A 285,709-nucleotide genomic window follows, 5' to 3' on the forward strand; every position below is an offset into this window, starting at 1 on the left:
CCCCTTCCCCACCCGCCACACTGTCTGTTGCCAAACGCTGCCAAATCCATCACTTTCCATTGCGGGCAAAATACAGTCCCTGCTTCCCGGCGTGGAATTCAAGGCCCTCCAGCCAGCCACAGATGACCTTTGCACCCTCCTGCACCTTCTCCTGTGGGTGCCACCCAGGGTCAGCCTGGCAGGACAACTGCCCACTTCCTGACTCTGCCTTAGACTCTCCAGTTGTTCCCTCTCCTGCCCACCCCTGGAGGCCCAGTGCAAGGGCTGCCTACTGCCAGGAGCTGACCTTGATTTCACACCTGGCATGAAATCTGAGTCTCCTTGAGTCCCCCTCCCTCCCACAAAGTGTGTAGTCAGTACCTCTCTGGAGGCACCCCCACTTTCTGAGTGTAATGAATAGTAATTGTTGCTAATACTGCATTTGTTAAGTTCTTTCTATGCACCAGACACTGTTCCCAGTTTTGGGGCTTTATATTCACTCCCTTAGTCCCAGATCTAAGACCCTATGAGGCGGATGTGGTTACTGTGTCCATGTTAGACCCAGAAGCAGCAGCCAGAGAGATAACGTCACTTACCAGAGGTCACACAGGGGCTAGCTGGATGGCAGCGTCCGGCGTCGTGGTCAAGAGCTTACATTTGCGAGTCAGACAAGCTTGGGTTCAAATCCAGACGCTGGTACCTTCTCCTCGAGTGACCTCTACAGGCTCCTTACCTCCCTGAGTCTCAGCTTTCCTTTTCAGCAATGAGGGTCCCAAAACTTACCTCCTAGGACGTGGCGAGGATGAAGTGGCATGTTCTCTGCCTGGCACGTAGTAGATGCTCAATAAAATGGCCCGGTTGCTAGTAGCTTACTTTATGTGATAGGTTTTTACTTGCTTTCAACTCAAGAACAATTTCCTGGGCCCCTATCCAATCCAACTCATTACTCCCTTTTTTTCTGAGGACTCAGGTGGTGCCACTTGACACAGAGTGTGGCCTTCCGAAGGTTCCAGAGTCGCAGGAAGTCTCAGTCCTGGCTCCAGGATTTCCCAGCTGTGCGTGACCTTGACAAGGTCTTGCAGCCACAGACAGGGCTGGAGGTTAACACCTGCACACCAACCCCAGTCATGGGGGCAACTGCAGCTGAAGGGAGGCAGGGCACTGACTCAGAGTCCATTACCTGGGCCCCTGGCCCCTGCCCTCCCCAGGCCTGGCTCCAGCAGGTGCCTGCTTGTAGCACCCTAAGGATTAAATGGGGGCCCAGAGATGGCCCAGCTGAGCAGGAGATATGGGACCATGGTGACTTTAATGCTGTTGGGATCCGTATCTATGGTTCTGGGTGAAAACGCTGCATTTGCATTTAAATGGAGGTTTGGAAGTCTGTAAATCTCCATTTCCCAACTGCAGAGGCCTAATGGTTAGATGAACCCCTGGAGCCCTGGGGGTTGGTGTGCAGCAGAGACGACCCAATGAGGGGCATTCAGGCAGAGGGCTCTTCCCTCACCTCCTGGGCCAGTGCCGCTTGGAGGCGGGGCTGACTGTTGCTTGTTCTCCAGGGACCTGGGTAGGAGATACCCACCACCCTTCCAGGATGGCATCCGGGATTGCTCAAAAGTAGCTGTCACCTGACACTCCTGCAGCCTTCCCTTCACTCTGCACTGCCAAGAGGACAAGCATGATCGAGAGGTGGATTGGAAACCTCCCCTGTGGCGTGGGCAGGTAGGTCACTCAGCTGTTCTGGGCGGCACCATTCCTGTCTAGAACATATGCTTCCAGATCATGTATGTGAAGTCCCTGGCACACAATAGGGGCTTTCCCAACAGTACTCAATACAGCTCCAAACTGCCCCAACTTGAGAAGGACTGGCTTTATGGCTTTCAGGTGAGTTACTGGGAAGCTTGTCTAAAATGCCACCTCAACCCCATTCTGATTCCAATCCCAGGAGCATTAATCCTTTGCGGTCCAATGTTATTTTTGGAATTCAAACAATCTGGTCCAAATTAATTGATGGAATTGAATGTTGAACTTTTTAATGTTCTTATTGCTCGACGTTGGACCTGCTCCTAGCGCCTGGTCTGTCGAGTCAGCCTTGAGGTTGGACCGAAAAGGGTTAAGAAAGGGAGCCTTCTGCAGAGCATGTGCCACCTCAGCCTCCTCTGTGTACCTGTCTTTTCCATGGGTGCCAGCTGCACCGACTTCTCCTACTATGCGTACATGAATTCAAGTGGTGCCGTGTAGCCCAGCGTGAGGAACTGTGCTCTGTGTGCTCAAAATAATGTCTGACAGCCCTGGCCGGTTCGCCCAGTGGTTAGAGTGTCGGCCCAAGGACTGAAGGGTCTCGGGTTCCATTCTGGTCAAGTGCCAGGAGCCGATCCATGCTTGCTGTTTCAAGGGACCTGGCATATATGGCATACTCTTCTTAATATGTTTGCTCACCTTCTTGGGACTATGTGTTTTAACCAAGGTCTCTGAGAAAGGTTGTTTCCCCAGGTAGGGATTTTCCCCTGAAGTTAGGGAGGGAATAAAATCTCTTAACTAAGTGCCAGGCGGGTAATTAATCACTTTAACTATGAACAATCATGCTTAAGCTACATAATCTTTACTCCCTGGAATGGAGATAAGAAACGCCCTAACCTTTGTAATAGAGATTGATAGGATTGAATCAACTGGTATAAATACAGATGTGACAAGACAGCAAGAGAAAGAGAGAGAGACAGAACCTAGGCACAGAACCTACACAGAACGTTCTCTAGGGACAGAAGAACTTCGCTGGAGAGAACATGGCAAAAGATCCTGGACAGAAACTGGCCTCAGAACCTAGAGACAGAACCTAGCGAGAGAACATGGCAAAGGATCCTGGACTGAACCTGACTACAGAAATTGGCAAGAGAACCTGACTAGAACCTGGTGACTGAACCTGGCTGGAGAACCTGGACAGAACCTGACTGGAGAACCTAGCGAGATAACATGGCTACAGAACCTGGCTGGAGATCCTAACCAGAACTTCGCTGGAGATCCAGACCAGAACTTGGCTGGAGATCCTGGCTAGAGATCCTGGCTAGGCTGCTGATCAACTGAACGCTGTCTCCGTGTCCTTCCTTCTTCGCTGACTCCGTCCACGCCTTTGGGGACCCCTGGACCCGCTGGGGTTGGACCCCGGCATCTGGCGCCCAAACAGGGACCCCTAGGTAAGCCCCACTCTCGGGATGGATAGGACTCCACCATAGGAAGAGGGTGGATAGTCATCGCCGACTCCGTCCACACCTTTGGGAACTCCTGAAACAGGATTCCCCTAGGTAAGCCCCCCTCCCCATTGAGAACCCCCACACTCGGGACGGATAGGACTCCACCAGGGTGCTACAGACCCCCCTATAGAGGATAAGTAGGGTAAGAAGGTGGATAGAACAGAACTTAGATTGAGAAGATGTGCCATACTGAGTCCAAAGAAAGAAGACTCTGTATTGATCTTTACATTAAGAAGATGTGCCATACTGAGTCTAAAGAAATAAGACTTCGTATTGATCTTTTAACACATATGCTTGCTAGCAGAGGAGTTAAGGTTACTCCCAGTCAGATGGAACATTTTATACAAGAAGCATGTCCATGCTTTTCTGAGGAAGGAAAGGTGCCGGAAAGGTAAATGTAAAGGCATGGGAGAAGGTAGGCCCAAGGAGCCTTATCCTTAACCCCACTGCAGCCTTTCCACCCCGGGAAAGTGCAGGATTGGCAAGCTCTCCCTGGGGTGATAGATCAGGACTCAGGTAATAGCGGAAAGCGCCAATCCTATTCTTAAAATGGATACAAGAGAGCATTTCAGGTTTTTCTTTTTAATGCCTGCTTTTAAAAAATAAAAAAGGGGGAATTTGCCAGGAGCTGGTCCATGCTTGCTGTTTCAAGGGACCTGGCATATATGGCATACTCTTCTTAATATGTTTGCTCACCTTCTTGGCACTATGTGTTTTAACCAAGGTCTCTGAGAAAGGTTGTTTCCCCAGGTAGGGATTTTCCCCTGAAGTTAGGGAGGGAATAAAACCTCTTAACTAAGTGCCAGGCGGGTAATTAATCACTTTAACTATGAACAATCATGCTTAAGCTACATAATCTTTACTCCCTGGAATGGAGATAAGAAACGCCCTAACCTTTGTAATAGAGATTGATAGGATTGAATCAACTGGTATAAATACAGATGTAACAAGACAGCAAGAGAAAGAGAGAGAGACAGAACCTAGGCACAGAACCTACACAGAACGTTCTCTAGGGACAGAAGAACTTCGCTGGAGAGAACATGGCAAAAGATCCTGGACAGAAACTGGCCTCAGAACCTAGAGACAGAACCTAGCGAGAGAACATGGCAAAGGATCCTGGACTGAACCTGACTACAGAAATTGGCAAGAGAACCTGACTAGAACCTGGTGACTGAACCTGGCTGGAGAACCTAGCGAGGGAACATGGCTACAGAACCTGGCTGGAGAACCTGGACAGAACCTGACTGGAGAACCTAGCAAGAGACCATGGACACAGAACCTGGCTGGAGATCCTAAGCAGAACCTCTCTGGAGATCCAGACCAGAACTTGGCTGGAGATCCTGGCTAGGCTGCTGATCAACTGAACACTGTCTCCGTGTCCTTCCTTCTTTGCCGACTTCGTCTACGCCTTTGGGAACCCCTGGACCTGCTGGGGCAGGACCCCGGCAGTCAAGGGCATGTACCTCGGCTGCAGGCTCATTCCCCGGCCCCGGGTCAGGGCACGTGTGGGAGGCAACCAATCGAGGCATCTCTCACATTGAAGTTTCTTTCTGTCTCTGCCCCTCTTCCACTCTGTCTAAAAATCAATGGAAAAATAATCCTCGGGTGAGGATTAACAAAACAAAAGATAATGCCTGATGGTTTTTTGTTTGTTTGTTTTCAGTTGTTTACTTAGATTCCACATAGGAGTGTGATCATGTGATACTTGTCTTTCTCTCACTGACTTATTTCACTTTCCATAACACTCTCCAGGTCCTTCCATGCTGATTCAAAGGGTAAGAGGTTCTTCTTTTTTACTGCTGCATAGCATTCCATGGTGTAAATGTACCACAGTTCTTTTATCCACCCATCTACTGATGGGCACTTGGGCTGTTTCCAGATCTTAGTTACTGTAAATTGTGCTGCTATGAACAGAGGGCTGCATGCATTCTTTCTGATTGGTGCTTTGGGTTTCGTAGGATATATTCCTCGAAGTGGGATCACTGGGACAAATGGCAGTTCCATATTTAATGTTTTGAGGAAACTCCATACTGTTTTCCATAGTGGTTGCACAGTCTGCATTCTCACCAGTCGTGCACGAGCATTCCCTTTTTCTCCACATCCTTGCCAGCACTTGTCATTTGTTGATTTGTTGATGGTAGCCATTCTGACGGGTGTGAGGTGATACCTCATTGTAGTTTTAATCTGCATCTCTCTGATGATCAGTGACTTTGAGCATTTTTTCATATGTCTCTTGGCCATCTGTGTATCCCCTTTGGAGAAGTGTCTATTTAGGTCCTCTGCCCATTTTTTAATTGGATTGTTTGTCTTTCTTTTGTTAAGTTGTATGAGTCCCTTATATATTTTGTATATTAACCCTTTATCAGAAGTATCATTGCCAAATATGTTCTCCCATACAGTGGGCTCTCTTTTCGTTTTGTTGGTGGTTTCTTGTGCTGTGCTTGATGTTTTCGTGGCCCTTGACAATGTACCGTTAGTATGACACAGCCACACCCACTATCTGGTGAGATCCTTAGAAGAAGCTCATGATACATGTATCACTATCCCCTCATTGTGGATGGAGATAAAGGCTCAGAGAGGGAGAGCCGCTTTCTTGAGGTCACACAGCTGGGAGTGGAACTCAGGCCATTGTGGATTTACCCCCACCCCTGCCCCCCAGGGCAGCTCCCCATGCCCTGTGCCACCTCACACAGGCTCCAGTGAACACTTCCTGGTCTGTGTTGATGGCTGTGACAGGGAGGGGCAAGGCGCCTTCCCAACCTGGCTGGATCCCAGGTTTTGGGCCGGGGCAGGGGACCTTTACAAGGTGGCATTTTCAACTTTCCTTTGTCCCTCGAATTCCAGGCTGGGCCCACCAGCCACAACCAGGTCATCCTTGAGCCAGCTAGGAAAGTCTCCAATTTCAGAGAAGTTACTCAAATGCTGGCCAGAAACGGCAGCAAGGCCTGGGGCCAGGGCCCTCACAACACACCTGAGTTACCTGGTGCTTGCACGCAGGCTTGGGACTGGGCTCCTTCACCCCGAAACTGAGAGGCCATAGGCAAGCTTCTGCTTCTCCGTGCCTCAGTTTCCCCGCCCGTAAAATGGGAATGATAGTATGGAGACTCAGTGCGATGATATATATATATATATATATAGCACTTATGGCCCAGCTCATGTTGAGGAAGGTAAACACCCAGTGAATGCCGCTGCTGATGTTACTATTATTGTCGCCATCCTCGGGTTGAAGGCCTCTCGGGGACTAAAGACATGAGAAGGAGCGAAGGGCGCAGAAGAACTATCCAACAAGTAGGAGTTATGACTTGGACGTGGGCAACAGTATTCAGGGACATTGTCTAGTTAATAGTTAAAGGCACTGTCACTGGCATCAGAAAGACCTGGATTTGAATCCTAGCCGCACCCTTTATTAATTACATGAACTTGTAACAGTTATGAGTTTCTCTAAACCCAGTTTCTTCATCTTTGAAATGAGGAGGAGAACTCTGCCCATGTACGTAATAGGGTAGCTAGGATCGGAAGCAGCCGACACAGAGCAAGGGCTTGATAAACTGGGGGCTTATTGAATAAATCGGCTCTCAGGCTCCGGGTGGACGAATGAACCATTTTCCCTGTGTCTTCGGCAAATGGAATATGCATTTCCATTCTCTCACTTGTAAACAGAGGCGACACTCCTGTCCTAGGGTTGTTGTGAAGATGAAGTGGTCAGTTCAGGTAGTCCAGTGCCTGGTACGTAGCCAGCACTCCATAAACGTCAGGCAGCATTTCCCCAGTGTTGTGAGGGCTCCAGGGGAGAGTCCTGACAAGCAGCTTCCCCCACCACAGTCATACAGTGTCCTGGCCTTGACCAGACTGGCCTGAAGGTCAGAGTGCCCCCCGCCTTTCCAGGGCACGCCTCAGGTCTCCAGCACCCCCTCTCCACCACCCGCCTCCTCCCTCCCCCGATCAGAGTCCACTGTTACCCGCCATCAGATCGGCGGCCCTGACACAGCTGATTGGGAATTTGCTTTATTTCGGTGCCTGTCCCCCGCCTCCTCTCCCCCCTGAAAAAGCAATTAAACTTGTGTTTACCAGAGTGGGTGGCTGTAATCTGTCGTTTGCCCATCTTATCCTGTCGAGCTGCCTTAGTCCCTGCCTGCTTTGCTTGGGATGGGAGATTTGCATAATCAGTACAACTCAGGAAAGGGCGGGGGCAGGAATGGTTTCAGGCCTGCAAATTGTCAGCACGACTCTGGGGACCCGATGAACCTGAGGGTCTCCCCTACCTGGCAGGCCCTTGCCGGGTCTTGTCTTCCTGTCCCTCACCCAGCCTGGTCCATCCTGGAGGCCGGGCCAAGGCGTAGAGGGGCTGGAGCGTCTGCTGGCCATGCCCCTCTCTGCATACAGCTCGCAGTGCCTCCCCAGTGCCCTGGCTGCCATGTTTCCATCTCATCCTGTCCTCCGCCCCCACCCCAGTCCCTCCAAGGGGCCATGTGGGCAGAATTGGACACATGCTTCGGATTCCAACTCCTGGCTCTGCCGTGGACCCTGTGTGCGTTTCCTCAAAGTTGACCCTGGACCAGGATGTGGGTGCAGGTACATTATTCAGGCGGGGATTTCAGGAAGTGCAGGGGGGCGGGGGGAGGAAAGTGAGTCAGGAAAGAGAGAAAAGTCCATGATCATGGGCATGGTCGTGAGTGGGTTACAGCTGTGGGCAGCTGGACCCACATCCTCCGGAGACTCTCGGAGAGCCAACACACAGCTAAGAACTGTCCCACTGGGGCTGGGGAGTGGGCACACGAGGCACCAGGGAGGTTGCTAATGAATAGCTCCCCCATGGGCCTCCCCTCCCTGTCTGCGCCCTGGCAGGGGCCCTTCCCACACGGATGCTGGGCTGGGCCACATGACTTGCTTTGGCCCATGGACATCAGCACATGTGACCCAAGCAGAGACTTGACCCAAGTGGGGCTGAGCCCCGGGCACTCCGCAGCCACCCTGTGAGAAGCCTGCTGTAGAGGTGACCCCGTCCTAGGGAGAGAGGTGGGCTGGACCGGACAGGGAGGGCGGGACCCGGCCCCCTTTCCCTCTGCAGCCGGCCGGGTGGCCGGGTTTGGAAGGCGGCGGCTCGGCCCCTTATTAAACGCGGAGCTAGAGCGATTAGGCAGCTCTCCGCGGCCTGGCTGGCGTCCCATTTCCAACTCTTTCATTTGTGAAGCCCGTTAGGAGGAGGCAGCCTTTTTCTTTCACTTTATTTAAATTAAATTGGAAAAGTTCTAGGGAGATCTTTGAAATGTTCAGAGCGGCGGCCTTTTTAAATAAAAGGGAAGATAAAGGGGGCTGTTCCAGTCTCTGGGTCACACAGGAATTGTGTGGCCCAAACGTTGTTTGAAATGACAACCCTCACCGTTATCCAGGGACCCACTTTGTGGTAGAGAAGATCCTGGGGTTCGTTATCAGGGGTTCGCCCGCCCCCATCCCCCAGTCCTCTCTGGGGAGCACTTCCAAGGAGCTGCGTTTCCTACCCATTAGCTTCAGGCGTCAGGTGGGAGGCAATAAAACCAGCTTCACAGAGCGTGTTCGTGAGGCCCATTTGACAGCGCTAAGAGTGGTCTACAAATGTAACGTACTTCGTGGGGCTGTGATGCCCCAGAGAGGAAGTGACCTTCCCAAGGTCACGGAGTGAGGTAGGGGAGGAGCCAGAAACAGGAGCAGAGCCTCTTGGTCCTGAGGGTCGGACCTTGACTCCTTTCACTCACATTGCCATCCGAACGCTAAGAACAAGGCGGGCACACAGCAAGGGCAGTCACCTGTTCACCGTGAATAACTTCAATGTTGTTCAGCGAATGAATGAATGGATGAATGAATGATGCTTAATGGCCCCGGAGCAGGAAGGACCACTGTGGCCCATCCCTGCGGGACCTTCCAGTCCCCTCATGGGCATCCTGGACTGGCTCCTCTGTCCTCCCACCCACAGAGCACCCCCCTCCCCTGTGCCCACCAGCGGGAGATGGTGACTTAATCCCACTCCTCCAGGCCTCCCCAAACCCATGCCCTTGGCAATTTCTCCCGCTAAAAGGTGGAGGGTAGCTCCCACCCTCTGGCTTTGAGGTGTGGGAGCTGTGAGCTGGGTTGGCTGGTAGGATCAGGTGGCTCATGGTAAAACAAGGTGGTGGTGCGGGTGCCCCTCTCCGAAGGCTCACGGACAAGACCCCCTTGCTCATTAGGTTAGGGGACTGGGAAGAGTCGGCACGCACAGAGGTCAGCTGCCATCCAAGCAAAAGGTGACAGTGACACGGCCGTCCCAGGAGGTCGTGTCTTCCCATCAGCTGCCATCGGCACCTCCACAATGATGGTCATCTTGCTGGAGACGACCTTCCGTGGCCCCCGCCCCTCCGGCCTGGCCTGCAGGCACGGGGCCTCCTCCTGCGATCTGAGGGGCTTGAGGGGGAATCACCAACTCAGACCCCCCACTTCCCTCTCATCAGACCTGTTTCCTGGGCAGCCAGCTGGACCCCTCCTCCCTCCCATCCCCATTCTCCTCTGAGCATCTTCGGCTGACAGCGTCCAGGGTGTGACGAGGGAGGCAATCCACCCTCGTCACCATGAAACGCTGCAGGGACACGAGGCAGCCAGTGAAACAGCTCCAGGCCGAGGCTCTGGACTCCCCTTGGAAGAGGAGCAAAGTGGGAAACTGGTGATGTGATGTCTCAGAAACACCTCCAGCGTTTCCTGGCCCATCCCCCTGCCACCCACCCCCGTCCTCCACAGGCGGCCTCGGGGCGGTTTCCAGAGAAGCCAGCTCCCCTGGCCACATTTGCCTCAGTGGTGCCCACCATCCAACCAGTCAGCGGTGTCTCAAGGATGGGAACCCCAAATCGCCCTGCAGTGCCTCCCCTGGGGGACCCTTCACCAGAGCCCAAGCCTCCCTCCACTGTGGGCACTGGACTGAGCAAGGCTATGTCCTGCCCTTGCGGTCGGGCAGGGGCTGGAGTCCTGCGTAGAAAGCTGCCGGGACTCAGGATCTTGGGACACCAGGGGCGACGTCCCTGCTCTGCCATCGATGGGACCTGAGACCTTGGCCAAATCGCATCGCCTCGTCCAGGCCTGGTTGCCTCCTCTTCAAAATGGGGCTTGAGTGCCGAAGAAGTAGAGAAAGTTTGTAGAAATGATAAAGGGCAATGACAATTGAAAAAAAAAGAAAGAATAAGGAATAGTTTTGAAAGCGCTTTGTAAATGTCACAGGTGCAGATGAAATTATGTGTCTGCTGGTTCCTCCTTCCAGGCCTGGTAGAGAGTGCGGGTGCCAGTCTTGCCCACCACTGACCCCAGGAAGTGGAGTGGTTTCCACCCACCTGACCTTTGCTGATTTAGGGCTGGCTCTCTCACTATTTTGCCTGCTGACCTGGCAAGTGTCTTCCCCTCTCCAAGCCTCCCTTTTCCCATCTGCAAAATGGGAACAGGCCGCCTCCTGCCTATCACCTCACCAGCCCTGCAGGTTCTTTCCTCCTTCCAGAACTGCCCTCGAGACACGTGTGCTGAAGGCCTCTGACCAGCCTTTCTCTGAGGGACATTCCAAAGGAGAGTGGGAAACGCTCTTAGATGGGCCCTCTTGGAGACTCAGGGGCACATTAGTGTAGGAAGGGCTCTGAGAAGTCCTGCAGTGAGGACACTGTCTGAAGTTCATGTGCTCACGGACCTCTGTTAGACAGAACACCTGTCAGTCTCCTACAGAACACTCCCTGGCTACCTGTCAGCCAGGAGGACCCAGAGAAGCTAAGGCCCAAGCACAGATCCACGGGCTCTCCCAGGCCTCCGTCCACCTCCGGGGACAATCTCTCCCCCTCAGGTCTCAGTCCACCTTCGGAGATGATCTTTGAGGCTGAATCACAGCCATCAACGCCAGTTCCTCCAGCTGCTCTTGTTCCCAGATGCCGGGAAGTCCTTGAAATTGCTGCGTGAGCTAGAATTCAGAGGCTCTGATAAGCCAGGTTAATTTTAGTGCCCGTGGCCATGAACGGCAGTCCTCCCTAGTGGGTTGGCTGGATAAATGAGTTAATTTTGTCCAAGCGCCAAGTGTCTCGGGGACTTTGGTGCTGAGGGTGCACACACACGTGTTGGGGGAGTGGGACTGGCTTGGCATGTGCTCCAGGGCCCCTGGGGACGCCGGGAAGGGGAGCTGCGTGCTCAGCAGAGCAATTAAAGCTGCTGATAATGGCCTGGAGTCAACCCAGCGGGGGCTTGGCAGGTGGGTGGGTGTTCCTTGGGAAACCTCATGTCAGCAGCCTCACCTGTGGGACCGACCGGGGCGGGAGGCAGGGGGGCGATTGGGGAACCTCAGTGCCCCACCCTGAGGCTGGGCAAGGCAGGCTGAGGCAGCAGAGGTGGAGGGGTGTCCTTCCAACCTGGGAAGCGTGGTCAGGGACCAGTGCGGGGCCTCTGAGCAGACGGCACGGGGGCTGATGAGCTGGGTGGCCCTGGGCCGGTCCCCTGCCTCTCCCTCAGTTTTCTCACCTGCAAATGGCAACAGTGCTCCCCTCCCCGTTCCCTCCGAATAATAGGGGACCTAGAACTCGAGGCGTGTGATCTGTATTCTGCCGCTTCCCTCCTCTCTTTGCAGAAGCTCAGAGAGACTGGCAGAGCCTTTTTTCCCCCACGTTTAATTGAAGTATAACATACATGCGGAAAAGGGCATAAATCTTTTTTATTCATTTTTTAATTTAAAATTCATTGCAACTCTTCCGGGGCTGAAAATGGTACGAAAACCTTAAGATAAAATGTCTCGCTTTCATTGTTTTTTTTTATTTTATTTTTTATAGCATTAACAAAGTTATTTTGAAATGATTTAAGACACAATGAGTTGCAAAAATAGTGCAGAGTTCCCAGTACCTTTTGCCCAGCTTTTCTCCATGACATCTGACACAGCCACGGAACCCCGCCACAGCCAGACGGCGACATTGGTGTGATGCTACGAACTAAGCTAAAAAGGGCATGTAGCTCAATGGATCTGCGCAAAATGATCCCGATTCTGCACCCAGGCCCAGATGAAGAGCGAGAATGACAGCACCCCCTCTAGTCAAGGCTCCCCTCCGCCCAGGGTGACTAGCCATGATGAGGTCTGGCTTCCGACGGCAGAGATTCACGCGGCCCATTGTTGAACTTGGTGCGCAGGTGGTCACATGACACATTCCTTCCAGTTTGCATCTCCTGCTCAGCCTCTTGTCCGCCTCCTCCATGCTGTGGTGTGCGGTGGTCGCTGGCGCATGCTCACGGCTGTGTAGGCAGAGTTTGTAAAGGGCACAACCCTTTGGGATCATGGGACAGTGCGTGGAGCTCTGTGACGGCAGCCCCAGCACATGACACGGCGCCTTCTCCTCCGTCCTCTATGTTTGGAAACCTGCTGGCTGGTGCCCTCAGGGGACCAGGGCACGGGTCTGTCTCCTCCCAGATCTCGGCCTCCCTGCCTGTCCCAGGCCTGCTGCAAACTGAGCCCAGGGGAGGTTTAAGCTGTTCCTTTATTGGCAATTTCAGCTCAGCCCTGAGGCTCCAACATTTCCTGCACCCACTGGTGGGGGGGGGGGGGGGCTTGGGGAGCAGAGCTGCCCTGTTAAGCCTTTGGAGGGTCCCTCAATGGCATTTCAGAGCATTTATTTCTTAATTACGGTCCAGCTGGTCTAGGCTGGCCTTGACCCAGGCATCTCTCATCTTTGCACCTGGCACTCAGGCACGTCCCCATGGTCGGCAGAAGCGCCAGTGGGGAGCAAGCTCACAGTAATCACATTTAAAGGGCCCACTCGTGGTGGGTTCACTAACATCCCATCGGCCAAAGCAAGTGCCCTGGCCCTGTCCAACATCAACAGGACGCGGAAGGGGAGGTCCCATCACCTGGGAGGTTGTGGGGGGTGGGGGTGGGGGAGAAAATGTGCTGCACAACCATCTAATCTACTGCATTCAATATGCTTTGTACCCGAAAGAAGGATTCTTTTCCCCTAAAAAAATCCCCAGGACCACTGATTGGGATGCTTGCATCCAGCTTGTATCTCTGCAGCAGCATCTTGGGGCCGCAGTCCCCACCTGGAGTGTTCCCTAGGGACCTTGTAGGTCACACCCATTGGCACACCCTGGCTGGCCCTGAGCTCCCTCCTTGCTCACCTCCTCCCCCTGCTGGCAGAGGAGGGCAGTGGCAAGGCCTGGCCGGGACCTGGACGAAGGACCTCATTCATCCCCAAACAGGTTGTAGGAGAGACAACTTTTCAGAAAAGCCGTCAGGGTTCAAACACTGATTCTGCCATGTTAGTGGTCATGTGGCCTCGAGAAAGTTCCTTAACCTCTGTCAGCCTCAGGTTCATCGCGTATAAGATGGGCATAAATCCAGAACTTTAGTCTTGGAGTTTTCGTAAGGATTAAGGATAAGAACATGTCCAGCCGGCATGGCTCAATGGTTGAGTGTTGACCTATGAACCAGGAGGTCATGGTTCGATTCCTGGTCAGAGCACATGCCTGGATTCTGGGCTTGATCCCCAGTGTGGGGCCTGCAAGAGGCAGCCGATCAATGATTCTCTCTCATTGATGTTTCTCTCCCTCTCCCTTTCTCTCTGAATTCAATAAAATATATTAAAAAGAAAAATCATAAGAAAGTAGAGCCTGTAGCCCCCCTATAAGAGCTCAATAAACATTTGCTATTGTGCCAGGTGCTTGCTAGGTATGACGCCATAGCAGCCGCCTCTCACATCCGGACCTGCCATGCCCTCAAGCCCAGGGAGGGATACATTCTGTGGTGCTGGCATCAGTCACCGAGGTAACTGGCTCCTAGGGGCTGCCAAAATCAGTCCCTGTCCCCTTAGCCCGGAGCAACCGGACTGTGTGAACCACAACAATGCCTTTCCGTGGATCCTGGCCGCCCATCCAGGAACCCAGCCTTGAACGTCATGTCCACTGTTGGAGCTGCCCCTCTGTAGGCATGGCCATCTGGTCCCAGTCTAGTGGGAGGAAAGCTGCCCGGAGGCAGCCTGGCACACACCTGGGCCCTGTGAACAGCGTGGCCCGCGTGCTGAAGTGGGCGGCAAACCCATGTGCCCGGCGTGGCTCAAACCCGCTGGCGCACTGCAGTAAAACCGCCTTCGACTTAATATATGCTAATTAGATTTTAATGGGATTCAGATTTCCAACAGTAGTGCAGTGTTAGCCAGGGTAAGTTATAATCATATCTAATTGGTAATTCTAACATAACAAATTTCTTGGATAAATTATTCTTAGTTAATAGTCCCCCAGGAACAACCTCAACACACACACACACACTCACTCATACATACACTGTCTCACACACATATATATATATATTTTAGGAAAAACTGAGAAAAAAGAACACGGTGGAAGCAGGCAGGCTCACAGAAAGGCTAGCTGCTATTTAAAACCTGGGCTCTTCGGGACCTTGGCCAGAGCCCCCAGCGAAAGCCTTTGCGTTGCTAGAACCCAGAACAGAGTTCAGAGCGCCTGAAGGCAGGAGTGGTGATGCGGGTGGAATTTGTGACTGTCTTTGAGGGTGGGTACCTCCTCTGGTAGACTGTTCCCATCCCCAGGAGGTGGCACCAGGCTCAGGCCTCAGCCCCTACACTGGGCGTGGACCGGACCCTATCCTTGGGGAGGCCCTCCCCACCGAAGATGCTCCACGCCCCCCATCTGTATTGGCATCCTTCCCCAGTGCAGATTGCATGACTCCAAAGCGGGTTCCGCCAGCTAAGTTAATGTTTTCTTGACCAGGCAGACAACTGAGTGCATTTCTAGAAAAAGGCTGGGGTCAGCCATCCTGCCTTCTGGGCAGCTGCCCGGCCTCTGCCCTCCCAGAGGCGGTACTGACCGAGACGCGGCAACCCTTCCTGATTCAGCCGGAAGGAAAATGCCCGCCCTCTGGCACTGGGGGGAGCGCGGGCCTCCTGCAGCCCACAGAGGCTCTGCAGAGCAGGCTTCCCTTTCCCTTCTGCCTTTTCTGTTGGGCCGCTCCCTGTCCCCCTCAAGGTCTGCTTTTGGGGGAACCCACTTCAAGCCCCGGATTACCTGTGGTTTGGTACAAGGGAGAGATGGCGAGCTCTTTACCCAGGCGGCTGTGGGCTCAGACCTCAGAGCTGTGGCTGTAAGCTGTGTGATCATAAACAAACAGCTTACCTCTCTGAGCCTCTACTTGCGCATCCATAATGTAAGGAACATCCGCTCCTAGAGCCAGTGAGATGGATGGAGTGCCGGGCAAGCGGTCGGTGCTTCATGAATGCTGGCCGTTCTCAAGGCAGAGGGTCCCAAATCAGCATCTCTCTTGCGCCCAGACCTGCTGGGCACCACCACTGGCACACCCCTCCTCCTCCAAGCTCAGCGGGTCCAGCATCAGCTTCCCGGCCTCTGGGTCCTCTTTCCTGAGTCTGCCTGTGCAGGCCAAGGTCCCCTGGCTTGTGTCACGGTGCCCCCTCCCTCATGTCTCACAGCCTCCATTCCCGGGGGGCCCGGCCTCCTCCAAACCTGCTCCCCTCCAGCCCCTGTGCTGGCCCTGCTCCCTGTGGTCAGACCTGCTCCCGCCCTGCAATGCCTCACAGGAGGGCTCGCCCCTGGGCAAGGAACGCAGCCCCTCTGAGCTTTATCTCCTCATTTGGAAAGTGGGGTGCAGGGTTGTTTTAAGGGCTGACGTATCCTGCAGACTGTGTGGTAAGTGAAGGGCTCGGCACACCTAGGGCCTCCCTCGCCAGCCAGGGCCGCTGCCCTTCACGGAAGCTCCCACCAGAGCCAGTTCAGTGCGCCACTAACCGGCCTCCTCATGCCAAGAGCAGGCTCCTCAGACTTGGCCTGGCACCCGGTGACCTGGGACCCTGCTACAACGCAGATTCTGACCTGGCAGCTTGGGGTGGGGCCTAAGGTTTGCAGGTCTAGCAAGTTCCCGGGGGATGCTGGGAGCACACGGGGGAAGGAGGCTCTGGAACCGCCCTCTCGGCTTCCAAGCCTCTTCCGTGGTTCTCAGCCTCCCGCCGAAGCTGCCTCCCTGTCGCACAGTGAGCACACGGCAGCTGACACTGAGCACGTACAATGTCCCGGGGCCTGTTCTCCGAGCTTCCCATCTATTCATTCACTTAATTCTCCAATGAGCGCCGTGGCACCGGCCTGCCCATGTTACAGGCCAGGGAGCAGAGGCACAGAGAGGCTGAGTAAAGTGCCGGAGTCACCAAGACACAGTGAATGGCGGAGCTGGATTCCGAGCCGGCCAGCCTGTGTGCTTGACCTTGGCCGCGCTGCTGGCTCCTCTTACAGCCTGGGATTTAAGGGACGTGGGGAGGGCCTGTTCCTGGGTCAGAGGGGGAAGGCCCCAGGGGGAGGTCGGGTTTGAGAAGGTGGGGTGGGGACCCCAGTTTAGAAAAGGACTCCTCCCGAGTGTCTTTTGTCTGTGCTCTTCCAGGATCAATGGAATGAGAGGCTGGAGGGAATGGCGGCCTGGGGCTGGGTGGGCGGGGGCCTGGGGCAGGGGAGGGAGGTGAGGGGAGAAGAGCAGGGGGAGGCAGGCCAGGCAGCTGCCAGGCAGCTCTGTCACAGGTCTGATGCAGCTGGCAGCCCGGGCTCTGCCGTGTGTGCTGACATTTCGGCCTGCCACTGGTGATGAGGCCCATTCTGGAAAAGTGCATGTATTTTGCACATCCGTTTCCTTCCACCCATCACTCAGGGCCGTCGTGCCCACAGGGGGCCAAGGGCTCAATCACTGACATAACAGCCTAAGTGCCGCTCTGGCCTGGTTTGGCCCCACCTCCCCGTGGCCGCAGGCCCGTCTCTCCCGCTCCATCTGGGTCTCTCTCTCCTTTCCTCCTTGCTGTCTCTCTGCATCTCACCCTCTTTGCTTCTGTGTCTAGACTGGCTCCCCCTTCCCCCACCTCTCTGAATGGCCTGGAAAGTTCTCTTCCAGAATCTCTCTCCCAAGGGACCCCTTCTCTGTCCTCTCCATCCCCCATCTTCAAATCCCTCCAAGGACCCTCCTGTCTCCAAATGTCTGATCCCAGGGTGAGCCTGACCCTAGTGTGCAAACAGTTCTCCATGGCTGGGGGCCCCTTCCCCCTCTCCCTCCCCAGCACCCCTCCCTCCCCACTTCCCCTCTCTAGGCCAGCTCCTCCCTAGTCCCCTCTCTGCTCCTTCCTGTCTCTTCCCCTCTCTGCTCCCTTGACTCACCTCTGCCCTCAGGACCACCGCCCTCTCCCTGCATCTCCCTTTCATTTTCCTGACCCTGGCCCACCTGCCACTGTCCTGGAAATGGACAAGGACAAGTGCGCATCCAGGTTGGGGCCCGCCTGTGGCTGTCAGCTCCCTTGCGGGGCAGAGCCCAGGGCCTTGCTTTGGTTTTGTTTTCTCAGCTCCGTGTACACGCGTGCACTTCATAAAGGCGAGGGCCTTTCTGGTCAGCAGGGCTGGGCCCTTGACCCTGAGGCACCAGACGCTCTTGTAGAAGCCAGGACTCACTGCTCATGTCTCCCCACAGACAAGGTCATCGTGACCCTGGGCAGAGCTGGCTGCTGGCATCTGGTGTAACTGTGGTGTAACTGGGCCCCCAGATCCTCTCCTGCTTGGCTAATAGCTCGGCCAGGGTAGAAGTAGGAGGGGCGAATATCTCCATTCATGGAGGTGAGTGGGGCAGAAGAGCCCCATGACTCCCCTTGGGGATGCTGTGTCACCCCAAGATTGAGGAGAAGATGGTGACTCCAGGCTTTGCTTCTCTTGCAGGTGCACAGGCCATGGGACCCCCAGCAGAGCCACCTCCAGCCCTCCTCCCCAGAAGGGACAGCCCTGGAATGAATGCCATCTGCCCCCCACCCCCCACTTCCCATGACCTGTTCACAGCTCGAAAGCCCAGGCCGGACAAGGGTGTCCAACTCGGAGCTGCCACGCATGAGACTGCTAAGAGCTCCACGGACCAGAGGTGGGCTGACACCTGGCCCATGTGCTGTGGGTAGTGGTTCTCTGCATCTGCCCAGTCACCTGAGCACAAGAGTCAGGGGCACCTGGCATAGTGGCCCAAGGGGCCATTGGCCAGCTCAAGGGGCCTCTGCAAAGCCAGAGCACCATGGAGGTGAGGTGTCAACCCACGGTGGACAGGGACAGGACTGGCTTGTGCTGAGAAGAGCAGTGGGCAGAGTTGGAGCTCCCATGGGACCAGGACTGGGTGTCAGGCCCAGACCAACCACCAGGCATCTGGCTGGACTACCCTTGAGCCAGGATGTGCCTCAGGGGACAATGCAAACTCGACCAGAACTCGAGACCCTCTTTCTCCCGTGACTGCAGTGTTTGGGCGGGTGCCCGAGAGACAGCTGAGGCATCTGAACTGACCTGGAGCCAAACTGTGAAGGTGGCAGCATCGACTCCGATGCCCCCTTTTAGCCTTCGAGTCCTGGCTGCGTGTCCCCACCTCCTGGGAGCCTGCCTTGGCCTCCCCAGGTAGAACAACCTTTCACCCATTCTGTGACCGCACTGAGCTCTCTCTCACTTTTCCTTCAATGCTTATTGCATAAGGTTTCAATCCTTTCCCCTCTGTATGTCATTCCAGACGGATCTGGGGCTCTTCCGTGGCAGGTTCTGCCCAGCTTGTCTCTAGGCCTCCCTGCCTGGCCTAGAGCCAGGCCAGGGGTGCTAAGAGTTCATCAGATGAGTGAATGAGCCAGTGGATGAATGAAGGAAGCATCCATCTCCCTTCTCAGGCTGGGCTCTGTTTTTGTCATTCCTCCCCTCCCTTCCATCCCAGGCTGAATGAAGCATGCTCTCCAGCCTGCTCAGGACACAGAATCCCCGCGTTCAGTGCCCCATCCACCGTGGCCCTCAGCTGGCTTTCCCCGGGCGTGCCCCCTGCCGCTTTACGTGGCTCATCCACTCGCTGCTGAGATATTAACGCACCTTTGGGGTCAGTGGAGCCCAGTGACTATGATGTTAATAGGGCAAAGCAATTTCAATTTCATGCCTACACGGGCTTCCCTCTATTAAGGCAAAGAGAGGGAACAAATCCTTTTTTATTCCTTCCAGAAAACAGTCAAAATCCTTGTGTGAAAGAGGCTTAGGTAGGATTGCTGGCGGGCAGCAGAGGGGGCAGGAGGCTCACGTGAGACAGAGCAGGGGAAGCAGGAAGTAGGTTGAGGTGGCCAGCGGTGCTGTGTGGTTGCCGCGCACTGATCTGGCCTGGGTGTTTATGCTGATGCATATCTGAGAGCCTTCACGGCTCGGAAATCGTCTGCGTCTGTGTTGCTATCACCTTGCGAAATGTGGACAGGCACATATCCATCGAATGAATGGATCATGGATTTGTTAAATTTTTAGAAGAGAAATTGCTGTGAGGAGTCATTGGGCTTCTCCGTTTAAACGAGAGGATGTGAACATGGAGGGTGGGAAACCAAGATCCTAGAACATCAAGTTCAGAATGTGGGGCTGCTGTACCAGGTAGATTGCAAAAAAATGGCCCTAATTCTGCCTCCTGCTGTATCCACACATTATACCATGTGAGTTTGCAAGCTATTCTCATCAAAAAGTGCCATCTATTTCTTCACCCCTTGAATCTGGGCTGAACTTAAGACTTGCGCTGGGCTGGCCGAAACAATGCAGCGGAGGTGACGGAGTGCAGGTTCCCCGAGGCCTCGAGGGAGTGTGTGCTCCAGCTCTCCCTGGCCCTGTCTTCACCAGGCTCGCTGCTGGAGGAGGAGAGACCAGATGGGGCTGGGCTGACCCATCTCAGCAAAGGCTGCTGTGGACCAGCCAGACCCCAGCTGGCTCAGCAGCTGACTTAGATGCAATGGGGGTTGGGGGGAGGTGGAGGGGGGGAGGGGGAGGTAGGGGGGGAGCCCAGCCTCCATAGGCCGAACCTGGCCCGGATCGGCCACTGACCATAGCCTAACGAGAAATAATAAATAGCTGTTGTTTTAAATGACTCCATGTTGGGGATGTTCATTATACAGCGCCATTGTGGCAATAGATAACTGATACAAGAGCCATATGACAGTGTTCCTACTTAATGTGCAGCATCCATCACGCTGCAAGCGTGGCCCATGGTGAGTAGTTAATAAATATTTGTTGAGTAAATTTATGTGCTGTCAGAAGCACTGATGTAACAACTTGTCGTTCCCCTAAATGTATACTAAATTGTCCGGCCTCTAGGCTTTTGCTGGCGTTCTCTCTGTCTAGAATATTCTCCTCCCTCCTCTGCCTGGTCAGACTCCGTTTTCTTTCAAAGTTCTGCTCACATGTCACGTGTTCTCCGTGGTCTCCTCTGACCCCCTCGTTGCACCCTTACCCAGAGGAATGGATCCCTAGAGCACCGGGGAGGCTCTGTGCAGAGCGCCCGTGGCGGTTTGCAGTTCCTCGGTCGGTTGGGTAAATGTCCTCCCCTCAATGGGCTGTGAGCTCCTTCAGGGTGGAGCGACCTCCTACTCACCCCTGCAGCCTGGATGCCTGGCACAGAGCCTGGCCCTTAGCATGTCGTTGGGAGGTGCCTACTCGCTCACTCATTTAATAAATGGTTGTTGAGCACCTGCCACGTGCCAGGTTCTGGCCTAAGCGCCGAGGATGCAAAAGTGGAGGATGCAGATGGGGTCCCCACACTCACAGGCTGACATGTTGGCCAAGGGGAAGGGAGAGACTGGCAATAAATAAGTAAGTAGGAAAAGCAACTGCTAGTGACGTGTTCTCTGCAGAGAATGGCCTTAGGATGGCGTGATGGGGAGGGGGGCGTGGTGGTCAGGCAGGTCCCTCTGAGGAGGTGATAGTTAAGCTGATACGTTAATAGAAAGGAGGAGTCAGCCCTGCAAAGGTCCTGAGGCAGGAATGGGCTTGAAGAGTCTGAGGAATGGGAAGATGTGTGTGAATGAAGGGGGTAGGGAGAGAGAGAGATAGAGATAGAGAGAGAGAGAGAGAGAGAGAGAGAGAGAGAGAGAGAGAGAGAAAACCAGGACAGTGTGAACAAGACAAAGCCAGCAGGCTTTGTAGGACTTATAAGGGGTTTGGATTTATTTCCGTGTCTTAGTTGGTTGGGCTGCTATACCAAAATACCACAGACTTGGTGGCTTCAAAACAACAGGAATTTATTTCTCATAGTTTTGGAGGCAGGAAGTCCCAGATTTGGGTGCCAACATGGTCCGGTTCTCCCAGGTTGCCAACTTCTTGCTGTGTCCTCACGTGGTGGAAGGGGCAAGGAAGCTCTCTGGGGCCTCTTTTATAAGGGCACTAATCCCATTCATGAGGGCTCTACCCTCGTGACCTCCGCATCTTCTAATATCATGACATTGGGGGTTAGGTTTCAGTGTGTGGATTTGGGGAGAACACAGACACTGAATCTATGGCAGGTGGGAAACCATTGGAGGGTTCGCTTCTGAGTTGGAGGGCACCGTGGGATGACTTATGTTGAGAAGGATCTCTTTGGCCGCCGTGGGGGACCAGATCATTGGGGGCGGGGGCAAGAAGGCAATCTGAAGACCAAACAGGAGGCGGAGGCAGTTTCTAGGGGACAGGTAGCTTTGTGTAGGGTGGTGGCAGTGGACAAGGAGAGAAGCCAGTGAATTCAGGATGAGCTTTGAGGGCAAAGTCAGCAAGCTATTTGATTGGCTGTGGAGGGGTGAAGGAAAGAGATGAATAGAAGAGAACAGCTAAATGTTGGACCTGGGCAGCTGGGTTGATGGTGGCACCATTTCCTGAAAAGGGGAAGCACCATGTTTTGCAAGGGAAAAATCAGAAGTTGGGTTTCAGCCACATGAAGTTGGAAATGCAATGGGAGAGGGGAAAGCAGTAGGAAGTTGGACATCGAGTCTGGAATTCCGGGGGAAAGTTATGGAGTCAGAGATGTGGGCGTTAATTGAATGGGTCATCCAGGTCCTGCCTTGGGCAGAGGCCAAGGGGCAGTGATGGCAACAAGAGGACAGAGCCACTGCTCAACTCCCAGCCTGGTGTGTTGGAGGCTTGGAGGTTCTGTAGGCAGGGGTCTCAATTCCCCGGGACATCTGCATGGACTGGGAGAGGCACAAAGGGCTCAGTGAGGTCATGTGTCTCCTGGCTGGGAAGGGAGAGGCCCGGGGCACTCCGAGGCAGCACCCCCTCCTCTGGCTCCTCTGGCTCCTCGGGCCTGTGCCTCTCCTTGGCAGACCCGATGCACTGTGCTCACCTGGTACACAGGAAGACTGCATTTTCCAGCCTCCTTTGCAGCTAGGTTGGGGCCATGTGACTACTCTGGTCATGGGATGCAGGCAGAGGTGATCTATGTCACCACTAGCTTGGCACCTAAAAACATTCTGTGAGTTTCCTATTGCTGCTGTAAGGAATTGCCACAAGCTCAGTGGCTGAAAACAATGCAAATGTATTTCCTTGGAGTCCTGCAGGTGACTATGGAGCAAGGCGTTGGCAGGGCCAGTTCCTTCTGGCGGCTCCAGGGGAGACTCATTTCCCTGCCTCTGTCAGCTTCTAGAGGCGGCCTGCCTGCCCTGGCTCCCAGCCCCCTTCTTGCACCACCCGTGTCAATCTGTTGCTTCTGCTGTCACAGTTCCTTCTCGTGACTTCTCTCTGCCCTCTTATAAGGCCCCGGGTGACAACACTGGGCTCAATCAGATGACTCAGAGCAATCTCCCCATCTCAAAACCCTGAAATGAATCACATCAGCCAAATCCATTTTGCCACATAAGGTAACATGCTCACAGATTCTGGGGATTAAGACATGGACATCATTTTGGGGGAACCGTTATTCTGCACACTGCACTGTAGCCCCCTTCTCCTCTGCCCTGGAGAAGATTCTAGAAGCCACATGTTCCAGCTGGTGTAGCCATAGGTAAAAGAGGACTCTCCAATCTGCCTTGGGCTTTCCATAGCCACAGATAACTTTTCCTTGTGCGGATGCAGTAAGACTCTGGGGTTGATGTGTTCCTGTAGGCTAGCCTCTCCCTTTCAGACATTAGTACAGTGTTCCATGGGTTCTCCTTGGTGACTCACAAGTCTGGGCCACAGCTCCGAGAGGCCAACCCAGCCCTGCCAATGATGCATTCTTCCCCCCAGAGCTAATCACTGAGTGGCATGGGGACTCTTCTGGTGATCGATTAGAAAGTTCCAGAACCTCTGCCCCTGACTTACATGTGTCCTTGATTGATTGACGTTTGCCTTGGCCATGTGACTTGCTTTGGCTAACGGAGTGGTCATGGACATGACAGGCAGATGCTTTCATGGTGGCTGCATGGTTTGTTTTTCTCCTCCAGCGTTGGTGATCTACCATGGAATGGCCAAATGTCAGATAGCCACTGCACCTTTAGCCTGAGCCCCAGAGCAAACACCCTTGCAGGAGACCTGAGCCCAACCCACAGCCTGAAGGCTAGCCAGGAATTTAGGAACAACAGGAAGTGAGAATATTCTACTCATCACCTGAAGCAGAGGGGCCCACCGAGCCCAGACTGGATCAGCTTTACCACTTCATCCTGAATAGGAACATAATCATAAATGCTTGTTGTCGCAGGCCACTGAGATGTGGGTTGGTTTGTTATGCAGCATTATTTTGGCAACAGCTGACCATTACACCTGGCCCCGAGGAACCTTTAATTTCCTGAACGTCTCTGGCTACTCCCCACTCCTGGCTGTTAGGATATGCACGAGACAGAGCTGCATCTCCACCCCTCATCCAGGGAGGAGCATGCTCCGTCCCCTTCATCACCTCCCTCCACCCCGTGCCTGTCCCGATGCTGGGGGCCAGGAGGCACCCATTGCCGTGATAGAACGAATGAAGGACACAGAGCCACAGACCCAGGTGGGGAAAATCGTTCTGTTTTAATCAAACCGACTGAAGAAGCCAAGACACAGACAGAAAGAGACTAATAACAAGACTGGAAATAGTTTAGAAAAGAAATGAAAAGCGATCGCAGAGGCGTCCGTGCCGGGTGGAGTGGCGGGAGCCGGGCCGAGCTTCACGTCAGCTCCAGGACCACTGTCAGGGCGAGCACCAGGGTGAGCCGGACACCAGCAGGGCCAGAGGCGGAACCTGTGCCGGCGCAGGGAGCAGGTCAGAGCCCGCGGACCCACCGCGGTGCTCCCTGATGGGGCCTGGGGACGCGGAGCCTCACAGGGGAGCAGCGTCAGGACTTCAGCCTCAGGAGGCACTGCATCCGAGCCCAGCTCGGCCACCTGTCCCACCTGACGTGACCCCTTCATTGCCCTGGGCCTGCTGGGCTGAGGGCAGGCTCCATGGTGGCCATCAGGACCCTCCAGTGAGGACCAGGACTGGGGGCCTCCATTCTGAATTGTGAGATGGGCCCAGTGTGGGGACAGGAGGGCTGGTGGACTGGGAGCAGTGCCTGGGTCTCTTGGGGTGGTGCCCAGATTGGGGGAATCCTGGGAGGGCAGTCTGAAGCGCCCCAGCAGAGCCAGCTGTCCGTGATCCCAACTACCCTCCAGAGTGGTCCCGGGTCCCAGGCACAGCCCCATTGTCCAGGCTGGACATGTGTCCCTGGGATCAGGAAGTTGAGCTAAAAACACTGGAGGCGCTGACCTGGCCAGTTTGCTCAGTGGTTAGAGTGTCAGCCAGTGGACCAAAGGGTCACTGGTTCGATTCCCGGCTCAGGGCATGTACCTCAGTTGCAGGTTCGGTCCCTGGCTCTGGTTCGGGTGTGAGCAGGAGGCAAACAATCGATGTCTCTCTCTCATGGCAATGTTTCTCTCTCTCTCTCCCCCTCTTCTCCCTCCCTCCCACTCTCTCTAGAGCAGCGGTTCTCAACCTGTGGGTCGCGACCCTTTTGGGGGTCGAACAAACCTTTCACAGGGGTCGCCTAAGACCATCGGAAAACACATATATAATTACATATTGTTTTTGTGATTAATCACTATGCTTTAATTATGTTCAATTTGTAACAATGAAAATACATCCTGCATATCAGATATTTACATGACGATTCATAACAGTAGCAACATTACAGTTATGAAGTAGCAACAAAAATAATTTTATGGTTGGGGGTCACCACAACATGAGGAACTGTATTAAAGGGTCGCGGCATTAGGAAGGTTGAGAACCACTGCTCTAGAGAATCAATGGGAAAAATGCCCTCAGGTGAGGATTTAAGAAAAACTGGCGTCTCTCGCTGTGGATGGTGTTGGGGACACACTTAGTCGCTGGAAATCCCTGCCACTACATTGGGGTGCCGAGTCCCCTTTATTGCCTCAGGGCCCACTCCTGACCGCCTCTGACCAGACTCTGAACTAGAGGCCAGTCTCCTGCCAAGGCTTGAGGCGGGCGGGGTAGGGGTAGGCAATGGGAGGTTTGGGGACCTGAGCTTCCAGCCTTGAAAATCACACTTTCCAGCAAGGAGCTGAGTGGAGACTTACCATTGGAGTCCTCCGTTCCTCTTGGAATATTTGGGTTTTCTGTGGGAATGAACAGAAAGAGAACCAGAGAGTGGATGGCTTCGGAGCGCAGTAAAGGAGCGCCCCTCTGTCCCACACCTGCCGTGTGGTTTCACGTGCTGTCTTGGTGCGGACACGCCCCTGTGGGCTGGAGGTGGCAGCCCCATTGTACAGATGGAGAAACTGAGGGAGGTTATGCCATTTGCCCAAGTTTGCCCAGCTGCTAAGTGGTGGACCTGGGGTTTGAACCCACAGACCTCTGGTTGTAACCCCAGTGCCTCCCTGTGGGGCACCCTCTCAGGCCCTTTCTGTCCCCCCCTCCTCAGGACAGTGTCAGCCAGAGCCCTGGGTGGTCCTCCCGCTCCCCAGCTGGGCGCAGCCTACCGAACACGATGAGCCGGATGTGCGTGTCGGTGGAGCCCAGCGGGTTCTGGGCTGTGCAGCGGTACATGGAGCCATTGAGCTCGGCGGGAACCCGCTCCAGCACCAGCTCCCTCCCGTCGAACTCGGTGCTGCCGTCCAGGAGGCGGCTCCCGACCCGCGTCCATGTGAACAGGGGCTCTGGGAAGACCTCGTTCTGTTGGCCAGAGCAGGGCAAAGTCTGGTCACAGGAGGAGCCATTCTGCCAGAGCAGCGAGGGCTCAGAGCCACGGCCCGGCCAGGCCTGGGGACACATGCTTATCGGGCCGGTTAGGAGGGGCTTCCTGCCACACCAGGCAGAAAAGGACTTAGGGCTGGAAAGAAGGTCAAGTGCATGAGGCATGTCTACCCCGGGTTCTAGATGGGTAAGCAAAAACGCAGGAACCTCATGTCCTTTCTCATCGAATTAGCAGACAGATTAGCAGATGGAGGCCCACCGGCTGGGCTGGAGGTGGCGGGGAGGGTCTCAGAGCCCAGTGCCTGGCTGGGGCCCCTCCCACCTCCCACACCCTCCCAGGAGCTCAGAGAGAGGCTGACCTGGAATCCATGGACCAGAATCCTCACTGTGTCCCCGACCCGGGCTCTGCTGGGCGTCATCACGATTTTGGGTCCTTTAGGGGCAACTGTAGGGAGAGGAAGGCCAGGTCAGAGGTGTATGTGTGTGTGTGTGTGTGTGTGTGTGTGTGTGTGGAGTGGGGGAGACTGGGCAAGGAAAGCAGGGGCAGGAAAATGGAGGAGAAAGAGCCAGTCCACTTCTAGTCCAGTTCCAGGATGCTCATCATTCATTCATTCATTCATTCATCTGTTCGAGTCTGCCTGCGTTCATTTGTACACATTCCCCGAGCCCCTGCGAGGAGTCAGACCCTGGCTGGGAGCTGGGGATTCAACGGTGCACAGAACACGGTCTCTGCCCCAGTGGACAAGGTGTGGAGGATCCTGGCTCTCTGTCCTCCCTGTCCTTACGCCCTTGTGTCACTTCTCCAAAGCCCCCGTGCACCTCTGAGCATGGGAGACAGATGCCCCAGGTCACTGCTGTCCTGTGGACAGACAACATCAGGATGGACGAGCCACTGGGATCTGTCCCCTCAGGTTTCAGATGGGGAAACCGCGGCCCATGGGTAACAAAGGGGTCACACAGCCAGCTTTCCACATTTCCTCACTTTTAGGACAGGACTCTGCCCCAGAGTCATTCACTCACTCACTCAATCATTCTTTCAACAAGTGATTATCGAGTCAACCCTGTGCCAGGCTGTGGGGCAGGGCTAGGCACAGCGGTGAACATACCAAGTGCCTGCTGACTTGAGCTTATGACTTAGTTGCAAACAAGTACCCAGACAAGAAATGACCAGGGCGTGTGACGTTATGCACAGAATCCCGCTAAGGGAGGGTAGTGGTCAGTGTCTCTTCCAAGGAGGTGACATTTCCGCTGGGACAGGAAGGTTCCAGGAGGAGGGAACAGCCACGGGGTGGTACTGAGGCAGAGGGTCAGGGGGTGAGGAGGGCGGGAGCTGGGGACAGATCCGGTAGCTTCCTGGGCCATAGTGTTCTGACCAGAGTGGCAGGCCGGGGCCACTCTCTGTGAACACCTCACTGAGTTATTGGAGGAGAAAGCTCTGTCCCGGGTCCCGGGCTGGCCTGGGACCTCCCCCCCCCACCCCCCCCCACCCCCGCCCCTGCCTGCTCGCCTAGCCTACCCTCTCCTTCCCACTCAGATGCTCCGAGCGAAATCAGAGCGAGGGCCATGTGGGTGGTCTCCCAGGCCCTGCCAACTTCCTTCTCCCAGAAGGAGACCAAAGGACTGTTAATTAAATCACAAGCAAGACATCTGAGGTGCCCCAGGGGGCGGACGGAGCCTCATTGGGAAGAGCTGGGCCTGCTTTGAGGCGGGAAGGGCGGATAAGGCCTGCGGTTGGTTTCTGAGGCGGCACCCACAGGAGCGAGGCGGGTCCTGGCCCGGGAGGCGGAGAGCAAGTTCTGCTCTATTCTGTGTGCCTTGGCCCAGTCACACCACCTGGCATTCCCCCAGTGCAACTGGGAACAATGATAACGACCAGTGTCCACCCCCCACCCTGGATGTTGGGAAATCAGGAGGTAGAGGTCTGAGGGCCGAGATCTGTCAGGGGCGCAGAAGCACCGGGCCCTGTGTTCACGCCTTGTGCAAGATCTCATTGAAATTCACGACCTTTCGAGATCGTCCCAGGGAAACGCAAGCTTAGGGGGCTCAAGTCACTTTCCGCCTTCTTTGTTAACACTCTGTAGGTCGGGTCCGCAGGTGGGAAGCGCTGCATGGGGTGGGCACTGGCCCTGGGCTACTCTGTCCGCTCTCTTTGTCCTGCGGGGGCCGCACTGTTGGGCTGCGGCCAGCAGAGGGCGGGGAAGGGCGCCCATGTCCAGGAGAGACCTGAACCCCCCAAGGTCAAGGCAGACACCTTCCCCCTTCCAGGTCAGATTCCTCAGGGCCCTGTTTCCTGAAGGCCCATCTCCTCCCCTCAAACTTGGGCCTGGGCACATGGGCCCCCAAAGAAAGGGACCCCGATCCCCCCGGCCTCTGGCCTGCCATGTCCATGACCCTTACCTGGTAACTGCCCCTGAGGTAATGGGCCTTCCATTCCAGCAGAAACCTCTGTCCCCTGAGCCAATGGGTCTTTCATTTCACACAGAAAACCTCAGTCGCCTCCTGTGTCCCCAGCTGTGATGGGAAAACCTCCCCTGACCTTCCTGTGACCCGACTCAGCCGCTGTCCCTGGGAAGTCCCGGCCCTGTGTTCACTCACCCAGCAAACCTCCCTCTGCTTCCCACAGTCCATTTTCAACCTTGAAAACCTCCCATGGTTTTAAAAAGTTTTTATTGATTTTAGAGAGAGAGGAAGAGAGAGGGAGAGGGAGAGAGAGAGACATCCATGTGGATCGGGTGCCTCTTGCATGAACCCCGACCGGGGACTGAAGTGGCAGCCTGGGCACGAGCCCGGACTGGGAATCAAACCGGCGACCTCGGTGCAAGGGATGATGCTCAACCAACTAAGCCACACCGTCCGTCCAGGGCAAAAGCCTTCCTTGTTTTCTAACACTGATGCATATTCTTGGTCCTGATGGGCTGAACTCCCGTGGCCTCTCGTGTCCTGACCTTACCCAGCGATCTCCGCAGGCGTCCCTGGGATCTCCCATGCTCTCCGATCCAGCTCAGCAAAGCTCCTTACGAACCCAGACTCTGCCCCCCCCCCCCCCCCCCCCGTGCCTGACCCTGACAGCGGTTTGCTCCACCGCCTCCCTGTCTCCATGACAACCAGCAGCCCAGGGCCCTACTCCAAGGCTTCCCAACCCCCGCCCTGCAGGGGGCCTGCAGAGGGCCTGCAGAGGGGCGCCCCACGCCTTACCCAGCGTGACCTCTGCCTGCATGGGCATCGACAGCGCTGGGTGCTTGACCTCACAGCTGAAGAGGGCTTCGTTGTCGATCTGCGGGTTGAGTGTCCAGGTGAGCAGGGCTCGCACCTCCACGGTGCCGTCGCTGCCCGGGGTGTGGCTGTGGCGCAGGAAGTAGACGGGCTCGGAGCTGTGGACCCAGCGGGGGAACTCGCGGCTCACCACCGTCTCGGGGATGTTCTCGGTGGTCGGCTGGAGGAGGATGCTGGGGTCTGGGGTCAGGCCGAGGGAGGGGCGCTCCGTGTAGGGACGCCCACCCCGGTTCTCAGTGTCCATCAGGGACAGTGACCTCTGCACCTTGGTGTCATCCAGGTCTCGGTGCAGGAGGCTGCGGAAGGGCCTGCTGTCCTGGAGGGGGCCAGAGCCCGCCGGCGGCTCTGCCAGCGGCACTGCGTCGATCACTTCCCCATCTCTTTTGAAATAAACCTGAAATGACAAGGAAGGTACAGGAAAAGGTTTTGTGCAGATGACCTCGACCTCCCACTGGGAGGGTGTGGCTGCAGGAGGCAGGTCCTTCCGGAGCCTCCTCCTCCTGGCAGCCTTCCCGGTGACCTCCTGGTTCATGTCCCTCCAGCATCCGAGGCGGAGTCGGCTGGTTCAAGAGGATGGGCAGGTCCAGGGGGCAGGGGCTGTGCCCATCTTTACCACCTCCCAGCCACAGTTTCCCTACTTCATGGGGTGTGGGATGCCTAGAAGCAGGGAACGGACAGAAGGGCCCTGGACAGTTGGGCAGCCACCAAGGGGTGGTCTGTGCCCAGCTGGCGAGAGCAAGTGGATGGGAGAGCAGGTGGAGGGTGCGGAGAGGAAACGAGACGTGGGCAGGATGAGGAAAGGAGCTCTGTGCGCGTGGTCCCTTTGCAGGTTTTGGAGGAGGAGAGAGCAGGTGTGTGTGGGGGAGGGAGCTAGGTGAGGGGGAGGAGGCGAAAGGGACCATCTCCTTGCTTTCTCTGCTAGCGAGGAATTTAAGTTTTGAGAGGCGGCATTTAATTTAATTTGCTGTCTTTTTATTTCGGTACAGGTGCCCAGGGGCCTGCGGGATTGGGTGTATTTTTAATAAATCAGATAAGTAAATAGAGGGAGACAGGCAGTGCAGAGGGACAGAAGCAGCTTTCAGGATGCCGGTGCAGGTGAGGGGGAAGAGGAGGAGGGTGGAGGGAGGGAGGAGGGGAGGGGAGGAGGATGCCTGAGGAGAGGCAGGGGGAGGGGGAGGAGGGGGAGGAAGTGGAATGTGCAGCGCAGAGAATCTGTCAGAGTTTATAGCTCCAACGAAGAATCTCCTATGCACATAATAGGCTGATTTGGGTTTTTTCTTTCTTTCTTTCTTTCTTTTTTTTTTTTGAAAAGTGCTTCAGAAGCACATTTGTTATTTATATCAAAGAATTCTTTCAAATTCTGACCTTCCAGGCAAACGTAAGATGAGGAATATGTGTATATGTGCTTTTTACTATATATATTGGAATGTTTTAGTGCTGTGTCTTAAATGGCAGGAGCAGGCAGGCTGGGGGAGGGGTGTTCCCACAGCCGCAGTGCCGTGAGGAAACTTCCTTTCGGCCCTTTGGAAACATGAGTTTTTCTTTGGAGAAAAAGACCAACTTGCTTGATTTCAGGGAGGCCAGACCTCTTTATGGGATCCACAGGGGACACGCGGGGCCATGTCCTGCTCCCACCAGTGCTGGCTTTGAAGGTGCCTATTTAGCTGTCCCCTCGGGATACAGGTGTGAGTGGAGAGCAATGGGCCTCACCAAAGGCTCATCTCTGCCCACCTATTTACTGCCTCACCTGTGCCTCTCTGCACCTGCCCACTGCCCCACCTGGGCCTGCGTGCACCTGCCCACTGCCCAGCCCAGGCCTGCGTGCACCTGCCCGCTGTCGTGGATCTTTCTGCACCTGTTTACTGCCCTGTCCTGGGCAGCTGGGTGAGGCTGGCCTGAGCCCCCCGGTCACCCCACTGGACGATGCCTGTGAGACAGGCAGGGTCTGGAATGCCGAGCCTGCACCTTGAACTCTCACCCTTCCTACCCACCCCTCACTGATCCTAGTGACGCAAGAAACTCTCAGGGCTGAGCCCTAAGTCCTCCGCCAGTGCGCACTGGAGGGGCCTTGGGGCTGCGCAGCCCGCAGGTTCTCAGTGTGGCTGTGTGGAACCCCAAGGGCCAGGGCGCTTCAGGGAGCGGTCCAGGGGCGTGGCCCCCTTCACTGTTAAATGTTCTATACACAGAGCTTTTGTGTATTTCATTCAGACCAAACGGTCCTACTGCTCCTTAAAAAGCTGAAAAATGTGCACATGGTCCAGCCTCTAAACCTCCTGGCAGGAATGAGCAGCGGAGGGGAGACCCTCCTGCTCAGGGCCATTCCGCACATGCGCCAGGCTGGGCTGGAGCCAGCTCTCAGCGGTGGCTCCCCTCCGCCCCTGCCCCTGCATCGGCATGGCAACAGCTCAGGTGCTGGACCGAGCCCTCAGCGCAGTTAGAGTGGCTGCAGGAGGAAGCTGGCCCACAGGGACTCCCGCTCTTACCTTCCCTCCTTCCTCCCTCCCTCCTTTGTCTTTCCTCCCGTCTCTGTCCTCCCTCCCTCCTCCCTCCCTCCATTCTCCTCCTTCCTCCCTCCATACTGGACCTGCGGCTGGAGGACATGAGCTGGAACCCCAGCTCTGACATGACCACCTGCCTACTGCCCCACGCTGAGGGGTGACTCTGAGATGTCCCTTCCCCTCTCTGGGCCTCATGTGCCTGCATCCTGCCCAATAACCGGGGTGAGCACGAGGCTGGGGTCCCCTAAAAACTGCTCCCATTGTATAGTTCGAGGATCCCAGGGTCCAGCAGAAGTGGGGTTCCCAGTGCGGAGAGGCCGGGAGCAGGAGAGGCGGTCGGCGGAGTGGACAGGGCCAGACCACGGCAGATGCGGCCGAGTTAACTTTGCGGGCCTCGCCCTCTCCCCGTCCCTAGGCAGCTGACCGAGCCAGGGAGGGTGGTCCCAGGGGCACTCACCATGGGCGCTGGTTTCCCTCCGGACACGATGCAGACCAGCGTGAAGTTCTGGGCCTGGTAGCGGTGGAAGGGGGCTGGCGGGTCCGCAGCCACCACTTCGATGGAGGTAGGAGGAGCTGCCAGAAGGGAAGCACAAAAGCAAAAAGGCTTAGTGGAAGGTTCAGGAAGAATCCACCGCCTACCTAAGAGGGGCCAGGCCCCATGCTGAGTGCTGGGCAGGGGTGGGGGCACATGCTGCCCCACCAGAGGCTGCCACTGTCATCAACCACAGTGAGAATGTTGTCCCTGCTGCGTCTCACAGCCTGGCGGATAAGAGCCTGAGCCAAGGGGTCATATTGTTCATGTAAGTGCACCAGGTGCCGGGAGGCGAACAGAGCGTAAAGGGGCACTGCCCAAGCCCGGGGAAGTGACGCTGCGCTGTGACCTGAGGAAGCAACGTGTGCGGGACAAGCATGACAGGTGGCGGGAACAGCGTGTGCAAAAGCCTGCGGCAGGTTGGGGGGGGGGCAGTAGGAGGGATGGGAGGCAGGCCGTGGTGATGGCAGGTCAAGGAACCAGGGGAATGTGCCGGAACTGGGGGCATGTGCTGGGCACTGACCAGGGCGGCTGACGGTGGGCCACGCTCCTTGGCTCAGGTTCCCACAGCCGCAGGAGAGCCCGCTGTGGCATTCTCAGGGATTCTGTGCGCCGGTTGTTACACGGCGGCTCGAAACGGGCCACCGAGGGCGTCTCTACGCCATGCAGATCAGCCACAGCTACAGATCAGGGCTTCTTTGCTGGTGTGCTCCTCCCCCTGCCCTAGCCGCTGGAGGGCGGGTTGACGAGTGCACCCCTGGTCCGAGCTGTTCTTCTTGGTTCTGAGAGCAGTGGGGAGCCACTGAAGGTTTTTGACAAGAGCAGTGACGTGGTCTGAGCTGCATTGTGAAGAGACTGAACTTAGGCCAGAGAGATAGCTGCGCCCATGGCGGGCAGTAGGAAGAAGTGGCTGACTCTGACAGGCCCTGGGCGCCAGGAGGCTTTGTTCTGGGCGCGTTGGCTGGTTGTGCTTCGTCCTGCCTGCCACCAGCTCTCCTCACCAGCTGCCACTCGCTGCTTTGCCAAAGCCAGGGCTCCAGGCCCCGTGGGGATGGGGACGAGGGCTTATGGAGCCATGAGGTACACCTGGGCCCAAGTCCCAGCCAAGTTAGCATCGCCTGCATGTCCTTGGGCAAATGAGCCTCAGGCCCTCCCGGTGTGGCTCAATGGTTGAGCTTGGACATACATATGAACCTGGAGGTCACAATTCAATTCCTGGGCAGGGCATATGCCCTCATTGTGGGCTGGATCCCCAGTGTGGGGCATGCAGGAGGCAGCCGATCAATGATTCTCCCTCATCATTGATGTTTCTATCTCCCTCTCCCTTCCTCTCTGAAATCAATAAAAAATGTATTAAAAACAAAACAACAAACAACTGTGTGCCTCAGTTCCCCAGTTTATGAAATGGGACTCATCCTTGGCAGCCATATCTGAAGAACCAGCTAATCGATAAACTAGGGCTTACGTAGCACGTGGCGGGAATCCCCTATCCTGGGATTCCTCCTGTTACCTCCCCAGCCCCTTATAATCAGCCCCTAGGCCATCCTCTTAGAACTCGCTTGGGAAAGCCTGTTGGTTCCAGCTTATCCAGCCTCGGTCCTGAGCTGCGGGGGGGGGGGGGGGGGGGGGGGGGGAGGGAGTCGAGGAAACGAAGAGGCCTTTCCTCCTTCCGGCTGGGGGTTTCCACCCCAGTGAAGTTTAATTAAATTCGACAAACATTTCCCGACACCTACTAGGTGCGGGGCGTGGTGCCAGGTGCTCGCGGTGGGCGCCCAGCGATGAAGCAGACACCACGAGGAGGAGCTCACCGGCAGGCGGGGGCGACAGCCGCCTGGCAACTCTATTTTAAGGTCTAGGGAAAGGGAGCCAGGTAGGAGCCATTCATTCATTGGGGCAGCCGCCGCGTGCTGTCAGCGGGGGAAGCAGAGGAACGGGAGACAATGGGAGAACAATAGGCGGAGAATTGTAATTAAGTGTAAGATGGGATGAAACAGATGGTAAGTGGGGTAGGAACTCCGAGGGGGAAGAACGCATCCGAACACTCCAATTACCCAGGAGTCGCAGATTCCACAATCTAATGTTTCTCGAACTACCCTGAAAACCTGGATCCGACAGCAAGCGCCCGCAGCGAGCGGCTCAGGCTTATGAGCCAGGAAGCCCTTCCGAGCCCTTGCCTGTGTTCATTCATTTAATCCTCACCATTAGTCTAGGTCACAGCGGTTCTCAACCTGCGGGTCGCGACCCCTTTGGCCGTCGAACGATCCTTTCACAGGGGTCGCCTAAGACCATCCTGCATATCAGATATTTACATGACGATTCATAACAGTAGCAACATGACAGTTATGAAGTAGCAACGAAAATAATGTTATGGTTGGGTCACAACATGTGGAACGGTATTTAAAGGGCCAGAAGGTTGAGAACCACTGGTCTAGGAGGTGAGGTTATGTATTCCCATTTACAGATGAGAAAACGAAAGAGCTAAGCAACCTCCTGGGCTCAGGGAGTCAGGATTCGAACCCGAGGGCCCCAGCTCCAGAGCCTAAACTCGGACGCGAAGCTGTGCTGCCAGACCTTCGGGAAGAAGGGAGGAGCTCAGACCCACTGGCACCTGAGCCCCAAGTACGCCTGTTCGCCGCCGGGAACACGCATTCCCCGGGGCACATCTCCGCTCCGTGGACTCCTTAAAACCGGCTCCCTTGAGAACTGCTCCTGAGGGTGGCTCTGCTTAACTCGTTTGCCCCAGAGATGAAGGGACCATGCCAGGTAGCGTCTGGCATAAGCTCTGGCACCGCTCCTGATGGCATATGTGAGGTGTAAGTACACCCCCCAAGATTCCCAGAGGCCCAGAGCTAGGCGGCGGGCACCTTCAAAATCACCCATTCGTCCTTCCTCGCTTTATGGAGCAAACAGGAAGCAGGCGCCTAGAACCTTCCTTGTAGGATGGCTTTGAGGAGTACCTGAGATGATGCCGACAAGACGCCTGGCACACAGGAAGCCCGCCAGGCAGGTCAGCAATGCTAACTCATATTATCTGTAATACCGGGAGGTCGTCTGGGGCAACGGATAAGAGTGTGAGCTCTAAACTCACTACCCAGGGTTCAGAGACCAGGGTACCACTCCCCGGCTGCGTGACCCTGGGCATGTTACCTAACCTCTCTGAGCCTCGACTTCCTTACCCGCAGAATGAACTCATAGGGCACCTGCGAGGATTCAGCGAAGTTGTGCCTGCAAGCGTTTTCACGGTGCACTCAACCCATGGCAGCTGCGTTTATTCGAAATATTATTTATGAACATGCTTTCTCGGGGGCTCCTTGCTAGCGGCTGGGAGAACAAACCTGGTCTCCCACGTTGGGGCACCCACAGTTCGCGATGAGGAGACTGGAGAATGCCCGGCCTGGCCCTGTTCAATACAGTCATCACCCACCCCGTGTGGCTCCTGAGCACTCAGATGCGGCCTTTTCAAGTTCATATGGGCCGTAAGGGCAAAATACGCACAGAATTTTGAAGACAGTTTTAAAAAGGATGTTAAATACGTTATGAATATTTTATATTGGGTACCTGTTGAAATAACATCTGGGCTATGTTGAACTTGGTAAACAGATTACTGAAAATAATTTCACCTTTACAGCTTTTCTCAGTGTGGTTATTGGAAAGCTTACAACCACAGATGTGGCTGGCGCTGTATTTCTAGTGCACGGCGCTGGGTCAGACCTTCCATTTACAGGTCAGCAAACTGAGGTCAGAGAGAGGGAGAGATCCGCCTGTGGTCACACTGTAAGTCCATGGCCAAGCCTGGACTGGCCCCTGGTGTGGCAAATGCAGGCCAGGGTTCTTTGCACAGCACTGGTGTGCCCCCCCTCCCCCAAGACACACATGCACACACACACACACACACACACACATCTGCGTGCACACACATCCCCATTCTGGAGATCTGCACCCAAGTCACGCACGCCACCCACACAGACCCTGATTGGGAGCCGTGTTCCCGTCCCTCGTTATATTTCTGAGCAGGTGTTAGCAATATGTACAGTTAATCAAGCTCATAAGACAATAACAGATTTCAGTTGTATGGACGATGACACAGCAGGGCTGCTAATATCAGCATGGACAGCCTGGGCTCCCCACACTCTGCCCGTCAATGTAGTCCTCAGGCACTGTGTCCTAGAAACATGTCGCTCAGCATCTCGCCTGGCAGGGCTCTGAGGGCCGGCAGTCAGGGGCTGCTGACACTTGGGGCTCCCTGACTGCTGATGGACGCTCCCCCATCACTATCAGCCTCTCCCCTCCCTCCTTTCTTCCCCTTCCTTTGATTACGAACAGCACTCTTTCCCCCACAACCCACTGCTTTGTAGGATTGTCGTCTGCAGCCTTCCTTCACTCTTAGTCTTCCCAACTATATCCCATCCCCACCTTCATCCTCACCTCCATCCTCACCTCCATCCCCTCCCCCTTTCCAGCCCTATCTCCACTGCCATTCCCTTCCCCATCCCTATCTCTACCTCCAGCTCTATCCTCACCCCTAACTCAATCCTTATTTCCGTCTCCATCCCTTCCCCAACCCCATCTCCATTTTCATCTCCATCCCATCCCTGTTACAACCTCTGATCAAGGTCAAAATGAGCAGCCCCCTCACATGCCTGTCCTGGGATAGGTTCCTTGGCCCCAGAGGTGCGTCCAGTCAAAGGCAGATGGCCAGCTGCAGGCACCAGCCACTTCTTGGACAAGAATAATCCTGAGTTCCAAGCCGGGCTCTGGGATGAGCGTATAAAGCAGAGCTGCCTGGTGCTCTGGGCAAAGAGTCACCAACCAAGGCCCCCGGCTCACTAATGTCCCCCCAGCTCTTCTGCGACAGTGTCCAACACCCCACTGTGAGTGCCTCGTTCCTGGGGGCTCGAGCCTGCTCCCCGGACATGTCTGTGCTAGAACAAGGCTCTCTTGGGGGTGTGTCCCGTGCACCTGAGATGACCCTCCTCATGTGAAGAGACACTGAGCTGGCATATATGACTTGGGGTGGGGGAGGGTAAAGAACCTGGACATGGGCAGAGCTTCAGGTTTACCTACCACACCTGGGGGCATTCTCGCACTGTCAACCCCAGTCCTGGGCAGTAGGGTGACACCCCCAGCCCCCCAATTCTACAAGTCCACCATCATGGTCAAACAGAGGCCACTGCCACAAACTCCCCTGACTCCACTGACTCCGAGTCAAGCCAGCGGCCTTCCCAGTTTATTTTTGTCTTCACCTTAAGCAAAGAGGACTGACAGCTGCCAGATGTGTCTCTGATTTAATCTTGTATCGGGAAAGGTAACAGGCTTTGCATCCGACCGACCCAGCCACGTGTCACAGCTCGCCCCCGCGTGTCTGATCCTTGGCCACCGGGGGAGGCAGGCGCTGATGTCTTAGAGTCCATGGTTGAGACAGACGCCGTGAGGTAATGGCCGGGTGATCAGGTTTATGAAATTAACGCTGAGCTATCACCTGCCTTTCTCCTGAAAGCGGACATTTGTATGGGCCGTCATAATTCACTTTGGGGATAAAGCGATGGCTCTCGGCTCTGTGAATCCGAGCCTTTGCAAATTGGGAATGCCAAACCTGGTCTCCCCTAGACCCTGGCATTCCTGGGAGGAGCAGCCTGCCCCATGCCCGTGTGTAACTGCATCCACTAGAGTTAAATTCTCTTCCCACCATGAGGTCCACCCCCACCCACTCCCGCTGGGGCCTGGCTCTAAGGTTCCAGCCCAGGCTTTGCTACCAACCTCCCACTGAGAATTTGGGCAAATCAACTGAGCCCTTCCCCAGGTGTCAGTCTTCTCAGCTATCAAATGGGTTCAATAAAACATACCCTGCCGACCTTTCATCTCCGGGAACTGTTGAGAGGAGAAGCAAACGAGGAAATGAACAGAAGCCCCTGTAAGGACAGCAAAGTGCTGCGCAAACACAAAGAGACTATTTATGTTACCGCTTCGCGTGCCCCTACCCACCCCTGGGCTGAGAGGCACGTCTGGGGGAGTTTCGTCCCCTCCCTGGAACGGCCATTGTCTGGAGGAAGGGCTAATCTGTCCTATTCCTTGGGTACCACTTTATGGTGGTGCTGAGCACACTTCTGCTCTGAGTGCCATTTATCATGGGGTGGTAATCAATTAGGTTTGGAGGAGGGGCGGGGAAGGGAAAAGACAAGTTCAAAATTATATTATTTGCAAAAATCCATTCTTTCCTCTCAGCATGCCTGCTCTATTGACTGCCTTCCTTTTCAATCAGCTCCTAGTCATTACACCATATTTCAAAGAAGAAAAAAGAACACCACCCTCTTAATATAAGTGTCCATGAATATAAATGTGCCTCCATGTTCCCTGGGTTCATTTCTTCCTGTTTTTTATTTCGGGTCCCGCATCTCAGTTTTGCTTTTCCACCCTCTCTTCCCGTCTCTCTCTGCGTCTTTAAGATGCTGCTCAAAAGAGCACCTCGTCCAGGAAGCCTTCCCTGCTACAGCCACACGGAGCTGCCAAGGTTCCTTCCTTACCTGTTCGCCTCCCCCTGCACCTACCAGTCCTTCTGCTAGTAACTCTGCCACATCCTTTAGAGCCAGCATTTAGGTGTTGCCTCCTCCAGGCAGTCTTCCAGGACTTTGCCAGACTTATGTAGGGCTTATCTCCCAGGTTCTAGGAGCATCCTACTCTTGTCATACTCACAGGTGCTATCTGTCCTGGGTCCTGAAGGTTGGAACTTTGTCCTTCCTCAATAGCCTCAGAGCTAGTGCAGGCCCGCCACACAGGAATTCAATTTCAGTTCCTGTTTGTTTCCCTTCTTCTTTCATTTTTCCAGCACGGGCACGTATGCAGCCTGTGTGTGGAAGGAATCCCACAAGACCCTGCGTGCTGTGGGCCCCTTCCCCATATCTAGCCTTGTCTTGATCTTCCTCACATCACATGCTCCAAACACAATGAGATTCTTTGACGGGTCCCTGAACATCCTAAGATTGTTCCAACCCCAGGGCCTTTGCATCTGTTGCTTCCTCTGCCTGAAGTCCTTCATTCCGCTTTTTGCATGGCTGGGTCCTGTTTATCTTTCAAGTGTCACCCCACAACCTAAGTAAGCTAGGGTCCCTGTTATCGTCTGCCACAGCACTTTGTTATTTTTCACAGAGGCCGTCATAAAGGGTGTATAATTGCTTCATGCATTGGTCTGCACACTTGTCTTTTTCTCCGATGTCCCCGCACTAGGATGTAAGACCATGAGGGCAGAAGCTCTTTTTGTCTACGGTCGAATCCCAAGGCCTGAAACGCTGGAATTTACTCAGTAAATATTTGTCAGGTGAATAAGTGGAGGCATTGAGGGGAGGGACCCAGGGTCCTGCCCTCCAGTTTCCGCCCAGTTTGGAAGGACTGAAACCTCCGGCCCTCCAGGCCCCCGTCTCCGGCAGGAGCTGGAGGAGGCAGATCCCACAGTGGGGGTGCGACTCCAGCAAGAAAGAGAGAGAAAAATCACAACTCCTTGGTTTATGGGAAAATTAAATATTGAACTGAGTAATAACAGCAGCCAAGGGGAAAAAAACCTGACAAAAAGCCCCCAAATGGAGCCGCCATCAGTGACAAGAGAGATAAACGCAGCGTCTGTGCTTATATGGCTGCAACGGGCCCTTTACTGTGGCAGCTGCTGAGCGGGCCCGCCGCCCCTCCGGCTTGACAGCAGTGGGTAACCTTGTGCTGATGCAATGGCGGGGTGGGGACCTGGGGTCTAGGTCATTGCCAGTGCGGGTGGCGGCTGCCCAGGACCCTCTGTGCTAGATGGGGGCCTTTCTGAGTGGAGGGAGGGGGGTCACGAGGGAGCCCTGTGTCTGCGGGCATGATCCATCCATTGCCTCCCACTCCACGGGGAGCTGGCTGCAAGCACCCACTCACCTGCCTCACCCCTCCCCTGCCAGCTGTTGTGCGTTGGCAGCGGTGAAAGATAAAATTAACAGCCCAACCGAGGCTCTGGCTGACTGCTCCGGGGGAGCAGGGCGGGTGCTGGAGGGGGCGCAGCATGCTGTGCTAGGCAGGGAGTCAGTAAGGCTGGGCAGAGCAGGACTCCACTCAGGTTACTGCTGAAGAAATAAAACCCTGCGAGCATACACACACACACACACACACACACACACACACACACACACTCACCCTTAGGGGAGACCAGGCCGCAGGTTCTGTGAGGATCTGGATCCGTGTTCTAGACCTATTTTAGACTTTGATCTGGTGGCTCTCAAAGTGTGGCCCTGGGCCAGCAGCACCAGCCTTCCTTGGGAGCTGGTTAGGAATGCAAATTCTGGAGCCCCATTCCAGACCTGCTGAACCAGAAACCTCAACCTGGGGGTGAGGTGGGGTGGGGTCCAGCCACCCGGGTTTTAACAGGCCTTCCAGGAGATTCTAGTGCAAGTTCAGCATGTGAACCACTACCTTGACTTTGGAAAGATGCCATCGGCTCACCTCTGTATTGGAGATAGCAAGCCTCACTGGTGTTATGTGAACTAAGGGCTTGGTCCAGGGTAGGTGCTCAGTGAACAGTAGGGACATTATTACTGACTGGGAGGAGAAGGCTCAGGGAAGACAGACCTCTCTGATTCTCCAGGCCCCACTAAAGGGGCATAGGCAGAGCTCTCCAGAGACTCTCTGCATGATTGGGTCAAAGGACTTCAAATCCCCAAAGCCCCGCCCTCCCAGCCCGGCAACTTTCTGCTCACGCCTTCATTGGCTGTTTGTCAATGGTCCCAGTTTTCTGATTGGTCTCCTAGGCTGCCAGTCCCATATGCATCTACCCTGCACCTGGGGTTTGCTGGCTAGAGACTGACTACCTGTCTGTGGCCACCGCGTGAGGCCGGCCATTGTCGTTTATGTGGCAATAGAGCAAGTGTGTTCAGGCCCAGATGGGTGCCATTTCTGCAGAAATGAAATCTATGGGGTGTGACATGAATCCGTTTTAAATAGCAGCAAGGTTGGCTATTTGGGGGATGTTTCCAATGGATCCCAGAGGGATATGTTACACACATGGGTGATTTTACCAGGTGCTGTGCTTGTAGTTTTATGAAAGAAGCCTCCGGAAGCCTGCAGAAGCCTGGGAGGCCGGAGCAAGTGGAGAAGCATGTTCGAGACTTGGCAAGTGGCAGTGGCACCCAGGTCAAGTGCTCCCTGCTCAAGTTCAACTTCAGGGCTGCTAGATGTACCCTGCCCAACCCTCCAGAAAGCTTGAAGGCGCTGGCTGGACCCCACCCTCTGCCCCCAACCCCCCAACCTGGTAAACTTCTGTCCCGTCCAGCAGAACGGTGACCCCCTAAACACCGGGCCTTGATGTTCTGGGCTCAGAGCAGGACTTACCCCGGACCTTCCCCACCCCGGGCACAGGACACCTGGCCCCAAGGTCACTGCCCGTCTGCTCACAGGTGGTGTGAACCTTGGGCAGTTGCTAGCTTTCTGGGCCTCGCCCCTCGAGTGCCTGTCTCATGTGGGGCACTCATGAGGACTGAGTCCATGGCAGGGGCCACCTCTGCCAACCTCACAGCAGAGCCCCAACCCCTGCCCCCCGCCCCCAGCTCAGAGCCTCCCTTCCAGCAGGAGATTTCCCAGAGGGCTCTGCGGCCGGAGTGTTTCCTGTCCTGTCAGCATTTCAAGATTGATTTCCGAGTCAGAGGGCAAGTAAATCTTTCTTGCCGCTTATGTCTCATAAAGCAATTTCCAGGGGCGAGGAGAGGGTGGAGGGGAGGAGCCGCGGAGAAAGGGCTTTTGGGGGAGGAGTTCCTCACGCCAGGGATACTGGTTACTCTGATGGGCCCCAGCGCAGGGCAGCGGGAGGCACGCCCTCCCAGCCGACTGCCCAGGCCCATCAGAATAGTGACCCCAACTCCTGAGACTCCCCGTCAGGGAGATCTGGGACCTTCTCTGCTGACCAGCCTTGCGGTTTCACAGCTGGTCAGGAGGTCTTCCTCCTCTCTAACCTTGAACCCTCCGGCCCTCCCCGCACAGAGCAGTAGACTTGAGAACTGGAGAAGACCAGGAATCCCCCAGTCCAGCACCACAGAACCCTCCCCAGAGTGACCACCAGTAAGTGGAGAGGGTGATGAAGTCATCTCTCCACCCCTCACCCCCACCCTGACCCCTGCGTCCCTGGGGACCCAGTGGGTCCCACACTCAGGGTGCAGAGGAGGACACTCGCTGAGCAAATCCACCCCCCAATGACCCCTGCAAACATCAACTCAGCACCTTGCTTTCCTTCCCTGGAACCCGGAAACTTGTGCCTCTCTCTGTCTCCCCACCTTCCAGGGACGCCTCCAGGCAGACACTGGTCTTACATCCCGCGCATCCCCGGGCTCTGCATTCAGAGAGGGCAGCGGAGGCTCTCCATTCAGTCACTCACTAACCATGTGATCCTGGCCGAGTGGCTTCATCTCTCTGAGCCTCAGTGCCCTCCTCTGTGAAATGGGCATAACCACAGTCACTCTCCCACCGGCTGCCGTGAGCATTAGACACAAGAAGGCTCCCCTAGAACTAAGTACTGTGCCTGACACATGATGAGTGCCTGATCGGAACTAGCTTTTTGTTATTAAGAGTGTCACTGTTATTAAAATTGTTATTAAGATTGTCATTCCTAGGGAGTGACACAGGGCTGCCTCCTCATGCACGGATGGGGAAACTGAGTCCAGGGGTGCACGACTGCTGGCAGCAGAGACAGGACTGCTGACTCCCAGGCCAAGCCAACTTGGAGTGTGCTCTTGGTCTCAATTTCCCCTTTTGCACGTGAGGCAGTGGGATCCCTTGCGTCCCTCCCTAGAGTGTCTACAGGCAGCAGGCACGGTTGCCCTGTCCCTGCTCCCGGCTCCTGACACAGCTCTGTTCACACCTGTAGCCTCCGCCTCATGCCTGCTCCTGAAATGGCTGGGCCTGAGGCACTGACGTTTCAACAGCCACATATCACTTGTAATTAAGGGCCCCGTCCTGGGGAGGGGAGGCTCGCCTTCTGCCGGAGACACTAAATCCAGCTCCCAGCGGTGGAGAGGATAAAGCATAGCACTGACCTAACACTTGTCAAGGTTTAACGAGGCACCTGCAGGCCTGCTCTGGTGGGGCCGGGAGACTGGAGTGGGAAGGAGGTGAGGGGGGGGGGCAGCCCTGAACAGAAGGTGAGTCCTGGTCTCTGAGACACAGAAGGTCCAGGAGCTGGTGAGGGCCTTGGGGGCTGCCGACACCTGCCTAGACAATTCCAGGGAGCAGATGAACCTCCACGGCTCGGCTCAGCAGGGCACGACGGGCCATTCCACAAGGGGCAGTCTGGGTTTAAAAACCAGCCCTGCCACTCACTTGCTGTGTGACCTTGGGCGAGTGACTCAACCTTTCTGGGCCGCAGTTTTCTCACTTGTAAAAATAGAAATACGGACCTCCTAGAGGAGTGAGGACTAAATGAACATATTTAAAGTGCTTGGAGCAATGTGTGGTACCCAGTAACTACAAAACTCGCCACTATCATCCTGTGTCCTGGCTGTCCCATATTAAAGGAATCTCCCTCAGTCCTTCCCCCAGAGCAGGCACACAGTAGGTGCTGCTAAATATTGGTTGAATCAAGAACTTGTAAGCGTGATCAGATGGTCTTCCTCAGGAGGGGCTGGTCCACTCTGTGGCCCTGGGAACAATGCCTGTTGCTTATATGAACTGCCCGCTCCCTCCGGCCACAGCCTTGAGTCAGAGAGGTTCCAAATCACGCCCAAGTGCGCATGTGCTATGGAAGTCTGGTCTGCACCCCAACTGAGGGCCTCAGGTTCCCACGGAGGGAGAGTGGCAACCAGAGAACAGTCAGGTCATACTCTAGGCTTCTCTTTATTAGCAGACTCAGTTTTCTTTTCTGTAAAATGGGGCTACTGATCATGCTGATGGTCCTGGGAGGAGCAGTTGCTGGTGCAGCCCAAATATTCCCAGCTGTTGAGGGGATCCCTGTCTCTGGTTACGGTCCATCTGGCTGCCACATTGCCCCACGCCTGGAGAGGAACAGGGTCCCTCCCTCTTCCTGGCAGCCCCGTGCAGTGGGAGAATCGAGGGCTCTGGCTCCCAGCAGACCTGAGCTCAAATTGCAGCCCGCCCACTGCTGTGGGATGCCGGGCCTGCTCCCTGGCCTCTCTAAGCAGTCTGGAGTTTGCCCACTGTTGGTGCGGCAGCACAGGGAGGAGTGGTGGGCCTGTTGCTGAGGACACAGTGGGCATCGGTCAAGGGCATTCCTACTTTGCAGGGCTGTGTTCAGAGAGGGAGGGAAGGAAGATTCTAGAAGCTGTCCAGGAGGCAGTTAGCAACCTCGGGCCTTTGGGGCTGAAGCTGGGAAGTGGCCGTCCTTGGTAGATGACCCAGGTAGTTCCAAAGTGTTCCTCTGAGCGCCCAACCCATCTGTCTGGCCCCTCTCTGAACTGGCTCTCAGCCGGTGACCTCTGCTAGCTGGGGACCTGTGGGCAGGCAGGCGGGTAGAGTGGGCAGCCTGTCCCCAGGTCCCTGGCCAGGCCAGGCCCAGGCACTCAGCATGGCCATGCCCAGTCTGTAAAGATGCTCTTATGTCCAATTGGGAAGACCCTGGCCACTCCAGCCTCAGTCACGAGGCTGCAGCCCCCCTCTGGCAGCCCAACCCAGCCATCTGTCTCATGCCCCTTCTGCCCAGCCAGCTGCCCCCTCAGGAGCCCTGGTTGGTGAGGGGAGGCCTGCAGAGGTCCTCGGGACTGTACCCAATGGCCCCTCGTCAGTAGTCACCTCTGCCGAGTGAGATCACACCGTTTCATTGGCACCTTCTCAGGGGACTGTCTCCTGCCAGCTCCTGCCATGTCCTCCACATCTGCTCCCATCTTTTCAATTGGTCCCCATGTCCTCCGGCTTCTGTCTGGGAACACCTGGCATGTTCCGCCTCTATTGCCTGAGCCCCGGGCTGGCTCCTGTCTCTCTCTAACTGCCCGCCCCACCCCGGCCTTTCTCTCCGCACCATCTCTCTTACAACAGCTCTGCGAAGCACGAACCTTCATTCCCCCCCAGTTTCCAGATGAGGAAACGGAAGCTTGGGGAGGAAGAGGCACAGCAAGACTGTAGAGGAGGTGTGGGGGGACTCAGGGCTGCTGCTCCATGGCCAGGGTGGGAGTACAGAGGGGTCCGCCTGGTGTAGAGGTCTCCCACTGGGCCCTTCCTGCAGCTTGGCACCCATTCTGAGGCCGGCTGTCCCTGACAGGGTGAAGGTTAGGGCAGAACGGGTGGGAAGGAAGAACAGATACCCTTTTTGTGAGCTCACTGAGAGCTGGGGACACAGGCCTTCACCTCTCGTGCCCCAACAGGGAGGGTTGACTGTAAACCCTCCTCCTCCCCACTTAGTAAATAGAGAAACTGAGGCTCAGGGGGCTTATCAACCTGCCAGTGTGCTCAATGGTCAGGTCCAGAGGCTCTGGAGCCCCCCTGCCTGGGTTGGAACCCTGACCCTATCCTCACTGGACCTGTGCCCTTGGGCACGTTTGTTAACATCCCTGTTTTCACACTGCAAACAGGGAAGGTGGCAGCAGGCCCTACCTTAGAGGGCTGCTATGACAATTAAATGTGTTGACAGGTGCAAAATAGAACTGTGCCTGGTGGACAGTCAATGTGCAATAAACATTTGCCTCTTTTTATTACTGGTCGTAGCAAACGGGGTTTAAAATTCATGGCTGAATGCAAGGTTCAGACCCTGAACCACTCCTCAACTCTCCAAGGAAGTGCTGTGTCCAGCCAACTGCCCTGGGTGGAGGGACAAGTCTTCACGTGGCCACTACCGCCTGCCTTCCAGCGTGGGAGAGCCGGGGCATCTGCTGCCAGCACCCAGGGTGGGTGGGAAGGAGGGCAGGAGGGAAGAGGGCTCAAAGGTGGGCCTGCCCAGCCTGTTGCTGGGGGGTGGGGAGGGGTGGGGCAAGGGGGCCTGGTCCTCAGGACCCAGGGGCTCCTGGGGTGGGAGGTGGCGCTTGCACCCTCTGCCCCTCAGTGCCCTGGGCTCCTCTGCAGCTGAGGCCTGGGTCCTAACCTGCCCAGTCCTCCTCCTCCTGACAGGCTCTCTGGAGCCAATGGCCACTACAGTCGCCTGGGCAAGTTCACGTAATTAGTTGGAGCCCAGCAGGGGGCTCAAGTGCTTAGGCTCCCAGACAGGGGAGTGAGCTGATCATTTCCCACCCAGCAGGCGTCCTGGGCTCTGAGGACGGCTGGTGGTGGCTCTCAATCTTGCCTCCCAGCAACCCTGCCTTCGGACCCCTAGGGATTCTCATTCAAGCCACCTCCCTCCAGGGACCCCACCTGCCCCCTGGATGGCCACGTGCACCTGCAACCGCTGGTTCTGCCTAGGAGACTCACATCCCCCAAGCTGCCCTGCGTTCAGGCAGGCTCCTTGGAAGGGCGGCCTGCAATGGAAGCCCCTTTCCCACCGGCACCCTTCAGAGACTCAGTTGTGTCCCTTCCGCTTCGCTCAGGCCTGTGGGAGCACCACCAGCCCTTGGAAGGGGCGCAGGGTCTACCCTGAGCCCTCAGCTCTCCCCACCCCACAGGAGCCATAGACATCTCTGCTTCCCCAGTCAAGAGGGGTCCTCAACCCTCCATTCACTGGTTCTGGGAATGGGCTCCTTTTTCTAGAGAGGAGCACTGGGCTGGGAGTCCAGAGACTCGAAGTCAAGAATCCGGTCTTCGAAAGCAGGTCTCTGGAAATCCTAGGTTTTGGCTTGGCCTCATGAAAGTGGGCTCAGCCTGCCAGCCCCCTCCCCTCTCCGCAGCCTGGGTCTCCCTCTGGGAGCGCTCACCAGCCCCAGGGCGAGATTCTTGCAATGGGGGAGCTGGAGGGACTGCTGCAGGGGGACCTCTTGTGGACTCCTTGGCCACAGGCGCACCGCAGGGGAGCGACCGGCCAGACTGGAGGAGGCCAGATGGCTTTAGAAAGCAGCAGAAGTGCATAAAGATGGGCATGCAGATCAAGGGAATAGAACAGAGAGTCCAGAAATAAGCCCTCACATTCACAGTCCATTGCCTCTCAGCAAGGATGCCAAGACATTCCAACAGGGACCAAGATCCTGTTCCCATACTGGTGCTGGGACCATCGGATATCCACCTGCAGCTCAGAGAGGTCGCTCCTCTCTCAGCCACGCACAGAAACGAGCTCGAGATAGGTCACCAACCTCAATGCGGGAGTGCAGACTGCAAAGACCGCTGGCAGGACATCAGGAGTAAATCGTGACCTTGGGTCCTAAAACGCCTCCTTAGATAGACCATCAAACGCACAAACAAAGGAATACATAAACTGGACTTCATCAAAGTGAAAACCATTTTCCCTTAAAGGACACCATCAAGAAAGTGAGATGATAACTCGAGATGGGGTGAAATGTATGCAAATTATAATCTGATGAAGAGGCGCTTATATCTGGAATAAAAAACTCTTGCAGCTTAATGATAAAAAGACAAATAACTGAACCGAAAATGAGCAAAGGATCTGGAAACATTTCTCCAAAGCAGATATCCAAATGGCCAAGAAGCACATGAAAAGTCGCTCAACGTCATTAGCCATCGGGGAAATGCAAATCAAAATGCCACTTTGCAAGGAAATTAAAAATATATGTTGACGCAAAATCTTGAACATGAATGCTCAGAGCACAACTATTCACAATAGCCCCAGAGTGGAAACAGCCCCCGGCCATCGGTTGGTGAATGGATAAATAGAAGGTCGTCTGACATACGGAGACTATTCCTCAGCCTCGGACAGGAATGAAGTGATACACGCTCCAGTATGGGCGCACCTCGAGGACATTATACGAAGTGATAGAAGTCACAAAAGATCACACATTGTGTAACCCCATGAACATGAAATGTCCAGGCAAATCCACAGAGGCCGAGAGCAGGTTAGTGTTTGCCTAGGACTGGGGGGAGTGGGAGGGGAGATGGGGTGGAGGGCAACGGCTAATGGGTACAGGGCTTCTTTGGGGCAATGAAAACCTTCTAAAAGTGGTTGCTGGATATGCTGAATATGCTGAAAACCACTGGGTTGTATACTCCAAATGACTGGAGTATGTGAATTCTATCTCAATAAAACAAGTTATTTTTAAAAAGAAAACATGGTGGGGGTGGGGGGGGGGGGGAAGCACCAGATAAAATTCCAGTTTTTTAAAAAATGCCCTAGCTCAGTGGTTCTCAACCTTCTGGCCCTTTAAATACAGTTCCTCATGTTGTGACCCAACCATAAAATTATTTTTGTTGCTACTTCATCACTGTCATGTTGCTACTGTTATGAATCATCATGTAAATATCTGGTATGCAGGATGGTCTTAGGCGACCCCCGTGAAAGGGTCGTTCGACCGCCAAAGGGGTCGCGACCCACAGGTTGAGAACCGCTGTGGGCCTAGCTGGTTTGGCTCAATGGATAAAACGGTGGCCTACGGACTGAAGGGTCCTGGGTTCGATTCCAGTCAAGGGCACATGCCCGGGTTGCAGGCTCGATCCCCAATAGGGGTGTGCAGGAGGCAGCTGATCAATGATTCTCTCTTATCATTGGTGTTTCTATCTCTCTCTCCCTCCCTTCCTCTCTGAAATCAATTTTTTAAAAAATCAGTAAAATACCCTGGGAAAATCCCAGCTGTGCAGAGTTCATAACAACTGTTTCCAGGGTGGGCGCTGTGTCCCCTGGCCCCAGGGCTGGGAAGCATATGGTGTGCTTCGGTGCCACTGCAGCCTCAGGTTCCAAAATTTTACCTTCATGTGCCAACCTCACTTGGAAGCCTGCAGAAGAGAGGCAGGAATCCTGAGATGGGAGATTTTACTAATGCCGATCGATACTTTGCGACTTCCGGTAGAGCAGAGAGGTGACGTGTGGTTGAGGCACTACCCCTGCCCTGCCACCGGCGCCGGGGTGGCCTAGGCAGGCGGTAGCACCTCTGGGCTTCCTTATCTGGCGAAGGGGGAATGGTGTGCCCACCTAATGGAGCTGTTGTGCCGGCTCATTAAGCTAACTTATGAGGAGCTTAGCACAGTGCCTGGCGTATTAGTAAATGCTCAATGGAGGGAGACCCCTGTGGCTGGGAGCAGCGAGTGTGGGATTCAGAGTCAGACAGCGGCGACTCCTGCTTGGCTCCCTCCTGGCCCAGTTCCTGGTGTTGGCTGAATTGTTTCCCCCAGAAAAGATTTGTCGAAGCCCTAACCCCCAGTGCCTGTCGCGTGACCTGACTTGGAAGTAGGGTCTTTGGAGATGTAACCACGCTCAGAGGGGCCTATTCTAATGTTTTCACAGAAAAGACATTCTGATCTCGTCTTTCCTAGAAAGGACATTCAATACCAGACTGTCCTTGCCACAAGTGGAAACCTACCTGGATTTGGACTCAGGGCTGCTGGACTCCTGGTCCAGTGCTCCTTTCAGAGGGATTGAGAGGGGCCCTGGGTCGCAGAGGATGCGAGAAGGGGCACACCCATGGGGACTGGGGCACGGCTCTGTGTCCTCCCAGACTCCTACAGGCCCGACGGAAAAGGAGCCTCACCCGACTGTCTGAGTTTTGGAAAGCCAAGTGCTCCTAGGGAGGCCTCAGTCTTACCCAGGTGAGGTCCCCTCTCTCTCCATTCTGCACCCCACCTCCCACCGCCCATCGCTTTCTGGCAGTTGAGTGACTAAAGGTAGGGATGGTTCCCTTGGGAGTTCAGAGTTGCTCGGCTCTCGGCAGACCTGGTGGGACTGTCACTCACGTGGGTGAGCCCCGGGAACTTCCAGAGCCTCTGCTCCCTCATGGGTAAAACGGAGGTGACCATGCCTGCCTCCAAGGGCTCTCGTGAAGGTCACACGGTTAACTGTGGGCTGACATTCAGCACCCAGTGCTGGGCACGCAGACCGTGTTTGGCGGGACGTGGCCTTGAGTGTCAGCTGTGGGTTGGAAGAGCCCCTCGGTGGTGACAGCTCGGCCCCGTGACGGTGGCCGAGAAGCCCTGTGCTTCGGTCTTCTGGTGGCACAGGGTGGGGCTGTCTGGGCCTCGCCAGGTTTAATTGATTGTAACATCGCACCCTGAACATGCTCTCCCGCATGCCCTGCACCCCAAGAAGAGCCTTGGCCATGCTCCTGTGACTGTGTGTAATGCGTTCACGGAGCCCAGCATGCAGCTTTGAAATTGGCTTACGATTTATCTGCAGCTCGGATAAAAACATTTTAATGACAGCGTGCGGCACGAACCCTCGGTGTCCCCCACGGGCTCCCAAATGTCTTTCCCCAAAACATAGCAGGGCTGTTATAGCCGTGAAATTACAGCCACTCTCGAATTTTGATCTCTACCCAGAGGCCTCTGGAAACAGCGTGTTAGGATGTGCCGGATGCACGCTAGGCGAGGGCAGGCTGGGAAGCCCGGCTCTGCAGCAGAACTGCTCGGAGCTGACAATGCAGGTGGGGCCCTGGGCTGTGCCTGGCTCCCCATCTCCCCACTGTCCTGGGGAGCTTCCCTTTGACCCCAAATTAGCCAGGGGCGGGGCCATCTTGCCCCACTGTTGGCTGCCATGGTCCTTAGGATCCCCCGGGGCACAAAGGAGACCCCACTCGCTAGGAGGTAGGGTGTGTGTGTGTGTGTGTGTGTGTGTGTGTGTGTGTGAGAGAGAGAGAGACACGTGATGTCACCGACAGGCCAAAACAATGAGGAGAGTTTAATGTTTGAAACCTGCCTTGACATATATTTAGGAGCCATGGAGGTAGAGGAGAGGGTGGCACAACTTTTCTCCTAATTGTGCCTGATTTTTGCTAACATGATTATGATTGGCTGATTCTGTAAAGAGACACTATTTATTGAATGCTGGAAATTGGCCTGAGCTCAGAGCATTCTGTGCTGTGGATTATCTCATTTAATCCTCCCACCCTTGGCCAAGCCACTCCATTCTCTGAGCCCCGGCCTGTGCAATGGGCACAGTACAGTGCCTGCCTCGCAGCTGGCGTGGCCGCTGGATTATAGGAGGTCTGTACAGAAACCCCCTCATGCTGCACCCCCCTCCCCTCCCCCTCCCAGCCCTCCCCTCCCCCTCCCAGCTGGTGCTGAGCCAGGAGGCCATGCCTCCTCCTGCCCTGCTGGAGGCCAGAGCACTCCACCTGCTGCCATCATGGGAATCAATGTCCTCCTGGAGGTCTGGCCTTTGGAGGTTTTCAATTTCCCCTGAAGCCGCGGCTTTCCACGGTGCCTTTATGCTTCCATTGACTGCCCGACCTGCAAGCTTTGTTTCCCTGATAAATACCATTTGATAAGAAAATGGGGGGCACTGGAGCCCGGAGCTGAGACCTAGACCCTAGCGTTCTGGAGGCAGGACATCCGTGCTGAAGGGGCTTTGGCCACCACTGGGCGCGAGGCCCTTGTTTTTACAGATGGGGATACTGAGTGTGGGGGGGCACAGGCAGCCAGAGACAGGCCTGAGCATTAGCACCCCCACTTCGCGAATTAGAAATGGAGGCACAGAGCCAGGCCCAGGACCAGGAGCCCCTACACGCAGTCCAGTGCGCTTTCTACTTCGTCCCTTGATGCGCAAAGGCTTGGGAGGTCCAGGGAGGGGCACGCAGCCGGGTCAGAATCATTCCTTCTGCAGCAGGTGTGCGTCCCGCTGAGACGATGTCTCAGACCCCCTGGAGGCTCCTGGGTTGTCCTCCCCGAGGAGCGCCATCCACTGAACTTCCCCACACCATCCACTGCACTTCTCACACCATCCGCTGCATTCCCCACACCATCCGCTGCATTCCCCACACCATCCACTGCACTCCCCACACCATCCGCTGCACTTCCCCACACCATCCACTGCACTTCCCCACACCATCCACTGCACTCCCCACACCATCCGCTGCACTCCCCACACCATCCGCTGCACTCCCCACACCATCCACTGCACTCCCCACACCATCCGCTGCACTTCCCCACACCATCCGCTGCACTCCCCACACCATCCGCTGCACTCCCCACACCATCCGCTGCACTTCCCCACACCATCCACTGCACTCCCCACACCATCCACTGCATTCCCCACACCATCCGCTGCACTCCCCACACCATCCACTGCACTCCCCACACCATCCGCTGCACTCCCCACACCATCCACTGCATTCCCCACACCATCCGCTGCACTCCCCACACCATCCACTGCACTCCCCACACCATCCGCTGCACTCCCCACACCATCCACTGCATTCCCCACACCATCCACTGCACTCCCCACACCATCCACTGCATTCCCCACACCATCCGCTGCACTCCCCACACCATCCGCTGCACTCCCCACACCATCCGCTGCATTCCCCACACCATCCACTGCACTCCCCACACCATCCACTGCACTTCCCACACCATCCGCTGCACTCCCCACACCATCCGCTGCACTCCCCACACCATCCGCTGCACTCCCCACACCATCCACTGCATTCCCCACACCATCCGCTGCACTCCCCACACCATCCACTGCATTCCCCACACCATCCGCTGCACTCCCCACACCATCCACTGCATTCCCCACACCATCCACTGCACTTCCCCGGGGGTGTTTCTATGAACGTGGCTCTTGGCTTCGGCTTGGGAAAGGTGCCCTCGCAGCTGCTCCCACAGTGCCCTGTACCTCCTTCCCTGAGTCCTCACTGGCTTACAGAGCCCGCATCTGCGTGTCCATGAGGATCCATTCTTCCTGCATCCGGCCTCATCTAACAGAAGGGACAACTGAGACCCGGAGACCGCGACAGCCGCTGACCTGTGGGAGGCTCTGACTTCTCCCCCAGCTCCATTTGTGCCCATCCACGTGTCAGAGCCCCTCCAAGGTGCCCATCCCGTGAGGGCCCAGTGGTGAGGGCAGCTCTGTCTTCATGAGGTCAGGGTCTCAGTGCTGGTAGAGGAAGGGGGCCCAGAGAGGAAACCCTCAGGGGCAAGGACACACCAGTCACACCTCAAGGTCAAGGGTGGGAAAGGAGAGGGCCTGCTGCCAGCACAACAGGCATTTTAGCAGGTGGTGCCCGGGACAGCCCCTCGGTGCATGTGCATGTGAGCACGCACACCCAGGCACACACACGCACACACATGTGTGCACACACACACACGCAGCTCCTCACTGGGATGCCAGGGCTGAGGCCCTGCACTTACCCATGACGTTGAGGAAGATGTTGCCCGATGCCAGGACCACCTTCTCCCTCGTGGCGCGGTCGTAGATGCCCACGTGGCACTCGTAGGGACCGTTGTCCGAGATGCGGACCTCGGGCAGCCTGGGGGAGGCAGAGCAGCAGGGTGAGGGCCCGTGATCCGGGGCTGAAAGGCGCAACCCCAAGCCCCATTGTTCAGCCTTTGCTGAGCCCATGCCTGCTGGGCTGAGAGGAGGAGCCACATTTATGGAACGCTGACTGTATGCGGCCTGTGCTCAGTGCTTCGGAGGGCGGGGGTGAGGCTGTGTTCAGCCGAATTAAATCTGTGCTCCTTTCGGCTTCATGAACTGGATGGCAGTGGTGCCCACCCGAGGGGGCCTGAGGATGACATGATCCGGAGGCACCTGGCTTGTGGTACAGGCTCAGAACTGCGACCTAGCGCATCCCCTCCGTGGCCGCCCTGCGTGTACGGATTGTCATTCCCGTTTCATAAACATGGAAACTGAGGCTCTAAGGGGGACAAAGTGGCTAACACGAGCTAAGGTGGAAATTTGAACGCTGCCCTACTGTCACTTTATGCCCAGATCTGGGGATTTGAGAAGAAACACAGTAAAATTCTTGTCTTCAAGGAGCCCCTGCCTCCATGGACGAGGAGGCAGGGCAGCCGGTCATCGCTCCCAATCGCGTGGGAAAGGGTGGGCCAATTGAGCACAGATGGAGCAGCGGCTTCTGCCCCAGTCGTCAGGAGGGCCTCTCGGAGGAGGTGACCCGCGGGGACAGGAGAGACCCATTCAAACCTTACTCCTCTAACAGTCCAGAGAGTAAATATTTTAGGCTTTGTAGCTTTTACAGTCTCTGTCCGTGTAGAGTAAAAGCAGCTACAGGCAGGGCCTGGGCAAATCAGTGTGGCTGTGTTCCAATAAAACTTTATTTATTGCCATTGCCATTTGAATTTCAAATACTTTCTTGTGCCCTGAAATCTTCTGTTTTTGCTATTTCCCATCATTGGGGGGAAAAAAAGTAAAACACATTCTAGTTCACAGGCTGTTAAAAAACAACAACAGCTGGATTTGGCCCACAGGCTGTAGTTTGATGATCCTTGTTCTAGATCCTTCTTCAGGGTGTGCTAAGAATGGGTTGCTATGCGGTTCTCTCTCCCTATGGAAAATGCCGACAGGGCGGCTCTCTCCTCACTCCTGCGTGGGAGACGCCTGTCTCTCTCTGAGCCTCCGTTCTCTCGTCTAAAATATGGGGCTGATACTCCCCAGGACCTCAGTGAGGATTAAATTGGACGCAGTCCCGGCCAGACCCCTGTAGGCACGAAAGTGGCCTTGAGTGGAGAGGACTGTCCCCTGCCGTCCCTTCATCCTGCGATGCCCCGAGAGCCTGACCTGGAGTTAGAGGCCGCGTCGCGGCTGCATCAGGAAATCTGTGTGTCCTCCTGCCAATTCCAACCTTATCTGGGTGCAGTCACGCAGCCAAAAGGGGGTCTATTCCGGCCCCAGCTTAGAAGTGGGGTCACGTGATTGGCTCTTAGCGGTTCTCACGCTGCAGCAGGAAAGTGGGGGGAGAAGCTCAAACTTACAAACGCCTAGTAAATGCTGAGCGCATTAAACTGGCCCAACGGTCCCGTGGAGAGCCCACCTGGGGGGCAGTGGCTAAGAGCACAGGCTCGGGGTGTCCGTCCCAGCCCTGCCACCCGGAGAAGGGAGGCTCCTCAGTCCAGTTCTTCGCTCCCACCCGTCGCGGACACATTTTCCACGGTTCCGGCTAAGCCTCTCCCCCGCCCCCCCACCCCACCCCATCTGCTTCTGCTGAGCAATCTAACCTCAGATTTTCACCTTCCTCCTCTTGTTTCTGCTGTACCCCCTGTTTTTGTCTTCCAGCTCCATTTCCTATGATTCACTACCCCCCCCCCCCACATCCCCCTCGCCACCCCACACCTGGGCCCCAGCCTGGATTTCCATGGCTGCTGCCTCATTGAGCGGATCCAGCTCCCCTTCCTCCCACCACCCAGCCCGCATTAGCATAAGCAAATACCTTCATTTACATAGAATATACAGAGGTTGACATCTGGTCCACCGACTGTCATGAAAGGCTTAAAGAACAGGGAGCTTTTCATCAGGGAAACGGGGTGGGGGATGAGGCCTCCCTCTCCTCCCTCCCTGGGATCTCAGGGAGCACAGTGCCCTGGAAACAGCAGGGAGCTCTCTCTCCCCTCCGGGAAGTGTTTTCTTTGTGAGTAACTCTAGACTGAAAAAAAAAAATAGCCTCCCCAGGGGGCACTGCTGACAGTGACAGTCACCACAAGCGACATGTTTAGGTGACACTCGTAGGTGTCAGGGGTCCAGGCTACCTGCCTAAGGCGGAGTGGGCGACAGGTGTGCAGGCGACACGCTCCGGTGCCTGCTCGGCAAAGAAACCGGCTCGGGGGAGCCGTGAGGCTGGAAGCCACCCGGCTGACGTAATCAGAGGATAATGACATGGTTGACACGCAGGTGGGCATGTTCAGGTAGCCGCCGCATTGGTGATCTGCGCAGATGTGCTGATGTGCTAGCGACACAGGTGACACGTTTAGGCGATCGCTACGCTGATGACATGCTCAGGCGACAGTAACATAAGCAATATGTCTGGGTGACACGTATGGGTGACGTGACGCAGATGGTGCAGAAGACAGCTCAGGGGACACCTGGGTGGGTGCTGAACGAGGAAGGCAGCATCTCACGCAGCTGCTCTCCCGCCTCAGATGTTCCCTCTCCTGGTTTCCCTGGCCCCACAAACGGTCCAAGTCTCACGGCCGGGCTCCATCCTTCACCTCCCCCCATTTCTCCCTCCCCAGGCACAGTCAGGGACCGCACCCTGGGGTTTGGCCTCCTAAACGGATCCTGCGCTATCCACTTGCCCCACCTGCACTGCAGGCCGCTGCTCACCGGGACAGGGAGGAGGACAGGTAACCGGCTTTCTGCCCCTGCCCACCTCCCTCCTGATCGGCTCTCCAGGCAGCACCCAGAGGGTCTCAAATGCAAATGGCGTTCATGGCACTGCCCCACCCAACGCCCTTCAAAGGCTTCTCTCTGCTCCAGGATAAAGACCAGGGTCCAGATCTTGGCCAAGAAGGGCCGCACACGGTCTCCAGCCACACCTCAGCCGCCCCTTCGCCAGCTACAGGGGTGTTCTTTCCATCCCTCTTGGGGACCAAGTTCCTTTTCTACAGCACACACTTTTTATTTCGGAGTTATTTTACAGAAAAACCGCACAGAAACTAGAGAGCGCCCCACACCCTCGCCAATTTCGCCCGCTGTTGGCACCTCACACGCCCACAGTGCCATCGTCCGCGTAAGAGACCCACATCGACATGTCACTGTTAACTCCAGATTTTACCTGGATGCCACTGGCTTTTCCTTTTTCTGCCCCAGAATCCCATCGGGGTCCCTCAGAGGTGACACTCACAGGTGACTTCAGCCACGTTCCCTTTATGACTCAGCACGTTTGCTGACAACATTCTCCTTTCCTGAGAAGATGGCATTTTCTTCCCCTGGCACAGCCTTCAAGTTACAGAGCAGCGGTCAGTTCTCAGGGACCTCCTGGACTGGAAGGGCGGGCAGACTGCTGGCATCGATGGCCAGGATGGGCGGCCTCCCTTATCCCTGCCTCTTGCCATGTGCATTGCAGTTCCCCCCTGTCTAGAGGTGGAGTCTCTTTCCCCTGCTTGGCCCTGTGACTTGTCTCAAAAGAACCCCCAACCCCCACTCTCTCCCTTTCTCTGCCCTGAGAACAAGCCTCTGAAGCAGTGGTTCTCAACCTTCCTCATGCCGCGACCCTTTAATACAGTTCCTCACGTTGTGGTGACCCCCAACCATAAACTTATTTTCGTAGCTACTTCATAACTGTAGTTTTGCTACTGTTACGAATTGCAATGTAAATATCTGATATGCAGGATGTATTTAGGTGACCCCTGTGAAAGGGTCATTTGACCCTCAAAGGGGTTGCGACCCACAGGTTGAGAACAGCTGCTCGGAAGGAAGACGAGGGCACATGGAGAGAGGCCCCATTGGCCCAGCCCTTCCAGTCAAGGCTACATTCAGGAATGCGCCTAGCCAACAACCCCTAGCCTCATGAACAATAATACATGGTTGTTGCTTTAAACCAGTGGTCGGCAAACCGCGGCTGGCGAGCCACATGCGGCTCTTTGGCCCCTTGAGTGTGGCTCTTCCATAAAATACCACGTGCGGGCGCGCATGTACAGTGTGAAGTTGACTTAAAACTTTAAGTAAAGTTTATTAAGTTAATTTTAGGGAACGTTGTGGAGTGAAAGAAGATGCAGTGTCGAGGATTGAGAAAGGTATGTTGAGATGGTTTGGACATATAGAGAGGATGAACGAAAGGAGATAGATGAAACAAGTATACAAGACGAGTGTGGATGGGAGAGTTGGAAGGGGTCGACCTCAGTGAACGTACCTCAATCAGATTGAGGACATTTTTAGCAAAGACCAGCTTGGGAGTACCCTAATTAAGTTAATAACAATGTACCTACCTATATAGTTTAAGTTTAAAAAATTTGGCTCTCGGGAGAAACCAAGATGGTGGCATAGGTTAACGCCGGAGATTGCTGCCTCGAACAACCACTTCAGAGATATAACTAAAGGACAGAACGGACATCATCCAGAACCACAGGAAGGCTGGCTGAGTGGAAATTCTACAACTAGGAGGAAAGAGAATATCATACCCAGACTCAGAGGAGGCGCAGTGCTGAAGTGAAATACTCAGGTGCGGAGTGCGTGTGCGGAGCGGGCTGGCGGCGGAGGGCGAGGTTGTTGTTTTCAATCGGGAGGGAGTTTCAGACTCTGAGCTCCAGATCCGGGCGAGTCTTTAGGGACCCAGACTCAAACGGGAGAAGCGGGACTGTCTGGCTTCGGTCGGAACTCGAAGGCAGCTTTCTCTCCGAGGTTTGCAGCGGTTGCTGGGACTCTGAGAGGCAGAGCCTCTGCGGACTGGACTGAGAGCAGCCATAACTGCTTGTTCCGCCCGCCTTGTAGATCCCCAGGGACCCGCCCCACCCAAGCCCTGCGCAGAGCCATTTGCCAGATAGCCTCAGGCAAAGGTTAGATTAGCACCGCCCTAGAGATCCAGCACAGAAGCTCTCCCACTGAAGACACAGCTGACTCTCATAGCCAGTTAGCCTGGAGGTCAAATCACCCCTGGTATTGCCGACAATCAAGGCTTAACTACAACAACACTGCCCACAAAGACCACTAGGGGGTGCACCAAGAAAAGATAAAAAAATGCGGAGACAAAGAAACAGGACGCAAATGTCAGAAATGGAAGATATAGAGCTCAAAACCACACTTTTAAGGTCTCTCAAGAACTGTCTAGAAGCTGCCGATAAACTTAGTAAGGCCCTCGAAAAGACTGGTGAGACCGCCGATAAATGTAGTGAGATCCGCAAGAAATCTAATGAGACCCTCGATGTTGTGATAAAGAACCAACTAGAAATTAAGCATACACTGACTGAAATAAAGAATATTATACAGACACCCAACAGCAGACCAGAGGAGCGCAAGAATCAAGTCAAAGATTTGAAATGTGAAGAAGCAAAAAACACCCAACCGGAAAACCAAAATGAAAAAAGAATCCGAAAATACGAAGATAGTGTAAGGAGCCTCTGGGACAACTTCAAGCGTACCAACATCAGAATTATAGGGGTGCCAGAAGAAGAGAGAGAGCAAGATATTGAAAACCTATTTGAAGAAATAATGACAGAAAACTTCCCCTACCTGGTGAAAGAAATAGACTTACAGGTCCAGGAAGCACAGAGAACCCCAAACAAAAGGAATCCAAAGAGGACCACACCAAGACACATCATAATTAAAATGCCAAGAGCAAAAGACAAAGAGAGAATCTTAAAAGCAGCAAGAGAAAGAAACCCAGTTACCTACAAGGGAATACCCATACAACTGTCAGCTGATTTCTCAACAGAAACTTTGCAGGCCAGGAGGGAGTGGCAAGAAATATTCAAAGTGATGAATAGCAAGAACCTACAACCAAGATTACTTTATCCAGCAAAGCTATCATTCAGAACTGAAGGTCAGATAAAGAGCTTCACAGATAAGAAAAAGCTAAAGGAGTTCATCACCACCAAACCAGTATTATATGAAATGCTGAAAGGTATCCTTTAAGAAGAGGAAGAAGAAGAAAAAGGTAAAGATACATATTATGAACAACAAATATGCATCTATCAACAAGTGAATCTAAGAATCAAGTGAATAAATAATCTGGTGATCATAATAGAATCAGGGACATAGAAAGGGAATGGACTGACTATTCTTGGGGGGGAAAGGGGTGTGGGAGATGCAGGAAGAGACTGGACAAAAATCGTGCACCTATGGATGAGGACAGTGGGTGGGGAGTGAGGGCGGAGGGTGGGGCGGGAACTGGGAGGAGGGGAGTTATGGGGGGAAAAAAGAGGAACAAATGTAATAATCTGAACAATAAAGATTTAATTAAAAAAAAAAATTGGCTCTCAAAAATTTCAATCATTGCACTGTTGATATTTGGCTCTGTTGACTAATGAGTTTGCCGACCACTGCTTTAAACCATCCCGGTTTGGGACCGCTTGTTATCCAGCAATAGCTAACTGATACAGCAGGTCTCCTCATAGCTCTCCTGAGTAGTATTTGTCTAAATTGTAACTTAACCGGATACGTTGCGACTCTCAAATGCCCTCCTCTCCTGGCCACGCTCAGTAAGCTCCATGAAGGCAGGGTCTGCATATCCGTCTGGTTTACCAGTATATCGGGCCTTGCACAGAGCTCACCATCATGGTAGGTCCTCGATCAATATTTGTTACATGAATGGGTGGTGGCTGTAGTGTGAGCATGGAGAACCCTGCCTCCCCCTGTGCAGAAGCCAGGGCCAGCCCCTCCCCACCCCAGGCAGATTCTAATTCTTATCTTCAGATCCAGCCACTGCCAAGCCACAGCTTTGAGCTGGTGCCTTCAGCGTTATCCTTCCAAAGTGTATTAAGCGGCCCAGAGACCCCTTTTCCGCAGACTTGAGTGGCATTGATCTGCATGTGGAATAGGCCTTCGCAGATAGCAGGGCCCCGCGGGTGCTGGGGAGGAGGCCTACTCTCACCAGCTATGGGCTGCGATCAATAAACTATTAATAACGGCAAAGGTTTCTGGCAGGATCAGTGTAATGCAGGTTAGTGGCTGGAGTTTACCAACACTGACAGCGGCTCTGAAGGGCGAGTGACTGTGGTTTTGAAAAGCTGGGCTCAGAGATGGCGGGGGCCCATTGGCTCTCTTCGTGGCCCCTGTGGCTCAGCTGAGGCCATGCAAGGGCTGGTCACGGGGGCTTCTGCCAGGCCTGGGGCCAGGGCTGCGGGCTGCCCACCCTCGGCACAGCATGTATGCCTCCTGGGTGCTGTGCCCCATGCTGAGCCTTGGTGGAGGTGGATGCATAGCTACCGAGGATGTGACTCCTGCCTCCATGCCTTTGGCTGTTACCTCTGCTTGGACCACTTTTCCTTTCTGTCTACATGGCATGCCTCTAGCCATCTTTTCAAAGCCTATCTCTGATCCCACCCCATCAGACAGTTGAGAAGATTCTATGGAATGATTCAAGGACTTAGCTCAGAGCTGGTGTGGCATGAGAGTCCAATGGGCTAGAATCACTTAAGCAGTCTGTAAGCTCTACATTCAGATGCCACCTCTGCCAGGCAGGCTGCCCTGACTGCCCACCCCTGTGCAAACAGAGTTCCTCTCCACCTCCCCAGGGCTGCATCTCATTGCACGTTAACCCATCTGTCCCTCCTCCTAGGGATGCATACGAGCCCCTTGTCTGTGAGCCTGGTCACCTGGTAGGAGCTCAGCCACCCACTGTGTGAATGACAGCAGTGGGAGCAGCCTAGGCCTGGTTAGGCTGTCAGGCACCCTGGGCCCTGGGCCCGACTAGCTGTGTGCGGTTGGATGGAGTCCTTTGGTTTCTCCATCTGATAAATGGGTATGACAATACTCGCCTTGTGGGGTGAGAGCTTTTGGGGGACTATTTATAATGGGAGGCAGTGTATAGTAAGCATGTTACCCTATCTCACTGGATCCTTGAAACCACCCTATTATATGACATGGTATATAAGGCATGCCCTAATAGGCATTCTGTAGTGATAATAATATTATTATGTTTATTGTATAGATGAGGAAACTGAGGCACCCAAAACAGGTAACATGACTGAGGTCACAGAGTGAGTAGGTGGTGCCATGATTCAAAACCAAGCCCGGTGGAGGCCAGACCCACACACTGTCTTCGGAGGCCCTCTCCCACACTGTTCCTGCCACCCTCCTGCACCCGCCACCCTCCTGTACCAGCCACCCTCCTGCACCTGCCACCCTCCTGCACCAGCCACCCTCCTGCACCTGCCACCCTCCTGCACCAGCCACCCTCCTGCACCTGCCACCCTCCTGTACCTGCCACCCTCCTGTACCAGCCACCCTCCTGTACCTGCCACCCTCCTGTACCAGCCACCCTCCTGTACCTGCCACCCTCCTGCACCTGCCACCCTCCTGCACCTGCCACCCTCCTGTACCAGCCACCCTCCTGTACCTGCCACCCTCCTGCACCTGCCACCCTCCTGCACCAGCCACCCTCCTGCACCTGCCACCCTCCTGTACCTGCCACCCTCCTGTACCTGCCACCCTCCTGTACCTGCCACCCTCCCACACCAGCCACCCTCCCACACCAGCCATTCATTTGAGCACTCTGGTTCCCGAGTTGGCCTCCACTGCTCTTGAGCACATTTCTATTCTGAGCCACACCACTCTCCAGGTAAGGAGAGCATCCGCTTCCTCCCGCTGGGAGAAACAGGGCGGGCTTTTCTGTTCCTAAATTCCCTTTCTCTGCTTCCGTCCAGTGGGCCCCTTCGCTCTGATAACTGGGGTTGGCTGAGCAAGTTGTGCTCACATTCTCCAGACCCACTCGACCTAACAGCCACGGGTGTGTTCCTCTCCCAGCTCTGTCTTCCCCGGGGAAGAGTCCTCACCTCTCGTGGGTCCCGGTGGAGGGCTTGGGCATAGAGGGTGGGCTGGGAGGACACAGGGGGGATCTGTGAGTTACTCATCTTGTGCTGATGGGGAATCAAGGACCAGTCGGCGACTTTGCTGGGCACTGAAGCCTGACGCGAGGAACATATGTAAATGCACCTCGAACAGCGCCTGGCGAGCTGCAGGCATTGTCAGTTTCCTCTCCCGACACTGTTAATGGATTAAAAATTTAAAACAAAGGATTCAGTCCCTCCTCGTATCAGGCGCTGTTTGGGGTGTTGAGTATACAGCAGGGGAGAAGACAGGACAATACTTTTAAACAGCGAGAGGAAGCAGGCCGGACACTCTTCAGTGGCCTCAGATTCAAGGTCAGAGCAAACACCACTCTCATCCTGCCTGTCCTAGGGGCCGTGCAATGTGTCAGGTTGGTTTGCCCCTCACTGTCCATCTCCTGGCATCCTTGCCTTCGAAAAAATGTGCTTATTGCTTTCTTGAGGTATAACTGACAAACAATAAACTGCATAAAGTTTACATATCCGTGGAGTGTCTGCGTATGTATACACCACTGAAGCCACTGCCACAGGCAAGATAAGGAACATATCACCTCCCCAAAGTTTCCCTGTGTCCTTTTATAATCCCTCCCACCCAACCCCTGTAGATCACGTGTCCTCGGATTTCTATCAGTGAGTCACAGAACGGGTACTCTGTGGTTTGGTTTCGTTCACTTACCGTCATCACTGGGAGATTCGTTCATGCGTTGCCATGATCCATAGCTGGGCCCTCTCATGGCTGAGTAGCATCGCGTGTGTGCACCCACCCACTTCTGTCTACCTGGCCAGTGTCGACGGAGGCTTGGGCTGCCCTCTGTGTGGGGGGATGACAAACGGCAGTGCTCTGCGCCTGTGGGCACGGTCTGTGTGGGGGGCACATGCTTTCACTGTTCTTGGTAAATACCGAAGAGTGGGAGGCTGGGCGTAGGTTTAACTTCATAAGACGCCGTCCAACTGTTGCTGAAGGGATTGTCCGAGGCAGCCGTTTATGAGTTTTTGTCTCTCGCACACAGGGCTCGGCCTCCCACCCACCCACTTCCTTCTCAGTCAAGTGCTGCCCCCCCTTTTGCAGTGAGCTTTAACCCCAAATAACAAGTCCTCTTGGAACTGTGTGCAGTAGGGATAAGGAGGCTCGGCAGGAGGGTGGGGGCTACGGGATTTCTCTAAGACAGCGATTTTCAACCTGCTTTATCTCATGGCACACATAAACCAATTACTAAAATTCTGCGGCACACCAAAAAACATATGTTTTTTTTTTTTTTTTTTTTTTTTTTTGCCAACCTGACAAAAGAAATAGGTATAATTTTGACTCATTCACACCGATGGCTATTGCTGTGGCTGCTGTTGTCATTTTTTAATTTGACAGCCTAAGAGAAACGAGGTCAGTGCCCCTGATAAACAGTCAGATGCGGCAGGTTTTAAACATTCTCGTGGCACGCCCGCTGGAAATCGCTGCCCTGGGAGAAGAGTGCGCGTGGCAGTTGAGGGCAGGGATTTAGACCCTCTCTCCTTCCCATCCTCTCTGGGGGATGGGGGGATTGTGGGACAAGTGACGTGTGGACATAGCCTTCCGCCCCCTCCCCTGCCTCTGCTCTGTCTGAAGTTGCCACTGTGGTTTGCATTTGCCACCTCTCCTTGCCTGGGTCTCTCCAGCCTGTCCCCTCCCCACCCTGCTGCCAGCGTGACCTTATCACAGTGAGCCTGGCCTGTCCTTTTCCAGCGTGAAACTTTCCCTTCCCCTGATGTCCATGCGCTGGAGAGTTAAGCCTAAACTCAGTCTGATTTCAAGACTTCCCAGATCTGGTCCTGACCCAAAAAGGCTCAAGGGAGAGAGGGAGGGAGAAGAGGGGCAGGGAAGGGGGAGGGAGGGAAGGAGGGAGGGAGGGAGGGAGAGAGGCAAAAGGGGGTGGAGGAAGGGAAGGAGGGAGGGAGGGAGGGAGGGACAAAGCGAGGAAGGGAAGGGTGTGTGGCCTCAGATCTCTTGTGAAAGAAATAAAGCAGTGGAATCAGAAGGCTTGTCAGGACCAAACTTTTATAATCCACCCTCTTTAAAAGGCATTTTGTAATTCAAACATCTTCATTTATATACATAGTATCTCATTCTGGGCTAATGGAGGAGATTCAGGTAGCGATTGGTCCTTTGAGGCACTGCTTTAATGAAGAGACTGGAGAGGCTTTTCATTTGTATAACCATTGTTTGCATGGAAACGGAGCTTCTAAGGGGCCAGGAAATGGTTCATTCTTGCAAGTAGGTTAAACACACCCCCTGCAATCTTATTAGCCCAGTGCCTGCTCAGCTCTGCTCCCCCTCATCCCCGCTGGAAAGAAAGCTCTCGAGTGGGAAATAATGAAGTTTTACTGTTTGCCCTGCTTCCCTGATTGCCTGCACCACCGCCCCCCCCTCACCCCCCAGGCCTGGCCCTTGTTTCTCCCTCCCTCAGACACCTGCTCACACTCCAAGTTCAGGGTCACGCCCCTGGATGCTGGGGCCACACGTTCAGAGTGCCACAGGGCAAAGCTCATAAAAATGGCTGTAAAGTCAGGTGGTGACCGGCAAGAAAGGGCCTTGTCTAGACCTAGACTTGTCTTGGGATGGGATCCTCTATAGGAGACCCTGGGAGGGGACAGAGGAGCAAAGCCTGTCTTAAACCAAAGAGTGCCCATTCTTTGATCCATTGATATGAAATCCTTGGGGATCTGGTTCAAATGCAGACGCTATAGGGCTGGGTGGGGCCCCAGAGTTCCTAACAAGCTCCCAGGTGGCCCAGTCTCAGGCCTCCAGCCCTTCTCCCTTCCCCCTGGGCCCAACCACCTGTTTAACCTCCCTCGTCCCCACCAGACACACTGGGTGGTCCCCTCCCACTGGCTTCCCCTAGAACTTGGGAGGCCTGGACGCATGGTATGTCCCTGGTGAGAGCGGTGCAATGGAAATGATCTGAGAATAGAGTTTACAGCTTTGAAGGAGCCCTCTGGCCACCAGGGGCTGCCACCAAGCCGGCCGCACGCAAACCGTGCTTCCCCCATTCTCACTCTGCACCGACTTCATGTCCATCCTGCCCCCGGGCCCCGCCCTGCACCTGTCCTCCAGCTTCTGAAATCGACGATGCATTCTCCATCTTTCCTGGCCTCTGGAGGTGGGTCTATGCTCCCCCCACCACCCTCCGAGACAGGGGATCCTAGACTTAGATCAAGGGCAAATGGTCTCATTCTGCTTGGTGTGACCTGTTCTAAAGTCACCTGAAACGGGAAGACCTGAGCTACCCCTTGTCACTATATTCTCACGGAAGCCACCTGTTCAGCCCACTGGGACAGCAAAAGAACAATCCGAAACCCAGAACTCAGTCCCTTGCCTCCTTCTGGCCACTCCCTGGATTTTCTCCTCTGGCCAGGACTGTCCTTTCGAGGAGCAGACTGGGCCCCGCCCCGCCCAGACTCTTCCAGGAGCTTCTCTCTGCGCCCCTACGCCCTCCCCTCCCGCCCCCCTGCCCCTCCTCCCCCCGCCAGGATTGGAGCCAGCAGACTGTACCAGGCGGAGATGTTGGTGGAGAAAGGAGACTGCCCTGAGCTAAGGACAGTCCTATGGCACAGGGTGTATGGAGAGCAGGCCAGATCTCCTTAATACCAATCTCCCAGCCTAACCTGGTTTACCCAGGACTTGCCTGGTTTGGGGGCGCTGAACGTTCCATGTCTCAGGGACTCTCCAGGCAGATCAGAATGGTTGGTCACTTACATTTAACAAATGAGAAAACTAAAGAGAGAGGAGTGACTGGCCACAGGCCAGACAGCAGTCAGGAGCCCATCAAGGATAAAGAGTGCCAGGTGACCCAGCGAGGGCTCCGGGAAACGGGCCAAGGATGCCCCCCGCCCCCCGGTCCCCGGCCTGGCAGGTGGTTTGAGGGCTGGTGATGGTGTTACAGAGCCCCTCACATGGGGAGGGGGCGCATAGTAGGTGCTCATTGAACTGCAATTGTGGTTGCCATGAGCCGGAAGACTTAATGAAGTGGAATCTCAACAAGCCAGGAATACCGGGTGCTCTTCCCACCGCACTACGCTGGAGAGTTTGGGCCCAGCTTTTTCTAAGGGTCAAGCAGAAGGGCAGGCCAGACCCGCTCCATGGGCCTGGGAGCCCACAACTGGGGCCCCACCATCTTCCAGCCACGCCCCCAGGCTGGGGAGCCAGCCAAGGCCCAGCTAGTCTAAATGTGGTAGGCTTGCCTGGCTGGTATGGCTCAGTGGTTGAGTTTTGACCCATGAATCAGGTCATGGTTTGATTCCTGGTCAGAGCACATGCCCGGGTTTCGGGCTTGATCCCCAGTGTGGGGCGTGTAGGAGGCAGCCAATCAATGATACTCTCTCATCACTGATGTTTCTCTCTCTTTCTCTCCCTCTCCCTACCTCTCTGAAATATAAAAAAACCCATCTATAATAATAAAAGCGTAATATGCTAATTAGACCGAGCATCCTTCCAGATGACCTTCCAGACGAAGCCGGGGCTGCGAGGGAAGCCCAGGTCCCGAGTGCGAGAGGGAAGCCAGTGCCAGCAGCCAGGGGAAGGAAGGCCTACTCTTGCACGAATTTCGTGCATCGGGCCTCTAGTATTAAATAAATAAATTAGTGAATAAAAAACTGTGAGAACTCTGAGCAGCACAATGGGAGGCGGACAGGCCGTCTCCATCCGGGGGCAGGGGGCGCAGGGAGGGAGGGAGGGGAGCTCCCAGCAGGGGGCCTGGGCAGCTAGAAAACCCGCTTATTTAAGAAGCCCTCCCTCAGCACCAAGAGTTTTAGTGCCTTCTTCCCTCTGTGGTTTCACGGTTCTTTTCCAGAAACTGCCCCGAGTCCTTTTCTCAGGGGCCTTTAAGAAGCCATTAGCGTGGTTTTTATCCCCCTTTCAACCTGAAAACGGTTTCCATCATGAAACTGCTCAGTGGATGTAAAACACCAGTGGCTTCCAATCAGATTCAGGGCTGGGAGGGAGGGATAACGAAGACGGGTGGCAGAGGGGGGAGAAATTGCAGAACACGCCACCCCTGAGCGTAGACATAATAATTAGGGTCCAACAGCTGCAGTCTCTGGCCGGCCCCTCCTTACAGGGACAGGGGAGGGTGAGGACCCCGGTGAGCCCCATTCTGTCCCTCTTACTTTTCCAAAGGACGGGGCTTGCCTCTTCCTCCCTCCCCCAAGCTTCGCTCTCCTGCATTCTAGCATTTCATGCCCAGGGGACCTTCCTGCTGACCTGGAAGGTGTGGGGGCTCATCCAGCCCAGCCCGGCCTCTGAGGACTGGACTCAGGCAGGTCACCCGTGGCTCTGGACCTGGGCTTCTGCGCCAGCGCTGTCAGGAGCCTTTTCTGAGGCTCAAAGGAGGTCACTGTGGAGGCCCTCTCACCCCCACCCAGAGGGCTGCTGCAGAGTGGCAGTCACGCTTGCCTGGGGGCGCAAGTGGGGTAACCTGTTTCCAGTGGGAAGACACCTCTCAGAAGTCAGATTTCTGTCTCCCAGCGATGACGTCCCAAAGAAAACACGGCCTCAACTGGAGGTCCTAGATCACCCAGCCCAGGCAGGTAGCACCCAGACCCTGGGTGAGGACAGATTTGGGATCTCTGGCCCCCACCGCTCTGGCCTCCTCGATGCCCAGTCACTGTGACATCCATCCTGGCCCTTCCCACCCTGAGCCTCAGGCCCTGAATCCCACTCCCAGCCCATCCTCCGTCTCTCTCTGTTGACCCTGTTCCCCTGACTCTCCTTCTCCCTGCCCCCCACTCCCCTGCCCCTCCCATTCTGACCCCTTCCTCTCCTCTCTTCCTCCTGTTCCTCCCCAGGCATCTCTTCTCCAGTCTTTTACCGCTGCCATGGAAACCACTTTCTCTTCCACATCCTGATTGATCCATTAGCCCCTCATGGTCAGTCTGCTCAACTCAGGGTCTGGGTTGGGAGGCGGGCATGGGTGGGAGGGGCCAGGGGTTCAGGATGTTGCATCTACCTCATGCCATCCCAGGCCCAGCAAGCACAGGGAGGGATTAGGGCACATGGCCCGTGACAGAGACTAGGGGGTGGGGGACTAGAAACCAGGCAGTGGCTAAAGGAAACTCAGACCAGGAAGTGTGGCAGTGTGCCAACCAGAAGCGAGGCAGCAACGCTGAGGGCACGCGGCTTTGCCAGCTGCCTCCTTTCTATCCCTCGTGGTTGCTTCGCTCTTTAACCGGAATCTCTCTGTCTTTGCCTCTCTATGTGGCAATGGGTGAGAGTTGGCATCATGAAGACTCCCAGCCCCTGGGAGCCAAGCCTGCCGTCAGCAGGAGAGGGGAGGCATGGCAGGTGGCTGACCCGGGGTTCCTGCACCTCCTGGGACTGCTGAGCATTCTGATCTTGTGCAAGGCCCCTGGACCAAGGGATTCTAGGGGACAGTGCGTGCTTCCTTCAACTCTGCATGTCAGTGGTTTACTGAGCACCTACTATGTGCAAGGCCCTGTGTGAGTCATTATGGACACTGATCTCTTTCAAACCCCACAAAGCCATCTGAAATAATAATAATAATGATACTCTATATATATAAAAGGCTGAGTGGCCAGCCATTCATCCGTTCAGCCATCCGACCAACCGACCTGTACATATGACACACACTGGCAATTCAAAAAGAAATGTTGCCTTGCACATGCGCAATACATATAAAGCTCTCACGGGTGCCAATTGCATGTGTGTGTTTTGAGCTGTCATTGTCGATCGTGAATTTGGTTGACACTTCTATTATAGAGAAAGGGCGAATAGCAATATTAAAATATTTCTTCTAATTAATTTCCTTTCAATGTGCACAAATCTGTGCACTGGGCCACTAGTTAATAATCCTATCTAATAATAGACAAACATGGTAATTGACCGTACCTTCGCTATGCTTCCCACTGGCTAATCAGGGAAATATGCAAATTAACTGCCAACAAAGATGGTGGTTAACCACCAACAAAGACGGCGGTTAATTTGCATACATAGACACAATGCTGGGAGGCGAAAGGGGAAGGACGGAAGAAGCTGCCTGCCGCTGATGGTGATCGGAAACCCACGCGGCAGGCAAGAGCTGGGTGGCAGGGCAAAGGCGGCCCTGGGGATCGGAGCAGCCTTTGCCCACCCCCCGGCCCGTGATCGGAGAACCAGGGCTGCCTTTGCCCGTCCCCCGGCTGGTGATCGGAGAAGCTGGGCGGGGCAGGGAAGAGGCAGTCGCCGGCAGCCGCCTCTTCCCTGCCCTGCCAGGCCAGTAATCGGTGATCAGAGAAGCCAGGCAGGGCAGGGAAGAGGCGGCCGTCAGCAGCTGCCTCTTCCCTACCGTCCCCCCCTCCCGGCCAGTGTTCGGAGAAGTACCTGCATTTTTTTTTCAAAGTACCTGTATTTTTAATAATTTCTTGACATGGTAAAAGAATTTTACATTACGATCCAAGGGTGGTGGGGTGAGGGGAAGGAGCAGCAAAACAATCCAACATACAAAAAGGGAAACAGAAATGCATGGTGGAAGGGATTTGAAGGGTGGGTAGGGGCATTGCCCAACTAAAATGCAATTGGTTTGTTACTGAGTACTATTCATGGGAAGACAGCATCCTGACTCCTTCTCTATACAGCATATTGGGAGTAAAATGATGCATCCAGGTGGAAATATGATGAGGGGTTGGAAGACAGACAGGGAAAGAAGAAGTCAGAAATAGACACTGAGAGAGTCACTGGCTGGCTGGCTGCAAATACTGCCTCTCCAGTAGTGATAGAATAAAAAAGCGGGGCATATCTCTGGAAGATTCAAGAGATAGGGGGCAACTCTTCTATGGTTTTGACTTGCCCAGCAGATTTCCACATACACACGTGTACACGCCTATGTTTGTATGCACACACATATACACATAACTGACTGCCCTCCCTGGAAGCACAGAAGAAGAAGAAGCCGCCAGAAGAAGAAGCCGCCCACCTTTGGTCCAGGCGCCAGCGCCTGCAGCTGGCTGCAGCCCAGGAGAAGGACAAACCACCCGCCTGAGGTCCCAGGCTGCAGCCACCCGGAGAAGCTGCCAGCCCTGTGGTCCAGGGCGCCAGCGCCTGTGGCCAGGGAAATAGGTTCCCTCTCCTCCTACTGCAGTCATTACTTCAATATTCCCCTTCTGAATTTCTCTCCTGTGCTGCAACCCAACTCCACTTTTCATCGGAAGGATACGGAACAGAGAGAGCAGTGTTAAAAGCTTACATTTTTAAGCCGGTAAGGTTGGTACTTACACATATAAATGGAAAACTAGTGTCCTCCTTAAGGTAACAAAGGTTACAAAGGACAGGGACAGCACATGACCTATTATATCCAGCAGTCCATATGGGGACTGGAAACTTTGCAATGATGACAACTAGTGAAGATATGAATCAACTAAAATAGTTGACAGGGACAATGCTTCCATCTTTGAAAATATCTACATCAAATCTGTTTAAATAGATTTTCATCTGCATAATATAACACATTCTGACAAGACCACCACCACCACCGATGTGGTCAGTGTTGTGCCGATAAATGTTTAATAACTGAGGGGACCCCTTCCCCCCGAGTGCACAAATTTTTGTGCACCAGGCTACTAGGAATAATAATAAACAGCTTCCTGTGTATCAGACACTCTCAGCTAAAGCTATGGTTGAGTGACCTGGGACAAGTTATGTAGGACCCGAGCCTCAGTGTCCCCATCTTTAAACTCAATCTTTACAATAATCCCATGAGGTAGGTATTAGCATCATCACCCCAATTTCACAGATGAGGAAACTGAGGCACGGGATATGGTTTAGAACTTGACAGTCCCTCAGCCAGAGGATGTCAGAGCTGGGGTTTGCACTCTGGCAGCTGGCCCCAGAGGTGGTGCCCTGAACCCCATGCTCATTGCCTTTTGAGGTGGGAGTGGCCCCGGGCTTCTGCAAGGTCGCCGGTCAGGGGCAGGATGGAAACCAAGGCCCGCGGAGTAAGAAGAGTGGTAAAGGGGAAGCAGGAGGAGCGGGTGCTCTGAGGTCGGCCGGCCACGATCTCCGCTCTGGGCCTCCTGCCAGCTGACGGGACACGAGGCCCTGGGTGCCCAGCCTGGCTGTGCCTCTGGTGACCAAGAACAGATCTCTTCTATTGCAGCGACCACATGTTCCCTAGAAGCAAATACCAGCGTGAATCCATCACCTGAATGCCTCCTGTGGGAGACCGGACCCGCCTGGGGCCACGCCCTTCCATCACGGTTTGACAAAGGGACCAGAAAAGATAAAGAGAAGGCTCTTGGCCCTTAGAAGAGCAGGCGGCGGGCCCGAGTGTTCCAATCCGGAGACGCCTCCTCTGCCGGAGCCCCCTGGCCTCAGGTGTGCTGTCCATCAGCCCAGCTTGGTGCAGGGGGGGAATCGGGGGACACATCCTCAAAGTCTGAGCTGGCGTTCTATCGTCTAGTACCACTGACACTGCAACCGCCCAGTGAGATCAAAACGCCGAACCTCGTTGACCAGATTAGGAAACTGAGGCCCAGAGAGGCCCCGAGAACTGCATGAGGCCCTGCAGCTAAAGTGTGCAGAGCTGGGGCGGGAGCCCAGGGCTGTCTGGCTCCAGCAGCCCATCCAGAGGAGGAAACATTGAGAGTGGCCCAGAGCTCACTCCCTCCTTTGGGATGGCCCAGGGGCCGAGTCAGGGAAGGACCAATTACCCGGCTGGAGTAAAGCCCCAACACTCCCCACCGCCTGCAGCTGGGCCCGGGCCCACAGGGGGCCTTTCCCAAGCAGGCCAGCTGATGGGTGACCCACGGCCGAAGCTGATTCCCGCTGTTTCATCAAAGCCGAGCTAAAAATGGCCCTGCTTTGGCAGTGGAAAATTGAAACTCCCAGCTCCCTCTTAAGGCTCTTAAACAGGTCAGTCCACCAAAAACCCAATCCTTCAATCTGGGTTCTCTTAAAAAGTAGGGCAGGCCAATTACGCGTTCCTGTCCTGAGCTCCGTGGGCTGAGAGCAGGGAAGGTCAGGCCAGGGCGCCGGGGACCGCGAGCAGATGCGAGGCAGAGGAGCCAGCCAGCCTCTCCCATCAGCCTCTTTGTCAAAACAAAATTAAAACGCCTGGACTCCTGCTGGCACCGAGATCCCATCCAAGGTAATAGGTATTTATCTTCGTGCGTTCGGCTTTGGGCTCGATGCCACGGGGATGTGAAAACGGGAAGATATCTAATTCTCTGCTCTGTCTCTCACACCTAGCACAGTGCCTAGCATGTGGATGACATTCAAGGAATATCTATCTGTTCATTCATTCATTCATTCATTCATTCATTCATTCTATTTTTACTGAGTACCTACTCTGTGTCAGGGCCTGTCCTGGGTGCTGGGGACACAGCTGTGAGCAGTACAGACAAAAATCACTGTCCTTGTGGAGCTGATGTTCTTGTTTATGGTCTGAGGAAGATAGACCATAAACAAAACAAATTAAAAAAATAAATGAAGACAGACCAGGGATAGAGAGCGATGGGGAGGGTTCGGGGGGTCGGGGGGGGGGAGGAAGGAGGGGTTAAATTTTAAATTGCAGGGTGGTCAGTGGAGGGGATGTTTAGAAAAGACGGAAGGAGGGGAGTGAGCCATGTGGACATCTGGGGGAAGAATGGATGAAGCCAACAATCACTGAACTGACATTAAGTGCCACACAGTTGGCTATGCCTGCTGACATCCATCATCTTTTTGTGAATTCCTAAGAACTTTATGAGATGAACAACAGTATGTAAATTGCCAATAAAGTAACAGAAGCTCAGAGACAAAGTCAAAGACAAGTTCTCCTCTTCATGGGCTTATGGCCTGTGTAAGGAAGTTAAATAATTCAGTAGCTTTTCTCTCTGCAAAGTAATAGAACCCCTGACAGCTGGACGTATGCCTGCCTGAAATAAAGACTACATTTCCCAGTCATCCTTGCAGCAGGGATGGCCATGTGACTATGTTCTGGCCAATGGAATGTAAGTAGAGATATTATGTACAACTTCCTAGAGGATCTTCAAGGGAGGAGGTGAGTCTCTCTTCTTCCCCTCCCCCTTTCCTTCTGGCTGGAATGTAGTCCTGATGGCTGGAGCTGGAGCAGCCTTCTTAGACGTTGAGGTAAACTTGAGAATGGAGGCTGTGTCCACTGGACATCAAGAGGGAAGGAGCCTGAGTCCCTGACACCAAGGAATACCCCACATGCTACATGGATTTTCAGGAGAAAGAAGAATACACTTTTATCTAGTTTAAGACATACTTATTTGTGTGTGTGTTTTTTGTTGTTGTTTTTTTCCCCCACATAGCCCAAACTAATTCTGACTGATATAACTTAGACAGTAGTGAGTGGTGTGGGCTGTGGGGAATGGAGCGGTCATTCCCCGGTTTGAGTCCAGTCACTACTTATAGCAGCTGATTGCTATAATTTGGGAATAACTAGCAGAAAAGTCACATATTCCGTTTTTTAAAGAAAAGCAAAAAAGAATTTTGTATGTAAAAATCTCCTGATTTTCAAAACTTGTCATTAATTTAATTGAAAACATCTTTTAATTAAAAACAATTCTATGTCAGTTATATAGAACTCGTTACTGGCCAGCTTTGACCTGTGAGTCCCTGATCTGTGAGTGAGGCCCCACGAGAGGAAGGACTTACAGGAGGCCTGAGCGAGGGTGGGGCAGAGATGGGACCACCAGGCACTCAAAGTCGATCCTTCCATGGAAGAGTCCCCACTCTGAGCCCCATTGGGTTCAAGCTCCTGGACTGAGCATCTTGGATTCTCACCAAGTCCAAAACAAAAATAGTCCTGTTTAACCAAACAGACACCACACACACACACACACACACCCCTTATCAGTGCAGACATGGCAGAAGTGAGCCATGGCTTGGCAGACTGGAGCATTTTAGTGAACGCTCACTTACAGAGGAAACCTCCCACCAGCTGTTCCTTCTACTAATTGCCAATGTACGGAGATGTGGTGTCGGGAAGGTGAGAAAGAGGAAGGAGCGACTGTCCACCCACCTGTGAGTTTGGGAGGGAGGGCCAGGGGGTCTCCCTCATGCGCACAGCCAAGTCATTTCACAGTTACGCTGAGCAGGAGTAGGACCCTCTGAGCAAGAGGCAGGAAAGGTTGGGCAACTGTGCTTCCTGAAATGCACGGGGAGATCATCCCCAGTGGCAGCAGGGACCCCACTCTGCAATGTTCAGCTTTGGAACTCACTCTCTGCGGCCCTGCAGGGGCCATGACCATGCTGGGAGGGAGGGGACAGATGGCAGCTCTGTGATGACAGAGCCCAAGGTCTCCAGGGCCTCCTTCCCCCAGTGCCCTGCATCACTGCCTGGCAGAGCCCAGGCCCAGGGACTGGCACAGGCTGAGGACCGCCATGGGCCTCTGCCATGCCTCTGGCTTGGCTGGCTCCGTGTTTTGGTTTCCCATCCAGAGCTCTGCCTTTCAGAACGTGAGCCTGAGGCGCAGTCAAAGTCCCTGCACTGGAGCATGGCAGACCTTGGTGTTTCCACCCTAACAGACAGGGGCTGACTTCTATGCCAGACCCCATGCTGGGAGCTTCCACAGAGGATCCCATAAAACTACCCAGTGCTTCCCTCCACCATCTATTCATCCACTCATCCATCCGTCCAACATCATTCACTTGTCCATCTGTCCATCCATCCATCCATCCATCCACCCATCCATCCATCCACTCATTTATCCATCCATCCACTCATCTATCCGTCCAACATCATTCACTTATCCATCTGTCCGTCCATCCATCCACCCATCCATCTAGCTATCCATCCACTCATTTATCCATCCATCTACTCATTCATCAACCCATCTATTCATCCACTCATCCATCTGTCCAACATCATTCACTTATCCATCTGTCTGTCCATCCATCCATCCATCTAGCTATCCATCCACTCATTTATCCATCCATCCATCTACTCATCCATTCACCCATCTATTCATCCACTCATCCATCCGTCCAACATCATTCACTTATCCATCTGTCCATCCATCCATCCATCCATCATCCATCCATCCATCCAACATCATTCACTTATCCATCCATCCATCCATCCATCCATCCATCCATCCATCTATCCATCCACTCATTTATCCATCCATCCATCTACTCATTTATCCATCCATCCATCTACTCATCCATCCACCCATCTATTCATCCACTCATCCATCCATCCAACATCATTCACTTATCCATCCATCCATCCATCCATCCATCCATCCATCCATCTATCCACTCATTTATCCATCCATCCATCTAATCCATCCACCCATCTATTCATCCACTCATCCATCCAACCAACATCCATTCACTTATCCATCCATCCATCCACTCATTTATCCATCCATCCAACTACTCAATCATACATCCATCATCCTTCCATCCATCCAACTATCCATTTATTTATCCATTCATTTATCTATCCAACTATCCATCCACTCATTTATCCATCCATTCAACTATCCATCTATCCATTCATCTATCATCCATTCATCTAACAACTCTACATTGTGTGTCTGCTCTGTTGCACTCAATAGCACATGGGGTAAGTACTAGAGACAACAGTGAACAAGGCAGGCATCCCTGCTCTCATGGAGCTTACTTTCTGGTGCTCCAGTCAGGGATGGAACTAACCACAGAAATACATGTTTAATTAATAGTGTGATGAGTTCCGTGAGACACCCAGGGTCCTACTAGGGTTGACAGCGGAGGATCTGAGCAAACCACCCTGGAAAGTCAGGAAAGCTTTCCTGGGAAGGGACATGGAAACAGAGGTCAGAAGGAGGAGCAGGACTGGGCTGGTGAGGCAGTGGGGGAGGGCAGGTGGCGAGGGTCCAGGCAGGGGAACCAGATGTGTGAAACACCTGGCAGGGTGGTGAAGTGGTCATTGAAGAAGTGAAGGAAGGTTCGTGGAGTGAGGGGCAGTGGCACAGGATGCAGAGGTGAGGCAGGCAGGGGTCGGGCCTCCTGGGGCATGTTAGTGAGTTTGGTTTCTCTCCTAAGAAGAGTAGCTAGCAGTCACTGAAGAAATCTGAGGGGGAATGAGGGCATTGGCATGCATGGCTAGTCTGCATCTTAGCCCTGCTGGGTAGAGGGTGGGGTGAGGAAGGACAGAGTGGGCGTGGCTAAGCAGCCAGGAGGCTTCTGCAATGATGTGAATGAGAAATGCTGGCGGCTTGGTCTGGCAGGGGCAATCGAAACAAGCCACCCTGGAATGATTTCAGGAGGTATCAGGGGTGGGGCACAGTGACTGACTTGGGGGGGGGGGATGAGGTAGAGAGGCGCCTGAACACATTCCTGAGTTCCTAGTGTGGGTAGCTGGCGGCTGGCCAGGCCCTTCCCTAAGATGAGCAGCAAGAGTGGCTGAGAGGGGCCCCTACGAGTTCAGTTTGAGTTAAGTTGCCTGAGACAGACAAAGGGAAATGTTGAACAAGGGGCTGGGCTTGTGGGTCCAGAGAGAACCGAGGCTGAGGATCAACGCCCCTTGATGGAGGTGCCCCACCCATTTGGCACAAGAGAAGCGGCTTTGGGTTTCGTAGGTGCCCAGGCGCTGGGTTAATCTCTGGGGGGAACAGCCCTGCCAAACCCGATTCCCGTGCGGCCAGGCTTCCCTCTTTTCTTGGTTCCCGTGGTTCCGGTGGTTCCATGTGGGCCAGCTTATGGCAGCACAGAGACCGCTGTCAGCTGACAGCGGCATCATCTCCGCAGCACGATTGGGAAAAGCCCTGAGACTGTGCTGGACCAGGGCAAAGGCTCCACATGCCCCTCCCTTCACGCCAGCCACCGATCTCGATCTCTGGGTGCCCTGCCTGGCTTTTGCCCCTGCTGTGCCCTCCCCCTGGAATGCCTCCCCCCCCCCCCCCCGCCCCTGTTTCTTTGTCTGGCCTTCCCCACCCCCAACCCCTCCCACCAACCATGGCCTCTGATACACTACCCAAGCCCCTCAACCTCCTGCACCCCTGTCAGCCAGGCTGGGTAGGTGCCTCTGGACCTCGGGCGCCCCCAGTAACCACTGTCTAGGTGCCCAGGTCTCCACCCCCCGACCCCCCACATACACACACCAGGTTGTAAGTGCCTCCCACAACTCAAGCAATGTGTGTCATCGGTGCCAGAATTCCTAGCTGCCCCCCAGCCTGAGGCATCATGGGGGCCAGTCCGCTGAGAGGTAGGAGTATCATGGTGAGGACCCAGGCTTTGGCCTCAGACCACCTGCCTGGGTCCCCGCCCAGCTCGGAGTCACTCTCTGTGTGGTCTCAGGCAAGTTTCCTCCTCTGCAAAGTGGGGTCGAGAAGGAGGGCCCTGGCCGGCTTACCAGGAGGATTAAGCTAATCCATAACATACGCAGGAGAGCCCAGCCCACAGCACCAGTCACACACACTCACAGACGTTAGCGCCATTATTATCATTAATTAGGCACGAATCATCTTTATACAGAGAGGGTGACCTGCGCCAGCCTCCAGAGAGCCAGTCAGATCTCCAGCGCTGGAACCGTGTGTGGGAGCAGCAGCCAGGCCAGGCCGGGGGAGGGGGGGTGAACCAGACTAGATAGCATCTGGGTTTAAAAAACCATCCCGGGGCTCAGCTCACCGGGAAGCAGAGGTGGGAGAACAGGTTTATCAAGGTGGTTTTCCGTTCTGCTGCCATTTAAAATAAATAAGTCAATTTAATGTTTATAGAGTGAGTTATGCCTTATTAGGGACACGGTGAGCTGAGGAAACTTGGCCAAGGCGAAATTTGAGGAATTGGCCCCAGCCGAGAGAGTAATTACGGCAATGCGTTAGTGTGCAGTCTGGCCCAATGATATTTTCATTCTGTCTAATTTATTAGTTTATTAGCTTTATGGTGAATAGAGAAAGTTATGCCACAACAGGGGCCTGATCTGATCAGAGCCAGTGTTCACGTGCTCCCGAGATGGTCGTAATCAGGGAAGAGTCCCTGGCTTCCGAACTGTTTCCAAGTTTTTTAAACAGACTCGGTCCTGGGGCCGCGAGTCAGAAAGGCGACAGGCAGAGGACAAGACGCTGCCTGGTTTTAAACGGCAGCTCCCCCGCTTCCTAGTTATGGGCCCTCCAGCACGTAGCAGGTCTAGGACTCGATTTTCTCACCCATAAAATGGGAGCAATAATAATTTGCTCCCACTGGTCATCGAGAACCTAAGAAAAGGGCCTGCGCCCAACTGCTCCCCAGCGTCTCCCCAGCCCAGCACCCTGCCTGGCTGCTCACAGGGACTCCGTATGCGGTGCTGGTGATTGTGGCCGAGGCCACCATTCCTGGGAGGTGCTGAGCACACAATCACCATTATCCGATGGCACGGACATTGTGCCAGTTCTAGGAGCTCTGCCAACTCATTGAAGCCTCACAAGCACTCTACCAAGGAGACGCTATTATTAGCATCCCGTTTCAGAGATGGGGAAACCGAGGCACAGAGGGGCAGTGGCTAGCCTGGGGTCCCAATCCCAGTTAGTGGCAGAGGTGGGATTTACCAGTAGATGCCAGGAGCCAAGTTCCAGGGCGACTCCTATCTGCTACCTCCTGCCTTCAGCGTTCCTTATATTTCAGCTTTACTATTCCTAACCAAGGTCCAATTCCATGACAGTGTGATGGTGTCAAATGAAACGCCTTTCATCAGGAGCCCACGCCCTCCCTGAGCTGGCCCCTCCTTCCTTTCTTTCACCGGCCTGGCCTCCCCAGGCCCTCCCTCCTCTGCCAGGTAGCCTCCTCCCGGCCCCACACAGCACCTAGTGCAGTGACAGCGAACCTTTTGAGCTCGGCGTGTCAGCATTTTGAAAAACCCTAACTTAACTCTGGTGCCGTGTCACATAGAGAAATTTTTTGATATTTGCAACCGTAGTAAGAAAAAGATTTATATTTTTGATATTTATTTTATATATATATATATTTTTTATATATTTTATTGATTTTTTACAGAGAGGAAGGGAGAAAGATAGAGAGTTAGAAACATCGATGAGAGAGAAACATCGATTAGCTGCCTCCAGCACATCTCCTACTGGGGATGTGCCCGCAACCCAGGTACATGCCCTTGACCGGAATCGAACCTGGGAACTTTCAGTCTGCAGGCCAACGCTCTATCCACTGAGCCAAACCGGTTTTGGCTATTTTATATATTTAAATGCCATTTAACAAAGAAAAATCAACCAAAAAAAAAAAAAAAGAGTTTGTGTGTCACCTCTGACACGCGTGTCATAGGTTCACCATCACTGGCCTAGTGAGTCTGCTTAGTTCAACATGCCTTTGCATCCCCAGCCTGCAGGCCCAGCCCCAGAGAGCTGGGGCACAGGATCGATTTGCCTTCAAGGTGCTCACACCGAATTCCTGAGCACCTACTGTGCGCCAGACCCTGAAGAGGGATCTGGAGATACAGAGGGAAGAAGGGAGTGGTAGCTTGCATATGACGAAAGGAACTTTGCGGGTGTGAGTAAGGATCCTGGGGCGTGGAGATGACCCTGGACCATCCAGGTGGCCCAGTGAAATCACAGGGTCCTCATGAGAGGGAGGCAGGAGGGGCAGTCAGAGAAGGAGATGCGGTGGCAGAAGCAGAGGTTGGGCGATGCCATTGCTATAAAGAGCCCCAAGCCAAGGCGTGCGAGCACCTCTAGATGCTTCCAAAGGCCGAGAAGCAGATTCCCCCAGAGCCTCCGGAAGGAAGTCAGCCCTGCCCACACCCGGTTTTAGCCCAGGGAGCCCCATGTAGGACTGCTGGCCTCCAGCATTCTGAGCCATTAAATTTGTATTGTTTTAAGCCCTAGGTTTATGGTGCTTTGTGGCAGAAGCAATAAGAAATTAATACAACAGCTAACGCTGATAGAGTTAGCGCCCGCTGCGCTGAAACCTAACTAAGCGTGATCTCATTTAATCTCCCAAGAACCACCCTGGCCCTGCGCAGGCCGCTCCTATCCCCAGTCCGCTGGGTCAGTCCGTTCATTCACCCCTTCAACAAATAGCCATCGACTGCCTCAGGCGGCCTTCCCGGTGCAGGTGCCGGGGATGGGGCCCTGGGCGGGAGACAAGAGGAGACTAATTTCTAGCGGGAGCGACAGGGGCGAGCTGGACGGAGGGTGGCCCCGGGGTGTATGTGTGTGTACTGATTCCCTGAGCTGGACTTTTAGTCTAAGCACCTTCCTGTGTGCCTGCTATACCCTGATGTAGCAGGAAAGTAGTTGGCAGGGCAGCGGGAGTCGGTTCTGTGGCCTCCTGGGCTGGGGTGGGGCATGTTGAGCAGGGATGAGATGCGTGCAGCCATGGGCAGCACGGGGGCCTTTAGTGGCATCTAAAGAGATTGATAATGAGTCCAGGGGCCCCCTTGTTCCATCAGCAGCTAGAGCAGCTGGCAGGGCCTCCACATGGCCCTCCCCACCCCGATCTCACAGGCTGGCATCACCGCCTGGGCAAGCAGGGAGGAACAGAGCAGGGAAAGCTAATGGTGTAGAGACGCTGCCTCTCCTCATCAGCTCGCATGCTGGGCCCTCTGTTCTCATCAGCGCCGTCCCTCCCAGGGCACCCGGATATACACGCCATCAGACCTCAGCACCTCCGCCCGCCTGCTCTCGGGCCCAGACCTCATCACTCGCCTCCTCTGTGGGCACATTGCAGAGGCAAAAAGGAGGCAGACCTTCGGCCACAAGCTGGCCGCAGCGGATGCAATGGCCACCGGAGTAGGTCTGAGCCCCCTGGTCCAGGAAGTGAGGCACGGGGCTCAGAGAGGCCAAGGGACCTGCCCAAAGTCCCACAGCTCTGAAGGGCAGATCTGGGCTCCCCACTCCTGTCTGCTTCACCCCAAAGCCCGGTCCCCTCCTCCATACTCCCTACCCTTCCCTCGGGCACCACCTGAACAGGTGAATGGACTTATAGGCCAGTGGTGACCAGGGGTGCTGTGGCCTAGTGGAGAAGCACAGGAACCTGGCTGCAGGCTGCTTGGGTTCAAATCTTGGCTCTGCCCTTTGCCACGTGCTTAACCTGGGGCAAGACACCGAACCTCCCAGGCCCTCATTTGTCCATCTGCAGCAAGGGACTCATAGTGGTTGTCTCCTCCCTGGCTATGAGGGCGGGTGCACACCTGCTCCCTCCCTCCCGCAGGGGTGGTCACACCAGGGAAAGGTGATGAGAGAGGTGCCTGGGACCATGGGAGGACAGCCTCCTGTGAGTCAACGACCTTTACACTCCATTATTGTCACTATTACTGTTATCATTAGACATCATGGCATAAAATGTGTCTCATACAGAAGAATATATGGAAGAGGTCTACACATTAGAAGTATATTATAAACAAGCACCTGTGAGTCCGCTATTTTTTAAAAAATTCTCAATGTGTTTTACTGATTTTAGAGAGATGGGAGGGAGAGAGAGTGGGAGTGAGAGAAACATCAATGTATGAGGGAAGCATTGACCAGTTGCCTCCTGTATGCACCCCCACTGGGGATCGAACCAGAAACCTAGGTGTGTGCCCTGACCACAAATCGAACCCACAACCTTTCAGTGCAGGGAACGCCGCCCAACCAGCCGGCCAGGGGGTTCAGCTATTGTTTTTACTTAACACCGCTGTGTGCTAGACATGAGGGCTTTTGAAGCTAAGCATTCCTGCAACCCTCACCCAGCTTGGGGAGCTAAAATCATCATTCGTTTCTTACCAATGAAGTAGCCCGGGCTCCAAGTCCTGCCCAGTGTCACCACAAATAGCATCCGGCAGAGAAAAACCTTCGTGGGCCACCTGCTGCACCAGCGCCAAGGTGCTGGGGATCCTGTACCCCGTACCCCAAGCCGCCCGAACACGCACAGAGCAGCGGCTGAGAGCCGGCACCCCGCCTCTGACCTCGGGCCAGTCACTTAATCTCTCTGAACTTCCCTTCCCCCTACCAATGAGGACAGTAACAGCACCTGCATCTGGAGGATTTACGAGTCAATGCGTGTAAAGTGCTTACAGCGGGCAGGGCACACAGTAGGAGCTTGTTAACACTGGCGTTGGCATGGTTACCAGGCCTCGGATCCCAGGGCCCTGGCTCTCTCATCACCCTCGTGGGGAGGCAAAGGTCCGGGGAAGTTCAATTAAAGTGCTCAGAAGCCCCCCCGGCAGGGTTGGTGAGCTGGGGGCAGAGTTCTGACGGGCTTTAGTCCCATGGTCCCCACAAAACACTCGACACGTCCAGGAACACTAACTTCGCAGGGGACAAATAAAAGACACGACTGAACAAATGCCCTGTCGGGGAAGGAAATATGTAATCCATTAACCGAGCCTCCCAAACCTTTCCAAACAATAATTAGAAGTGTCAGCCCAGCTCACGAGTAAACTGACGAAGCAAGAGCGAGCCGCTCCCCCGAGAGCCACACACAGGACGGTTCCCAGCTTGTCTCGGACTCCAGGCCTCTGCCTCCAGGCCCCAGCCGGGTCCCCTGGGGGCCGGGTCCACGGCCTGTCCCCCTTGATAGTGTGCTGAGGAAGGGGCGGAGAGGGGTAGAGCTGGGAGGGCTGTCCATCACCCGGGCCCCTCCTATCCGTGCACTGGGAAAAAGCGAAGCTGAGGCTCAGGGAAGTGGGTGTCTGGCCGCGTCTCACTGCAGCGTCACGGCAGACGTGGGGCTAGACCAGCGATGGCGAACCTTTTGAGCTCGGCATGTCAGCATTTTGAAAAACTCTAACTTAACTCTGGTGCCGTGTCACATATAGAAATTTTTTGATATTTGCAACCATAATAAAACAAAGACTTATATTTTTGATATTTATTTTATATTTTAAATGCCATTTGACAAAGAAAAATCAACCAAAAAATGAGTTTGCGTGTCACCTCTGACACACATGTCATAGGTTCGCCATCACTGGACTAGACTCTATCGGATCCTGAGACCCAGGGCTCTTGGCTCAGTCTCCGGCAGTGGTGTGATAACCCGGCCCTCTGACGGTGAGTTCACTTATCCACGTAAGAAATATTGACTGGCCACTGGCTCTGGACACGGGGGGCGGGGGGGGAACAGGAGAGGGCCAGAGGGACCAAGTCCTCATCCTCAGGGTGGCCTTTGAGAAGAAAAAGGGAAACCTATTCAGACGCACAAAGGAGAGAGTCCTACTGGATATTAACAAGCCAACAGGAGCAAAGGGTGAAGGGTGCCCGGGGGGGCGTGGGGACTCCTCCAGACCAGGGTTGGAGAGGCCTCTGTGCAGGTCACATTTGCTTGGGGACCTGGGACGGAAGAGGGGTGTACCTAGCAGAGGAAGAGCATGTGCAAAGGTCCTGAGGTAGGAACAAGCTGCCAACAGAGTCAGGGGGACCTGAGGACAGTAAGGGAGAGGGCAGAATGGAGATTGAGACAGACGAGGCCTGCAGGCCTGATAGGAAATGGGATTCTCTCCCCCGGGAGCCAGGGCACCCTTGGAGGGCTTCAGACAGCAGGGGTCACAGTATAATGTCACCGGAGAACGCTCACCTGGCTGCTGGGTGTGGGAGGAACCTGGAGGTGTCCAGACAGGACGCAAGCTGTGGGGACCTGGGAGGAAAGGTAGCCCCTGACTGGATACCAGGAAGCCTGGGGCCCGGCTCCCTCCATGGCCACTGAGCTGTGTGACCTCGGGCAAGTCGCTCACCTTCTCCAGTTGCCCCTCTGCCTTTTGTAAAACGAGAAAGGCCTCGCCCTGCAGCCTGTGTGGTGTTGCTTCACCGGCTCAGCCGCCATCTGTGTGATGTGCACACAGTGGTGGCAGGTGCCCTTTGGTACAAAAAGCCAGTGGCCCACCGACCCTCTCTCCTTTATCTCCATCAATGGCAAGTTTTAGGTGACTCCCTTTCCTTGACTAAGCTGAGCGACCACCTGGTGGTTCGGCTGGGAGCGCCTCCTCCATTCATCCATTCATCCCTCCCTCCATCCCTCCGTCCCTCCGTCCATCCTCCCATCTGTCTGTCCATCATCCACTGTGAGCTCAGCAGGGCACTCACGCTCCCGCCCTCTCCCCACTGTGTTTTCCAGGACTCTTGGGCTCCCCCGCCTCCCCCACCCCCCTTCTCCATCAATCCCACCCAACCCTCACCTCCTGAAACACAATTACCTTCCAGGGCGAAGAAGATTCTCCCAGAACCTGGGAACTTTATTAAACTGCAATAATATAGTAAAGAGGAGGTTTGAATCACCCGGAGCGAATTCTAATGTGAAGAAATACCATAGTGACAAATACTTTGTTCTGAACTGTTTACTAAATTAAGTCTTTCCCGGACATTTTTAGCCTTCAGTTTTTTTAAATACCAGCAATAAAGTAGTTGTGTAATTAGTAATAAAGCTGACAGCCGGCTACTGATTTTTTACTTAGAAGGGAAAGGATAATGTGCGTGCGCGTGCGCGTGTGCAGATAATTTCTAACAGCTCGTGTTTTCTGGCTGCGGAGACATAAATTATTTGCCGTCTCAGCAACTCTGTCCCTGGAACTGTGCTTGGGGGCAGGGGGTGGGGTGGGGGCGGGGGCGGCTGCTCTGAGCTCTGCGGAGTGGAAGCCGCCCCATCTGGGAGTCAGAAGTTGAGTTTTAGTTCCGTAGCCGACTTGCTGTGTGACCTTGGGGAAGTCACCCCCAGTCTCTGGGCTTTGGTGTTCTGCGGAAGGAGGGGAATGCTGGCTGCGCTTCCCAGGTCTGGGAGGGGACAGTGACTTTACCCGGCTCCCACCCTTGTATCTGTGACCACAACCCCTCCCTCACCCCGCGTTTCCATCTCCCTACTCACCGTCTCTGTTCTGGTGTCTAAGAGACGTGCCTGGACTTAGTCCAAACAGAACCTGAGAATTCTACACGCTGTCCCCAGCCCTAGCTGGTCCTCATGGGTCTCCCCATTTCAGAAAGGAACACCCCTCCACCTACATGCCATGACCCTCGCCCTAGAGGTCACTGTCAATTTGTCTTTTTCTGATTCCCCCGCCCCCACATACACACACGCCCTGCCACTTCCAGTCCATTCATGAGTCTGGCCAGGACAGCTCTGTTTTCAAAGTCTCCCACCCCCACCCGCTATCCATCACCTCCTCCCCTCCCCTCCCCTCCCCTCCCCAGCCTCCCCAATAGCTCAGGTGTGTTCTATTAACAGGCAAACAGAAACGAACGCAACTGTGACGGCTCCTCACCTCTCCTAGACCACAATTCAGTGGGCTCTGACGGCCCAGAATGCTCTGCAACGGGGGCTCTCGCCTGCCCTGCAGAGTGGGGTCACCTGGGAGGTCAACCAGCAACGTTCTCACTACCGGGCTGGGCTTTGCGGGCGTGTGCGGAGTGTGTAACGCTCCCTGGGGGTTTCTGAGACCCGAACAGCAGCACTGGCCCCACCTGGGAGAGGATCAGGCCCCGTGGCAGACCCATGGCATGAGGATCCGATTTTGACAAGGTGAGTCCTATGCCCAGCCAAGTTCATTGCATGAGACCCTGCCTGTGCCGACTGCTCCCCTTCCCCGAACTCCTCGCAGGGCTCATCTGCTCCCAGCCCCTCTGCTCCGGGCTTTTCTCTGCTCCTGGTGGACACTCCAGCTCCCCTCCTCTCAGGCTCCGCTTTCTCCTCCTCCAGAATGCAGAGAGCCCCTCCACTGCAGCGCCCCGGGAAGGTCACCTTCGCGGGGCGGGGGGGGGGGGGGGGGCGGGCAGGCAGGGACCTCACCGCCCTTGTGTACCCCTGTGCCTTTAAAAAATCTTTGTTGTTGAAATTATTACATCCCCCCTCCCAGCCCCCCACTATCCCCTTCTAGCCCCTCCTGCCCCTTGCCCCAGGTACCCCTGTTGCTTGAGGTCTATAGCTAACAGAGAAACACGCTTTCAACAGCAAGTGAGGGATCAGGGCAAGCCCTTGCCTGAGGTGGCAGCACATGAGACATGCACCAGAACCACCTGCCCGGCCCTGCCACACTGCAGCCGGACACGGCGCCTGCAATTCCTGGGGTAATTCTGGGGGAAGACACTGTCTCCAGAAGGCCCCTGGTAAAAGGCAAACCACCACCCAGAGGAGAAAAGGGGTCACCCCGAGACGCCGCATTCCGTCAGCACGGGCTCAGCGCCTTCCCTGGGAAGGCCCCGGGGGGGAAAAGTCCTGCCCGATGGGGACCCTCCCAGCTCATGGGCTCTCACTTCTCTCCGGACTGAGCTTGAGTAAGGCCTGAGATCTGCACTCCATAAAATTGTCATTAGGGTTTAAGCAAATGATGGATGGGAAAGAGTTTTGCTGAACGTTTGAAATAATAATTCCACATTTGGATAACCTGTCAGCTCATTAATTTAACAAATCTCCACTGAGACCCTTGCTGGGCCCCGAGGCCCTAGAGATGAAGAAAGGAGGTCCTCACTTTTGAGGGACAAGACCCATCATTCTTGGTAATGGGTGGGGAGCGGCCAAGGCAGGGGACCACCCCTCTGGTTGCAATAGCCCAATACATCACCAGAGGGCAGCAGACAGCTTTGCAAGCACGTCCCTCCCCAGGAGAGAAAGGCTAGTGAAGCAGGAGTCTAGAGGCCGCCTGTATGTCTGGGGGCAAAGAGAGAATGGGTGGGGTGGGTGGAGGATGCTTGGTGACCACTGTGGACTCAACAGCGTGCACCTTAGTCCCCTGCTTCAAAGGTCTCCACTAACCCAAGACCCAACCCCAGAGAAGTACCCCGTCCCCCCTCCACACCCCCCACCCCCCCATGTGGAACAGGGACCGCCTAGAACAGTGATGGCGAACCTTTTGAGCTTGGCCGGCGGGTCAGCATTTTGAAAAACCCTAACTTAACTCTGGTGCCGTGTCACATATAGAAATTTTTTGTTATTTGCAACCATAGTAAAACAAAGACTGTTTTTGATATTTATTTTATATATTTAAATGCCATTTAACAAAGAAAAATCAACCAAAAAAATGAGTTTGTGTGTCACCTCTGACACATGTGTCGTAGGTTCGCCATCACTGGCCTAGATGCTACTGGGGCCTTGAGATCCAGGGTCTGTGCTGCCGGGAGGTTCTGGGCCACAGAGGGGCTCCAAGCCAAGAGATGCCAGGCTGTGCCAGGGGGAGAGAGAGCCCCACGTGGGCAGGGTGAGGCCCGGAGCGGGAGAAATGAAGGAAAAAAGAGCATCACCTAAGGAAGGACCACACAGAAGCAGCGGAAAAGGCTGAAAGTCAAGGAACAAAAGGAGAAGAATCAACCTTGCCTGGTGGGGAGTAGGGGCTTGGGAGGAGGGGGGCAGTGCCCATCCCTCCGGAAAGTGCCGAAGGCCAGCGGGTGAGTGAGCCTGGGCCGTGCCCACTGGGCGCTCATGGCCTCCGTGGGGACAGCACTTGTGCGAGTGGGTACTGGCAACCAGCGTGAGAAGAGCGGAGGCACCACGCAGGGTGCTCTGGAGCAGGACTGACCTTCGGGGAGGGGGGCATTTGAGGGGGGGCTGTGCTGAGCAGGGCATTTGAGCTGGGCCTGGAAGCATGACTGGGCTCCAAAAAGGCAGGGAGGACAGGAGCCACCGGAGGAGAAAAGTGGGAAGCTGAGACGTGGATGAGGAGAAGGGGCAGCGGCGAGTCGGGGAGCCGGAGGGTGCCCTCCATGGGGAACCTGGGCAGAGCAGCAGAGGCTGGTCAGGTAACCGGACCTCTCGGCATCTCAAAGGAACGGGGGCTGCCAGCTGGGGTGGCAGAGGCTCCGAGAGCCCCACTCTGGAGCCAGGATTGGCATCATTGGTGGCCAGGCCAGAGCACCCAGGGGCCTGGGCTGCCAGGCGGTGGCGATTGTTAAGGTGGTGACTGACTGGCAGCTTCCTACCTGGAGGCACCAAGCATCTCAGGCCAGGTATCCAGTGTACGTGTGCGTGTGTGCATGTGTGTGTGTGTGTACGCACACACGTGCACACCGTGTGTACATATGTGCATACAGGGTGGAAACACAAAGTCACATGCCCTCACTAAGTCACGAGTGCTCAGTGCCTGGTACTGGTCCTGGCACAGGGTGGGCATTCAGTGACTGTTGAATGACTCTGCCCCAGTGACCCAGGGACCCAATGTGGCTCTAACGGCCCGAGGGGATGAACCCAGGCTTTACTGTGTGCAAACCGCAAGACCCTGGCAAGTGACTGCAGCTCTCTGCTCTTCGTGTCATCAGCTGTACAGCACGGCAGGACTCGATGAGCCTGAGACCCGCCTCCCCTGGATGCTGTGAGGGTTAAAGCGGATGATGGATGGGAGAGCGTTCTGCTGACTGTTTGAAATGGTAATTCCACATTTGGATAACCTGTCAGCCTATTGATTCAACAAACCTGCACTGAGGCCCCGGACTTCCATCCCAGGCCCCGTGCCAGGCATTGAGGACCTAGAGATGAAGGAGGGAGGGTCCCCGCCCTGGGAGACAGGCCCAGGGAGGAAGGCTGGGAGCAGATCTGGTGGCCTCTGCAGAGCGCCACCTGCGGCCTGACACAGAGCGGGTCTGGTGACTGCATTCCCTACCCGGTACTCGGGGTGGGAGGCCCAGGATTGGGTTCAGCAAGACTTTGGTTCAGGGAGCGTGGGCACACCCAGGGAGCGTGGGCACACTCAGGGGGCATGGGCACACTCAGGGGTCATGGGCACACCCAGGGGGCGTGGGCACACCAAGGGGGCGTGGGCACACTCAGGGGGCGTGGGCACACTCAGGGAGTGTGGGTACACTCAGAGAGCATGGGCACACCCAGGGAGTGTGGGCACACACTGGGGGCATGGGCACACTCAGGAAGTGTGGGCACACCCAGGGAGCGTGGGCACACTCAGGGGGCACGGGCACACTCAGGGGGTGTGGGCACACTCAGGGGGCGTGGGCACACTCAGGGGGCGTGGGCACACTTTGGTGGCAATGCCTTGGCAGGGGGCTGCAGAAAGAGCACCCTGCTCCAGAGCCCCGGCCTCCAGCCATGGCCGCACTTCCTGAGAAGCTCAGCTCAGGTCTGGCACTCAGTTGTGTCGTTCTTCTGATTAATGGTGGCGGCCGGGCATGGGGGTGGCCCAGGCTGGGGGACTGGTCAGTACCTGGGAGGTCACTCTAGACTGGAGGTCGCTGGCTGGTCCCCTATTCTGTTATCTTCAACCCAAGCGCGTCTGGCCCTGGGGGGCAGGCGGGGCTCAGGACAGTGGTCCATCGCCAGTTGCCAGCAGAACCAGAATTCTCTGTGCCTGCAGCTTCCTGCTGAGTTCTTTGGCCCAGATCTGCACACCGGAACAGATGGAAGTGTTGTGTGAGCAGAGCTTTCCAGATCTCGCTGCCAACGTCTTCACCTGGAAGACGTTTTAAAAGACTATTTCCAGGCCCTGCTCCAGACCACTGGAATCGAATTCCACCCGGAATTGGTCTTTTAAAGCAACTTCCAAGGTGATCCTAATGCAGGTGGTCCGGGGACTGGCCTGCGGTGCAGAGGTGCAGACTCCGAGGGGGTTGGTTGCTCAGGTAACTACCTTGCAGCCTGTCCTGATGCTACTGAGAGGCATTACCTGTTAGGAATAACGCGCTGAAAGGGGCTCACGGTTACCTCTACAGTCTCCCTCCGGCTCATTCCAGTTCCTGGGAGATTTCTGGGTGGGGGAGGGAAGAATGGGTTTATAGTGGATTAGGAATGTGGTGCAGTCTCCACAGCCATTTCCATGTGGATAGGGTATGGGTTTGCCCTGTTTTCCCAGTGCCTAGCGCAAGCCCGGCGCACAGTAGGTATTCAATGTATGTGTGTGCCGAGTGTCCCCAGGACCAGAGAAATGAATGGCGATTTCATGTGCGAGCGACACGTGCTATGTGTATCTCGGAGAAAAGAGACGTATGGTTCAGGACAATAGGAAGAGGGAGTAGGGAGCTGTGGGATTCAGGCTTTGAAACCAACAAGGGTCAGGCTGCATATTTCTTTGTGCCCATTGTGAAGAAAGAGTTTGCCTGGCGCACTAATGGATGGGACTCAGAAGGGACATTTAACTTTTCAAAGGGAAACAAACCTCTCAGCTCTTTGGACCAGACAGTTAATGCGTCTGTTTAAAAAGCCAACTACATTTGTTTCCGTTTGAACGGATTCCAGAGGGCATCTGCTGTGGAACCTCTGTCCGCCCTCAGGACGTCAGCCTCCCGCCCCCAGCCCTTCAGGCGCACAGCGCGCTCCTCTCTGGCTAGACTCCCTGCCCCCCCCTTTGTCCAAGACCTACTTCTGCTTCTAGGGCCACTTCAAATGCCACCGTCTCCATGATTTCCCCAGTCCCTCCATCTCTGACGCCTCACTGCTTATATCTGAATCTCTCCTGCGACAGCTATCACTTTATTACTTGAATTGTTAGCTATTTATCTCCCTGTTTTATCTCCCCTTTCTCTCCTTTCATCCCACAAATATTTATTGTTCCTCCCGAAATGTCAAGTCAGTTCTGGGGTTACTAAGATGAAGGAGCTTACGGGTGGGTGGGAGAGGGGGTGGGCTGTGTGCTCCATGGAGGCTGGGGCTGCATTCTCACCCCTCGGGGTACCGTGCCCGCTCCCCTCACCGCCCCTCCCCCCCGGCTCTGAGCCCCCAGCGCTGTGCCTCCCATGCCCCAAATGCTCAATATGCCCTGTTGAGTGAATACGTGAACGGCTGCATCTCAAAGTAATAAAGGAAGTAGCGTTTCTTTCCACATCTTCGATCCTCCAGGCTCCCTTTTTCATTTACTTGATTTTTCCCACACCTCCCTCCCCTGATCAGTAAGAATTAGGAAGGCATCACGGTGCTCCCACATTCTCCACAAACCCCCTCGGCTCCCCCCTACCCAGCTGTTCCCAAGCTCAGTCAGCTTTGGGGGGACAGGCATGGAAATCAGACCCTGGTGAGCTGGTTCTCTGGCCTCCTCTTGGGTTTGCCTCCTGGCCCTGCCAGTCCAGGTGGGCTTCCAGCTCCCCTCGCCAGCTTCACTCAGAGTTGGAAACGGAGCCCTGAGGCCTGTGAAGAAACCTATCTCCCCCTCCCCGGGCTCCTCCGAGGAGGGCTTTGTCCTGCCCTCATACCTCCAACCCCACCCTCCACTCAGCAACCTGGGTGAACTTTACAAAACACGCATCACAGTGGCTTCCAGGACGCTGAGAATAAACGTCAGTTTACTTCCTGAACTCCGGCCAAGTAGCTCCTAGATCCGGCCAGTTCTTTCTTACCTCAGGACCTTTGCACTTGCTGTGCCTTCTACCTGGAATGCCCTTCCTACCCCCAGCGCTGTCTGGGTGGCTTCTTTTAAGCCCATAGATTTTTGTTTAAGTGTCTCTTCTAGGAGAAGCCCTGTAGTCCTCCTCCCCATTATTCCTCATTCTCTATTACACGCCCTCATGTCCTTCAACACACTCGTCACCAACTGTAAATATTTTCCTTGTTGTTCTAAACATATTTCTATAGTCTGTCCCTACTCACCTGCTACATCGTAAACCTCACGAGAGCAGGTCTGATTACATCTTGTTCGCTAGTTTATTTCCAGCACCATCTCTGACATATAGCAATTGCTCAATTCTGTGATGAATGAATGATGCAAATGTTGGGGGGAGGCTCAGAGGCCTGGCTTGCTCCTTCCTAATTCATCCAACGCCACAGCTTCCACCACTAACTCTTCCACCCCTCAAATATCTTCAAATCATTCACAACATGCATGTTGTGTGTGTGTGTGTGTGTGTGGGGGGGTGGTGGGGGAGAGAGGTGTGCTAGGCTGAGGACTGGGGAGATAGTGGTGAAGACATCAGACCCAATCCTTGTCCTCATGGGACTTCTGGTCTTGTTGGGGAGGCAGTCTCTGAATCCCTAGTGTCTGGGCAGTAAGTGCGTGAAGGGGAAATACACTGAGGATCTGACCCAGTGTGGGCAATCAGGACTGGCTTCCTGGAGGAGGTGCCATTTAAGCTGAATCTAAAAGGATGAGTAGAGCCTTGGCAAAATGAAGGTAGGCGAGGAGTGCAAGGGGCAGGATAACACTTAACTCCCAGAGTCTAGATTTTCCTACTGACAAATTAGAGCCAGAGAGACCTGCCCAGTGCTCCTCATGACACCCTGGGCAGATGGAATGGAACAAGGGCCTGCAAAGGGTTTTGGGAAATGGAAAGCACATCGTCTGTGTGTGGGGGGTCGGGGGAGGGGGGAGGAGGGCGGAGGGGGGCACAAGGGTGGTTGAAGGCTCATGGGGATTCACCCTGACCTCTAGGGAGGTCTTGACTGCCATCTGGTGTAGCTGCATTCTGCAGGAACCAATGAATTTGCCCACATAACCATCTCCATGGTCAGGTCCACCAGTCTGCTCATACCTGTGCCGGCCTGGTGTAACAGGTGAACGGAGGCGAAGACAGGGCGTGAGAGGGTGGGTGTGCAGGCGGCCAGCTGGTGGGACTGTCACCCACACCGTACCCCCCTCCCCACTTAGGAGGCCCCTGAGCAGCAGACCCCGAGACGAGGATTCTGAGTGAGCGGCTTGTTTGTGAGGGTGTCCCGGGCAGCTGGGAGGGGGTGAAGAACGAGCAGGAAGGGAAGGTGCCCACAGGGGTGCATCCTGCAGGTCATCCTTGGTGGGATGTGTAGTGACGTATTATTCATGTCTCGCTTTCCTAGGTTACTGCCCGCCTCCTCGCCTTTCTTGCACCTCTGGGTCACGGCACCTCGCATCACGCCAGGCTCCTAGAGGTGCTCAAGTACAAACCCTCCGGAGGAATAAATTATTGCCAATTTCAAGCAGGGAGTTCTGGGTTCCGAGGCTCAGAACTAGAAAAGCCTTTGACAGGGACCTGCCCAAGGTATGCCACACCTGCACACCCCCCCACCCCTCCCTCCCCACAGGGACAGAAGCCCTGCCGCCCTGGGATGCCCATCCCCTCGGAACCCCACCAGCGGAGGAAAGCTCTGGGAGTCCCCGGCAGCCTCTCCTCTCCGCTGCCCAGGAAACAAGGGCTCTCTGCCAATTCCTGCTCATCTTCTCAGCCTCCTCTCCCCTCTCCCCAGCTGAAGAGGAAGTGGCTGAGACAGCTGTGGAGCTGGGACTCTCTCTAGTTGATATGCATTAATTTGTAAATATCTTCATTTATATGTAAATGTGGAGTCCCGGGCGCACCCCACCACCAGCCCTAATGGGGCCCTGCAGCCTCAAGAAGCTGCTCTTCCAGCGAGGCCGCCCCTGGGGCTGGTGGAATTGGATTAGACTCTGGAGGGTTGGAGGGTCTGCTCCTTTCTTCCTTTCTGCCCTGGCCTTACCTCCCCACCCCCACCCCCACCCCCATGCTGTCCACTGGAGCCCAGGCGCAGGGACTGAGCACAGGAGGGCGGGGCTCTGCTGTGCTGGTGTTCTGGCCACCCTGGAGACCATACCTGCGGCAGGGGTGGGGCACTAGGAATGATGGGTAGGCTGGGGTCCTGGGTGGGGGTTGGGGGTCTCAGAGGCCAGGGTCACCACGCAGGGGTGGGGCGGCAGGGGCGGGCTCTGGGAAGCTTGGGGGTGATTCAAATGTTCACTTGACGTAAACTCATCTGTGGGTCCCAGAATAGTTATTTTCTTCTCCAAAACGAGTGTCTGCCTCCGTTTTCATCTTGATGGCCACGGGCTGGTCTTGGGGGTGCTTTAATGTTTTAAGGCGCCCCAAATCCTCGTTGGAAGCGGGTGCAGGAGAAATTGTAAATATACGAGCGAGGGCATCTGTGTGGCCACGTGCCCCCAGGCCCTTCAGAGCCCCTTTGCACCCACATTCTCACCGGATTCCCCAGCAGGCGGCGGGGTCTGCCTCCCGGCACAAAGCCAGAGAGGAGGGGACCCAGCAAGGAGCACACCCACCTCCCAGTCGTACAGACGTGGCCCGGGAGGGGCCGCCTGCTGGAGTCCCTGTGCCGGCTGGAGGTACCCTTTCAAAACCTCTCATCCCATTTTCTCATTTTACGCATGGAGAAACTGAGGCCCAAGGGGCCAAGGAGCAAACCCAGGATCATCCAGTGGATTTGCAAATTTCCTTGTGCACCTACTGTGCGTCAGGCCTCGTGTGGGAGCTGAGGGTACAAGGTTAAGGGGCGAAGGGCACCTGCTCCGTCTCCTGGTGCTCATGGTCACAGAAAGGAGAAGCAACCCAGGTGTGGGGAGTGGAGGGTCAGGCATCAGGCACAGAGTGGGAGTGTAAGAGGCCCCCCAGGAAGCACAGTGCACCCCCTGTGTGTGCGGCAGCATCTCCCCGTGCGCCCAGTGTGGCCCAGTCAGACTGAGATTGCGCTTTCTCCACCAGGCAAAGCAGCTGGCTGTGTGAAAGGGCATGCGTGTGTGTGTGCGTGTGTGCGTGTGTGCGTGTGTGTGTGTGTGTGTGTGTGTGTGTGTGAAGTTGTGCGCATTCAGTGCCCGTGTGAAGCTACTGTTCATCAATGTGGTGAGGTCCCCTTCTTGTGGGGGGCAGGTCCTGGAGGGGTGGCAGCCATAGGCTTTGGGGGAGATCAGTTCTGCTGGGGTGAAGGGGGGTCTAGAGAAGGCGTCCACAGAGGAACCTGGGTTGGGTTCTGAAGGCGGATGAGGAGTTGCCCAGGTGACCACAGGGACAGGCACTCTGGGAAGAGGGCCCAGTGCGTGTGAAAGTCAGAGGGATAAAGGGGTTGGGGCCTTTCAGGGAGTGGGTGGGGGGACGTGGCAGGGCCTGGCATGGAATCAGCGCCCTTAACGACTTCTGGAAAAGGGGGAGAAGAATTAAGTCTCTCCGTCCCCGAGGCCTCTCTCTGGCCGTCCTGCCTCCGCTTCTGACCAGGGCCCCTGTAGGATCTGTTTTCCTTGCCACTTTTGGGGCCCATGGGCTTCTGAGCCAGGCAGAGCTGGTTCCCACCGCAGCTCTGGCATTCCTGGCTGTGTGACCTTAGGCACACTGCTCATCCTCTCTGGACCTCAGTGAACTCGCTTGGAAACAGGGCTTGGAAAGCCCGCCTTGCAGGACCTGGGAGGGGCTGGCTGTCAGGGGTCTGCTCCGTGTGGCAGGGGTCGGCCTTGACCCCTTCTTGCTTCTTCCCTCCAGAAATGGGTCCCGTTCTGAGCAGAGTCTTACTCCGCCTTCTGAGCCCATGGAGGGTGGTCCTGAGACCCCCTAAGAACCTTGTGCGAAGGATGTAAAAGGGGTGGAGAGGTGGCCCTCTGGTCCCCGACCCCTGCCCCTCACCTCACGGTGGACTGGTACACCAGGTCCTCCCTCTTGCGGTAGTTTTCCATGTGCGAGTAATTGGTGGAGAACATGGCGTCGAAGGTAAAGATCTTCTGCTTGATGGTGCCGCCATCCATCACCTGCAACGGAGCACAGAGGCAGCCACAGGTGAGCGTGCAGCCAGCACTGGCCACCCTTTCCTCCAGCAGCGGTGGGCTCCGGGCACTGGGGAGATGCAGAGGCCAGGGAGCCCACCGCCCTGGGTTCCCGTCGCAGCTGTCACTGGAACCGCCCAGATCATGCCCATTTTATTGATGTGCAGACTGAGGCTCTGCAGTGCAGCAGCTTCCGGAAGTCCTACAGCTGAGAAGCAGCAGAGCTGGCCCTTCTCTCGCCCTCTTTCCACCGCGCCAGGGGCTCCACTTCTGCGGCCCCCTGGTCAGCCTGGCACACAGAGCTGCACACACAGCCAGCGCGTGCGGATGCGTTCTGCAGTCAGCCGCAGAGTCACGGCTTGATCCCAACGCCATCCCCGCCTGAGAAGAGACAGAACCGGGGGTGGAAAGTGGGGGGTGGGGCAGGACAGAAGGAGAAGGGGGAACTGGGCGCCAAGGGCAGCCACTGGAGCAAAGATCTCATGGGGAACACAAACCAGCTACATTGCAATAGCTCCTGATGAATCCTGCCAGGGGTGGGCCCAGAATGGCAGGGGAGCCCAGAGGACGGCAGCCCCCATCCTGGGAATAGGGTCGTCAGAGAGGGCTTCTTGGAGCAAGAGATTTAAGTTATCTTCTGAAGGAAGAGTGGGAGACAGCCTGGCAAATGGTGCGAGTGCTTCCAGGCAGAGTGGACAGCAGGAGCAAAGGTCCTGGGGCAGGAAATAACAGTGAAAGTAGACTATTCAGGGTAGCAAGTCGTGGCATGAGGAGGCCCTGGGGAGAGACCTGTGTGCCCGATCATGGAGGCAAAGGAGCCCAGCTTCCTGGGGAGGGGGCAGGGGCAACGGGGCTGCAGGGTTTCAGATTTGCCCTCTGGCCTGAGTGGCGGGTGGGGACAGGTGGGGACCTTGGAGCCCGGGGACCTGGGAGAAGGCTGAGAACCCAGTCTACTGGCCTGGGGGATGGAGAGAAGGGGCAGCGTGATGGACCCGCTCTCCCCTGGCTGCCTTTGGGACAGGCCAGGAGGTCCCCCCATTTCACCTGGGAACACGAAGCCCGGAGAAGCCAGGGGACCCAGGAGGCGACAGTAAAGCCTGAGCCGGAGGCCGGAGCTGCTCAGGTGCCCAGCTGCTCACAGCTGATTAAAAGCAAGACCCTAGAGTCCCTGGCTCCCAGCTGCCGTCGCCGCATCCCCGCCGCCCGCATCCCCGGCCTGCCTCCCGCTAATGAAAGTGTTACTCCACAAAGCAGCAAGGTATGTGTTGTCACTGTTTCAATTATTTATCTGTTTACTCGGCTGCAGTTTTCCGCTTGTCTCAGCAACTCTATTATAGGCTGAAAGCTTGCAGCCTCTCGCCACTCAGCTGGGCTCCGGGCTCACAGCCTGCGACGGAGGCCTCATGCCTGGGCCTGGAGAAGTGGAATTAGCTCCATGCGGCTCTGCGTGTGGAGGCAGGGGAGAGGGGCTGGGAGGGCGGTGGCCGGGGCCGGGGCTCTCCAAGAGGCTGGGGTGGGGGACGCTGAAAGCCTCTCCCCCACCTGCTTTGGCTGGGCATTGAGCTTGGACCTGTCACCCTCCTGGGAGGGCTGGCCTGGGTGCAGCTGGGCCCCTCTGGGCACATCTGGGCCCAAGGTGACTTGAGCCACAGCTGCCAGGCCCAGGAGGTGCTGCTACTGGTTTAGGCAGATGCAGTGCAGTCCAGCCGGCACTGACTGAGCACCAGCTGTGTTCCAGGCACGGCCACCTTCGTATGGATCCTCCTAAAGAATAAGGAGGCCCCAGCCGTAGCCAATGTGGCTCAATGGATAGAGCATCGGCCTGCGGACTGAAGAGTCCTGGGTTCGATTCCGGTCAAGGGTATGTACCGCGGTTGCAGGCTCGATTCCCAGCCCTGGTCAGGTCACATGCGGGAGGCAACCAATCAATGTGTCTCTCTCCCATGGGTGTTTCTCTCAGTGTCTCTTCCCCTCCCTTCCACTCTCTCTAAAAATCTATGGGAAAGATATCCCCGGGTGAGGATTCACCAACCAACACACAAACAGAGTAAGGAGGCCTCTCCACTCCTGTAGTTGGGAAGCTGGCGCCACGGCCTCTCAGCCTCTCCCTTGCCTCTTCTGCAACACGAGGCCAGCTTCCCAAGTTGGGGACAAGGAGAAGAGGGAGGAAGAGGAGCAAAGGACCCTTAAACCCTGGTCCTTAGCTGGGAGCCATTGGCAATGTCTGGATCCGGTGCTGGTCGTCACAGCTGGGGAGGGGAGTAATTGGCATCTAGAGTAGAGGCCAGGGATGCTATAACCATCATACGGATGTACAGAACCAGCCCCCCAAGAATGATCTGGCCTGAAACGTAAGCAGTGCCAAGGGCAAGAAACCTGCTCTAGGCCCACCCCTTCGTGTGGACCCACAACGCCCCTGAAAAGTGAGATTAGACAATAATGTTCCCATTTTGCAGATGAAGAAACTGAGGCTCAGAGAGGCAAAGGGATTCAGCTGAGGTCCACACTGGGCTCTGCAAAGTTCTGGCTCCTAGAGCAGAGTTCACACCCCACCCACTAGGCTGAGAGCGGCTGTGGGTGGGTTCACTGCCTCCAGCCCCTCCTCGCTCCAGCGGCGGCTCCGTAAGCGGGGGACTCAGATGCGCAGAAGGGGAGGTTGGAGGATTTTCTCCTCCATGATAGTGGGGGCGTCCTGCCCGGTTGACTCACAGCCTCGCCTCCCTTCTATCTGGTCCTAAAATTGGGCAACCCTTATCGTCTCAATCTCAAATTTCACTCCTATTTTTAAATTATTATTATTATACAAAGGAGAAAAAAGACTGTCGGTAAAACTGTCTGCTCGAATTTATTCTCCAGACTGAGGGTTTTATTACTAGGAAAATACACTGGCACGCCACACGCACACACACAGGCCCACGCACGCCAGGTAAAGCACCGGGAATTATCCGAGTCATAAATCCCTGTTTCGGGCCAAGGGACAGGGGAGTTTCAAGGACTCACCTCGTTTTCCTGTGGTTTTATTTACATCCTTTTCCCTGGGGCTGTGTCTGGGCTTCATTGTCGGCCTGAGGAGTCAATCCCTGCTTGTGTTAAACGGGTCTTGGGCAGTGGAGGCGAGCATTTGTGGCCTGCCTGCTATGGGCTGCACATTGTTTGCAAACACAAACTTGTGTAACTATAAGGGGAATGGCCGATGAGAATGAGCTAGTGTAGTAGTCCCCCCCCCCCCCTTATCTGCAGTTCTGTTTTCCATGGTGTCAGTTACTTACGGTCAACCATGGTCTGAAAATAATAAATGGAAAATTCCAGAAACAAGCAATTCCTAAGTTTCAAATTGCACGGGTGTTCTGAGCAGCGCGATGGAATCTCTCACCGCCCCGCTCCGTCCCAGCTGGGCCGTGAATCACCCCTTTGTCCGGCACATCCGCATTATGCATCGAGTAGAATGAGGTATTTTGAGAGAGAGAAAGAACATTCACATAACTTATTATAGCATATTGGTATAATTGTTCCATTTTATTATTTGCTTTTCGCATTAGTCTCTTACTGTGCCTAATTTATAAATTGGACTTTATCGTGGGTGTGTGCACATAGAGAAAAACAGCCTGCATAGGGTTCAGGACTCGCCACGGTTTCAGGCCTCCACTGGGGGTCTCGGTACATGTCCCTCGTGGATAAGGGGGGACTACTGTATTATTTAGGTCCAAAGTAGGAAGGTTGGTTAGGGTGGGCAGACTCTGATGAAGGCAGCAGGCCCATAGTAGGTGCTCAAGAATGGGTGGCTTTTCTCCCCCACCCATGAGCGTGGAAGAATGGGTGGCTTTTCTCCCCCCACCCATGAGCGCGGAAGAATGGGTGGCTTTTCTCCCCCCACCCATGAGCGCGGAAGAATGGGTGGCTTTTCTCCCCCCACCATGAGCGCGGAAGAATGGGTGGCTTTTCTCCCCCCACCCATTAGTCATGTGGTGCGGAAGGATCCACTACACTGTGTGGAAGGGCGTGAGGAAGCGGAGACCTGGCTTCTAAGTCCCACGGCTGTCTCTGCACTGCCCCCCTCTCTGGGCCTCAGTTTCCCTAAATGCTCAATGAGGGATATTTGGGGCAGAGCGACCTCAGAGAGCCCTTTCTACCTACAAGTCCACAATGTTTTCATCCTAGAACAGCTGGCCCTAGAAACCACAGCTACTCCCGCTCTGGGCTGGCCCATTAGGGCTCAATCAGCTGCCCCCAGGCCCCTGAGGGATCCCATCCCAGGGCCCCGGCTGCCCCCACCAGCAGATTTGCCTTTAGCCAGGCGAGGTTGATTTTCAAGTGGTGCCACCAAAGCATGCGGACAGACTTGGTTGAGCCAGCAGCGCGAGAGCCCCCCGGCCAGCCGGGGGTATTTCATTTGAAAAACAAATGTCTCCAACTCCAGCCTCCTCACCCACAATATCCCTGGGTGCCATCGTCAGAAGAGGGAAAAAAAAAAACAAGGAAAGAAAGGGGGGGGGATCACCTCTCCCACCTCCCAACCTCCTTTCTTTTGTGTTCCACAAAACCAATTACAGGTTGGAAATAGCTGTAATAAACTTGATATCCCACTTAGGGGCCAATTCCGCAGCGGCTGGAGAGTGTAATAGTGGCAGAGTGGAAAGTGCTGGTGTATTTTGCCGGAGCTGTTTAAATTGCCTGCCTACATTATCCCAGCACCTCTCCCGCCGGGAAGGAATCGGCCGTCCTGGAGATGGAGCAGCTGAGGTCTCCGGGGCTGGGCAGTGAGAGGGAGGGTCTGCCAAGAGGGTTTCAATGAACGGATTAGACGTAGGAGAGTGGCTGGCGCCTGGGCTCTGGGGTCAGGCAGACCCAGGTTCAAGGCCCAGCACTGGCAGGTCCTATAGGGTTGCCGCTGGGGGTACAGGGACAGCTAATTAGATAACAGCGAGCATTCGGAGACTCCGTTCTGCTGGGGGTGCTGTCACATCCCGGCCCTGGGTTCTCAGGCAAGTCATCGATTGTCTCGGTGCCTCAGTTTCCCCTTCTCTTAAATGAGGGATGTTAATGGAACCGATATCCCAGTTGTTCAAAACACTAAAGGGAACAAATATATGTGAACGCATCTTGGAAAACGTGAATTTACTGCTGTGTTCCTAGTATGGTGTTAGTGATGAAAAGCTTATCTAGAACCTTCTGCCACGCCAGCCGAAGTCCCTTCCCCACCTCACTCAACCCCGTGTGCCTAGAATGCTGACTGGCACATCGTATGTCCTTAATGTATGCTTGTGGGATGCACAAATGAGTCGGAGGATGAAGAAATGGGCCAAGGCAGGCCTGTCTCTGTCCAGCCATTTGGCCATGATGTGGAGGACGCTCCCTCCATGGCCCGGTGTGCAGATGGCACCAGATTAAGTAGCGCTCATGGAGGGCGTACTCAGATCAGGTCAACCCCAGGGCCAGGGCTCCAGCCATTCATGCCTTTGGGCTTCTGTTGGCGGATCGAGCTCCTTTCACAAGCGCTGCTTCTTCCGTGGGCCCACAACCGTGGGCCCCGGGGATGAGACAGCGAGGGAACACCATCACCTCCCCTGATTTCTGCAGCCCCAACCCCTCTGCTAGAACCTGACGCCCATGCTGTACCTCTGACGCCCAGAGCGGAGTTCCGCTAGGCCCACATTTTTACAGAAATGAGCCTCTTTTTTAATGGATGCACATATTGGCGGCTTGGCGGGTAAGTGGAGGAGCAGAGATTTGAACCAGGGTCCGATTCTGAGGTCTGGATTGGAAGTGGCTCAGGCAGTAGAGTTGGATGGAAGTGTTGGGTAGGGGGCAAGGAAGGGAGCGGGGATTCTATGCCAAGGGAAGCCTGGGCAGGGGTGCGGTGCATGAAACCACCTGCTCAGGGAGGAGGGAGAGAAATGAGGGTAGAGAGGAAGTGGGGGACAGTGATGCGGCCTCTCCATGGCCTGCTGAGTAGGGGGAGGGGCAGGCCCAGGGTTCCTGTCTTCCTTGTTGCCATGGTGACCCTGGACCACTCTTCCCCCAGACCTCCTGCCCACCTGTTCTCCACCCTGGGTCTGGGAGCTGGGCCAGAGGAGCAGCCAGAGAGGGTAGGGCAGGCTCCCCTGGGGCCTGGGGCTGGGAGAAGCCAGATTTCCAAGGACAGAGAGAAGGGGAAACCCTTAAGCCAGGAGCCACCCACCTCTGCCGGCGGCCGGAGGCCACCTCTGCTGTATCTCCCTGGTGAGTCCCACCTTCTGGCAGGTCTGGGATCGGGGTAATTGGCTTCCCCCGTGAGTGCGAGATCCGGTTTTGACAGAGACAGCTGGTGTCATAAATTGCCTTGTCTCATCTGGTTACCGCGTGCTGGCAGACAGCAGCTCAGGGATGGGGTGTGGGGAGGGCCGGGGCCCCGGGGGCTGGAGAGAATGAAAGGCAGAGAGCGGCTGCCGTCTTTGTGGGTTCCACACACGTGTGCAGGTGCTTATGCAAGTGTGAGGAGGTGTGTGTGCGCCTGGTGTGAGCATAGGTCCCAGGAGCGGCCGGCATTAAGGGGTGTGAGTGCCTATGTGTGTTAGCAGGGGGGAGTATACAAGCCTGCTCTCTTCTGGGCTGCATATGAGGGTGTGAGTGTGTGTGTGTGTGTGTGTGTGTGTGTGTGTGTGTGTAAAGCAAAGGAAGGGTGAGAATGCTTGGTGCTGTTCTAAATGTCTAGATGAGGGTTGGGGGGGTGTAAGATACTATGTGTGTGCATGTTGAGGGTTGTGTGTCAGTGTGTGGATTCCTGGTGTGTGTGCACATGTGTGTAAGTATGGTGCTTGCACCCACAGTGTAGGCCCAGCCCATACTCCCTGTCCCCTGCTCCAGGCCAGGGGGGAGGGGATGTCAGCTCGGGTGCCTGTGTGGTGTGGGGGTGATTTTCTGAGAAATGCCAGGTTGGGAGACAACATCACGTCAACCCTGCCCCCTTGGCATCTCCCGCCCCAGGCAGGTACCCATTGGTCAAATGCAAAGCCACAGTCAGCTCCCAGCCTCCTCACCCCGCTAACTGCCAGGTTCAGGCCTGGATGCTCTGGGACCTCCCTGTCCATCTCTGTGCTTCCCCCCAAAATCCGTGCTGCAGGGGCTACAGGCAGGGCCTGGGGAAATGCCGGACACTCCCACTTCCGTGCATACCTTGGCAGGTGGGCGCAGGTATGACAATGCTGACTTCCCTGGAAGCCCACCCAGCAGTTCCATTTCGTGAGTCCCGGCTGGAGTCCCAATCCTGCGTGTGTAACAAGCCCCACTGAGTCAGCTGGGGTTGGGGACCACAGTGGGAGAGGCTCTCCTGAACTCCCCACATCTCCCCCAGCCAGAGCCTCTGTGCAGCTTTCCCCTGGTGCCCTTGGCGGCCTGCCTCTCAGAGCGGGAGACCCCTCACTGCCCATCTAGACCTCTCCCTTGACAGACGGCCAAACCCAGAACCAAAGAGGAGAGGGACACGCCCGGGGCCACACAGGAAGGAGGCGGCAGGGCCAGGAGCCCAGCCCTCAGCTCCGAGGCCCCTCCTCTTTGCACCACACCCTCTGGATGCTTGGAACCCAGACCCTGGGAACCTGGGCTCACCACGGGTGCTGTGCAGCGGAGGAGGCACCGGGGGCGCTGTTCCCCACTTTCAGGCCAGGCTGGGGGTATCCAGCTCCCCGTGCCTCTTCCCCACCACCTGACCATGGTCCCAGCACCAGAGGGGGCCCCACCCCAACCGGGGGGCTCTTTCCCATGTGGCTACAGCTGCCCCGTCATGTTCTGGATGTGGTGGGGCTGATAGAGGAGGAAGGAACGGCTTCGTCACCCATCTTCTATCTCCCCAAAGGCCAGCCCTCATTACCTGCCCTCAATCTTCATTCCTCTAATCCAAGTGACCTCAGCTTCCCATTCATTCATTCATTCATTCATTCATTCATTCCCTCCTGGGGCCAGGCTCATGGACAAAGGGTGGCATCAGACATGATCCCGGCCCTTACAGAAAGAGCAGGGCAGGGAGATCACAGAGAGAAACAGCAGCAGCACGTGCTCGCCCTGCCACAGCGGCCAGAGTGGCAAGGAAGTGGCACAGGGTAGGGAGGGGGCAAGGAGTCCTGCCAGGGTCCACTGCACTGTGCCTGGGCGGACGGAGAAGGATCTGCAGGGCAGACAGGGAGGCAGGAGGGCCCTCCAGGCCTGGAGAACAGCAAGGCAGAGCTGAGGTTTGGGGACCGTGACCGGGAATTCAGGATGGGTTCTGTGGGAGGCAGGGACTCGGAGCCGGGCCGTGGGAGCAGGGCCGGGTGTGAAGGGTCATGCTTCACACTTGATGGTGTCCAACTCCTAGGGTGTCAGATCTAATTCAAGACCTCGGGCAAGTCACCTCACAGCTCCTGCCTTAGTTTACCCATCTGTAAACGGGGGCAACCAGAGGACCACCTCATACGTGGCGGAAGGATGGAGGTAGTTTTCCATGTAAAGTGCTCAGAAAAGTGCCAGTAAACGCTCTATAATTGTGTGCTATTTGTAGTACCTGTAAGATGCTTAGCACAGTAGCTATTACATCGTGGACATTATTATTGCTCTTATTCTATGGGAGAGAGGTGGCAGCCACTGCAGGCTTCAAGAGCAGAGGAGTGATAGCTCCTGCTCAGGTCAGGAAGAGCTCCGTGGCTGCCGTGTAGATAATGGTCTAAGGACAAGCGGGTCTGGACTCGGGAAGAGGCCGTGGGAATGAGGGAAGAGCCCCTTCCCCAGCCCCTCCATCCGAGCTTCAGCTTGACTTTTGGATCCTGCGAGCCTGCTGAGCAGGTGTGTGTGGGGATGGGGCCTGGCTGAGCCCCATCTGAGCCTGGTGTCTGAGTCTCCGTGTGCAAGGCCCTGGCCCCAACCCCCTGCCACCTCCCATGACGCCCTGCGTGGCCACACTCAGCGCTCGGTCCCACTGCACCTCCTAGGCTGCCTGTCAGCGAGCACACCTGTGTGGACAGGTTGTGTCCAGCAAGGGCTCATCATGGGAACAGATGCCCAGCTTGTGCCAGTCTGGCTGACCGATGCAGCCAGGAGGGGCTGCCAGTCCGCGGGGAGGGACCTCACTGTGCCAATCTGCCGAGTCCTCCACACTCCACAGGCTGTGCAGACAATTGGGCCCGTGTCAGCAGGATCGGTCGCCAGCAGACCCATGGACATGGCCCATGGGCAGCCTGTGCCAGCCTGCCCACCTGCGGACATTGCTAGGCTGGCACATCCTGCCCCCTGAAATTAGCTCACAGCCTCGCGGGCAGCCCAGCCTGGTGGAGCCTGTGTGTCTGTCCATCTGCGGCCACCCCTGGGGATGAGCACTTTACCAAGCACCTAGCATCCTGCTGCAGAAACACAGCACTGAGTGGGAGCCAGGAGGCCTGGGCCCCATCTCCCCTCAGCCACTAACCGGCAGTGGATGCCGGGAAATTTGCATTTTCTCTCTGAGCCTCAGTTTCCTCATCTGTTAAATGGGATGAGGATGACTGATTCCTAAATTCACTCCCTACTCTTCTGTGCAGGTGGTGCTAGCCACAGGCACACTCCAGGCGGCAGAATTCTGCACTTGAGGGGTTGCCCTGGAGCTTCCCCAACCCTGTTCATTTATTCATCTCTTCAACCAAGAGTCTCCGTGTCCCTCCACAGGCCAGAGGCTGTTACAACAGGTGCAGGGGATAAAGCCGCGAAGAAGGCAAAATCCCTCTTCTCTTGGGGTCTACATTCTAGTGGGAGGAGACAGATGATACATCATCTGAAGGAAGATCGAAGAATTGCACCAGCCTGGGAACACCGTCATGCAGACAATTAAAATAGTGTGATGGATGGAGCAGGTGGGGCCACGGCAGACTAGGTGGCCAGAGGAGGCCGGCCCGGAGCCCACGTTCAAGCTGACATCCCAGTGCGGAGGGGGTCAGGCTTGGAAAGGACCAAGCTGCTTTCTGCTCAGTGCTCCTGGCTTCCCATTGAGTCGGGCGGTGCTCTCTGCGAGTTGCAGATGGGGCCAGAGTCTCAGAGAGGTGAGGGGGTTTACCGACCGCCCACAGTCCAGATCCAGCCGGGCGAACACAGTCCCACATTCGCTTTCCCGGAAACGAGCCCCCGTGTTTGTGGCAGACTGTGCGACCTCACACAAGTCACCCCACCGCCCTGGTGTGGCCCTACAGCATCGCGTCTTCTTCCTCAACGCTTGATGATCAGCATTTTCAAACATACGGAAAAGTATAAAGAATTTTAAGAGCAAACACCTGCAGCCTTACTACTTGGCATCTATCATGGACATTTGACCACGTCCGTTTTACCCCATGCCCCTCCCACTAGCCACCCCTCTGCCCACCCACCCCCCTGTATTTTCTGGGTGAATTGCAAAGTGAGCCGCAGACATCGCACACTGCGCTCCTAGATGCTTCAACATGCGTATCATCGATTGGACGTCGATGTTTACGCACAAGTCTCTTTTTTGGGTGAAATTTCCGTACAATGGAAGGCACAACTCTCAAATGGATTGCCCGTGAGTTCTGACAAATGCGTTTACCTGTGTAACCCGAATCCCTCTCATGACGCAAACATCACCATCACTCCAGGAAGTTCCTTCTCCCCTTTCCCAGTCAAGTTTCTGCCCCCACGCACGCATTATGCCAATTTTTCTCACACCATTTTTTTTTCAGCTCTAGAATTTCACATACGTGGAATCGCACAGCAGGTTATTTTTAGTGGAGGCTCTTTTCTCCCGGCGAAATATCTTTGGGATCCACCCATGGAGCTGTGTGTGCCCATTGCTCCTTCCTTATAGCTGAGTAGTATTCCATTGGAGGAGATACCACCGTTGGTTAGCCGTTCTCTTGTAATAGATGCCTGGCCAGTTTCCTGTGTGGCTCGCCGCTGTATATGCTGCTATGAGCATTCTTGCACACAGTATTTTAATGGACATACGTTTTTATTTCTGTTGCTACTGCTTGGTTTGATAAAGAGTCAGTTGAACTCAAGTGTTTCCTGAGTGCCTACTAAGTGTCAGGACCTGTGCTAGACATTGAGGTGAGTGGCTCGGCCTGGGTGGGGGGGCCTGGGCTCCAGAGGCTCTGAGCTGGCCCCGGAAGTCAGAATGCACAGGGACCAACGCTGTGTGCACGTCACCAACGTTTCATCCTCACGAGAGCCTGAGCGATGCTCACTGTGACCCCAGTTTTCAGAGGAGGCAACTGAGGCCAGAGTGAGGAAGTGACCTGTCTGAGACACGTGGCAGAGCTGGACTTCAAACCACGCTCTTTCCTTTGTTGTGCGCGATGCCAGGGAGGCCAGCGACCTGCTCAAGCTCACGCGGGCAGTGCCGTGACGAGGACACAGGCCCCCGGGCCTCCTGCCAGGGATTTTTCCTGATACCAGGATGGCTTCATCCTGAGTGCCTTCAGAAAAGGTCTCAGCATTTGTCGGACCAACATGTCCCACCGGAAGTAGAACTGGGAGAGCTGAGTTATAGAAAAGCCTTGACTATTTGGGGGTTTCTGTGTCCAGTGCACGAGACCATCAGACTACACTTGTTGCCGTGCCTCCTAATCCAGGCCTGTAAACTCAGGGGCCCCAGGAGCCAGGCAGGAGCTGAAGGTGGGCCCCTGGCAGACGGGGGAAGTGGTGGGACCACTGTTGAGATGGAGATGCTATGCAGGCCCAAAGTCATTTAATTACAAAACAAAACCCCAGTGCTTATCGGGGTAACACAATCTGTGAACTTGGTCTCAGACAGCAGTTTGTGAGCGCAACTCTAAGCAAATGAAGAGGGGGATGCTAACTGGAGGAAGGAGCATGTGATGGATCAAAGGTGGTACCACATTCTCTGACAAACCTCCACTCAGAGCATGGACCCCCCCGCCCACGTCCATGCTCCCCCTCCCATTTGAAACCAGGGATATCCTGTGATCGCTCTGACCAATGGAATACACGTTAGTGGCAAAGTGTACCAGTTGCCAGTCCAGGGCCTTAGCAGGTGGCCGTGTCCACTTCCTGTTGCTGACCATGGTGCTGGAGCAGCCACGGGGAGAGGGAGGGGCTCCTAGCGGGGCCCAGCCTTGCAGCCCTGCCTGCACACACATGAAGCTGCCTTGACCCCCTGCAGATCAGACCAGCTGCCGACCGAATCAGACCCAGTGACCCCAGTTGACACCGTTTGAAGCATGAGAATCAGCCGGCTGAGCCCTGCTTGAATTCCTGGCCACAAAATCGTGTGATGTAATCAAGTAGCTGTTGTTTTAAGCCACTGCATTTGGAGGGAGGGTGGCACACAGGGATAACTAGAGCTGTGTGCGCAACCTCTTCGGAGGAAGAGTGCAGTGTCAGCACCTCCACACACCGGAAGCACTTGAAGTTCCTATCCGATCGCGAGAGCCTCTATTTGATGAAAGCCACACCTGGGTGGGGGGGAGCTGGCTGTGTCAGGCAGGGTCCAGCCAGAAACATGACCCACACATAGAAGGTAAAGGGAGAGACCTCAGCGTGAGGATTACTTACACAAGGGTGAGCACGGCATGGGTGGTCCCTGGAGCAGGGACCGGTGGGAGCTGATCAGAAGACGTGCCTGGAGGGTGTGAGAGCTGGGCCCATCTCTGCTTCTTCATCAGAGCCAGGCTCTGCGAAATGGGGGTGCAGGGGAGCTGGGAAAGGAAGGCCGGTCCGTCCCTGGCCTGGGGAGGGGGTCCTGAGATTGGTCCTCCCGGGAAGTTTGGTGTGGGCCTTGGAGATGCGGAGCCCTGACACAGAGCCCAGGTGGAGCTTTCTCCCCACCATTTAGTTCCCAGGGCAGTTTTCTGGGGGAAAGCTTGACTCCCACCAGGCTGCTCCACCATCAGTGTCCTGTGCTTAGAGGGCCACACACTTGGCTAACTGCTTTGCCATTGCCATCTTGAAATCTGAAATCTGTAATCAGTTCTGAAGGAAGGAGCCCACAGTTCCACCCACACGATTTTGGTATTGCCAAGCAGGTGAGAGGCCCCCGAGGCCTTCCCTTGGTCTGATTCCTTTGTCTCCATCAGGATTCAGCGCACTTTCTGATAATAAATATTTCAGGATCTGCAGGCTCTACAGACTCACTCACAACCAATCAGCTCTGCTGTTACAGCGTGAGAGCAACCACAGACAATCTACAAACAAATGAATGAACATGGCTGTGTTCTAATAAAACTTTATTTGCAAAAACAGATGAAGGGCCAGATTGGGCCCCTGCTCTGGATTGTCAGCCCCTACTCTCCTGAGTCTAATTCTTTATGACTCAGCTCAAGAGCTTTTCCTGACATCTCCAGAGAGAGCTCAGCTGCACCCTCTGCCCTTGCCTACACAAGCATCTGTGCATATTTATTTGTGGAGCCCGAGCTAAGAGGCAAGCCTTGTGCCCAGCACGGGGCCACAGTGGTGAGCAAGAAGGCGTGGTGGCAGCCTCCATGGAGCTTTGTGGTAAATGCTGGGGGAGCACCAGGTACACACTGTACAGGGGCAGGGCTGTGACCGTTCTGTTCAATGCTGTACACCCCCAATCCCAGCACGGTAACGTGGCGACGGAATGAGCGGACCGACACCCAAATGCGTGGCCGTATACTTACAAGTCTTTCCTCCCAGTGGGCCTCTTGAGCCCCTGAATCATTTCTGAGGTGGACCTGGTAAATGCCTTTACCAGAGAGGTTGAGCAACTTGCCCTAGGACACACTGCTAGCGACAGAGCTGAGATTCTAATGCCCAGGTCAGGCTCATTTCAGCCATATCCAGGCGTTAGACTGACACACTGGTTTCCCGGTACAGCCACAGAGGTGGCACAGGCCGCCCAAAAGAGTGTGTAGATGTGCCCCCAGCCCACGGGGTCAGCAGGATGGTTTCATTCCTCCGGGAGAGAGAAGACGGAAGAGGCTGGTGTTGGTCCTATTATAAGAAAACTGTCCAATAAAAATCACCCAGCCTATTAAAAAAAATCTTTACCTGGCTTTGAACAACACTTGGTGTTATTACAACAACAACAAAAAATATCCCATTTGCTTTTCATTATAGATCTGCCTGTATTTTGTTTCCTTGTCCCCAGGGAGCCATGACTTCCCCGGCAGGGTGATTACTGAAAGAGAGAGAGAAGGAAGTGGGCTTTGGAGTCAGACAATCTTGGACCCAAATCCCAGCTCAGCCACAGGCTCCCTGAGAGACTGAGATCCCTCATGAACCCTGTGGGCCTCAATCTTCTCGCCTGTCAATGGGCACGCTGCTGCCTCCTGCCCAAGGTTTCGGCAAAGATGAAATGAGGATGTAGTCAGTAGTTACGACTTTGTGCCAAGCACCCACTGCACCGAGAGACCAGTCACTCACACATAACTTAGAAAATCCATCAGCAAGGTGACCTCGAGGGGCGACCATTGCTATGCAGCAAACACACCAGGGTGTGGGGGCTGGAAATCGGCCTGGGGATTCCCAGAAGCACCAGCGGTGGCCTCTGGAAACCGAATGGCTCTGGGGAGGCCGGAGGGAGAGAATGCCACACGGAGGTCAGAGCAACGGAAAGACGCTGAGAAGGAATGGAGCTGGTTACGTGAGGGAAGAAAAACATGGTCTGAGTGGCAGCCGTGGACTGAGCGAGGTGGAGAGCGGTGGGCCCTCGGCTCAGAGGTGGCACAGGTGGGTATGAGCTGGGACTGAGCCTGGTCCTTTCACCAGGCCGCTCCCGCTGGAGACCCAACCAGCCACTGTGACTGGCTGGCCACTGCCCGCTGGGGTGCTGGGGGCACTCGGACTGCCTTCGAGCCTCAGAAAGGTGGTCAGGCAGAGAAGGAAAAGCAGACCCAGGCTTTTCTCTGTGAGCAACTGTCCAGATTTGCTGGGGACCGAGGGGGCTAGCAGGGTGCAGGGCTTTTGGGTTTAATACCTGGCCAGTTGCAGGCAAACCAGAAGTTGGTCTTCCTCACTAGCTCAGTCCTGGGCATACTCAGATGAGTCAGTCACCCTAATTCTCTGTCACCCGGGAAACAGATAGTTAATAGGTTGAAGGTATGGGGTGGCAGATTCCATCAGTATCAACGGGGCGCTTTTTGACTGTCAGAGGTACTCAGCGATGGAACGGTGTGTCTGCGGGGGGTGGTGAGCTCCCCATCATCAGGGGCATGTAAGCAACAGTTAGATGCTTCTCGGTAGGGAGTCCCCAGAAGCCCACCCTCTGCGGTGAACTCTGTGAGCTGGAAAGAGGAGTGGTCTCTCTGAGCTCTTGGGCCTGCTGTCCCCAGTCGACTCCATCCCTGCTTCTCTCCACGCCTCACTGGTCCGCTCAGTGAGGCCTGAAAATGACTTGCACAGTCAGGTGACTATGACAGCAGTCAAAGGTGCGGCTTTGGTGGGGAGAATGATGTGTAATTTGCAGAAATGCTACCAGTGCATCAAATTACATACATGACCCGTGAGTGGGGAAGAGTGATGGACAGTTTCAATGGCTCTGGTTTGGGCAGGGTGTGTTGTTTTTTTCCTTTTGAAATCTTTGATAGACACTGATATGAAGGGGCCTGAAGATCTCCTCCTCCGGGGCTGAGGTCTGCCTGGAGGGCAGGAAGCCCGTTGCCTCTGAGCCTGGCCTGTTTCCAGGGCAGCGGACATTGTTACCTCCCTGATCGCGGTCAGAAACCTGGTCCCCCTCCAGTCAGCGGTGGGCTCCGGGGAGCCTGACGAAGGGGGGTTTAGGGTTCTGCCTCTGTGGACCCCGAGGATGCGCCAGCTTGAGTTACCAAAGGCCCCCTCCAGCACCGCTCCCCTGGAGTTACTCAGGGTGTCCCCCCTGCCCCATCAGTCCTCTGCCCATTCTTGTTAGACTGTCTGGCGCTGGGGAAGAAAACACTTCTGAGGGATAGAGCCCAGAGAGTGGGATGGATAGCTCGAATTGTTTTCTCTTGTTTCAATTGAGGTCTTCAAAGGAGCCACTTCCCTGAGCTCCGGGGGGTGAGGGGACAGACAGGGCTTGGAGTCTCTTAATTTGGGTTCCCTGCAGGGCTGGTAATTTAGCCACCTGTGCGCACAAAGAGGTGGGAAGGGAAGCTGCCAGGAGCCAGCGGGACACAAAGATGCTGCCAGGCTCAGCCTCAGCCCAAGTCCTTGAGGAGGAGGAGGTGTGTGGTGGAGGGAGGGGCCGGTGCTGGAGACAGGTGCCTCCGAGGGTGCAGGGCGGGAGTTCAGAGCTGCAAGTCTGTTTCCCAAATGCTGGTGAGCCTCTTGGGTTCTGAGTGCGAGGAACTAAGCTCCGCAGGTGGGAGGGGCTGGCCTGAGGCCGCTTGGCCAGTTCCAGGTGCTCACTCCGTGGCTGGAAGCCTCTGCTCTTCTCAATGGGCCCTGTGGCCCCCACGGAGGTGCAGGCCTTGAGTCACGAGTGGAGAGCAAGGCAGGCGTCCCTTTGTCGCTGGAGCAATGGGGGAGACGTGTGCTCAGACCAGAGAGAGGCAGCTCCGCCCTCTGGGGGCTGCTGGGCTGCTAACACATACCTATTCCCTCATCTTGGGGCCTCGTCAGTCTGAGGGAGGAGATGCAGGCAGACGCTAATGGAGCGCCCAGTCTGACTGGGAGACTGAGCCCCACAAAAGAGGGGTGGCCGTGGGGCTCTGGGAAGCTTCCAGGCTGGGGACCTTCTGTCAGGCCCCTCCCTGGCGGAGGGAAGCCCACAGGGAACTCTTCCAGTGAACTCAGCATTCATTCAGGGATGTTGACACTCCTCCTCCTCCAGGAAGTCCTCCCCAAGATGGCATCCCACCCCACAACACAGGAGAAAGGCGGTCTGGATCCTCCTTCACCCCCTAGGAAGGGACTGAGAGTCACCCAAAGTCTCAGGCAAAGGTGCAAGCAGCCCCCCAGGGTGTCACACTTGCCCCAGGAACGCCCCAGGTCTGTCACCCCGAGTCCCATCAGAATCATGCACCTTCCCTTATCCACAAATGATATGGGAGCCCATCAGAGCTGCAGGCACCCCAGTTCGGCCCGACCCTGCTCCCCTGCCTCTCCTGTGCCTTAGGGAGCAGCTCCCCTCTCGTCCTGACACGTGCATCTACAGCCATGGCTTCTGGGCTAAGAGGTCCGGTGCAGGAGCTGGGGCCCTGAGAACAGGCCTCCAGCGCAGGAAAGAGATGGCCCTGAACTGACACAGGCGGAGGGCTCGCTGCACAGAAGACCCTGGAGCCACCGTGAAGACGGAGGGAACCTGTGAGCGTGTCCACCTGCCCAGTCCGCCGTCCACAGGGCCGAGGGGGATCCCTGCCTTGGGTGGCACGTGTGTGACAAGTGACTGTCCCCCTGGATGAACCTCTGGGATAGCTGTCCAGCTGCTTCCCTTGCTGCCTCCCACGGAGCCCCCAGGATGGAGGCCAGCCACAGGTTTGGTGCCCTTGCACTTCCACCTGCTTAGAGTCCCGGGAGGAACGAATTGGTTTTTGTTGGGCAGGTTGGCAGCAGTAACTTCCTCCACTCCCAAGGCACGTGGGTGGACGCCCTCAGCAGGGCTGGAGGACGGGGAGGCAAAGCACAGCCACACCTGGGGCTCCCTCCTGGGTGAGGCTGGGTGCGCCTCTGGGCACATCTCAGGGAAGCTCGGGCACCTGCCTTTGGGCCGTCTCTCCTTCAGCTTCCCTCCCCAGGGGCACAGGAGTCCCTAAGGCCCTGCCCACAGCCCCAAAGTCCTTCCACCACATGGGAACCCCCTACAAAGCACCGAAGCTTGAACCTCAGAGCAGACGGCTTAGGTGACTATGGGATGGGGCCGGAGGGGGGACTGTGGGGCATATGGAGTCAGGGGACCTGGGTCCTAGTGCCGGCTCTGCTGACAATGAGCAGGAGGAGTAAGGCTGCTCACGCTGGCCTCTCCAAGTTCTGTTTTCTCACTGAAGTGATCCGCCAGGGAGAACAATGGAGGAGCAGAGTGAGAGAGACACCCCTACAACCCCCCCCACCCCCCTACCCCCGGCAGCAGCAGCGGAGAAGGAGCAGAGGCAGGGCCCTGGGCACACAGGCACCGAGAAGGCACCTGCCTGTGAGGCTCTGGGTGCTGGGTGACAGCCTGACTACAACAGAGACCCCGCCCCTCCGTGGCTCACCCTCTAGAGCAGGGTCCGCAAAGGTTTCCAGTGAAGAGCTGAGCGAAGAGCTGAGCGTAACTATTTAAAGCTTCCCGGGTCACGTGGTTCCTGTTGCAAGTACTCAGCCCTACTGTTGATCGGCGCAGACAATGAGCAAATGAGTAAGCTCGGCTGTGTTTGAATAAACTCATTTGCAGAAACAGGTGGTGGCCGGGCTGGGCGTGTGGGCTGCAGTTGCTTCTGCTCAGGGGACCCAGGCTGGAGAATGAGCTGCTCTGTCTCTATGGTGGAGCCAGTCCCGGCCCAAAGAACGGAGCCTCACCCTCTGGGAGCTCAGGGTCTTGGAAAAGCAGCAGGTTCCAGCCCAGGGCTTGCTCTCTACCCTTCCTTCTCCTTTGCTCAACGCTTTCCTCCTTTCTAAGATCTTCACAAAGGGGCCTGGGGCCTCCTCCAAATCCCTTTGAGCCCAAGGCTTTCCTTCTCCACAGAGGCTGCTCAGCCCCCACAAAGGGCTAAGGAGCTGGAAAATCAGCTCCCCACATCCTCTTCCCCTGTGTTCTGTGGCCCCACCTTCTAATCCTTGCTTGGCAGGGAGCTTCCTCTGCCTTCCTAACTATGGCCAAGATTCACCTCCTCCAGGATGCCCACCCAGGTTGGGTCTCCTGGATTGGGTCCTTCCTGTATCTTTCTGAATCAGCTTACAATGGCACTTGTTTTCTAATTATATGGATGCCCCATCTCACCTATTAGACAACTTGTTCTCATTAGGGTGAGGGCAATATCTAGGCAGGCCAACAGTCAGCCACCCGCAGACAGGCGAGCACAGCCAAGAAAACAGAATCACCTAGTTCGTCACTTCAGATATATGAGCAAAAAGTGCTTATTGTTGTAACCACGGAGACTTTGTTATCATTTGTTACACAGCATTACTGTGGCAATAGGTAACTGATACATGTTTGGTTAAGAATTTGGACAGTAGAGTTCAGTGGCCTGGGATCAGCTTCTGGCTCCACCATGTACCGGATGTGTGACCTGGAGCAAGTTACCTAGCCTCCCTGACCCTCAGTCTCTTCCTCTATTAAGTGGGGTAATAACAGAAGTCATCCTATAGGATGTTGTGAAGATTAAATGAGATAGTTCATATAAAAGTGCTTAGAACACATAGCAAGGGGTTGTTAAAAATATGATTGCTGTTCGAGGGCTGACCAGAGCCTGCGAGGATAAATTCCTCGGTCATTCCCACCTCTGCACAGTCTGATTTTACAAAAACACAAACTCCCAGCCCTGCCACTCCTGGCTCCATCACTGTTTCATTAAATCACTGACAACTCTTTCCTCGGGGACCACCTCCCAGCTCTTAATCTCTGTGGCTCCGAAGAAAAACCTGCAGAAGAAAATGCAGGGGAAGATCCAGGACCTTGGACAGAGCCCTCCACGGGCGCTCGGGAAAGGAGCCGGCTTGCCTGGGAAAGGCGCACTTCTCTTTGGACCTGGTGCCAGAAATCCCTGTGAGGAGCTGAGAATTCAGCTGGCGGCGCTGCGTGGGAGAAAGGCAGCCTGTGGCCGTCAGGCAGGGCGGAGGCCTTCCTTCCAGCTGCCTGGTGGGCACAGACATCCGCCTGGAAAGGGGCGATGAGGCGGCGGCGTATTAAAAGGAAGAGTCAGCAGCACCCGAAGAAGGGGCTGACCAAGGGTGAGGGGATGCTGAGCGCGTGCACGTGAGTGTGCATGTGCATGCGCGTGTGTGCGCGCGTGTGAGTGTGCATGTGTATGCACGTGTGCGTGTGTGGACGTGCGTGCATGTGGCAAGGCAAGGATATGCACCTGGGTAAGTGGGTTTGGGCTGGATTTACGTGCACATGTGAGTGAGAGGGCAGCTGGGGACTCAGCGGTTTTCCAGGAGCGGAGTCTTGCAGGAGGCACACAGCAGACAGAGGGGAGAACCTAACGGGAACAGTCCCACCACGTCCACACCCGGGATCTGCAGCCCGATGGCCTCCTCCTCCTCGGAAGGTGATGTGGAGCTCGCTTAGTGTACTCCAGACCCACCCGGGGGCCGAGGACTCACTCCGCAATCACCCACGTCGATATTTCTGCAGCGAAACGTCTGGATAGTAACACTAAGTGAGATCAATACAGACCATAAATAACCTCCCATTGGCTCAGGCTGGGTTTTGCCTCCAAGTCAGTTCAAGTCAGGTCCAGTGTGGCCAGCAAATAAATTATAAAAAAAAAATTCCTTTCAATTTTCAGATCCCTTTGGGTTTCCGGGCTGCAGGTAGGGGCTGCGGGCCGGAGAAAATAGAGTAAGAATGATGAGCGTCGGCAATGACCTCTGCGACCGCTGCCATGTGTGGGTGTCCGCCATGCGCTCGGCCCTGCTCATAGGTCGGCCGGAATATCCACCAGGACCTGAAGAAGCGGGCACGGCCCTTTCCATTCTGTAGAGAAGGAGAAAGGGCGGGTTGCCAAGGTTACAGGAATACCTAAGTCCCCACAACAGGTAAAAAGAAGCAGGAGCATAAAGGAGGCAAATTGCATTCAGAGAATCATCTGGAATAAAGTGCTAAAGTGCTAGGAAGAGAGAGGCTTAGCTTAAACTCAATGGTCCGGAGCTGCATCTGCACCTGCCGGTCAGTATGTTTCCATTTATATGTGGAATAAGGGAATGAGGGGGCCTTGACGACCACTGACCCTTTGCCCAGGGGTTTCCTCGGACCCCTGCTCTGGTCTCACTGTGTCCACACCCCCCACCCCCATTCACAGCTGGAGAAACGGAGGCTCATGCACAGTGACTTGCCGGAGGGCACACGTTGTCTTGGCATGACAAGAATCACCGTGTTCAAATGCGCCCCACGTTCGATATTCTTAACAATAACTATCAGCAATATTGTTAACATAAGCTGGGCACTTACTCTTCCCCAGGCCTACTTCCGTGTCCTTACGTGTAGGATCCCATTTCATGGAAATGGTGGGTGCTGGGTTGGAAACAGGCTTGCTAAAAGGGTTCATGCAAGCTTGGCTTCCTGCTGCTGGGTTTGCACGGGAGGCTGGTGATGTGGGAGACACATCAGAGATAAGAGGCCCCCTGGGAGACAATAGGAGAGGGCAGAGCAGGACCCTCCCCTGCCCCCCGGGGAGGCAGGTGATGCAGCTTCCCGGGAATCTAAGATAATAAGCAAGGAAAACAATCACTTGATTGAAACGAATGGAAGAAGACTTGGCCTCCCTCTGTCAGAGGAAGCCGTTAAGGGGTTTTATTTTATTTTTGGCCCTAATAATATTACCATCTCCAGGCTGGTTATTATCTGTCACTTTCCAGGGAAGATTGAAAAGAAAATAGTTTTATCCCAGGCAATTGCAAACCGCTCCATTTGATGAGTTGCTGTTCCCACTTAGAAATTACATGCACCAGTGTCAGCTGACCAGGCCCGGCTGGGTAGCTTTTGCTGGTTACAGCAGAGAGGGGAGTGGAGTTCTCAAAACGCAGTGTGTGTGAGAGTTACCGGGGGAGGGAGGTGGGCATGCAGCGAGGACACACATCCCAGCCTGCACAGCAGAGCCCCCGCCCTGGCAGACCCCGGAGTCTGCCCTTAGTAAGCTCCCTCCTGCGGCTGCGGCCGGGGGGCTGCAGGGTTGGGAAGGCTGCCCTGGCGTCTGCCAAGCCCGCTCAGCTGGGGAAGTGGATGGTTCTGAGGGACTCTGACAACACCAAGAAGCAGACGTGTCGGAGCAGGAGAGGATCTCAGAAAGAATCCAGTAAATCCACATCGCAGACGGACATCGGAGCCCCAAGGCCCCACGGCAGCTTAGAGCTGGGCCCACACTGGTTCCCTGCCCCGTGATGTCTAATGGAGATGGGGGGTGGGGCGGATAGGCAGACCCCCAGACCCTTCCCTCTCCTTCCTCAGGCTGGCTTCATGGGAACCTTCACAAACGATGCCAGAAGGAAGATGGGGAAAGCGCAGCCTATATTCTAAGTCAATGATGGCGAACCTTTTGAGCTCGGCGTGTCAGCATTTCGAAAAACCCTAACTTAACTCTGGTGCTGTGTCACATATAGAAATTTTTGATATTTGCAACCATAGTAAAACAAAGAATTATATTTTTGATATTTACTTTATATATTTAAATGCCATTTAACAAAGAAAAATCAACCAAAAAAATGAGTTCACGTGTCACCTCTGACATACGTGTCACCTCTGACATGCGTGTCATAGGTTCGCCATCACTGTTCTAAGTCAAGGGTGGGGAGCCATTTTTCCTGGCCAGGGCCATTTGGATATTTATAACATCATTCGTGGGCCATACAAAATCATCAACTGAAGCATGAGCCTGCTATATTTGGTCACACATTTAATTAACTCACCCTAGTGCCCTGGCAGTGCCAGACCCAATGATCCCTGGGCCTTATACGGCCCGTGGGCTGGATGTCCCTACCCCTGTTAAATGCTCCCGTGTATCGTGCCGCCTAATTGTGACATGGTCCCCTGGAGTAGACGCCGTGCCAGCTGCTTCCTATGGGGAAGGAGCCAGGTGGGCTGAGGTCAGCTTGCCCCGCTCCCTCAGCCTGGCGCTCCGGCAGGCTCACCCCCGGGTGGACCAGCATGTGAGAACTACAGTCCACGTTAGGATGCCTCTGGCCTGAAGGCAAAGAGTTGCCCCAATCTTTTCACCTTGGCTCCACCTGCTGACCCCTCATCCCCACACCTTCCCTCATGCAGGCGACCCCGGTCATTGCATGTGGCCAGGCCACGCTAGCCAAGACCAGGATGTGTTCCTGTGGCAATTGTATGACAGTTATCAGGATGAGGCAGGGTGCCTGCCAGCACCTCTCAGCCTCTTGGTTCTTGACTGTCACTGGGCAGCGGGGCCAGCCACCTGGCCCTTCTCTGACATGGACAGAGAGTCATTTAAGAAAGGACCTTGGGCTTTAACTCTCCTGGGCCACCCTCAACGCCCCTCCTTCCTACCCGTTCTGCACCTTCCCTCCTCCTCTCCTCACTCCCCCAGCCCGGAGGAGAGGCAGCTGACATTGGTGAAGAACGTCCCAAATGCCATGAGCCATATTAGAGACTCATCTTAACCGCCCCCCCCCCCCCCGCCACATCGATAAGGTGGAAGGCTCCTATCCATTTGCGAAGGGAGGAAACAGGCTGAGATGAAGGGACCAAGGCTGCCCATCTCGCCAGTGATGGAGCTGCCATCTGAACCCAGGGCTGTCTGTCGGCAGAGTCTCTACATTGTCCAGAGCGCCATCCTGCCCTACCGTGGGAGACTCGCACGCCTTCCCACGTGAGCCCCTCCACTTGAGTGCTGAGCCCACCCTTGCCCACACCTGCCGGGACCTTGGCCTTCAATTCCTTCCCACATGTCACCCCAAGCTCTTCCCATGCACTGGCTCCTTCTCTTCAGCCAATAAACATGTGTACAGCTCCCCACTCTAAAGACACACACACACACACACACACACACACACGCACGCACACACGCACACCTTGGACCTGCTCCCTCACACTCCTGCCCTTTCTCTTCTTTATATGAACTGTCAAAAGAGAAGTCCCTACCCAGTGGCATAGCTGAAGGCGAGAGGTTCCAGGGAAGTGAAGGTGGGATGAAGGCAGCTCAGGGATGGACTTCATGGCCCCAAACCCATTGGCCTTTTCCAGACCTCTTCTCTGCATTCTCAAGTCAACATGGATGATCATCTGATTTGTAAAACTCTCCTGGGCAGAGAGAAGAGGCCTGCGGGAAAGACATGCCTTCCTCTGGATTATTTTCCCTCCCCTTTTCTGTGGCAAATCCCCCCAGGCTGCCATGTGTGGGCCCGCCGCACAGTAGGCACTCAGTAAAAGGCTCCCTGGCTTGGCGTGGCGCCTCTGCCACACAGTAGGTAGCTGGTGTTTATTGATGGGAATTGAGGTCAGTGAGTTGGGCGCTGGAGAAATTGGAACCAGGAGCTCTAGTTCCAGTCCCGCCAACGACACCACATGTAACCTCTCTGAGTCTCATTCGCCTCCACTGTCCTGGGAAAGATGCCTGTCCTGGCTGCCTGGGGTGTTTCATGGGGAAAAGTTAGATGACATATGGAAATGTGCTTCACATACAAAGTGTAATGCATTGTGATTGCAAGGAGCTTTCATGCACGTTCTCTCCACTAACACAATCAGGAAGTTCTCCCTCAGGTCTGATTCCCATCCTGACTGCTGTGGCTTCCTGGCAGAGATCAGGAAACACAGGCGAATGCACCCCAAACTGGGATGGCACTATTGGTCAAAGAGAATGTGGAGATGAAAATAAAATGTGTGTCTTCTTGAGAAAATAGCTTCTTCTACTGTTAAGTGTAAAGAGTATAATTTGTTTGACTTGCCCCCATCCATCAGCTTATCACCGAGGGCCCAGTAACTCTAAGAGCAGAGGATTATGCAAATAAAAACCAGCTTTCAAGAAAGTGGGCTAATCCAATATTACCAAGAGGGATGAGTTTGAGAGGAAAAGGGGAAGCCACAGAGATGGGTGAGCTGTAGAGAGAGCGAGCCAGTTCCGGGCATGATATGAACAAAGAAGCTGGCTGGAGAGGGTGTCCTGGCTGGCACCTGGCCAGATAGTAGGAAGGGGGATCTGGTCTCCATGTCCTTGATCGTCAGAGATGAAGGGAGAAGGAACAAAGCTGGTGGAGAGAGAAAATCTTTATTGAATTATTTGTTGCTGGAATGGCCCCTCCTCTTTCCTGGAAATCTGGCCCAGTGCTGAGAGGCAGGTGTTGTATCAGAGGCTTGAAGCTTTCCCACATAAAGGCAAACCCAAGTCCACCAGGTGGAGCTGATCACAGATTCAGAAAGTCAGACCAAGAAGGTTCCCCGCCCTTGGGAAATATGCAAGGAGCACAGGATGGAGTCTGAGTGAGGCGCCATGGACAATGCTCAGAGATGGCTCCTGGTTGCCATGCGCCCAAGGCAGGCTCAGTTTCTTACCCTGTACACTTCTCCATCCACTTCCCTACAGTAGAACAAGCTGGAGACTGAACAGCCACGGGTCTGGGCAGGGCCAGGCCTGTCATTTGCCCTGGAGTCACTGAATTTCACTTTGTGTATTCAGAGTACCTATTACTTGACAAAGCATGAAGGTAGCATGGAGGAACTAACCTCTCCATTTCCCAGAAAGTCCAAGCCTCTAGTGGTTTTGAAAGCCCAGTGTAAGGAGAACAAGGCTACTGTCTTGGATTTGTGCATGAATGGATGGATGGATGGATGGAGGGATGGAGGGATGGAGGGATGGAGGGATGGAGGGGTGGATGGATGGATGGATGGATGGATGGATGGATGGATGGATGGATGAGTAGCTGGATGGATGGATGGGTGGATGGATGGATGAATAGATGAATAGATGTATGGATGGATAGATGAATAGATGGGTGGATAAATGAATGGATGAATAGATGAGTAGATGGATGGATGGATGGATAATTGATTAGTATATAGATGGATGGATGAATAGATGCATAGATGGATAGTTGAAAGAATGAACAAACACCTGAGTGATCATCATGCTCTAATGGATTCTAGGCATGGACAAAGCCTCTTTGGAAGATTCCAGAAGTTGGTCAGAGCCACCAGCCTGAGTAGTCTATGTCCAGGAGTGGTGCAGGCATTAGCCTATTTGGTGGTTGATAAGGAATTCCAAGACTACCAGCCACAACCTGAGAAAGCCAACTGACAGACACTCCCTTGGGAGTAACAGCTTCCAAAGGCACCTGCTAGAATAGAAGGAAAGAAGACAGCTGATAAGAGGGAATGGGACGTAGACCAGGTCAGTCTTGGTGGTTGGTGGGGAGCTGGTGAGTGGGTAGACAGAGCTACATGTCCTTGGGAGGCTCAGAAAGAGGGAGATGGGGACCTGTGGGCCTCCAGTAAATATAAACCCCACCAACTTCACAACCCTGTACTCCTGACCCCCCCTCCCCCTGACACACACACACACACACACACACACACACACACACACACACACCTCTTCTCACATGTTTCAGCCCAGGACTTCAAAGTGGACACACTGGAGTCACTGGCCTGGCTTCTAGTCCACACTCTAGTACTTCTAGAATCATGAACTGGACTAAAGTGCCTAAAACTCACTTTCTATATCTACAAAATGGTGACAATAATAGAACCTGTATCACAGGGTTATTTGAAAGATTAGAGATCATTTATACAGTGCTTAGCACAGTTCCTGGGACACAGAAATACCCCCCAAACATTACTGGTTACTCCCCATTAATCCTGCCTTTGCTCCTGCAGAGCTTCTCACCCAAGACGGGCCCTCCTTTCTCTCCACTTTCCCTGAACTTGACGTACCTTTCAAAGCCCAGTTTAAAGTCTGCCCCTTTCAAGAAACCTTCTTTGACCAACCTCGCTCCACTGTCTCCTTTCTCTCCACTGCTTTGTGAGCTCCTAAGGGCAGGGGCAACGTCAAGGAGTCCTTCGTCAAGGAGTCCTTCGGCCTCTCCTTGGAGCCTTCAAGGCAGGAGGTGCCTCATTACTGTAGACCATTGTCCGTGTCAGAGGAAGCTGAGATGGCTGTCTCAGGGCCTTCCCTGCCCGCACGTCCCCCGTGTCTCCTCTTCCAGATAAGATGCTAGTAATAAAGTCAAGCTGAACTGGCCTGTCCCTTTAATTGGTGCTTTGGCAAAGAAAAGATTCCCTGCTAAGTATTAAAAGGCTTTAAAATTCTCTTTACTGAACTACCTCGGAGAGCCCATGCTGGATCCCAGGGATGGCAGGGTCCAGCCTGGAGGCTCCCTGGGCAGGACCACGAGAGATGAAGGGGCCCTGGCACCTCCTGAGAGGCCAATGGGCAGGAGCTAGAGACCTGGGTCTGACCCACCCCCACTACGCAAGGGAGTTGCTGATCTCTCCTCTACCCTCTCTGAATATGATCTGAGGCAAACAACAGAAGCCCATTTAAGGACTCGTGGGTGCCAGGAAAGAGTGCAGCTCCTCCGGTGACTCAGGAGAGTTTGGGTTTGCTGTGGACCCTTTGACCATGGTGATAAGGATGCTGAGTTCTGTCCTGTGACAGAGGAATGTCAAGTCGCGTGGGCCCTACACGGTGAATGACAATGCCAAGAAAGGCCGCCTGCTTCTTGGGGAGAAGGGAAGCCTTCATTAGAGTGAGTTCTCAGACTTGTCCTGGTCCTGCAGGAGCTTTGACCACATGGTACAGAGTCAGCACCCAGGGGCATGGGAGGGGTGGGGTGGAAGGTGGCCTGGCAGTTCTTCCCAGTCATTACCCCCATGGGCTGAGACCCCATAGGTGCCGGGCTCTGAGCTTGGGGCTTTTACCTACACCATTCAGTCCTCATAACAATTGCATGAGGCCAGCATCATTAGACCCCTTGTCTGAAAAAGAAGTCTAACGTTCAGAGAGGTTAAGTAGCTGACTCAAGATGTAACAGTGGAGAAATAGCGGAGGTGGGATTGGAACCCTGACCTTTCTCAGGCTGCATACATTCTTTCTCAAGAGCATGGAGGCATGAAAGAGAGCAGCAGGTTGGGTGAGCAAGCCCAGTCACCCTCCTCTCCCTCCCTCCCCGTCCACTCAGATCTCACCAGAGGTGACCAGGAGAGGAACTTTGCCTGAGGAACTTCCCCAGTGGGTTGTCATCTTGGACTTGCTGGGGAAGGAGAAAACCAGAAGGCATTTGAGGGCATAGAGACCTGGGATATGCAGACCTGGGCCCAGGCTCTGGTGGCCTAGTGACCACCTCAATGACTGGGGCAAGTCCATAGCCTACTCTAGGCCACGCTTTCCACCTGGACTGGGATGTCTCGAAAAGCCATTCCAAGGCTAAAGCTCCAAGAACCTATGACCATGTCAGAGAACATAGTATGACCTTGGTCAGAGAACATCTCAGCCTGTTGACCTTATGGAATCAGAGCAAAGGCCTTTGGGGAATTTGACTTCATCCTGCAAAGGGAAATTTAAATGTTTAAATTGTAAGGGATTACAAGAGGGGTGACCACTTAATGGGGCCTCCTGGGCAGGCATAATACCAGGTGTTGTATGACTGTTACGACTCTGTCCACTTCTCTGTATCCCCATCGCCACCACCCATGGCTAGACCACCACATCCTGCATCTAGAAGACTGCAGGAGCCTCCTGTCTCTTTCCCTACCCTGCTCCTGTCCTTAGCAGGGTGGGTGCTGGGTGATCACTAAATCTCATTTTGTTATCTTTTTCCTGGGCATTCAGTAAAACTACATTTCCCAGCCTCCCTTGAAATTGCAGCCAGGTGGTGGCATTCTGGGTAACAGAATATGAGAATAACCTAAGTCACTCCCATAAAAGCTATCCCATGACTTTCTTGCTTTTGTACCCCTTTAGGTGGTAACCATGCATGTTGATGGGATAGAACCGTAAGATGAAATGAGCCTGGATCCCGGAGTCACCTCATGGAGGAGAGCTGTCCTGGATGACCCACATCCAACTTTTTGTGAGCAAGAAGCAAACCTTTCTTGCCTCAAGCCACTGGGCTTTGGGGGTTATTTTGTTAATGCAGCACAACCTAGGCTATCCTGACTCAAACACTCACCCAAGTCCAGGTAGAAGAGGGTAAAGGGGGGATAAATGGTGATGGGGATAAAGGGAGGAGGCTTGACTTGGGGTGTGAACACCACACTATATACAGACGATGTATTATAGAATTGTACTCCTGAAACCTATATAATTTTATTAACCAATTGAACTGAGAAAGGAGGAAGAGAGTGCAGGAGAGGGAGATAGGGAGAGAGCGAGAGCAAGAGCTGGAGAGCAAGAGAGGGAGAGAAAGAAAGAGAGAGAGACATGTTCAGAGCCAGCACCAGAGCGATGGTGCTGTGAGCAGGGGGCATCCACAGGTCCCTCTGCAATGCGAGGAGGACAGCAGACTGTCTCATGAACCAGCAGGCAGAGATGTGCCCAGGCTTCCCCGGTGACAGGAAAGGAGTCTGAGGACACACATGTGTGTCGGTGAGTGTGGTCTGGAGCCAGGACCTGGGTGGATTCTGATGGTCCAGCTCCCGCACCAGTGGGTTTCCATCGCCGTGCCACCTGCCCAACCCCTCCTCTGGACCAGGGACCAGGGAGATTGAGGGGTACAGAATGCGGAGAGATGCCACTAGCATAAAACTGGGCTTGGGTTTTGGAGTGGCAACCTAACTGTACTGGCCAAGTTCTCCAAGCTCAGAGAAGCTGCCCGGATACCCACGCTGCTTGGCACCAAGGCCACCCCTGCCTGGCCCACTTTTCCATCTCCCTCTCTTCTCCATCTGGTAAAGGCGCCCACACCTCCAGGCCACCTCCTTTCTAAGACTTCTTCATATTCCCTCCCCCTGCCCTCAGTATTTTGATCCCTCTGCCGGGCATCTGGCAGGCCCCTGGCCACTAACCCATCCCCTGCACTCCATCCCCCACTGCCAGGTCCCGATCTCGGGCCACCTGGGTTGCTGCAGCAGCCTCCATTCTACATGCCCGTGGCCTCCCTAACCTCCACCCAATCTTGGTTCATTGACCTCAGAGCAGCCAAGGGCAAAACAGACTGTACCTGCTGCTCCTCTGCGTAAAAATGGGGTTCCCCTTTGCTCTCAGGGTTAAGTTCAAGCATTTTATCAAGATGGATACCGGATTGAGGCCCCACTCAACATCCACTGCTCTCTGCTTCTCCTCCCCTCCCTGTCTCTGCCCCAACAGACGGCCACTTTAGTTTCCGGGGCGCCACTTTCTCTCATTTTAGAAGGTCTGCCCAGGCTAGGCAGGCTCTTTTCATCCTCCGAACCTTCGCTCATACTTTCCCTCCTTGGGAAGCCGACCCTGACCACCCAGGTCTGGGTTGGGGTCCATGCCATGGACCCTCCCCATCGTTTGTCGGGTTCTGGTCCATGCCCTCGGCATGCCCAGTAGCATGTCAGCTCCCTAGGAGCAGAGAGGACCTGTCTGTCTAGCTCTTGCTGTATCCCCAGCATCTGGTGCAGAGCCTGGCACCCCGTAGCTGCCCAGGAAATACTGGTTAAGGAAATGAACGACTTGGGGATGGTGGGTAAATGAACAGTTTCACTCGGAGCACCTGACACGGGAGAGCACGCCACGGAGCCTCTCCCAACCATGTCTGACCAATATCTGTGTCCCGAGGACCGTGGCAGGCGAGAGCAAGCAGACTGAATGCATCTCTCAAGGCCCCACGAGGAGCTGCCCGCCTGCGTTGGAGGCATTTTGCAGCCCCTGCCCCTGCCCCTGACCCAGAAAGTCTCACAGCACGCTGCCCGGCCCTAATGGAAAATCCCAGCACTGCTCTCCCTCAGAGGCCGCTAGAAGTCACGCCGCAGAGCTGGGCAGCGCCACGGAAATCGGCCTCCGACCGGCTGACGAAAGCCCCCACGTGGCGTGAAGCTCGGAGATGTACCGAGGGGTTAATCCCAGCAGCTTGAAGTGAGTTGCAGTGTCTCCCTTCAAAGCCAGTCCGCCTGCACTGCTGGGCCCCCACGGTGGCGTGCGCAGACCGGAGGGAAGGGACAAAGGAGGGAGGAGAGGCAGCTTCGCTCCCGGGGAACCTATAATCCCACCTGGCTGGCGCCTCTGCCCTGGGAACAGTCCTCCACTGCAGCCCCTTCTGTTCCTGGGCCTTTTTCATCGGACTGTTCACTCCTTTTAGCTCACAGCTCTATTTGCCTAAGGAGATGGGGAGGGGGGGAGGGGGAGGGGAGGGCAGGGGAGGCATGGGAAGGAGCTAACCTTTTGAAGTATTTACCAAAACAGGAGTGGAGACCCTGAAGCCCAGCTGCCGGGGTTGGAATCCCACTTCTTCAACTTACCAACTGTATGCTCTTGGCCACGTGACTGCCTGTCTGTGCCTCAGTCTCCTCATCTATAAAATGGGAACAGTGACAGTACCCACCCACAAGGCTGCCATGAGGAGTCAAAGAGCTGGTCTATGTGGAGCGCTTACACGGTGTCTGGCCTATCGTCGGTGCTCAGGATGAGCTTGTATTATTACTGTTACTGCTATTTTGTGGCTGACACCATGGGAAGCACTTGCCGGAATGAGCTCATTCTACCCCCACAAGGCCCCTGGGGAGGATGCTGTTCCCCTCATTTGCCGGATGAGAGAACAGAGGCTTTGAGCCTGGGACCTGCCAGGACCCACGGGCGCTTGGGCTAGAGGGCACTTGTTCTTGCTCTCACCTCCCATGCCTCTCCCTGCCAAGTGCTCTGGCAGCTCCCACTCAAAGGACAGTGCCCCTTCCCTGCCACCACCGGATGACAGGCAGGAGGTGAGGCTATGGTGGCAGGCCCCAAGGTGGGTGTGGGTGGCCCCGAGGAGGAAGGGGACACACAGCCCTGGGTCTGGAAGCCTGACCAGGGCCAGCTCCATCCTGGGGACCCCACAGCTGCAGCCCCTGGGAACTGGAAGATTCACGGACCGTCTCAAGGGAGCAAGGAAACAGCCTGAGCGGGGCTCATGTCAGAAGGTCCCAGCTTGGGACTCCAGCCCTGCACTTTGGGGAAGTCCTGTCACATACCTGAGCCTCAGTTTCCTTGTATGTACGATGGAGCTGCTCACAGTGCCCAGTGTGGCTCAATGGTCAGGGTGGATTCCCTCTCTCCTCCTTGAGTTCCCAGCAGCTTCCCAACTCAGCCACAGCTGCTGCTGAGTTCCCCACAATCTCTGAGAGCCGGGGTGGGGGCAGAGCCGGGGCTGCCAGGGACCCCAGGAGGCTCTCAGGCCTGGGTTTCTGTGGGCAGGGCAGCCTGGGGCCACCAGGACACGCTAGACAGGCTGCCGCAAACCCACACAGCCGTTCGGTGTGAATCAGTAAAAGGCGTCCGAAGCCTGGGACCTGGAGATTAGAGCACCGCGAGTCAGCCCCCCTTCCCTCTGTGTCGAGCACCCAGGCGCTGCATCGCGGCAGGGACTCCGCAGCAAGACCGGCTGCCATCTTTGCAGGAGGCCCGAGGAAGCCCGAGGGGACCAGACCGCAGAGGGCGGTGGTGGGAATGAGCCTGCAGCTCAGAGCCCTAAGCGCCACAGGATAATTAAGTTGACTGGTGTTAGGTGAAGGGAGATAACAAGGTACATGCTCCTCGGGGTGCAAGATGCTGGGAAGCGGGAAGGGGCTGCCTGCGCAATGAGGAGCTGGAGTAATTAGCGTGAGAAGCCAGAGCCAGATGCCAGGCAGGACGGTGTGGGGCCTGAGGCAGCCAGAGGCAAGCCAGGCAGCAGGGGAGGCCATGGGCCCCGAGATGCCAACAGTCAGGGAGCAGGAGAGCATCGTCCACAGGCTCCGGGGAAAGCCGGGGACCATGGCACCTGGCGAGACTACCTCAAGCCCTTCAGAGCTGAGATGCTGCTTGAAAAAACCCCCACAAAACTAGAACTGAAGCATTAGCTCCTTTTTTAGTCCAAGCAAGTACCAGATTCAAGGGCAAAAAGGCGACAGAGAGCTGGACAGTTCAAGGTCAGCTGTTCCTGTCAGGGCGTTTAGTTAGCTTCACTTTCACTTCAACAAGTGACCTGGTGCCTCTCAGGATGCATCTTTGATCCTCGCTTCCCCTTGGGGTCAAGGTTAATTGCTCCTGTCCCCCCCCCCCCCCCCCGCCCCCAAAGGGAAGACCCATCAGCTGGGAGGTGGCCTGGCCCCAGGGTTAATGGTGTTTGAATCCCAATCAGAATCTAAGTGGCTTTGGGGCCTGGAGGGATTTCTTCCCCTTCTCAGGCCTCTGTTCCCAGTGTATCAGCCGAGGAGGGTACCCCGACTACCTTATCCTCCAAACAGCCACGGGAGTTCTCAGGAAGCAGAACCTGGCTCAGTGCCTGGCATTTAGTAGGTACCCAGCCCAGGCTTGTTCATTACTCCTGCCCCTGCAATGCCGATCCAAAAGATGGATGAAAGAAAGAAGATGTTCTCCGAGGAAGACTGAACGCCCAGACAATACAAGGAAAGCCACCACGCGCTTATTAAATGAATCCATCTAATTTGTAGGATGCAAGATAAAGCCACCAAAAAAATCAATCGCATTGCATTCTTACGTATCCGAGACCCACAGAAAATCCAATGAAAAAGATTCCATTTATAAGAATAAAAAATAAGTACTCGAGCGTTCCTTTTATTTGGGACATGATATGTTTGCTGAAAGAAATTATAAAATCCCATTGGAGGATCAATATTAGGGAAATCATGAACATAATTCATTACTCTAGTAAATTAAAGGAGAAAAACCATATGATTACTTCAATAGATTCTTAAAAAGCACTTAATTAATTTTTATTTATAAAAACTCTCAGTGAAATTGGAATAGAAGTAAACTCCCTTTACATGAAAAATAGGTATCTATCAGAAACTGGCAATAAATAGCACAGGCCACGTTGAAATAAAAGCAATCCTAGACAAAAAGAAATAAGACAAGGAAACATTTTATAAGCATTCCGGAAGTTTCAGGCAATGGAATAAGGCAAGAATTTATAGTAAGTTCAATAAGTAATAACGGCACCAACAGTGCCAGGCACTGTTCTAAGTTCTTATGTAAGATCAGAAAACTGGGGTACAGAGAGGTTAAGTAACTTGCCCAAAGTCACACAGCTCCCAAGTGGCAAAGCTAGAACTTAAATCCAAGTCATCTGATCCGTTGCAACATGAACTTTTATACATTCTGAGATGCTCAGGTGTTAGATGAGAACAGTTATTATTTGCAGATACTATCACTGCATCACACGAAAAACCAAAAGACTGAAATTTTAAAAGCCTACTAGAACTGATGAGTGTCAGTAAGACGTCTGCATAGAAGACAACATGAGACTATCACCAGTTTTTTCCTCCACTAGGGAAGAACCTCGACCGCAGCCCCTAGCACCCTGCCTGGGATATGGTGGACTCCCGATAACTATTTGAATCAATAGAGAAGGCAGCATCCTTTGGCAAGACCCAAATAGTCCAGCAACACAGCTGGGTTTCTTTGAGGATCTCCTGAGGGACTTCCCTCCAGCTCCAGCTGGTCCCCCTCCAGCCCGTGTCCCTGCTGCAGAGGAAGGAAGGCCCTGGGCATCCCTGCAACAACCCATTCAAACCAGTGACCCTTCCCTGTCCCGACAGGAGCTAGCTCCGTTCATGAAGGAGTGAGGGCATGACCTGGAGCCCTCGCCAAGCCCGAGCCCACTAACTCAGGCGGCTGCTCTTCTCTCTGTCTCCAAGAAGGCCTGTGTGATTTCATATTCATCAAGTAAACAGGGTGAAAGGGGGATGTTTAAACCACTTAAAGAAATAAACAGCTTTCCAACACCTTCAATTATTTTGGAAGCACCTGCTCACGTATAATTAATGTGCCAATTAAAATGATTATTATAACCGTTAAAGCAGGTCCCCTAAGGACCACTACTTGACAACACATGTTTAGACTCATTTGAGTTACTCCACCACCATGCAAAATAATAATAATAATTTTTAAAAACTGCGTTTCTTAAAGAATAGTCTCCCATTCAGACTTCCCACGAATCCAGGCCACCTGTCTCCCTCATTAACAGATTCCTGGGGGTCAGGAGCCATGGTTTGAAAAAGGTTTCACTGAACATTGTGTAAAGCTCACCAAAGGGATTTGGGGCTTGGGCAGCTGCCGTGTGTGTGTATGTGAGTGTGTGTGTGTGTTTGTGTGGTGTGTGTGTGGTGTGTGTGGTGTGTGTGTGTGTGGTATGTGTTGTGTGTGGTGTGTGTGATGTGTGTTGTGTGTGTTGTGTGTGTGTTGTGTGTGTGTGGTGTGTGTGTGTGTGTTTGTGTGGTGTGTGTTGTGTGTGTGTTGTGTGTGTGTGTGTAGTGTGTGTGGTGTGTGTGTGTGTGAGTGTATGTATGTGTGTGTGGTGTGTGGTGTGTGTGTTGTGTGCGTTGTGTGCATTGTGTGTATGTGTGTGTGTGTTGTGTGTGCATGGTGTGTGTGTGTGCATGTGTGTGTGTGTATGTGTGTGTGTAGCATGGGAGGGGAGGCCCTGTCCCCCCACCGTCTGCTCTGCGTGTTCCTGGGCTCGGTGAGCCCTGCCGCCCATGTCTTCTCTGCGGTGGAGCTGTTTTCCCTCTGGCCTCCCTTTGACGTGACAGCCTCTGGATCTGGAACGCTGTCCCTGCCGACAGGTGGCCCCGGCGGCCGTATGATAATGAGGACAGCCCACCCTGGCGGCCCTCTCTCCCTCTCTCCCTCTCTCTTGTGGCAGAGGCTGCAGAGCCACCCAAAGGGGGACCCAGAGGGCCCCTGTCGGTTCTGGGGACCAGGCTGGAGGCTGAGGTCGGGCTGTGAGGGGGAGTCAGACGGGCTGATGTGCAAATCCGGCTCCACGTTACTGTCTGTGAGGCTTGGGCCAGTTCCTTCACCCTCTGAGCCCAGCTCTAAAATGGACAAGAGTACCCGTATCAGATGGCCTCTGTGGGCATTCCGGGAGGTGATTTGTCACATCCTGACCCAGCCCCTGACCCCCACTACAGGGGTGGCATTAGCAATGATTACGAGGAAGAGACAGGCTCCCCAAGCCAGCCCTTCTGAGGGGTCGGCCCTGGGCTGCCTGTCACTCAGGGGAAATCCCTCCCACCCCTCAGTGACACTGACGGCCTTCAAAGGAGCCTCCCATCTAGATCATTGGCATCGGACAGCAGGGCGCAAGGTATGGCCTGACCATACCCTAGACCAGCCGTGGGCAAACTACGGCCCACGGGCCAGATCCGGCCCGTTTGAAATGAATAAAACTAAAAAAAAAAAAGACCGTACCCTTTTATGTAATGATGTTTACTTTGAATTTATATTAGTTCACACAAACACTCCATCCATGCTTTTGTTCCGGCCCTCCGGTCCAGTTTAAGAACCCATTGTGGCCCTCGAGTCAAAAAGTTTGCCCACCCCTGCCCTAGAAGCAGAACTTACAGCAAGTAGCTTACTGCCGCAGCCCCCCACCCCCACCCCCCCCAGCCCCAACTAGGCTTCCCTGGCTCTAAAATGAGAAGAACGGTGTTCAGTTTGCAGGGCACTTTTGGGATCCTGGTGCCCATGCTTGATATGGGGCTAGCCTAGTTGGCTGGATGCTCCGTCCCCACCTTGCCACGATGTCATCGCTGGGCAGCTGGGCGAGCTGCAGCATAGAATTCCAGACCTGACATGGACAGTCACCCTGCCATGGGCTCCCTTGGGCTAGGACGCCACACGTCCTTTCTGTTGCATTTGTGACCTTGGCTTAGACACCCTCAGCAGTCCCCAGGACACCCCATCCATTGTTGAAAAGCTTTAGTTGTGAGAAAATTCTTTACCTCGTCAACTAAGAGTTTACTTCTAAGTCCCTCACAACCACGTAAGATATTCATTCATTCATTCATTCATTCATTCATTCATTCATTCATTCTCTAAGCGATGTGTTCAGACACAAAGACTAACAGGACCCCTGGTCCTTACCCACAAGAGGCTTGCATTCTGGGAGAGACATTCCACTGACACAACCTTGCCCTGGCGTGAGCTCTTGGCTAGCAGACACCCGTCCAAAATTTTAAGGAAGCAATTACTTAACAACCTTTCATGCCATACTTGTTCCCCTGCCTAACTACACGCTCCATAAAGGCAAGGCCAGGTTGTTCTTATTCATTGCTCTCTTCCCAGCGGTTAGCACGTAGTAGGTGCTCAAGAAATAGCTGCTGCATGCGTGGACCCACGAGCCCAGTGTGTGAAGGCATAGGGCAGAGTCCTGAGTGTTTTGAGAATGTTCTGAGGAGCTAAGTCAGCCTGGGTCATGGCAGTTGCCTGAGGGAGAAGGTGGAGGGGGGAAAGGATGGGAAAGGTCTCTGGGGGTGACACCACAGCTGACCTTGGAGGGCAAGTCAGAGTTCAACAGGTGGAGGGGGCAGGGGTGGGGCAGGCAGGGGCAGCAGCACCTGCATCTGCACGGAGGTGGGAAAGAGGGTTGGCAGTTCTGAGAACTGCAAATCGGCCATTCGAGTGGTGAGCCATTTGGGAATGTGGTCAAAAAACAAGATTGAAGCAATCCAGAGGGATCTCGTATGCTGGGCCAGTGACCTTGAACTCGGTCCTAAGGTGATGGGAGCTCTTGTAAAGGGTGGTGTGGTCTTGGTGCGATAAGATGTGTGCTCTTTAGAAAAGCATCAGGCTGTGCCCGTCTGCAGCGGGGAGACGGTGCCTGCCCCGTGGACATCGTCGAGTGTCCTGGAGAGCGGACATGGTCATGCTTCCTATGGGGATGACACACGCAAAGTAGAGATAGAAGGAGGAGGAAGGGCTTGGGAGGGAGGAGGATTCTGAGCCGGTCTTCAGGGAAACATCCCTCATTTCAGGCTTGTTATTTTATTTCGTCGGCGTGCTGGAGTGGAAGTTCACCTTAAATCCCCCTCTGACAAGTTAAGTCAGCCCCTTGTCATTTAAACCCAGCAGGGCTAAGGCAGGCAGTCGTCTGGAAATCACACCCTCGGCTTAATATAGCTCCGAGTCCACTGGCTCAGAGGCCCCCGCAGCAATTCAAGCACCTCCATCCTGATGAGCTGTCCAAGCTCCCCCTCGGGAATGCCCTGTTGGGGAAGCACCAGCCTCTTCCCCCAGCCCGGGGTCCTGGGGGGGAGGGGAGAGAGGAGGGAGGGGAGTGGGCTGCAAGGAGGGAAAGAGCACGTTCTATAGAGACCATCTCACGTCACTCTTTTACTGAACTGATGAAGATCCTGAGGCTCAGAGAGGGGCAGTGATGTGCTCAAGGTCACACAGCACGACCTTTGGCCCCCCCGGCCCCTGCTCTTCCTCCTCTGTGCACTTGGCAAGTGAGGACAAACTCCCCGGACGAGATAAGTCATTTACCTTCTCCAGTAGCAAGTCTACTATCCAATAGGGCCGCTTACTCCTGGCAAAGTCCACCTGTGGCCCAACAGAACCTCTGGTCACCTGGGTGTCCACGACAATGGCTGGCACCTCGACTCAACAATTTGGGAGCCGAGGGTTGGTATCAGGCCCATACGAAGGCCTCCGGGCAGAGAAACGGTGTCATTGCCGGTAGCAGAAACCTGATGCTAGTTCCCCCAAAAGGATGGGTTTCTCTGGTCAGAATGCCCCCCATGTGCAGGGAGAGCGATGGCGGGCTGCTAGAGAAAGCCTTTCCTTTCTGCCCCCCTCATCTCCTTTTCCCGGCCCGGGCACATCCCTGTGGACTGTCCTATGGCATCTGGACTGAGTCTAATCATTCCCCCACACCCACTGCTCTCCCCACCTAAGGCTGACGGCGGCACCAGCTCCCTGGACAGCTCAGGTCCCACACGTTTTCTGATGGTGCCGCAGCCCTTGGTCTCCTAGGCCAGTGGTCGGCAAACTCATTCGTCAACAGAGCCAAATATCAACAGTACAACGACTGACATTTCTTTTGAGAGCCAAATTTTTTTAACTTAAACTATATAGGTAGGTACATTGTTATTAACTTAATTAGGGTACTCCTAAGGCTTAGGAAGAGCCACACTCAAGGGGCCAAAAAGCCGAATGTGGCTCGCGAGCCGCAGTTTGCCGACCAAGGTCCTAGGTGCATCCTGAGTATGGACTGTGATGACCCAAAGGTGGAGATCATGATGCCCGCACACTCACGGACACCTGGGCACCTGCTGCTCTTGAACTTCTCAGGGACTCACAGACCCTTTGGAGAACCTTCAGCTCCTCCCCACCCCCACCAAATGCAACCAACATAGTGGACTCATTTCCTGGGTTTCAAGCACCCCCAGAGCCTATCCACCTACGTCTTAGGCATCCATAGGCCACATAAGGACCGTGGTTGGGGCTTGCCAGCACCACAGCACTCACTGCAGAAGCAGATAAATAAGTCAGCCACAGACATAAAGACAAGATGGATAAGTGAATCCAGGTGATGGCTCTCTAATCGAAGGACGTACAACACGCTGGAGGAAGACAGCAGGAGGATCTCTTAATTCTGCCTCGGTGCCAGGTCAGGGGCCTCCGCAGAGGAGAGAATGAGTAAGACCGGGCCAGGCGGGAGAGAGGGTGAAGTAATGCAGCCGAAGGCTACCTCCCCTGCGCCCGTGGTGAGGAAACAACTTGTCTGCCAAGCGCATCCTTTGTTTGACACAAACCCCTGTGAGATGCTTAGGGGAAGTCGATCAAGCTCATCGGCCTGATGAGGAAACGGATCTTTACCGCTGAATGGCACCTGGCTGGACCGGAACCTCCGCCCTCGGGGGAGGTGAGTCCAATGATCTTCACCGCCCTGGGTACCGCGCTCAGCACCGAGCAGGGCCTCAGGAAGGCTGTGTGAACGGCTAGGGTCCAGAGGCCACTGAGTGCATTGGACAGTAGAGCTGAGATCTCTATCTGCAAAGATTTGTCCAGAAGTTCAATGTCAAATCCCCCTTAACAGTCAAAACCTCGAGGCCAGGCTTCCTTCAGTTCACTCCAGCTCCTGTCCCTCCTGACTCCAAAAAGGCTCCTCTTGTCCAGGTCCCCAGAGGGCACCGTGTTGCCAAAGTCACGGTCATTTCTCCTTTCTTGTCTTGACTCGCTGCAGCACTGGGCAGGGCTGGCTCTTCTCCCCTGGGGTCTGGGACACCCCACTCCTAGGTTTCTTCACGCTGGCTGCTGCTTCTCAGTCTCCTGGCGGGGCTGCTTTTCTGTCTGTAAATCTTGGGTGCCCAGGGTCCCGCACTGGGTGCTCTTCTCTCACCCCCTCCCTCGGTCATCTCACCCAGGCTCGTGGCTTTAAATCCATCCATACTCTGATGACACCCCCCCCCCCAGCAGAAATCTCCAATCTTGTGACATCCCCCCCAGAATTCCAGATTCGTAGTCCCCATAGCTCCCTCTCCATGGGTTAGAGCCACATGGACCCCAACACAGAGCACCCTTTCCAAGGTCTCCTCCCTCCTTTCCTTCGAGTCTCAGGGAATAGCATTGTCCCCCACACCTGGCTGCTCAGGCCTAAAAGCCAGGAGTCACCCTGAATCCTCCCTCCTCACCCCTCCCACACGTGAGCAAGCCCTTTCAACTCTCCCTGCAGGTCACAGCATAATTTCTTCCCCCCATCGTCTCCGCCACCCGCGTCCTCACCCAAGCCACGGTTGCCTCTCGCCTGAACTGTGGTCTCTGCTCTAGTTGTGCCTCCCCTACAATCCGGTCTCCGCCAAGAAGTGGCCTATTAATTAAGTAAACTAGGCCCTGTTACTTTCCTGCTTAAATCCCTCCAAAGCTGCCCTTAGAAAAACCCCAGACCCAGGTCCCTGAGCGCAGGGCCTGGCACGAGCAGTCCTGCCTACCCGTCTTGCCTCACCTCTCCCTCTCCCTCTCCCCACTGGCTTCATTCCCAAGGCCACGGGGTGGGATTCCTTCTGCTCTTTGCTCCTAACATAGGTCCTTTGCATTCGCTCCTCCCTCTGCGTGCAATGCTCCATCTCCTGCCCTTGGCATTGTGGGTTCCTTGTGGCCTTTAAGATGCTTGTGGCGCACAAAGGGTTAAGATCGTGGCTTAAATGAGTCTTTTCCTGCCCACCCAATCCCTTCCCATCCCATCAGCCTATTTTCACTGTATGCACTGCCCTGGTTACTATCTGGCAGTTTTCTTGTTTGTTTATCTTTTTAACTCCTCCCCCCAGGTAGACTGCATGGCTTCGGGATCTTGTCGTCTTGTTTCCGGACGTGCCCCCAGAGTCTGGAACCATCTGGCTCAGGAACCATGTGCCGAATTAATGCGGAATGAAGGGATGGAGCAGCTCCCTCTCTGAGTTTCCCAAACACCAGAACGTGGTCCCTGGCTGAGCCGAGGGCATTACCATCACCAGAGGGAGCTGGTTAAAAGCATAAGAGGCCCGAGGCTCCAATCCTGGAGATTCTGATTCCATAACTGTAGGAGGAGGCTCGGCCAATAGTGTATCTTTACAGGTTCCCTCTGAACATTCTAAAGAGCACCAGAGTGGGCAACCCCTTAACAACCAAGCTTCCACTCGAGACTACGGATGGGGGCAGCAATAACTGCACTTCACACTCTGACCTCTAGGGGGAGCTGAAGGTTTCTCCCACCACTCCATCCCCGAAGAAGGAGCTGTAAGGGTCTGGAATGGATTCAGAGGACCGCTGAAGATGGAATAAAAGAATTGCAATGGAATTAGACTTACAAACATATTCTCACTTCTCCTTTATGTGTTATTATATTTATTTTACAGTCAACTGTCCTTTAGTGGGCTCTCTTCCTGGTACTCCCTCCTCTTACCTGACCAGTGTGACAAGATTGGGCGTGGAATGCTGCTCATCAGAGGAGTCTGCCCCTTTGGAAGGCTAGGGGCAGGGGTTGGACAAGGCAGCTTGGGCCTGCTTGGCTCTGACTCTGTGAGGAAGATCTCTTGTCTTCCTCATTCCCTTCCTTCTCCAGATCTTGGAGCTGTAAGATCTGAGAGCCAGGATCAGGCTGTGGGCCCAGGGGAGCAGCCAGGTTGAGTAGCTGCCGTGCTGGGCTCCAAGCCGAGAAGCCAGAGGGTTGGTCCAGCTCTGTGCTCCAGAACGTGGGTCCTGGTCTACAGCATCACCAAGAGTGTACCTGCCTTCTTGCTCTGATGAGGCCAGCGGACTGTAATGCCCTTTATGGTAATCATTTTCTACTTTGTTTCAGACAACAAAAGGACCGAGTCAAGGACTGAGATTCACAGAGAGGCAACACCAGTAAAGCCATTTTGAAATAACTCCTTACTTCAGGGAGAGCTAAGACCCATGGAAAAGGCTGAGCTGTGTAATGATATTTCCAAGAACTGAAATCCAATGAATTCACCAGCAGAACTACATAGGGACAAAGAGTTCCAGGATCAAGTGTGGTCTCTGCCCACCTGCCTTGGGAATGTGGGTGGTAGGATGGAATTCAAGGACTCTGATCTTGGTGATCCTCCCAAAACACCTTCCACTCTTGTTTCATAATTTTCCTCTCTGGATCCCTTAAGCTACCGGGAGACAGGATAGGACCACGGCCACCATTGATTGAATTGGTGCCATAATGAGCCAAGCACTGGGCTTGTTTGCTTGCAGACATTACCTCATTGAAGTCTACGATGCGGGTGTGATCGTGTGCAATTTCAGATGAGGTTTCTGAAATGCAGAAAGGTCAGGCCACTGCCCAAAGTCACACACCCTGAATTCATCTGCAGGCATCCTGATGCTTACGTCCTCTCTCTGTCTACCTTACCCTTCCCAGGCTTCCGCCTTACCCTTTCTCTAATGCAGCGGTTCTCAACCTGTGGTCGAGACCCCTTTGGCGGTCGAACGACCCTTTCACAGGGGTCGCCTAAGACCATCCTGCATATCAGATATTTACATGATGATTCATAATGGTAGCAACATTACAGTTATGAAGTAGCAACGAAAATAATTGTATGGTTGGGTCACAACATGAGGAACTGTATTTAAAAGGCCAGAAGGTTGAGAACCACTGCTCTAATGGTTCAAAACAACCATGAGCTCTCACTACCAAGGCACCCAGCAGAGAACCCCAGAGTGGGCACTTGTGTGGCCAGGTAGCATCACGGAGGAGGCATTTCCACCACGAAACAAATCCCCACAAGATGAAAGAGGCCAGACAAGGGGCTCCTGAAAGTGGGGGTGCCACTGTGTGTAGATCTTCTCGCTATCTCGCTCCATGGCTCTCTTCACTGTGCCTTGTCATATGGGACCCGCGCAGCTCTTAGGAACAAATTGTGAAGGAAAGAGATAAAACAAAGGAGAGATAATAAAAAACTGCTGTGAACAGTTAAATTCCCATGATCCTCTATGGCTGATTAATGGATTTCTATGATCTAAACAGACCTTTGCAATGCCTGCTGGACCTCCAACTAAATGAGCTTAGCCAGTGTTCCCCGATAAGGAACGTTCCTCTTATCCACATTGCACAAAGCCCCGAGTACTCCAAGACTCACACTCAGCCCCAAGCAGAATGATGCTATCAGTTGTATACATATGGCCACCGGAAACACAAGTGGGGACCTGGTGTGGTCGGCCAAACGTGCACATGCATTTATAGGTACAGCTCTACCATTTGTTCACCTAACGAAGTCTTCCTGAGGCAACTACTAGGCATGCCTAGTAGGATGCAGCTGGCCCTTGTGCTCGAGATGCTCAGTGGGCACACCGGTGTTTTGATGATGGAGTGTAGACCCACAAAGAATTATGCAGTAGGGAGTATCTAGAACTTTCTGTAGAAGTCAGGGGCAGCAACATGAGCTGAGATAGTCTCTTTGAAAGGTCCCAGTTTCTTCATCTGAAAAATAGGCTTAACAATAATCCCTACCTCGCAATGCCAACAGTAAAATGAAATGTAGGTATGTATGCATGGCACATAGGAGAGGCTCAAATGCCAACCACGCAGATTAGTATTAGCAGCATTCCCAAATAAACTCCAATTACAGGTGTAAGTGAGTAGGGATGATTAAGTAAAGGATGTTATTTATCATTCATTTTCTAGAACCAAGTCCTGACTTTAACGCTAAGGTAGTTTGGTTGTTAACCGAGAGCCTCCTACTGGCCATAAATGGAATTGCACCTCTACTCTATTAGCCACTGTGTTGTTCTAGGGCAGTGGTTCTCAACCTTCCTTATGCCGCGACCCTTTAATACAGTTCCTCATGTTGTGACCCAACCATAAAATTATTTTCGTTGCTACTTCATAACTGTAATGTTGCTACTGTTACGAATTGTAATGTAAATATCTGATATGCAGGATGTATTTTCATTGTTACAAATTGAACATAATTAAAGCACAGTGATTAATCACAAAAACAATATGTAATTATGTATGTGTTTTCCGATGGTCTTAGGCGACCCCTGTGAAAGGGTCGTTCGACCCCCAAAGGGGTCGCGACCCACAGGTTGAGAACTGCTGCTCTAGGGAAAAAGGAGAGTTATATGGCTAAGCTGTGAAGACAGAGCCCGGGAGAATCAAAACTCAGGAGGAACCCATGAACAGGGGAGAAAGCATCAGGAGATGGTGAGAAGGGCTGGGAAGCATCCTTCTGTTGAACGGGGCTTTGCTAGACAACGAAGATACCCAGAACTTTAAGGGCCCGACAACTCTCTCAAGATCTCTCTGATTTCAAAGAAGTCTTCTGAGAAGATGATCCGTCTACCCACCCAGCCCCATGCCCCGCAATCTAATGATTACAAAACACACGCAGTTCATTTCTCTGAGGTTCACTTTAGAGTGAGTTTTCCTGGGACGCTGGTTCAATGAACATCCACGGTTATTTCTTTAATAGGAAAGCACAGTATATACCAGAGACCACAGAAAAATATTTCAAATATCTACAGCAAGCTGCCCAGTAGAACTTTCTGTGTGGATGCAAATGTTCTACATACAGCTGCTCTGTCCTATATGAGGGCCATTGATGACGCATGGCTAGCGAGCTCTGGAAGTGTGGCTGGTCTGACCGAGGAAAAACACTTTAAACTTAATCTGACTTAATTCAATTTAAACTTAAATACCCACGTGTGACTAGTGGCTACCTCACTGAACAGCACAGACCCAGGGGCTCTGATCATGTGCACGTCCTTGAGTCTAGTCCACAGCGTTGGCATCTTCTACAAATTGGCCAGGTTGTGGGGCAAAGTGTCCGAGGTGCGGACCCTGGCTACCTCCTCCTATTCTCCTTGCCCCCCACCCCACCCCACTCCCAAGGGGCCCACAAGGCAAGACCTTCCCAAATGTTCAGCCAGAGGTCTCGTTAACCCCAAGGAGGTGATCCCTTTTGCTCCAGACAATGTCATCAGCTCCCTCACTTTGCCCAAAGATTCTGCTCCACTCGCTGCGTTTCTGAAAGCTCAGGAGGACCCCATTCCTAAATCAATGTCCTCAGGGCCAGAGGAGAGGCTGCTGGGCTTTACGCATGTTTTGGGCCATTCCATGCCCACAGGGCTGAGCGGGCAGGGGTGGCCTCACCACAATGCCCTGCTTTTGCCTTCTAAAGGGATTGGAGACTCAGCCCTGACTGGGCCTGTGTAATCTATTCATTTCTTTCCAAGCCGGGCTCTGTAAGCTCATTCACGGAGGAGGAGGAGAGGAAGCTGGGGAGGCAAACACATGTACAGAAAACAAACAACACTGGCTCGGCAGCTCCTGGTTGGGTGGGGGCGCTGGGGGGTGAGGCGTGCTGGTGGGGGGGTCTGGCTGGGGAAGGAGGCTGGGGCTCCTGCTGATGCTTCTCCTACTCCCTCCAGAAGCCCTGCCCAGCCGTGGCTCCTGGTGCCCCCATCTTGGTAGCCTCTTATCTCTCTCCATCCAGTCGGCTCCTCGGGAAAAGAGGCCATCTGCGAGGGAAGGCCAGAGTGGCAGCAGGCAGAGGGAGCTGGCAGCCTGGAGCCATTTCCCTGTGGCTTCCTCCCATCCTCCACCTCCATCCTTGCCATCACAGACAGGGCATGCGGCGCTCGCCCGGTCCCAAGGAGAGTCCCAAGTCAGCTGAGCTGCTACCTCAGTCCAGCTACAGAATCAAAAGGACCCAAGCATTTTGATCCAGTGGGCAATTTGCATGCGATTTGCATACATCTGCACCCCCCCCCCACCCCACCTCCAAAGGCCCTCCGTCAAAGGATGTGAAATGAAATAAATTAATTAGTGCAGCCTACCATAGCCTGATATGCAGGGCTTGACACCGTAAGAGATTCTTAAAGCAGTCTACGTGATCACGGGCTAGGGTGGAGGGAGATGAGGCTGTGGCGGGGATGGGGTGCGCCGGGGTGCCCCGTGTTGGGGGTGGAGAAGGGAAGGGAAAGTGTCAGCACTGGAAACTGGGCATTTTCCTCCTGCCCAGCCCCATCCCCCAGCCTCAGAGAACACAGAGCTGAGCCACGGGGAGGCCGGCTCCCGGTTTCCTATCCCTGGGCCTGGGCCTGGGCCTGGCACCTGCATCCTCCCTCCCTGGCAGCAGCCTCCCTAGAGAGATGGTCACCACTGTGATGTGACAGTGATGTCAAACAAGAGTGAGGACACTTGCTCCGAGGGCTGGGCAGGCAGCGAGGTGCCCGCTGGTATTTCCCTGTCTCCACGCTCCCTCCCACCTCCACCTCCCATTGGGTGTCCATCGTTCTCTCTGCCCCTCACTCAGATCCCACCTCCGGGTGGCGGAGGGAGAGACGGCCCCATCGTCAGCAGCGAGGAGCTGGCGTTAATTCATCCCAGTGCTTCTGCCAGGTGCTAATGAGATGCTCACAGCGTGTCAGCCAAGCAGTTCCTGTATCATGTAAACACGCCTCTGAGCCGTGCAGTTCGTGGCACTATCTAACACACGCCTTGACTCTCTCTAGGCCCGCCGACCTATCTAGGGTGGCGCCCTCAGCTAACGCCGGGGCCCCCGGAAGTCAGCGTCACCCCCGGGGGGCCCAGCTGCCAGGGTGGAGGGCCCTGGAGGTGAATCTACTGGTCAGGGGGACGGGCTACAATGTGAAGACGGAGAACCACAATTTTGGTTCAAAGGAACCCGGGTCACAGCCGACAAAATAACCGTCACCAGCCAGTGATGAATCAAAGACCGAAACATGCAAGAAGGAAGCGCAAGGGCAGGGTGCTTCAAAGCAAGACAGGACCAGGAGCTGGAAGGAAATGGAGGGGAGCGGCTCTGAGTCACGGCCACGAATGGTGAGTGTGGACAGAACTCGGAGGAACAAAGGAACCAGTTTCAGATGCCTGATCACCAAGATGTGCCCACCCCCATGCCCCACCCCCACCCCCACCCCGCCCCCACTCTCCCCCGAGCTCCATCCACGCCATGGACAGCAGCTCCATGTGACTGTCATCCTTGGTCACATTGGAGGAGAGGGCGGCGCAGCTTCCGGAGGTTGGAGAAGTGTTATGTCACACCAGGGGCTGGCAAACGATGGCAAAACGGGACCAGTCCCGCCTGCCACCTGTGGCCTTCCACCCAGAATGTCTTCGGAAATCGTTTTCAATGGTTGAAAAGGATAAAAAAAGGGGAATGCTTTGCGACACATAAAAATGATGTGAAATTCAAGCTGCGGCCCCCACAAGTAACGTTTTTATGGGAACCGACCACGCCCTTCCCTCGACACGCTGTCTGTCGCCGTCCTCACACCCGGCAGCAGGGCTCATTCACGGCGACAGGGACCATATGGTCGCCGGAGAGGAAAATATTTGCTCTCTGGGCCCCACTGGAAAAAAAACTGGCCAGACTCTGTTTTAGATCATGGAAGGGGAGTCCTCCTCCGACCCTGTTCCCGAGACGGCAGGGCCTCGCTCTGGGCAAACCCGACGTTCGTTGTGAGAGGATGTCAACGCCTCCCATCCGGGATGCCCTGTGCAGACACAGGAAGGTTCCATCCGTGCCCGAAAAGACCAACACTTGTGCCCAAGACCACAAGCTGGCCCTCCTGCTGCCATCACCAGGGCCCTGGCTGGTGGGCCTTTGCACATCTCTAGTGACACCCCTTCTCTGACCGAGACTTAGGGTGCCAGCCACCAGGACTAGTCCTCTACAGGGCGGATTGGAAGGCAGCCCAGCTCTGTAGTTTGGTTTTTAGGAAGGCAGAAAGCTGTCCTGTTCCTCTCTCTCCCCCGCCAAAAACAGCACCCAAAGCCTCCTGCCCGAACTTCCACCCGTCAGCACCCCATGGAGGGCCCCCTGTACCAGGGCCCACGCACAGTGTCCTGGGTGCTTGTGTGGTTTCCTGAGCAAAGCGGCATCAGAGGCACAAAGGGACCAGACAAGACAGATCTGAGAGCAGAAGAAAGATGGAGCAAAGCAGTCTTGGAGCAGAGTGTTGGCGGAGGGTCCCCACCTGGCCGAGGGCACAGGACAGCTCGGGGCTGCCTGAGGGCTGAGGGCTGAGGGCATAGCCCAGCCTGGGAGGATCTCCAGATGGGCTCTGGGGACCCCACCCTTAGCTCTGGCCAGAGGAGTAAAGGGGACAGTGGCGGCAACTTACCCGGTACCACACGATTTCACGCATGCGACCATCTGTCTTGAAGTTACACTTCAAGGTCACGGCGTCACCAGCCACCACGGGTGGGAGAGGCTCAATGTTGACAGTCAGGTAGCCTATGGGGGGAAAAAAGGAGAATGAGGAGTTAAGGGCACAAGCTGATCAGGAGGGCGGGCTTATCGGGGCGGGTGGTGGAGAAGGCCGGCACCTCTGTAGGGGGCGCTGTTCTCTGTGGTCTCTGTGATGGGTAACTGAGCCAGAATGAGCCATCACCCTCTTCTTCCTTCTCACTGGCGTCCCCTTTCTGGGAATTTCCTTGGCTCTGGTGGCTCCCTCCAATCCTAACACTTCTTGGGATGAGTTCTCTGTGAAAGCAGTGCCTGCTAGCACCCTGGGAAACCCTACTGCGGTCAAACACTCACCCCCACCCCCTTTGAGAGAGCCACGGATGTGTGTCAGCCTGCTGGGCCGCGCAGGAAGTGAGCGTGCTCAAACGCATTTCATCTCGCGTTGCCAAACCTATCTGACTACGGGTCCCGTAGCCATTCCCTGAACGCCATCAGCATCCCATGCAGCCAGGGTCCCGCGAAACCCACATCAGGATATGGTGTCCTGGTGCCAGATCCCCCCATTCCCAGCCTTGCAACCCAATTACCCCTGGTGAAAGGACAGACAGCCCCGGGGGACTGCTGTTTGCTTCCTGCACCCCGAATCTCGCATTGCACGCACCCTGCCCACCAAGGGGAGAGGCGGTCCCAACCCTGGCCCTGGGGATGGTGATGTCGTGGGAGGTGACTATGGGCTGGGTGCCTGGGAAGAGCTTTCAAACTTCTGTGAGCTCCAGATGTTACTTCTCGCCCACAGCTGTCCTGGGCGTCCCGGGGACTCTCACCTGGTGCCGTGCCCAGGGGAACAGAGCTGCCTCCACACCAAGTCCAGCCTTGAGGCCTCTGATGCCCCCTGCCTCCCTGAGCCCCATCCATGAGGGCTGGGTGCCCCTCCAGCTCAGCGGGGAGCCTCCTTCTTGGGTTTATCATCCAGGCTCATCCGATTGGCTTCCCACCGGCTGATGTCCAGCCATCGACCTAATGGATCGATCCAGTCCAATCGTCTTAATGAGAAAACCAGCCGGGATGGGCTCGGCGGTTTCAATTGTGCAGGCGACCTGAGCAGATCGAGCCCAGGGCCTGACCGCTGCCTGGAGCGTAATGGCTACAACACTCCAGGGTGAAACACAGACATCGACCTGGGAGGATCAATGTGGACGCTGAAGTCAGACTCGACCTCCAGGCCCAAGGCTTCAGGTGCCGAGGCCCAGGGGGAGGGGGGAGGATGCGGGGCTCATCACTGGGCAGCTTCTAACTTACGTCTAAGTCGGCGCACAGGGAGCCCCAGGGCCATGGGTCTGAAAGAATGGAGGTCAGAGGGGCCGGCCTTCCGCCTCCTCCTCTCCTCCTTCGTTCAGCCACAGTGTTTGCTCCCACCTGCTCTGCACAGGCGCTGGACCGGACCTGGGAAGCAGGAGGCTCAGGCATCTGCCGCCCTCCAGGAATGCAGTGGGGACACAGGTTCACACTCAGAGGGTGTGATGGTGGGGTGGAGGTGGGGGACTATGAGAGGGGAGGGGGGACCTGCCCAGCGTGAGCAATCAGGGAAGTCCCCAGGCCCTGCCAGGATCCCAAACCCTGACCAAGAGCCTGCCCTCAGGGGGATGGGCCCAGCGAGAGGGGGGGTTCTGGGGCAAGCCAAGTCCCAGGAAAGGCTCGCAATCCCACGGCACCCGCTCTGAGCCAGACCCTAGGCTACGCACTTCATGCACACTCACTCATGCAATTGCCATGACCCCCCCTAGGAGAGAGGTTCAGGTATTAGTCTCACTTTCCACCGGGAAAGCAGAGAGGCCAAGGCACCTGCCCAGATCACACAGCCCTAGAGGCGGAGCTGGAACTCGAACCCAGACCTTCTCCTCCTTCATGACCACCATGCTATGCACAGGCTTGCTAACGATGGGGGAGGTGAGGAAAGGGGTGGCAAACATGTCACACCCAACCCGGGGGAGGAGGGGTGTGCCACTGGGAGACCAGGACCTGATCCCATCCGGATTCCCGTCCTGGGGCTGACCCCCTGGCTCACCTGTCCAGTGGGGCTGCCCTCCCCTAGGGTCTCACCTGTGACGCTACAGCTAAGAGTTAGTTGAGCATCGTCAGTCCGGATGGCTGACTAGCTCAAGACCAGAGAAGGGCCCCTCCGACCGGAAGGAGGTGGGAACTCTTGGGGGCGTGCCAGGCCAGGAGCAGAGAGCAGCCCCCTGCACAGTGGGGACAGGGGTCCCTGAGCACCAGAGGGAGGATTCGAAGTGGGTGTGTGAGTGTGGTGGCTCTGACGCCATAAGACAGCATTTCCCAGAGTGTGTACAAAGGAAGGACACCTGGTGGGTGTTTCAGCAACGAGACTCTCTGATCCACAACCAAGTGTGGGAGATGTGGGGTGATACAAAATTAGACATGCCCTTTCCCTTCAAGACTCTTTCCTCCTTCCCGTCTGGCCTTCATTCGTGAAAGAAACGTTATTGAGACTCTGTTCGTTATCAGGCATTGTGCTAGCCCCTGGGGACACAGCAGCGCGAACAGGCCCTCATGGAGCTGATGTTCCAGCAGAGGAGACAATGTGCAAACAAACAAACACTCGCAAACATGCCAGAAGGGTACGTGCACATCAGGGTAGAGCCGCAGAGGCCCGGGGGGAGGGGCTGCTCTGGACCAGGTGGTCTGAAGAGGCCAGAATAAAGGAAGGCGTGAGCACTTGGGGATCCAGGGGGAGAGCATTCCAGACAGAGCCCAGCACACGTGCAAAGGCCCTGAGGCTGCAGCATGCTCAGCGTGCTCTGTGACTCCACACGTGGGTAGTCCCTGGTAGGAAAGGTCTTCGTGCCCTGGTATACCCTGGAGCCCATCTTTGACCGAGCATCTTTGTGGGACGACAACCAGGGCCGGGATGAGGGTGAGGCAAGTGAGATGCCCATGATGCCGAATTAAAGGAGGACCCTGAGTCCCGCTGGCCAGCCTCTCGACCCACCCGGTTCTGCTAGAGCCCTTTGGAACAAACATCAGGAAACACCTCTCCAAGCTGAGGCTGAAGTCACTGTGCCTCTGGCTCCTGAGGTCCCCCACTAGAGCCACAGAGGGCGAAGGATGGGGTGAGGCATTCTTGGCCGAGGCTCCTCCTCCTCTCGGCCCCTGGGACTGAGGAGCCACTCCAGGCTGCAGAGCAAGGAGGCCTGGCCACTAAGGATGAGAGCCGCCTTCCTGGTGCACGGACGGAACCTACCAGCTTTCCCAGCACTTTCACTCGAGCTTCTCATCGGCTCTCGCAACAGCCGTGCCCGCCTTGCACGATGCTAGGATTGCTGTGCATGCCACACGGCAGTGTAACTGCCTGTTTGCACATCTGCCTCGCCTTCTGCAATGCGAGTTCCATTCCCAATAGTGTTGAAAGCGGAATTAGACAAGTGCTGAGTTTCGCGCCTTCTCCCGTGTGCATCCTCCATCCTCACGCCACCCTGGGGATATTCCTCGGTCGCAGGAGGAAGTGCGGTTCAGAGCCTCAGAGCGCCTTGCTCTACGGCTGCGATATAAGCGGCAAGCTCAGGATTTGAACCCAGATCTGCCCGACCCGGAAGCCAGTCTCATCCCACCACCGCCTGCCATCACCGGGAGGAGAGTCACGCAACAGGCTGAGGCCACGGAGGACATGAGTTCTGGTCTCAGCGGGCGACCAGCTCTGGGACCTCGGGCAGGTCGTCATCAGTTTCCTCATCTGTGAAATGAGGGATGAGCTGGATTGTTGGGGCCTTCCCGCTCCAATCAGTCCCATGTCCGCTGTTAACTGCGCCCAGATCTCGCCACCTTCGTGTCCGGTACGACTCCCCGCCATTTCTCCGAGAAGTGTCTGCCAACTACTCAGCCACCAGCTAGAGACGGGCTCTGTCTTTTCCAGCACTGGCTGTGCCACCAGCCAGCCTCGATGCGTAAGCCCCCCGCCCCCCACCCGTGGTATCGCGGCGCGGCATCAGGAGTGGCACGGATTCATCCTAACTAAGGGGTTCATTATCCCGAAGGCGGCCATCACTCTCCCCTCTATCTCCGACAGCGTTTATATGGCTCCCGTTAAGACACATTTAGCAAAATCACAGGCAATATTTAGGAACCCGCGCCCTCCCCATGAGGTGATGACAAATAGCTCCTCTGTCCGGAAACAGACTTGCAACATCCCAGCGCTGCCCTTCCCCTCTCCCGGCTCAGAGGGGATGCTTCCAGAGGTTGGACTCATGCCTGGCCCGTGGGTAGACGGGAGTCCGTGAGGGTTTCCGTGGGGGGAGTACGCTGAAAAGAGACGTAAATTATATTAAGGTGACCAGGTGTCTCAGTGTGCCCAGGACCAAGGGATTTTCTGAGACCAGGGTGGCAAACTGAAGCAGCTTGGCCACCCTAGTTCTAACCCCACCCCGGCCATGGGTGGCCCTGGTAACTCACTCACACCTCTCTGCCTACGTCAATCATAAGGGTAGCCACGCCTCCCTGGACCAGCCTTAGGGGCTGTGGGAGTGAGTGCTGACCTCCTCCTGGCGCCTGTGTGTTCAGGGGTAGTCAGCAGACGATGGCAGAGGTTAAGGAAGGACGATGCGAGATCAGGATTTGTCTTGGATTTTCTGCTTCCATCCGTGCCCGCCCCTCCTCCTCCTCCAGCAGCCACAGTGGCTTCTCTCTCTAAGATGCTCACTCCTGGCCTTCTCCGGCCCTCAGAGCCTCCAGGGGCTCCACAGAAAAAGTCGAGAATCCTCTCGGGGTGACCCGGCCACGTCCAGGGCTCTGGTGTCACTGGCCCCTCTCAGCTCCTAGGCCCCATCCAAGTCCTGCCGTGTCCTCCCCTTCCTCCCCCACACCCTCTCGCTGTCCCCTCTGCCCCAAGCCCTCACGCTGCTCGGGCAACTCTTGCTCATCCTTCAAGGACTCATGGAAGCCTCACTTCCTCAAGAAGCTCTCCCTCACTCCCTAGGGCAGTGGTTCTCAACCTTCTGGCCCTTTAAATTCAGTTCCTCATGCTGTGACCCAACCATAACATTATTTTCGTTGCTACTTCATAACTGTAATGTTGCTACTGTTATGAATCGTAATGTAAATATCTGACATGCAGCATGGTCTTAGGCGACCCCTGTGAAAGGGTCGTTCGACCGCCAAAGGGGTCGTGACCCACAGGTTGAGAACTGCTGTCCTAGGCTATCAGTTCCCCAAACCCTCCCTTCCTGCCCCGTAGGACACTGAGATCGATCGCCTGCAGTGGTGTACTGGGTGCACACTCATTGCCGCACGAGGCCGAGAACTGCTTCCATTTGCCATGTGACCCACGTGCCTAGGACAGCGCCTGGATCGGGGTAGGTGTTGAAACAGGAACAAAGTAATCCCGCCCCGTCCCTAGACCTCCCCGTCGTCAGAGTGGGTGGTGTTCCCCAGAGGCCCTCTCAGAAGCACCCCCTCCCTGTGGGCCTCGGCCCAGGTAGCTCCAGGGCCTCCCCTGACCCCAGGCGCCTTCTGATCCTCCTCTCTGACAACATCTGCTTGGACCAGTGTTGGTGCCACCGTGGAGTATCCAGGGGCCCCTCATGGGGGCCAGGCAGGAGACCCTGTCCAACAGAGGAAATCGGCCCTGCCCCACACCGATCCTGCTTGGGCTTGGGCCCTGACAATCCTCCCCCAGGGCCCTGCACGGCCACCTCGCTGGTGTCCAGCCTCCAGCCTTGCCCCTCCAATGCGCCCACCACCCCGGTGTCTCCACGATATTTCTCAAGCGTCAATACAATGACGCCCCCTCTCTGGTTCATGCCATTCATTTTCCCAGCCCGTTGCCTTCCAATTCAGGATTGAGTTCAGACTCGGTCATGGCCAACTGGGCCCCAGTGATCTCACCAAAAGGCCTCTCCACCTCAGCCCGTCTCATGGTGCGTTTGTGCCACCTTGGAATCCACCCACCAGCCCTGTCAGGCTCTGTGCCATTTCCTCTTCCCAGGCTGTCTTCCTCCTCTGAGTTCACCTATGGAAATTTCCACACGTCCTTTCAGGTTCAAAGCCACAGTCACCCGGTCCTTGATTTATATGAGTCTGATGCTCCCTCTTCTGAGCTCACAGCCCCGTGTAAACGTCTCAATCACAGCCTGTCCGCATCACATTGTAATATCACATATGCGTCTTTCTGTGTGTCTCCGGCCTTGGACTGGGGGCTTCTTAAAGTCAGGGACCTGGTGTGCATCTGTATGAATAAACGAGTGAATGAACCCACACCAGAACACTGCACAAGGCAGAGGCAGGGCTTCGTGAGCGGGAGCCCTGGGCGAATGGGATCGCGCTGCAGTCCAGGGCACTGATGCCCGTCCAGGGCCAAATCCTTCTCCGTCTTCCCACTGCCTTTGGGACGAAGTCCAGACCCCTTCCTCTCACACTCATGCCTGCTGCTCCTCAGCTCCTCTCTTGTCTCTCTGCCCTTTGCATGGCGAGCCTCAGCCCCCCTGAGCTCTCCAAATATGCCTGGCTCGTCTGGCTGCTGGGTCTGTGTACATGCCTTCCTTCTGTCTGGAACACCTACCATCACTTGACTCGCCTGATGCCCACCCCCAGCTTTGATAAACCCTTAAACTCTTAGCTTAGCCATCGTTTATCTAAGGGCCTCTTCTAATGCCTGCTCCATACCCAGCACCCAATCCTGGGCTGTGCCCCTCTCCTGGCATCTGCCATAGCCCCACCCCATTGCCTGGTGACGCCCCTTTTTGCTATCACTGTGGACTGCGAGCTACTAGAGGGCAAAAGCCTGTCTCAGTAACTGCTGTCAGCGCTTAGCCTGCTCTGGCCACACCGCTGGCATCGAAGTCATGTTGAATGAATGCATGAATCCATGGGTGACTAACTTCTTCAGCTATCTGGCCTAACATTGGCCATAACATCCATTCAGATGTTATTGGGCTATGAATTTGCCACCCAACATCTGCGCCAGGAGAAATTATCTAGAGGGGGAGGCCCCACCCTCACTTTGGTCCTCACCTCCCCCAGCAGCAGGCCAGCTCAGCTCTGGGCCACCAGGGACCTCAAACACTTTGCAGCATTTGCCTGGAGATGTGCCTGCCACTTTTGGGGGTCCCTCCCCTGCCCTGGTCTCCCAGCCCCTTCCAGAATATACCCCCTGTGTGATCTCCAGACAGCCAATCAGATCCTCCTCTGTCAGGGGCCATCGATGCTCAAAGGCCTTGTTGTATTAATGTATTATTCCTGACATATGTATTATTTATCATTAGTTTGCTTATTTATTATTAATTTGTGTTTCATTATTGATAATGATGTGGTTATACTATTAATAACAAGCTTTGAGAAGCTGTTCTATGGTCCTTTGTAGATACCCGATGCTCCCCCAATTCCCTGGAGAGCCAGGGTGGGGCATTTTCACCCCATTTTATGGGTGGGAGACACTGAGGCCAGAGAAGGGGGGACTTGTTCAGACAGTGCGTTCCCCTGAGGAGTCTGTAAGGGAAGAACTTCCTTAAGCAGCAGCATGTCCTGGGTTGACAACAGGGTAGAGGACATAGATCCCTGCAGGAGACTGATATGGGCTGCCAATCACTTCTCCATCTAGACCCTCGTGTCCTCCTGCTTGTCCCAGTCCCTGCTCTGTGCTCCCTAGGTTCTTGGTGAAAGAAAAAAAGCGAATGAACAGACAAATAAAAAATAGTCAACAAAATACATCAATGGGTCAGGCTGAGAAGTCAGTCCCCGAGGCTTGGTTTCCTCTGGGGGCTTTTAAATCGGGGTGCACAGAGGGCCTGGCAGCCCCGAGTCCTTAGACATGACCCAGAATCATGAGGACAGACTCCTGAGCAACGGGAAGGCTTCTCTGACTTGGGATAACATTTAAAATATGGATGGTAGGTTATTAAGAAATATTTTAAAAGAAAAATAGTTATGACTCAAGGAACACAGTCTAAGTGAGGTTATAAACTGGCCTTCATCAGTAAAACGAGGCGGCTTAATGAAAAAAATGGCCATTTAAAATGGGCCTCCATGAAATAATAATGCCTCGTAAACACAGGGTCCGTTAGCATGGAGGAATTAATTGCTGAGCTCCGAGGCTCGAGGCACAATAAAGGAATCCTTAATTTTTGGGTCTTTTATTTTTCTCTCCCCAAAAGGCAGTGCACAGGAGACTGGATTTTCTCACGTTGGCACCAAAGGGCCTGGATATTTGCAAAGGGAATTTGCTCAGTGACAGTTATGTCTCCCTCCGGCTACTCATTTAAGAGATGGTCTGAAGGAAGCGTGGCTTCGCGCTCTGGATCTGCGTCAGTTTTAAATAAACTCACGTGGCAGCGTGTGTCCCCCCCCCCCCCCCCCCCCGCCCTGGCCCGAACGGATCAGGGAACGGGCTCATCTTGCAGAAGGAAATCTCTGAATCCAGACTCGTCAAGCCCACAGTTCAGTTACCAGCACAGCAGCCTCACTGGTCCAGCGTGCTCTGCATGCATCTGCATTCAAGCAGCCGTTCCAAATAGCCCAATCAAGGCAGAGTGGGCCCAGCCAGGGGCGATCCCACCCCCCACCCCCACCATGGGGGCCTTTGGCAACATCTGGAGACATTTTTGGTGGTCACAACTGGGGGTGGGGGATGCTACTGGCATCTGTTGGGTTCAGACCAGGGTTGCTGCTAAACATCCTACTATGCAGAGGATGCCCCTGATAGCCAAGAAGCGTCCAGCCCCGATAGCCAGCAGTGCCAAGGTTAAGAAACCCTGCAGCAGAGACAGCAGAGGCGCAGGAGACAGAGAGAGTCCCCACGCATCAGGACCTCCGTCCGAAGCTGGGAGTGCAGGTGGCTGAAAGCTCTCCCTCTGTTACCCCAGGGGTGCCTCGCACCTGACTTCCCCCCAAACCTCCCCATCGTCACAGGGGATCAGCTCTCTCCGCGGGAGCATCCTTCCTGCCCTCCGGGACCCGCTCTGCTCTAGGGATAGGCGAATCCTAGGAGGCAGTCCTTTTCCGGTCACCCCTGGCAGATGCATTTGTTCTGCAAAGCAAAGGAGTCCCAGCTCACAAAGAGAGTCTTCCGGCTCCCTCCTCCCCGGGGAGGGCACGCGCCTCCCTCCTGGCTAATCTCGCTCTGCCTGCTTGGCAGGAAAAGCAATCTGGTCTTCATATTAATGCTTTATTAAACGCACCCATCCTGGAAGATAAACATCAGCCTATTACAGTTGTTCGGTTATAGAGTGCCTGCTTGTCACCCGGAGGCGATCGGGGCCTGATTCGCTCCCCATCTGACTTCTTCCTGCCGGAGGCCAAGGTAGAGATTGTAGACATCTCACTGAGTGGAGGGGTCAGGGGTTGGGGAGCAAGTGGGCGGGGGCGGGGTGAGCAGGGGCACTGTGTTCCCATCCTCCAGGGCCCAAGGCAGAGAGGCAGCCTCGAGGCAAAGGTGGTACCAACCCTGTCTGGGGCCAGCTTGTCACCAGGGCCTAGAGAGTAGACAACCCAACAACTGGATACGCCTAGCTCAACTTAGAAAACAATGGTGTACCTACTATGTGCAAGCCCCACCCCAGACTAGCTGCCTCTCTGATAGGAAAGGGCTTGTGTCAGGCCATGAACCCAAGTTGGAATCTTGCCCTGCCTCTTCCTAATTCTGTGCTCTTAGAATATACTATATATATATATATATATATATATATATATATATATATATATATACTGTAATAATTTATATATATATTTGATTTCAGAGAGGAAAGGAGAGGGAGAGAGATAGAAACATCAATGATGAGAGAGAATCATTGATCGGCTGCCTCCTGGACACCCCCTACTGGGGACTGAGCCTGCAAGCCAGGCATGTGCCCTTGACCAGAATCGAACCTTGGACCCTTCAGTCCGCAGACCAACGCTCTATCCACTGAGCAAAACCAGCAAGGGCAAGCTTCTGTCTTTTTATCCATGAGGTAGAATCCAGATGCCTCCCTCCCAGGGCTGGAGAGAATGGATGCACAGGGCTAACGTGTCACTCAATACAGGGGGGATGCTATCATTGTCAGGACGATTTTGCTACTTTTGATAGGTCTGATTAACAGCAAGACGCACAAATCTCAAGTGAACACCTCAGTGGAATTTGACATGCTGCGCACCCACATAACCACCACCCACATCAAAATGCAGCACATGCCCAGGCCCCCAGGGAGTTCCCTGGCGCCCTTCGCCAGTCGCCGCCCCCACCCCCAGGATCACCTCTGTGCTGGCTTCTCTCATAGCTTGGCTTTGCTTCTTCTTGACCCTCCTATAAATAGAACCATGCAAGATGTGCCCTTTGGTGTCGGGCTACTTTTTGTCAACATGATGTTTTTGACATTCACCCATGTGCTGCATTTATCAGTAGTTTATACTTAAAAAAACATGTTCCCAGGGAAGTATTCCATGATAAGAAATACCACAATGGGTTTATCCATCCTACCATGGAGGGACATTCAGGGGGCTCCTAGTTCGGAGATATTATGGATAAAGCCCATTGTTGTCGTGAAAATAACTTTCCTAGGCCCAAGGGGCAATGGACTTTCTTCAAGGGCAGAACAGAATGGATCCTGTCCTGAGCCAGCTCCAGGCAGGTAGGTCCTCTGTTGGATTTTGGGGGGGGGGGGGAGCAAGTTGCCTTCATTATGTCCACCCAGCCCTGTGGACCTTGCCCATCCTCCCAGGGGTACTGGGGGCTTCTCATAGGAATGCTGGCCATGTATTTGCCTTTGATGGGAATCCTCTTCCCCCATCTCTCTCCTAGGGGCATGTCAAAGCCAATCCCTGACACTCTCCAAAAAGATGACACAGATGCTTGAACCTGCTTTGCCTTTGGGCCAAGTATACACGTCCTCCTGTTTCTGATCTGCCCACAAACCTGCGGGGAGGCCAACACCCTATTTTCCAGGTAAAAAAAACTGAAGCACATGGATTCATTCACTTGTTAACCTATTAGACAAATATTTACCAAGCACCTGCCAGTTGCTGGGCCATGAAAAGAGCTTTGCATCGGTCTAGTGGGAGATGCGCGGACATAGAATCACACACCTGCCAGATCCTTCCTGCTTTGCAGCCTTAGCGCTGAGCTCTCTTGTATTTTACCACATCCACTGCCTGCTCTCTGCATCATTAGTCCCAGCTCCCCAGTGAGACAAAATTGTCTGTTGTGGTTTCTTTTTAATACTTCCATAATACACAACACTCTCCGGATTACAGCAGTGCTTAATAGACGCTTCAGAAGAGTGCAATAGAGGCTGGTGTGGTCAACTCTATAACTCCGTATTTTCAAGGTCCACGTTAGAGACCTGCACAGACCCAAATAGAGTTGCCACAGGCAGAGTTAAACCATATATCCCATTGTGTAGGTCAGTGGTTCTCAACCTGTGGGTTGCGACCCCTTCGGCGGTCGAACGACCCTTTCACAGGGGTCGCCTAAGACCATCCTGCATATCAGATATTTACATGACGATTCATAACAGTAGCAGCATTACAGTTATGAAGTAGCAACGAAAATAATTTTATGGTTGGGTCACAACACGAGGAACTGTATTTAAAGGGCCAGGAGGTTGAGAACCACTGGTGTAGGTGGAAGAGATTCAAGGTCCAAGAAGGCCTCCATGTACCCTTGCTGGCTTTGAAGAAAAAATATGAGCAGCTTATAGGAGCAGAAAGCTACCTGGTCGACAGCCAGCGAGCAAACATGGATCCTCAGTCCTACACCCACAAGGAAATGAATTCTGCAACAACCAGAATGAGTTTAGAAATGGATTCTTCCCCAGAGTTTCCAGATGAGAGTCCAGTCAGTCAGCACCTTGGTTTTGATCTTGTGAGACACAGAACAGAGACCTGAGCCTAGCTTATGCGGACTTTGGACCTTAAGAATTATGGGATTAAATAAACATGGGTTTTTTGTAAGCTTCTAAGTTTGGGATAATTTGTTATACAGCAATAACAGACTAATACAAGGTGTTTTCTGAGATCCCAGCATCTAGGGGGTTCCTTTGAAGCTTCAATCAAACCACGCCATTCCTCTGCTCCGAACACTCAAATAGCTCCCATCGCAATGGACAGTGAGAGGCCAAGCCTTCCCATGGTCCTGAAAGCCGGGATGATCTAGCCCCTGGCCTTGCTCCAACCTCGCTTCTTACTCCTCCCTCTGGCTCACTCCATTCCAGCCACCCTGGCCTCTTTGCTCTTCCCTGAACACCCAAGGCCATCCCTACCCCAGGGCCTTTGCACTGACCGTTTCTCCTTCCTGGAACGCTTTCATCCAGCTATGCACATGGCTTGCCTACTCATTTCATTTTAATCTCTGCTCACTGTCATGTCACCACAGAAGCCTTTCTCGGCCACCTAGTCTAAAATTCTCTAAAACTCCCACCCAACATCTCTCCCTCTCCCCTTTAAATACCTTTATTACTTATGACACTGCTTCTCTGCCTGATGCTGTATTTTACATTTATCCAGTTGCTTATTATCAGTGCTACATACCTTTTTACTCACCCTGCCATCCCCGACTAGAATGTCAGCCCCATGAGGGAATGGACTTTGTTTTGTTCATTGCAGTGTCTCCAGCACCGGGAATGGTACCTGGGAATCACTGGCATTTGTAGCGCCCTCGATGCACTAGCCACGGCATCAGTGCCATCTAGTAGCTTTAACAAAAAGGACAGGTCAACACGACCATTCACCATCAAAGCAGATCACCTGACCGAGCAAGACCCACCGTCGGCAGGATTCCGTAGCTCTCTCACTAACCCTTGCCAGCCAGCACACACGGTGCCCCCTGACTCTGATTCTGCATTTTGATTAGGATCCTGCATAGCAGTCACCTTGAGAGAGCTGTCCCCCAGCTCCAACAGGACTCGAGGGTTCCCGCGGAGCTCGGCCGGCCGGCATCCCCTGGCGAGCAGACCTGGCGTTGTATGTCATCCCCCACGCTGATCCCCGAGATTGCCTCCCTCCACAGCGGCTGCTTGAGTCATGGCCCGTAGGCTGCACTCACTCAGGGTCCCTTCGCCATCCTTCTCGTTGTCAGCAAGATAAGGGGGAGTCGGGGAAAGGCCCGGCTGACAAACATCCCCTGTGCAAGCAAAGTGGTTTTTCCACCGAGAAGGTAACTTTCCCGTTGGTTCTGGAAGAAAGAGACACAGCCCTCCTCTTATCGACATTTTCGTCTTTAATGGCTGCTCCCTTGGGGGATTTCAAGATGAATATTTGTTTGTTTTAGAAAATAAAAAATGATACACGTAAGTGTACAGGAAGCCAAATTCCTTCCTGGAAACCATCTGACAGAGAGAGGCACTGTTGGTATTTTTGGAATTCTCATTCATTCTCTGTCTCTCTCTTGCTTTTCATCGACTTTGTAGCGCATCTCTGTGGCACTAGTTTCAGCTGACATGTCAAGGCACACCCTCTCCTGTCTGGTGGTGGGGGTTAATTTTATGTGTCACCTTGAATGGGTCGCAGGGGGCCCAGGTAGAACATTATTTTGGGGTGTGTCTGTGCGGAGGTTCCTGGATGGGACGAGCATTTGAATTGACGGACTCAGTCCACCAGGTTACCCTCGAAGGTGGGTGGGCATCAGCCAAACCATGGAGGGCCTGAACAGAGCGAAAGGCTCCACTGCTGAGCTGGGAGCACCCCCTCGCATCCTCTTCCTCCCTCGGGCTGGGACTTTCACCATCAGCTCCTTGGGCCTTTGACGTGGATTAAATCACACCCCTAGCTCTCCTGGGCCTCCAGCTTGCAGACAGCAGATCCTGGGGCCCCCCCGCCTCCCAGCAACAGGACATATGGACACTGTTTCTCTGGAGAACCCCGACTCATGCAGACTGTGGTGCCTCCTCCAAAAGAGGAGAATTCTCAGGATGGGTTTTCTGAATGGATGCTGCACTTTCTGGAACTGGCTCTCTAACTAGATTTAAAGATGCTAATGGCTCCATTTATGTCTGTCTTCGTTTGAACTGTGGAACACCATAGACTGAGTGGCTGATAAACAACAGAAACTGGCTCCTCACGGTTCTGCAGGCTGGGAAGTTCAAGATCCAGGTGCGACAGAGTGGGCCCGCTTCCTGCTGCATAGATGGATGTCCCCTCCCTGTGTCCCCACAGCGTGAAGGAGCTCTCTACGGTGCCTTCCAGGGCACCGATCCTGTTCAGGAGGCTTCCGGCCTCATGACCGAACCCCCGCCCCAAGGCCCTGCCTCCTGGTGCCATCACATGGGGGTTAAGACTTCAGCACATGGATTGTGGGGGGACGCAGACATTCAGTCCACAACGCCAACACCAGAACACCCCAAACCTCTTCCAGGCACGTGCAGACAGAGGGAGCGTTTGCAAACCCTCTCATACCCTGTTTCTCCAGCCTCAGTCCATGTTAAACAGAATTGAAAAGGGGGGTGAGGGATGCCCGGCCAGTGTGGCTCAGTGGTTGAGTGTCGACCTATGAACCAGGAGGTCATGGCTCAATTTCCGATCAGGGCACATGCACGGGTTTCAGGCTGGATCCCCAGTGCAGGAGGCAGCCGATGAATGAGTCTCTCTCCTCACTTCCTCTCCCTTCTACTGAAATCCATAAAAATATTTTTTAAAAAAGGAGAGACAAGGGGGTTGGAGCAGCGGCACGGGAAGGAAGACACTGGCCCCCACGAAGTAGTTTCTCTGCGGGACACACACTCCCCGGCTCCAAGGGGCAGGGGGCAGCCCTGAGAGGTCAGCTTGCCCCTCCCGCTGCCTCCGACCATGATTGGCTGTGAGTTCACTCTTTTCGATTTCCCTCTAGTTCCTATCCTCCCCTGCCTGGTCTTTCTTTTCCGCATGAAGATAATCCAGCGCTCCTGCTCCAAGGCCTGCAGGTGAGCTTGTGAACTGGATGGCTCTCCAACCAGCTCAGCCACCCCGGACCTCCTCCCCCTCCCCTCCCCTCTGTCCCCAGGCCTGTGCTCGGAGATGGCAAACCAACAGACCCAGCATTTGTAACTCAGGAGGTAAATCGGGGGCCAAAGAAAACTGACAAAGGCACGGCACACCCGCAGAGGAGCGTGTTGTCACTGTGGTTTGGAGACCAGCTGTGACGCCTTTGGGTCATTGAAAATGAGAATGAGCAGCAGCAACAGGACGACGAGGAGAGAGAGGAGAGAGCTGAGCCTGGCGGGGAAGTGCACGGACTCTGGAGCCCGGCTGCCTGGGTTCACATCCCAGCTCTGCCTCAGGCAAGTGGCTGCATCACTCTGCGCCTGCTTCCTCTGCTTCCTCCTCAGTGGAACGGATCACATCAGTCCCTGCTTCAGGGGCTCCGGAGCTGACGAATCCCTTCTCAGAGCAGTGCCTGGGCCCTGCGTGCCCTCCGTGCCCTCTGCTTTAGGACTGTGCTCTCACCACGTGCTAAACGCTGCTAAACCTCATCTGCGGCAGGGACTCCACAACCACCGACAAGACGAGGGTTGGTCACAACTCACAGGTCAAGGAACCAAGGCTTAGAGCAGCGTGCGCCAAACTGCGGGCCCAGGGTCGAGCCCTGCCCGTCCCGTCGCCTGTTTCTGTAGGGCCCACCAGCTAAGGATGATTGTTAATATTTTTAAATGATTACATTTTAAATGATACCCACATAACAGCTTCCATTTTACCTCTGGGCCCGCAAAGCCACTTGGCCCTTTATAGAAAAAGTGTGCCCACCCCAGGCTTAGAAAGAGTTAAAGGCTGGAGGCAGGATTCTGTCTCCAAATTGGTCCAATTCCATATAGACTCTGCTGCTTTCCTTCTAATGAATGTTTCTCCTTTAGACCAAACGGAAGGGTATTCAAACACCATTCATTCATTCATTCATTCAACAACTATTTACCAAGGGCTGGAGGCAGAGCCAGCCATGTCCCTACACGGATGAGGCCTACAGTTGAGGAGACACAGGCCAGCTCATTGCTGGACCTAGAGCCCCCGCTTCCCCATCCCTCCCGTGAGGCTTGCACCCGCTGGGCTCTGCAGGGAGGAGCCGAGGTCTCTGGTAAAATGAAATTGATCAGGAAACCCCTTTGGGTGACTGACAGCTGATGGCCTCCAGGGGAAGCTCACCCACCCACCACCCAGAAGCCCAGGGACTTCAATCCCACTGTCACACCGCATCCTGTCCCTTCCCACGGTCCCCAGAGCCCTACAGAGCATCAGGGTGGTGTCCCTCTCCCAGAGCCCAGCCCAGCGTGGGGTCAGGGGGTCAGGGGGCCAGGCCAAGGCATCGCCCTGAGGTGACGAGGGTTTGGGGATGCGTGCTCTCTGCTTGCCATTTTGGGGGTTTGTCCATTCCCTTGACTTGGTAGCCTAACGGGTTTTAATGGCGCCCATCATAAACGGAGATGGTACTGATTTAGGCGTGGAAGAGAGGCCACCCAGTTGTGGGCTGGTCGCCCAGCGAACCATAAAGGTTACATCTATGAGTTTCAGCTCCTAGTGTTTGCCTTGGGCTGGGTTCCCGGGCCCGTGCGCTCCGGGCCCCACCAGCTCCGCCCAGCCCCGGGAGTTGGAGATGGCATCGCTCACCTACTCTGAATGTATGGAGAACCATAATAGGCTTATGAGAATATGGGTGTTTACAGCCTATTCTCATCATGGGGAAATTGACATTAGGAAAGTACATGATAGAAATCTTGTGTACTTTCCAGAATGTAAATAGAGTTAAAAGTGAAACTGTCAGGAGAGGCGGCGGGGCTCAGCGGTGGGAGTTCGCTGAGCGAGCCTGGAATAGAATGTTCCAGTCGCTGGGTGCTCTCCTAGACAAAATTGACCACGCTGGGGGTGACAAGAGGGAGCGAGGGTCGGGGAGGGAGGGAAGATTAAGGTCGTGGATTTAATATCGGGCTCATTTGCAGGTGGGTTTAATCAAGATTAGAGGACAGAAATAAATGATTGCACTTACAGGGCACAGAAATGGATGCCTGGGCCTCGTGGAGCCTCTCACTGCTGATTTCTGGGAGCTTCTACCTGGAGGGTTTCGTCTTGGATGTAAAAGTTGAAATCTTGGGAGTGGGGTGGGCGAGGGGTGCCAGGGAAGAAGGGCAGATCCTCGGGCCCTGATCAGGGGCACAGAGGGCCAGGTCCCAGCCCCTGGATATCCTGGGCCAAAGCTGGTGTCCAGCATCAACACGAAGAGGAAATCAGGGCCGGAAGTCTGGGTCACCGTGGCTGCTGTCTGCCCAGCTGGGCTGAGGGGCCCACTGGGAAGTTTCTAGTGGACAGACTTCGCCAGCTCTTTAAAAGTCCAGCGATAATGTGTCTCTAGGTAGAAAAGTCGTCCCTTCACAAAGCCTTGCTGCTGGGTCAGCCCTCTGCGCCACAGATCTGAGCCCACCCTGTTCTCTGCTCTACAACCTTCATTGGCTCCCCAGTGCCCAGGACCAATGTACTCCTTAGCCTGGCCCTTCCAGGTGTCAGTCCAGCTGCCCCTTAGAGCCTCATCTCCAGGGAGCACCCTCCTCCCCCAGCACACACACTCAGTCCCCAACCCAGCCTCCAGGGCTGCCCACCCACCTTCTTCTGGCCCCTTGCTTGGTCTGTTCCCTCCGCCCAGAATGCCCTTCTCATCTCGGCATCCTTCTGGGCTCAGCTCCACTGATCCCTCAAGAGCTTGCTGATTTAACTCTCCCTCCATGCAGAAGGGACACCGTATCTTCCATCAGTGCTCATCTCTCTGGCATGGCCCTGTCTCATGCAAACACCATAATCTGCTCACACACCTATCCCTGCCTTAGGACAGGATGAGGCGGCAGAGGAGAGAAGGGGGACCCATCACAGCAGCTTTTCGTGGGGCTGTGGCGGGGCAGACGGCATAAGGCAGGTGACCCCCTGGGTAGGGCGAGCTTAGCGACAGAGGCTGCATCCAAGGGCAACAAGGATCCCCGCTATCCGAATTGGAGGGCTTGGCCAAAGGGTGGAATTGTGGGGTGAACTGTGCCCCCCACCCCCCAAAAGATAGGTGGAAGTCCTCACCCCCAGTCCCTGTGACCTTATTTGGAAATGGGGAATTCGCAGAGGAAACCAAGTTAAGACGAGAGGGGGCCCTAGTGCAATACGACTGGTGTCCTTATACGCAGAGGGACATCGGGACAGGGACACAGGTGTGCAGAGGGAGCACCCCATGTGACGACAGAGGCGGGGTTCCAGCGATGCAGCCACAAGCCAAGGGCCGTCCGGACTGCCGCAGCCACGGGAAGCGGGGCGAGCAAGGCGGGGTTCCCCTGGGTCTGCAGAGGGAGGGTGCCTTCGAACATCTAGCCTCCAGAACTGTGAGAGCATAGATACCGCTGCTTTCGGCCACTTTGCTATGGCAGCTCCAGAAAACTAACGTAGGGAGGAAGGACAAAGGAACAGCTAGCTATGCACCAAGCCTGAGGCAACTGCACGTCCATAATCTCATGGGACCTCACTTTGTAGATGAGGCAGATGGCTTTTTCCTTATTTTCTTCCGAGCTGACGCAGACCCAGAGAAGGGAAGTGACTGTGCAGAGCCCACGGCTAGGAGGAGGCAGAGGTGGGACTTGAACTGAGCCTTCCCCTTCCCCTGCCTCACCGCTAACAGAGTCTCCGAGGGCCCCTAGCCGCCCAGGGAGCAGCAGAACCCAGGTGTGGGCCTTCTTGCGGCTCCAGGAGCCCCGGAACTGCCCCCCTCACCTTGCCTGGTGTCCTGCTGCAGACAGTGCGCTGCCCGGGATCGATTCCCACGGGAGCAGCTGCCCAAGCGTGAGCCCAGAAAGCGGGAGCATCTTATCTGACAGAGCAGGGCGGGCGCCCGGCTCCCGATAAAACTTTGCCCATTTGTTAACACGTGTTCCGAGCCGAGATTACCCTGCACGGAGCAGACAATGGAGGCGATTAAATAGAGCGTGAGGCTGGGACTGCCGCAGGTGAGATAGTGAAGGAGGGAGGCCTGGGGCGTGCAGGGGACGGCAAGGGGCTGCTGAATGCCCCCCCACCCCACCCCATCCCCTGGGCTCTGTTACCACAGCCACAGGGAAGGTGGCACCAGGCCCAACCCCCATCACTGGAAGGCAGCAGTGCCACATCGGAGACCCAGGGAGCCACGGGGCTGGGATGCTGAGAACTTTGAGGCAGATGGTGCTGGAAGCGACAGGCCATCTTGGAGATGTCTCCGAGGGCTGTGCCCAGCAGAGCTGGGGGATCTGAGGGTGGACGGGGTGTGAGGGAGTCCAATACAACCATGAATGGGGATGTTTGCGGCGGTTTCACCCTGGATCAGGCACATGCCTTGTTTCATTTTCACCGAGTGAGGTAAGTTCTAGCATTATTCCCATTTTACAGATGATGAAACAGAGGCTTAGGAAGGTCAACTAATTTAAACACATCATCCAGTCGGTAAATGGCAGGGGCAGCATTTGAACTTGGGGCACCTCATAGGTGGGGCACAGGGCCGTCAACCCACCCTTTCACCAGGGCAGCTCCCCATTTATGTGTTTGACATTTTGGGGTGCTTCCCAAAGCTGTGTATTAGAACGGTCTAGTTCATTCGCCTCTTTTACAAGCACGGAGGCATGGCGCATCCACACTGGGTCTGGGCCTCCTTCTCCCCGAGCTCAGGCCACAGGGGTCCCAGGAAACTGCTGCCGGTCTGTCCAGTCTGTGTCTGTGCCCCGCATGCCGCTGCCTCGCGCCCCACACTGTCTCCCTCTCCGCTCAGCCCCACAGGACGCGCCCTGGGATCTTGCTACTGCCCTCTCCAGGGCCCTCCTGGCTGAGCCCTCCTTGGCTCCCCCTGCACAGGCCTCAGGCCCCGCACCTGGCCCTGCACCTGAGGTTCAGCATCCCAGCCTCGGTCCCGGACCCACCGGGGAGGGAGGCCAGGAAGAGAGAAGGGGAAAGGGACTGACCAAGAGCCTCATCCAACCACCCTCTCTGTCCCATGAAGCCTGTCCCTGCCACATGCTCCTGCTCTGGGTGGGCGTCTGTGCTGAGGGGGAACGGCCTTCCCATCATCAGTTTATGCTAATCCTTTTAAACAGCAAAGCTTTTACCTCCATGATCTCATTAGATCCTCACCCACCCCAGGAGTTAAGTGGGGCCAGGAGGGAGGTGATGGGACCTGGGGTCACCCACCATCCAGTGACGCCCAGGCCTTGGCGCCAAGCCTGGGGCCCTTTCTTCCCTCCTCTGTTCTCTCTCTCTCTCTCTCTCTCTCTCTCTCTCTCTCTCTCTCTCTCCTCCATGCATTTTATGCACCGGCCTGCTCCCTAAATTTAGAACTTCCCCTGGCCGGGGAGCACCATGCGTTTGCTCTAGCAGGAGGCAAGCTCCTGGCAGGCCCTGTCTAACATCACAAGCTCATCTGGAGACCGTCTGTACTTTTAAAGGCCTGGCGAAGTGGCTTCTCTCGCTTTACAGCCAGGAAGATAAAAATGGGGCGACAAGTGACAAATGTCCCTCCAGCAGCCCAGGAGCCTGGCTCGTAATCTCCCGCAGTTCTCTCTCTGGCGGCTGCTTTGCACAGGTGGGGGCTGGCTTCCCGGCCCACGGACTTCCAGGAAGAAGTGCAGGTGGCACAGGAACTGCTACACCGGAGACGGGGGCACGTGTGACCTGCTGAAGCCCAGACCTCCACCAGGCTCCTGCTCTGGTCAACAGACGCCCCCCCTGTCACCCCCTCCCCCCCATCAGGGGACCCCCATGGCCACTCAGAAATGGGGCATTCCAGTCAATCGAGTGTTGATACTGAGATACATCCCATTAGACACGTCTTTGTTATACATTTCCAAAGGGTATGCAAGACATCGGCTACAGTTAAAACCCAGAGTTGTCTTAAAAAAATCCTTCTGTAAAGAGCCACCCTGTCAATGAGTGATGAAGAGCCTACGATGTGCTGAGCACTTAAGAACTTTGATCTTTCTAATCCTCCTCTTTTTACAGATGAAGTAACCAAGGCTTGGGGAGGTGAGGGGACCTGCCCAGCCCGCACAGCTGAGGAGCAGTCACCAGACAGGACTGCTATTCACTGAGGACAGACACACGTGCCAGGCCCTCCGCTTTCACCAGAGGCCCCATGAGATGGGCTTGCTGGTTCCCCAGGTGACAGAGGAGGATACTGAGGTTCAGAGTGGCTAGGCCACAAACCCAAGGTCACACAGCTGGAGTAGCAGAACCAGGCTTGGACCCGAGCAGGCTGCTCAATCCAGAGCCCGGATCCAGGTGCACCCTCTTCCCCTACACGCAGTGGCATCTCAGTCAACCCCACTGCCTGGGAACCCCTGAGCGCCAGTCGGTATGCGGCACACTCCGTTATTAGGACACTCAGCTGCATGAATGGCAGAGCTGACGTCCGAGTTTGCGGGCCTATATCCATGGAAGGGTTTCCCAAGGGCCAGAAACGTTAAGGAACTTGTCGAAGGTCACACAGCACATAGCGGGCTGATGGAGACCTGGGATCCCAGGCCAGACCTCCTCTCGGGTCTCACACCTCCTGCATCCTGGAGCCCCCTCCTGGGCCCAGAGCCCACTGGGCTTGCTGTCCGGGGTCACATCACCTCTCCCCTCTGGGCCTCACTGCCCTCCAGGCCCTGAGGACGCTGGGTTGCCTGCCTGTGACCTTGGGAAGGGACGGGGGTGGTTTTAACAATCTAAACACACTCCTTCCTTGCGTCGAGATGCCCGGCGCTGAGTGATTTGTATGCTCCGAGCACGTCACCTCCTTTCAGGAGACGGAGAGGCTGCCTGAAAAGTCATTTTTCAGCATTTGACACAAAGTCTCTTTCGCTCTCTCGCGAAGCCAGATAACCATCAGCAGCCGGGCCGATTAGAAAAAATATATACTTGGTACCGGGAAGCCAGGAAAAGAAAGGAAGCCAGCCCATCAGTCTTCCTTCACGCGTGGGGACGGGGGTAGGGGTGGGGGCGGCTTTCCCACCCCGCTCTGCGGCCCGGGGTGAAGGTGATCTTCTGGAGCCAGCAGCCTCCTGGAAAAATGGCATCTTCCCTGAGTGGGGGCACAGGCCAGGCTCGGGAGTCATGAGGACAAGCGTTCAAGTCCCAGCTCTGCCGCTTCCAAGGGGTGTGATGTTGGGCAAATCACTTCCCCTCTGGGAGCCTCAGTTTCTTCATCTGTCAAATGGGTATAATGAGTCCCTACCTGGTGGGGCTGCTTGGTGGCTCAGATGAGATAACGCATAGAGCGCTTGCGGCGGGGTCTGGTGAATAGTGAGCCATCGATAGGTGTCATCCCTGACATGGACTGTTTCGGGGTGGCACCTTCAAGGCCCCTCAGAGGCCCATGCCAAGCTGTGGCTGTGAACACAGACCTGGGCTCTCTTGCTGGCATCTAAGTGTACTGGTTGTTAAGCTCTGGGCCATGCAGCGAGCACCTGGATTCTGCAGACACGCAGGCCCCGTGGGGGCTTGTGGACAAGGGAGAGGGCCTGATCCCAGGAAACGGGCAGGCCTGCTCCATCATGAAGGTATGGCACAGAGACCACTTTCCTGCCTTCCCTGTGCTCACCCCACACTCCCCTCCCCACCCAGCAGGGGCTCAGGAGGTGGGCATAAGACCCTTCCTCTCTGCACTGAGGTCAAATCAGGCCCTGCAGCTCAATACTGAGTCCAGTGCACTGAGCATTTAGTGATACCCAAGTCTCTCCCTCTTCAGCACCCTCCCCACCCCGAATCCATTCAGCCCACTGGCCTCTCTCTCCTGGATCACAGGATGGACTCCTTGCTGCCTCCCTTCCTCCAGCCTCCCTCACCTGCTACCAGGAAAAACCTTCTGCCACGTCCAGTCCCTGCTTAAAAGTCCTCAGTGCCGCCTGCCTCCTGTCTGTCTCAAGGGAAGTGCTATCCCAGGAGAATGCCCCACCTCTTCATCTGGACTCCTCCAGCAACCCTTCCCTGCCACCTTCTCTCTGGACCCCCCATCCCCCGCCCCTGCCGCCTGGCCTCAGCAAGCCACCTGCAGTTCTAGAAGCTCCGAGCCCCTCTCCTGCCTGAAGGGCTCTGCACCTGCTGCTCCTCCAGCTGCACTGACCTTCCCTCTCCTTTCTTGTTGCCACCGTGTCACTGCACCGCCTCCCCCGTCACGCTCCACGCTGCCTCCTCTGGGAAGCCTTCTCTGCCTCCCTCCCACTCCCCATTCTGGACCGGAATCCTCGCTGGGCTCCCATGATCCCCTGCCCTTCCCCCATGGCCAGTCTGTTTGCGTGTCTGTCTCCCCACCATGCCGGTCCATGTTTCAAGTTTACAGCACGTAATCGTGCTAATGACTCCCTGTGGAATGAACGAGTGAACTGCAGGGCGCCCCGATGTGCCGCTCTCTGGGTTAGCGCCAGGACCACAGAAGAATAAAGCACAGTCCTTGCCCGGAGCACGTCGAGGTGACTCCGAGTCAGGGAATATAAGGTGCAAAGAGCACTGATTCCTTCCAGAGAGACACCAGCCACGGGGCTGGGCAGCTGGAGCAAGGCTGACACCCCGGCAGGGCGAGGGAACCTGGGAGGGGGCAGGTGGTCTCTGGCAGGTTCAGAAGCCTCCAGAAGGTAAAGGAGCAGAGAAAGGAGGGGTCCCTCTGCTCCTCCATGCCTGTTCTGATCCTCATTCCAACTCCATTTCAGCTCATCTCCCGCCAGCCAACCCCAGTGCTCCAGTCCATTTGGGGAGCCCTGAGCACCCTAGGGTGCCTTGTGCCATTCTGCTGGCACACATGCCAGTCCCCTGGGAGGCAGCTGGTGGCTGGCAAGAGAGTGAACCTTTGTCTAAGAGAGGCTCAAATCCAGCTTTGTAGCTGTGTGACCTTGAGTGGGTTCTGTCACCTTCTGGAGGTTCTGTGAAATTGGGTGAAATCCTTACCCCCTGGAAAGAGTCGGCATACAGGGCTGATAGGGTCCCGGCCCTCACACCCACCCGCAGCACCAGGATGTGATCTTGGAAGGAAGGTCTTTGCTGATGTAGTTTGTTAAGATGAGGTAATGTTGCTTTTGGGTGGGCCCCTAATCCCGTGGTCTGCAAACTGCGGCTCTTGAGCCACATGCAGCTCTTTGGCCCCTTGAGTGTGGCTCTTCCTAAGCCTTAGGAGTACCCTAATTAAGTGAATAACAATGTACCTACCTATACAGTTTAAGTTTAAAAAATTTGGCTCTCAAAAGAAATTTCAATCGTTGTACTGTTGATATTTGGCTCTGTTGACTAATGAGTTTGCTGACCACTGCCCTAATCCAATACGGCCGGGTCCGTATAAGAGGAGAGGCAAAGACAGACACACAGAGAGACACGGAGAGACCACCACATGGTGACGACAGGGGCGGAGACAGGAGCGGAGCGTCTACAAGCCAAGGAATGCCAGGACTGCTGACGGCCCCAGAAGCTGAGACAGGCCAGGACGGAGCCTTCCCAGGCTGCCTGGGAGGGAGAGTGCCCTGCCGACACCTTGCTGTCAGACCCCGTGCTGCCCAGGTGCGAGAATGGATCTCTGTTGTCGTCAGCCACCAGGCCACAGTCATCTGTCAGGGCCGCTCTGCCAGACCAACACCGTGGATGGAAGAGCCCAAGGATGGATTTCAGGTGGAGCGCGAGCACGGAGCCCGCACACAGTAAACGCCGAACACATTAGCTCCGGCCGCTTTTATTAATTCCGTCTGTGTCTCCCTTCTCTTCCCCCGCCCCCTCCCCCGGGGTTCCGAGACGTCCGGCTCTGCAGAAGCAGGACTCCAGCAGCTTCCCCTGCTGACCAGTCCACGGAGCGCCTTTCACGCCCAGCTTCACCCTAAGTCCTGCCCATCAGCCTAAATTCGCTCCTGGTCTGGGGACTTGGAAAAAAAGCCACAGAGCTGTTTCTTCATAAAATCATGGAGTCTCTGAGTCAAAAGGCACCTCAAATGCTGACTCATCCAATTTTTTTCTGGTTCTTTTTTTCTTTTTCTTTTTTTTTTAGGGGACAGTGAGAACACAGTCCCTACCACCAGTCGAGTTTCCCACATTTGGGGAAATCGCAGGGGTCAGCACATCCAGAGTGCCATGGATGAGCCTCGCCCTGGGAAAACCACCTTTGTGATCATGGCCTCTCCCCTGCCAGGTAAGTATCTCTTTTCTGGTTCTTGATTGTTCTCTAAATTATAGCAGTGTCCCCACACTCACAAACACCCTCCCCAAACACTCACAAATACCTCCCTGCATGTGTGTGTATGCACACACACACACTCATGGTAAAATTTGTCACCTATCACAGGCTAACTAATATATATATTTGTTAATCTTCACTTGAGGATATTTTTAGTAAGAGGAAGGGAGAGAGAGAGAGAGAGAGAGAGAGAGAGAGAGAGAGAGAGAGAAAGGGGAGAGAGAGACACACATCGATCGGTTGCCTCCTGTACATGCCTCGACTGGGGATAGAACCAGCAACCTAGGTATGTGCCCTGACTGGGAATCAAACCTGCAACTCTTTGGCGTATGGGACAACGCTCCAACCAACTGAGCCACCCCGCCAGGCGGCTAACCAATATCGTGTGCCCCGTGAGTGTAACAGACAAACATCCCACCAGACCATGCCCCTCCCCTGCCCACGCCCCCCATGGCTCCTACCTCCCTTGGAATGGATCCCGGACTCTGACCTGGCTTCAAGGCCCTGCAGGGGCGGCCCTTGGCCACACCCCACATTCCCCTGGATACCCCTTGAACAGCCCCTCTTCTGTGCTGCACTTCCCTCTGCCCCACGCATCTGTGAGCTTGTCCCCACTCACTCAGCTATCATGTCAAATGTCACCTCCTCTCCCTGCCTCCCTGCCGCCCCGGCCACAGCCTTCAGCCCTCCATGCTGAGCGCTCATCTCAGCACCATGGAGAGTTCATTCCCGGCTGGGTGGGGTGCGCTGCCCGCAGCCCCCTCTAGACAAGGGACTCTGTGGGGACTGGATCGGCCTGTCCCGTTCACCCAGGCCCCAGGGCCAGAGCAGTGCTTTCCACGCAGAAGCTCGGTGGAGAAATGTTAAACACATGCGTGGAATCAGTCCACTGTGCTTCGGTTCTCAAAAAAATGTTAACATTTATTTTCTTGTTTAATTCTCACAAGTGCTTCAGGGGAGAGATGATCTTAATTTTCTGGGTGAAGAAAATAAAAACTGAACTTGGTAGGGAAGTAGCCAGCTGGAGTCCACCCAGACGATAGCAAGGGGAGAGACTCGAACCCGAGTCTTCTGATTCTACCTGCACACCCCCCCCCCCACACACACACACACACACAACTACACACAGAGATCAGCCCAGGTGCTGAACCTGGTTGGTGCTCAAGGTGCCCTGTGCTGAGCGGGCCATGGCCTGTGCCCTCTCCTCGGCCCCAGAATAATGTTGCTGGGCAGGAATGATGCCAGTGGTGGTGATGACGAAGCATCAGGCACCGTTCTAGGCACCTGACAGATACATAAACTCACTGGCTGCTCCCATTCACTCTACAAGGCAGGTCTTGCTCCCATCCTGTGGACGAGGAAAACAGGCACAGAGAGGCGTTAGCTTACGTGCCCTGGCAGATGCAGGACACAGGGTCTACCAGCCAGCCCAGCGCTCTGCTCCTCCCGCATGCTTATCTCAGGCTTCATGCCTTTGTGCCCTCGGGCGATCCTCAGGCAGCAGAGCTATCCCCATTTCACAGAGGTGGGAAACAGGCTCCCAGAGATGGCGAAGGATGCTCAGCTGTTAAGTGACAGAGCCACGGGGCAAACCCAGGCTCGGTTGGCTCCAAAGCCAGTGCCAGAATACCAGGCTCTTCTGCTGCTCGAAGCCTGGTGCAGGAGAGACAGCTGCACCTGCTGGAGAAGGGGGAGCCCACAGCGGCCCCCCGAGATGCCGGGGCGGAAGGGAAGCTGCTGGCTCTACTCTCAGCAGAGCAGGTGCCTCATGCTTGGAGTCAGGCGGGGCCAGCGCGTGAACCAGGGCTTTCTGCCCTCGCCGCATCCATCTCTGGTTCCATCCCCAAGACCTGCTGAGGGTGCCAGAACCACCTTCTGCCCTCAGACCAGGGGCCCAGGTTGCAAACAGATCTGAGCATCAGAATGCAGAAGGCGGGGACCGGATGGAGCCCAAACAGATGTCAAGTTCAAAAGAGAATCGCAGGGAAACAGTGACAAATGGGGGATTCAGCAGAAAAGCATCCAAACAGCAGGAGAAAAACAAAGCCAGATGGGCCCGGCCTCCCTGACCAGCAAGGCGGCTGCTGGCCTGCACCGGGAGGGCCTGCCCGAGTGACCCTGCCCAGCCGCCTTTGTGGACAGCATGCCCTTTGCCTGGAATGCCCTCTCTCTATTACCCCCCTCCCTCCCACCCTAGTGCACAATCTGCTCCCACTGGGACTACCGCACCCCACTCTCTTGGTGTGTAACCCACATGCAAGCTCATCCTTGCTCTGGGCACAAGACTTCACAGTTGATCGGGCAGCTCGCTCACAGTCACTGCCTCAAGGCGCCCTGATGATAACCTGGTGAGATGAGTACCGTGATTCCCATTGGACACATGTGGCTCAGAGAGGGCAAGTGCCTGGCCCGAGGTCACACAGCTAGAAACCGTGAGAAGTAGAAATTTGAGACTAAGCCCAGCGCTCTGGGCAGCTAAGTGCTGGGCACACAGTAGATGCTTAACAAGGAATAGGCGGATGAAGGGGGTCAGTGAGGTTAATGCCACTATTTCTTTTAACCCAGAATTTTCTCCTTCTGGGTTTCTGGAGTTCCTCGGGGTCATCCCACAGTCTGAAATCTCTGCAGGGAGGAGAAGGGGAGGGGACACGCACACTGCTTTGTCCACTCTGATGTCACACCAACCCCGGCAGGCAGGCCCGATGGCCTCTAGCTTCCCCACTGGACTTGGCTGCCGCCACTCACCCGGGATAACCCGGCTTTCCCTCAATCACAGGCCAAGTTCACCTCTGATAAGGCCCAGCAGGGAGCACCCTCGTCCCAGGGTGATGACGTGATAGCACCGTGTTTTACAAGCTCACAAATCCCCGATAAGAGCTGGCCAGTTGGCTGGCTCCAGAGAGATAAGGAGCTGCCCACCCCCTCCCTGGCGGAGCACCCAGGCCCGGGGAAGAAAGACGGGGCCAGAACTGGCGTAGGATGAGTCTCTTCTCTGGCCCCACGGCCCCTCAGGGCCCCAGCAGGCAGACACCACCACGACCCACAGGATGGCCCATGGGCCCCACTGTGCAGATGAAAGGAGGTGAAGGGAATTGCTTCCTTAGCTGGGGATCCCCCATCAGGGATTTGGGTAAATGTTTACTGAATGCTTACTGTGTTCCAGGGGCTGGGCTGAGCACATCACACTCACACACACACACACACACACGCCCCTTCACACCTTTGCTTACAACACACCCGGGGGTAGCTGTGCTCATATCCCCAATTTGTGCACCAGAAACTAGAGTCTGAAGACACCAAGGGGTGTCTGCCGGGTGGGCTCTGAGGAACACACCACGAGACCAGAGCTGTGTACGGGTTTCTCGGGGTGTCGGGGCCGGCCGGCACCGGGAGGCATGCAGAAAGAGGAACAGGCGGAGGGGAGCTGGCTGCGTGTCTCCGCCTGTCCCACTGGGGCTCCTGGAGCTGAGAGGACCCTTCACAGCTGCCCTGACTTGAGGCAAGAAAGCAGGGCTCCTGTCCCCATCCAACAGCACTGGGTGGGGCTGCCTCTGGGAAGGCTCAGCGTTGGGTTAGGTGGCGGGCTTCAGGGCTGTTGCTGAAGAAATGTTCTGCCACGGGCAGCACCTGGGGAGAGGGGCCTGGGACCCCCAGGGTCAGCCCCCTGGTTACAAGTGACCCCATCTTCCCAAATAAACTTAGGATCTAAATTTAGTTAGTTAGTTAGAGAGAGAGAGAGAGAGAGAGAGAGAGAGAGAGAGAGAGAGAGATAGAGATATTAACAGAGCAAGTGGGAGATACTTGCTTCAAAGGCAGGCTACTTGGGCTTCTAGGCCTGGATCTGCCCCTGCCCAGCTCTGGCCTAAGCTTCTAGTTAAATTCGGGGATGGGCCCAGCTGGCCCCCCTGGTTCTCTGTCCTGTTCCTCACCCAGGGGAGCCCAGGGGACAGCGCCCATCATCTCTGACCCTTGCAGGGATCCCCACCCCCTCACCCTGCAGCAGCTGAGAGCCTGTGGGGGCCACATCACCCAGAGCCACAGGCCAGGCCAGGGGATGCATCAGCTCAGCCAACTGAAAGGCAGTGGTTAGGGGTAAAGTCTCCAGGGGCAGCCAACCCAGGTTCAAATCCCAGCTCTGACACGTTCCAGCTGTGTGTCCCCCAGCAAGTGACCTCACTTCTCTGTGCCTCAGTTCCCACCCGTAACTGAGAACCGTAACAACGTCACCTTCCTTTTGGGGAACCCGAACTGACACATAAAGCAGTCAGCACGGTGCCCGGCACATAGGAAGTCCCAGGACATCGGCTGTCACCACCACCACGGCCACCCGGCTGAGGGTGGCGCCCGCATGGCAGGTGAGAGGTCTGTCCCAGCCTCTCTCGTCCCCCTGACAACTTCGAAGGAAGTCCAAGTTCCAAAATGTCACGGTTAATAATTCACCTTCTCTGCCTTCTCTCCCTCGCCATATATTTATACGTGTTTTGTGAGGCTGTGGTAAAGAGCCCCGCTCCCAGCTAGCGACTCAGCCTCCCCTGCAGTGATCTAATCAAAAGCCATATTTTACCGGCATGTGCTAACCCAAAGGCCATATTTCATGGGGGGCGATCTAATCAGGAAACTGTATTTGCAAGTGGGGATCTAAATTCATGGTTATATTTCATGGCTGGAGATCTAATCGCGGGACAATATTTTATAGCAGGGATCCAATCCCAGGGGGAGATTTCACGGGTGGGAGATTGGAGCAGTCCAATGTGACTTTTTCCTCTTCTTCTTTTTTTCTTTTTAAATGTATGTTTCAGGGAAAGAGAAATTATCCTAGCAAGCCAGAGCCTTGCCAGCAGTTAGGTCACTGCTAATGAAAAGCAGAGTCTTTGCTAAATGATGATTCTTCTAGCCTCTCTGGTATCACAAAAATCTCTTGAGGGGGACATATGTGGGTTTGCAAGGGTTGGTCTCAAATCTAGGAGGGATCTCCAGATTCAATGTCCAAGCAGGACTGTAATCCTCATTCATTCATTTATTCTTCCATCCATCCATCCATCCATCCATCCATCCATCCATCCATCCATCCGACAAATATTCTGAATGCCTGCTTAGTGCCAAGAACTTGGAATCGGTGATCCAGAGGGGAACAAGAGATCTACTACTTGTTAGACTGAATGCTTGTGTCCCCCCCACCCCAATTCATATGAGGAAGCCCCAAGCCTCCCAATGTAATAGTATTTGGAGGTGGGGCCTTTTGGAGTGATTAGGTCTGGATGAGGTTGGAGCATGGGCCCCCAGGATGGGATTAGTGTCCTCATAAGAAGAGAGACACCAGCTGAAACCGGTTTGGCTGAGTGGATGGAGCGTCGGCCTGCGGACTGAAGGGTCCTGGGTTCGATTCCGGTCAAGGGCATGTACCTGGGTTTCGGGCATATCCCCAGTGGGAGATGTGCAGGAGGCGGCTGATCGATGTTTCTCTCTCATCGATGTTTCTAACTCTCTGTCTCTCTCCCTTCCTCTCTGTAAAAAATCAATAAAATATATTAAAAAATAAAGAAGAGAGACACCAGAGTGCGCTCTCTCTCTCTCTCTCTCTCTCTCTCTCTCTCTCTCTCTCTCTCTCTCTCTCTCTCCCATGTGAGGACATAGCGAAAAGGTGGCCGAATGCAAGCCAGGAACTGCACCAGCTGGAACCCTGGTCTTGAACTTCAAGCTTCCAAAACCATGAGAAATAAATGTCTGTGGCATTTGGTTATAGCAGCCGAGCTGACTGAGACACCACCCTTACCATCCAGATAGCGTTCTGACAGGAGATGAAGGTCGCCAACCAGTAGTCACAGAGGGATAATGCAAGTAGGAGAAGTGCCCTGCAGAAAGGGGGAGGGCTGTGGACGTGTAGACCCCAGGCCGGCAGGGAGACCTCCCAGGCCGGCAGGGAGACCTCCCTGGCCAGTGCCATGGGGACAGGCACCTGGAGGAGGAGCAGGAGCCGCCCAGGTAACATTAGGTGGGGTCAGGGAGACAGTGAGAGAAGGGAAGCGAATTCTAGGTGATTCTAGGTAACAGAAGAGGCAGTGTAAGCCTCTGAGGTTCGATGGAGCCTGTTAGGTCAGAGGCCCAGAGAGAAGACCAGTGGCCTGAGAGGAGGCTGGAGAGGTGGACAAACCCAGGCTGCTGGGGTAAAGATCCAATCCTGACACTTGGACACTGTGGGACCTGGGGGCTCAGTGCGTGAACTGGATTGGGCTGCGGGTGCCTCATCTGTAAAATGGGACCATAACAGTATCGACTTCAGAGGATTTTGAGCTTGTTTTTGGTATAAACAAAAGCATGGCACCAAAGCCTTAGGGGAGGGCCGATTAGCATTTTTTAAAGACACTGCTAGCGGCTCCTTGGAGCATGGAGTCCAGGAGGATGAGAAAGGAAGCAGGGATCCAGCTGGGACGCTACTGAGGGCATTCAAGGGAGGGAGGCTGGGCTCTGCGGTCCAGGAGGAAGACAAGGGAGAGGGAGCATGGAGTGACTTCCAGGTCCTTGGCTTTGAGATGGACGGTATCCATCCCATTCCCCCATAGTTCTAGGGGAGGGAGGAAGAAATGGAAAGAGAGAGCGAGAGGGAGAGCGAGAGAGAGAGAGCCTGAGACTACAATCCACTTCCCAGTCACCCAGCAGCTCTCCGCTGGGGCGAGATTTACAAGCTCCCCTCCCTTCTGCCTTCCTCAAATAGCTTTGCCTTCCCCAGGCCGATTTTGAGTGAATCAGTCTCCCAGGTAGAGAACAGGAAGATGTTCCCACACAATAAGTGTTTGGGGACGGGGAAATGAAGGCTTCTGGGGAGCTTAGAATTCTCATTTAAATACCACAGCTCATCACTCCCCTCATTGCCAGCACACGTCCGCAGCCATCTCTCAGATAATCTTCCGAAAGGCATGATGCTTTGTCATCCTGCAAAGCACTTTCACCCACTTTGTTTCACCTGATTCTCATAAGAGCCCCCGAGGGGCAAATAGCCGCAGACCTATTTTATGGAGGGAGAGACTGAGGCTCAGAGACAGGGAATGACACGCCCGCTATGGAGACGCAGCCAAGTGGCAACAATGATGACAGCAGCAAATGCACACTGAGCCCTTGTTCTGTGCCTGGCACTCTGAAGGCAGTTTTAGACACTTGGATTTACTCACCCTTACAGAAACTCTTTGATAGGTCTTATTAGCATCTCCATTTTCCAGAGGGGGAAACTGAGGCACGTGGGTACAAAGTTGCTTGCCCAAGGTCACATAGCTGGTAAGTGGTAGGGCTGGGATCCTGACCCGGAAGTCTCACTCCCAAATCTATGTTTAGCCACCGGGTTATATGCTCTCACATTTAGGAAGAAGGAATTCTGCTCAGAACTGCCCAGCGTCCGTGTAACAATACTTCCGCTGTGTGGACTATACAAATGTTCGGTTTAAGCGCCTGAGAAAAATGCCGTAAGGAATTACAAATCTACATGGATCCCGCTGCCTGGAGGGCCAGGGGTCGGAATATGCTTGCTTCATGTTTCTCCGTGATTGCTGACTTTATATTTGGGAACCATTTCGAAGCTTGGCCGGGGGGTATATTTCTCAGAAGGTCATAGAAATAAGCTTCCAGCTTCCCAACCCACATCCCAGAGACGGACAGAAGGATGGACTGGTGTGACCTGACATTCTGCTAGTCCCGGATCCTGGATGCAGCCCCCGGAGGGGCCTGTCGGTCCCACACACTGTCCAGTCTGTGGGGACACCTTTATCCCTTTCTGCAAGGGGGAGCCAGGAGCAAGAACCACCCTAGGCTCTGGAGATGTACAGAGATGGGTTCTAATGTCTTAAAATTAACATAGAGGATCAGACGGTTAAACACATCTATCTATAGAAAACCCTAATATGCAAATAGACCGTACAGCAGACCAACCAAACAACCAGTCACTATGATGTGCGCTGACCACCAGGGGGTGCGTGTGCAGGCTTGGTGGGTGTTGGCAGCAGGTGGCAGAGTGCAGAACATGGCGGGTGTCGGCCGTGGTGGAATGGTGGAACAGGTGAGTGGGGGTGCCAGACCAAGGTGGAAGCGCTGGCCACTGTCATTGGGGTGAGCCTCTGGTGGTTACTGAAAATTCTTTGCTCCAGCCGCTGCAGTCCCACCGGCGCTTGCACCCACTGCCGGCGCCCAGTACCAGCCCTGATCACTCGGTGCCATCAGTAGGTGCGAGGGGTGGCTACTGGCCCCAATTGCCACTCAGGGTTTCTCCACCTCCCCCTGCTCCATCAGTGGCTGCAAGCTGGGGCCAGCGCTGTCATCGCGTGGGAGCGGTGGACAGCGGGAGTGGGGCTGCCAGCAGATAGGGGACCAGGGGCTGCAGCTGGAGGGGCCGCGACCCGCCCCTATGCCCACCACAGCCTAGTGGCCCACAGTTCCTTTCAAGGTGCACGAATTCTTGTACTGGGCCCCTAGTTGTATATAAGACAGAACACACATCCCATATAAGGAGTATATGGTGGCCAACTGCCATGTGGGAGCTGGGTGAGGGAGCATGCGTGTGTCCAACCACCCATCCCCACTGCAGGAAATACAGGTACAGACCGTCCTTCCACCTGCGGGAAGACACCAAACAAAACTTGGTCTGGGGCCCACCCAGTGTGCCTCAGTGGATGAGCGTCGACCCATGAACCAGGAGGTCACAGTTCGATTCCCGGTTGGGGCACATGCCCTGGTTGCTGGCTTGATTCCCAGTGGGGGGCATGCAGAAGGCAGCTCATCAATGATTCTCCCTCATCATTAATGTTTCTATCCCTTTCTCCCTCTCCCCTCATCTCTCCAAAATCAATAGTAATAATAATAGTAATAATAATAAACATTTAAAAAACACATTGGCCTGGTTTCTGCTAGAGGGTAAGGTTCCTGCCGCCCACATCTTCTCATCTCTGGGCAGCCCGGTGTGCCCTCCCTGCAGGACAAGAGCCGTGTGGCAGGACAGCCGGTCGCTGACTGCAGCCTGTGGCTGGTGGGAGCCCAGAGATGTGTCTCATTTAAATCTTGTTCAAGGAAAGTGATGGAAGGTTCAGAGGGATTCATTTACAGGGAAAGACTAGAGGAAGTAACTGTGTGCAGTCTGGCTTAACCATGACCAAGGTTGCGACTTTGGGGACATGTCCAAACACTGGAAGAGAGTGGAGACCCTGGGGAGGGGGGGAGGGGAGGCCGGTTTGGTCCTGAAGAAAGAAAAGAGGGGGAAGGAGGCCAGGAATGACAGCAAAGATGAAACTGGGATCTCCCCATCCTCCCTGAAACACTGGCTGACGTAGGTGCTCATCCGTGTGAAGCCCGAGCCTGGAACGCTGGATGGACATGATGCCCTGGAATGGGCTCGGCCTGATGACATCTGCTTCTCAGGTGGGGAAACTGAGGCACAGACAGGGAGGGTTGCTTGGCTGATGAGGATCAGAATGGGAACCTATGTTGGCCTGACCATTACGCCGAGTCACCCTGCGATCGCTTGGACTATTATTCAGCAAATCCGCCCTTTCTTGGTGGGCAGAGCATGCTGCCCCACTCACGGATTTAGGGCCTGGTCACGTGACTTGCTCTAGCCAATGGGCTTGGGCCGCGGGACTCACCCTCTTTCTCTCTGCCTTCTCCACGAGAAGAGCATTTCTCAGGAGTTGCTTCTCCCTCAGCCGGGACCCCAGAATGAACACACTTGCGGCCGGGTTGAGCCCCACCTGCAACCTGTCGCTACACCTCCGGGAACTGCCCACCAGAGCCCAGCCCCCCGGATCCCTGACCCCCACCCAACCACAGATCCATGCTCAGGAGCACAAATGATGATGCTTAAAGCCACTGAGGTTGGCGCTGTCCGGGCTCATCTCTGACCTCATGCCCATTGGCACCAGATGCATGTGATTCTCATTGTGTCTATGTTCTTTTGATTGCCACATACCTGGTTCATGTGCATTTGCTTTTGTCAGCTCTATTGAGGTATTCACAGATACGGCCTGTTCTCCTGGCATCCGCACCTTCATGGGGAAGGCAGAGCCCCCAAATCTCAGAGATGGATGGTGCCTCAGTGAATGGAATGAAGCCATGGAAGGAAGCACCTTTTTATGTATTTATTTTTAAAATATGTTTCTATTGATTTTAGAGAGAGGGGAAGGGAGAGGGAGAGAGAAAGAGAGAGAGAGAGAAACATCGATGTGAGAGGGAAACATCGATCGCTTGCCTCCTGTACGTGCCCGACCAGTGACTGAACCCACAACCTGGGCATGTGCCCTGACCGGGAATCAAACCGGAGACCTTTCGGTGCCCAGGACGATGCTCGACCAACCGAGCCACACCAGCCATGGCTGCGGCATCTTTATTCTACTATCCGTGGGGAAACTGAGTCTCAGAGAGGGTGTGTAGTAGAGCTAAGCGGCTTGACTCCTCACTTAGTGCTCTGTCCCCTGCCCATGGCGCCCTCAGACCTTGGGGAGGAAGCCTCTTCACCAGCCAGCGGGTCTGACCTCGAGCACAAGGCGAGATGATGCCTCGGCCAGGGAACCACCGGCCGCCTCTCGGGCGCTCCCGGGGCTGCTGCTAGGACAGTACACAGGGGTCAGGTCTCGCTATTGGAAAGCAGCATTACGGAGGGGAGGGCAGCAGGCTGGGGAGGGCGGGCGGCTCCGTGTGATCTTGGGCCTGCGGTCAGCAGCAGGTGAAAGGGATGAGGTCCCACCTGCTGGGTTAGGACAGTGGCGGCAGCTATGTCCCTGGGACTCGTGTGACTCACCAGTGCTATGGAGAGATTATGCAGGGGGAGGGGACAGAGAAAGGGAGTAGGAGGGGCTATTTAATAGAAAGGTCAGGAAGGACCCCGCCGAGCTGTGACATTAGTGAAGGGACCGCCAGGAGGTGAGGGCGCGAGCCAGGCCTGTGGCCACCGGGATAGAGGGTTCCAGGCAGAGAGAGGAAGGCCCGGCCCCGAGTCCGCAGTGCGCTGCGGCTCTTGAATGCCAAGGAAGCCAGGGCAGCCAGTACAGTAAATGCCTCATAATAATAATAATTATAACTATTAGTAGTAGTAGTAATTTATTACTATGCATTAACATAAAATGTAATCTGGGCCTGAAAGGTGGGATCTGAGTTTCCAACTCCTCACCACCTTTAGGTGGTCCTGCCTTCTCAGGGACCCTCCCCCCCAGGAGGTCTCCTCACACCCCACCATTCCTGCCTCCCCAGGTTTAGCATCGGCCCTACCCTGGCCAGGGGCACCTACTCATCCACCAAGACACAGTGCCCAAGGCCGGGGACAATGTTCTCATTGTGGCTCCTTTTATAAGCGGGGGGGGGGGGGGGGGGCGGGAAATCTTATATAATAAAAGAGTAATATGCAAATTGACTGAATGGCAGTCTGACCAGTTGGCAAGGGGCAGGACCAGTGAGCAGGTGGCACCAGGCCAGCCAAGGCACAGGCACGTGCCAGTGGGCAGAGGGAGGGGACAGCGATGGTGGGGGCGGGGCTGGCTACTCACCAGCCTGCCCCCTGATCAGCCCACCAGTCGCCTCCCGCAGAGGGTGGCCAGACTGCAGCTCAGTCAGACATCCCTTGAGGACTCCCGGACTGTGAGGGGGTACAGGCTGGGCTGAGGGACCCCCTCAGCCCCCACCACAGTGCATGAATTTTTGTGCACTGGGCCTCTAGTAATATAATAATAGTGAATATATAACCATGAATCCAGCCTGGATCATGTTTGCTTTTAGACCGGTGTGGCCATTAAATATACATTGCAATGATTTTCTAGGGAGGACGGGGCCCACAGAGAACAGTGCTGGGCTCCTGAGAGTCCACAGGCTCCTCTCTGCGGGGTGGGGGGCGGCTTTGGCTGCCCTCAGGCTGCCCCTGCCCTCCGGGACCTGGGAAGGCTGTCTGTTGAGCCGCCCTGAGCCTCTGCCCCCCTGCCGCCCCACTGACTGATGGAGCCCCGTCCAGCTAGGCCAGCGACCGGGACCAGCGGCCTGCTGCGTCCTCTCCCCACTCCCACGTCTCATTCCTGCAAACCGTCCACACTAGCCGCGCCCGGAGAGCTGCGGCCTCCATTTCTCAGTGAGCCCCCCTTCCACCCCTTAAATCTGGGGAAGCAGCGATTTAATATTAATATTTATTCATGTACTCAATTCCTTCCCTGTTAAATAATTTCTCAGCTGTCGGAGGCTTCTGGAGGCTAATTTAAAACAGGTGTCACGGTTATCTAACTTACGCCCTCAAATTCTCAAAGAGAAGGGGTGGGGGGACCCGGGGTAACATTGGCAGACCTCCTCCACGGGCAACCCCAGGGCGGGAGGCAGGAGGTGCCCTGATGGCTGGCTGGAGAAGCGGACACCAGGCTTAACTCTAAAAGGGAGGGGGGGGGTGGGCAGGAAGGGGAATTGGGGAGAAAGAGAGAGAAAAGGACTTTTGAGGTCTTGCTGAACAAACCACACACACAGAATAATAATAATAATAGAAGAATAGCTAATACTTGCACAGAATTTAACATGTGTCTGGCGCTCTTTCATGCATTTTACAGATATTCACTCACTTAATGCTTATTCATCCCCATTTCACAGGTGAGGAAACTGAGGCAGCACGAGGTCAGATGACTTCTCCGTATCACATGACAGGAAGGGGGATCAGGGATGTGAACCCAGAAAACCCCACGTGTGGCTGGAACCTGAGTCTCCCTCTCGGTGGCCGAGGCCTCTCTGAGGTTCCACGCCCTCACGTGTAGACGGAGGAAATCAGGCTTAATCCTTCGCAAAGGGGCAGCAAGAGGGTAAGCCCTGGGCAGGCCTGGCTGTGTGCACCCTTGGCCTGGCTACAGCAGGGCAGCCAGAAATGGGTGGAGGTTTGCCACGTACCTGGTATTCAGGAGGCATCCCCACCTCCGCTCTCTTTCCGGGTTTCTTCTCTCTCCCCCGCTGTCTGCTCCCGCTCTTCCTTTCTCCTCCTTCCCAACAACCTCCCACTTCAAGGTTATGTTTGTTACAGCTGATTGAAATCTAGTGAGGGCCCCAGCCCGGGCCAATGAGAGCTGGCAAAACAAAGGAGACACGTGTCCCTCCGTGGCTGCCTCCACACCCCACCAACCAGCAATCCCAGGCTTGCTGACTCTCCCGGAGTCTCCCCCTACCCTCTGCCACTTTAGATAACTCACCCCTGCCCCCCGAGAGGTTCACATGCAGATGTTCCTGGTCTGCTTCACCCACCAAGAAGCTTGACCGGCTACGGGACACGCGCTGAAGACCACAGGCTTATTGAATGTTGCTTTTAAAGGTCAGGTGCCACCTTCCTCTGCTCCCCCACACCCTGTCCCATCTCTAAGACACAGGCCTCCTCCCTGCGCAGGGTCGTGGCTGTAAAGGGGGGGAATTCCCAGCTCGTGTGATGGCGAGAGAGGAGTTGGGACCTTTGATCTTTGCTCGGGCACGGCGCGAACCCATGCAGACGGACGAAGTGCAGGCCACGCCAATAAGTGTGTTTGTGAAGGGAGATGAGGCTGGGGCAAGGCAGGAATCAGCTGGGAAAAAGTCATCCGGGAAAGCGTGTGAGTGGGCAGTGGCCTGTGTTTATGTGGTTTTTTTTGCTCACGTGAGGTGAGTGCAGACAGATTCATGCGTATGCACCCATGTGTATGCCCAGGTGCACACACACACACACACACACACACACACGGCTCTTACCAGTCATCTCTGGGCATGGGCTCCGAGCTCTGTTGGGCTTTCCCCGGGAAGAGGCAAAGCCCTGAGCCCTGCCCTCCTGCCCTGGGCCCTGTGCCCATCAGAAAAGGCCCACTGACTTGATTACTGATGGCTCTTGACCCTCCAGGCCCCCAGAGCCCCTGCAATCCTTAGTTCGTGGAAGGGTGTCTACCCCCCAAGTTCACTTACGAGCTAGCTTCTTGGACCAAGCAATACATCTTCCCAGAGAAGCAGTGTCAGTAGATGCAATAAATAAAGGCCTGGTGGAAAGCCCAGGCATCGAGAATGACGAACCTCAGCAAGTAATTGAACCACTCTGCTTCCTCCTCGGTAAAACGGCATAAAAATACCCGCCAACCTCAAATGGGTTGAAAAATTAAAGGACATAATGCACGTCAAGTGGCCAGCAGCACCCCATAAGCGCGCGGTGCACCGTGGGTGTGGCTGTTGGTACCATCGCTGATGTAGCAGCTGCATTGCTATCGTTATTGATGGTAGTTGGAGCCCCAGGGTGGCTGCTGCCCAGAGCCCCTCAATGGGGGGGGGGGGGCGCACTGACAAAGTTTTATTTGCATTTGTGGCTGCTAATGATTGGAAACACTGTTTCCTTGGGAATTGCTCCATGTCCTCAATTCTCTGTGGGGACCCAGGACCTCATCCCACCTCACCCAGGAAGAGGCAGCAAGCTCTCCAGTGCCTGGGGGGAGTGGGGGGGGGGAGGGAGATGGGGAGGGTGAACACTCCTCAACTCGGGGACCTGTAAACTCTCCACACCCACGGTTAGAGGGTTTCTCCTTGGGAAATGCATTCCTGAGGGGCACCCACCATGTGCCAGGAGGTTCCCTAAAGCTCACTGTGTCCTTCGGGCCTGACAATGGGTCTGGGAGGCGGGCGTCACTGCCCCATTTTTCATGGTACCAGTGGCCACACCCACGGTGTACTGAGCGCTTATGGGGTGCTGGCCACTTGGCACGCATTATGTCCTTTAACTTTTCAACCCATTTGAGGCTGGCGGATATTTTGTCCCCCTTTTACAGAGGAGGAAGCGGGTGTCAGGGTGTTCGCCCGCCCCTCAGGTATTTGTAGCTGAGGATGCCCCCAGCCTCCTCCTGCAGTCGTCCGATCAAGCAAAGAGTTGTGCCCTTTCCAGAGTAGTTCGCCCACAGGTGGCCGCCTCACAGCCCACCCTGTCCCCACCCTCTAGACCAGCCGTGGGCAAACTATGGCCCGTGGGCCGGATCCGGCCAGTTTGAAATGAATAAAACTAAAAAAAAAAAAAAAGACCGTACCCTTTTATGTAATGATGTTTACTTTGAATTTATATTAGTTCACACAAACATTCCATCCATGCTTTTGTTCCGGCCCTCCGGTCCAGTTTAAGAACCCATTGTGGCCCTCGAGTCAAAAAGTTTGCCCACCCCTGCTCTAGACCCAGCCCACGGCCTGAGGAGCAGGAGGTCTGGCTCCTTGCCAGGCTCTGAGCTGTGTGTCCATAGTTGAAGCCTCTGGCATCTCTGAACGTCCTTCTGCAGGTTCCTGAGTCCAAGCCAGTCACCAGTCCTTCCTCCTCCTCAGGGTGGGGTGAGGGGGGCACACAGCTAGGGGGGTGAGCCCCCACCCACGGGGTGCTCAGGGATCTGGCACCCGACAAAAGTATGGTCTGTCAGTCATGATCTAGCATCAGGAGCCAGGAGCAGGGAGCGGGGAGCGGGGAGTGGGCACTGGCCTCCACCAGGGGCCCCTGAGCCTCTCCGCCGAGAGGGCCGGGAGAATTAATATTAGCACAATCACTTTAATCAGGGGGTGATTAACAGGCGCATGCATAATTCACCCACGCTCCCGGCCGCCTTGCTCTTCGCGCGCAGAGGTGGACAGAACATGGCACTGGCTCATTAGCTCTCCCTCCCCTCATCTGCCCTTCTTTGTGCTGGGGAGGCGACCTCCCGATGGGGGGCCTCTAAGGAAGGAGGATGGGGAGCACCCTCTGCTCTGGGGGCACCATGTAAGGGACAGTGTGGGGGAGCCCTCTCTCCGGTCCTCCCAGAACACTCCAGCCAAGGGAAGACCTGGAGGAGTGGTTCCAGGCTGACACCCCTCCCCGGCCATTAACCTTGGACTTCTACACCCCACCCCAGTCTCCCAATGTCCTAGGGCTGCCTTTTCCCTCCAGGGCCAACTTGCCCTGAACCCTCCATGGCTCTTTCTCTTTTCCCTCCCTCCCATCCAACAGGGCTAACTCTACACACGTACTCCCTGCTGGGTGAAATCGGGGGCCTATAATTTGTTCTAAAACCACCTCTTCAACCTGAGAGTCTACCAAATGTCAGAGCTAAAAGGGCCTATTTCCATCATGCAATCCAATCCCCACAGACGTAATGAGGAAACGGAGCCCAGAAAGGGCAAGTGACTTGCCTGAGGCTGCAGAGCACACGTGGGGCAGAGTTGGGACAGAAGTCTGATTTTTGGACTCTCAAGACAGAGTGTTTTACTCAAACTCTAGATGAGGGGCACACAGGTATGAGAGAGAGAGAGGGAGAGAGAGAGAGAGAAAGAGAGAGAGAGAGAGAGAGAGAGAGAGAGAGAGAGAGAGAGAGAACACGCAGGGAGGCTGAAACCCAGTTTGGTCATTTACTGTGTGACTTCCAACAAGTTTCTCATCCTCTCTGAGCCTTGGTCCTCTCACCTGCAATATGACAGGAATGGGCCAGGTCCCACGTCAGGGGACTGTGTGATAATAACGCAAAAAACACCTCACCTTGAGCCTCAGGAGGGATCCCCCAGAAGCAGGCCCAAGACAAGCATTCAAGTGCAAGTGGTTTATTTGGGGGGCAGGTCCAGGACACACTACTAGGGCTCTGGGGAAGCCAGACGAAGCATGCTATCAGGCAGCTTAGGCCTGTGGGTGACTGGGGCTCAGCCCCCCGGCCACACCGGGAGCCAGGGTCCAGAGTAAGCCTCTGAGTCCTCCCGCCGAGGGGAGAAGGCCATGGGGTGTTGGTGGGCAGATGGGCTGTGCCAGGCCCAGCGAGGCCCAAGGCACATGCTGGTGCCGGCAGGTGGGGATGGGAAGTGTGCTCTGCACTGGGAGAGCGAGGGGATCTGCGGGTCCTGACAGCATCAGCTCCACCATTCAACAGCTTTTTGTATAACCAGGGACGTGGGGACAGGCTTGTGGGTCTCCTTATCGGTACTCCCTGTGCCTTCAGACCCATACATTTCCCTCACTTCAAAGCCTCCATTCCAGCAGCTGCAGGAAGGGTGGTAATGAAGCATGAAGGTTTGGGACGAGATAAAAGAGGAGCTGCCCATCTGTGAAGATGCTTAACATTGGCTAAGGGATTTGAGGAACACGTGGGGTTCCTTCCCCGAAGGCGCTTAGATTCAGGGCCTCGGCTGCACAGACCCCATCATCCCAGACACCTCTGCCTTCAGCGTGCGCCCCCTGCAGGACCACGGCCGTGATGGGGCTCAAGGAGTCACAGACAAATGGGGCGGAGCTTCTGGGAGCATATTCGTATGATAGAGTACTACTCAGCAAGAAAGAGGAACAAGCAGGGAGACTCCCACCACAGGGCACCTAATAGGAAAAGCATTATGCTCAGCGAGAAAGGCCAGACCCAGAAGACACAGACTGTGCTTCCAGGTATATGAAACTAGAGGCCCGGTGCACAAATTCGTGCACGGTGGGGTCTGACTGGCCCACCCCAATGGGGCGGCGGGGGGGAGCGACTGGGAAGGGGAACCGGCTGAGGGTGGGGCATGGGTGGTTGGTGGGCTGGCCCTGTCCCCTGGTCAAACTCCCAATTAGCCTTTTATTATATAGGACTAGAGGGCTGGTGCATGAATTCGTGCACAGGTGGGGTCCAGCCTGCCCACCTCAATTAGGGCCAAACCGTCCACGGGGAGGGGCCATGGGCAGTTGGCTGGCGGGTCTCACCCCCTGGTTGAACTCCTGGTTGAACTCCCAGTCAAACTCCCAGTCCAGGAGACAACTTGCATATTAGCCTTTTATTATATAGGATTATTCTAGAAAAGGCCAAAGCACAGTGGCTGGGGAGTAGATCAGTGGTTGCCTGGGCCCAGGGATGGGAGTGAGAGGTCAGGAAGAGACTTTGGGGGGTGATGGATTTGTGCCACACCTTGGTGGTGGTGGTTTTCACACGACTGCATACATCTGTCCAGTTTCTCTCATTAAAATCGGTTAAAATCGGTGACTTTTTGGTAGGGAAATTATATATACTTCAACTGAAGCTGATCTAAAAAATAAGAAATACCAGTTTATCTCAGAATGGGATGATGTGTGGGTCAAAACACACACACACACACACACACACACACACACACACACACACCAGAGGTGTTTGACCAGTAGAGCTCTTTGGAATTGGGGAAAATTTACATTCATATCCTAGCTTTGTCCCCTTCTGAGTTATATAACTTTAAGCAAGTCTTTTCACCCCTATAAGCCTAAATATTCTTGTGTGCTATGGACTGAATGTGTTCCCCCCATATTCTATGTCAAAACCCTAATGTCCAAAGTGACTACAACTGGAGATAGGGCTTTTAGCAGATAATTAAGGAATTATGGTGAAATGAGGTCATAAGGGTAGAATCCTAATCTGATAGGACTGGTTGCCTTATAAGAAGGATCTCTCTCTCTCTCTCTCTCTCTCTCTCTCTCTCTCTCTCTCTCCTCTCTCTCTCTCTCTCCCTCTCTCTCTCCCCCACCAAGCAAAGGGCATGTGAGCACACAGCAAGGTGACCGTCTACAAGTCATGAAGAGAGCCCTCACCAGAAACTGACCAAGATCTTCCAGCGTCCAGACTACGAGAAAATAAATGTCTGTGTTAAAGCCAGCCGCTCTGTGGTGTCGTGTCAGGGGAGTCCCAGCAAACTAGGACAGCTGGGGGCACTCGTTCTGCTGTATGACTGTACGTGGTGTTATACATATTGTATAGACTGTGAGGGTAACTGAGGTGACATACACGTCCGTGCCTTGCTCCAGGACACCCAGGTGCTTAGTAAACTTTAATTATCTAAGACACCGTTTGGGGTCGATACTTTCCAGCTCAGGTAACAGGAAACCTCATCTCAACTTGGCTGAACACAGTGTTGAAAATGTATGATCTCACGTAAGAAATCCTGAGCTCGGGGAATCCTAGGGCTGATTAATTCCACAGCCCAGGCCCTCCCGGAGGCCCCACGTCTCATTTCTCTTCCTGCCCCTGCCGCCCTCAGCCTGGTGGTGCTCCTTGTGGCTGCAGGTGGCTGCAGCCATTCCAGCCATATCTGCAGGCACAGCTCTGCCCTGGGAAGAAGAGGGACGTTTCTCTCTCTGTGCCTCTTTTCCCAGAAGCCCCCTTGCGGACTTCTTCTCATGGGCCAGAGCTGTGTTAGGTGCTGGTAACTCCACCAATCACTAAGCCAAGATTGGCTTAGCCTCAGACCAATCATGACTCAGTCCGTGGAGCTGGAGGAGGTGCCACCTCCCTCGTCCACATGGAGGCAGGTGAGTCCCTGAACAAAATTAAACTCCTGGTAGGGAGGAAAAATGAGCAAACACGGTTGGGAGGTGATGACCAAGAGCATCTGTGACAAAAACAATGACGGCTTGTGTTGATGGAGTGTTTGTGGTGCCTGTTGGGAGTCATCTCATTTCTAGCGGGTTTTGTGAATCCCCATTTTACAGCAGAGGCAACTGAGGCTCAGGGAGGGAACGCCACTTGAACACATCACATGGCTGGTGAGTGGCAGAGCCAGAACGAGGATGCTCCATCTCTGAGGACAGGGCTCCTGGCCGCTCTGCTCTGCGCCCCCTCCGCACTCAGCTGCCCTGACTTATCTGGTAGCATTGCTACTCTTGCCGGGAGCTCGGCCCACCAGGTGCTTCCGGAGCGGAGCCGCGGGGAGAGCCACCCCCTCCAGGTTGCCGTGGGAAGCCTGGGCCCCTGCGTTCTGTCCCTCAGCCCCGGAATCAAGGGAGCTGGCGAGTCCTACCAAATCGCTTGCTCCCTTTCTGGGCTGTTCTTTGTACCACGGACAGATTCTCACCAAGCCTGGGAAGGTTCTGGAAAAGAAGGAGTCTTGAGGGCCTATGACCCCCGATTCCTCCGCATGCCCCACGTGACAGAATTCCCTCTGGAGCCTCCAAAGTCCTCTCTATGCGCCCACCTCCCCTCCCCAGGGGCTTCCCCGAGCAGCCTCTCCATGACACTGGCTGGGTGCCCACGGCAAGTTGGGGTGTGACAGAGGCTGGGATGGAACACAGAGCTACGTGACCCCAAGGCATGTGCCTTACCCACTAGGGGCGTGGCCTCCCGGGCAGGTCCACTCTGTTGATGCCACCTGGTCCCATCTCCCGCAGAGCAATGTCCCCCCAGCCACCCTCACAGAGACCCTGCTCCCCTCCTGGCTCACAGTGCCTCGTTTTCAGGCTTGTCTGTCACGTCCACCCCTCAGGCTGCGTGTCTCCCAAGCACCCACACTGGGGGCCCCAAGCGCTTTAGCACCGGGACCCCACTGACTACCCCTCCCCCCCTTTGCAGGACTGAGATTTGAGAGCTCGCTCTCCCAACCAAGTAAGCCACACACATTCCCGGCAATAAGCTCATTTTCCATCTTTGCTCATCAGGCGGAACTGACTGCCAGCGAGGAAGAGGAAGGGGTCCGCACCCCAGCTTGGGTGGGGGCCCAGCCCCAGCAGCGACACTGGCTAACGGGGCTACCCAGGCCACTGTCCTCAGGCAGGTGGAAGGAGCGAAGGAGGCAGATGATGTCCCCGAGGCCTTGAACCCTGGGGCGTCTTCGTGAATCGGAAAGAGCAGATGACCCCAGCACTCTGGCTGGCATCTCAGCCAGTGCCAGAAGGAGGGAAGGAGGCTTGAAAAAAGGAAGAAGGAAGAAATATCGCCTGGGCTTTCTCTTCAGTTGTTCCCAGGGCAAAAATCGAATTCCCCAGGCACAGGGATTCCGTAGTTCTCTGCTCTCCCGCTTCTCCAGCACGAACATGGGCCAGGCTCCCAAAGTTGCCTAAGAGGCGCTTGCAGACAGGCCTTAATGCAGGGCCTGCCACGGAGACCTGGCCTGGGTCCTGAGCCCTCTGCTGAGGGACAGAACCACTGAGTGAAGAGCAACTCCCCCAGAGCCATCCTCGCTCATTAAATATTCACACTGTCCTTTTGCTTCTGCGCAAGTGCACCCGCCCTGGTGAGCCCCGCAGCCTTGTCTGCAAACCCACAGAAAAGCTCCAGGCCTCCCCTTCTCCCCTCTCCTGCTGACTTGATTATAACCCCCGTGGGGCTCCCGGGTCCCCCTCAGAGCTGCCCACCTGCGCCAGGACCTGCCCCCACCCCAGCCCAAAGCTTTGTGTTTCTTACAGGTGACGCTTACGCAAGGCACAGAGACAGGTTCAAAGCCCAGCTTTGTCGCCTACCCGCTGGGTGACCTGGGGCTTATTGCTGCATTTGCTCAGCGGCAACGGGACAGAACAGGTCAGTGCTGCAGAAGGGCCAGGGTCTGATGTGACAGTGCGTGCAGGTGCCCGGCACGTCACAGGTTAATTCCGATGACGTCCCTGCGCCTTCCCCTGTCCCTCACGCAACACGAGGGGTGACTGAGGAAGAGGGTCATTGAGTGAAAGAAAGAAGGCGGCGGGCACGTTAAGTAACAGGCCTCCTGGTGCATCCAGCTGTGGTGCGGTCACGGGGATGCGGTGGCCCCGCTCTGGTCCAGTCCCTCTGTCCTCGGGACCCCTCCCCAAGTGGCGGTGACAGGGTGCAGGGAGGGTCTGTGCCGCCCAGAAACCGGGCACCGAGTAGAGCTGAGTGATGCTTTGATATCACAGCGGTTCTTATTTATGCACCGGTGTGTGTGTTCCGCGTGCTGCTAAGTCCTTAAGCTGCCCAGGACCAGCCATAAAAGCCTCTATACATCACCCTGAAGTCCCTTCCTGGGTAGTTTAAAAGAATGAGAGGTGACTTAATGGCAGTGTTAAGGATTATTATATAGAAGTTAATGGCCAGGTGCTCTTCCATGGCACGTGGGGGGACGGGGAGGGGGCTCTGGCCGCAGCAGAGACCCTCCTTGGAGTTCAGAAAGTTTACTGCGTCTCCATCCTGCCCCCCGCCCAAGGGCAGCAGGGGACCCGCTGACCCTCAAGGCGTCCTGGGCCCTCCAGAGACTCTTGGACCACGATGCTAAGCTGGCTGGCCCCTGCCATGCGTGCGATCTTTAAAAGGAGAGCCCATGTTCCTACAATAGAGACGATGAGGTGTTGGGCCGACCTGGAGCAGGGAGAAGCATGCGGGACCTCTGGGAGGAGGCCTGGCCTGGAATCCACGGCCAAATAAGAATATCCAGAGTGACACCCGGAGCCCCGGGGAAAATGAGCGTCCCCGGCCCCTCTGGCCGAGGAGAAGGGGAACGCATTCCCTGGAGGGGGTCCCCGCCTCTCCTCTGTGTCAGCAGGAGTGGGGAGCAAAGGTGAGGCTCAGAATATGCTCCCCCCGTCAGGGCACGAGGGTGAAGGTCCCAGCAACAGTTTAAAGAAAGGTGCCTTTATTCCTAGGAAAGGAGCCAGAAATGGAGTGGTGGGGAAGATGGGGGTTGGGCAGAACACGTGGTTGGCGGGGGTCCCTGAACCCCGACGTGGGGGCTGCTTTCAGTAGCATCACCGAGCCTGAGACCTTTGCCACCCAGCACAGGGGCGCGAAGGGCCTGGGCGCCAAGCCCAGCTGCCCTCCCTCCTGCGGTGACGTTGGGCAAACCCTTTCACCTTTTTGACTGCTTCCTCCCGGCACAATGGGGCCAGTCCTCCCCCAGCTGCAGGCCTGAAGCAGGACTTGGATGCGATAAAGCGCCAGGCACTGACGTCCTTTCCTCGCCATCGTTTGTGGGGCCACTTCCATCCAATGTGCTCCCGGGGACCAGTCCCCCCATCAGGGATCAGGGATGTCCTTGGTCATTCTCCACTCCGGCTTGGGCCACGGCTTCCCGGGCCCTGCCCCCGGGGTGCCCTGTGCTCCCGCAAGCTCAGCCCCAGCCTGGACGCCCGTGGTCAACTCAGCAGGTGCTGATGTGGAACCCGACCGTGTTTGCTCGACCATGTGGCTGCTGTTCGCTCGGGGAGCGCTCACAGTGTCACGGCCACGTCCCACCAAACACCTGTCTGTCTGCCTGTCTCCTGCAAAGGGGGTTCTGCTTGCCCCACGGGTCTGCCACAGCGCCTCCCAGTTCCAACCACTTCCATTCTTGCCAGGTACCTCGCAGGGTGGCCTCTGCTCTCCGGCTCCCTGCCCTCCTCCCCGCCATGCCCTCTCAGCCCCTCCTTTCCACGTGCAGGTCCTCCCCCACCATCCAATCTCAGATACGGGCCAGCGCATCCTTGGACGCCTCCCTTCCCCCTTTCAGCTGGACAGCGGGGCCCATCTATCCCAGCTGCCCCTCTGGACCGTGAGCCCCCGTGAGCAAAGATCCGAACACACACATCTCTGCGTCCCCTCCCCTCGAGCCCTGTATGACCTGGATGCCTGATAAACGCCGTTATTCAGAAACTCACCACAGCCACAGAATACCGGGTCCCTGTCACCGGCCAGACAAGGGGCTCCAGGCTTGCTAGACATCAGCTCATTTCGTCCTCACAGCAGCCCTGCCAGCTCGTCGTGATTAGCCTCACTTATGGGAGGGGGACTCTGATGGAGCGACTTGCCCAGGGTCACCCGGCTGCCCGGGGAAGTGCCAGGACTCGGTGGTCCTGTGGCCACTCAGAGGGACTCCCACGTCGGCCACGCCCTTCCCTCTGGGCCACTCTGTCTATGAAGACAAGGTAGGGAACAGGGCAGAGAGGAACGCTGCGTTTCCCGGATCAGACCAGATTTCAGATATTTAAGGAAGCTTTATGACATAGTGAGAAAAATATACACGCAGGGTTAAAAAAAGGTAACAGAAAAAAATATGTGGGACTCTGTGATGGGCTGAGCTTTGTCCCCCCCAAAATTCATATATTGAAGTCCTAACCCCCAGTACTTCATAATGTGACTGTATGTGGAGACAGGGTCTTCAAAGAGGTGACTAAGTTAGAATATGGCCCTTAGAGTGGGCCCTAATCCCATCGGACTGCTGTGCTTATAAGAAGAGGACATTTGGCCACAAGAGCCACCAGGAATGTGCTCACACGTACAAAAGACCAAGTAAGGTCACAGGGAGAAGGCAGGAGGCGCCCTGCCAGCCAAGCAGCGAGGCCTCAAGAGAAGCCACAGCTGCCAACACCTTGATCTTGGACTCCAGCCTCCGGACCCGTGAGAAAATAAGTGTCTATTGCTAAGATACCCGGTCTTTAGTATTTTGTTATGACAGCCTGAGCAAACTAATACAGTCTCCTATTACCAGTAATACCCCTAATATATAAAATGTCCTAGAAACCAATAAGACCAAAAACTAATATAAAAAATGGGCAAAGAATATGATAGATATTCATCCGAAAAGAAAATACAAATGGCTCATAAATGTAGGAAAAGATGCTCTGCCTCCTCCGTGATAAATTTAAACTGCACATCTCTTACTTATCGGGGGAGCCAAATTTCCACAGGTTTGCCGACACCATGTGTGGCAAGACTGAGGTGGGAGAAGGGTGGGGGCAAGAGAGGGGCTCCCCAGTGGTGCTAGTGGGAGTGTAAAGTGTGCAGCCCTAAAGATGGCAATTTGACAATATCCAATACAAGAAAGCAGGAAAGAAACAAAAAGGAGAGAGGGAGTGAGGGAGGGGAAAATGAAAGGGAAAATGTGTGCTCTGGGTTCAGCCGAATCAGGGTTCAAATCCCAGCTCTGCCACTTCTTCGTTGAACACCCTGGGGCAGGTATGTCCTCTGTCTGTGCCTCAATTTCCCTCTCTAGGACCTTGAGTTCTGTCATAGTTCCTGAGGACCGGCCCCCTCCCATCAGCCTGCTCTGCAGGGCCAACACCGGTAAGTGTCATTAGCTTGCCAGAGCCTCTATAATAAGGCGAATGGAATGGACATGTATTGAGTGCTCACTAAACGCCAGGACCTGCGCTACATCCCTAAGATCTATTAACAAACCCTGTAAATTGGGTATGATGATTTTTTTTTTTTTTTTTGCAGCTGAGAAAAACTGAGGCTCAGAGAGGTCAAGTGACATGCCCACGGTCACACAGCACTCCAAGGGGAAGCTGGGGTTCCAACCCAGGCATGCTTCATCTGCTGGACGCCAAAGCCTTTGTGCCGTTGGCCCCGTCGCTTCGCCTCTGGCAGCAAACCCTTAACAAATATGTGGCCACTGAACATAGGCTAGAGCCTCATGCCATCACCCCATTCGATGGCTGCAGTGTGAACTGGGAGCACATCTGTCTGGCATCTGCTTCCCTTTTGAACAAATGTTCTTGTTTTGTCTTGTTAATGCTTGTTTCCTAGCTTAGCTATCCTCGAACACTCCGGCGACTCTGGGCCAGGGGATTCCTGAGGGCTCCGACGCCTGCTCTCCTGTCCCGGCGGGCACTCGGATCAGCACTCAGTGAGAGCAGCTGCCTCGATCTGCTGGTAGGTGTCAGGAAAGTGGGCTGGGAGGAAGGTAAGAGGCTTTTGGCGGCTTGGGTACACTTTCCGGAATCTAGCAGGTTCCACAGGCCCAGAGGACACAGCATGACGTTGGACTCGGACGGGCCGGGGCTGATCCCAGCTCTGACTCCACTCGCTGCCTCAGTTTCTTCCCACAAGCTGCCTCAGTTTCCTCATCTGGGGCCCGGGTGGTTTCAAGGTGCCCGCTGCATACAGCAGGTGGTCAGTAAATGCTGGGTGTCCTTCCCCTTCGTCCCAGAGGGGTTGGGAGACCTGAGGGCCTTTGGGTGAAGGACAGCAGTGCTGACGGGGAGGGGGGGCGGGGGGGGAGGACAGCGCCCTTTCCTTATCTCGACCCCTGAGTCCCAGGAGTTTGCAGGCCCAGGAGGCCAGACCCTGAGGCCGACAGAGCCAGAGGCCCAGGGCTTCACAGCGGGTCCTGTGCCCAGGATTGTCCTGGGGGGAGGCGTGCTGAATGTGCTATGAAGAAGGGGGTGCACAGAGAGGCATCAAACCCGGGGCAGAGACCCTCAACACTGGGCCTCAGGGGCAGGGCAATTCTGGGAGGCGGGGCTGCCCAGGCAGAGCCCTGAGGATGAGTGGGGGGACCCTCCTGAGCACCCCTAACCCTGGGTAGCGCCCATCTCCCATCTCTCCTGAACACCCACACTCCTCTCTCCCACACTCTCTGCCTGGGCTCCCCTCCAACCTCCCTATTCTGGGAACCCCCTAACTGCACATTTCCCTCGGCCTCTCGCCCATGCCCCTGAGCATCTGCAGAACACGAGGCAGCCTGCCCGCGGTCACACAGGAGGTGGCACAGTGGGGCTCTGTAAAAGGGAGAGAGAGCAGTGCGGGGGTGGGGGGGGTAGTTTATAAATCTCCAAAGGTCAAGGTGGAGGGATGCTCAGCGTGACCCCTGAGCAGGGCGGGCTCGGTTAGTCTGAGCTGCCCTGGGGCAGGGGGGTCAGCAAACACCTGGGCCTGGGTGGGTGGTCAGTCCTGGCTCAGACATCCTGTCAGGGGGGTATTAACAAGCCATCCATCCAATTAGGAGCCAGTAATTAAAATTCCTCTTCCTTCCTACTGCACAGTATTAAACCACAAACACTTCATTATATGCCTCTTACCTCGCTGATTTGCATAAATGGGAAAAAGCACTTAACAGCAGCAACACTAATTAATGCCCGGGGTGTACTCTGGCTCTGCGGCCATGGGCAGCTTCCAGCTCAGGCCGAAGGCGAGCCCCGAGCAGGACACGGCCAGGGCCAGGGTCCCACAGACAAGGGAGCCTAAGAGTGGGGTGGGGTGGAGGGCACGGGCAGAGGCACGGAGGGACTTCAGACTCACCCCTGTCCTCAGGGTGCTCCCAGGCCTAGGGAGATCCCAGTCTGATGGGGGAGACACAGGTCCTCCTGTTGGAGGGTTCCCGGGTGAGTGGAGATACAACCTCCACCCTTGGGAAGCTCCCAGTCCAGTGGGAGAGACAGGGTGCCTGCTCTGAGCTAACATGTACCTGCTGGAGGGGACCCAGCCCTTCCCTGAGGGGAGCCCTGTGTCTGATGGGGAAACAGCCCCTGCCCAGATCCGTCCGTCAGAGTGGCAATGTGATGAAGTGGAAAAATCATGGTATCGGAGTCAGGCAAACCCAATATGTGACCCCCGGGAAAGTTACTTAACCCCTCCTAATTGCAATTTCCTCATCTGCAAAATAGGCACTTAGCATCCCATTAGGGCCGCAGCCTGAGGAAGAGGGGCCGACTCGCGGCGCTGCTGACATGTAGTCTTAATGCGTGTGCCAGGCCAGGCCAGGAGGCAGGAAGCCAGCACAGACAGGCTGGGGAGATGGCCATGGAGGCCAGGGCCTGGGGAGTCGGGGCTGCAGGGCCGGTCTAGGGAGCGCTAGAAGGATGTGGAGACAGGACTTGGCTGGAATCACCATTCAGTGAGTCTCTGTGATGGGGTCCTGCTCCAGCCCAGGCTGGGGACACACAGTGGGGCAGCATTAAAGCTCCTGAGAATGTGCTTAACCCCTGCCCCCCCCCCCCCCAAAAAAAAGCCCTCCAGGGGCAGAGAAGGGTGGAAGGCTGGGGGGGAGGGTTCTGGGTTCTGGACTGGGAAGCACAGTGGGCAGCCAGGGCTGTTGAAACTTATTTTAAATCTGTATGTCTTTTTGACTTCAGGTTTCCCCACCCCCACCCCACTCCTAGCCTCCCACCCACTGCCCCTCACGTCATGTTCCCTCCTGGTCACGCTGTTCCCTGGGCTCTGCAGACTCAGAGACAAAAGCTGCAGCTGGCTGGTGGGGGCATTACAGTTGCTGGAGTCTTCCCCAAACTCTCTCTATGAAACCAGGTTTCTAAAGGTTGCATTACATTCCAAGAGGGACCCAGGGGGCTATACTCTGCCCTCAGGATCCTCCTTATAAGGGATAAGAGTGGAGAGTGGCCTTGGTCTTGCCTTTCCCAAGAAATGACACTTCGACTGGAAGCCAGGGAGACCTGGATGTGAACCCCAGTTCTGTAATTTGCTGTGCATCCTTCAGCAAGTTACTCACCTTCTCTGAACTATTTTTCCTCATCTGCAAAGAGGATGAGATGCAGATAGGAGCATGAGGTGGGTGGTGTGTGCACAGCGCACCCACCCTGGTCTCCTTCCTCTCCCTCTGCAGCCTCTTAAAGCTTAAAGGTCTCTGGTTCCTGAAGGCCCTGGAAAAACCCCCCACCCTCTCCACCCCATGGTGGGCAGGGCCTGCCGGAGCCCAGCCCCTCCCAACAGGGTGGAAGCTGGCTGCTGGGTCTGAGAGAGGCCTGTAGGCTGCTCACTTACCCAGATTAGTTCCCAGCTGGGTAACTATTTACACAGGCTGCCGGCCGGTGGTACATCATAATTATATATTATATGTATTAATGCTTCACCTTTCACCAGCACTGCATCTGGGCCCGTCAAAACACATACCAACATTAATCAATTAGGGTCCCAGCCTCCCCGCCTGACCACAGTTATTAGCTTCCCTCTCCTCGTCCCAGAGGGGGCGGGGAGCAGGGCTCACCAAGGTCACCGGCCAGGCCTCAGGGGAGGCTCAGCCGGGCGTCTGGGCCTTCAGCACTGAGGGAGGGACCTGGGGACATGGCTTCCCTCCTCTGGCCTGTCCCTGCCCCACTCAAGGCTGCACCAGAGCTCATCAGCCCCCAAGCCCAGGCCAAGTGCCAAGATGGCCTCTATGTCCCTATAACTTGTTTGGGGAGTGGGGCACCCCAGCTCTTTGGAAACCCTGGACACCATATGCCCAGTGCGCTGCCCTTACCCCTGGGGGCTCAGCAGAACTGCCCCTGGAGAGGGCAGGTGAGCTGGCCCCTTTCCCTTCTAGCTACCGTTTGATGGACCTTTAACAAGTGCCAAGCTTATCGTATACAGAGGCGGGATTCTTATTCCCACAGCAACCCTACAAAGCAGGTATTATTATCATCTCCATTTTACAGATGAAAGAGCCGGGGCTCAGAGGGTCTAAGCGCCCATCCCAGATCACAGGGCCCCGAAGTGGCAGAGTCGGGGATGAAACACAGATTACTCCCCAGTCAGCTTCCCGTGCTGGTCCTTCCCTCGGGGACAAAGGTACGGGATGGCGTCCAGGCGCCTGCGACGGCCCACAGGCCCCGGAGCAGAGGGGAGGGTAGCAGGGAGGCTACCACAAGGTGGGAGAGGCTGGGGTCCTTGCACCACTGTTTGGAGGCTAGTCACCCAGGGGAGCCTCTGAATCAGTTCAGAGGTAGATGCTTTTAACGCTGCCCAAGCAAGAAATCCATGTTTAGCGTGCTCTCACTAAGAGCTTGGAGTTGCTCATTACAGCAGCTAGTGTTAATGACCTGGCTATTCCAAGTCGTCAGTGAAGGTCTCTCTGGGGAGGGGACACTAGAACACAACCTAACTCAGGTGAGATAACATAACAACATACAAAGGGCATGGCCCGTGCAAAGGCCCTGGGGATCCAGAAGTCTGACTCCTGGTGGATGAGCCGTATCCCTCACCACCTGGCCACATTACTCGGGTCACATAACCCGCCTGAAACTTTGTTTTCTCTACTGCAGACTGGGACAGGCACGGCCCTGCTTTTCCTTCCTACAGGCACTCAGGTGGGGCTGACATGGTAACAGACGTGAGAGAGCTTTAGGGACAGGGCTGCCTTGTCAGCTCAGAGCCCACTCTTGCCCTGTTAGCAGACCCAACACACTCCACTTTGAACAGTCCAGATGCACTGGGCTGGTGACCCCACTTGCTGAGACCCTGGCGAGGTTGCAGCTGCCCTGCTGAACATGTGATGTGGGTGACTCTGCCGGGGTAGCTAGCTTGCAGGGGTGCCTGGCGGCACTACTCGGAACTCGGGGACCTCAGCCCCCCGGGAGGTTCAGAGAAAGTGATTTAGACCCTCTTGAATCCAGGGGGATGGGAAGGGCAAATGTGTGTGGACTGCCTGGTCCTGAACGAGGTGTTTACGTACCTGTCCTCACCACCCACAAGCAATTCTCCCAGGAGGCCAGTGTTCCTGTCCCCGGCCACCCAGCCTCAGACACCCGGAGTTAAAACAGAATCCCTCAGGGTCAGGCATAGTGACTGGCACACAGTAGGAACTTAATTTTAAGCCACCTTAAGTATCGGGTGACAGGTGTTATATAGGCACTATCTCTACCCTTTCCAACTTCCTATAAGGCAGCTACTATCCCCATTTTCCAGATGAAGAAACTGAGGCTCAGAGAGGCCCAGGGTCAGAGTGGCAGCAGGGGGATTCCACCCCAGGTGGACCAGGTTCCAAAGCCTGTTATCCTGCTACCAAATAAATGAGCATGACTCACCATAACAATAATTGGCGGATAGTGAAACCTGCCTTTGCGTTCATATTACCTCAAGATTCCTCGAAACTGCCTTTGATAGGAGGTATTACAGCACCCATTTTACAAATAAGGGACCGAGGGGGGCAAATGACCCACCCAAGGTCACACAGCTGGAGAATGATGAAGCCCGGGTGGCGAGATGGATTTCAAAGCCAGGGTCCTACCTGGAGGGACCCTAGCAAGACACCCAAGATTTCCATGACCTGCCCATGTTACAAAGACCTCCTGGGGCAGGATGTGGGCCTGGCCTACAGCCCGGAGCCCATGGGCTGAGCGGTGCTGGGGAGTCAGGTCTGGCTGGCTGGGCACCCCGCCAGGGCGGCGGTGGAGTCAGGATATATCACCCTTATTATTAGCGACATTAGCTCTGTGATTCATAGTATTGACACTAATGATTAGCATAGCAATGAGTCGGAGCCTCTGAACCATGCCAGGATGCCCACTGTGCATATCATCCTCATCTTGCAAGGCTCTGTCAAGTCTGCCCCTCACCCCGAAGTCTTGGGGGGTGTCCCAGCCTCAGGACCACCCCTGATACCATGCTCTTCCACTATAACACCGCCCCTAGCCCCCCAACCCCCCGCCCCGCCCACTCCAGCTCTCTGGTCCTGAGCCGTGTTGCTGGTCCTGTTTCAGTGCTGACAGGCACAAGGATGCAGGCACGTGTGGGTGGCACATACCTGGCCTGGCTGTTGGCTCAGGTTTAGAGAACACAGGCCCCTGAACGCTCTCTGTGCTCTTAGCCTGTCACGAGTCCCCGGACATCGCCAGACACACGCTAGTGAGCACGTCTTGCTGACGCTGGCAGAGCCCTAGACGCTTAGTTCAAGGGCTGGGTTTACGTTCTGGCTTTTTAAATGGGTGTAAACCATTAAGTTGTTTGTGTGGGGGTGGGGGCGGGCAGGCCACGCTGTTCTTGAACAGAATCAACCTCATTCATTCAAGGGTAAAACACGCATTCTTTACATCACACAGGCTTGTGGATTCCACTTCTTGTTCTTTTCCCATGTCTCCCGAGCATTGAAATAAGCTACTCTACGAGACCTCTTGCTCACTGGAGTCCACACACCTTTACTCGGCAAACATATACTGCATACCCGCTCCATGCCTGACCTCGTCCCAGGTGCCGGAGCTGCACTGGGGAACAAGACAGACCTGGGCCCGTTCTGGTTCAGCTTACAGTCTGGTGTTGTGGTTGAGAACCTGGACTCTGGAGCTAAACTGCCTGGGTTCAAACCCCAGTTTACCCACTCCCCAGCTGTGTGGCCTTGGACAAGTTACCTAACCTCTCTGGGCTTCAGTGTCCTCATCTGTAAGATGGATATAATAAGAGTACCTTTCTCACAGAGTTGTGCATTTATTTTTTTTAAATATATTTTTATTGATTTCAGAGAGGAAGAGAGAGAGAGACAGAAACATCAATGATGAGAGAGAACCATTGATTGGCTGTCTCCTGCACGCCCCCTACTGGTGATCGAGCCCCACAACCTGAGCATGTGCCCTTGACCAAACTCGAACCTGAGACCCTTCAGTCCACAGGCCTACATTCTATCCACTGAGCCAAACCAGCTAGGGCAGAATTGTGCATTTAAATGATCCTGTGTACGAATACCTAGTAAGTCTTAGTATGTAGGCATTAGTGTTTCAATAATGACAACAATCACAATAGGATATTCTAGTGGGGCATCAGATAATGAACAAGCAAATGACCAAACAAAATGATGAATGATGGATAGGCCCTGAAGGATGGCTAGATGTGTTCCTAGAGAGAGAAGACATTTGGATGGATGACAGGGAAGACATCTCCTAGCCCTTTTTACTTAAATTGAGCCCTGCAGGAGGGGAAGGTGAAGCTGTGGCAAGATCCAAGCAGAGGAAAGTTCAGGTTCAAAGTCACGCACGAGGGACTGCTCCTAACAGGTAAGGGAGGAAGGTGAGGAAGCCAGAAGCAGCGAGAGTGGGGAAGCTAGTGGGACCAGGTGAGGTCAGAGAGGGTGGCCACTGCCAGGGTGAGGAGGCGGGGCAAGGAGTGGGATTTGACTTCAAGCACAAAGGCAAACCTTGGATGGTTTTAAGCCTGGAAGCGACCGATCTGATTTACATTTTAATAACATCTCTCTGTGTGGGTGAGGGCAGCAGCTACGAAGGCCAGCTGGGAGGCTGGGCAGGCCCAGACCCATGGTGGCCTGGACTGGGGGTGGCAGTGGCAACAGAGAGAAGCAGCTAGATTTGGAATGTGTCAGGGGAAGAGCTGCCAGAACTTGTTCTTAAACTGGATGCAGAGTGAGGGAAAGAGAGGAATCAAGGGTGACTCTTCTTTTGGCATCTGCTAGGGGGACGTACAGTTTATTTCTGACCCTGCCATTAAGTAGCTGTGTGACCTTGAATACGTCACCAAACCTCTCTGAGCCTTGCTTTCCTCATTTGTTAATCAGGGTAGTGTCATCTGGCTCCTTACAGAGTTTGCCGTGAGGATCAATTAAGATAAGACACAGAATGTGAAAGTGCTGTGAGTAGGGAGGCAGGAAAGAGGGCTGGGAAGGAAGGGGGAAGTTGGACCAGATTCTGGTCCCACTTGCACACCCCTCCCCGCCCCCCCCCCCATGGCTCTGACCTTGGCTGGAAACCAGTTCCAATTTCCTTACCCATCAAATGAGGCAGAAGAAAATGGTTCTCTAGATCACCTCCTCCCACATCTGCCTGGACCCAAAACAGGGACTTCAACCCAAAAGAGTGTGGGCGGGCTGGAGGGAGGAGAGCCTATTCCTTCCATTGCAGAACCTCTCCCTACTGAGCAGTGGTGTTCCCTGGAGGGCCAGGGGGAAGGACACTGGCTCAGGTCCAATGAGGTGCAATGCCTCAGCCGAGGTCACCTGCTGAGTCCATTAAGGGCCCAGAATAGATCAGAGTTGCCCCACCTCCCCACCTCCCCTCTACACCCCCAGACTCTGTCTGAAAGACAAGGGGACGGTCCCCAAACTGAATGAAACCTGCTAGGCCCTGGGCTTCCAACTTGGTTCTCTGAGACCATGGCAAGGGTCTGTCCCCCCCCCCCCCCCCACGGTTTGCAAGAAATGAGGAAACGGATGGAGGACGGGGAGAATCTGCCCTTTGCCGTGCACGCCCTCTCGGCCTGGTTCCCCACAGCACGGCACTCAGCCTTGATCATGCCCTTGCTTTCTCTATTAGATGGATGTCCAAACGGGACCAGAGGGGGCAAGTGATTTGCCCAAGGTCACACAGCAGAGCCCGGTTCAGTGCCAAGCCCATGCTTTTTTCACTGCCCTGGCAGAAGCCATCCATTTCTCCCCTAAAAGACCAAGCCAGGCTCCTGTCCCTGTCTGCCTGGGAAGGGCTTGGGCAGGAAATGGAGCAAAGCCTGGCAGCACTGATGAAAGGGATGGAGAAAGGAGTAGCTGAAGGCCTTCCCAGCTCTGGGTGCCGGCCCCTGCCAGAGCCTCGACCTCCTCCGTAGGGGAGCCCAAGGACAGCGGTTGGATTGATCTAGCCTCCATCCTCAGGTTAGCAAGTGTCCCCACACGTGATGACCCTGCCATGTTCCCTGCTCCGAGGAGCCGACATGAGGGATGTCATTTCATTAGTCCCCCCCACCCCTCGGTTTGGACTCCAAACATCTACATACATTACAGGCCTGATATTTATTGCCTCTGTGTTGTGCTGGCAAGGGCGTGTGTGCTCCGCGTCCCAGCGGAGGGAAGGTCATCCCTGGGACTCCATCCCTGGCTCCCCCCTGGTCCCCTGTCCCAGGTCCAGTGCCAGCTGGGACTGCAGGAAATGGGCGGCCTGGTTGGACCCAGGAGGGGCAGGGGCACCCGGGCACCGGGGAGGGAGGGAGGTGGGTTTTACGGCGCTTTTCACATGGTTGGTTTTGCCATTAACTTTGAATGCCTTTGTGGGTCTATAAAGTTCCCCAGGGTGGTTTATAGGGAGTATGAATCGAGGAAATTGGTGGCAAAAACAGGGTAATGGGCGGCTTTCAGACACCCACACAAGGGTCGGGGAACAAAAACAAGGAGGTGTCATCTCGCCACAAAAACTCCTGCAATGAGAACTTAAAAAAACAAGAAGCACACACTTTCCTTTGTCCACCCCGAAATGCCGCGTGTCCGTGCCCAGAAAGGCAGGGTAAGCGCCGCGGCGTGAACAGCGGCCTCTCTGAGCACGATGTTTGCTTCTTTGTGCCTTTCTAAATGCTGCAGATCGTCTGCGGCTCTCGGATGGCTTTCTTAATGGAAAAAAGTGACTCTTAAAGTCAGATTGTTCAGAGCAGCAGGAAGGCACGTCTCCCCGGCCCCAATTCCCCAAAAACCTGCCACCTCGGTGCCCGTTCTGGCATCTCGTTTTGTCCTCCGTGACCTTCCAGCTTGACAGATGGAGAAACTGAGGCACCAAATGTCTTACTCAAGGTGACCCAAGAAAGGGGCCTGTGCAGGAAGCGGCGTCAGCCCCTCCCAGCCTTGCCGGTCGCCTGCCACCCTCCCCTGCCCAGGCCCCTGCTGGCCCGGGGTTGGAGGTCAGGGCTGACAGCCCTCAGGTGGGGTGAGGGGCCCCACTTTGGAGGGTCCCCAGCATTCTTTCTAGTGGTCTCAGTGCTGTGGTTACTGGAGGCTACTCTGGTCAGGCTTAGAACATCAGGTGGTGTCTTTAGCGGGTAGGGGACTGGACCTAAATGCTTCCAGAAGGTTCCAGACACAGGCTAGGCTAGGTCGGGATGGAGCAGACACAGAAACCGGGTGTGGACGGAAAAGTGGACCAGGTTCCCTCGGGTTTGGGGGGTCGAGCCAAACCAGCTGCTTCGGTCCCAGGCCATGTGGGCAGGGAGGCAGTGGGGCGCAGCCCCCTCCGGCAGGACCTGGCTGGGTGGGGTGCAGGGGGTGTGAGGGCTCCGTGCTCCCCGCATGGACAGAGGAGGGGAGGCCTGCGAGTCACCATGAGCCCCGGTCCTTCCCACTCAGTTCAGACTTCCTCCCTGCCCCGGAGAGGGCTGTGCCCAGGCGGAGGCGACAGAGAGCTCCCTGTGTCTGGGCCTCCTGCCTCTGCAGTGTCTTCCTGGGACAACCGTGTGAAACATCGCAGACAGAAACAGACGGGAGGGACACGTTCTCCTTGGGCTGAAATGTGACGGTGTCTCAGCACACGGGCCCTCCCCGCAGGGGCTCCCACCCTGATGGCAGGAGACAGTGCCCCGCCATCATGAAGCCGTGGTCTGAGGGGGGAGACAGCCCCTCCCTGGGAAGGTCCACTTTGTTGTGGGAGACGCAGCCCCCCTACCCCAGGGAGGTCCCAAGTCTGATGGGGGAGACGTACCCCTCCTCTATTCGAGAACTCCTCATCTAGCAGGGAAGACAAGACACCCACCCAGAAAAGGAACCTGGGACCCTTGCAATAGAGACATCGAAATGAGGGCACCGCCCACAGGGTCGTCTGCATTAGCCAAGTTTGCGAGGGACTTGGAATCCAGCAAAAGGGGGTCCAGGGTGAGCATGCCCGGAAGGGGAGCTCTCTGGCCTCTGAAATTCCAACACAGCTCTGCCAGGCTCTGAAGATACGAGACGGAGTCCCCACCCTACAAGCACTGGTGGTGTGCGTGTGGGAGAGGCGGGTGCTGGACCGGGAAGCAGGGATGGGAAACCCACGTGACAGGCCGGTTAGGAGTCTGGATGTTATGTCTGGACCCTGGGGAGCCATGGGAAGTGTCATGCAGAAGGGAGGATGAGCATATTTGTGATTTTTAAAAGCTGGAGGGGCTGCAGGGAGAAGGAGGGAGGGGGGAGAATTGGGGACAGGAGACCAGGGACAAGACCATCTGGGGGAGGGGACATGAACGGCCCAGCAGAGGACCTGCTGCGATGGAGGGCACAGCCTGGCAGGAGGACCTCAGACAGAGGCCTCGAAGCTCTGTATTCTGAGCTCAGCCTGGCAGAGGGGCCGATGGGGTTCACGACGTGTGCACTCTGAGCAGCTGCCTGGCGGGGCTCAAGGACACAGGTCCAGGGGCCTCCTCTGCAGATGCCCGCCCGCCTCCGGGAGCCCTCGCAGCTGGACGGCGGGCACCCGCTGTTACTAGGCATGTGTGGGGCCAAGGTCAGGTTCTTGAGTCCTGTTCCTGAGAGGAGAAGGCGTAAGTCAGGCCCTGAGACCAGGAGAGGCAGAGGAACACAGACCACGGTCTCCATTCCCCCTCCAAACAGGTCCCGATTGGACTCTTCAGCTGTCAAGCCATGGACCTTCCCTGCCTGCGAGTCCTCCATCTGCACGGGCATTTGGCCCACTGGCTAGTGAAGCCTTTAAACCAGGCAGCGCAGGGGGCAGGCTGAGGCCTGAACTTACCCATCTTGGAGGAGAGCTAATAAGCCCCCAATTTGCATATATGCAAACAAGGTCCACTGTCCACAGAGCAATTAGCATCGCCTGCTGCCTGGCCAAGCCACCCGGATTGGCTGCAGTGCCCGAGGTCTGAGCTGCTGGGCTCAGAGCCCGGCTCCTGCCCAGCTGAAGTCTGGCTGGGTGAATGCTGACATCCCAGGTTGGGCCGATGCCCCCTTCCGGAGGGCGGGGGACCTGTGCAGGGCTTTCTGTGGCGGGACCGGGAGAGCCCAGGGGCCGGAGAGATTTCCTGTGTCTTGTCATGGGAGGAAGTGGGGAGAAGGGCCATCAGGTCCTCAGACGAGTGTGGGATATCTGACCGCCCAAGCTCTGACGATAAGGCAAAGAGGGACACACCAGGGTTTTGACTCAAAGAAGCCTGAGGGTCGCTGCTTTCACAGTGAGCAGGTGGCTCTCTGGTCAACACATATGCCGAGGGGCTGTGATTGAGCACTGCCAGTATCTGTTAGCATATTAACCCCATCTTGCAGATGAGGAAACTGAGGCCCAGAGCATCCAGGTAACTAGGCCCAGGTCACACAGCCAGCACTCTGTAGGGTTCAATCCCAGGGAGCCTGCGATGGGAACCCTGGAGCCACACTGCCCGATGGGGTCCCCTTCTGAGAGGAGGGCGGGGGTGGGGGTGAAAGGTGAAGATGGAGAGGAAGGGGGGCAAGAAGTGAGGGAGGCCAAGACATGCTGGGAGGAGAGTCAGGGGTGCATCCCCAGGGAACCCTGAGATGTTCTGGGGAGGGGGACCCCCACTGATCTCATCACCGATGTGGCCCAGGCAGTGCCTCCCAGAGCCCTGGGTTCTGAGCCTGAATGGGTTTCCCTGAGCCTGACTGGGACCCGTCCCTCGGTTCGAGGACCACGTTTTCCCAGCCCGATCTAGAATGCCTTGTCAGACACAGCCTTCCCCGTGGGCAGGGGAGCGTACATTTATTCATGCGAAAAGGCTTACAAGGGCCGGAACATTAGCGCGCATTTGGTTATATATGTCACAAATTGTCTTTATTGAAAAGGATAAAAATACTTGCAACTGGGACCATCCTGCAGAATCCGGAAAATACAGTCTCTGTACCCTGGAGGGACGAGCGCTCGTACAAGGAGAAGCGCCAGGTCAGTGATTCCGAATGTGGGTTTCCGAGTCCTCGCGAGGCCCGGCACAGGGTGGGTGCCTGTGAGTGCGTGGTGACTGAGCGACAGATCTGAACCCCAGCTCCCCCACAGGTTCTGTGCATGGCCCTGTCTGTGCCTCCGCCCCTCATCCGTAGGAAGAGGACCATTGTATCCACTGAAAGGGGACATGGGTGAGAGAATCCAGGGAAGGCCCGGCTTATAGTAAATGCTCAGTTAACAGTGGTGGTGGCAGCGGGAACACAGTAACGGGAGTGAAAGAGCCGATGCGGGGCTGGTGTCCTGCATTTCTCCACCCAACAGGAGACCCCACGATGGCGTGCTCGGCCCACATGTTCAGGCCAGGATAGTAGCACCCCAAGGAGGTGCTCCATCCATGAGGGACGGGGATTGGTGGATAAACACCCCAGCTTCCTCCCCCACAGGGGCCGATCCTGAGGCATGACCCGCCACCCCTGCCTCTGCTGGCACGAGGTCCAGCTTCCTTCCTTCTCCTGGCACCCTGACCCCTCCCCTGCTGGTGTTTCCTGGGAGGGCTCCCACATAAGCTCCCTGCAACCAAATCTTGTCTTAGGCTCACATTCATGGGAACCCCAAAAGCAAGTAAGAACAATAAACCTATATAATAAAAGCCCAGCAACCATAACGGTGTAACGACCAGAATGACCGCTCGACCAGTCGCTATGAGGTGCATTGGCCACCTCTCGGTCCCTCCTCCCCACTGGCCCACAGGCTCCGATCCCCAGATGGCGAATGGGGAACCAGGGTGGGTGGCGGCAGGGCAGGACTGGGGACTGGCGAGCGGGCGGAAGATGGCCCTGATTGCAGGCTAAGCCTAGGGATCCTACCCGCACACCATTTCGTGCACTGGGCCTCCAGTAGTAGAACTGGCCCCTGGCCCTGAAGAGCTGAGAAGTAAGTGAGTGCCTGGATGGCCCTGGTTCCTGCCTCTGTCTTTCTCAGGCTGCGTAAGGATGGGTTGAGATAAACAGCCGGATAAAAGGAGGAAAAGAAGAAAGTGAGGCCACGCATCCTGTGAGGGATTATTATAGTCCAGCTGCGAGATAAGGATCTTAAAGCTCGCCGGTTCTGTGACCCGTGTGTGGGGCTCAGGCACAGACAGTCTCCAGTCCTGTTAATCCCCTCATCCCACCTGTCACTTAGGGCCGCCTTCTCTTCAGCCCCAGCCCCAGCCCCAGCCCCGGGGCAGATAAATGCTTCCCTGGAACAGATCCAACGTCATCAACCTAGGCCATGAGACAGAAAGCACCCTCCATGTTGGGGACCTGATGGGTCCCGGGGGGAAGAGGGCGTGTCCCTCAGCTCCTGGCCCCAAGGCAAGCCCCATTCAAGGCTCAGCCCTGCCACTTACCCACTGCCCGTCGGGAGCAGGTCACTCCCTGCCCTGAGCCTAACATTTTCTCCTCTAACGGGTGGAAGACAAGACAGCAGCAGAACCAGAGATCAGAACCAGGAGCTGGGTTATTCCCGAGATGGAATCCCAGCTCTGTCACTGGCTGTGTGGCCTTGAGTCAGGTACTTAACCTCTCTGTGCTACTGTTTCCTCATTTATACAATGGGGGGAACTAATAGAGCCTGACTCATGGAGTGCTTAATTCAGGTTAAACACATTAATATTGATGATGCTCCGTGCACAGTAAGTACTACATAAATATTTGTTCAGTAAACATGAATATTGCTTACCTCAAAGGGCTGTGGTGGAACCACCAGATGGTAAATATCTGAAAACCCTTTGTATGTGGCAGAAATCATGCAAATGTATTAGCGTTATGAATTCTCTTTTTATCTCCATTTCCCCCAAGTGGCTTCTCTTGGTGGCTTTGCAGGGCAGTACACAGAGGGGGGACTTTGAAGTTTCCCAGAGCAGGTGTGGAGTACGCCACCGCCCCTCCCAGCCTTGGGACCTCGAGTCAGTGAGTTTCCACCTCAGAGCCTGTTTCCCCACCAGGGATAATAAGGGCAGCCATCTCTTAGGGTGAGGTGAGCGTTAGGGGAGGACAGGTAAGGGGGCACCTGGCCCTGGGTCTGCCCCCTGAGGTGCCCAGTCAATGTCAGATTCACTCCTCAGTGACGGGAAACAATCACTTTGCTTCTGTAAGGTTCGGGGCCCTCCCCCCGTAACGGGAGCTCGATACACCAGGTCACTGGGCTGGGGAGGGTGCGTGGGCTGGTGCACGTGGGAGCTGGAAGCACAGGTCTGGGGAGAACATATGTTCAGTGACAGTCTCCTCTTCCTCCAGAAAAATCTGTTGATCAACCTAAATCGCAGAGAATCCTCTAATCTCCCAGGCATGGCCATGGGACTCCGTGTAGGATTTCTCCGTCTCGCAGTGATTGACTGAGGCCCCTGTCGGAGTGCGTCTGCTCACAGAGCAAGCTGGCGGGGAGGCGGCCAGGCCAGAGCTCAAGCTCGCTGCCAGGGTCCCTGGGATAGAGGACCCGAAGGGAGGTGCCTGGGATATTCGGGACCTGCAGGTGGATCCTAAAGGCCTGGGCCAAACGGGCCTGAGGGGCAGGGGTCACTGGTGAGCACAGTGCAATGTCCGACTGCACCCACCATGGCCGAGAGAAGCCCAGAGATGTTTGTCAAAAGGCTCCGGGTCCCATGAGCCTGGCCTGTTTGGCCTAATGTGTTTGCCTAGATGCTTATGCCCCAGATAAGAGGTCTGGGAGATGAGCGGATAGCGCCGGCGAGTAATTAACCTTCGCCCTGAGAATTGAGCTGGCATCCGAACTGGACCTAAAGGAAAACCAGACCAGGAGGACAGGCATAGGGACAGGATTTCTGTCTCTGGAGCTCCTGACGCCCTGTCTACAGGAGGCAGCACATCCCTCCCAGCTGAAGGGAAGTTTGAGATGACAACCCCACCCCCTCTTACAGCTGGAAAAAAAAAAAAAAAAAAGGCCCAGAGAAGGCACAGGACCCAGCAGGGCAACACAGCCAGAATTGAACCAAGTCTCTACACTGTCAGCACGAAAACGAACTCCCCCAGGCAATGTATAGCGGGAACCTTGCAGGTCAGCGTTAAGGGAAGTCCCAGATGGGAGGTGGTTTTCCATTCATTTATTCACTTGCTCACTCATTCATCACTCAACCCTCATCGCAGGGCGCTCTCCAAGGTGCTAGAACAGACATGGCCTCCCACTGGTTTGCAGCTCCTGGAAGGTATGGACCACACCTACACTGCTCACCGCTATGTCCCCGAATCCCAGCATGTAGTGAGAGCTTGGCAAACATCTCCCCAATACGGGATTGATCACACTTAATTCCCACCTGCAGAGAAAAGAGTCTCATTCTCATTTCACAGTTAAAAAACTGAGGCTCCGGAGGTAAAGTGACTGGTGAGCGTGGCTGTCATAAATACGTCCGGTCAAGATAAATATTGTTTGTGCACGTACGACGTGCCAGCAGTGAACAGGCAGACAAGGCCCTCGGGTCTTCCGCCCCAACGGAGGAGCCAGCTGTCGTTAAATAGCAAATGTGCTAATATGTATAATGGCAAGCCAAGGCAAGGGTCCTAGGCCAAGGGCCTATTTCGTATTCTGAACTGTGTGAGTCCAAAGCTTGTGTTGTGGCTGGTCAGGTGGTCGAGGGAAGGTCTGCAAGTAAAAGGGTGGCAGCTTCTGACATAGAAATTCGGGGCTCAGAGAGGTGGAGTGACTTGCCTAGGGCCACACAGCAGCTGTGCGGTGAAGCTGGAGTTCAGGCTCAGGCACTCTACAGGCCCATTCTTTTTCCACTATATCAGGGCTGGGACTAGAAAAGGTGCTCTGGTCAGCAGAGCCCAGATGGGGCTGGGGGCCCTTGCTCCCCTGACCTGGGGGCCCATCTGGGCAGAGGCCTGGCTTCACCCTCAGCCTCGGTGAATGGATGTCTTAAGGCCTAATCCAGCCTCCTCTCCGCACCCCCCTCCTCCTTTATGGAGACACTAATTTTAGCCAGCCAAAAAGTCAGCCTGAGCTTTTAAAAACGGACTGATTTATGCTTTTCCTTAATTGCTCCAAAAAGGAGTTTTACATCTAGTGGAAATGAGAACAAATATAACTCTATTTAGGTTAGAACATTAAAGCCAAATTCTCACTGGTCTGGCAAGAAGAGAAAGATGCACTTAACCCTGTCTCAAGTATCTCTCCCTCACCCACTCAGAGCCCGCCTGTCTGCCCACGGCCCAGACCTCCACAGAGGAGAAAGCAGGGAAACGCCAGGGGTCCCTACAGGGCACTCGAGTGAGGGCGGGGGACTTCCTAAGGCTGCCCTGGAGAGATCTGCAACTTCTCCTTCCTCGACGGCCCCTCGAGGTTGCCTAAGCCCAGAACCTACTGATGGGGCAAGAGTCTGCAATCACTTCCCAGGTCTGGGCGTTGGCACATAGCCAGGTAATCTCAGGCATCCTTCTCCCTGAAGGCTGGGGCTGCCAGGGCTCAGCCCAGGTTCAGATACTGACCTTCCAAGGATCTCTGAGAAGTCCATTCAACAAACACTGAAAACCTGCCATTTGCCAAGTACCATGCTCGGTGGTGGGGATCGAACAGTCACTGAGGCCAGAATGTCCACCCGACTGACCATAAAGGTATGAGTTCCCTTAGTCATAGGTCATTGTGGTTTCATTCACTTTCATTTTATCCATCCACCTATCCATCTACCACCTATCCATTCATCTTCCACCCATTCATTCATCTATCATTCATCCATCCTCCATCCATTATCTACCCATCCATCCTCCATCAATTCTCCATTGATTCTCCATCCATCCATCATTCATCCATCCATCCATGTTCCACACATCCATCCTTCACCCACTATCCATCTATTATCTATCTACCCATCCATCTTTCATCCATTCTCTACCCATCCATCTATCATCCATTCATCCATCCATCATCTACCCATCCATCCTCCATCAATTCTCCATTGATTCTCCATCCATCCATCATTCATCCATCCATCCATCTTCTACCCATCCATCCTTCATCATCCATCTATTATCTATCTACCCATCCATCTTCCATTTGTCCACCATCCCTTATTTCCTCCTTCCTTCCATCCATCCATTCATTGTCCATCCATCTTCTACCTGTCCATCTATCCTTCATCCATCATCCATCCATCCATCCCCTATCCCCCCTTCCCTAACTCCCTCCCTCCATCCATCCATTATCCATCCATCTTATACCTATCCATCCTTCATGCACCAACCATCCATTATCTATCTACCTATTCATCACCCATCCATCCATCTTCTAATCAACCATCATTCATCCATATCTATCCACCTATCCATCCATCCTTCATCCATCCATCTATCCATCATACATCCATCTTTTATTCATCCATCCATCTTCCACTCCCACCTACCCATCCATCTATCCATCCATCATCCATCCACAAATCTATCTTTCATTCATCCATCATCCATCCATCCTTCACCCATCCATCAACCCAAATATTCAATAAATACATATTCTGTGCCCAGAATAGTGTTAGGTTCTAAAATTACAGAAATTAATAAGACAGGGCAAATAAAACAAAGAAGGACACTATCCTTATTGATTTCATAGAGTAGGTGAGGCAGGAAAGTAAATATGACACTTATTGAAGCAGAGACATCATCTGGATACCAAAAATCCATGCCCCAAAATACACACCCCCCACTTCCACCCTGCTGCACACAATGGGGTTGTCTCTAAGAGGCAACTGCCACCCTTCCCCTCCGTACCCCCCTCCCCCACAGATGGCATTTCCCAGATGCTTCTCTACTTCCTCTTTTTTCTTCCACTGGCTGCAAAGAAGGACCCTGAAGCCCCTAAGAGATAGCAGAGTCACAGATAAAGGGAGCCTGGATGCCTGAGTCTCCACATGGAGCAAAGGCACCCACCTGCAAAGATGCCTGCCCAGTGAGCTTGTGTGCATTATATTTCAGGGTGGGTCTATTACAGCAGCAATGCTGCCCTATCTAATCTCATTGAATTTTATATCCCATCATTCTGCAAAACATGCTCTGCCCACTATAATAAAGTAAATAAAGGGATAGATTCATGTCATTTGATTCTTATAACAACCACATGGGGTAGCTACTTGTTGCTCTCATTTTTGGATGAGAAAACCATGGCTCAGAGAGGTAAATTAACTTGCCCGGGATAACACAGCTGGAAAGTGGTGGTGCTGGGACTTATACCTGACTCCCACATCCATTCACTTTATACGGCAACATGCTCCTAGGTGGGGGTACAGATAGGGGACCACAGCCTGGAACGGGAAGGCCCGATGTCCTCATCTGCCTCTGGCTGCAGAGGCTGAGGCTGGGCGATTATCCTCGGGCCACCAGTGTGGTTTCTGTTACCAAACACATGGAATAGAAAACCAAAAAATAAAAATAAAAAATAAAAAAATCCGACCGTGGTGTCCCCCTACCCCAAGCAGGGACAAGAGGGCCCCAGGCCGGACCCTCTTTCTCTGGCAGTTGCTATCTTTCCGGAAGGGCTTTTCTCAACCCATCGGAACCCCCATCCCTTCCCCCAGGATGAAAGGAAGCGAGATTGTGGAGACACTGGGTTTCACCCCTGGGAGACAGCCGGCTCCCTTCAAAGGCCTGGCCCAGTCCCTGGCAGCCCAGGCAGACCTCCAAGACATCTTCATTGGCCGCCTAAGGCTGCCAGAGCTCAGGGGTGCTCTGGGCCCCCCGTGCAGGCTATCAGAGCCACACACAGGGAGGGATGGCTCAGCCGCAAAGCAGGTTGGCTGATAAGGGGCAGCCAAACACGGACAGACCCTAGAGGCAGGTGGGTGGCAAGAAACCCCACTGCACACTCACAGAAGGGCTGCTGCTCTCCGCTGACAGCCGAGAGTCAGATTCCTTCTTGGGCAACATTATTTTCTCCATGATTTTCTGGCTGTTGAACAAGGAGATGGTGCCATGTGATGAAGGGCGCTGAGCTTTTGAGAGCAGACTGAGCTGGGTTTGAATCCAGGCTCTGACATTCACTAGCTGTGCAACCTTGGTCAAGTCACTAACCCTCGTGGAGCCCCTCAGTTTACCTAGCTGTAAAATGGGGCTAATGATGCTTGCATCCCAGGGGCTATGGAGAGGATTTAGTGCCAGAGTAGGCAACGGATCATTTAAGAAGAGAGAAACATGGGACCGGAGGACGTTCTAGCTGGAGGGCCCCCTGGGATCTGGTAGGGAAAATGAGGCCCAGAGAGAGCCAGACGCTACCTCTGGGTGGAACAGAAAGGCGGGTACTCATACTGCATCCTAGCGGCTGCCTCCTCCACCCTTTCCTCTGACTACCAGTCTCCTTCCCACCGCACGTCTTGTCCTGAGGCGCGGAGTGTGGAACTGAGGAGGGAGAGGCGGAAGGGGCGGGTGTGAGGCGCCCCCTTGCTAAACCCCTCGTCTCGCTGAAAGGCCGGCTCTCACGTGTTTTGCTGGAGGTGGCCCGGCACGTGAGCGGGAAGGACACAGGCTTTCGCCATTCAGAGACGGGTCACAGCCTGGCACCGCGGTACCTGAGCAGGTTCCTTCGCCACCTGCCCCTGCTCCCCCCTGGACTTGGGGACAAGGCACCTGTCATGATGCTGTTAGAAGATCTAAAGGCCGCGCTGCTCAAGGTGCGACCCACCACCTGCTGTGGGGGCACAGGCCTGACGGCTCCCCAGTCACCAGCTCACTCTGTCCTCTTCTTCATACCATACGGCCAAGCAGACTCCCGCTCTCCACCCCCCACCAGCCTCCCAGCCTGCACTGTGGGCGGACGTGAGGCTCGGCCAGAACCCCATCCAGGCCTAGCAGTTGAACCAATGTCCGACCCAGAGTCCCCTGATCACAGGGAGGGGCGGAGGGGCACACAGCAGAACTAAGTCTGTGGTGAAGATCCCTGGGGAGACTGGAGGGTCCTCCTTCCGACCTCCCACCCTTGCTCCCCCCTCCCACCCCCCGCCTTTTCCCAACAGGGGTCAAAATTCTCCATCCTGATGCTCTCCGGATGGCCCAGGCCCCTGTCGATTTCTCTCCCCCTCCTGACCCAGGCCCAGCGAGTGAGGAATTCTCCCGCCCCGCTCCCGTATGCTACACCACTAATAAGATTAAAACATATCTCCCTCTTACAGCATCGATTCAGAGCACTGATTTACTGTTGCTTCTCGGCTGCAACAAAACGGATGCGCGGGCCGCCACCTTAATCTCTATCCATCTCCTCACTGCCGGGGAATAACTGCTAATTAATACCTTTCTGCCTCCCAGCGCCTGCCAGCTCTGAGGGCCATCGATACTCTGTGGGCGCCCTGCCACCCAGCCCACTCACCCCACTCGCGCCAGCCCCAGCCCAGAGGCACCCCGAGGCTTCCAGGTGGAACCAGAGGAGGTGAGGGTGGGCTCTGCCCCTCTCCCCATCCTCTTGCTAGACACGCAGATACACCCAGCGAGCCAGCAAGAGGTGATGGCTAATTCAGAAGGGGCAGAGCAGACAGACCTCGGTTCAAACCCCAGCTCCTCGTCCAACTCTGAGATTTTCCGTTTCTGAGTCTCAGGCTGCTCATCTGCAAGATGGAGAGAGAGGCACAGGACTCACTGCCTAAGAATTCAATGAGAACAGGCCCCCTGCTTCCCCGAGGAGGGTGCTGTCCTTGGCCAGCTGAGCTTGTAGCACTGGTGTCAGGGAGCGGCAGGGGACCCATCCCCAGGATGGAGCAGGGTCCAGAGGAGTCCCCATCCGGAGAAGGGGTCAGCTATAAGCATGCAGCCTGGCCAGGAGATGCCAGTGTTAGAGCGGAGCCAGCCTTTTCCTGCTTCTCTTCTTCTCCCTTTTCAATGCAAAGGCACCTCCTCCAAGAAGCCTTCCTGGACCACCCCATCTAGAGAAGCTGCTCTGCCCCCAAGCCCCTCGCTATCCCACAGCCCTGCTTCATTGTCCTCACGGTGTGGCACCATCTAAAGCGAGGTTATTAATGTTGGTTAATTTCTGCCTCGTCCACCAGAATATCAGCCGCAGGGGGCCAAGGCTCTTGACAGTCTTGTTGGCACCATCTTTTGGGCACATAATAGGAGATCAATAAGTATTTGATAAACGAATAACAAGTTGTCTATTAGTGTCAGCAAGCGATGATGATAATAAGCAAGATGATCACTTCCTTGTTCCCTCAAGTGAAGATCTGATTAAACGCCCTCTCTACGTTAGTGGGGGAGCTCGTTAAAAAACATCGCCACCGTGTATTAAACTTCCGCTCGGTATCAGATGCCTTAGGTGATGCCTTCAACATGATGGATACTGCTACTCCCATTTTACAGATGAGAAACTGAGGCTCAGAGCTTTCAGATCTAGGGGAGCCACACTCTAAGGACTCTACCTGGCCCCCTGTTAGGGCACAGTACCTCCCATCAGGAATAAAGTGGGGGGGGGGGCGCTTCTCCACTGGACATACCTGGGTGTAGGGGCTTTCCTCCTGGCTCCCGGATGGAAACCAAGAGCCTGTGAGAGCAAGGCACTGCCTGTGGTCACCGGCGGAGATAGCATGACAAGCTGAGGAGGGCCATCAGCCTGATCTTGGATTTGCACGGGTGCACGGGGAGGGCCAAGCCTGGAGGGCTGGGTACACCTAATGTGCTGTGCAACTTTGGACTTGCCCTCCACCTCTCTGAACTGGTCCCCTCCAGGGGGAGCTGCAGGACCAGATGAGGGTAGGGATGTGTGAGCACAGGGGGTCCTCATCCTGAATCTCCAGTCTGTCCTCACCTGCAGGGATCCCTTTATCGCATGGACACCTGGCAGCCCGGCTGGGGCCCTGTGCTGTGAAGGAGGGGGTGGAGGTGGAGTGACAGCTGTCTGTCTCCCTGACAGTCAGAGGTTGCGGGTGCAGAGGGAGAGAGGAAGCCCCAGGGTTGAGGCTGGCAGATAAGATGGTGGAAGCCGGCACGGGTGCTTTTAATGAAACATAACGAAGCATGGGATCATAAAGTATTTTCTCTAATTCCTGGCTCCCAGGAGGGTGGGGTGGCCCAGCAGGGCTGGTGAGGAGAAAGGTCCAGAGGGGTGCCCTGTGGCTGGGCTGGGGATGGAGCGGGACCAGGTTAGGGACGGCAGCCCCAAGCCTCCTGCCCAAGGTCAGGGTGCTCTTCTCACAGGTCTCCATTCCAGCTCGAACGAGGGGAAAGTCAGAGGCTTTGTCCCAGATATGGTCCCCTCTTGCTGGTGGCCTGGGACAGGTCCCCGGCCTCTCTGTGCCTCAGTTTCCCCACACATAGAGTGAGAGGAGGGCTGGACCTAACCAGAAAGCTCCAGAACCTCCTCCGGCCCTGACGGTGGAGACATGTCCTCATCCAATCCACTCATCTTCCATTTCCTTCTGTGGCTGCAGGACTCTGTTCTCAGTAAAGCTTGAGTAGAGGATTGTGTTTCAAATAGGCAAGAAGGGCTCTTGGCTTAATCGGGGATAAGGGCCCCCCTCAACCATCACCTTGACCCATATGCTGGCCTCTCAAAGTGGTATGTGTGTTTGTGGGGTACCTCCATGAAAAATTGGGGTCCAGAGGGGCACAGTTTGAGAACCATGGGTCTGCCAAGTCCTGCCTGAACCTTGTCATCCTCCGAGGCCCAGCTCATGTCTCAGGATCGTGCATCTCTCCTAGTCACCACCAAACACCCTGGCCTTCTCCATCCCAACATGTACTGTAGTCGGTGATTATGCTTCTTGAATGTTTGCAGCCCAGGGCCTGCCAGCGCCTGGGACACAGACATTCAATAAACAGGACCTAACCCTATGCTTTGTAGACCACACCTCTACTATTCTGAGGCCTTATCCTCCTTCATAGCAGTTATCACTTCCCGCCGTATGTTATACTAGTGGCCCAGTGCACGGATTTGTGCACATTGAGAAATTACTAGAAGAAATATTTTAATATTGATATTTACCCTTTCTCCCTCAGCGCCTAGGAGCTGGGCAGTGGCCCCACCCCCCGCCACCATCTGTGGGGCGATCGGGGCTCCCCGCTCATACCCGCCTTGGCCTGGCACCGCCTGCTCACCTGCTCCACTATCCGACCACGGTCCCACTCTCATGGGGGCCCATCGGGGCCAGCAGCACCTCCACTGCTGCCCACTGTCAGCACTGCATCACTGACGCCCACCATGTTCCACACCGCCCCCTGGTGCTCAGCGTACATCATAGAGAGCAGTTGAACTCCCGGTCAACTGCCCATACGAGGGGACAATTTACATAGTAGGCTTTATTATATAGGATACTCCTGTGTCCTATCTATCTAGTCACACAGTCTCAGAGGTAAGCTCCAGGAAGTCAGGCTTTAGCTTTACCTTTTACTACGTACCACTGTATCCCCAGTGCCTACCACGCTACCTGGAACCTAGTAGGTGTCCAATGTATTGGATAGATGGTTGAATGATGGATGATGGATGGATGATGGATAGATGATGGATGGATGATGGATGGATGATGGATGGATGGATGGATGGATGGATGGATGGATGGATAATGGATAGATGAATGGATGGATTGATAGATGGATGATGGATGGATTGATGGATGGATAATGGATGGATGGATGATGGATAGATGGATGGATGGATTGATGGATGGATGATGGCTAGATGAATGGATGGATGATGGCTAGATGAATGGATGGATTGATGGATGGATGATGGATGGCTGGATGGCTGGATTGATGGATGGCTGGATGGCTGGATAGATTCATGGCTGGATGATGGATAGATGAATGGATGGATTGATGGATGGATGATGGATGGCTGGATGGCTGGATAGATTCATGGCTAGATGAATGGATGGATTGATGGATGGATGATGGATGGATGATAGATGGATGGATGGATTGATGGATGGATGATGGATAGATGAACGGATGGATTGATGGATGGATGATGGATGGCTGGATGGCTAGATAGATTCATGGATGGATGATGGATAGATGAATGGATGGATTGATGGATGGATGATGGATAGATGAATGGATGGATTGATGGAAGGATGGATGGATGAATTGTTGACGAATGGTCAAAAGAAGGAAGGATGGAATTCTCCCTTCCTTCCCTGAAAGGGTGTGACCCTGTCAGGCCTGTCAGCTCACTCAGAGTTCCCAATATCTTCAGTATGACTCTCTAAGGAGTCTATAAGCTCCTGGCAGGCAACTGTGTCCTTCCTCCAGATCCCACAACATCTCCATGAGCTTTTATTAGTTTCATAAACACTGACTGATGTCTGCTCTCACCAGGACCTGTGCCAGGCACAGGGGACATACAGATGAGTCACAAATAGCTTCTGTGTCCATGGTGCTGTGAACCTAGTAGATGCAGGGAAATATTGCTCGAATGAATGAATCAAGTGATGTCTAAGGTGAGACCTGCATAATGCACAGGGCTTTGTCCAAAGAAGGAGGTGGCTTCCAGCAGAAGGGGCGGCATGTGCAAAGATCCTGGGGCAGCAGGAGCACAGTGTCATCAGTGCTAAGGTCCTGCACAGCAGGGGGATGGGGCTTTTGGTCCAGCTCTATGTCTTCCCAGCGATTCCCCTCACGTGGCACCCATCCTCCTCTTCCTAGGACACTGCACAATAGGTTTCCTCTGAGGCCACACTTTCTGGGGGATGAGAAGGAGGGGAGACCAGCTGCATACCCTCCTGGTAACCTCCACACCCACTGAGCCCCACACTCATCTGCTGAGACCCACACTGCACTAAATATAACCATCACATATGCCTCTTCTGTCGCCTTTCCAAGGGAACTAACATTGTTTAAGTAAAGCCCTTTAAATTTTAAAGAGCTGGGGTTGCGTGCTCTCTGCAGGAAGTTTTTAGCAGCATGTTGGAAAGAAATAATAATAATGATGAGTCTAGTCTAGAGGCAACAGAGCAGAACTGAGCAGGGAGGGGCCAGGACTGCAGTCTTCTACAGTGACTCAGCCCTGGGGCACACGGTCAACTGGGGCTGCTGCTGGAGCATCTGAGTCCCCGAGAACCATGCAGAATCAAGACGGAAAGTCCACAGAGCCCCAGAACCACAGAAGGTCAAGTTGGGCAGGATCTCTCTGGCACAGAAAAACAGTTAAAATGTGAGACCTCCTGAGTTCAAAACTCAGCACAGCCACTTACTAGCTGTGTGACCCTGAGGAAGTGGCTTAACCCCTCTGTGCTTCAGTCTCTTCTGCCATAAAATGAGGACACTAGAAGCACACGCGCTGTGGGGTTTTGTGAAGATGGTATAATGAGTAGCTAATACAAGCAGGAGCTATCTTATGGCTGACAAACTCCTATGCATCCTTCAAGACCCAGTCATGTACCACTCCTTCTAGTGACATATAACTTTCCCCAGTACCCCAGGCAGATCAGTAATCTCTTCTTCTGCCTTTGCACAAAGATTTGGTAAATATTTTCAATTTTAGAATTCCCAATACTAACCTGTGATTTATTTGTTGGCCTACCTGACTGCCCTAGGAGACCATGAACTCCATGAAGACAGGCACTCGGTCTTATGGACCCCTGTAGTGCCAGCCCCAGCACAAGGCCCAGCCCAGAGCAGGTGCTCAGTAAATGGCTGCTGGATGGAATGGAAATGAGACCAGTTCTGTCCTGCAAGAAAATGAACGGCTATTGGAGTGTCTCTCGTCACGGTCACAGCTGCTCTTTAGCAAGGTCCCCTGGAGCAGGGTGCTTCATCCCAAAGCGGGGTGGGTCTAGGGGCTCCGAGTGTGTCTCACAGGAACTATTTCAGAAGAGACGGGGCTCTCCTTCCACTGTTATTATACATCAAGGGCTCTCAGAACTGGAGCACCCAGAGCCACCTCTCTGTTGATGGGCCTGAGGCTCAGAGGAGGAGGTAAGCCAGGCACACAGCCAGTTAACGCCGGAGTGACCATCAGCCCCCGGGGCTCATCACGCCGAGGCCGGCGTCCTGTCCACCAAAGGGTGCGTTCCACCACGGCTCAGGGGATGGTGCCGGGTGGTGTGGGAAGCTCTGCGGAAGCGAACATGATGCTGTTGAAAATACAGCAAGGGAAGGAGAAGGGGAAACTCCAGAAGAAGTCATGGCATATTCGGCTGTGCGCTGGGAAAGACGCGATGAGCTGCAGGACGTAGGAAAGAGTGTGGCTCAGGCTGAAAGGGGAGAGGCAAGAACTCAAAGCAGAGCTCGTATCGAAAAAGCGCTGGATCCAAAGACTGGACGGGACAAAGCACCTTTGCATCAGCGGAGACGATGGTGCTAGCCAAGGAAACTACACCAAGGAAGAGGATTCTGTCCTCACCTGCCTGCGTCACAAATCGGATTCGACAGAGAAAACGTGTGTGATGAATGGCGACCGTATGCCATTCCCAACGCTCCTCTGCTCAGGTCAGACTGGTTTCCTAAGGCCAGAGCTCCCACAGAGCTCCGGAGGGGGGGGGGGCGGGGGGGGGGGACACCCAATGACCTCGATCGAGAGAGAAGACATGGGCCTAGAAGAGAAAGAGAAGGTGGGAAACGGAAGAGGGGACCAAGGCCTTCAACACAGAAACGCCAGACGGGTGAAGCACCTGATGGTCGAAGGAGAAAGAAGAAGCTGGAACTGTGAATACCCGTTTGTGTCCTAATCAGGAACTTTCAGCCAGTCGCCCTCTCATTGACAGGTCTGCACGCGATGCTCAGCCGTCATGCCATTCAACGCCACCGGCTTCATCTGTTTCCTGAGCTAGAAACAGAGCACGCGGCTTTACGGCTCAAATGCAGCAGCTGTGCCGGAATTCTTCATCATTAACACTTGAAATAATAAAACAGGCTCCGTTTATTAAGAAGGAAATTCAAATAGGCACATGTTTATTTTAATATGAATTAAGGAAACATAAACCCAGTCTAACAAACCTATACATTATGCCTTTGCACAAAACAAATAGAACGAAAGGGAATCCATTTAAATTTGATTTTTAAGAAAATGGTGATGTAAATAATAGCACAGAGGGGATGTAGATGTGACAAACGTCGTGAAGGGGTGACTGAAGTTTGGTGATCTCTGCCGTGTGCTGGGGCTCGGACCAGGGCATGGTTCAGAGCTGGCCAACCTGAGGGCAGCACCGCCCTCCGCCCCCCACAAGGAACTGAGACTCAGGAGTTACCCCTGAAGCCAGAGGTGGCAGCCTGTACTCCCATGGAGGCCACGCAGCCAGCACGGAGGGAGGGCCAGCCTGTGGGTATGGCCCCAGATTCAACCGGGAAATGAGTCAAGTTGAAAGCTGTGGTAGGTGGAAGGGGACTGAACAAAGGAATGTTGCCTTGGCCAACTTGGAAGCTGAGAACTAGGAGACTTTTCGTGGAGTTTTTCCTAAGGAATATTTACCCCCAGTGAGCAATCGACACCCCTCCCTCCCCCACAGAGGGTGCCGCTGCCACTGAGCCAGTGGGCAGTACGGAGACCAACCTGCACGGGGCAGGGCGAGTAGGAGAAGATGCGGAGCCGCCAGATGGCATGCTGGCGAGGGGCAGGGGCACTCCGTCTTGCCTGGAGCACTTTGGAGAATGACCCGGGGATGAGATTGCCGCTGGTATTTGTCACAGCAATTTCAGCAAAGCACGGAATGTGTGTCTCATGGATTTCAACTGGCAAAACGAGTGCTCATCAGAGCCCATTTGAACAGCCAAGGTGGATGGAAAAGGGCCAGACAGAGGGACAGAAGGGCGCAAGGCAAGTCACCTCGGCCAACGGGGAGCTGGGAGCCAAGGGAGCTACTGATGGACGTTCCCCCAGGAAACCATTTCCTCAGGTTAGAAGGCAGCAGCTCCCTGAACTCCAGTAACACCCTGCCGAGATCTCGCTAAAAGTGCAGGCCAGCATGGCTCGGTGGTTGAGCATTGACCTATGAACCAGGAGGTCAAGGTTCGATTCCCGGTCAGGGCACATGCCCAGGTTATGCACTCGACCCCCAGTGTGGCAGCCAATAGGAGGCAGCCAATCAATGGTTCTCTTTCATCATTGATGTGTCTCTCTCCCTCTCTCTCTGAAGTCAATAAAAACATATTTAAAAAAATAAAATAAATAAATGAAAGTGGCAGTGGTACTTCCAGCTTCAGGTAAAGGACGAAGACCGGGTGGTCCCAGGAGTGAACTCACTGCGCCCTCCCTTCCCCACACCCGCACGGGTGGAAGCATCCTGTCCTGGGAAAAGCAGCTGAGACGGGACAGCACCTGCCTCTCCCCGTGGAAGGAGGAAGCGTGGAGCCCGCTCCCGACGGATGTGGGCCAGGATGCACATGGTGAGAGCCAGGGGGTGGGCAGGCAAGATGACTAACTGGGTCTAAGGAGAAGGAACCTCTCCGTGGCCAATAGGGTGGAAAATAGACTCGGGAACGACGCAGAGGTGCGCCCTGGGGTGGACTCATCCATCAGCGAGGTGGCCCGGGGGACAGGGGAGGGGGAGGGACGTTGACGAGTCTAGAGCAGAGACGAGGCATCGCAAAGGTCAATGCCAGCAGTGGCGAGGGCAGGCGTTTCCTCTCTGCGGACTGCACTGCTCTCCCCCATGCGTGGGCCCCTGGAGAGCCAGCCCCGTATTCATTTGCTACTGTTTGGCTCAGGAAAACCTAGCACCCAGCTCAGCACTGGGCATATGAATCGACTGCTGCTGTTATGGACGTAAATGGCCAATTATTAGCACCGTGCCTCGCCTCGTGTCACCATCACCCCCACTCTGTTGGGTGGTGAGTTACACAACCCCCATTATACAGATGGGGAAATGGAGGCTTAGCAGGAGGATGCGAGCGCTCTGCTATTTGCTCCCCAGCTCACTCTCCTCCCCTCTCCACCAGCTCTGTGCCTGGCAGGCCAACCCGTAGGGGCACCCAATTGGGTTTGGTCAAGGAGCGACATCCAAGAGACTCAAGGACAGAAAAAGCCTGAAGTTGGGGCCTTTCTCCCTCTGGTTCCCTGCCAGGTGCCCCAAAGTGGACTGTATCCCCATCCCCACAGCACCCCCCAGCCCGCTTCCCAGTCTAGGGGTATTAACAGCTCCCACTGTCCCTAGCCCCTGGGGCTGCACCATGCCCTAAACCCCAGCACACAGCCCCTGCAATAAGCCACCTCAGACTCCCCAGCGGAGAGCCGTGTTTCCTCCTGGCACCAGGTTGGCACACAGAGGAGGAGAGGAGCTCACAGAGCTTGCCCACTGCCGTGCTGACCCTTGAACCCGACTCCCTCGGCCTCCAACGCCCGTGTGGGTCCCTCTGAAGTGGGGCTTCCCAACGGCCAGCATTAACGCTGGCAACGGTCACAGACTGGCCGCATCCACCAGCGACCTGCTCTGCGGTGTACTTAACATTTCTCGTTAACGCGACTCGTTTTTTTACTTACATAAGCCGTGTTTTAAAAAGAGAGAGAATTGAAATCACTGCCCCCAGTGGCAAACCCCAGTCTCACTTGCCTTAAACAGAGGGCGACTGAAAAAGAATGACCACAAAACCAAAACATGGTTATTAAGCCTCGCTGCTGCTGGCTGGCTGAAGCCCAGGTGCCCTAGACCTATAGGGTTTGTTTTGGATTTTTTTTTTTTTTTTGGAAAGAGGTCAGCAAGTGATAGAGGGTGTGAAGGAAATGAGAGCATCAACCCCAGGCTTTCTCCTGGGCACACCTACAAGGACAGGACAAGCAAGAAACAATCCCTCCCTGTGATTCCCTGCGGTTTGTTGCCAATGGGCAGGCCCTGCCTACAGAGGATCATTGCCCTGGGCCCCAGGTCCAAGTCCCACAGGACTTCCTGCAGTGGCTGGAATGTCCTGTCTACACCTGTGCCACCCAGCGCAGGAGCCGCCGGCCCCGGGGCCTACGGAGCACCTGGAATGTGGCTGATGTGGCTGGAGAACTAAATTTTGTTTGATTCAGTTTCAGTAAAAGCTGGGCTACTTTGCTTCGTTTTAATGCAAATGTCAGTCAGCACCCCTGGCCACGTACTGAACAGCACAGCCCTCGACTGTAAGCCCCGGGAGAGCGAGAACGTGCCTGTTCATTCTCTGAGTTTCTAGAACAACACAGTGCCGGGCCCCCGGAAAGCATTCCATTAATTTTTGCAGCACCAATGAATGAGGCAGGGAATGAATGAATGAATGAATGACACTGCTTCCTGCAACAAGAAACTGCTCGCTCTGCAACTCAGATTGCCCTGGGAACCGACTCTTCCCCATTCGGTTTGCCTTTCTCCTACCACCGCCCCTCGGGCAGCCACAGGCCTAGGAATCTCCCATCCAAGGATGCCTCTTCCCCTCCACACTGAGCTCCGGCGCCTGCTCCACTGCCCGCTGCCCAAGTGAACAAAGACGCCTTTGTGCTGTGGCTGCCTTCCCAGCCCTCCGCCCCGCTCTCTCCTCCCCCCCTCGGACCCTAGGTGCCCAGCGACAATCAGCCACTTATCACCTGCTTCTGTGGAACCGGGCACCTGGCCTTGGGTTCCTGCACAACCTGAATCCCCACTGGACAAGGCCTGCACCGGGCAGTGAGCGCCGGGCCTAGCTGCGGATGCCACCCACCCTCTGGCCGCACCAGCCTGTCTTCACTCTGAGCCCCCGCCCAGGCCAGCCCAGCTAGCCGATGCCAGGGCCGCCATGATGGACGCCTTCCACTGGGCGGCCTTGGGGAGAGGGGAGGAAGACAGAGCTGGGGAGATAAAGGAGGCGCCGGGATTGGTGACAAACAACCCCACCGGAGGAGCGCAAGTGCCTCTGCAGAACGAGAAACAAAAGGGCAAAGGGAACCGCTTGGCAAAGGAACAAAAGAGCCCAACGGCTCAGCTGCTTCTCTGCCTGGCGACTCCCGAGCTGCTCCTATGATTTATGAGGCTGGGGGTCGCTCCCCGCGGGAGTGCCGCCAACATCCCCACCCGAGTCTGGGGAACTCTGATGGGGGTGTGCGAGGCTGAGCCCTGGGATGGGCCCCGGGGCCTGAAGGGAGAGGGCCCAGGGCGTGTGCCCACACAAGAGTCACTCCTCTCTCCGGCCTCAGTTGCCTCAGCTTTCACATGGGGGCAAGGAGACAGTGCAGATCTCTCTCAGCTCCCTGCTGGCCCCGCTGCTCTGTAATTCGGAACCCGGAGGCTGAGTCATGCTCCACGTGGAAAATCTACAACGTACCCCCTCCTCCCGGGCACCGGGGTTTGTAAACACTTCTTCACACCAGCACATGCTGGGAACCAATCATCATTACAGCTGCGGCAGCCGCTTTCCACACACCCACTAAGTACTAGACACCGACACCGTGCATGCAAACCCCTCAGGTCACGTGACTCGCCCTCCCAGCAGCCCCACCCGGACAGTCAGTCCACCAAGACAAGCCGCACGTCCAATGAGAGAAACGGAAGCTGAAAGCGATGAAGAGGTTAGCTGAGCTCACATGCTGGACACGTGGTGGAGATGGGATCTGAACCCTGGTCAGACTCCAGAGCCATGTGGCCTGGAGATCTAGAAGCTTCTCCCCAGAGACGCCCTCCTCTCATCACTCCTGGCTCAGACCCGAGGTACAAGTTCCATCGGGAGCAGCCCGCTCCCAGGCCCTGTGACCTGGATGGGGCATGGGCAAGGGCCTGGCTTTCCCTCCTTGCAGGCCTGGACTCTCCGGGAGAGGTGGGCGGTCTCCAGATGACGGCTTCTCTTCCCTGAGGCCGTGTCTCTTTGGGAACCCAGAGCCATCATTTACAGCCCAGTGGCGGTTCCAAAGACTTTCCAGCTTCAGGTGGCCCAGAAAAGCCAAATTAATCTTCCTGGAGCACTGCTCTGGGACGGTCTCTCCTCTCTCTTCAACTGCTCCCCAATGCCCCAGGCTCCAATCCAGACCCCTCACCAGGAGCCCGGGCCTCTGCCAACAACGCCAACCTCATTCCCAGTTTCTTGTGAACACGATGCTCAGGTGGGGCTTGGCATGAATAGATGTTTAGTGCATACGTTTTCCCTCCTTTCTCCCCCACACCCGCCCCAGCATCAATCAAGGGCAGCTCCCTCCCCTGCCAAGGGGAGCTCAGAAGGAAGACGAAGCCCTTTGGTGTTCCCATCACCTTCTACTGTTGGCTCACCCCTAGATGCCAGCTGTGATGCTGGCGTGAGTGGTGGTGGGCAGAGTGGACAATGAACACCTTCTCACACTGGGAAGATTTCCAGTGGTAACTGAGCAGGGCCAGGCTCAGGGAGACCTCATTCATTCATTCATTCATTCATTCATTCATTCATTCAATAAACACATCTTGGAGATGTGCTCAGAACCAGAACCCATGCCCGGGATCTGACCCTCAAGAGCTCTCTGCTCAATAGGGAGACCAACCCACAACCACCTCCAGTCCCAGAGGAGGTGGTTTTAGCAGAGTGTTGCCCAAGGTGGCGCTGCCAGCACACTTAGGGGACACCAGAGTCACCGGGGCCCAGGGAGCAGTGGAGGGTGGGAAGTGGGCGAGCAGAGGCTTGGAGAGAGGTTTGCTGGGGGTCAGGGGCTGTGCTGGCTGAGGGCAGACGTCTGCTCTCTGTACCAATAAAGAGCAGAGTGGTGAGGAGGGGGGGAGGGGAGGAGAAGGCCAGGAACCTCCCAGGCAGATGTAGTCTGTGGGCTGGAGAGACATGGGCTCTGGTCTCTATGCTGTGTGACCAGGGACATCAGTCTCCACGCCTTGGATTGGGGATGTAAACACCCATTCGGACGGCAGTGGAGGAAGGAGGAGGTCACATCAGCACAGTGACGACCACAGCACCCAGCTCACAGCCCATGCTTTTTGGTTGATATTTCTGGGCTGTGAGCTCATGGGGAGCTGGACGGCCTCATTCCAGACCCCTGTGGACCAAATGAGGCAGTGCAATGAGTGGGGGAGGGAAGGAAAGCTGGGCTCGCAGCCACCAAACCCAGGTCCAGTCCAGCCACTTCCTGCTACCATCTCTCATCTCCCTAAACTTCAGTTTCCCTGGGTGTTCAATAGCCAGCTTTCCTTCCCTCCCCCATCATTGCACTGCCCATTGTCCACAGGCGTCCAGCTCCCCATGAGCTCACAGCCTCGATTGCTATCAGTGGGCAGAGAGTTGGCGTCTCCACTACTTTGATTATTTGAGCATCTCCAAGAAAGATAGAAGCAGAACTTGGCTGACAGGAAGTTCACCTGTGAGACCAGTCTCAACTCCACATGCGATCGGAAAGCCCATTCACACACTTTTCTGTAGAAAGCCATGGACCTGGCCCTCATCTAAATGAAGGCACATGTGTCTAAAGGCCAAAGGCGGCTTATGCATCCAAACAACTTCCATTGCGCACCCACCATGTGTTTCATGGAGAAGATTCAACGGCAGACCCGCACAGCGTCCCTGTCTTCAGGGAGCTTCTATTCCACGAAGGTGGGATGTGGGCGGTCCACAGGGAGACTGGCTCCATCCCCGAATTCCACTGGGAAAATGTTCATTGGCTCTTGAGCTGCACTGGGGGCAGGGGGAGCGTGCGGGACAGCAATGCCTCAGGCCTCCAGGGAAAGGCAGGGAGCAGACGATGGAATCGGTCACCCCAGCCAGGGGGTCATGAACCTTCCTCCAGGGGTTACCCAGAGTGGCTAATCAATGACTCTGAGGCTCATCCTGCCTTAGGGAGGCTGTCAAGTGGGGTCTTTGTTGCAAGGAGCAGAAATCACTCTGGACAACTCAAGCCAAAGGAAGGGAACTAACGGAGCAGAACAAGCGGAAGTGCTGGGCCTGGGGAGGACTCTGGCCACACGAGCTGGACGGCTCTGGCATAACCGTCCGTGGTTAATGCTGGTACCCTCATCAGAGCTGAGAGCTCTGCATGCAATGACTCGTTCCCTCCTGTCAGCTCCCTGCCAGGTAGGTCCCATCATTATTTCTTGGGAAACCAGCAAAGTACAGTTTATTGGGGGCCTCCACTGGCCAGGGGGACATGCCAGTGATTCTCAGACTTCCTGACACTATGCTTAATATTCAGGTTCCAGGGCGAGTGCGTCTGATGGGCTCGTCTTGGGGGTCCGTTACCCGATTGTGCCACCTATGAAAGTGGTGTGCAGTTGGGGGTGGCGCTTGCCTAATTCCCCAGAGCAAACCTGGCATGTTGCCAGGAGATGCAGGAATGGCCTAGGGCCAAGTCCAAGACCAGATTCCTTTCCTGGGTGTCCCAAAGTCCGTTTCCACCCCTGTGGGCAGCTACTCTGTACACCTCCAGCTCCGTGCACAAGGTATCTATTTGCCCCATGCATGGAACTGTGGACAGTAGATCTTGGTGATCATGGGCCCCTTCAGCTACTGGGCCCCCTGACTGTGTAAAGATGGGTTCCAGGAGCTCATCTCTCTGGTTCGTTCCCAAGAACCTCATCCCGAAGACGGACACCTCTTAGGAAGCGATGTCATGTGTTTTAACACCACCAACATCTATCACTCAAAACGAAAGGCTTTGCATCCCCTCGCAAATGGTGGAGGCTGCTGCATCTTCCCTTGCAAATGATGAAAAATAACTAGTTTCTCCTCTCCTCCAGCACCAGCTGTGTCCGATTGCCTTAGACCTGGGTCTGAAACTCCCAGATCTTCCACTTAATAAAGATCCCAAGCCTCATGCATTATTTAAGAAAGAAAAGAAAGAAGAAAGGAAGAGAGAGAAGGGGGAAAAGATCCTGGGTCTCTTGTTCTCATCTGCAAAACATGGCTAATAATCCTGCCTCGTGGACTGTTGGGGGCATTTAATGCCTAAAGAGCACCTCACAGGTGCATAATACACGGTAGATGTCAGCACCCTCCCTCTTCTTTGTCCCAGTCCTCACTGAGACTCTAGGTCCCTAGAGTCTAGGGCAGGGGTGGGCAAACTTTTTGACTCGAGGGCCACAATGGGTTCTTAAACTGGACCGGAGGGCCGGAACAAAAGCATGGATGGAGTGTTTGTGTGAACTAATATAAATTCAAAGTAAACATCATTACATAAAAGGGTACGGTCTTTTTTTTTTTTTTTTTTAGTTTTATTCATTTCAAACGGGCCGGATCCGGCCCGCGGGCCGTAGTTTGCCCACGGCTGGTCTAGGGAGACAGCCTTGAGTCAAGCTGGTCCACCGCGCATGGTCCTGCCTCTGGCTCTCTGCTCATACAGGCTTCTCTTTCTGGCACATTCCCCACCCCCACCCCTCACCCCCCACAGCCCTGGGCTTATGAACATCCTCCCTTTACTTCAAGGTCTAAATGTCTCCCTTCCCTCTGAGGCACCCCCCTCACACCCCGATTAATCACTCTCCCCCCAAGAACCTGCCGGAGGGGACATCAATTCACTTGGCATCTAAGCAGGTATCAATGCATTACCACCTGGACTGCCATGCATCTTCCCAGGAATATGCCCACCCTCTCACCCCACTGGGGCGAGGACCCCGGGTCTCAGGTCTCCCTCTTTCCCGAAGCGCCCTGCCCACAACAGATGCCCATTCATTCTCATGATGACGAGGGCTTTCAGGGACACCCGCTCTCCCATCTGTGCAGGCGAGCACACTGGTAATTCTATCTCAATGGGGATTTAGGCAGGAGAAAAACATCCAGAGAGGGAATTGGAGCCATTGCAACTGTCCATGTGGCTGGAGCCGGGCAGGGGACTGCAGGCCATTCTCACTAGGAGACAGCAGAGCACAGAGGGAAAGAATCCCATGTTGAAATCTCTGCTTGCCATGTACTGACTGGATGGCCTTGGAGAAGTCACTTAACCTCTCTGAGCCTCCATTTACTCATCTGCAAAATAAGGCTAATTTCACCTCTCAGGGTGGTGGTAAGCATGAAAGGGGACAAGAACGGCAACGCACATGGCACCGTGCCTGACATACAGTGAGAGCTCAGTTAGGGCCCAAGATCTAGCCCCTCGCTCCCTCTATGCGAAGAATCAATTTTCCGCTAAGCTGTTAGCAGAAAATCCCCCTACCGTGTTCAGGGCTGTGTTTCCAATGCTTAGCACAGTGCCTCGCACACAATCAGTCTATACTAAACATGTGTGAGTGCATGAATCACTGAATTTCAAGGGGCCTGAGGATGTAGCAGAGGTGGGCAAGGTGGTAAGCCAGGTCAGACACCTACATGAATGCCAGGAAAGCCAGAACTAACAGAACTAACCAGCCTTCCCCTTTGTTCAGCTCTTTGTTTGGCCTCTGCCTTTGAAGTCGAAGACTGCTTACCCAGAAACCGGGGCAAGCTGCTCAAACTCCTCCACCTCCATCCCCCACCACCCCGCCCCTGAACGGTAGCAGCAGTTAAGTGTGTAAGAGACGGCGGCTCTGAAAAGTCAGGTAGTAGCCAGGCCAACCTAAGGCATCACTGGTCTCACAGGACTCCCCGCAGCCCGAGAGAGGGGTCATTGGAAGGGAAGAGCGAGCCTGGGGCTGGACCAGCTGGGAGCTGGAAGGAGCCAGTGCCCCTGCCATGAACATATCTTCAAACTCTGAGCCTCACTTTCCTGATCTGTGAAAAGAGAAGCTTAAACCCATCGCACAGCATGCATGAGGGCTGTGAAGCGGCCAGCACGTGCTGGACACGTGGCAGCTGATCCACATAATCGTGGCTATTGAAAACACAAAACCCCAGCTACGACATAAGACGGGAGCGATCTTAGCTTGTTAGAGACTTGCTGTGGAAGGGCTGTTAGATGCAGGGTCTCGTCACCGCATGGACCAGGGCAGCTCTCCTTTTGAGCCCATCATCTCGCCTAAGGCGTTAGGGTCGGGTAGGCGATGATCAGTTCCTACTTTAACAAGGTTCTTCTGCTTAAAACACAATAGAACCTTCAGAACCACTGAAGTGATCTTGGAGGTTGCTTCCAGCGCAAACGTTTTCTGCACATAAAAAAGAACCTAGCTCAACATCTCAGGCAAAACTCCAGTTTGCATCTGGGCTGGGAAGGGAGTGGAGGTGCTGCCTGGGGGTCCTGGCATTCTGGGGGAGCAGGAGAGAAGCAGCCTGCACGGGGCAGGCCCTTTAACACAGCTGCCTAGGGCTCAGAAGGAGCCATGCGGTGCCGAGCCCCAGCAGGTCAGGGCGTGGGGTGGGGATGGAGAGGGAGGATAAATATGTAAAATCCTCACACCAGCTCCAGCAGCACAGCCCTGCAGTCTCAGTGTTGCGGCTGCCTCAGCCCAGCCAAGCTGGCTACCCCCCTCCAACCCACCTGCTGATGCTTGATTGTGAAGAGACAACTGTTAGGGCCTGTGGCTCCGCCTAACTGGGCCTGACCACCCCTACTCTTCCTGGAGAATGTCCCAGAGCCCCACGTGGCAGGTCCAAGAACCATTCTCCAGCCCCCACTCCCAATCCCTGGTGCCCCCACCCCACCCCCACCCCCATGGGGCCACTGCAGAGACCCAAGAGCAGAGCTTCCTTCCCAGAAGTGCCCAGTTGAAAATGCCATTTCGGCGCCCGGGGTGATGGGGAGGCCTGAGAAGTGTGGGTTTCTCCTCTAGAGTCAGATTCTGGGGAATGGGGAGCCAGCGGCAGGCATTTCCCGCCACCCGGCCAGCCAGCGTGGGCAGCGGACTCCTTTCTCCTTTCTAACCCACCTCTCCGAAGTGGAACCCCTATGCTTTGCAACCCAAACGGGCAGAACAGGCCAGGGCTCATGGGCCGCGCCCCTCTCTAGTATGACCGCCCCGTCCCCCACGGAGCAAGCATGTTTATGATACTTGCTTGCTCCAGATTCTACGCTCCTTGCCCTCGAGGCAGCCCCTGGCAGGTGGGCCGGCAGAGCCCAGTGCCAGGTGCTTGGCTCTTGGTCCGGGAAGGGCGCCCTCCTCCGGCAAGCCGGCCTCTTGCATCTCTTGCGGACCCTGCTGTATCCCCGCCCCCTCGTGGGCACTTGCTTGGAAGCGGGAAGGAGAGACCCCACCCACGCGCAGTCTTTCCTCCTCTGCGGAGAACAGACTGCTCCCCTGCAGATCGGGACCCGGTCCGCGCCCCAGGCTCGGAAAGTTTCCGGTGCGCCATCGGGTCTGCATCTTTCCTTCACCCTGAGCAGCGGAGCTCAAAGGCCAAGCCGGCTCCCCAAGCCCAGAGGCGCTCACCCCGGCTCCTGGGCCCCGCCTCCCCGCAGCCTGCGGAGGAGGTGGGCAGGGGGGCTTCGGGACGCCCGCAGCTCTGGAGCCGGGAAACGCTGCTGGGGTTCCGGGGAGAGCTCGCAGGGTGGAGTCCTGATGGAGAGGGTTTCCCACCAAAGCCTTTCCCACCACTCGCCGCCATCCCCCTTTCCTGCCGGGTCTCTGGGTTCCAAGCATTGGGAGGCGGGGGAGGGGGGGGGGGTTGCTCCCGTCCTGCCTCCAACCCCTGCTCCCTGCAATGGCCAGGTGAGGGCTCCAGTGCCTCTCAGCAAAGCAGGGCGCCCTCTCCGTGGCGGTGGCGGAAGCGCAGGAACCCGGTCAACCCCTACCCCCACCCTTCCTCTCCATCTAACCCTCCCTCTAGGCTGGGGGCATCCGAGGGAGGGAGCCCTCGCCCCAGAGTTGGGGGTAGATTTTGATCCACTTTGAAAAGTCCATTGCTCCACGGATGGGGCACAAAGTACTGCATTCCTCTGGCTCACGCCTGCCTCTCCCCGCTTCTGCCAGCAGGACCACCACCGGGCTCCCGTCTGCAGACCAGCGCTCTCCAAGGACCGCGGAGGAGAAGAGGGGGTGGGGGTTTCGAGGCGCCCCTTCCTGGCAGGCACTCTGGGAGCCTGTTAGACGCCACCCCTTAGGGCAAGGCACACACAGAGGGCAGCTGACTCCCCCACCTCCATCACCCCACTGAGCCAGGGGCTGAGCCCTACCGGTCATGGTCACAATGGCTACTTTTTGGCCACCCACGTCGCTTTCCCCCTCCATGGCGGAACCAGGCTGTTTCCAGAGGCGCTGGTTTGGGGCACCCAGGTCTGACAGAGGCTCAGGGAGGATCCGGGACCAGGACGCGGACCCTCGCCGGCTCCTCCCTGGTCCCACCTCCCTCCAGCTGGGCGGGCAGCCAGTGCCTGGGCCCCTGACGGAAGGTGCCTGAGTCGCAGGTTCCACTCCCACGGCTTTTCAGACCCACCAGCCAGGGGCGCCGGGCGGGAGGCAGCGAGAACCCCGGGGCTGCGGAGCCTCGTATCTCCGATCGCTAGCGCTGGGGAGCCCATTCGGCTTCTTCCTCCTTCCAGCTGGGACCCAGTCCACACGGGACACACACATACCACCGCTCACACCTCCTCACCCCCACGCGCCCACACCTGCCCCCAACCACACGCTCGGTCCACCACACGCACGCACACTCGGGTCCATGAAGCAACACGACGACACCCCCGCCCCCCGCGCCCCGCGGGAGCACCTCCACCCTCTGCCAAGTGTCACATTCTCACCTGCGGTGCACGCACGCCCCCGCCCAGAAACACAGTCATCTGTTGTCACACGCCCCTCCGGGGACCCGCACACTTGGGGCACGCGTGAAACGCCACGCCTCGCACCTTCACTCTCCCTCCGCCACGCTCACACACAGCCCACTTCACACCCTCGCTGCCACCCACTCAGCCCCGAACACTCTCGCTCCCGCTCTCACACACACACCTTCCCCGCGTAACTGACACACACTCAACACCCTCCAGACACTCGCGCACTCACGCACCATCACGCACATTCGCATCCCTAAATGCGCTCCCGCGCCCTCTTCACACGCAGCTCCTTCCCGGGCACCGCACACACAGGCGCAACAAAGGCACGAGCGCACGCACACACACACACACACACACGCACACGCACACACGGGCACAGACCCAGAGCCCAGAGCGCTCTCTCCACAGGAGACATCCCCCCCGGCCCCTCGCCAAGCCGACCAGCTCCACAGACCCCCACGCCAAGACCTTGCTCGGACCCGAGCCCCTCCGGAGCCACCCCCGCCTGCGCCCCTCCCCGGCGGCCGCCCGGCACACGCCCGCGGGGCCAGGGCTCCCGCCGGCGCCCGCGCACTCACCGCGCGCCAGGTCCAGGATCGCGGCGAGCAGCAGGCAGACGCAGCTGCGGAGGCTCCGGGCGGCCCGCATGTTGCCCGGGAGCGGGAGGCGCTGGCGGGGCGGCGGCGGCGGCGGCGGCGGCGGAGGCAGGTCCCCTCGCCATGGGCTCAGGCGCGCTCCTGCCTCGGGCCGCCGGCCGAGACAGCGGGGGACAGCGCGGGGCGCCGCGGGGGCGCCCCCATGCCGCCGCGGCCCGGCTGCCCAGGCGCCCGGCTGGACTGGGCTCGGGCTCCGCGGGGCGCCGCGACCCTCGGGCCCCGAGCGTCCTCCGGGCGCAGCTGCTGGCTCCCGGCTCCGCGGCTGCGAGCGGCACCCACCGCCACCGGGATTCGGATCCGCGGCGGCGCTGGAGTTTGGAGCCAAATTGCGCTCTCGCTGCCTCGCGCTCGCCTCTCTCGGCTGCGCGAGCGCCCCCCTCCCAGCGCCCTCCCTCCGTCCCTCCCCTCTCTCCCCGCCCCCCACCCTCCCCGCCCTCCCCTCGCCGCGCTCTCCGCTGTATTATACAGACTTTTCTTTAATCCTTTCTGGGCTGTTCGGTTCTCTCCGCTAAGCCGATTTATTGCAGGGAGAAGGAGAGCTCCCCCTCCCCCGTCCCCTCCCTCCCTGTCTCCTCCCCCCATCTCTACCCCGGGGGACCCCCCCTCACTCACACCTGGCTTGAAACCCTTATCTTCACAAACATCTCCCAGGTGACCTAGGTCTCCTGCCCTCCATGAGCCAAGCTCCAGCTGATCCCCCTCCACCTAATTCCATCCCTGGGATTCACCTCCCCCCCTCCATACACACACACACACACACACACACACACACACACACACACACACACACCGGTGGGGGAGGCAGCCTCAGACCCTCCTGAGAGGGATGCCTCCACAGAGGGCAGAGCCGGCAGGGTGTGGCCCCCGTACTGGCCTTGCCGCTTACTGGTAGTAATGCCCTTAGTGGGAAAGATTAGGGGCATAAGTGTCCTGAAACTTCCCAAATTAGGGGTGTCCACCCCCCAGGAGCCCAGGGAAGTGGGGTGTTGGGTCCTTTCTTCCTAGAATAGCCACACTCGGATCCAGCCGGGAATGGGTAAGGAAATGGTTGTTTCCTCTTCGCAGAGACTACGTTTTCACTTTTTTGGCAGATCTGACGTCTCTTTTACCCCAGGCCTGAGGAGTGGGGTTTGGGGTTTGTATCTTAGCATCTTCCTCCCACCAACACACACACACACACACACACACACACACACCACACACACACACACACACACACACACACTATGGAGCCTGTGGGCCTTGGGGTCTCCTAGGAGGGGAGAGGTACTCTAGCCCTCGGGGTGAGCTGGGGGCGAGGTTGGATTGGGCAACTCAGCGCACGTCATCCCTGAAGACGGCCAGCTGAGGCACTGCAAGGCCAGCACAGCCAGGGCTCAGAATGCAGTTCTCTGGTTCCGGACCCAGTGTTCTCTCTACAGCACTCCATGGAGAATCCCCAGCTCCCCCAGCTCTGTCCCCTAGCTGCATAGACTTTTACACTACTTACCTAGCCAATGGGTACATAGCCAGCTCCATCCCAGCAGCCCTTTGAGGGAGGAGTGCAGTGGGCAGTGGGTGGCTGCTAAGCCATCTGTTGGGGAGCCCTGTGCAGAGATGCCCCGTGGCAGAGACCCGCCTCCAACATCTGCCCTCTCCCAGCCTCACCACAGGCTCCCCAAAGCAGCCCTGCTGCAGCTCCGCCCCGCCCCCCGCCCCCCCCCCCTCCCCAGCCTGGGCCCCAGCCCCAGAGAAGGAGCGATTTGCATATATGAAGACCTGAAAGCAAACATTCACCTGACAGGCTTTAGAATGATCCTCTCAGTAAAATAATAATAATGATCATAATAAACCCTTATAAATAGGTGTTTGATTACAGTTTGTCCCTACCCAGGGTTTATTTTTATTTATTTAATTTTTTTGAATCAGACTAATTGGCTGCCAGGCTGATTGGGCTGGTGATGGCTTGAATACCGGAGTCTTGGGTCCTTCCTTTTCACTTTGGCTGGCTTTTCTTCCCTCCCTCTCACCCCCTCCGGTCTCTCCTTTTCCAAGTTGCTGAGGGCCAGCTTCAGTCACCTCTCCACCCCCACCCCACCCCCTGTGGGCTGATCCAATATGCCAAGTCTCTGATTGCCTCCTCCCCGCCCTGCCGAGGAAAAAGCCAACAGAGCCCAACTCCATCCTGGTGCCAAGCGCTCTGCAGAAGCCTTTCCTGGCTGGGAGCAGTGTCAGGACCCTCGTGGTGGCAGGCTGGTCTGACCTCCAAGGTCAAAGCCGGGCATCACGGCGGAGACATTCCGGCGCTGTGGGCCTTGCTGCAGATCAGGCAGGTGGACCGGCAGCAAGGAGGTCATCAGGTGAACCCTGAACGGGTGGGTCTCCTGTCTGTACTCACTGCAGCCCAGCCGTTACAGAGGAGAGCCAGGGGTCGGGGGCGATTCCAGCTCCCCTCTCACCCTGGGTCCATGCAGCTGGGGGAACATCCCCAGGGAGCAGCAGGAAGGGGCTAGAGCAGCCGTGGGCAAACTACAGCCCGCCGGATCCGGCCATTTGAAATGAATAAAACTATTGAAAAAAAAAGACCGTACCCTTTTATGTAATGATGTTTACTTTGTATTTATATTAGTTCACACAAACACTCCATCCATGCTTTTGTTCCGGCCCTCCGGTCCAGTTTAAGAACCCATTGTGGCCCTCGAGTCAAAAAGTTTGCCCACCCCTGGCTAGAGAGACCTCCATTGTGGCAGCTGTGAGCGACATCCAGCAAGAGGCTAACATGGAGGGAAGGAGGCCTGACAGCCAAGCCGGGGCAGAGGTTGGGGGGGGGGGGGGAGGAGTGTGCTCTTAGGGCCAAGGGTTGCAACAGGAGGGGAGTGGTGGGCCCTCCAGCCCCAGGGCTTCCGAATCATTCCCACTCTCTTGTAATCTCATCCTGCATGGTAATTATTGCTCCTCCTAGCCAGTTCCTGGCACACAGTAGGCCATTAATAAATATTTGTTGGATGGGTGAATGAATGGGTGGATGGTTGAAGGCAGGGCACTGCATTCCTCAGCTCTTAATGCGAGGCTGCCACTTGGCAGGGGTTGGCGGGCATCCTGTGGCAGGAACCTTCTCGGAGAACTGACGCCCTCCCCCTGGATTGCATGTTCAGGGAGAGGATGTCCTGCCCAGGTGCAGAGTTGGTTCCCCACGCCCCCACCCAAAAAAAGCTCAGCTGTGGTGTGTGTGTTTATAGCACATGGTAATTGTTCATAGTAATACTGCCACCTTCGTACATCCTCTCTTGGGGGACCCCGTTCATCCAGCTCCTGTTTTTGAAACACAGCTTTCGAATCTCTTCTTCTGCCCCAGAGACAGGCATATTTGAAGCACTGAGAGGCACAGTGAGCAGAGGGCACGGGGTGACTCAGCCAAAAGAAAAGTCACCCAGGGCAGCCACAGGCTTTTAATTTGCTTAACGTCCCTTGGCTCCTGCCTCCTAATGGACGGACTACCAGCAGCATGGTCTCCACTTCGCAGTCCTGGCACTCAGATCCGTGAGTCAGGGTGGGGTATGCCTCCTCCTTGTGCAATGGCTGAGCAGGTAGGTGCCCTGGGCCTCCCAGGGGCCAAAGTGGGGCTGACTGTCCCCAGCCTCCCTCTGTCCATGGTGCTGAGCCAGACTCTCCCAACAGAGGGCGCTACAGCACAAAACAAATTTCGTTCCTCCTGACCCTAGGAAACACCCCCAGGGGTCACAGGGGTCCCCTGTGACCTCTAGTTTGTTTGTTTCCAGGAGAGGGGAGGGATATGTTATGTTATTATCGCTCACAGTCTGGTTTCCAAAGGGATGGGCTTCCTTGGTTGGGGGAGAGACCCCCTGTGAAGTTTGATAATGGCGCTAAGAGTAGCAAGCATTTATGAAAGTGCTTTTCCTTTGCTGGGCACTCACTGAATCTTCACAGTAACGTATGAGGCTGGGGTTACCATTATTCTTATTTCACAGATGAGAAAACTGAAGCACAGAGAGGCTAAGCCACGTGCCCAGTACAACACAGCAACAGAACCAGATTTGTAGCCAGGAGGAGTCCAGAGCCAGAGCTCTTGAGTGTTCATCCTGGCCAAGGTACACACACTCACACATGACATGTGTGCGTGCACACACGTGCACAGGCTCACGGAGCCAATCTTTCTATGAGAAATAGGATTTTCAAAACTTTCATCAGCTCAATGTGATCCACCTCTCTCATCTCATTTCATCCTCACCAGAGCCCTCTGTGGCAGCTTTATTTGTGCCGAATTTACAGATAAGTAAACTGAGTCTCAGAGAAATGAAAAGAATTGTGCCAAGTGGCTAAGGTAGAGGAATGCTGGATTCTGGGCCTGCCTCAGAGATCCACACATGAGAATATGCTCATTCTCTTTCCATCATCACCACCCCCTGCCTCCCCCCCACCACCCGCCCCGCCTCTTCCATGTACACACACTCACTCATGCAGTCCTCTGGCTCCTTGCTACCTTGCCCTCTGCCTCTCCGTGCTGGGAATTAAACATCCACCAGATCACATACCAGACGGGATGGAGTCTTTTACTATTTGTTTAAATTAAACACAAGTGAAAGTGATGCCTTAACACCAGTGACCCAAATCGATACAGACTCGCTCACTTGGAATTAAGTCCAAACGTGTCCTTAATGGACCTCAGTCCCATCTGGACTCTCAAACTCCAGCCCCGGCTCATCTTTCCGCAGAAGCACCCCGGCGGGTTTTCCAGGGGGAATCTGAGGCGGTGGGTGGCTGAATGGGCCTCAGCACCAAAGACACAGATAAAGGAGCTGGACCATATGAAGGAGTCGGGGTCAGGGATCCAAGCCCTGGGGACCAGCTTAGCAGAGAAGAAGGCTGACACTGGAGAACAACAGCTCACAAACTGGGTCCCACCAACCATTTGCTTTGCAAGTTTCTAATAAACATTCCTTGAAAGAGGGTCCCCTGGTTAAATCCATTTGAGAAATGCTAGGCCATCTCACACTTCCTGGAGATTTATGATTTGCGTAAGCATATTAAAGGCTATGAGAAATTCTACAGGTTTTCAGTTTTGTTTACTTGAAACCCAAACTGATTTGGCTTCAGACCCTCTTTGCATAGATACCTATTAACATCGCATGAGCAAGAGTTCTATAGACCACAAGATGGGTGGGAGATGCTGCTCTTGCCTTGGACAAGTCTGATCTCTTCCTGGATGTCCATAGTAACAGTAGTAATAATAACAATAACAACCACTGCCAATTGCTGGTGTTTATTGAGCATTTACTATGGACCCGGCTCTGTTCTAAGTGCTTTGCTTGTATTAATTCCTTAAATTCCATTTATAACTCTATGAGGCAGGTTCTGTTTTTAACTTCCCCAAATAGACAAAGAGGCAAAGCCCCTTGCTTAGGATCACTTCGCTTTTATGTATTTCTGAGTCTGAGCAATATGAGAATAAAGACCACAGCTGACTCATCTCTGCATTACTTGTGCCTGGAAGGTGGTAGGTGCTCAAGAAAGTGGATGGGTAGGTGGATGGATGGAGGGATGGATGGATGGATGGATGGATGGATGGATGGATGGAAGATGGGTGGAGGGAAAGATAAATGAGTGAAAGAATAACTAGATGGATGGATGAATGGATAGGTGGATGTGAGAGTTATTGGGTGAATACATAGATGAATGGATGGGTGGATGGTGAGGGGGTGGAAGGACAGCTGGAAAGAAGGGTGGTGGATGGATGAGTGGGTGATGCTGGCTGGGTGTGTAGACAGATGGATCAGAGAAAAGTTTGATGGTGGATAAGCACAGGGATGGAGGAGTGAATGGGTGAATGAAGATTAGAAAACATCAACAAGCTTTGTGCTTTTTTCTGTATCATTGAATTTAGTAAGGATAAGAGACCTGAACTAACAGGTATTAGCCATGGTTAGAAAGTGCCAACAGAGGAAGTCGAGCGCAGTGTCTGAAAGCATGGGCACTGACGTTGGCTGCCTAGACCAGAATCTCAGCTTCGACACTCCAGAAAAGGATTGTTGGATGGAAGGAAGGAAGGAAGGGAGGGACGGAGGGAAGAAGGACTTGCTGTAAGAAGCTGAAACAATTATTTCATCTCCCTGCATTTGATTGCCTCACCTATGAAATGGGGATGGAGGGGAAAGTAAGTACCAACCTCATCCAATAGTTGCACTGATTAAGTAAGGCAATGCTTTCAATGATGTAAGCACTCGATGAGCACTAGGTATAACAAACATCACCCACTGAGGCAGCCAGACAATGATATAGCTACCCCATGGGGTGGGCCCATCTCTTCACCCTCACCTTCTGCTCTCTGCAGTGGAGAGGGGTGGGTGAACTCCGGGGTCAGGATCTCAAGGGACTCAACAGACAGTGGCCATGAACCAATGTAAAAGGTCAATGCAAATGGGATCAGAAACTCACTTACCTCTGTGGCACTTTATGGCATTAGTCAGTCTATCTCTGGCTTGGACTCTCGTCTCCACCATTGTCAAGTCAGACCCGGGATCTTCCCAGGCCAGGCTCGGAGTCTCCCCTTTGCCCCTTTCCTTGCCAACCTGCAGTACCACCTGTAGACAACAGGTGGCGCCATCTAATGTGTGATTTGTTCCATTTTTACAACCTTCCCAGTTTGAGGGCTTGTATTCTGCAAAATGAATCTGTTTCCTGTTAAGCTTTCTTATATTCACAAGGAGGCATGCTGTCACAGAACGTACGTACTAAAGCTCCCGAGTGAGCCACGATTGTGTGATGGGTCCATGATACTATAGATGAGGGAAGTGAGGCCCAAAGCCAGACAGTCCGCTCCCTGGGTTCTCACTGTTTGAGGTGCACATTGTCCGCACTACACAGAGAAGTCATATTCCCTTCAGCCGATTCGCCTTTGTGTCTGGTCTTCCCAGGTCGTAATGTGAGCTCTGGGAGGTCTAGGCCTATTTCAATTTGCCCCTCGGCACCTCCATTGCCACCCTGCTCAGGCCTGGGTCCCGTGGCTCAGAGAGGCCAGGAAGCAGAGAAGGAAGGTCCGGCTAGCCGGACTAGCTGTCCAGGTGGAAGTGTAAAGAGATTTGTAACTGAAGGGCTCTGGTTAATTGCAAACACCATCCGATGAAAGCTGGTAATCTCCTCTCTCCATCCGTGTGCTTTCTGTCTTGAGTTTCTAGGTCCTGAAACATCGGAGAAAATCCCAGTTTGATTTGTAGTACAGGGAGCCAATTCGTTTTTCTGGCCTTCAGAGTTTCCATGTGTAAGAGGCAAAAGGCTGGGCTAGATCCTCCAGGCCCCTGACGGATGAAGTCACCTGGGCGTGAATCCACCCCCACTTTTGCCTCCTTATCTCTCCCGTCCTGTGCCACTGAGCAAGGAGAAACCCTGCTAAGCGAGGACTTGGGGGACTGGCTTTCTGTAGAAAGCGAGACCTAGAGCTTTGACGGATGCCTAAGGGTTAGAGAAGAACTTTTTGGGGCAGCATGTATGTGCAACACCACCCAGGGAGCAGCAGGGGCCGGGAAGGCTGGGGCCAGGTGGTGTGCAGGGAGGTGCAGCTGTGAGTTGAGGCAGGGTCTGTGGACCAAGGGAGGCGACAGATGCCAAGGATGGCAAAACAGCAAGAAAAACTGCTCTTAAAACCTGCGGTGAACAAAACAACCTGGACATGTATGTCCATCCTGAGATTCTGTGACTCTTGACATTAGATCTCTCTGAACTGATGGGTCCCTTCCCAGCCCCAGAGGGAACTTGATCATCATTGGAGCCTGTATGTGTCTGCGGAGGTGTGATTCCTCTTCCACATCCTTCTTTCCCCAACCACTGATCACTGGAAACAATCCTGCTGACCCTCTCCCCTGCAGCTCCCTCTCCCCTCCCTGCCTCCCTGCCTCCCCTCTCTCCTGCCCAGCCCAGCCCCCCGTCTTTCTTTCCATTTACCCTGTGAAGAGGGTGACCCTGCCAAGAGGCAGCTGGTGAATCAGGGGGCTATTTCCCTGGAATTGAAGGACATTCGAGGCACAAAGGGACAGCGCCTCCACCCTCTAAGTTATCCATTCCTTAAAGGGGACTCAGTGGACCATGGGAAATACACAAGAGTCGTTAAAGCTTTGTATGATTCCAGGGAAGGCACCCAGCCATGGGGGGCATGACAACTTACGGTGGCATAGGTGCCAGGGCTCCAAACCCTAATGGCCCCTAAATAAATGGTCCTAATGGGCGTTGGGGCTACACAGGTACATTGGTCTTCTCCTCTGCACAAGTCCTTGACCCTCACCTGTGAATAAAGCACAACCATGCCAATCCTCGCCCCAGCTCACTAAGTCCTCTTGACTCTAGGTCTTTTTTAAATATATATATATATATATATATATATATATATATATATATATATATATTTCTTTATTGATTTCAGAGAGGAAGGGAGAAGGAGTGAGAGATGGAAACATCAATGATGAGAGAGAATCATTGATCGGCTGCCTCCTGCATGCTCCCCACCGGGGATCAAGCCCGCAACCCAGGCATGTGCCCTTGGCCAGAATAGAACCCAGGACCCCTCAGTCCTCAGGCTGACACTCTATCCACTGAGCCAAGTCGGCTAGGGCAAGTGTTACCTTTTTTTAATTGACTCTAGGTCTTTATACATGCTGTTCCCTCTGCCCGAAACACCCTTCCCCTCTGACCTCCCCATCCTCCTCACTCCCACCTCCTTTACCCTGCCCCGTGCACACCCCTTAAGCTGGTTAGCCTCTACTCATGCCCTAGGGCTCATCTTTAGCTGTCACTAGGTCAGGAAGTCTCTGTTAGATGGCTTTTCTGTGCTTGCCCAGGGAATGGAGTGTATGGTGGTAAGATGGGTGAAGCACAGTGAGAACGAGGAAGGGAAGAAGGGAGGGAGGGAGGGCGGGAGAGAGGGAGAGAAAAAGGGAGGGGTCGATCCAGAAGTCTAAATCTAGAGCTGGCTCAGAACCGGCCATCACAACAGAGTCCAGGTACCACTGCAAGGTCTGAATGGCCAGAAAAGACGCTCAACTTCTCCAGAACAATATCTTTCCTAACCAGGGCTGCCTTAAATGGGCCCCAGCAACGATGCTCATCCTAGTCCTTGCTCCAAGGCATGTTCGATCACTACGACCTCCTGACTCCTTCCTTCAACAGTGAGCTCATGGGCCTTTACAGGAGGCAGTGGTACCTGGTGAGACATTGGGTTTAGGAGAGCAGAGGGTGGGAGTCCCCAGGACCTACAGGTCGGCTCTCAGGGAGTGAGGTTCAAGGGTACATATGAGGGGGTGTATGTTGAGGGGCCCACACTCCCCTGTAGACAGATGGTACTGTCTCCTCCGGCAGGACCAGCTCCTGGGCATCCTGGGAACCTGGGGACCAGCTGTGCTCCTGGCTTCTGCATCCAAGTCGACACTTACTTATCGAGGTAATTCAATTCCCCTCCTCCCAGCTGCCCCCGTGCAATGTCACAGGGACAGGAGCCGCTCCCAGAGAGCCATGCCTCGCGGTGGTTCGCTAAGCCCCATATTTCACACCCCGTGTGGCTGCGTTTCAGCGGTGGGTGAAGTGGGTTTATTTTTATCGTGCAGCAGGCATATAAATATGCACGCAGAGCTCAGAAGCACTTTAGGGTCTCTCTGGAAGGCAGGCTCAGTGTGAGTGTGAGGGAGCATGACAATTAGTTCAACCAGGGAGCCGCTCTGCTGGGTCCGAAGGTGCCACCCCGTTCCATTCAGAATGGAGTCTTCCCCCAGGAGCTCCCAGGAACAGGGTGGTGCCTTGGCAAACTTCCTGGAACTAAAGTAAACACACACACACACACACGCAGAACTGGGTTCCCACCTAAACTCTGCCACCTGCCAGCTGTGTGACCCTGGGTGAGGGCCTTTTCTCCTCTGGGTCTCGCACCTCCATCTATAAAACGGGGTTATTCGTGCCTCGCCTGTCAGCCTCCCAGGGCTTCTCAAAAGAACAAATTGGACGAAGAAGCTGCCATGGGCTCTGAGAACTGTAATATACAACCGTGAGAGGCTGGTCGTCATTCCTCCCCAGCCATTCACTGGGAGCAGGTGAGTGAACGCACAGGCCCCGCTGGCCATCTCAGCAATGGATGCTCGAGGCGTTCCAGGCTTCCTCGCCCGTCCATCCTGGACGGGAGGCGGGCAAACAGCGCGGGTTGACTTCCTGTCCCCGGGCTGGGTGCTGGACAGGTATTATCGCACTTGACAGAGCGGCTTCGGGGAGGCGGGACTCCTGTGGGGTGATGTCCAGCAGGTGAAGGAAGGAGGGAGGTGGAGGCCGCCGGAGCGCAGGCCAGTGCTCCCCCTCCCCTGGCGGCCGCGGAGAATGAGAGTCTCCAGCACTCGGGCCAGGAGACGTGTGGTCCTGTCCTGCGGTGTGGCCCTCAAAGCAGCCGCACACGGTCAGGCCGGCTGCACAGCGAGCTCGTGGGCCTAAAGGAAGTTCGTGGGGCCGCTGCCACCTCTGGAACCTGGGTCCGGCTTTTATCACGCAGCGCGGAAGCAGAGAGAACAGTTTTCATCTGCCAGGCCCCGGAGTCCGACAGAGACGGACCTGGCTTTGGTGGGGACGTGTCAGGTGGCAGTGGATTGTAGAGCAATTACAGCTCTCTGATGGCCAAGGTCAGGGGGTCAAGGATGCTGAGCTCTGGCCTCTCATCTCTGGAGCTCACATCCCAGCGTGTGAGGATCAGGAAGGGAAGCCGGCTGCTCTTCCCAGGGGCTCAGTCAGCAGAGGTTGAGGGACCAGGGGCTCAGTCACCGGAGGTTGAGGGTCCAGGGGCTGGTGTCTGCTGCCTCCCTTTCCCAAAAGGGCTCTCTGGGCCCCAGGGCCCTGGGTAGAGATTCAGCAGCTAATGCAGAAATGCCCCCAACCCCTAACTGTACCTTGAAGATTTAGTGGAGGTGCAACCCATGAGGGCAAAGGCCAAGTTTAAGGGCCCAGAGGCCAGGCTGGGCTGGACAAGGGAGTTACCCGGGGCCACGCATCCATGTGCCAGAAGGGTGAACCCAAGCTTAGTGAAGGTGGGGGGCAGGCGGGCAGAGGCAGGCTCTGGGGCAGGCAGTGGTCTGCAAGCGAGGTGAGCCTTGGCAGTGAGAACAAGAGGGACTCCGTAACAACCAAGCTCGCTTGACTGACAGGAAATGCCATCTCGACGGTAAGTGAAGCATTAGGCGAGGCGGTCAGAGGGTGGCCCCTGTGGGACGGAACAGGGCTCTGAATCTGGAGAAGCAGGTTAGTGGCTGTCGGATCAGAAACCTGTTCCCTCCAGTTTGATGTTTCTCTCTTTGTTTCCTTTCTAATTCTTTTCCGCTTTCAGGAGAGCAGCAGCCTTCGCCAGCCCCGTGAAGGAATGCCAACAGGAAAGGAGCACACCCCCACTCGGGCTACTGAGAGAGCGGGCCCGTTTGGGAGGGCAGAAGTGAGAGCTTGAGAGCTGGAGGGCTCTCGGGAGGAGGTGAGGCTCAGAGGCCAAGGTCGGATCCCACAGGGCCATTCCTACCTGCCCAGGTGTCACTTCCCAGCAGGACCTCTCTGCTCAACCTCTCTCTCTCTCTCTCTCTCTCTCTCTCTCTCTCTCTCTCTCTCTCTCTCTCTCCCTCTCTCATACACACACACACACACACACACACACACACACACACACACACCTCTCACTTAAGGTCAGTGGTTCTCAACCTCCTGGCCCTTTAAATACAGTTCCTCATGTTGTGACCCAACCATAACATTATTTTCGTTGCTACTTCATAACGGTAATGTTGCTACTGTTATGAATCGTAGTGTAAATCTCTGATATGCAGGATGGTCCTAGGCGACCCCTGTGAAAGGGTCGTTCGACCCCCAAAGGGTCGGGACCCACAGGTTGAGAACCGCTGGTTAAGGTACAGTAAGCTGGAATAAGATGTACTATCTTAACCGTTGTTAAGGGTACAGTTCGGTAGCACTACGTGTATCCACGCTGTTGTGCAACTGACCTCCAGACCTTTCTCATCTTGCAACGCCACGCCTCCAACCAGCAGCTTCCCCTCTTCCTCCCCCAGCCCCTGGCGACTGCCGTCTGCTTTCTGTCTCTATGAGCAGAACGACCCTCAGTAGCTCACATAAGTGGACTCCGCAGCCGTTGTCTGTTGGTGGCTGCCTCATTTCCCTTGGCACAAGGTCCTCAAGGTCCACCCATTGTGTAGAGCGCGTCACCATTTTCTTTCTTTCTTAAGCTGAATAATATTTCCTTGGAAGGATGACCACATGAGTTTTTACTCATTCATCCTTTGATGGGCGCTTGGGGCTGCGTCCACCTGTTGGCTATTGTGAACGGTGCTGCCGTGACCCTGGCTGTGCACATATCCCCACAGGACTCCATTTCCGATGCTTGGGGGGGTTTACCCAGCAGTGGGATTGCTGGATCACACGGCCGCTCCTCTTTAAGAAAGGAGGCCCTGTGGGACCCTTTGCAAGCCCCCCGGCTACCTCTGAAGGTGGCGAGCCTGGCTGGTCACAGGCTGGGATGCGCACGGGAGACGGGCGGCAGGGACTCCCGACACCCTCACTGGCGGCCGCGGGCCGTGGCGGGTGTCCTGGTTCTCTGCCTGCGTGGGTCCTGTGTCTCGTGGGCTCACGGTAGGCGCAGAGTGGAAAGTGGAGGAACAACCGGAAAAGGGACTGGTGCCCATGGAAACCGCTAAAACGCTGGAAGACTGGGGCCGTTAACGGGGTGACCAGCGCACTCAGAGCAGTAGCAGGCACATGTTTGCTGACCCAGTGAATGGCGGCCGTTCCAAAATCCTAGAAAGCAGGTCCCACTGCGGCATGAGCTGTGGCTCTCTTGTTGGCATGATGGAAGCTCAGTGACTGAATGAATGGGCGTCACACTGGGTCAAGTCGCTGTTTTCTATAAAGAACGACTATCCAGAGAGGACAAAAGGTCAAGGACATTTCACGAACTCTCTGTGCACCAGGGGTGGGCAAACTTTTTGACTCGAGGGCCACAATGGGTTCTTAAACTGGACCGGAGGGCCTGAACAAAAGCATGGATGGAGTGTTTGTGTGAACTAATATAAATTCAAAGTAAACATCATTACATAAAAGGGTACGGTCTCTTTTTTTTTTAGTTTTATTCATTTCAAACGGGCCGGATCCGGCCCGCGGGCCGTAGTTTGCCCACGGCTGCTGTGGACAAACTTGGTGCAAGGCAAGTGTCTTGGTAGGCAGGGCAAGGGAATGGAGAAGGCTTGGCCCTGTCCAGGTGTGGGTCATAGATCAGAGGGGACAGAACTTCTTCTGTCCACCGCCAGGTGCATTGCGGGGAGAATTAAGCACGAGGGGGAACAGGAGTCCCCGGGAAGCCCGGAAAAGGCCTCGCATCCATTCCACAGCCACCCGGGCCCGGCACTCCCTTCTCACGTTTCCACGCAGCAGCTCTGACAGCCAGGACTGTTCTCACTGATCAAGTTCAGACACACGAGGTAACTGGCCCAAGGTCACACACGGGCAAATGGCAGAACAGGGACATGAATCCAGGTCCATCTCCAAATCCCAAGTTCTTCCCTCTTGACCTACAACAGCAATGGCCAGGGTTGACCTCCGGGGGGAGGTCACCCGAGCTAAGCCAAGTGTGCACATCTGCTTCCTGAGGAGAAAGAGGCTTGCTAGGTGTGTGTGGGGGCGAGGGGGGAGGGGCGGACACCAGCCTAAGTGCAGAGGTAGGAAAGGTCAGGGCGTGTCCAGGAGAAGAGCACGTGTTCCGGTGGTACAGAGCACCGCGGACATGGAAGGGGACATCGGGAAATGCTTGGCTGGGCCCAGCTTTGGACCTGAGCCCATTGTCCTTGACCCTGTTGGGCGGTCGGGGCTCCTGAGATGGGAGAGGCGTGCTCAGCGCCCTGCTTTCACCTCCATGCATCGGCGGCTGCCTGCAGCGTCGACTGGAGGAGGTGAGCCTGCAGGCAGAAAGGGAGGTTGGGACAGCCGCGGCCATCCTCCGAAAGGGGGACTTTATTTGTCCCATCTCATGCTGGCACCGGGGGATAAAGCTGTGAGCAGTCGTGCATCTGCCTGGCCCTCCTGGGCCTGATTGTCATGGGCAAAACAGACAATAACGAGGTAACAACTAAACCAAGATGATTAGCAGCTGCAATCCTTACCAGGGCATAAACAAACAAGATGATGTGAACAGTAATAATGAGAGCGTAGTGCAATCAGGGAAAGCTTCCCTGAAGAGGTGGCAATTAAGCTGGGAAAGAAGGATCAGAGGGAGCCTGCACTGCAGAGAGCGGAGGGAAGAACAGAGAAAGCCTTGAGGGAGGAAGAGCTTGGTGTTCCAGGCACCGGCAGACAGAGCCTGGGGCGAATTTTAGGAATTGAGCTTCGAGAAGCAGCTGGGGCCGGGAGTTGGAGTTTTTTCCCTAGACTGACAGGAAGCCATTGGAAGGCTCTCAGCAGAATGATGTGATCTGATTTGTGTGTGAGAAAGACTCCCTGGCTGCTGTGTGAGAAATGGAGAGGAGTGTCCGGGTGGAGAGATGACACCAGTCAAGAGGCTACGGGGGCCAAGAAAGAGATGAAGGTGGCCCGGGCCAGGGTGGTGGCCGCGGAAATGGCCGGGAAGGGACCGGCGGAGGCTGGCGGCTCGGATTGCAGTGGGGAGGGCCGGGAGTGAGAGGCATCATTTGGAGAAGCCTCTGTTTCAAAGGCAGGTGACAGCTGGGATGAAGCTCTGACCCTGCCAGCAAATCCAATTTTCACACATCTCCTTCTGGGTGGAATCGGCCTTCCCCGGGAGCGGAGGTCAGAGCAGAGCACGGCGATGCCGCCTGAGGCTGCTCTGGGGGGAGAGGCTCTACGGGGGGATTGTTCTGGACTCTAGGCTGCAAAACCTTGTCTGGGTGCTCGAGAGAGAGAGAGAGAGAGAGAGAGAGAGAGGGCAGAGGAGGCCCCTCCCATCCAGCCCCTGCCCCAGGGCCCCCGTCTGACCCCCGGGACAAGTGTCCTGCTGGCATTTTTCTAGGTGCTGGGGATGCAGCAGTGAAGGAAGACAAAGCCCCCCTCTCCCAGCCCTTTCCCAGAGGCAGCCCTCAGCCTAGGTGTGGGAGGCAATTTCTCACATGGCCCCCCGTGAGGATTGGGGTTCGCACCTGTGCCATCTCACCTGGAGTGTGGGCTGGACCTAGGGACTGGCTTCGAGTGAACAGATTAGGCAAAAGCGATGGGACCTCACTCCTGAGATGAGATCCCAAGAGGCTGAGACTTGCGTGGCGCTGGCATGCCCTCTGGCCCTCCCCTCTCGCTTGAATGAAGCCAGCTGCCAGACAGTGAGCTGCTCCGTGGAGAAGTCCACGTGGCACGGACCTGAGGGAGGACAGCAGCAGATGACAGCTCGCGGGGGGCTGAGGTCTCAGTCCAACAGCCCATGAGGGGCAGGGCCTTCCGGCCACTGCAGGAGTGAGCTTGGGGGAGGTCCCGGGCTCCCCTTCCAGCTGAGTTTGACATGACTACAGGCTTGGCCGCTGGCAACCTGGGAGACAGCCTCAGCCAGAGGACCCAGCCAAGCCACACCGGGAATCCTGATCCCAATTCTTTCTTTTTAAAGGTTTTTATTGATTTTTACAGAGAGAGGAAGGGAGAGGGAGAGAGAGAGAAACATCGATGTGAGCATGAAATATCAATTGCCTGCCTCCTGCATGCTCCCTACAGGGGATCAAGCCCGAAACCCCGGGCATGTACCCTGACCTGGTATCCAGCCAGCAGCTTTCAGTGCCTGGGATGATGCCCAACCAACTGAGTCACACCAGCCAGGGCCTAACCCCAATGCATTTGAGACAGTAAATGCTATTGTTTAAGCTACAACATCTTGGGGTTTATTTATGCAGCCATCAATGACTAATGCATTAGTGAACACTTATTAAATACCTAACGTGGGCTTTTCATGCAGACATTTTATGGTGTGGGTGCCATTATTACCCCCATTTTATGGATGTGGAAACAGAGGCTCGAAGAGGCGAAGGAACTTGCCCAAGGCCACATAGCTAAGAAGCGGCAGAGAAAGAATTCAAGCAGAAGCCGTTGGCTCCAGAGTCTGTGCTGCTAACACCACAGGGAGGAGGGAGGCACGACCTCTTGCCTGCAGAGGGCCTGTCTGATGGAGGAGGCTCGCTCTCCGCATCAAGGGCGCCGCCATCCAGCGGGAAGATGGCTCTTTCGACTTGCTTGGCACCCAGCTTTGAGTCAACCAGCGCCCTTGCCCCATGTCCTCCAACCTGAAGGATCTTCCAGAACTGTCTTACCTCCTCCTGTTTTTGACGGGGCGTCCTAGGCTTTTACTGTTTCCTCCTTGAAACCTGATCTTCCCCATTGTTTCCTGATTCAGCCTCGAATGATTCATTGGACCTAATTCCAGATCCTGCAACCCTGCACGTCCGGGGCACCCGCTATGTGCCAGGCCTTTGCTATACACGTCATCCTATCTAATCATTAACAAAAGCCGAGGCCCAGGGACCCAAACTGCCGCCTCGTGTGACCAGCAGTCACGCCCTGTCTGACCCGCTGTGCCCGCTGCCTTCCTGGCCTGTGATGTCAAATTGTCCTCGATGTCGCAACCCCAAACTACAGGTCTCTCCCCACCCCTGTGACCAGTGTACCCTCCAGAGTGGGCCATGCCTGGGAGACTCCTGGGGGGTCTCTCTGATCTCCTCACTTGGGCATTCGTTCCTGAAGTACTGGGGGTCTCTCTGATCTCCCCACTTGGGCATTCGTTCCTGAAGTACTGGGGGTCTCTCTGATCTCCCCACTTGGGCATTCGTTCCTGAAGTACAGCCCAAGGCGCCAGCATCTAGTGGGCACCGGATACATCTTTGTTGAATAAAAGAGGAAACTGGCTTGTGAAGGAGCCAGAGGGCATTGCCCCCGGTCTGCCTAGAGTACCTTCCCCCTTCCTAGCAGGGCCATCCCCTTTGGAGGAATGAATCCCTCTGTAATATGTCACTCTACAAGACTGTCCCGTTAGCTTCACTGAGGGGCAGGCAGGCAACCAGCTCCCTCTTTAGAAGCAGAACAAATGGCCTAGGCCAGTGGTCGGCAAACTGCGGCTCGTGAGCCACATGCGGATCTTTGGCCCCTTGAGTGTGGCTCTCCCACAAAATACCGACTTCTGCGCATGGGCCACAAAGTTTCAATCGCACTGTACGTGCGCGCCCACACGTGGTATTTTGTGGAAGAGCCACACTCAAGGGGCCAAAGAGCCGCATGTGGCTCGCGAGCCGCAGTTTGCCGACCACTGGCCTAGGCAATGCTGCAGCAAGAGCCCTGCCTGTGCTCTGGCTCCTTAGCCCCCCGCCTGGCCTGGCCCCCCTGCCTGGCCTGGCCCCCCCGCCTGGCCTTGATGACCTTCCTGCTTACAGCCAGCAGCCCTCCTGTCACCTGGGCCCTTGGAGCTGCCCCGCTGGCCTCTGCCTTTCTCACCAGGAGATCGGTCCGTAAGCCAGAAGCTCTCACCACCAGCACAGGGTGGGGTGGGTTCTGTGTAGTCACTGGGCTCTGGGTATGGACCCTGTGGCCCAGCCTGAATTCGGGGGCGGTCAGGGGAAGGAGAAACCGGGGCCTGGTGCTGCCCCCACTGCCTGTGAGATCACTACCCACACCCAATCCTCCGGGAAATCTCAACTCTCTTCCTTTCTCTCGATATCTCCCCGGACCTTCCCCCGAATAGGAACCTGTGTACTAATTAGCTAAGAAATAACATGGCAACATCATGATTCCTCATTAGCTTGAGAGAGTCTCAGCTACATGACTGATAGGCATCTACAAGGAAATCAACTCCAGCGCTTGGATTCTCTAATCAAGATTAATGAGGGGGGGAAAGGGGCAGAGGAACTTGGGGCTCAGAGCCTTCCGCAGGTCTCCAGGGAGCGACTTACCACGTGGGGGTGGAAGGAATGGAAGTGGGGAGATCAAAGGCCACAGGGCTAGTCTCAGAGTCTCAGACTCTGTTCTGTCCCCTTAGGCAAATGGCCCACTAAGTGAATCAGGATATACAGCCTACTGTGTGCCAGGATACAGGACGCTGAAAGGAGCAAGTTAAAGCCCGTGCCCTTGTGGGGTTCACGGTCTGATTAAGGAGGTAGTTACAAAGCAGGGTGAGACGTGAGTTGCTGCAGGGAATGGCCAGGATTTATTGAGCATTTACTATGTGCTTGGCATCGTCTTAAGTGCTTAGCATGGAGTGACGTCTTTAATCTTTACAACACAGCTATTATTGGCCCCAATTTACAGATAAGGAAACTGAGGTCTGAATAAGTTAAGCAAATTGGCCAAGGTCACAGAGCTAATGAGACGGGGTGAGGATGTAGACGCCAGCAGAACAACGCTGGAACCCAAATCCCTTAGGCACCATCCTATAGATGCCGACAGGCACCGGTGGTGGTGTTGTTTGGGGTGGGAGGGGGGCGGGGTGTGATGAGACCCCAAGAGGTGGCCCGGCAGCAGGCAGGGTGTCTGCAGCAGGTCAGCCTTTGCGCTGGGTCATGACCGATGAACAGAATCTCGCCCAGTGGAGAGTTTATTGATTGATTTAGTGACTTATTCATTTATGCATCCCACAAACAGGTGCCTGGCCCCATCGGGAGCACCGCACACACAGCGGTGAACAAAAACTGACACGGAGTTCCCGTGCGGACGGGGAGGCTGGCGTTGGACAAAGAGCCACAGGACCGACTCGTCCACCCCAGGCATGGGTCTGGGTCGTCCTGCCCTTCTGACAGGAAGGGGGCCCCCCAGATGCCTCCCACAGCCCCAGCCCTGGCCTACCCTTGCCCGCCCCAGGGACTGCAGAGCAACGAAGCTCTGGTCAAGAAGCCAAAGCATGCGGCTGGACTTGGCCTGTAACGAAATGTTTGCCTTTGTCCCGTAGCTCTCAGTCCCTTCCGCTGCATCTCGCCTCCTGCCCGCCACCTTCCCAGCTGCTTCATGCCCTTGGCCAAGGCAAGGCCACTGAAATGTGAACCGTTTTCCCCACCCACATCCCGCAAACCGTTTAACTGCTCCTTAACTCCCCACAACAAGAAAGTGACATTCCTATGGCGCGGGGACCACCCTCCATTAACCTTTTAAAGGGCCCTTGGCTTTTCGTTGTTTCTCTTCCTGAAGGTGCTCATAGCCACTGAGCTCGAGGGACCAGATTAAGTGCAATGCTTCGCTCCAGTGATCATGCCACACACACACACACACACCCCACTCCTCAACTGTGGAGCTGGAGACAGGGGTCAAGAGGTCTCAGGGAGCAGGAGAAAGGCTGGAATTGAATGTGCCACAGACACCTCCTTTTCTCCCAATTTCTCTGTATTGTTAAGATGTGGCCCCGGGGTAACTGGCTGAAGCAACTCCCAGGAATGGTAATAGGGCTTCATCTGTTATCACTTCCCTTCTCATCATTCTCTGGGTACAGCTATCCTGTCGGGGTTTCCTAGGCTGACCCACCTGCTGTCACCCCTTCTCACTTCTCAACCCCTTTTTATTGGGGATCTTCTAAAAATCCAAGAGGGAGAACTGGTCTCTAGTAACCTAGTGAGGCCAAGAGAATGGTAGAGAAGGACATATGGTTGGCTGCTTCTAAATGGTTCCCAATGGTCCTCATCTTCTGCCTTCAAAACCTCATGTAAGTCCCTCCCATTGAATGTGACCTGGAGTTAGTGAGATCCGTCCCGGCTGAGCCTTAAGATGACACTGCAGCCCCAGCTGACACCCTGAGCCAGGGGACCCAGCTAAGCTCACCTGGATTCCTGACCCACCGAAACTGTGCTGAATTAAGCCTCTAAGTTCGGGGATAAATTGTTAGATAGCAGTCAATAACTTTAATACAGAGAATGAACAGAAAAAGGAGCCAGTCATGTACTAGAAGATATTCCACAGGCCCGCAGACTTTAAAGAACCTTCTCCAGGCATTGGACAAATGAGCACATCTCTAGGTAAGATACGCCTCCAACATCGCTGATCTGTGGCTGAGCTGGGCCTGAACAGATAAATGGAACTTGGCTCTCCTGTCCCTGTGTGCAGACTCTGTCGGCTGGTGTGGGAATTGTTGAAGGTTACCATTCGATCTCTGATCTTTTAAATGTGGATTTAGAAAGCGCTCACATCTCTCCCTGAGGGTGGGTTCCACATGCTTAATGTCTGCACCCGAACCTGGATTGTGTTGGACAATCCTGGGGTTTGGGCCAGGTGTGGTGGGTCTGCGATCTTTCTCTACCACCGGGATTTTCAAAGGCCTGTTTGTAGCTCCCTGAGGGACCATGGGGGTCACTTGAATGAGTTTATAATGTGATCTTTTCTTCCATTCTTCCAGGCAAGTGGCTCAGGAGTCCATGAGCTTTTGTTTTGACAGCAGACTAAGGCTTACTTATTACTAACCCACTCGGTGAGTTACCAACAATAACCAGCAACTCGGAGCCGAGGGGTCTCTCTTTGGAGAGAGATGGCTGCCTCCACACGTGGGCATCACACACTCCCCCTGTGCACGGGCTCACGCAGAGCCTGTCAATTCCCTTATTTTGACGGGAAATATGTCCTGTTATTTTTCAGCCAATATGCAGGCTGATCTTGAGTAAGCTGTGGTTTTCAATTGCTTCTCTCCTTGCTTTGTGATTAGCAATGCCTCCTAGTTTAACTTCACCATTTATCAGTTTAGTTTGTGGGGGTGGTTTGGTTAATCTTACTGGGCTTCAGTTAGCCTACTGGGCTTTCAAATGCGCACGCGTTACAGTTGAAAATGAATCATCCGTGCATCCCTGGCCAAAGCAAATGTGTGCAATGGCTTTGGTGGTGATGTTTGGCTGTTATCACCAACTTTATTTTTTCAGCTGCAAAGTGAGCACCCATAGGACCCTTTTATCCTACTGAATTAATCTGTGTGCAGGAGTGTGAGTGCGTCTGTTGCAAGCTAGTCATCCTGCTTAGGCTCTCACCTGGGCCTCCAGATGTAGGCCAGATGTGCCCCATTCATGCACAGACCCAGCAGGATTTGAGCCCTGAGCATCCCACTAACTTCATCTCCCACCTATCCCCCGAACCCCCTTATTATGGGCCAAATTGTGTCCCCACCAAATTTGTATGTTGAAATCCTAAACCCCTGTGCCTTAGAACATGATTATATTTGGAGATAGGGTCTTCGAAGAGTTAAAATGAGACTATTAGGGCGGGCTCTAATCCGTAGAGCTGGTGTCCTTACAGGAGGTGGAGATGGGGACACAGACACACACAGGGGAAGACGGTATGAAGACACAGGGAAGAGAAGGCCATCCACAAGCCAAGGAGACTGGCCTCAGAAGAAACCAACCCTGCGGACACCTTGATCTCAGACTTCAAACCTACAAAAGGATGAGAAAAATTTCAGTCATTTAAGCAACTCAGTCTGTGATACTTGGTTATGGCAGCTTGAGCGAACTATTAATAGAGTCCTGTTTGTGGTTCCTGTGCACAGTTGGCTGCTCAGCAGCAGGGGAGCGAAGTAGGACCACACCCTAGCAGAGTGATTCAGAGGATGGGCTTCGCAGCCAAGGTTCTGTGGTTTGAATCCCAGTTTACTAACCTATTCAAGCCACCTGACCTTGAGCAAGTTACTTAGTCTCTCTGTGCTCTCTTCCCCACCTATGAAATGACGGAAGTAAGAATGTCTGTCTCAGAGGGTGGCTGCCTGGGTTAAATTAACAAGTAGGGTGTAGCATTAGATTTATTATTCATTCAACAAATGTGTATTGAATGCCTATGATTGCCAGGCATTGTGACAAGTGCTAGAGTATCGTAGTGAATGCCATACATGGTAGACCATGCTCTTTGCTCTCTCTTCTCCCCTCTACAAGGAATGCCTTGCTCATCTCTCTCCACCATCACTCGCTCTAACTTGTCATCCACTGGAACTGTCTCGGGTCATCTCCTCCAGGCCGGCCCCTCCTCTGACTCCCATGGTATCTTCCTTTGGCTTAGCCTTACCACCGCGAACTTCCAAAAATGTGTCCCCTGCTGGCCCATGGCAAGGATGCCACACACCCATCTCGGGGCCCCGCCCTGGCCCAGTGCTGGGGTGTGGCATGAGTTCACCACATCACTCTCACACTCACCTGGAAGAATTGCTTCCTATTACCGTCCGTTCTTCACAGCCCATTCTGGGCTGTTCTGCCCCTCTGTCCTCATCGTCACTATTCAAAGTCTTCGCTGAGCCCTGCTGTGGACACAGTTACATCACAAGGCCCCAGTCCTCAAATGATCCAAGTCATCTGAGCAGACATTGACATTCCGAGGCTGCCTTTCCACGTGTGTATCTAAGAGTCGGGGTGAACAGACGGGATTCAAAGGGGACAGAGCTGTAAAGATAGAATGGGGTTTCAGGAGTCATCAGTTCACCTCCCTACCAGGTGGTCAGCCAGCCTCTGCCCACTGACTGCCCACTGCTCACAACCCCCAAGACAGCCCATCCCATTGTTGATGGCTCCAATGTCCACCCCTGGTTCCTGGTCCTCTTCTCCAGCGATGTAATGAGGAGTTGCAGGAGGCGGTGTCGGGGCCCAGCTTGAACCCAATTCTCATCTATATTAGTGAGCATCACGGCACGTCTGTGCTGTACCAGGCATGTCGGACCTTTGCAATATCTGTGGAGCAGTCTTATTTTCCTCATTTTACAGATGGGAGAACTCAGGCCTCAAGTGGGCCCACAATGGGGAAACTCCTTGCCAAAACCACACCGCTGATATCTACTAGGACAGGGGCTGGACTCCTGTCCGGCTGATTCCCAAGTATGGACGCTGGGTGGTCTCCCGGGCAACCTCCCGTGGTTGTCCCTCAACCTCCAGACTTGGATGAAGTAAGTTGTGGATTCTACATGTGGCTGGTGGACGAAAGACTGCCCACTCTCAAGCCATAGGCTGGTAGCTGGTCTTCGAGGGGCTTACCCACTTCCTGGTGCCCATGCGATGGGCCTTCCTGCCCCTGGCCTCAAACATCCAGGACGAGGCCCTGTCCTTCTTTCACCCCCAGACCCCAGAAGTCCCCTGGGCTGGTATCTCCATGAGCAGCCAGCTGAACTCATAGAGCCACAGGCAGTGTCCCTGGCCCCACAGACCCTGAGGTCCCTCTCTCTGGGGCCTGCTGAAACAGGGCATCACCACTGCTGTCCATCTTCCCGTGCCCCACAGGAAGACATTCCAGAACCTGTGGGAAGTGGCGTCAGGGCAAGTGACAGTAAGTCCAAGGACACTTGGAGGTCACAAGGCTGGTGCAAGACTGGAGAGAGGTGGCCATAGGAGGGTCTGCATGGGAGGATGGGGGAGGGCGTGGTGCTTCCCAGGCCCCAGATCACGGGAGAGGACACGGAAGTGTGTGGCTGGGAGTCAGGTAGCTGGGACTCCGTTCCACCATCTATCTGTAAAAGGAAGATCGTAATGCCTGCCTTATAGGGTCCTGTGTAAACTAAATAATCCTTCTATGCAAACCGCTGACCCCCACGCCTGGCCTGGCCTATGTGCTCAATAAAGCAGCTCTAGTCTCCGCAGTGGCTGTGATGCGCATCTGAAAGCCTTCTCTCCTGGTGGTAATTTTAAAAGCCCACGTGTGTGCGGCCCCCTCTGAAGTTTGCAAGCCTCTCCCTGACCATTGTCTCACGTCCTTTGTCTGAGACCTGCCGGGCTTGGTTAGGGATGCGGATCAGAGCCCTGGGCCATCATGGGGGGGCCCTGGGCTGTGCCTCAGAGTCACTCCTTATCATTCCCGGCTCCAGCCTCCGAGGGGGGCTGCTCCACCTGCGAAACCTGGGGGGGGGGGGGCGATGAGGAGCTGGGAAAGTAGGTCAGTGTGAAGCCACAGGGGCTGAGGCAGGGGCACCTGAGGCCAGTGTGGATAACCGCAGTGTGATGCCGCCACAGACCACCTGAGGGCCGGCCCTGGGCCCCCCCACTGTCCCCAGCACCACCTTCCCTGTCCAAGCCCTTGCCCTGCATCAGCTCCACAAACAGTCCCTTTAATGTTGAAGTCCGGCCTGGCCGGCAGGAGCCTCTGACCTTTCAGAGGACCAGCGGGTACCCGGCCAACTCTGAACAGGGCCCGGGAAAGCGGCGAGCTTGCAGGAGGCCAGGGCGAGGAGTCCAGGGACCTGGGCCTTTGTCTGGGCCCGGCTGCCCAGTGCCACGCCGACTGCAGCTATTAAAATGTCAATCGCTCCCCATCGGCCCGTGGCCTCCTCCCAGCCCCAGCGAAGGCGGGGGGATTCACCGTTGTTTTGTCTTTCCCGAGCCTATCGATGTCTCCTTTAGGGAGCCTGTTCGATGCCGGCTCCAGAAAGCCCTGTGGAGCGGAGAGGCCAGCATTAAACCGGCTACACGGAGGGACCCCCACAGACCCTCAATTTCCAGAGGCTTAGGGATCAGAAGGCAAAAGAAAACACCGTATCTGGTCTTTTGCAAACGTCGATGGTTTCATTCATCGCCCTCCCTCTGCCTCTCCCTCTGGCCTGCTCCCCCTCTTTATTCTTGCTCACCAGGGCTCTGCAAAGCGCTCCTCTCATCTCTTCCGCTCACAGGCCTGGGGATGAGAAGGCTGACAGGTGTCTCATTACCAGTCGCCAGCGTGGGGAATTTGTAAGGAAGATGCTGACCCTGTTGTTCTCTGGCTCTGCCAACAAAAGAGCGAGAGGGGAGTGGCCTGTGTCCAGAAGGCGTGTGGTCACACTGTGGGTGGAGCCCCCATGCGCGTGTCCACCGGAGGCAGCCGGCCTGGCTGGGACACCGCTCTGCCTGTCACTGGGGGGCACACTTCACAGCCTCCCAGGCCTCAGGTGTGAGGATGCAGCTCCGATCCCTCTTTCCCTCCCTCCTGCCCTCGGTCGGTAGACGTGATGACCGGGTGTGTGATCATCGGGAGCTCTCTGCCAGCGCCACCCTGTGCCCTGCGTGCACCATCCCCTCTTCCTGCCTCCCTTCCTTTCCGTTCTGTCCTCAGCCCCTGTCACTTGCCTCTGCTTTCCCCTCTGCCTCTAGAAGGGGCGGAGGGTGCGCAGAGCAAGATGGAGGTTCTGGACCGGATGCCGGAGTCCCACCCCTGACTGCCAGGCACTTACTCACCTGCTCACCTTCTCTGAGACTCCTTTCCCTGACGCCCTTAGTAAGTCGCTGGGCAACACCTACCAGCCTCCTCTCCCAGGCCTCTGAGCGGGAGAGTTGAGAGGGCCTCCTGCAGAGTCCTGGTGAATGGAGTGGTAAGGAGGAGGAGGAGGAGGAGGAGGAGGGCAGGAGGAAGGGCTAGGAAGAGGCTGGGATGAGCTGCACAGGACTGAGGAGGGCCTGATGCAGTGTGGTTCTCCAGGAACATTTGCTGTTGCTTTTATCGAGAGAGAGAGAGAGAGAGAGAGAGAGAGAGAGAGAGAGAGAGAGAGAGATTAAAGGCGAATCCACAGACAGCCCCTTGGGAGGGGAGAGGTATCGCTGAAGGGGGGAGAGGGAGGCAGGGCTGCCCCACCCATCCTTGTCCCATGATGATGCTTTCCAAGTGGCCCCGCACCCCCCTCTCTCTCCTGCTCCCTGACCCGCTCCCCTTTCAGAGTTCCCACCCCGTGTCCCTGTTTCTGAAGCCCGGCCAGCAGACATCAGGGCCCGGGGCTTCCCCGTCCTTTCTGACCACATCCCTCCTGGGGCTGCTCCGCTCAGCACCTCCTGCTGGACCCACCCCGAGAGGAGGGGCTCCGGCACCCAGCCCAGTCCTGCCGCCGTGCCCAGGGCCTGCAGGTCTGTGGGGAACTGTTTTCGAATGCGCCCCGTGCCATGGATTGGAAAACGCTGTGTGTGCACACATGTGTGCCTTTCTTAACACATGTGCGTATGTTTGTATAGATCATGCCACCAGGTCTGCGTGTGCCCTTCTCAGATGCACCTGTCTGCATGCGTGTGAGGTGCATAGCCGTGTGAGAACATGCAGGTACCTAAGTGCGTGCTCAGCCTATGTGGGGGAGGCTGCATGCGTGCTGGGCTCATGTTTGGGGAGGGCCTGTGTGCAGGCCTGTGTGCGACTGCCTGCGTGGTGCACGCGGCGTGTGAAAGTGGATACGCCGGCGGCAGCTCCTGCTGCTTCGACACATGAGTAGCTAGACAGCCCCCTTGTTACCGTGTCGTCTTATTAAACACCCGGCATGTTAATAGCACCGACGAAGCCGGTGATGAAAAGCTCTTTATTAAAAATAATAAGAAATGGCCTCTTGTTCCACGACGTCGGCGTCGCGCTGGGCCTCGAGGGCTGGCAGGTTATTAAAGGGGGATCAAGCGTCTGTAATTCGCCGTCTGCAGCGACCGCTTGCTGGATCTGTCTCATTACCGGCCAGCTGGGCCCGCTGCCTCGGTCTCCCCAGCCTGACCCTGACATAGGAACAGGGGAACGGGAGGAGGCTGATGGGAGACATGCCGGGGGCGGGGGGCGGGGGAGGCGAAGAACTCTGCTCCGTTGGCCTGACCTCTGAGGACTGTTTGCTGGGTGATGACACAGTCTCCAGCTCCTCAGGCCCCCTGAACCCCATAGGGGGGAGCAACTAGGGGGCAGGCTGCCCTGCCCCCAGCAGGTGCACCTGTACCCCTGGATGGTGGCCTCCTGGAGAGCAACTCCTACCTCTTCTGTGGGTCTGAAGCAGCCCCACCCTTTCCCCCTCACTGCCTTCTGGACCCAAGAGAGGGGTGCTCCCCAGTAATGCTGAGCCAGGAGAGTGAGGACAAGGACTCAGGCCCCACACCCACGCTCCTCAAACGTGGCTGTGTGCACAGATCCTCTGGGACCTTATTAAAGCGCAGAAGCGGATCCAGGAGGCCTGGGGTGGGCTTGAGTCTGCATCTACAAGGTCCCAGGGGAGACTGGTGCTGCTGGGCCATGGACCGCACTCTGAGAAGCAGGGACCCGGGCCTCTCCCCTCAGGGAAGGACAGAAGAATGTCATTTTGATGGGCAAAGCTTTCAGCCGACCAAGGGCGTTATCCCCAGACGGGGAGGCTCCCATGATGAGGGGCTGCGTTTGTTGTCCCCCCCTTGCCCTTTATGGTGCCCAAGCCCAGGCTCTGATCACAGGGCTGCCTGAGCTCTGAGAAGAGGGAAGCAACACTAAGGCACTGAGCACCTGCTATGTGCCAGGCACTTTCATATGACTCTCTACTACAGAAGCCAAGGCAGCTATTATCCCCATTTTACAGATGAAGAAACTGGGGCTGGGAGAGCACAGCATTGCCCAAGGACAGCCGGCTCCTCAGTGTCAGACCCGGCCTCTGCCACTACGTCTGTCAGTCTCCCAAGCCCCGCTTTTCCACTGAGCAGAGCAAGGAGCTCCACACAGTGGTCCCCCGCTCCCCCACTCCTCCTTCAGCCGCCTCCCAGGGGACCGAAGTCATGGCTGCAGTGAATGGTGGGCCTGCCTCTTTATATCTGGGAACATCCTGTCCCCGGTGGGCCCCCAAACCCTTTACCAACATGAGTTGCAACTACAAACACCTCTCTCCCTCTCTCCGAGATGCTCGGGACATGCAGCATGGGAGCTCTGTTTGCGGACGGATTTCAAGGCCTGAGATGCCCAGGAGGTCCCTTGTTTAAAGATCAGCCAGGCAGCTGACGTCCGAGATGGAGCCCTTTCCAGCATCCTCCTCGCCCCAGGGGCCAATGGAATGGAGATGACAATAATCGTCGTAATGGCAGCAGTAGCAGCAGAGCTAAGACTTACTGCGTGCTTACCAAGCGCCAGACACGTTGCATGTATTATCTCTCCTCTCACAGTCACCAACAATTCCCACCTGCAGGCGGGAGACCCGAGGATCAGAGGGTTGAGGTCATTAGCTTGAGGACACACAGCTCATAGAAGCCAGGGGTGGGCTTTGTATCCAGGCAGCCCGGCTTCAGGGCCCACATACTTCACCACAGAAGTACCTGAAGCTGAAAGTGGTTGATGGGAAACCCCCGCCTATGCTGGGAACCACAGAACCCCATTATGGCAGGGCAGAACGGGGTCACGGAGCACTGGCACCACCTTCGCATTGCAGATGGGGCGACCGGGGACGGGGCACTCGACTGAGGTCCTACAAGTTAAGGAGGGAGCTGGACTCAAACCCAGGTGTCCTCTCATCAGCCTGGCCGCAGCCTTGGGGAGTTTCAATGGGTCCTCTTAGGGGCGGGTGCCCCGAGGAAGGCTGCTCTTCACTTGCCGGCAGCACATTCCTGTTTAGCACAGAGCCCGGCTCATCAGCATTCAGTGGCCCCAAGTCAGTACATTACTGTGGTCCAGACTGGTCCCTGCCATCCTGGTGCCAGGTGGCACCCACGCCAGCTCCGGGTCCAGGCCCCTGACCTCCCTAAGGAGCTTAGCCCAGGTGGCCAGCCTGCTGCGGACTGTGGTCCGCCAGCTCTTAGAAGAAGAGCTGTGAGCCCGCCCGGGAGTCCCTCTAACATTCTCGGTGCGCACTTCAAAAGAGGCGCTTGCCAGCCCTCCATCCATCAGTGGCGAGAGTGCAAATCAATGCCATTTCTTTGGAGGACGATTTGGCGATAATGTAAAAATTTGAAATGCAAAAGCCCTTTAACGCATCCATGTCATAGCTAGGGATTTTCCCATTTTTGTACTTGTAGTCAAAATACACAAGCATACACACACACACATGCACACACACACACGCACATGCACACAGATATTTACACGGCATGATTTATAACAGCAAACAAACAAACAAACAGTGAAAACCGCTAGAATGACCGCTGAAAGGGAAGTGGTGAATAACGTCTAGCTCATCTGTACAAGCAAATGCCCCCTGGTTCAGGGTGGCAAGGTGACAAGGGGCGCAGCTCTGGGACCCGCCTCAGTGAGTTCCAATTCCCGCTCGCTCACTTACCTGCTAAGGTGAAGCTGGGCAAGTCATTTAATCTCTTTGGACCCATTTCTTTCTGGATAAAATGGGGGTGATAATTGGACCTGCTTCAGACGGGTTGAACAGATTAAATGAGCTACCGCACGATAATCACGGGAATAATGCCTGACCTAGAATCGGGGCTCTGAAACGGGCCCTCTTGTGAGGACCGTGGCGCTGCTGAAAAGAGCGATGTTCCTGGATGCGCCGCTTTAGAACGATCTCCAAGGCACATTGTTCAGTGGAAACCGCAAGACCCAGACGCTATGAAAGAGATCTTTTTGTGTCCATTTTTAAAAGCGTGTCTAAATCATGCTCGCCTATAATGTCTTAGTCTTCTACGCACCCGTGCCTATTGCTTTTTGGAAATAAATGCTTAAACATGGGCTATGGGAATTAAGGGCACCTTTTGTTTTGTCTCTTACACTTACGTCTATTAAAACATCTAATAGATGCTCAGTGTACACTTATATTTTTCATTGTGGTAAAAAAAAAAAAAGATACCATGAAATGGACTATCTTAACTGCTTCTGAGCATGCAGTTCATCAGTGTTAATATAACTCACAGCTTTGAATATTTTCATCTTGTAAAACCAGACACTCCACACCCATTAAGCGCCTCTCCATCTCCCTCTCCCCCTAATCCCTGGCAACCACCATTCTACTTCCTGTCTCCGTGAGTTTGACGACTCGAGGCACCTTATACAGTTGGAATCATACCATGTTTGTCTTTTGGTGACTGGCTTATTTAATTCAGCATAATGTCTTCATGTTTCAGCCATGTGGCAGTATGTAACAGAGTTCTCTTCCTTCTCAAGGCTGAATAATATTCCATTGTGCACACATACCACAGTTTTTTATGCATGGACTTGTTGATGGGCCATTGGGTTCCTGCCACCTTTTGTCTGCTGTGAATAATGTGCTATGAACATAGGTGTGCAAATACTTCTTGGAGCTCTTTCCAGTCTTTCGGACAGATATTCAGACATGGAATTGCTGGCTCATGTGGAGCAGACACTAGGCCTGCTCTACAGCTTGTGCCTGGAGGGGCACGGCCACCAGTCCATCCCTGGAGAGGGAAGTGATTTCTCCTGGGCCCTTCCGGGAGCAGACAGACCTTACCGCCCTCCCTGAGGATGGAGAGGTTGTCCAAGAGCACTGAGAGCGCTCAGGAGCATTTGCAAGCGGTTCTCTTCGGGTTTTGAATGCGCTTTGGGGTAACGTTGGGCCGGAAGCTTCTCTCATGTCTGGGACAGCTGGTGTTTTGTCTGATTCGATGCAGAGGGCGCAGGAAGGCTGTGTCGGTGGCTTCGAGGCGGCAGCAGCTTCCTCTCCCCCACCTTGATGCTGGGATGGTCAGGCATTCCCGGACCAGGTTCAGAGGAGACGGGTGCAAAAAGTCACCGTATGCAAAGTTGGCTTGTTCACGACCTCTCTCTCCCTTCGAATGCAGGAAAAGAACAGGGTGTTAAATTAAGTGTCGGGCCCTGCCTGGTTTGGCTCAGTGGATAGAGCGTCGGCCTGCGGACTGAAAGGTCCCGGGTTGGATTCCGGTCAAGGGCATGTACCTGGGTTGCGGGCACATCCCCAGTGGGAGATGTGCAGGAGGCGGCTGATCGATGTTTCTCTCTCATCGATGTTTCTAACTCTCTATCCCTCTCCCTTCCTCTCTGTAAAAAATCAATAAAATATATTTTTAAAAATAAATTAATTAAGTGTTGGATTCCCAAAAGCCTTCTCTTCCCTTCTCTCCTGGATGGTGGGGGAGCGCTAGGCCCCCACTGGACATGGCTGGACAGAGGTGGAACCGAGAGAGGGCACAGGCGGGTCAGGAATGGAGTGTGCTGGTCTCTGTTCACTCCACATGCAGGAGAAGGGCTCTGGCTCAGTCCTGAGAGGCAGAGGCAGGCCAGAGACCAGCACTCACAGGAAGCCTTCACTAGGAGGCTTGGGAGGGTCTTTCCAGGGGGCACCGAGAGCCCAACTCTAGGGCAGGTGGGAGCCAGGTGTGAAGGATGCCGGCGGGCCCTGAGGCTGGGGGAGCAGTGTGATGACTCAGCCTCTACCTGCCGCTCCGTCACCCCAAGCTGTTCGGGATCAACCCCTCATTCCTGCAAGTTTTCCCGGGGGCCCAGAGGGTGCTGTTCCATCAGACAGTGGTTTGGGAGGAAGGGAAGAGAGACAGTACACAGGTGCCCAGAGGCCCCCGCTGGTCCCCAGGCTTAGCAGGGAGGGTGGCAGAGAAGGCTGGCTTACTCCTGGCGGGCAGTTGCCCCTCGCCTTGGGGATTCTTTCCCAGGACTTACCTTGCCCTTGTCCTTGGCAAACGGGGCATCCGTTCACAATAATAACAGGGAGTCTGCCAGAGAGAGGGGCCCGCAGTGCCGGGGTTGACGAGGGCTGCAGTGGCATCCACCCGCCTGGACAGCGGATTGGACCAGAGACGATCCTATCACAGCGTGCAAAGTGAGCCAATAGGGAACACACAGTAGAGAGAACCCTGACCTGGGAGCCAGTGGCAGCTCAGCTCGGCGTTGAGGGTAAGAAGGAGGGAGTGAGGGGAAGACGGACAGGAACGGAGAGAGGGGATCCTGCAGAAGGATATGCATTGTGACAGCCTTGGGGGTGGGCGGGTGTTGAGAAGGAGACAGAGAGAGACAGAATGCTGAAAGGAGAGGGACTGTGACAAGATAGGAAGTCGGCACAGTACTGAAAAGCACATTCAGGCCCTGGCTGGTTTGGCTCAGTGGATAGAGTGTTGGCCTGTGGATTGAAGGGTCCTGGGTTCGATTCCAGTCAAGGGCACATACCTCAGTTGCCGGCTCAATCCCTGGCCCTGGTTGGGGAACATGAGGAAGGCAACCAATCGATGAGCCTCTCACACATCAATGTTCCTCTCCGTCTCTCACCCTCCCTTCCGCTCTCTCTAAAAAAATCAATGGAAAAATATCCTCGGGTGAGGATTAATAGTGACGCTTCATTAGCATCAGAAGACTGGATAGAGACTGTGTGTTATCTACTTAGCCCTGGTGTATGGCCCAGAGAAAGAGCTTAATAGTAACAACGACTGCAGCAACAACAATAATTTTTTTTTTAAATATATTTTATTGATTTTTTACAGAGAGGAAGGGAGAGAGATAGAGAGTTAGAAACATCGATGAGAGAGAAACATTGATCAGCTGCCTCCTGCACATCTCCCACTGGGGATGTGCCCGCAACCCAGGTACATGCCCTTGACCGGAATCGAACCCGGGACCTTTCAGTCCGCAGGCCGACGCTCTATCCGCTGAGCCAAACCGGCTTCGGCAATAATTTTTATCTAAGGTGTGGGAGGTCAGGGCACACCTAGAATCTAGAACTGACAGGTGCTGGGCCTTCATTCTGACTCTTCCTGTATTAGCCTGGGTTCTGGGAAAACAGAGTCTGCAGCCACAACCTGGTCCCTGCCTAACACTGGGCATATTTCTGTCCCTGGAACACCCCAATTTGGTCCTGTCTCAGGGTCTTTTCATTTGCTCTTCCTTCTGTCTGGTGGCCCTAACAACACATTGCCCCACCCCAGACCGCACACGGAAGTCTCTGGGAGTGGGCCCCTGAAGTCTGATTTCCAGGCACACTCCCTGGGTGAGGCTGTCTTGGCTAACTCAGGCACCGGCATTGGGAACCACCCGTGGAGACTGGACCCACCCGGGGTGGTCATACCTCACCCCTCTCTCCCCTGGGCTCTCCCCTGAGACAGTCCCAGCGCCCATCCCACATGCCTCCTCCAACATCCTGCACCATTTCTCCCCCCCCCCCCAACCCCCACCCCAGTGGGCCTTCCTGGGCCAGGCAAGGCGCCTCCGGAGAGCTGGCAGCTCCACCAAAGGAAAAGGAACTGCTGCCCACGGCTTCCCTCAGTCTGAGTCATTCTGCCGTGGACGGCTCGTCTGCCTGATTTTGGAGTCGGAACCCTCTCTCATCCTGCGACGAGGCTCACGCATCCGCCCAAAGAGAACACGATTCATAAGGCAACAAAGCTCCTTGTCCTGACGTTCCCCCAGCCTTTCTCTCTGGGTGGCAAGAGCTCATGGACACCATGATAGGCTGCCCTGTCCCTGCCCCTGTGGCCTAGGACTGACCCCAGTCCTAGCCAGGGGGTTCCCAGGGAGCCCGGGCCAGTGTTTGATGGCCCTGCATAAAGAACATTTGCTCTGACCTTTTTCCAGGGAAGGGGTCTCCTGCCTTGGCCCTGTAATCTAGCCACTGTCCATACTGACCATGGGTTCTGCCAAGTCCTCACTCTTCATGGCCTACCCAGCATTGAGTTCCTCCAAAACCTGCTCTTGCCATCCCTTCTCCTGGTGGGTAGCCGCCATCCGAGCTCCAAATACTAGTAGCCGCCGCCCTGGCAGGTGGGAAGGTGTTAATTGACAGATCAAGGTCCTGTGGATTAGCCCTGCTAAATGGCTCAGAGGGTCCGTGTGTCGGCCACAAGCCTGGGACCACGAGGGGCTTGGCTGCCACCTACATGGGCATCCGAAATCTGAGCGGGCTCCAACCTTCCGCCTGGCCTGTCCTGGTAACGCCAAGTGGGCAGAAGTAGAGTCTTCGTGAGCCAGGTTCCACCTTCAGGAAGAGCGGCGCTGGCCGCCTGCACCACCCACGGGCGCTGGGACGCCTCTCAGAGGCTGGCACCAGCATCCTCAACGTCATTGTCTTCACACGCGTATTGGTGCTCTCGCTGCTCCTGTAACAAACTGCCCCAAACTCGGTGGCTTGCAACAGCCCAGATGTATTCTGGGACAGCTCCGCGGGCCCGAAGTTTGAAATGAGTCTCACAGGACGAAACCGGAGGCTCCAGGAGGAAAGCCCAGTTTTTCACCTTTTTGAGCTGCTGGAGGCCGCCTGCATTCCGTGGCTCGTGGCCTCTCCCTCCATCTTCAACCCCTGCAGAGTAGCATCTTCTCTTCCTGCCTCTGCTTCCCACAGTTCCATCGCCACACGGCCTTTTCCTTATGTTCCCTTCCCCCACTCCTGATCATCTAGATTAGAACAGTGGTTCCCGACCTTGGCTGCCCATTAGAATCACCTGGGAATCTTTTTAAAATCCTGATTTCTGGGCCTCATCCTCCAGAAATTCTGTTTCTTTGTTATGGGGTGGGGCCACAACATTAGTCACCAAGAAACAGAATTTCCGGAGGATGAGGCCCAGGAATCAGGATTTTGAAAAGATTCCCAGGTGATTCTAATGTGCAGCCAAGGTCGAGAACCACTGGTCTAGAATAATCTCCCCATCTCAAGTTCCTTTACTTAATCATGTCTGCAGAGTCCCCTTTACCTTTACGTGGCATTTACAGGTTCTGAGTATTAGGATGGGATGTCCGTGGGGTCATTACCCAAACTCCCACACAGGTACCATTTGGACATGTTGCCCAACAGCCCTGGGAGGTAGGGGTAGTATTGCCCCATTTTACGAAGGAGGAAGTGGATGCTCTAAGAGGTCAGGTAAGGAATTCGAGGAACGGGTGAAGCTGGGATTTGAACCCAGCTCTTGGTGATAACAAAACTGTACTCTGAGCTGTATGATCCCAGCTCTCCCTGTGCTCCTCTCCTCCAACGCTGTAGACTTCCTGAGAATGGCTTTTGGAGTCCTGTCCTCATCTGCTACTCTGCCTCCCTTCTAGACTTGCAGGGAATGGAGCCAAACTTCCACCCACAACGAGCAAAGAAGTCACCAAAGGAGACACGACAGCCTTCTCACCCAAGAACTGCTCTTTGCAAGGTGCCCACCTGGCCCGCTAGACCCCACCTCTGCTCCCGGACCAGCCATCTCTCCCTTGGAGGAAAGACAGACCATCTGCTCTCTCTGAGCTTAACTTCAAGGAGAAGGAGGAGGAGACACTGTCAGGAGAGAGGAGACCAGGGCTGTGGGGTGTGCCAGCCCCTCGCAGCCACGATGGAGAGGCCGGCCTCACTGGGTTTGTCTTATCTCCGGGCTGCGGTCACCTCACTCTCCCTGCAGCGCGGGCTGGTGAGCTATTTCTGTCTCTGGATCAGATACGGGACCATGATTTATTGATTGTAATAAACATTGCTTAACACGCACTTTAGCCACACGGCTCACTCACCATTTACATAAATCTCAGCCCTCGGGAGACGTTCACTTCTTTTGTCGTAGGAGTGCCAGGTGATGAGGGGGCCAGGATGCAGGGCGGGGGGGAGCTACTTGGGGTGAATGGATGCGCTCATCTGAAGCCAGAGAATGAAGGCCCATCCACCCCCAACTGACGCACCCATATCGCCCGATCGGTTATCCCATAAGAGGGTCTTGTCGAGGTGCTGCTGTGGCAGAGGCTGCCAGAGCCCCCTGCTGCCCTCAGCCCCCGAGTGGCATCTCATGGCATTTTTTTTAAAGGAAAGCCACAGTCTTTGTCTTATTTCCTTTCCTGCTCAGCTGCCTCTGAGATGAAACATCGGCTCCTTTTTGCACGAAAGGATTTCCAAGTAGGTCAGACAGCCTTACGCCAGGAGCAGGCTTTGCTGGGTACCATCTGGGGGAACTTGGGGGTGTGACCCTGTGAGGAGAGGTTCTTCTTTGGGCAGATGATAGAGTAGGAAGCAGGACATATGCTGCCAGGGGGTGCCTTTTTACATGCTCTGCTCTCAGCCGGGTGTGTCACACATAGCAGGTGCTCACTAAAGAATGGGTGATGATAAAGTAGCAATGGTGCCGGAGCTGGCGGCCAAGGTCAGGGAGGGAGTGGCAGGGCTGATGAATGGAGATCCCTGAGGACTGACACTGGTTTTGTTACCTGCTGAATTCCCAGTGGCGATGAGAGCACCTGGCACATCCTAGGGGCTCCATAAATATTTGCTTAATGAATGGATGAGGTGATGTGGCACGGTGTGGGCAGGGTGGAAGAGACACCTATGGGAAGGATGTGACAGGTTGGGGATGGAGATCACAGGGGCTAGGGATGATGGTGATGGTGGGTTGGCTGGCAGCAATGTTGAGTTGGCATATTCAGGCTGCAAGGGATGTAGACATGGGTGTGGTTCTTCAAGGGATGGGAACCCGTCCCAGATGTTGCTGGACCAGGCCTCGGGGAGAACGAAGCTTTGTTCAGGAGTTGGTGCCTGGCACACCGCTCTTATCTCTGCTCTCGGGCCTTCGTCTCTCCTGGCTTCAGCTCAGCTCTCAGCCTTCTCTCCACATGTTTTGGCCTTGTCTGCTCCTCTGCATTCCCTGAGCGCCTCTCTCTCTCTCTCCCCATCGCCCTCTCTCTCTCTATCTCTCTCTCTTTCTCTCTCTCTCTCTCTCTCTCTCCCTCTCTGTCTCTCTCTCTCTCTCTCTCTCTCTCTCTCTCTCTCTCTCTCTCACACACACACACACGTGCACACACACGCACACACACACATTAGGAGGCAGGACACTCAGAACTAGATGCTTCATGGAGGACCTGTGCACTTGGGTTCATCGCCACCTCAGTGCCTGCGCTGGAGTCTGACAGATCTGATTCAAATCCTGAAATCAGACCTGATGCTTGACCTACTCACCTCTGTTTCTGCGCCTGGGAAATGGGCCTGATGGAAACAGCACCCGCCTCCAGGAAAGGCTGTGAGGGTCAATGAGGTCATTCGGTGGAGCGCTGGGCACAGCGCCCGACACGCAGGACTTGCTAGATACGAGCCTGTTAGTTTCCCCAGGCCTTAGTTCAGCCTTTATCCTGGATCGAGTCGGCCACGACCACACGTGGGACTGTGTGTTACAAAGCGCAGTGTCCCACGTGAGCCAGGGGAAGGCCAGGCACCTCATGGGCAGCTGGCATCTGTGTGAGGGAGGTGTCTGTTCTGGGGGACAGGCTAGCTTCAAACGCTGGGGGACTCAAGGGAGATAGAGAGGGGCGCTGTAGCTTTGAGGTCTCATACTAGACTGATGGTGAGGGGGAGGAGATGGAGGATAATCAAAATAAGAGTGAAATAACAATAATATTGGTATTTATTGAGCCTGACTCTGTGCCAGGCCCCGTGCTAAGCATTTTACTGGTATTAACTCACTAAATCCTCACATGAATGCAGAGGAGTGGGGTTGTTATTGTTATTGTACTTACTTGCAAATGAGAAAAGCGAGGCTTGGGGAAGTAAAAGTGAGCGAGGGCTCTCGGGAGGACGACAGTGTGAGGCAGGGAAGGGGCTTCTACCCCCGGCTCTCAGGAGCTTCAGGCCCAGCTGCCTGCCCTCTGTTTCCAAGCAAAGGTCAGGATGGAGGGCAGGGAGCTCCAGGGGCCCCAGACCTCCCCCACCTCTCTCACCTCAGAAACTCCAAGCTGCTAATGTGGCAATTGGTCCACTTTTCGGGGTCGAGATGAAATGGGATCACATCTATAAACACACCTGGCACGCTCAGTGAGACACCCCTTCTGCTCTGCGGAGGTTCCTGGAGATCCTCCTGCCTGGACGTGCCAGAGCACAGATGGGGAAACCGAGGCCCAGAAAGGGGAGGGATCTCCTGAGGCCATGGAGCAGGCCACCTGGATCCAGGTCTTCTGCCCCTGGCCCTGCCTCTGCCCCTGCCCCTCCCCATCTCAGTCATTCCTAATTCCATTCCGCTCAACAGGCTTTGCTTTCTCCCCTGCTAAGTGCAGAACTGCCCCCGTCATTTTGAAGAGGTAAAAGGAAGCACGACTATGTTGCTGCCCTTGACTTTTGAGGCTGGCCATGCACACAGATGCTAAGAGACAGCATGGGGCAGCCTGGGCACAAGCCTGAGGTTGAGCAGGCCTGGCTGTGCCCATGATCAGTAAGTCAGGACAGGGGGGAGGGGTCTTGCAAACGTGGGAGGGTCCGGGGGCTTCCTCAGCTGTGCTCTCTGAGGGGAGCTGCCTGCTGCTGAGGGGAGGGGCGAGCTGCAGATGTCCTGCGTGCATCCCACCAGAACCTGGGGAGGAGCACCAGAGAGGAGAGGCCCGAGGCGCTGAGCAGGTGCTACCCACGGCCCCAGGCCTCAGGCTGGTCCCCAAGGACAGGCCTCAGAGGGGAATCTCCGAGGAAGGGCTCAGGGAGGGGCAGGTTGAGGAGAAAGTGTCCTTGGATGTAAAGGATAAATAGAGTTGGATAGAAAGGAAATCCAAGGTGACAGGTACAGCTAGACCGAAATCAGAGGCAGGAATGAGCAAAGTGGTGGAGAGAGAGCAAAGCTGGGTAAAGTATTCAGGGAGAATTGAAATACGTCAAAATTTCAAATACTAATGGTTGACAGTGATGAAAATTCAAAAACCAATATGTCATCAGCATTTTTTTTTAAGTTTGACATCTTTAAATATTCAATATTCCCTTCCAAGAAAATCTATCGCTTCTTTCTGAGTGAAATTGTGTAGCTTTTTGAGAAGCTTCTTGAATTAATATCCAGTGAAAGAGATTTTCCTTTTTCAGATTTTGTTATAAAGCAATTTTCTTGTGGATAAACATAGAGGGAAGTGAGTGTCATTAAGATGAGCAGCAACTGGGCGGTTAACAGGTCAATTTCTATAATATTATATATGAAACAACAGTTCGGTTCTTTGAAAGAGGCCAGCTTGAAAAAAATAAACCTACAGTTTCCCAAACAATAAGCAACAACAACACACACACACACCACACACAAAACAAACAAAAATCCGCCTTCAGGGAATAGAAAGAGGTTGGCGCTGTCCGTGGTCCTGAAAACAGCAGTGAACAGTGACAAAGGCCCCCTGCTCAGCGGTGTTGATCTTCTGGAGGCGGTAGGACCGCCTCTGTGAAGAAAGGCCACGTGCAAATCACTGAATAATGGGGCCTCCACAAAGAGGGCGAGACGGGCGATGGGAGAAGCTGAAGCCAGGCCAGAGAGAGACAGGTCACCTCCGTCAGTCACATCCCAGCCCTAGGGAGCAGGGCCTGGGATTGCCCCTCTGCTTCACAGATGAGGAAACCGAGGCTCGGGAAGTGTACGTAATTAATTTATTGTAGCCCCTTAAAAAAGGACTCCAAGACAGATGGAGGGGGCGGAGCCCAGGTTCACACCACCCACCACCCCATCTGGTCTTAGATTGGGTTTTCCCAGGAGAAGACTCTGACACAAGGGTTTGAGTGGATAGAGATTATTTTTTGAAGGGGTCCTGGACACATGTGTAGAAACATGGGGGAGTGAGACAGGAACGTAGAGAGAAGGAAGCCAGCTGACAGGGTGATGGAGCAGGCGTCTACTGTGGGGAACTGGGGCTCCTGCCCACTGAGGCCTAGTGAGCGAGTGCACAGAACGGACCTGACCTATTGTGACTGAGGGGTGAGGGACCTTGGGGATCATGCACCACCTCCATTCTGTCTTTAGTTGAGGGCTGCTCCCACCTCCAGCCTGCCCTTCTGCAGGTGAGTGGGCGCTGGCATCCAGGGAAAGCCCCCCAGTATGCTGACTGACGGGAGCTGTAGGGGTGGCTCACACAGGAGAGATTGAGAGGGCACCAAGAGCATTGGCCATCCCAAATAGACTACGCATTTCCAGGCACAGTGAGAGAATACTTTCTGGAGGAAGGAGAATCAGCAAGGGGTACCTAGTTGACAACCTCAAGTGCGAAGCCAGAGAATTTTAACTTTATCTGATACACCTCTTGGAGCCACACGCAGGGAGCGGAGGGAGAAAGAGGAGAGTGAGGGTAACCACCAACAAATAAGTAACTGCTATAAACAAAGAGCTTTGAGTGCATTACATGATTTAAAGTTTGCAACAGCTCGGTGAGAAAACGGCCTCTTTTAAGATGAACAAACTGAGTTCAGCTCTGGATGTTACCCCCCAAAGTTGCACAGCACACCATTGTAGAGCCTGGATACAAACCTGGACTTGCTGTGTGCCTCCACTTTCTGCCACCTCAGATCCCAAGTGAAGGAAACTGAGTCCTGGGGAGACCTGGGAGCAAAGCCAGCACGTCGCTGACTTAGCACCCACGTTCCCTTCACAGTGTGAATGTCAGCTACCTAAATAGCTTTGGTTATTTGGCTAAATTAATCCTCGGAAGAACTGCATAAATATAACCGGGAAGGCACACACATACACACAGAGACGCATATATATTTAACACGTATAAGGGGTTCGTCGCTGCGTGATGATAAACAGCCTGATGACAGGCAAAGGAAAGATATAAATACAAAAATTATAGCCAGGGGCTGCGTGCAGGGTGCCAACAGCATGTGCGACGGAGGGCTCCTCTAGGGATGGGCTATGGGAGGTCGGGGGAGGATTTCTGGGGCCCATGCAGGAGAGAAAAGGCCGAGCTGCATCAGGCACGTGCCCCCTCGGCCAGACAATCCACGCTCTGAACTGCTGAGCCTGGCCCCCAACATTCCCTTCATGGAAAGCCAGACCACTTCTTGGAGCCTCAATTTCCTCCTCTGTTAAATAAGTATAATGATACATTTATAAAATGAAGTGCAATAGCATGCATAAAGCACCCAGCATTTGTCAAATGAATCAATGGAGTCAATGAGTAAATGCCAAAAACATGTCCCTATCAGGGTTGCTAGGAAGTTGGATTATTGTGATCAGGCCCAGAGGCTTAGAGCTGCTCCCACCGATCTTTGTACTCCTTCCATCAAAAGTAAAAGGACCAATGGGTGCGGTCCCAGGGGGAAAGACCCTCCCCCTAGAAGGAACTCATAGCAACTACAGTTATTGACTGACTGTCTGCTAGTCCTGGATTGAACAACTTCAATACATTATTCTATTTAATTTTCACAACAACAGAGTGAGGAGCTGGTTATGTTTACTGCATTTTCAAGATGTGTCTTTTCAAGATGTGCCCCGAGAGGTGATGCGACTTGTTTAAGGCCAGACAGTGAGTGTGATGGGTTGGATTGTTTCTCTCAAAGACTCACATGTTGAAGTTCTGGCCTCTGGTGATCTTACTTGGAAATAAGGTCATGGCTAATGCAATGAATTAAGAGGAGGCCACACTGAAGTGGGTGGATCCCTAATCCCTTGTGACTGGTATTCTGATAAAAAGGGACATTTGGACACCGATTGGAGTGATGCGTTCATAGCCAATGAATGTTAACGATGACCAGGAGACCACCCAAAGCAAGGTGAGAGGCCTGGCACGGATTCTCCCATAGTCCCCTGTGGGAAACTGTTTATTGCCTTCACTATCTGATAAGCATAGACAGAGAACTCCCCGAAACACCCCCCCCCCAAGGCTGGGTGTCTTTGAAGCCCTAGCAAAGCTCGGAGCTAGGCGCCACCTCTGTTTGTCCAGACAGTGGTAGCTGAAACTACTCCCCCATTTATTATTATGTAAATCCTTGCTGATGGGCTAGTCTGCTTGTTACTAGGGCGTCACCTGCCTAAGGGCTATGCTATGGGTGCATTCCAGATCAATAAAAGCTTGGTGAGGCCTGAGCAAGGTGGAAGTCCTTTGGGACTTGCCGCCTGGTCCCCCAATATTGCAAAATTATCTCATGTCTTTTTCTCTCATTTGTTGTGCGGCTCCTCTTTCAGATACCGAACCCTACTCCACGCAGAATGTGGAGGGAGTCTTACTCGACAGTCCCCCAGGTGGAACCAACACCTTTGTCTTGGATTTCTAGACTCCAAACTGTGAGACACTACACATCTGCTCTTTAAGCCCCCAGTTTGTGGTACTGGTTGGGGCAGCCCCGGCCAATGAATACAGCTAGGATTTGAACCCAGATCGCTCTGAATTCAGTGCCTGCCACTTCTCAATGCACGGGGCGTCCTTCTACCAAGACCCAGCCTGCCCAGCTGTGGGGATCTGGAGAGGATTTGCTGAGCGGATGCTTGGAGGGGCCGGGGCAGAGGAGGAAGCAGGGCTGATGCGGGAAAGAGCTCTCCAAATACCAGTTCTGGCCCAACCAGGCTTCCTAATGAGGGAGCAAAGCTGATCCGGGTGGGTTCCAGCAGGCAAAGGCCCAGGAGAGCAGAGCCTCTGCTGGCAGGGGCACAGCAGGGCCTGTGCTGGCCGAGAAAAGCCCGTGATGCCCGCTGAGTCCTAAACCCCTTAAAATCTCCCAGTGGCCAGGGGTCAGCTGTGAGAGGAGGGCTGGCTGTGCCCGACACAATCCTGCTGCCTGGGCAGCTGCCAGAGCTGAGCTGGGCTGGGCTGGGGGCAGAAGTGGAGTTGGGTGAACAGGGACCAGGAATTGTACTGCCCGAGTTGCCATGGTAACTGTGATCTTCCAAGTGCGAGCCAACGGAGGCTGAGGTCTGAGGGGATTTGGTGAGGACAAGGGTGCATGTGTAGGAGGCTGGGATGGGGAGGCCAGCATCTCCTGAGAGTCGGGTATACGCCAGAGACCATGCCAGGCGCTCTTCTTAACTTCCCTTGTTTAAAACCACACAACAGCCCTTTGAATGGGATGTGTTTATCTCTCTTTTACAGATGAGGAGACTGAGACCAGGCGAGGGGGAGAGCTTCGGCCACACAGCTGGTGAGAGAAAGAGCCAGAACTGGAACTTGCCTTGTCCATCCCCAGAGCCCCAGCTTTTCTTTCCTCTCCACCCGCCCGCCTCCCGGACTCAGCAAGGGTTTGGTCTGAGGCCCAAAGAAGGAACGCTGCAGCCTTCAGCCTGGCTTCAGGGGGGTAGGAGCCCTGGAGTCAGCAAGCCCTTTCCTCATTTTGGAGTAAACCCCAAAGTTTACCTAATGGTAAAAGTTCCTTGGCTCCCAAGGTTACTGGCTAACAACCTGGCTGGCCTCCATCCACCAAATTAGTCAGATGGATGAGGATAAAAATGTGGTCTAAGCGAAGCACTCGACCTATCACACAGCCCAGGCCAGGCCTCTGCTGTGTGTGCCAGGCCAACCCAGGAGGGGGACTCACAGGGGGAGGGGGAGACTGGGGAACAGGAACGGCTGGGGCCAGACCCATCCTGACTGACTCTACTTTCTGCCGAAGGTGGTGACCAAAGGCAGCCATCAGGAGGCCGGAGGCTGGGATCCAGCCCCGGGTCCTGCCACTTGGATAAAGAAAACGAGACACAGTCAACTTGCCTCGGGCTGCAAGGGGAGGCATGGATCCCATGAGCCCCTTCCAGCTCTGATGTTCTGCCTACAGCAGCCAAGCAGCTGAAATGGACAGAGAGCATTCAATTCACTCTTGTGGCTTCCGAAGCTGAACTAGGATTTACGGGTAGAAGTCACAGAATTGTCAATTTGGTTTCTCAGGGATGGGCTGGCTCTTCAGGCAGTGAGTTCCTTGTCTTTGGAGGCATTTAAGTGTAGCTGAAAGGGATATACTCTACTAGTCATTTCCGACTCTGTATCCAATCAGGAGGATGCCTTATCATTCTCTGACGATGGATTTTCTTCTCAAAGTGATCAGATCTGGAGCCAGAGGCAAGGGGTGATCAATAGAGTAATAGAGCCTCATCTATGTTCATTCATAGCCTCAATCCCAACCCCTGGTGCCATCTCTACCCAATCAGATGGGAGAAGGGGCCTGTGGCTCCCTCAGAGAAGACCCTGACCACGTCATGTTGACCTTCAGCTGTCATCTCTATGAAGGCAGATCCACTGGACTTGCTTATGGTGCTGATTTGGAGCAGACGAAGACCTTCCCACAAACATCCTGTCTTTTTTTGTTATAAAAACAACCCACTAATTAACACACCCACTGTTTTTATGCTCCTGGCACTTCTGTTTATCAGGGAAGCCCGATGCCATGGAGATCCGAATGGTGGTGACTGTCCGTAGAGGGGAGCAGTCCTTGGGGGGTGCATGGGTGCCCAGTATGGTCTGAGCCACTTGGGAGATATTCCTGGGGAGCTGAGTCCAGAACAGAGTCTTGACTGATGTACACGGGGAGCATGGAGACACTGATGATGATGGAAAAGTCAGACCAGCTGGTTCTCAGAGCCTCAAGTGTGATGGTTCTCATTCTTCTCTTTCTCCCGAGGCCCCTCTCCTCGGATCCCCGCCCAAGGAGACCCTCCCCTTCCTCCTTTGTGCCCCCTACCATATGCTCACATGTTCGCTGCTCTGAAAGTGAATTAACTACAGGACCACAACCCCCTTGAGGGCAGACACTCCATGTTATTTTTTGATGCTCAGGCCAGCCCCAGCCCAGGCAAACTTAACTACTTAATGATGGGGTCCTGGGAGGTGGGTGAGGAGACACAACGGAAGCCGACTGCAGAAGCCCCACCTCTGCCCCTTGCTGGCTCTGTGCTCTTAGGCAAGTTATAAATGCTGTGAGCCACTCTTTCCCCGCCTGTAAAATGGGATCAGTGGTACTCCATATGGTTAGCGATGTTTGAGTGCTTTTAATAAAGACTCACAGGTATGATTTCTTTGTTCCTCATGACAAGCTAAAGGCCAGTGTTAGCATCATCCCCATTGCATCGATGCAGTCGTGAGTGCCAGTCACCTGGCCAAGGTCACGAGCTGGGGCGCAGGGGCTAGGGTTTAGTTCAGGCGATCAGCCCTCTGACCCCGGTATCTATGAGGATACCGTGATATCACACCCTGGAATCAATCCCAGAGGGCCCAGTCTTAGCCCTCCCTCGTCCTCCTTGCCTTCATCGTTGACATCTCTGAAGTCTCATCCTCCTCCTTACTTATGTTTGCACACTTGAGCTCTTAATTATTAGAAACTCACTATTGCAACCCATCTCGGCACTGCTCGAGCCACACCATGCATGAGGACCATAGCGATCCATTTCAAAGGAATTATGATGACCTTGGACCAGCATCTCTTCCTGTAAGTTATGAGATGATGACCCCCAAGCCATAGCTGGCTTCTTTGTTCCACAACCACTCCTCGCATGTTTAACATGTGTGAAGTTATTAGCTCCATTACCTAATCTAGACTCACATGGACCTCAGGGGTAGCATCATTATCCTCCTGTACAGGAGAGACCTTTAGTGACTTCCCCAAGGTCATATAGCCAATTAGTGCAGATTTGGGATTCGAACCTTCGTTTTCCACCCCCAAGAGCTGCTTGCATGTCACCACACTACATTGGCTCCCAATGGACCCAGCTTGCCTTCAAGGAGTCTAGAATGAAGAATTGAATTTTATATTAATAATTGCTCTTTAGGAAAACTTCTTCCTGATAGTTTCTTTGAGTCCGAAGTTCAAGTGTCCAACATCCTAACATTTTAATAAGCCCAAAGATGAAAAGCAGAGTTTTCTGGGCCAATTACCTGCCTCCATGTAAGTTAACTAACAAACCTAACAGCATGGGGGATACTCATTATTATTAGCATTATTATTATTACTAATGATGCCTTCTAAGCTGATGGGGAAGACAATAATGTTCACTCTTTCACGTATGGCTCAATTATCACAGGGTCCGAGCATCTGGTACAGGGCATGGCACATAGGACGAGGACATTGAATGAATGAATGAATGAATGAGTGAGTGAGTGAATGAATGAAGAATGAGAGAATGCCCTATGATCCCCTAGGGAAGCCTAGGAAAGTTTACCTGGGGACAGATTTCTCGGGGCACTTGCAGAACTTCCTCCCCACTTCTGTGGCTGTCAAGAGACCCATGACCTCTTGAGGGATTTATGTCTCTTCCCTCGCCTATAAATGGGTTCATAATTAGCACCTACTTCATAGGGTTGTCATAATATTCACTGAATGCTTTCAATAGATACTGCACAGAAGTGTTACCTCTTCATTCCTGGACAAAACAGAATCACCAGGACATCTCTGCCCTGTTCCTCTCACCGGGGCAACCGCCACAATCCAGGGCCCTTTGGTGGGGCCCCGGCTGCCAGCTGGCTGGGAGGCGGAAACACCATTTCCAGGTCCAAATGCTCTCGTCGTCAAAGAGCGGAACAAATCCCACAGGGGTATTGATTGAAACCATTACGGATTCGTGGAGACAACATGCAGGCTGGGAAAGGGAGTCAGCCGCCACCGTCTATTTCCATAAGGTAATAATAACGCGTGCCTTTGCTTTACGAAGTAGAATTTGTTACGGCCCATGAGCCATAAAAATTGCCGGGTGGGGGGAAAAAAGAAAGGGGGAAAAACTATAAATAAATTTGTAATTTTAACAGGGATTACCATGTAATTGAGAAGGGAAGATGGCTAATGGCAGAGGCAAAGGCCAGCTCAGCCCCTGAGGTCTCAGCTCCAAAGCAAAGCTGAGATGCTGACGCAGAATCGTTCCTGGGAGGCCCTGGAGGTACAGCCCAGAGAGCAGAGCTGGGGAGAAGGGGGAGAGCCTTCATTTGGTACCTATTTGTTGAGTGCCTCCTCCTCCGTGCACTTGGCACAGAGAGAAGTCACAGTGGGAGTTGCCCCGCTGACCATCAGTGGGGCGCCATGATGGATTTGAAGCAAGAGAATGACGTGATGGGCTTTCTGCTTGAGGAAGCTCATTCTGGCTGTAATATGCAACGTGGACTGAAAAGGGCAAGAGTGCGGATGGGGAGTGTAGGACACCACTGCCATGACTCGGGTCTGCACAACCAGTGGCCAGAATTAATACCGAGTAAGAGGAGAGAGGAGGAAGATGGTCCAGAGGCATGAAGACGTGGAGGATATTGGGGCTGGCCGTGAGTGGGTGTGATCATGTAGAGAGAGTCAAGTAAGATGGCCAAGGTTCCCGGCTTTGGCAACCTGTGTGGGTGATGGTACCCTCACCAAGCTGGTGGGATGTTGAGCTCAGTCTTTGCCAGAGACAAGGGAGCCATGCTCCGACTGGCCCAAGAATCCAGCCCTGGGAACGTGATGACCAGCTAACAGGAGTGCACACCCAGGTGGCGCAGAGCCAACCGTGGACAGCATCTACCACCCAAGATCTTCCGTCCCTCCAGGAGTGGCCGTCCATCTGTGAGTGACCATCCATCCAGGAGTGACCGTCCATCTGTGAGTGACCATCCCTCCAGGAGTGACCGTCCATCTGTGAGTGACCGTCCCTCCAGGAGTGACCATCCATCTGTGAGTGACCGTCCCTCCAGGAGTGAGGTCAAGAATCCCTGCCTCCAGGTAACTGGCTTCAGGCTGGATTTTTGATTTCTTGTTTCCACTTTGGGGTGATAAAATTTGACTTCTTTCCCCACTCCCAAAGCCCACACTGCCTATACACACACATCCCAATACACAAAGATAAAATGGAAATCCCAAGTTCCTAAGCTTCAGAATCCAAACCAAGCAGAGGAGGGAGGGCCGGGGCTGGGAGGAGGCGGACTTCGATGAAATCTAGACCACGCCAGCCCGAACTCTGGTCATGATCAATATGTTCTCCAAAGTGCCTTTTAAATTACTGTCGGAGGCAATGTGCCATACTTATGTATATACATGCTTAGAGGTGACACGAGGGAGAAATGCAATTTCTATTATGAAATCATAATGTACATTTATCTTCAGGAATAACACATTGAAATGTTGGAGTGAGAAAAGTTGAAAAGCAATCTGTCTGTAAATAAAGACCGAAGACATCCTGACATTTTACGATGTGGGGGATTTCAGCGAGAACTTCTTTGGACACTTCACCCAAGGGATCGAGTTCAAACTCCGACTTCCTGGCAGACGGCTTCTGGAAGCCCAGAGCCTCCTTCCTGTTGTGCGAAGCCCAGGGATTAGACGTTGCTTTTCTGTTGGAGATGAGGATGGGGCTGCGGCAGGGGGCGAGATGGGGTGGGCCACATGCTAATGCGTGATAAACCCAGTTCTTACCCTGGCAGGAGTGTTTGGAGAGGAAGCTTAAAATAAGGAGTATGTCGAGTCCAGTTAATTGTGGCCCATGGGTTCGCCCTCTCGCCAACTGGCATGAACACCGGGCAGATTCAGAGGGCAGCCTTGCGTATCTCATGTCACATTGGCTCCATGACCTCTAGATTGTACCTTTGGGCAGTGGCTGCAGAGCCCAGAGGTCACTGGGACCTTGACTTTCTGGACTCATGACCAGGGAGCATGTTCCGCTAGGACAACAGGCAAATTTGAATGCTGAGCAAAGAGGCGTGTTGGCAGGGGGAGAGCCGGGGGCAGGGGAGGGATTCTGTCGTCTCTGTTTCTGACCTCGAATGCAACCAGACAGGAATGGTCTCCTGCTGATTTTTTCTGTTGTTCCTTGTCATGTATTCATTCATCTGCTTCCTTGCTCGTTCGCTCTGAAGCCATGTTGGGGCAGCTTCCCAGTGCTGTAAGGTGCTGGAGACGCAGGTGAATATGGCACCCTCCCTGCCCTGGGGGCCTCCCAGTGCTCCAGACAGACGTGTAATTGGCAATTACCAGAAAGAGAGAGATGTTAAAGGTGCTATAGGGCCCAGAAGGGGAGGGGAGCACGTGTTACTCAGCCCAGGGGATCAGACCAGGCTTCCTGAAGAACCATCTGGAAGGATGCATAGAAAAAGGCCAGGTGGGAACAGAGAGGGGATTCCAGGCAGAGGGAATGGCAGGCTAGAAGGTCCCCAAATGCAAATGGGCTAAATACAAGGAGTCCCCAGGCCTGGAGAAATGAGTCAGCACTTACTCTGTGTCGGGGATGAGTGGGGTTGTGCCAGACTTTTAATCAATTAACTAACTACAATGCACATGCCCATGGGCATCCCTATGTCCCACGGATGCAATGTTCTACCACTTACACAGCACCAGGATTCAAACCCAGGTCTACCCAACCCCCACTCTCATGACAACCTCCAGGGAATGTCTCCAGACCTGTGCCAAGCTGGAAAGGGGCGATGAAGATGAGCAGAACGTGGGCCCTTCCCCCTGTCTTGAGGCAAGACTGATGAGGATGAGCCGTGATAAGCTGGGTTCTTACAGACCTTACTTCCCGGAGATGGGGTGCAGGTTTGTGAAGGGTTGTGGGAGAGGGGAGCTCTGCTCACGAAAGGGACAGACCCTTCCTCAGGGCTGTGGGCTGGGATCCAAGGGAGGCTTCCCGACACAATGAGGCTGGGGTGGGATTTAACACAGAATCTGGTTCCAGACAGGCCACCAGCAGGTCCAGGGAGAGGCCAGTGCAGTGTCGACTTCAACGGAGAGAGGCAGAGCTGGTCTGACAGCCGGGAGGACAATAGTCCCCCAAACCCAGAGGGAAAGAGCAAAGGAGATTGTCCGCACCTGGAAAGACTGGGAAGCCGGAACCTGGCAGACAAAAGCTGCAGGAAGGGGCTGAGAGGGAAGGAGAGAGGCTCGGGAAGAGATAAGGGCGGAATGAAAAGGTGGGGGAGGGAAGAAAGGCAGCAAGTTTTCAGGGCTCGGATGGAGCCTGGGAGCTGAGCAGAGCTGCATTGTGTGGGGGTGGAGCAGGCACTGAAGAGGAGGGAAGGCAGTTTACCCATCCCCACCCCAAAATGCCATCTGGCCCCTTGGCCTGGGGGCCTCACTTCACAGGGAGTCCAAGTGCCCGCCTGGGTTCCCGAAGCTCCCATCTGCGCAGTCCTGAGCGAGCATCAGACCCTGCGTGCGGCCATCTCTTATCTCCTTCATCCCTCAGCTGGGGTGAGAGTGACCATCCTAATGAACAGATGGCCAACAGAGGCTCGAGGAATGCAGGCACCCACCTAGGATCCCACAGCTGTGTCTACCTCCCAAGCCTTGGCATTGCTTCTTGGTGGTTGGGGGGGGCGGGGGGGGGCAGAGGGCAATCTGGTCCCCATCTCTTCTGGGGACTTGGGCTCACAAGAGCAGCAGTGTAGAGGCCTGGAGGAGGCAGCAGGACTGAATTCTGGCTGGGAGTTCCTACTTTCCTGGACCTCAGTTTCTGCATCTGTACAATGGGATTCGAAGTCCAGAAACCTTGAGACAGCTGATGGCTCCAGTGCTATCATCATCATCATCATCAACATCGCCATTCTTCAGCTTCTCAATATCCAGTCCTCAGCCAACCCACCTACTCTATCAGCTGGAACCATCGGTCCCCAAGGCTCCCTGCACTTGGCGCCTTTGGGGGGGCCACTGGGGCCGGGAGCTCCTGCTTCCCCATCAGTCCTAGACGCTTCGCCTCCTCTTCCTTGTTTCCTAGAGGCTGTTACTGTTTTACTGCTCAGGTTTTTTTCCTCTCTTTAATTTTTTTATGGGGATTACTTTACGATCAGGGATTTTGTTTTTTGCAGCAGCCGTCTTGGAGCCAGCCAGGCCTGGCGTTTATGAGGGCTTTCAGGAAGGTTTATGAGGCTGCGGCCCAGGCCCGTCCTTCTGGCTCCTGCCAGCCCAGGGCAGTGGGAGGGAGGTGAGGGCAGAGGGAGCCGGAGCAGCTGGCTGTTTGTGGGTTGCCCCTTCCTCCTCCCTGGGTCCTAGGCTGTTCCCAGGGCAGGAAGCCCTCATGACTTACCTGGAAAGAGGAGACTAAGAGAGATGTGGGTCCCCAGCTAACACAAAGTCCCATGCATTTCCTCTCTCCCTCTGGGCCTCGGTTCCTTCATCTGTAAAGTGGGCGTATTTGGAATATCTATTTCAAAGGTGGTTGTGAGGAGACAGGCTCAGAACAGAATCTGGCAGAGAGAATAAGGAATAGATCTGAGTTTCTTTGCTCTTTCCCTCTCCCTGGGAGAGGTGGGCGGGCAACCAGCCTCCCTTTGCACCATAACTTTCTGTGATTCTGTAACAATAATAACCAACATTTTCTAAATATTCGCCAGGAGACAGACACTGTGCTTTGTACTAGCCCCTCACAATAACCTCATGAGGGAGCACTAGCATCATCCCCATTTACAGATGAGGAAACTGAGGCTCAGAGACGTTCTGGTCCTCACCCAAGGTCACCCTGCCAGTAAGAGGGGAGGCAGAGACTGGCACCTGGGAGGTTTGACTCCAGAAACCACATCCTCAGATTTGAACCCCATCTAGGAACTGTGACAGGAGACAGGAAAGAGAGTCAGGCGCCCAGTCTGAAGAGAGGAGCCTAGTCCCAGTTCCAGCGGGGAGCTCCGGGCCCCCAGGACACTCAGTCCCCATCCTGGGACTCCTTTCCAGAACACAGAGAGCCCTGGTGCCCAAGGCCCCGGACACTTAGATCCGAGGTTGGACCTCTGCTTGAAGGGGGGCCCCCTTGGTCCATGGTGGGCAGTTGTCCCATTTTGACCCAAGAATTCACCCCAGCGATGGGA

General features: G+C 54.9%; 1 protein-coding gene across 1 annotated transcript; it reads right to left on the reverse strand.

Annotated features, from left to right (window-relative positions):
* Positions 1-23,960: 23,960 nt before the first annotated feature.
* Positions 23,961-235,132, reverse strand: IGSF21 (immunoglobin superfamily member 21). The gene is made up of 10 exons (XM_081087670.1): positions 234,701-235,132; positions 143,873-143,985; positions 95,731-95,852; positions 53,554-53,672; positions 32,377-32,492; positions 29,344-29,815; positions 26,508-26,593; positions 25,935-26,127; positions 25,533-25,571; positions 23,961-24,195 (listed from the first exon to the last, which is right to left on the reverse strand). The coding sequence occupies exons 1-10, from the start codon at positions 234,768-234,770 to the stop codon at positions 24,122-24,124; spliced, it is 1,404 nt and encodes a 467-aa protein (XP_080943796.1). The 5' UTR covers positions 234,771-235,132; the 3' UTR covers positions 23,961-24,121.
* Between the last annotated feature and the right edge of the window lie 50,577 nt (positions 235,133-285,709).

Source organism: Myotis nattereri (assembly GCF_964212035.1).
Source record: "Myotis nattereri genome assembly, chromosome: 3".
In the NCBI taxonomy this organism is placed as follows: domain Eukaryota; kingdom Metazoa; phylum Chordata; class Mammalia; order Chiroptera; family Vespertilionidae; genus Myotis; species Myotis nattereri.

Excerpts from the sequence above, each read along its gene's own strand:
- IGSF21 (XM_081087670.1), bottom strand. The coding sequence starts at position 234,770 with ATGCGGGCCGCCCGGAGCCTCCGCAGCTGCGTCTGCCTGCTGCTCGCC. Across the intron at positions 29,816-32,376 it reads GAGGGAAACCAGCGCCCATG|GTTTATTTCAAAAGAGATGG; the intron begins GTGAGTGCCCCT and ends TTGTCATTTCAG. Across the intron at positions 24,196-25,532 it reads AGGAACGGAGGACTCCAATG|GTTCCGCCTCTGGCCCTGCT; the intron begins GTAAGTCTCCAC and ends GCGCCGGCACAG.